The sequence below is a fragment of the Coffea arabica genome, chromosome 2c, assembly GCF_036785885.1.
Source record: "Coffea arabica cultivar ET-39 chromosome 2c, Coffea Arabica ET-39 HiFi, whole genome shotgun sequence".
Classification (NCBI taxonomy): domain Eukaryota; kingdom Viridiplantae; phylum Streptophyta; class Magnoliopsida; order Gentianales; family Rubiaceae; genus Coffea; species Coffea arabica.
This window is the reverse complement of record NC_092312.1, coordinates 17,155,938-17,380,230: the sequence shown is the minus strand read 5'-3', so window position 1 is coordinate 17,380,230 and position 224,293 is coordinate 17,155,938. Positions and strand designations below refer to the sequence as shown.

General features: G+C 35.9%; 26 protein-coding genes, 3 long non-coding RNA genes, 1 other non-coding gene and 1 pseudogene across 43 annotated transcripts in view; 16 read left to right on the top strand and 15 right to left on the bottom strand.

The window, feature by feature from the left end:
* The window catches only part of LOC113726430 (glycoprotein 3-alpha-L-fucosyltransferase A), a 5,068-nt gene extending 1,930 nt beyond the window's left edge, over positions 1–3,138 (top strand). Inside the window, exons 3-7 of the mRNA XM_027250143.2 lie at positions 657–898; positions 1,264–1,368; positions 1,672–1,828; positions 2,091–2,318; positions 2,540–3,138. Of these exons, the coding sequence (XP_027105944.1) occupies positions 657–898; positions 1,264–1,368; positions 1,672–1,828; positions 2,091–2,318; positions 2,540–2,795 (988 nt within the window). The 3' untranslated portion in view covers positions 2,796–3,138. The remainder of the gene's footprint in view (positions 1–656; positions 899–1,263; positions 1,369–1,671; positions 1,829–2,090; positions 2,319–2,539) is intronic.
* A 956-nt stretch (positions 3,139–4,094) lies between these two features.
* LOC113726429 (uncharacterized) lies at positions 4,095–8,997 on the top strand. 2 transcript variants are annotated; one of them, XM_027250141.2, is made up of 6 exons: positions 4,095–4,566; positions 5,344–5,555; positions 6,626–6,943; positions 7,081–7,155; positions 7,289–7,366; positions 8,136–8,997. In XM_027250141.2, the coding sequence occupies exons 1-6, from the start codon at positions 4,353–4,355 to the stop codon at positions 8,688–8,690; spliced, it is 1,452 nt and encodes a 483-aa protein (XP_027105942.2). In that variant the 5' UTR covers positions 4,095–4,352; the 3' UTR covers positions 8,691–8,997. The 2 variants fall into 2 exon arrangements, with proteins under 2 accessions (XP_027105942.2, XP_027105943.2); XM_027250142.2 differs by having other exon boundaries at positions 4,098–4,566; positions 7,292–7,366.
* A 10,368-nt stretch (positions 8,998–19,365) lies between these two features.
* On the top strand, positions 19,366–23,339 carry LOC113722535 (abscisic acid 8'-hydroxylase 4-like). Its single transcript, XM_027245821.2, has 9 exons — positions 19,366–19,700; positions 19,832–20,153; positions 20,363–20,512; positions 20,613–20,861; positions 21,002–21,091; positions 21,198–21,276; positions 21,480–21,586; positions 21,733–21,851; positions 22,880–23,339. Exons 1-9 carry the CDS (start codon positions 19,498–19,500, stop codon positions 22,986–22,988), a joined length of 1,428 nt encoding a protein of 475 aa, XP_027101622.1. The 5' UTR covers positions 19,366–19,497; the 3' UTR covers positions 22,989–23,339.
* Positions 23,340–27,524: 4,185 nt separating this feature from the next.
* LOC113726428 (ceramide synthase LOH2-like) lies at positions 27,525–34,246 on the top strand. Of its 3 annotated transcripts, none has more exons than XM_027250139.2 (7): positions 27,557–28,052; positions 29,762–29,788; positions 30,367–30,575; positions 32,067–32,222; positions 32,459–32,661; positions 32,767–32,913; positions 33,865–34,246. In XM_027250139.2, the coding sequence occupies exons 1-7, from the start codon at positions 27,918–27,920 to the stop codon at positions 33,882–33,884; spliced, it is 897 nt and encodes a 298-aa protein (XP_027105940.1). In that variant the 5' UTR covers positions 27,557–27,917; the 3' UTR covers positions 33,885–34,246. The 3 variants fall into 3 exon arrangements, with proteins under 3 accessions (XP_027105941.1, XP_027105940.1, XP_027105939.1); XM_027250138.2 differs by having other exon boundaries at positions 27,559–28,052; positions 32,459–32,644; positions 32,735–32,913; XM_027250140.2 differs by lacking the exon at positions 29,762–29,788 and having other exon boundaries at positions 27,525–28,052; positions 32,459–32,644; positions 32,735–32,913.
* A 3,783-nt stretch (positions 34,247–38,029) lies between these two features.
* On the top strand, positions 38,030–39,529 carry LOC113722525 (ethylene-responsive transcription factor ERF109). Its single transcript, XM_027245814.2, has one exon. It carries the CDS (start codon positions 38,166–38,168, stop codon positions 39,078–39,080), a length of 915 nt encoding a protein of 304 aa, XP_027101615.1. The 5' UTR covers positions 38,030–38,165; the 3' UTR covers positions 39,081–39,529.
* Positions 39,530–42,960: 3,431 nt separating this feature from the next.
* On the top strand, positions 42,961–47,048 carry LOC113726426 (protein CYPRO4-like). Its single transcript, XM_027250134.2, has 2 exons — positions 42,961–44,964; positions 46,441–47,048. Exons 1-2 carry the CDS (start codon positions 43,306–43,308, stop codon positions 46,720–46,722), a joined length of 1,941 nt encoding a protein of 646 aa, XP_027105935.1. The 5' UTR covers positions 42,961–43,305; the 3' UTR covers positions 46,723–47,048.
* Positions 47,049–47,158: 110 nt separating this feature from the next.
* Positions 47,159–49,776, bottom strand: LOC113726427 (uncharacterized). 3 transcript variants are annotated; one of them, XM_027250137.2, is made up of 8 exons: positions 49,545–49,753; positions 48,733–48,839; positions 48,464–48,520; positions 48,248–48,314; positions 48,029–48,151; positions 47,864–47,947; positions 47,657–47,743; positions 47,159–47,545 (listed from the first exon to the last, which is right to left on the bottom strand). In XM_027250137.2, the coding sequence occupies exons 4-8, from the start codon at positions 48,296–48,298 to the stop codon at positions 47,459–47,461; spliced, it is 432 nt and encodes a 143-aa protein (XP_027105938.1). In that variant the 5' UTR covers positions 48,299–48,314; positions 48,464–48,520; positions 48,733–48,839; positions 49,545–49,753; the 3' UTR covers positions 47,159–47,458. The 3 variants fall into 3 exon arrangements, with proteins under 3 accessions (XP_027105938.1, XP_027105936.1, XP_027105937.1); XM_027250135.2 differs by lacking the exon at positions 48,733–48,839 and having other exon boundaries at positions 49,545–49,776; XM_027250136.2 differs by lacking the exons at positions 48,464–48,520; positions 48,733–48,839 and having other exon boundaries at positions 49,545–49,768.
* Positions 49,777–49,806: 30 nt separating this feature from the next.
* On the bottom strand, positions 49,807–49,879 carry TRNAR-CCU (transfer RNA arginine (anticodon CCU)). The gene has a single exon. It is a non-coding gene; the product is annotated as a tRNA-Arg (tRNA).
* Positions 49,880–52,218: 2,339 nt separating this feature from the next.
* Positions 52,219–54,159, top strand: LOC113724006 (receptor-like protein kinase At3g21340). The gene is made up of 4 exons (XM_027246961.2): positions 52,219–52,333; positions 52,505–53,051; positions 53,431–53,894; positions 54,020–54,159. The coding sequence occupies exons 1-4, from the start codon at positions 52,219–52,221 to the stop codon at positions 54,157–54,159; spliced, it is 1,266 nt and encodes a 421-aa protein (XP_027102762.2).
* Positions 54,160–54,259: 100 nt separating this feature from the next.
* Positions 54,260–54,869, top strand: LOC140035852 (uncharacterized). The gene is made up of 4 exons (XR_011839763.1): positions 54,260–54,325; positions 54,455–54,523; positions 54,629–54,700; positions 54,792–54,869. It is a non-coding gene; the product is annotated as an uncharacterized lncRNA (long non-coding RNA).
* Positions 54,870–58,261: 3,392 nt separating this feature from the next.
* On the top strand, positions 58,262–61,442 carry LOC113726425 (protein disulfide-isomerase SCO2-like). The gene is made up of 3 exons (XM_027250133.2): positions 58,262–59,024; positions 59,437–59,563; positions 61,112–61,442. The coding sequence occupies exons 1-3, from the start codon at positions 58,581–58,583 to the stop codon at positions 61,180–61,182; spliced, it is 642 nt and encodes a 213-aa protein (XP_027105934.1). The 5' UTR covers positions 58,262–58,580; the 3' UTR covers positions 61,183–61,442.
* A 248-nt stretch (positions 61,443–61,690) lies between these two features.
* Positions 61,691–62,481, top strand: LOC113724005 (calmodulin-like protein 30). Its single transcript, XM_027246960.2, has one exon. The coding sequence runs from the start codon at positions 61,698–61,700 to the stop codon at positions 62,259–62,261; it is 564 nt and encodes a 187-aa protein (XP_027102761.1). The 5' UTR covers positions 61,691–61,697; the 3' UTR covers positions 62,262–62,481.
* On the bottom strand, positions 62,373–64,795 carry LOC113724004 (uncharacterized). The gene is made up of 3 exons (XM_027246959.2): positions 64,770–64,795; positions 63,260–64,307; positions 62,373–62,546 (listed from the first exon to the last, which is right to left on the bottom strand). Exons 1-3 carry the CDS (start codon positions 64,793–64,795, stop codon positions 62,373–62,375), a joined length of 1,248 nt encoding a protein of 415 aa, XP_027102760.2.
* Positions 64,796–65,131: 336 nt separating this feature from the next.
* On the top strand, positions 65,132–73,198 carry LOC113726424 (protein CHROMATIN REMODELING 25). The gene is made up of 21 exons (XM_027250132.2): positions 65,132–65,451; positions 65,684–66,055; positions 66,250–66,336; positions 66,439–66,679; positions 66,750–66,875; positions 66,977–67,033; positions 67,141–67,227; positions 67,520–67,615; positions 67,830–67,880; positions 68,322–68,396; positions 68,501–68,587; positions 68,797–68,888; positions 68,973–69,105; positions 70,059–70,178; positions 70,270–70,383; positions 70,513–70,596; positions 70,681–70,749; positions 70,823–70,881; positions 71,388–71,562; positions 71,640–71,738; positions 72,406–73,198. The coding sequence occupies exons 1-21, from the start codon at positions 65,249–65,251 to the stop codon at positions 72,763–72,765; spliced, it is 2,787 nt and encodes a 928-aa protein (XP_027105933.1). The 5' UTR covers positions 65,132–65,248; the 3' UTR covers positions 72,766–73,198.
* Positions 73,199–76,939: 3,741 nt separating this feature from the next.
* Positions 76,940–77,759, top strand: LOC113722516 (uncharacterized). The gene is made up of 2 exons (XM_027245807.2): positions 76,940–77,497; positions 77,585–77,759. Exons 1-2 carry the CDS (start codon positions 77,035–77,037, stop codon positions 77,617–77,619), a joined length of 498 nt encoding a protein of 165 aa, XP_027101608.1. The 5' UTR covers positions 76,940–77,034; the 3' UTR covers positions 77,620–77,759.
* Positions 77,760–79,333: 1,574 nt separating this feature from the next.
* LOC113726423 (autophagy-related protein 2-like) lies at positions 79,334–93,081 on the bottom strand. The gene is made up of 14 exons (XM_027250131.2): positions 92,426–93,081; positions 90,633–91,720; positions 89,999–90,147; positions 89,254–89,429; positions 85,901–89,125; positions 85,694–85,806; positions 84,769–84,976; positions 84,347–84,460; positions 83,107–83,214; positions 82,888–83,020; positions 82,343–82,545; positions 80,280–80,476; positions 80,087–80,162; positions 79,334–79,592 (listed from the first exon to the last, which is right to left on the bottom strand). Exons 1-13 carry the CDS (start codon positions 92,627–92,629, stop codon positions 80,090–80,092), a joined length of 5,991 nt encoding a protein of 1,996 aa, XP_027105932.1. The 5' UTR covers positions 92,630–93,081; the 3' UTR covers positions 79,334–79,592; positions 80,087–80,089.
* A 5,672-nt stretch (positions 93,082–98,753) lies between these two features.
* Positions 98,754–107,407, top strand: LOC113726422 (uncharacterized). 2 transcript variants are annotated; one of them, XM_072074789.1, is made up of 18 exons: positions 98,754–99,180; positions 99,274–99,447; positions 99,817–99,998; positions 100,688–100,793; positions 100,966–101,042; positions 101,839–101,926; positions 102,526–102,715; positions 103,478–103,604; positions 104,193–104,273; positions 104,902–105,003; positions 105,108–105,203; positions 105,400–105,474; positions 105,806–105,925; positions 106,202–106,330; positions 106,444–106,521; positions 106,698–106,784; positions 106,995–107,081; positions 107,187–107,407. In XM_072074789.1, the coding sequence occupies exons 1-18, from the start codon at positions 99,126–99,128 to the stop codon at positions 107,235–107,237; spliced, it is 1,905 nt and encodes a 634-aa protein (XP_071930890.1). In that variant the 5' UTR covers positions 98,754–99,125; the 3' UTR covers positions 107,238–107,407. The 2 variants fall into 2 exon arrangements, 1 of the variants encoding a protein (XP_071930890.1); XR_011839072.1 differs by lacking the exon at positions 107,187–107,407 and having other exon boundaries at positions 106,698–106,898; positions 106,995–107,070.
* A 4,971-nt stretch (positions 107,408–112,378) lies between these two features.
* On the bottom strand, positions 112,379–115,647 carry LOC113726420 (uncharacterized). Its single transcript, XR_003457518.2, has 4 exons — positions 115,365–115,647; positions 114,332–114,387; positions 113,910–114,043; positions 112,379–113,629 (listed from the first exon to the last, which is right to left on the bottom strand). It is a non-coding gene; the product is annotated as an uncharacterized lncRNA (long non-coding RNA).
* Positions 115,648–120,708: 5,061 nt separating this feature from the next.
* On the bottom strand, positions 120,709–125,504 carry LOC113726419 (B3 domain-containing protein Os05g0481400-like). Of its 2 annotated transcripts, none has more exons than XM_027250125.2 (8): positions 125,189–125,504; positions 124,923–125,012; positions 123,182–123,213; positions 122,880–123,042; positions 122,546–122,752; positions 121,848–121,935; positions 121,559–121,747; positions 120,709–121,478 (listed from the first exon to the last, which is right to left on the bottom strand). In XM_027250125.2, the coding sequence occupies exons 2-8, from the start codon at positions 124,989–124,991 to the stop codon at positions 121,381–121,383; spliced, it is 846 nt and encodes a 281-aa protein (XP_027105926.2). In that variant the 5' UTR covers positions 124,992–125,012; positions 125,189–125,504; the 3' UTR covers positions 120,709–121,380. The 2 variants fall into 2 exon arrangements, with proteins under 2 accessions (XP_027105926.2, XP_027105927.2); XM_027250126.2 differs by having other exon boundaries at positions 120,849–121,478; positions 124,923–125,009; positions 125,189–125,323.
* A 4,793-nt stretch (positions 125,505–130,297) lies between these two features.
* LOC113726418 (B3 domain-containing protein Os01g0234100) lies at positions 130,298–133,317 on the bottom strand. Of its 2 annotated transcripts, XM_027250124.2 has the most exons (7): positions 133,133–133,317; positions 132,950–133,033; positions 132,715–132,749; positions 132,388–132,550; positions 132,099–132,305; positions 131,349–131,439; positions 130,298–131,224 (listed from the first exon to the last, which is right to left on the bottom strand). In XM_027250124.2, exons 1-7 carry the CDS (start codon positions 133,187–133,189, stop codon positions 130,485–130,487), a joined length of 1,377 nt encoding a protein of 458 aa, XP_027105925.1. In that variant the 5' UTR covers positions 133,190–133,317; the 3' UTR covers positions 130,298–130,484. The 2 variants fall into 2 exon arrangements, with proteins under 2 accessions (XP_027105925.1, XP_071930889.1); XM_072074788.1 differs by lacking the exon at positions 133,133–133,317 and having other exon boundaries at positions 132,667–132,749; positions 132,950–132,988.
* A 1,922-nt stretch (positions 133,318–135,239) lies between these two features.
* LOC113724003 (uncharacterized) lies at positions 135,240–138,707 on the bottom strand. Of its 2 annotated transcripts, XM_072074786.1 has the most exons (9): positions 138,495–138,706; positions 138,260–138,355; positions 137,763–137,861; positions 137,375–137,406; positions 137,079–137,241; positions 136,774–136,980; positions 136,272–136,362; positions 135,915–136,171; positions 135,240–135,599 (listed from the first exon to the last, which is right to left on the bottom strand). In XM_072074786.1, exons 1-8 carry the CDS (start codon positions 138,525–138,527, stop codon positions 135,960–135,962), a joined length of 933 nt encoding a protein of 310 aa, XP_071930887.1. In that variant the 5' UTR covers positions 138,528–138,706; the 3' UTR covers positions 135,240–135,599; positions 135,915–135,959. The 2 variants fall into 2 exon arrangements, with proteins under 2 accessions (XP_071930887.1, XP_071930888.1); XM_072074787.1 differs by lacking the exon at positions 135,240–135,599 and having other exon boundaries at positions 135,929–136,171; positions 136,272–136,298; positions 138,495–138,707.
* A 3,757-nt stretch (positions 138,708–142,464) lies between these two features.
* Positions 142,465–145,877, bottom strand: LOC113726417 (uncharacterized; annotated as a pseudogene).
* A 1,359-nt stretch (positions 145,878–147,236) lies between these two features.
* On the top strand, positions 147,237–148,184 carry LOC140035526 (uncharacterized). The gene has a single exon (XM_072076790.1). It carries the CDS (start codon positions 147,237–147,239, stop codon positions 148,182–148,184), a length of 948 nt encoding a protein of 315 aa, XP_071932891.1.
* A 15,228-nt stretch (positions 148,185–163,412) lies between these two features.
* LOC113726416 (cyclin-dependent kinase inhibitor 7) lies at positions 163,413–165,761 on the bottom strand. 3 transcript variants are annotated; one of them, XR_011839070.1, is made up of 5 exons: positions 165,008–165,761; positions 164,804–164,853; positions 164,344–164,550; positions 163,856–164,080; positions 163,413–163,769 (listed from the first exon to the last, which is right to left on the bottom strand). XR_011839070.1 is itself a non-coding variant. In XM_027250123.2 (4 exons), the coding sequence occupies exons 1-4, from the start codon at positions 165,284–165,286 to the stop codon at positions 164,011–164,013; spliced, it is 606 nt and encodes a 201-aa protein (XP_027105924.1). In that variant the 5' UTR covers positions 165,287–165,761; the 3' UTR covers positions 163,413–164,010. The 3 variants fall into 3 exon arrangements, 1 of the variants encoding a protein (XP_027105924.1); XR_011839071.1 differs by having other exon boundaries at positions 163,890–164,080; XM_027250123.2 differs by having other exon boundaries at positions 163,413–164,080.
* A 6,129-nt stretch (positions 165,762–171,890) lies between these two features.
* LOC113726415 (presequence protease 1, chloroplastic/mitochondrial-like) lies at positions 171,891–181,793 on the bottom strand. The gene is made up of 19 exons (XM_027250122.2): positions 181,391–181,793; positions 181,087–181,270; positions 180,195–180,369; positions 179,967–180,099; positions 179,716–179,786; positions 179,430–179,513; positions 178,263–178,353; positions 176,488–177,008; positions 176,217–176,381; positions 175,905–176,123; positions 175,693–175,820; positions 174,467–174,656; positions 173,971–174,054; positions 173,801–173,898; positions 173,160–173,424; positions 172,905–173,067; positions 172,640–172,820; positions 172,260–172,331; positions 171,891–172,076 (listed from the first exon to the last, which is right to left on the bottom strand). The coding sequence occupies exons 1-19, from the start codon at positions 181,656–181,658 to the stop codon at positions 171,935–171,937; spliced, it is 3,234 nt and encodes a 1,077-aa protein (XP_027105923.1). The 5' UTR covers positions 181,659–181,793; the 3' UTR covers positions 171,891–171,934.
* A 989-nt stretch (positions 181,794–182,782) lies between these two features.
* LOC113726414 (probable carboxylesterase 7) lies at positions 182,783–184,102 on the bottom strand. Its single transcript, XM_027250120.2, has one exon. It carries the CDS (start codon positions 183,970–183,972, stop codon positions 183,013–183,015), a length of 960 nt encoding a protein of 319 aa, XP_027105921.1. The 5' UTR covers positions 183,973–184,102; the 3' UTR covers positions 182,783–183,012.
* A 1,594-nt stretch (positions 184,103–185,696) lies between these two features.
* LOC113726413 (probable carboxylesterase 7) lies at positions 185,697–187,041 on the bottom strand. Its single transcript, XM_027250119.2, has one exon. The coding sequence runs from the start codon at positions 186,954–186,956 to the stop codon at positions 185,910–185,912; it is 1,047 nt and encodes a 348-aa protein (XP_027105920.1). The 5' UTR covers positions 186,957–187,041; the 3' UTR covers positions 185,697–185,909.
* A 16,039-nt stretch (positions 187,042–203,080) lies between these two features.
* On the bottom strand, positions 203,081–204,662 carry LOC113726412 (probable carboxylesterase 7). Its single transcript, XM_027250118.2, has one exon. It carries the CDS (start codon positions 204,305–204,307, stop codon positions 203,363–203,365), a length of 945 nt encoding a protein of 314 aa, XP_027105919.1. The 5' UTR covers positions 204,308–204,662; the 3' UTR covers positions 203,081–203,362.
* A 1,418-nt stretch (positions 204,663–206,080) lies between these two features.
* Positions 206,081–211,507, top strand: LOC113726410 (uncharacterized). Of its 3 annotated transcripts, none has more exons than XR_003457517.2 (8): positions 206,081–206,329; positions 206,785–206,842; positions 206,964–207,267; positions 207,529–207,587; positions 208,718–208,780; positions 209,706–209,803; positions 210,590–211,123; positions 211,441–211,507. It is a non-coding gene; the product is annotated as an uncharacterized lncRNA (long non-coding RNA). The 3 variants fall into 3 exon arrangements; XR_011839069.1 differs by having other exon boundaries at positions 207,024–207,267; positions 211,441–211,506; XR_011839068.1 differs by lacking the exon at positions 206,081–206,329 and adding an exon at positions 206,569–206,652.
* Positions 211,508–213,692: 2,185 nt separating this feature from the next.
* Positions 213,693–215,244, bottom strand: LOC113726409 (2-hydroxyisoflavanone dehydratase-like). The gene has a single exon (XM_072074783.1). It carries the CDS (start codon positions 214,986–214,988, stop codon positions 214,044–214,046), a length of 945 nt encoding a protein of 314 aa, XP_071930884.1. The 5' UTR covers positions 214,989–215,244; the 3' UTR covers positions 213,693–214,043.
* Positions 215,245–219,272: 4,028 nt separating this feature from the next.
* Positions 219,273–223,135, top strand: LOC113726408 (uncharacterized). Its single transcript, XM_027250116.2, has 6 exons — positions 219,273–219,452; positions 220,026–220,258; positions 220,337–220,595; positions 221,826–222,005; positions 222,128–222,283; positions 222,404–223,135. The coding sequence occupies exons 1-6, from the start codon at positions 219,423–219,425 to the stop codon at positions 222,575–222,577; spliced, it is 1,032 nt and encodes a 343-aa protein (XP_027105917.1). The 5' UTR covers positions 219,273–219,422; the 3' UTR covers positions 222,578–223,135.
* The last annotated feature ends 1,158 nt before the right edge of the window (positions 223,136–224,293 follow it).

The following is a 224,293-nucleotide window of genomic DNA, read 5'->3' as shown; positions in this document are numbered from 1 at the left end:
GACTGTCTTGATACTTGACGAGAATATAAACACATGCTTGTTCTTGCTGGTAGGATCATTAAAAGTGGTCTTTTGTAAAAGAATGGCACATTCTTGTTGCTTGATTGCATGAGAAAGATGGAATGCAAGGGTATATTCTTTCCCCATCTGTAGTTTTTTAATGTGTCATGAAATATCTTGTTAACTCTTTTCTTTCTATTTTGGATTGGGAGCTTGGTGGAATTGACAGTTTGTAGCTGCTAATTATTTCACCGTCCCCTCTGCTGGCCCCCCCCCCCCCCCCCCCCCCCTCATTTTTTTATTTTTGCCATTCTGGAATATGGCAACTGAGGTAAATGCACGGCACAAACTATTTGAGAAGACATTGGAAATGCTATTGTGCTATTAGCCTAGAGCTGCCATGCATCATAATATAGAAATACTGCTACTATTCTAAGGCTCTTTCTTGTATTTGCGGTAGAAATCTGTGAAAGAAACAAATAATGGAACTAATGATATATACTTGGAAAAGTTGTACCTTACTGACGCGTGGCTTATCCTGGTATACAACTTTAGTTTGTATTGATTATGATATAAATTCCCTCCATTTCTTGTGAACTTTTCTAGTTTCAATTATTCACGGACTGATAATATGTGGTTTTGTCATCATGCATCAGGAGGGGATATGATATTGTTATGACAACAAGTCTCTCTTCAGATGTTCCGGTTGGGTATTTCTCTTGGGCTGAGTATGATATAATGGCACCTTTGCAACCAAAAACTGAGAGTGCTTTGGCAGCAGCTTTTATTTCTAATTGTGGTGCTCGAAACTTCCGACTTCAAGCTCTTGAAGCACTTGAGAGGGCTAACATCAAAATTGATTCTTATGGAAGTTGTCATCGAAATCGTGGTGGAAATGGTGAGCATATTGCACTGTTAATGTTTTTGTCTTCTTATTGTCTTTAAGCTGAAGTCTGGTTCTTAGATACTGTGGGATTAATGGCCTTCTAATTATTTAAGCTATTAAAATTTCCTTGTTGGAGTTATTTCTGCTCTTTAGAAATACAGGAGAAGAGCCATTGCTTTCAATTGATATCTGGTTACTATTTTGCATCTAAGAAGTTTGCAGAAAATCTTTGTAGTGGATGTTAATGCTTTCATTTGAATAGATTGTATAAATGTTGATGCTAAATTGTTTCGTATTTGATAAGGTAGTGTTTTTGTGGAAATATGCTGCTGGCTGGCACATCTTATTGTTTAAACTTCAGTTATAATTTTGTGCAGTGGACAAGGTAAAAACGCTGATGCGTTACAAGTTCAGCTTGGCTTTTGAGAATTCAAATGAGGAGGATTATGTTACTGAGAAGTTCTTCCAATCTCTTGTGGCCGGTATGAAATATGTTGTTTTTCGATTCCTTCCTTCAAAATTCTTCCTTTTCAAGCTTCGAGATAGCACTTTCTGATGGAAATTAACTAGGTTTTCTTATACTTTTGTGGCATTGAGAAATGTTATTTCTCGGATGATTTCAGATGGAAATCTGAAGTAATGTCTTGTGTCTCATTTGTTATAGCTTTTAAAGAACAATGTAGTCCAAGTAATTGCTGTGGATGTGTGAAAAGAGCCTATATGTTGGGAATGGATTTCATATCTCATTGTTTTGCTAATGAAGGAGCTTTAACATGAACTTGTAGGAACTGTTCCTGTCGTTGTGGGTGCACCAAATATCCAAGATTTTGCTCCTTCTCCTAGCTCTGTGTTACACATTAAAGAGCTAAATGATGTTGATTCGGTTGCCAAGCATATGACATATCTTGCTGAAAATCCTGGTGCATATAATGAATCATTAAGGTGAGTATCATTTGTATATAGGCCAGTCTTTTAGTAGACTTTCGTATACATCATCTTGGTTAGTATTATGTTGCCTGTTCTAGTTAAAGATTATGGTACAACTTCTCTAATGGGCTCGCAGTCAGTTTCCTCTATTACTTTTTTCTGCTCATGTCATTGTCGATTGATATCAAAATTTACTCTTTTGCTGCTTGTATTACATGTGGAAATTTAATTTTCTACCCACTCCGCAGTTTGAGGAAAATTTGAGTCTACTTTGTAGGTGGAAGCTTGAGGGCCCATCAGATTCTTTCAAGGCCCTTGTTGATATGGCTGCAGTTCATTCTTCTTGTCGTCTATGCATTTTCTTGGCAACAAAAGTTCAGGAGAGAGAAGAGAAAAAAGTAGAGTTTAAAAAACGGCCATGCAAATGCACCAGAGGCATAGAAACTGTCTATCATGTATATGTTCGCGAAAGAGGGAGGTTTGAGATGGTGTCGATTTTTCTAAGGTATTCTTTTTGACCTATTGAGTTTTCGTCGTAGAGACTGAAGATTGTCAGTCCACTGTACCTGACTTTGTGGGTGGATCAGGAATGTGTTTGTCGTCTTAGATGAACAAGTCGATGAATTTGGATTTTCTTTCTTACTTTACCCCAAATGCATGTTTATTTTGTCGTTTGACACCAATCCAACCCTTCCTGCATTCTCATTCTTGGACCTTTTTGGGCAGGTCATCCAATTTAACCTTGAAGGCATTGCGGTCCGCGGTGCTGTCAAAGTTCAAGTCTGCGAAACATGTGCCAGTTTGGAAACAAGAAAGACCAGAAAAGATAAGAGGAGATGATGGGCTAAAAGTTCACAGAATATATCCTCTTGGCATGACACAGAGACAGGCATTGTATGCCTTTACATTTAAGGGGGACAGTGAGTTTAGAAATCACATAGAAAGCAATCCTTGTGCTAAATTTGAAGTCATATTCGTGTAGATGGCAATTCGAGAATTCTGCTCAACTGTTAAGATTGTTCCGCACAAATTAACTTGGAAGGAGGGGAAAAAGGCATGTTTGACTCTGCATCTGTGCTGCAAATTTTTATTCCCCAGACGTAAAGTGGGAAGGGAGAGAGTGGGGAGAAAAAAGGGGGCAAGAAGAAATCAACAGCTTCAGATTTACTTGCCTAGTTGCATATCAGCATGTGTATTTGAAAGGCTTTCGCGACTTAGATGTACTACTGCATATTAGGACATATATATATATATATGTGATATAAAAGAAATAGGCAGTTGTTGCTTATCTTCTGCCTTATTAACCGTCGATTGGGCGGACAAAATCACACGACTTCAAAAAGGATATTTTGCACGAAGGTTTTGCCAGTTTTTAAACAGGATGATGAAGGCTTAATGATTGCCAATTCATCAAAGTATTATCAAAACATAATTGATTGACAATTATTTCGATTCAAAATATAGCCAACTGTTGGAATGAGTGGTACTTAATATCCAATTAACTTAAAGAGTTACTACTATATATAATCAGTCAAATATTTAAATTGCATACTACTACGTACAGATTTTTCAATGTGTGTATACAATAATAAGCATATGGATGCAAACACCTGCAAAATGCAAAAGAGATTTAGTACAAAACTTTGAATTTAATTAAATTTGATTTGTTGAAAGTCACACTTGCTACGAAGTTTGGATGTAAGTAAACTGAATGTGACTTACTGAACATCACATTCAGTATGAATTCTTGATTTTAAATAAATTTGATATTGTGAAGGTCACATTCGACAAAAATTTTTAGGTTTAACCTGATCCTTAAACTTTGAATTCAATACAAAATTTTGAATTTAACTTAATTTGATCCGTTAAAAGTCATGTTTACGACAAAATTTTTTATTAACTGAATATGATTTCTTGGGCACCACACTGATTACAAAATCTTAACTTAACCAACGTAGTTATTTTGAATATCACATTCAGTAAAAAGTTTTTGCGTGTGATTTAATTTAATTTTTTGAATTTGCATTCAAACACAAAATTTCAAATTTAACTGAATTTAATTTTTTGAGATTCACAGTCGGTACAAGTTCTTAATTTTAATGAGATTTCTTGAACGTTGCTGCATTCAATATAAACTCTTAATTCCAACTGAATTGATATTTTGAAGGTCAAATTCAATAAAAAAAAATATTTAGGTGGAATTTTTGATGCCGCAACACTTTCGATTAATAAAAACCAATAAATGTTGCTAGTTGTATTTTGATGCCAAAAATTGGAGTAACCCACATATTTTTAATTTAACTTAGAAAAGAACGCGTGACTAAACTTATTAGCGGAACATCCTTGCGCGGTGGCAGGGCTTTGGCGTTTTGGGTTTTGGATATTGGTATCGGAACACCTCACTCCTGGAGGAGTAGTACAGCTCCTCCGCCGCCATCCGGCAGCCGCCGTCCGCTGTTAACAACTTGGGCGACCACCACTCTGTCCTACTATCTCTGCGAAAAATAAAAGTTAGCAAAAGATAAGGAAGCACAAAATAATGTGGTATCTATGCGTATTTTACCACAGGTTGCTGGACTACAGAAGGCCGGAGGTGGAATCTCTAGCAGACCTCTTTGGGGCCTTTGATAAAGAAACCGACCCACAATCGAAGTCGCTTGAGTGGAGGCTTCCAGAGGACCACCACCCTGATTCTCCCTTCCATTTTGTTAATCTCCCATCTGAACAAATCGCCTGCAATATAGCCAATAGAAGTAAGCAACAAGGCATCTCCTTTTGTTCGTCTAATACATTCTTTTGTTTATTATTTACTATATTTACCTCCAATTATTTTTGTTAGTTTGATAATTTATTGTGTTTTTTCTTTGGGGCCTTCTCGTAGTAGAAGGGGAAAAGAATACTGGAATCTTGCTGCTTAAACTGAAGTGGCTGTAATAGCTGTTGCGCTTGAATATATTCTCCTCATAATATGTTGTTTGCAGTGGATGGTATGTTTTTGTTAGCTTGCTTTTAAGAAGAAGAGTAAGTTTTATAGCTAAAGAAAATTAGACTAAAATTTTTCTTTTCAATTGGTTATGGGTACTGCCGAGTTTTTATAGATCTTCATTTAGGTTGTAGAGAAGCACGGTGTCCAGACAAATGTTAATATGCTAGTTGACAACAGCCCCTACAGCTAATTCGTTGATAATCTTTGTTCTGGATTGTTATATGCGCCTCATCATTCTTGTCATATATGCAATTTAATATCCGTATCCTTGCATGCTTCTCATTTCTTGCATAAAAGCAGAGAATATTTACTCCATTTGAAGGAGTTAACCGTGATTGTTAAGGAAGTTGAAAATCATGTTATATCTTGGGATTGTTTAACTAGACATTGACTCAGATCAGAATTTTCCATAAATATCCATTTTTCCTTTTGGTTGGAGCTCAATTTAGATTTTCCTGTGATTCAACACAATCATTTCCTTATTGTCAATAGTCACCTTGAAGCGTGAATGAGTATATGACGAATTGAAGTCTTGGATGTTTAGGCATTCTTGTAAAGGGGATTTATGAGCTCTGGGGTGAAGGAAGTAGCTTTGAGGAGCTGGAAGAGGCTATAAAAAGTTGTCCAGATGAGCAGAAGTTGCCATACCTTACATCTGAAAGCACATTCAAGATTACTGTGGACAGTTTTGGGAAAGTTGTTAGCTTTCAAGAGCAGAATGATCGTATTCAACAGCTCTCTTACATTCCATTTAAGGTTTGGTTATCTCCTTTTCTATTTGTATAAGGATCTGATCCTCTCCTTTTTCTGTTGCTTAGATTATCTGTTGTTCATGTCAGATGATACCTTGCATGGCTTTTAATTTGGATTATTTTGATAGATGGTAGACTATGCTACGAATTTTTTTTGGTTCTTTGAACTAGCCTTACTTCTGCATGCTTCCTGTTGGAAGATAAGATTGTAGCTATTTATGATATCTTTTTTGTTTTCTTAAAATTCCTTTTTCCTTTTTGCCTTCCTTTTCTGAAAATCGTAACTTGTAAGAACAATGTGAAAGGAACTCAGACATTATGAAATCTCCAACATTGATAAGTCCGCAAGGTTGCCTCCCCATATGCCAAACAGTTGTGAAGCTGTATCTGTGTATCCCTTTCTGATTGTCTCATTATTAGGGGCACAACATAGTGCATTTCCCCCCATCATGAGTATGATGTCAAAGTTATTTTAGGAATTTTGGTTTCACAAAGTGTATTCCTGATTGATTGGAATTGCAAAGTAAATTTTAGTATTTAAAAGTGGGTAGGTGTTCTAATATCTTGCAAAGTGGTGCTGGGTGCTACTTTTTGACTATTGCAGTTTCCGGTTAAAAGGAAAAGTCTCATGCAGTCTTGTGTCTGAAATTGAGTTTCAGGTGTTTCATCTGCTCCATGGTCTTACTTTCTCTTCTGTTTCGTTGATACACCAATCTTGGATAAATTGCTCTGTTTTGCCTTTAAGAATCTCGATGTACTGATAACTTTCCTATCTCGTTTCTCTAATGTTTTGGGAAAGAAGGGTATGATAGTGGGTACCAGCAAGTACATAAAATTTTCTTGGTCTAGCATTACTTTTGTGTTTCTTTTTCTGCATTAAGCTATGGTGGTAATTGTGAGACCTGTAAAGGTTACTGTCATCTTTGGACATACGTACAGATCTTTGCATAGTCCCTCTTAATGTGGTGAAAGGATCATTGTTCATAGAAGTTGCCAACTTTCTTCCTCTTTTTTTTTTTTTTGGGGTGATAGTTCCTGTTGTTAGCAGATGCTAAGTGACCTTGGTTCTTACAGGGTCAGGTCAATCTAAGCCACCCTGATCACAAGTTCTGGCTCATGGAAACTGATAATTACGGATCTAACAATGGGCTTCCTCCCATTTTCCGCAGAAGAATTTTTTTTGGTCGAGAGATTGGGGCTGCAGATAGGAAGCTTCTGCCAACTTACCAATTAAAAAGCCGCACTTACCTTGGTCCCACAGCCATGGATGCAGAGATGGCTTTCCTGATGGCCAATCAAGCACAGGCCAAAACTGGGAAACTTGTCTATGATCCTTTTGTTGGTACTGGAAGCATCCTGATTGCTGCAGCTCATTTTGGAGCAATGACAATGGTGTGTAATTTTATGTGCACTAAAACTTCTGTTACTAGGCTTTGTTTCGCATAACATTTCTGGTTGAATACCTTACATTTGGTTGAAAAAATTAAGATTTCTTTTGCTTTTGCGTGCCATTAATGTGAATTTCTCAGGGTGCAGATATCGATATTCGCGTAGTTCGTGATGGTCGTGGTCCTGATTGTAATGTCTGGACCAATTTCAAACAGGTTAAGATACGGAAATTGACTTTCTATTATTATGATTATTATTTTTATCTTGTTTTATGCAGTCAAACTTTGTACTTCAACATTTTTTTTGTGAATACTTACAAAGTAGTGCTCATCTATATGGCTTTCGTAGCAGTATGGATTGCCCATGCCAATTTCTCTGTTGAGGGCAGACAACAACCTCCCGCCTTGGCGTCCTGGACTAAAGGAGGTAAGTAATCCTGGTCAAGGACAATAAATGACAGTTTTTCCCCCTTCTCCAGTTAAAAGAGCTTGAAACAAATCTGGTACAAGGATTAGCTTAAAATGTACCACTGTAGTCCACCAGCATATCAATAACTGTGTGGGATGAACTACTTACTCCTGGAATAGATTAAGCAAGGACTTTCATGTGACATTTTATCCTTAAAATCTTTTGTTTTCCTCTTGACCCACAAGTCCTAAGAAAATGCTAAGGCTGGTAGTCTTTGTCATGGCTAAACTTCGCATGTCCTTCTATCCCTCCAGCATTATAGAGAAGACTAAATTCTCTTCCATCATTACCTGGATAGCAGACAATGAACAAAACATATTTCTCTTGGTGGTAAAGTCTCAGATGTAGAGTTAAAATATCTGCCATCCACTGCTGTTTTGAAGCAGAGGAGTTGTATTAACTTGTGAATGCATTCTCTTGCTTTTAGTCAAGATTTATGAATACAAGAAGTAAGATAGCTTTATTTGGCAGGGACAATGGAATTGTATTATATATCCTATGTCTGAGCTAAATGGAATAGGGTTTCCCTGTGTAGTAGGGTGGTCCTAGTAATAGAACCTAGTAGCTGGTCGCCTTGGAGTTTGGCATTAAAAAAGAAAAAACAAAGAAGCTCCTGCCTGTACGTTTATGCACAGCATTTTTCATTCGTTAGACTTGTATGCCCGTGATTGTGTTTGGGCATGTTCTTTGCCTGCATGGTTTATGAATTTCGTTATGCTTCTTTTAGGTGTTTGATTGTATAATATGTGATCCTCCTTATGGAGTTCGTGCTGGGGGCCGTAAATCTGGTGGCAGAAAGCTTTTGAAAGGGGTAGTGGGCCCGTATACAGTTCCTGATGACAAAAGGAATGACCACATACCTTCCACTGCTCCTTACAGCTTAGTGGAGTGTGTACACGACTTGCTTGACCTTGCTGCTAGGATGCTTGTAATGGGTGGAAGGCTTGTGTACTTCTATCCTGTACTGAGAGAGGAAGACACAATTGATACCAGTTTTCCCGAGCACCCATGTTTGAAAATGGTTGCAAGCTGTGAGCAGATCCTAAGCTTCAGGTACAGTCGTGTGTTGTTAACCATGGTGAAGATTGCGCCATATACAGATGATATTGCAGAGGCCGCTAGAATCAAACATTTGGAGTTCAGGGAAAACCATCTCAAGTGGTTGGAAGATGGCAATCTTCATTCAGCCGTCTTTAGTCCGCTTGACTTGCAGCTTAATGCTGCAGGGGGCACAAAATTGAGCAAGGAATCAAAGCCAAAATATAGAGGCAAGTATGTTTAAGATATTAAGATCTCCAGCAGCTATTTTGTATTGGGCTGCTTGGTCTCCACATTTTAATATAGCAATTCAATGTATTTGACTGATGATGATATATGTCATGTTTATTCTTAGTTGGAGAAACAAGCGGAGTAGTAGCCGAGACACTACTATTTGTAGTCTTTTTCATTAGTTTGATAGAACATGTCGACTATTTATTGTCGCAAAGCAGGGTTGCTCTTACAATGGAAGGTGGAGCACCTCACTTTATAATTTATGTACAAGAAGAGGCCAGGTTTAATGAAAATGTTGAAGCTTCATTTAAACAGAATATGATCCTGAATCTACCAGAAATGTGTGTACCCACCAGGGGGTTCTCAAGGGGTTATATTAAATGAAACTATAATATGAAGCTGGTTTAGAGTAACAGCTAGCTGTTTGGATGGTAGGAGTCCGTACGAGGAGTACATACATAAAATGACATTAATTGCTGAACTGCTAATGAACCGTTGTGCAGTTCGATAACGGTTGTGCGTACAATTCGTCGACGGCCGACAAACTTTTCTTTTTCAGCCCCAAAAGGACTACCAAAATTTAGAGACTCGCAGCCTTTTTCTACCCGGAAATGGATACATTATGCATTTCCAGCTCTTGCAGTTGAGGTTAAGTTACTAACACTCAGAGGCCCTGGATTCCGATTTCTATTTTCATTACCAGCTTCTTAAACTCAATTCTCCCCCTCCTTAAAAGGGGGGCGGGGGGGGGGGGGGGGAAAAGAGCTCAAAATACAGTACACATACACCACATGATATACTTGCACATACTATTTTTGGTTACGATACTCCATGTTTACACTTCTTGAGCAGAAGCAGCTTTTTCTTTTTCTTTTTTTTTTTTTAAAAAAAAGGGGGCTGCTGTAATTCATTGACATGAGTAGGAAATGAGACGTTACGAAGCCAAATTAGAATTCTTTAATCCAAATTGCTGGCTACTTTACGTTGGTGCAGCGCAATTAAAGTTTTTTTTTTTTTTTTTTAACGGTACTGATAACATTTTTATAACTTAATAGTTTAATCCTAATCCAGGGAAGAGAGGAGGCTAAAAATACTGTGCATAAGGGACTAATAGGTATAAGAACGTATTAGATCAAAGGGGTGTTTTGACACCTACTTTGAATGAATTTTTTTTTCACTGCAGTGGTAGACTTCGAACCTCTAATCTACTGTCCAAAGAAGAATCTTAATCCGCAGAGGAATCTAAGCTGAGTGGTTCAGTGCAATCAAAATTGATTTGCATGATTTCTAACGTCGTCGGCTTCTTGCAAGACAAAAGAGTTTAGTGTTTGTACGTTTCCAACTGGATTCTTTTTTGTCTAAATCTTTTCTAGAATGGATGTCCCGATGAATTTGTCTACGTAATGGACATTTTTTCACTTCACAAACGCTGTCCATCTCAATGATTGCCAAAGCCTCAAAAAAAGCTGCAGGGTGTACAGCATGATTGGAGGGAGTCAGAGCCCCAAACTGTCTGCCGTATTTTCGGGAATCCTAAGGAGTCTCAAAGTTTATTTTATTTTATACTCACTCCACTTTTGCTTGGCTAATATAGGCCGATAGGGTTACGAGTGCAATTCTGGGTATCAGGAACTGGGAGCAACACGACCTTTTTCCAGCGCTGTACTTTTTGTTTCGTGGGAAAACATTCCGGATCATCATTGCTGCGACTTTGCCCACGAACACTTGTTTAATTTACTCACGTGCTTGGTACATTTTGTGTTAAATTAAAAAAGAGTTTTAGCGAACTGGAAAATTAAATTTTGGTGGCAACTAAATAGATGTGGTATATATAGAAATATCGGGTTTGTTTGGGCAGTAGATTATTTGGTCAACTATATTTGCTGACATCACCATTATAATTTCCAATACAGCTTTTTATCTTCCCAATTATCTTTTTATCTCACATACATCACATCACAAAAAGTGCTACAGTAATTATTCCAAATAATATTTCAAACAATACCCTACCCAAACAAACCCGATATCATTATTCATGTTGCAGCACTAGTTTTTAACTTTGTGTCACGCTTGATTTTAGAGTCTACTCAGGAAAAATGATTTTAAAATATGATATGCCTATGCCATAGACACAAATATGAGATGTCTAAAAATCAAGGAGAGTTGGACTTTCATTTAATTTATTTCTATTTTATAAATTGTGGCTCAGAGTAGGATTTTCCCTTTTTTTTTTAATTTTTAACCGTAAAAAATGTGCACACGTAGCTTCCTACCAACAAATTGACATTTAATTGCTCATTTTGGATAAGGATAAAACTCCGAAACTGAATTTAGGAACGGACGACAAAATCCTGACACCTTAAGAACAGGAAGAGTGTTGCTCCCACAAAAGCAGGATTCATGACTTTCTAGCTGACAAGGGGTAGGAACGGTTTTGCAGGCGATTTTGTGCATTTTACATACTATATAATTTTATTTACACACGACGTAATTTTATTTGCACAACGTGTAACTTTAATATAAAATTTTGTGGATTCCACACGTATTGTGAATATCGAGATACAAGAAGTGATATGAACCGCACATTTTTTTTGACCAAAATCTGGCCGTGAACAGCTCGGGAGCTGTCCTTCTGCCTCTCATCCCTTTCTAGCCATTCAATATTCTAAAACAGCAAATCCTTCTCTCCATGAAAAGTGTTACGCAACGTTCTAGCCATTCAATATTCTAAAGCACCAAATCCTTGTCTTCTAAGATTTCTCGTATACTTTTCTAGGACTTTCTAGTGAAAGAATCTGCTAAAGCTTTTCTAATGAGAGTTTCTTGTATTTAGGGTTTCTTAATAAGAGACTTCTTACTCCTAGAGTTTTTTAAGGGTAATTTTTTTAAAGTGATCGGAGAATCTTCTCTTTTAGGATTTTTAGTGAGAATTTTCTTGTAGTTTACGTTTTTTTTTCTTTGCCAAGTTTCAAAGTTGTTTACTAGATTTGAAATTTCTGAGATCACAACTTGACGTACGGATTTCAAACAGTTGAACAGTAAATCAAGTAAGAGAAGACATGCACAGATGTTTCTTTATTGGGTTCAAAGAGATTGATATCATTTGAAATGGATTGGAGATTTCATTATGTAAATAATATTCGTTATTTTCTCAAATCTGGTGTGTATGTATGTAAGTCATAGAAATTTTGTTGTTGTTGTTTTTCTAACATGTCTGATGATGTGTTTCCTACCATTATTGCTGATCTCATGAATGAAATTATGATTTTTTATAAATAAATAAACATGAAAAGTACATATAGCTGCAAGCAAGAGAAAGCGAAAACAAGATTCGGAAAACCGCGGAAGATTGGTGCAACGCAGCAACGTGAAGAACACAGTCGCCTAGAATTGACAGCGGCTATAGTGCCAAGAACTACAAATTAAAGTGGGTATCATCTTCTCTATGATGGACTAAACTAGCTTTTTCAGTTTTTCTTTGAAAAGTTGCATTGCAGAATATTGGGAAGCAAGTTACGTGTACATTTTTGTTTTCTTTTAGTGGTCATGTCCATCAAGCAACAAAGCAGTTCAAGCGAGACAATAATGACAACAGATTTTGGATATGCCTCGTCACCGCGAGATGGTTGAGAATTTCCCACCAGAAGGACTCGTTATGCAGGTGTTCCCATCACAAGAGCCCAGTTGGACTATATCAATTTGATGCTTATAAAGCTAGTGATAAGTTGATTGACCTTATCTGGACCTTTACATTTTTCCTGTTTCTTTTCCAGCTCCTGTGTCTTACAAGACATTGGGGTTGAATGACATGATCGAGTAAGACCCTCGATGAGTAAGACATTGGTTTGTTGGCTAAGGTTTGTTGCCTGAACTGAGCATACATATCATATATAGACTTCCAGTTTTCTTCAAGCTTGGCTCCATATGGATGGACATTAATTCCAAGTCGAGCTTTCATGGTTTCAATCTCCAATGTAGGCTTCAACTCGAGTTCTATCTTTCATATTTGGAGTATTATTACATTGATTTATCATATCAAAATTTAAAAATAGTTCAAATTTGTGATGAAAATCCTGTCGTATATCGATCACCTCCACACATTAGTGATTCCAACTTTGAAACAAGAAAGAAGAAATCGTTTGAAGAATTCTGAGTGGGATAAACAAAAGAACCTCTTGTTAACTTGAAAAGAAGTAGAAGTGCAAAAAAATGTATCACCACCATCAGTCGATCGGTTCGTGATGTTAGTAATAAGATTTTAGACTACTTGATGTTAGTAAAAAATGGCTCAAAGATCGAGTTGGACTTTCCCACGACGAATTTATTTGATAGCTCAGATATTATTATTCATGATATTGATCCGATTCAAAACCATCGAGAGGTAATTCATTCATTGAATTTACAGGCGAAAGGTTTAACATCTCTATGGGATTAAATCCCGAGTTATTGCGAAATAAAAAAAAAGATTAGATTATGGAAGTAAATATTCTTGCATTTATTGCTACTGCACTATTCATTCCAGTTCCTACGGCCTTTCTACTTATAATTTACGTAAAAACAGTCAGTCAAAATAATTAATTTGCTTATTAATAACTAAGCACATTGTTTCAACTACCCTTTCAGTTTCAGTAGTTGAGTTATAAAGAAAAGAATCTACAAAATATTTCCTAGAGGCGCCAGGTTGATTTTGGTTTTTTTTTTTTTTTTCCCGTTACACTTTCTCAATTGCATTAAAACTGAAACATGTAATTCTTATCTCATGTAGTAACAGACATTCACAAATAAAACTGAGTTTTAGATGCAATACCGCTTCTAATCATGGGCGAAAGATTTTGTTTGCCTTCGTACGTTAGTGGTTTCTAAGGCACCGCGTCTGATGGCCTGCAACCCCACAAACATCCCATGAAAAAGCCAACGGCAGTGGTGAATTCATTTATTAGCAAGTCAGCTTGTAAGGTGCAACCCCACATCTCTTTTACTTTTGTTGTTCGGATTATAGTTTTTTAATAACTAAAAAAACTAAAATTCATAATCAATCAAAGAGTAACTCTTATTGATTTTGATTATTCTTTACAGGCTTGTTCCCAGTTGATTGTTTTAACTGCATATAGATTTTGGTTATGAATAATTAGAAATTGAGATGTTCTCGATTGCTCTTACATTCACATTACAGATTTTTTACGGCCAAAAAAGTTAGCATTCGTATAATCATTCAAAAAACAGAATTTGCTGATTCTGATTATTTTCTATAATCAATTTTTTGCAAAATCTAGAACAACTGAGAACAAGCCCAATTGTAATGTTATTAATAATCGTAGATTGATTGCAAGTAATGCATTTTATGACTAAACAAATAATTGTGTGATCTTCCGCAGATACTACATTTGACACAATCCAGCGTCATCCTGATTTGATAATTCAATAATCCTGTACTTGTTATGATATTCTCTCATTTGCGTAAAAAAAACACAATCGGAAAATCTCCCTTTATTTACCTGAAACACCGACATCGACCCAAAATTGGAAGAAAGAAAGAGAAAAGAGAAAGCCGACCAGAAAAGAAAAAGAAAAAAAACTACTTGAAGTAGCAAAAAGATTTAGACAAATGCAGGCAGAGGGATGTTTTGGCGCCCTTTGGACAGGGCAAGAATAGTGAAACGAGGAGCCGACGACTTGCCAAAACAGAAGACTCCTGTGCCATCACGCCTGTGCCTTAAAATTAAATGTACGAGTCAAGAGTCAAGAGTCAAGACCCGCCCGCACAGGATCGATAGTACCAGTGCATTCCGGTGAGGCGGCAATCAACCACAGAGATTTCAACACGTGTCGTGTTCAGCTTTCTCTGATTGGGACTACCTACCACCACCTGATACCTGAAGCGGACTTCACATTACCACTCCTCGCTTATTAGAGCTTCTCCGCTCCGGTCCCATTCTCCCGAAGGTTCGTGTCCCCGGGGAGTTAGGAGTTAGGACGTCACGTAATCGCCATCTGATCTAGAACGCATGAGATCCTACGGGCTCTACTCCTACACCGCCGATGCAATCTGGTCCCCATCACTCCCACGTGAATGACCACGCCACAGCGCCGTCTTTCTGATACGGCATTAAAGGCGTTGCGACACTCCAGCCTGTTGTCTTGCCCAATAATGTGTAGTTCAATTGCCCAATAATTGAACAGCAGGCATGTGGCTAGCTACCCTAATAGAGGACATCCGCGAGCTAAGTAAGATGTTTCACAAATGCTCCTTTTGCATAGGAAAATATAAAAGAAATGATCTAAATTGTTTGTTTAGCGCTCAAGCTTTGAGCAATTATTTTGATGTAGAATGGGTTAACCCCAATCTATTGTGTTAAATGCACGTTGTAAAGCATCGAGCAAGTCTCGCTTGTGTATATTTTTTCAATCAATATAATCCTATCGTTTCGATAAAAAAAAAATTTGCCTAATAATTGTTATCGTTAGGGAAAAAAAAATTTGTTAAATTTTAAGAAAAATATATAAATGTGAGAGACAGTCATAGTTATTAATATGCGTGTGTAATACCAGATGCAATTAAGGAGCTTATTCAAAACATAGAGCCTTTTGAAAATTGGATTAATTTTGTAGTATACATTAATACTGATAGATTTATAACATATAATTTTAATTTTAAAATGATAACATTGCCAATCACCATTACCTGACCCGGTGGGAAAGATATTAACTGTTCACAATATTATCAAGTTTCATCTAGTATTTTATCAAACTTGATATTTTTTTCCCTCCAAAATTATAGTACAAGATTAAATTAGAAACTCACTATTCAATTATATACGTCATGCTAACTCCATATTTCATTAGTAAAATTGAATCATTCTCATCGGGTAGAACAAAAATTTTATTTTATTTTTAAAATGCAGTAAACACGTTTCCTCTTGTTCACCTTTTGCTGTAGTTTTATTTTTGAGATAATTTCAAAAACATTATCTAAGGTTTTTCATAATATCACTCAGTTCTCTTGAAATTTTTAAAATCTCACATACCTTCTCTGTCAATTTGACAAGACTAAATATTCATATCAAATGTCATAAATTGACAATATTACCCTTGTCCTTAATAACTGATTAGCCAAAAAGCCAAATAAAATAAAACTTTAAACAAAAATATGTAGATTGCAAATTGTTATCTAATAATAGTCCATATTTATCTATATCAAAATTGTGGGAGGATCGCAAATGACGCAGATAAATTAAATCTAGTCAAAGTTAGCTACTTAGGAGGATTTGGTGAGTAATTAATCACCTTTAAAAATTTCGTGGATAGTTATAAGGAAGTCAATAAATTTTTTTTTGAAAATATGTCAAAATACATGATATAGTTTGAGTTGTGCTAAAAACTAAAATAATCTCTATATGCATAGGATTCGTAATATAAATTCTACTTATAGAAAAAAACTTTATAAGCAAGTCAAAATTTTAAAAAATAAAAATTGATCTAATGACCAAATATATATCTAGGAATATCCCTTTTTTTGGTTAAACATTGTGCATTATATTAAGCAATAGTTGTTGTATATGTACAAAATTACTCATTATTGCATTTATAACTTCTCACATTTTCATCTTTTTTCTTATTTTATTTTTTGTTGTTGTTGTAAGCTTCACAAGTAGGATAATATAAGGGTAGTGTTGAAACAAAAAATTTAACTTTCTTGCATTTCCCCCAAAATGGGTTAAAATGTTATAAAAAAATGTCAATCCAAAACCTAAGAGGTACTGTATGATATTTTAAGAAACCATTTAGGGAGGTATCTGATATTATCCCTTTATTTTTGTTAACAAGATGGAGGTAGAAAATGCAAGAATCTAAATTTCACGAGATATAAACTATCAATTATAATTGGGTAGTAAATTATCTCAAATAATATTTCGATTGTATCATAAACACATTTTTCAATCCATCTTTTTATATTTCCAACCACCTTTTGATCTCACATACATCACATCACAAAAAGTGCTACAGTAATTACTCCAAATAATATTTTAAATAATACTCTATCCAAACAATATTGTTGGTAGGATTGAGATTGAAACTCCAGACCACTTATTTTTACAGGCTTAACATTAATTCAGCTTACCCATATCATGGTTTTAGTGATATAGTTTGAAGTACGCGTGCCATTCTCAATCTATCTTCATAATTAATTTAAACCTAATAACAATCAGTTTAACTGAATGTTTCAGTTACTGTAAGTATTTTTTCTAGTAAGAGGTTTTAAATCCAAAATCTTCTATTTACAATTTCTTCTATTATCACTAAAACTCTAACTGACAGTAAGTTTAGACCTCGATTGTATTGTATTTTTTTTTTTTTTGTAAAAATATTTCACTTTGTATTTAATTATCATTTTTATTTTACATTTATCACATTTCAAACAAGTATTACAGCTAATCTACGATTTTGCTTAAAGCTCGAATGGTTATTCATTTGCTAGAAAGCTCGATTCATTGTTTAACTATAGTCATGTTAACTATTTTTCTACCTAAATAAGTTCATAATAAGCCTTTAGTAAAACCTATTTTTTCGTGATGTTAGCCCCTAACTTCTTTTGGTCACAGCTTGTCAAGCATTTGTTTTGAGCAAAATATGCTTAATTGGTGAAAATCAGACCTTTATTACTTAGGACCGACATGGTGAAATTGAGGCAGTTTGGGTCTAAACCGTTTCATTGAAACTTCAAATCAACATATCGAAGACGCAACTTAATTTCCCCGATCCACAAACGAGCATTGTGCTAATTAACCAGTATCATATATGTATCAACCAAATCCAGTACTCGTCCGACTCTGGAGCATTGAGAATGTGGGAGTTCCTTTTGTCTTGTCTCAGCTTTCCTACTTCCTGCTGATAATCGTAGGGCCAAAAGACAAAATACCCATCAGCTGGAACCTCACATTTTACTTCTCTCCGAATTCTACAATTTGGCGTAAACCCTATATATTCATCAACGTTAGTTTTAGCAACAAATTAATGTTAGGATTGAGCATTCAAACACTTAAACTTCTAAATGTGTTGGCTCTGATTTAAAATTACACTCATCTTTTGGATCACTTCTGCCATCAGCGTACCCAAATTACTGTCAGACGACTTCAAATTTACTTCACAAATCAAGTAATTTTTCGTATCAACAATTTAATGCTGTTACAACTTATAAAAGAGTATACATTATTAGCTTATTCACCACGGTTGGTATCATCAATCAAATAAGATATATAAATGAGAGGAAAAATATAAACGACCTTGTTTGGGTTGCGAGTTTTCATAAAAAAAATTCTCTCTGCGCATTTTTCAATTTCTTTTTTATCTCACATATATAATATCATTACAGTGCATTTTTCTACAAAATTTTCAAAAACTCACAATCCAAATGACCTTATTCATATCCCTTTGGGAATGGGAAAGTTAATTCTGATTTGAAGAGAGACATTTAAATTGATAATACGTCTTAGCATCTATAAATTTTTTTTGCTTGCATCTTTAACTTGTTGTCTAATTAAGTTGTTATCTCACATTTTTTTTAATTAAACAATGATAGGATGTTATTTCAAAAGACCTTTCAAATAGTCTTTCATCCAAACATGGGTGCTCTTTGATACAAAATTTTTTTTTGTCAAAATATTATTTTGCTTGTATCATAAACACGTTTTTTCAACATATATTTGTATATTTTCAATCACATTTTATTTCGTATATATCAAATATAAAAAGGGCTATAATAATTATTTTAAATATTACTCAATTCAAACACGCTCTAGGTTACAACATTGTCGTTGGCGTAAATGGTACAGCATCCCCCACAATGGCAATACCACTCCCGCCAGTGGTAGACTTTTCGGTTACTTTTTTTTTTTTTTTTCAATTGTCATCTTTACTCCTACTACAACTCTAACTACGATGAGGTTCAATTAAATCTACGGGGGAACCGAAGGGGATAGAACTACCACCGGACCAGACGGGTGCACTACGCACCCGTCTGGATTTGAAGCAGAGCCACAAGAGTGGCATTTTGGCGGGAGGCAAAGCATTAAGGGCTTGGTGGTGGCCGCTAGTCCAAGAGCCGGTGGTTCTAGACTTTTCGGTTACTCGTGAGCTTATCATTTAATTGCTGGAAGAGAGTATTTAGCAAAATTTCAATGAAAGCTAACACCGTGTAATTTCTGTTAAAATGATACTATCTACATGGTTCTATATGTAAAATCCAATAACATACCATAGTTGCAAGGAATCTGAAGTAAAAATGTAAAATCCGTTTAGCTAGAAAAGGAGGTCAAAAAAAAAAAAAAAAAAGGAAACAAACAAACAAGCAAACAAAACAAAAACAAGGTAGAAATATGCTTTCCTTTCTCGATCGCTTTTCATCCTCAAATTTTCTATCCGAACTCCGAAGTTAGCTCATGTTTATCTCAGGGTAAAACTTAAAAGTGGTCCAAAACTTTCTTTATCATTGGGTTATTTGTGAATGCAACAGTGCCATATTAACAGCTAGGAGGACTTTTCACCCAAATTTGGCAAAGCCCCTTTATTTAAATTCAGATCCATCTCCGTCCTTTTCCCCCTGCTCCTTGCCCCTCAATTTCTATATAAACCATAAACCTTCGCTATCCTTCTCATTGACTAGGCTATCATTTGGCAACTACCTTCGTTGCTCAGTATATCCATTATCTACCCCCTAAAGCTCCGATAGAAAAACACAATTAACAAAGCTTGGTCATAGAATACTGCAGCTTGGAGAACGGGAGAGGAACAGAAGGGAGAGGAAGGGAGAAAGAACTCGTATGGATAATATTGTTTCTACGATTATATACATCCTCATCCTTTTCTCTACTGCTCTTTATTATTGCCTATCGAAGAACAAGGAGAGAACAAACAAAGGAAGAGCAAAGTTGCCTCCTGGCTCTATGGGATGGCCTTACATAGGAGAGACTCTTCAATTGTACTCCCAAGATCCGAATGTTTTCTTTGCTCAGAAGCAAAAAAGGTTTGCATGACAACTCATGACTCAGCTAGCTATTAACACTAGTTGATTTTCACATCCTCCTTTAAATTTATGTCCCGCTGCCAGAAACTGCAGAGATCACGAGCTGATGATTTTCTTGTTCTTACGCACAGATATGGAGATATGTTCAAGACCAAGATACTTGGCTGCCCTTGTATCATGTTGGCTAGCCCTGAAGCCTCTCGGTTCGTGTTGGTTACTCATTCTCACTTGTTCAAACCAACTTATCCCAGGAGTAAAGAGACGATGATCGGCCCCTGGGCATTGTTTTTCCACGAAGGAAACTACCACACTCACTTGAAGAAGCTGGTTCATAACTCGTTATCTCCAGAGGCCCTTCGAAAGCTGGTTCCCGATATTGAAGCTATAATCATTTCTTGCATGCAAACTTGGGAGTCCGGTCTGATCACCAACACATTCCATGAGATGAAGAAGGTATTTTTGGAGAGTGCCCTGACGACTTTGTTGTCTTGTTCATTGTAGTATAGCTAGTATTTGACTATTTTCATACGGGGTCTCTTAGAAATTTGTTTTTCCTTGATGGGTCCTTCTAACCTTAAGGTTTCCGGGACCTCCAATTTGTCATATGTTTCATTATTTTCCTCGCACATGACATGACGATTTCGTGGATCTAACTTGCGCAGTTATCTTTTGAGGTCGGCATCCTTGCTATCTTCGGTCACCTAGAAATCAAGTATAAGAACGCACTAAAGGAGAACTATTCCATTGTAGATAAAGGGTACAATTCTTTTCCCACAAACTTGCCAGGAACAGCGTATCATAAATCTCTATTGGTAAGTGGTGATAAGCTCTTCGAGATCAGGTTGCTGCATTAATTGGAAAGGAGCTTTCTTGCTGACTCGTCTTGTCTTTTTCACGGTGAATTATGGCAAGGCAAGGGAAAGGTTGAATCAGATCATAAGGGAAATAATCAGTGAGAGGAAGCAGAAAAAGCTATTGGATAAAGATCTGCTGGGGTACCTGCTCAACTTCAAAGATGAGAGAGGGCAAACTTTGACAGAGGATCAAATCGCTGACAACATCATAGGAGTGCTGTTTGCTGCTCAAGACACAACCGCTAGTGTCCTAACCTGGATTCTCAAGTACCTCCACGATAACCAGAAACTTTTAGAAGCTGTCAAGGTGAATTAATGCTTGACCATTTTGGATCTTCTCTTCGAGGCAAGAAAAGAAGTACTCTAGTGGTAAAATAAAACAGTAAAGCTGCGGACCAATTATTTTTATACCAGTGGTCTCATTTTTCGTCCAAAATCTTGCTGCAGATAGAGCAAAGGGCTGTCTGGACCTTAAATCAAGAAGGAGAGCAACCCTTGACATGGGCTCAAACGAGAAATATGCCGCTGACACACAAGGTAATTACTACTCCATTACTTTATCCTCCATGGTGACAATTCGAGAGAAAGATTAATGGACTGATCCTCAGATAAGCAAAATTCACCCTCCTAATTGGAATGGCAGGTAATATTAGAAAGCTTAAGGATGGCTAGCATCATATCATTCACCTTCAGGGAAGCTGTGACTGACGTAGAATATGATGGTGAGGTTCCAAACTCGGACCTTTTTACCATGTGATTATATATATATATATATATATATATATATATATATAGTTATATACAAACTTCTCGATTTATTTCCTCGTCTCAATGATCATGTTATAGTACTAGTATTTTCAATTTTTCATGTATATTGATGTACGTATAGTAAATCTTAACTCGCGCATGATTCATATTGAAACAGGATTTCTTATACCAAAAGGGTGGAAGGTGATGCCGCTATTCAGAAATATTCATCACAATCCCGACCATTTCGTGGACCCCAAAAGTTTTGATCCTGCAAGATTTGAGGTATCCGATTTTGGAGATATCACTACTTTTGTTTCTTCTTTCTAATAAGTACCAAATTTTACTGATGGTTCTCGTTTTTTTGAGATTATTATTATTGTTCTTCTACAGTACTTTGTTTATTGTATTTGTGGTGGCCTTTGATTCAGGTGGCCCCTAAGCCCAACACCTTCATGCCATTTGGCAGTGGAGCCCACGCCTGTCCCGGAAATGACCTCGCCAAACTGGAGATGTTGATTTTGATCCACCATGTGGTGACCAAGTATAGGTACGATGGCGACCTCGTACACTTAGGTTCCCTTTAATAAAATATAATCTGAATACTGAAATAATTATAATTTGTTAAATTTTAAACACGGAAAAAAAATATATAAATATCTGAATTTTAATTTTAAATCTATTTATACTGTTTGATAAATATTTATAACTGAATGCTTAATAAGTTAAATTTCACAATTTTGCCCTTATATCTTTTCATCCAAAAAAGATATCGAACCTATGATTTAATTAGGTAAAAATGTTACGTATGAAAATGACAATATTTATTTTTAAATCAAATTAATATAAAAGATGAATTATATTATATGAGGAGTATGGAGAAGAAGTAAAAGTCATTCAAAAGGGAGAAAAGAGAAATAAAAAATCATTAGATATAGAATATTAGGTTGTTTAATTATATAAGAATTTTGAACATAATTAATAAACAAGTGTAGATTTGGTAGATAAGATAAGGTAGTTGAAGTAATTCTATTGATTCTTATCAAAATTAAACATTCAGTTAAGATTCTTGTGCTGAAAAAAATACACACAAGTTCAGCACTACTTAACAAGTTCAGCAAATAGATTTTCATTTATCAAACACTCAAAACATCTGAATGTCTGAAAAAATTCAGATTCAGCACTTTTTTATGTTATCAAACATACCCTTAAACAAAAAAAAAAAAAAAGATATACGGATCAATTTTTGTTTTCATTTAAATTGTGGAACTAATTTCTTTTTTTTTGATAATATTTATGGTACTAATTTCTAAGGTATTTGAATTTACAAACTTGAAAAAAGTAATGGGTTTTTTTTTTCCCATTTTGCGAGTCTAGGCTCTAGACTCATCTTTTCGTGGTTCTACAATTTGCTTCACCAAGGTTGCGATCCCAGTACCAAAAATATGCTCATCTATGCTATCAATCAATATGAAATAGTAGTAGATATTAATTAATACGGCACCCTTTTGTTAATCTTTTTAATGTTATATTTTGGGATTTAGCTCTTAATTTTAATTTTATCATTGTCCTTCGCAGATGGGAACTAGTGGGATCCAAGGGCGGCAAAGTACAGTATAGTCCATTTCCAGTTCCTCTGAATGGACTCCCTGCTAAATTCTACAAAGAGCCCACGACCAATCAGTAGGACTGCATTTACAGATGGAGTTTCTTTACAAATTATTTAGCGAAGAAAAAGAAAAAGAAAAATCAAATTATCCACACACGCACACAACCCCCCCCCCCCCCCCGGCCACCCCAACAAAAGAAAAAAGATGGCCTGAAAATATGGCTCAACTTTTCCAGCAAATAACCACCCTGAAATTTTTTACCTTGGAGGTCAGGGTGGTATTGGCTTCTTTTGTCCGGTTCTGCTAAACAAGTTGCAATATCATTATGTTTGCACAAATGTAACAACCAAAAGTGAGAGTACTAAAGGGGAACATTCTCCCTATTCAATTAATCTCAAAGATGCAGTATCATTATCTTCTTGGCATAATATCAATATGTTGGGTTCAAGTCACCATACTCAAACCAAAATGAATAAATGTTAAAAAGTCGATAATGCTTAAAGCAGTGCCGCCAATGTAGCAGAAGATGGTAAACGCGCCAAGTCTTCAAACAAACCACTGGTTCAAAGACTCGTCCGAGACCGAGACCGAGACGACTCGGCCGAGTCGTCCCCGTTTCAGCGTAGTCCGAGACGAGATCGCGACAAAATGATACCGAGATACGTGACTCGTCGAGACGTTACCGTGAAGGGTTGAAACAGCCGAGTCTCACCGAGTCATCCCGAATCAACTCGAATTTTTATTATTTTTACAAATTTTTTAATTATTTTTGTTTATCATATTTTTTATAATTTTTAGAATATTAAATATTTCAAAAATTCGCGTCTCGCCGAGACCGCGACCAATATGCCGAGACCGATGTGGAACGGTCCAGGCCGCGACCGCGACTTTAAACCATGCTGAGCAGGGACCAACAAATCAAATTCTCAATGAATGCTGCTGCTAAACTGTTGGAGCCAAGAAGAAGACGGCTTGGTTTCTTGCATCAGCGGCGCAAAGATGATCCACATGTTCACCTTACTGGCTGCGAAAGGAAGAGACTGCCCTCAACTGCAGGGCATTCAAATGGAGAGCAGGCACACATGCCATTCTATAAATATAATCCCAATTTTCTATTCTGAAGCTAGTATAGTTTGGCCGGTGGCACCAATGTTATGTCTCATGCATGGAGAAAATCTCGTCCTTCCTCCCAACTCAATTATTGGCCAGCCTCCACCTAATATATAAATGGCAGGCGCCAAAACGCAAAAGAATAGAAAGGACAGGGAAAGAGGAGGTGGGGTTCGGAAGGAAAATCCCACCAGGAAAGTACGAAGTTTGTCAACAATGGCGGGCAAACTACAAATATGAAATAAATAGCTTCCAGAGCATGTAACCTCAACTAAATATACAACTTTTTCTGAGATTTTTTAATCTTGCAAACTTTAATTGCGGGAACAAACATATATATGAAGATAGGAGTTCTGGAATTAGTTATCTACAGCTAGAATTCAAGGATTTTGGCATCATCCAGAACTCATATAAGTTTTATGCTGCTGCTTGTTTAGTCGGTAAAGATCGCAGAGTAACAGATACATTCTTTAGGCCACCAAGATCAGCTTGTTTTGCAAGGTTAAAATTTTGACTTAGATGCTCCATTTAAAATGGATTGATCATCATTACACCAATTGTTCTTCCGAACAGCAAAACCAACACCAGCCCTTCGTAGCAAGATTAACTATTGAAAATTATAAAACATATATAGATTCTCCGTTTAAAAAGGTTTCCAGATTCCACCATCAAAAAGAAATCCATGCCAGCTGAATCGATGAACTATATACTTCGACCAATATACCCCTCCCTCTACCTGTGAAGTGAATTCATCAGGATTCATTGTTCTAAAGCAATTCTGCAATACAGATTTTGGAAAAATAAAAATCTCCCAAGGGCAATAAATAGGCCCATAACAACCAGTTTCAAATAATTGTAGCGTCATTTAAGGTCGGTAATGCGCAATAATAAATAACTGATGCGACAATGCATGGCACAGATATGTCAACTGTGAAGTCGAATTTCATGCCCAATTTATGGTGAAAACTAACATCTGCGATGATAACAAGGCGTGGTTCGTAGTGGAAGTGATTAAAGGAAATACTCCAGCCCCTATTGGTGTATAATTTCATGAACAATCAAAGTCAGAAATCTCACACTTCACCTGCAGGTCAGTTTGGGCTGAACCATCCTGATCAATATTACAGAGACTTCCATTTGATGCATTTAAACCTTTTCTTCTGACTTCTATGACAGACATCTCTTCTCAACCAACTTTTAATCCGTTAGCGTCATTATTTCCTTCCATTGCCAAAACATTTGCTTTTCCGTAGCTGTCAAAGTCACTACTTTCTTTGCAAGAGTAATACATTGAAGACCGAGATAATATGCCAAGGTCATTGACGATATTTTCTCATTCGTACAAGTTCTCCATCACACCTCCAAACTTCAGGGGATGCGCGTCAAAAACATGGGGTGCTATAAACCCTTGATGATCTGAACACCTGACTATAGTTGCTCACAAGCTCAGCAATCGCCATGTTTTCTGCCCCTCTCTTTCGTAGCTTGTGTGTATATGATGGAACTGGGAAGAACTCGATCTCATCTTATTTTCTGCCTAACAACAGTAATCTGTGTCACCAACCTATGGAACCTAGGGAAGCAAACAGGCATAAAGACAGCAAGAGCAACAATCCTACGAATAAGGTTTGAAGCACTTCAGTAGGGTAAAAGAGATTATTCTAGCTATAATGTATCCACAGTCATTTTTAGATTTAGAAACCCAAAAAAAAAATTTATTTTTTTCTCATTCTCATTATTTTGGTAAAAGCCTTTTGCTAAGTAGTGAAAACCAATTCAAAATACTCTAATGGAAGACTGGTACGACAACAGTGGAAATGATGAAATGGCGAGCTATGTGCTTGAAGGCATGTCAAGGAACTCCTTTGAGCGCAGTTTGAATCGAGCACTAGAAGTGAAAATTGCGGTATATGAACGTGCAGGTAACAGAATTGGACCCGAAAGCTAACAAGGAATTCACTTTCTTTCTGTTTCTGCGTGAGAGTGTGTGTGGGCGTATTGCATCAATGGGCCTAGCCATGTGAAGTGGATTTGTTGTTGTCACAAAGCCTCAGATGGAAAGTCCATTATGTGCGGTACAATCCGCCTCTCAAAAAGCTTTCGAGCCCAATCTTCAGAGAACCTAAGTGCTGATCAACCCAATCATATTTTCAAGGGACAATATGTTTTTGTTTAGACATCAAACCTCTTTATCACTGCCAACTCAATTTCTTCTATTTTACCGTCCAACTCAATCCTACGATAAAATTGAAGAAAATGTTGGCACCATGTATCGTCTCAGAAGATGAACATTAACTACGCTATCCTCTTACATTATATTATCAATTTGTACCCTATATGCTCCTAGAAGATGAACATTAATTACACTATCTTCTTACGTTATATTTTCAATCTAAACAAGTACACTACTGTACTTTCTAAATTTTTGAAGAACAAGGAAGCATATTACGAAGCACTGTCTAGACAGGTTTTGAACCTCCGACCGGGTACACGGGACCAAGGCCCAATGAGTAACTTAGGTATATGTCTCCATGGGCATTTCTCTTAATCAAAGATGAGAAGCTGACAAACGTCAGCAGACAAAATCATTGAATTCGCGACTCTTCAGTGGTTTCGAAACAGCAAAGGATGGGGGGCAGGGTACACGTACACACATGTTTTTATGTTGATTTGGAGGGAAGCGGATGTGGTTATACTACCGTCCAAATCTATTACTCGCAATCCTTTCTATTTTGTCATCTAATTTAATCTACTCGTATCCTTTTTTTTAGGGGCGGGCCAAACATGCTACTCATACTAAAGGTTCAAATCCTAATTTTATTTTTTTTTTAATCAACCGAAGTGTCCATATCACTCTAAATTTAGTGGACCTGACTTATCTAGGAACATTTAATTAATCTTTATGATATAGTTATACACATATTCATTTGAACGTCCATTAATGATATGTTTGACTTCAACATATTTATTAAACCAGACCTATGTTAATTTTTTGCTTTTTTCCCAAATTTAAATGTGTTATGAATGCCAACTAAATATGCTCCCAAAAAAAAAAAAAAAAACTGGATTCACTAAAAAGTTTTGTTTCAATTTTATTTGTTGGATCAACCAAAATGGAAAACAATGATGTTCGCATGTACAACAATCTATGCGACGACTGAATCAATGTACTAATTAAGTATTAACATAACAAATGTAAACATTAGCACGATATATTTTAAACAATAGAGTTTTTTTTTTTTTTTTAAAACAATCAAGTTCTACCATACCAATGATACATTTATTGTGTGGCAGAGACCAAAATAAAATGCTAATATATTTTTCTATTTTTGATCTATTTTAGTAAAGGAAATATATTTTGCACTCGATTTACATTTCGATCATTTATTTTATTATATAGTTCAATAAATGAAAACATATTATATAATTAAAATAATAGTGACAATGTGATTATTAATAAAAATGAGAGATTGCTAATAATATATTTAAGAAAGTTGTAAAGTACTGAGAGGGGTGAGGGCCCACTCATTAGCAGTTATGTAGTGTAGTGAACCCGCATGAACCCAGTCGCCTCTCTCCTCGCAACTCGCAAGATCTCCCTCCCCCCTTCCCTTTCCTTCCTTCATTCACATCTTTGCTCATTACCATTCCTTCCAGCCTTAAAGTCTGTTAACCTTTAACCGCCTCCTTTTTCCCTCCTCCCTGCGCCCTTCCCTTACTTTCCATTGCTTCAATACACAATTAATACAACTCACCGCCCACACCACTCCAACCGCCTCTGCAGCGATGGTAGATTTGTCTATAAAAAGATTGCAAGTTCGGGTATAATTAGGGATTTCTTTTTTCTAAAGTAGGTATGAGGATTAACTAGGGGTGGAGTGGATGTGAAGTTGAAGATGATCCAATCTGCTGCTCTGGATTCGATGTGGAAAGCCGATGTCGTCCCCAGCGCCTGGCATTTTCTGTTGGCGGTATATTTCGCAGTCGGTTTTGCCGTCGCCAGGTTTTTGTTTGATAAGCACCTCTTTCAGGTAAGCTTCCCGTTCTTGTTGTTCTGTATGTAAATATGCTCGCGCTATCTTAATTTGCGAATTTGTCAATGATTGGTTTTTGTCTCATTTGTGTTTATTGTTTGAAGATTTTTTTTGATGTTCTTGCATCTTGACTGGAATTGGACTTCTTCAGCCTGAATTCTGCACTAATGTTTTATATTGGATCTTGAAACGGTAGAATTGGGGTATACTTCTCCCCATTTGTTTCTATTGATACTCCAAGTGTTAAAGTTCAACCATATTAAACGTTTGCACCTTATCGACTCCATCCTTTTCCAGGAAACCAAGACGAGCGCTCTGCGGATAGCAAAATTATTCCTTTCTTTATGATAATTTGATTGAAATTTCTGATGCACTTGATGCGAAGCAGTAAGTTAATTAGGATGGACGGATTGACAACGGTTGGTAGTGTAAGAGTTGTTGAATTTCGGCCTATTGTTCTTAACTATCAGTTTTCCAACAGTGCAAATACATTTGGTCATGGACATTGGAAACATGCATTATCGTAATGTATATCTTGGGGGTGTTTGCGTTTGATTGCTTCACCTGATTATAGATTTGGATTGTGACAAAATCAGTTCTTTGATTTTATCGTTTGATTTTGCATCTAAAATTTAGATTTTTCAGTAGCCAATTAGTCTATGGATTCATTTATATTGATAGGGGGCAGGGAACCAATAAGAAGCGATTACGGGGCTATGAAGCTATAATCAAGAATCTGCCCAAGAGTAGCTTTGTCCAATTCTGATTAATTAGCATTTTGCAAAATTTACAGCAAAAGACAGTGTGATTTTTCAATCTAATGTAATCTGGTTGTCCGGATGCATTAGAGTTTTGTAAATGAGAAACCAAGCACATGGAGATACTGATAAAGTAGAGGGTATAAACAAAGGAACCCAAACTAATTCAAACTGAGAAAGGTCAAATTAATCTATATATGTTGGAGAAGTTTGAAATTCTTATTTTGTGCATACATCTGCCTGCAAGATGGCGCACTTGTTTGTCTGGGTGAAAGTAGCACCTTTATTGAAGACTTGGCATATTGTGGAAATTTGCATATCTCTAGTTTGTCAATATGATTGATTCCCTTTTGCACCGCCTTATTGTATGGTTCACGAACTTTATGCTCTAGACGTATCCTACTGTAGTTGTCTGGTAGATTAAGTGACCTCTTAAGAGAAAGTCCTGATTAGCTTGATGCATTGTTTGGCTTGTTTGGAAGATACTGAAATGGGAGTCTCTAAGTAATCAATGTTTAATAATGGTACAGGTAAAGATGAAAAAGTATTGCTTGGGAGTTTGGGTTTTCTACCTTTCGGGGGAAAATTGGGTATCACTTTTTCCATTTACCGTGAAATTGTCTTTTCACATTTAAGTCTATCAAGAGCTGTAAGATTGGAGTCAAGTTGCTTCCAAAGATTGCGTAGGTGCTGCAAATTATGAATTTTACTGCAGCAAGCAGTCCAACTAAACTTACCTCTTCTGATGGAATTACAGTTTTCTAAAGTAAGTTCCATATAACAAACAAAAGAAAACTTTTTCCACCTTGTCTGCAGCAGCAGTTATATCATTGACGCGTTGAACCTGAATCTTCTTTTACTTTTTATCATCTCATTTATTGCTGCTGGAACATTCGGCACTGTAGTTCTTTTCATTGGCCATTTTAAGTCCTCTTTTACGGATTGCAGGAAGTGGGAGAGGAGATTACTGTGCAGGTGAATGATTTCTTATTGTTGCTTGGCCCAGGTTTTAAAATGTTTTTAGTTTGCTAGGAACTAGAAAAATACATGATCATTACATTCACAAAATATAAAAAGACGATGCTATCTTTGTCCACCGCATATATTTTTAGCCTTGTTTGAGAGTTTCCCTTCCTTCTGAAGCAGCTAATTTTAGATGGTACCAGTGTATTTTATTCCTCGTGAGATTGAGCATTATACGGGTTGACCAGAGTTCACTGCAGTCTTTATGCTCAGCCTAGCGAGAGCCATTCATAAGCACTTTAATGTCTCATAGAAGAAATGAAAGCCTTCTATAAATCCCTCAAGCAGACACGGAGTTTGTTTGTTTTAGAGTGTTTTTCCCCTTTCTCTTGGCTTGCTAGTTTGACATTTTAGAACATCCTGAATAATTAGATGTCAGAGTTTTCCTCCCAAGAACAGTTCCAATAGTATAAAGAATGCATTGCAATATCAACAGAATAATCACTTTTATCTTTCTTTGGCTAGTGGTTGAACTTGTGAACCTATTGAGCATATCCAGATACATCATTTTCTTAATTTTCTGTCTACAGAGGGTAGCAACATGGTTATTGAGCAATGGATCTATTCCACTGAAAATTAACAAGGCTAGAAGGATGAAGATTGCAAAATGTTCTGAGTCTTTGTGGAAGCTAACATATTATGCCACTGTTGAATTGTCTGTCCTATTGGTCATCTATGGTGAGCCGTGGTTCACAGATATACAGGAGTACTTCAGAGGGTGGCCAAACCAACACCTCAAGTAAGTCATTGATTGATATTGTTCAAGCACTAAACATGCGGGGCTGATTTTGGATTTTTAGAGTAATTGAAGTGACATATTATGCTCAATGCTATAGCAGTTAACAGGAGAGTTAATTCACAAGCAAAGTTTGCTTCTTCTTGCATGGTTGGCCTGATTAAATTATGCTCAACTACCTCAGATTCTTTTACCTTCTATTTTCGTATATTTTTTGATAAAAATCTCCTCTATTTTTTGGGGAAATAAATGATGCTGTGCTTTATATCTGTTGGATCAATAAATACAAATATTGTAGGGTCTCACTGAAATTTTAACTCATTGTTGGGCATGCATACTTCTGGTGTAACAATTTTCTATAGCTCTTTACATGAGGTCCAAAAGGTAAATTTACTTTAACTGAAATGTATTAAATGTTTTGTTAGTATAATATATTCTCTCAGACCCATAATTAGAGTCATTTTTTGGTGGAACCCAACTTTTTATGGAGACATGTAATTGTTGTGTCTAGACTGGGTGGCATTGCATCAATTTACATATGTAACCTTTAAATTCTAAATATCTGCTTGGTAAATGTGTATTGAGTTTGTTTGGATAGAGAGAATTTGGGAAAAAAAATTTTGCCTCACAAATCCCAATCACCTTTTTATCTCACACACATCACATCACAAAAAGTGCTACAGTAAATATCTCAAATAAATCATCCAAACAAACTCATTGAGATTTGAAAAGTTTTTCAAATGGCAAAATTGGAAAGCAACTAATATTTTGGGATATCAAAAAAATAGAAACAGGACATTAACAATGGAACAGAGAGAGTATCTTTTATTTCAGGTGGGTCCATGCTTGTCAGTTAATATGTTGCTAACTTGTCTGTGAAGTAGTGTGGAATAGATGTTGTTAAAATTGACCTTCTAATACTAAGAAACGTTTTTGGTTTTACTTTAATCTCCTTTAATGAAGCTTCTTGTTCTTGGCTGCAATTTCTAATGTAGTTACTTCAAATTAAACCAGCTGAGAAGGTCTAACTGCTATTCTAAAGTTAAGTTTAATAGAAGATCCTAACATACTTGGTACGTTTAAAATTCAAATGGCTACATATGTTTTCTAGCACAATTTCCAAGTATATTTTGTTCTTATCTCATGGAATAGCTTTACTGTTGTAGTTTGGGTTTTTCTTTTTCTCGTCTTGTGGGAGGTTACCAACAAGACCTTGCCAATGTCCTGGGAGACTCTACCACAGATCACTGCAACTTTGAAACAGAAACCTGATTCTTGGAAGTGACATTAAATTTTTTGGGATAATTTTATTTTATACTTAAATATTTTCTAACACTAGTTTGTTGGGAACAGTCTCTGGTTTATGCTTCATTTCTATCTGAGGAATAGTAATTCTGTGATTTAAGAAATTTCTTGTTGTTTGCTCTTAGCCTGGGTTCTTACTTGTTCGTAATCTTGCTATCTCAAATCACTTGATTGTGTCTCACATTGCAGGCCCTCTATAAAGCTCATCTACATGTGTCAATGTGGCTTCTACATCTACAGCATTTCTGCTCTACTTACTTGGGAAACACGCAGGAAAGATTTTGCGGTGATGATGTCCCATCATGTTGTCACTGTTATCTTGATTAGCTATTCATATATTACAAGGTACATTTGTGCCTCTAGCAATGTTTTTTTCATCTGACACTTTGGAGTATGTCCTTTGAACATGACAACAGAGAGCATATCCTCTTTACTCGAAAAGGCTGCAGAACTTTATTAATCACTTCAAAGTAAAAAAAAAGGATCATATTTGCATTATTTTCACTTCAGTTGGTGGTTATAGATATCATGTTAAGCCATGGATATGTTAATTTGAAATATTTAACTTTTGATCCATGTAGGTTTTTCCGAATTGGCTCTATTATTCTTGCTTTGCATGATGCAAGCGATGTCTTCATGGAAGCTGCTAAAGTTTTTAAATATTCTGAGAAGGAATTTGGAGCTAGTGTATGCTTTGGGTTATTTGCTCTCTCATGGCTTGTACTGAGGCTTATATACTTTCCATTTTGGGTCATAAGATCTTCAAGGTTTGCTTCTCAAACAGGTATTTTGTTTTAGTTTTCATTCTCATATTCTGATTGTTTTCTGCTAATAATTTGTCATTGTCATTCCCCCAGCTATTACATACTTTTGTGCCTCAATTTATCAGACACTTATCATGCCTCCTTGTACTATGTGTTCAACACAATGCTATTGACGCTGCTTGTTTTCCACATTTACTGGTGGTTTCTCATATGTGCAATGATCATGAGACAGCTAAAAAACAGGGGAAAAGTTGGAGAAGATATACGTTCTGGTAAGTATTGTTGAAATTGCCAAATATGTTTTATTTGACAGGAAGAAAATGTTTTTCTGGAACTGAACTCTTGTGCTCTCACCTTGTTGTGTTTCTGTTTTTTACTTGTTTATGATCGTTTACATGCAAGTTATCAGGAGAAGTTTTTTTTTTTTGGTTAATCATTTAAGAAGATAGTAAAGAAAATACAATCTAAACTAGGGGATGAAGTATTAATACCTTTTTCTTTTCTTTTTCCTTCGACATTAGGAAAAAAGGGAAAGTTAGCTTTTCGACCTTTACCACTTTAGTGACCTACACTTTGCGCGAGTCTTTTGATGCTGCTCAGTTTTTTTAGCATCCTTTTCTCAGGCCTTGGTGGATCAATGGGCATTTTAGGTAAAAATCTGGCAGCATATGGAATAATTAAGATCTGCATGAGAAACATACATCAGAAGAGTTGAAGTTGGATTTCGATTTGAAGTATGACTGAATTTTTTTTCCACATAATAATCTTATACTTGGAGGTACATGGTTATATTGAAGTTCCCACACTTTCCAAATTATGGGAAGTGCCAGTCTTAATTTTTCCGTTCCTAGGCGTTGACTTTTCCTTTGTGATTACAGTATAGGATAATTTATCCACAGTGATTAAGATGCCTTAATAATTTCATTTGGATTATCTTTTGCGTCTTCATAAAGTGATGACCTGCTTCAATTTGATATATTGTGTTACCGGGAACAATTGCTGTAGTCTTAACATTTTGAATTTCTATTTTCTACCCTCATCATGCATTAATAATGTTAAAATTACTGATTTAATACAATATCAATTTACTACTAATACAGACCTATAACGTTTCAGAAGTTTTTGCTTATCAATCTTTTGAAAATCCACACATACCTTGTGACTTTCCCACTAGAATGTATAATACATGAAGGAGTTGCTAACATATATCCATCTCAACGCAGACTCAGAGGATGATGACTAACTGGAAGAATTTGCTCAAATTTGCTGTATGAAGAATCCGTTTTGAGCAGACTGCCATATGAGCATAGGGCTGCATCTGGTTGGTAGAATCATCTGTTTCCTTGCTCTAAATCCACTGACTGTTGGTTCTCCAGCTTGCAGGGACTCGAGTGTACTCTTTCTTGTGATTAAAGAAAGAACAGCAAAGAAAGATGTAGTGCCGCGCGGTTTAGATTCAGAACCGCATTTTTGGTTGTATAAAAGCATAGATAGCAGGATCTTCCCCGGTTGTACGTTTTTTCTTTCCACAGTTAGTGTTGAAAATGACTGAGCAACGGTTTACCTCCTCCTCGCCTATCATTAGCGTTTTGTGCTAAGTTTGAAGCTCTTGTGCATTTTCCTTTCCCTTATGAACCAAGTCATTAGCTCTCCTAAATTTTTGATGTTATCGATGGAATTTTTACCACGTTAAGTACGCCATTGACGGCACCGATAATTGAGCTTTAGAAATAAATTTTCTTCTTTCACTTCACCGGAATCCCCAAGCTCTTCCAACGCCTTTTGCACATTTCAACAGCTTGATGGGGTTCAAAATTTTGACGTCCCATTAGCACCATTACCATTATCTGTCTGGCAGAGATTATTTTGGATTTCTAGATTCATATGTCATGATTATGGGCCAATGTAATTCTTCGTCTTGGAAGCTATGAACAGATTCAAGATAACTTTTCACTGATAATTAGTTGGGTTTTTTTTTTTTTTTATAGCATGAGATGGATGGAATTTGAAAAACGGTATAAAAAAATAAAATAAAAAAAACTCGGGACTCTAGCTCTTGAAACTTCAACAGTAGCCATCATTGGCACGTGTGGCTATACTACTATTTGTAGTTCTTGGCACTCAAACCTCACAATTGTCATGCCCGTTTGCCCAAACTCTGGATCATCAGGGTCTTGGATTTTGGAACGTACCTGGCGCGCCTTTTATTCATTTTTAGCTGCTAAGTCAAAAATTATTATAATTTATGGTAGAATGTCTATCCAGAGATTCATAGATCTTAATACAATAAATATATATATTAAATTAATTAATGTTGACACAAAGACAACGACATGCAAAAACATAATAATACTTTTATCACTTGTTAAAATTTATGTCCACATATTCAATTTCAAATTATCCGATTTCTAAATCATTCCACCCACCACCATAAATACTCTGAGTTTGTTTGGATAGAGAGAATTTGGTTTGCAAAATTTATTCTCACAATCACCTTTTTATCTTCACAATCACTTTTTTATCTCTCATACATCACATCACAAAAAGTGCTACAGTAAATATCTCAAATAAATCATCCAAATAAACTCTTATCCAAACAAACTCTCTGTGATTGCTGAGGTTCATGGCTACTTCTTTGGTAAGGTCATTGTTCGTTTGGTTTGAAATAGTAGTACAGAATCGCATCCAAGTGTCCTACTTGCTTACTATTAACCAACATTGAAACCCTCAACAAAGAAAAAAGAAACAAAAAAAAAATGTTAAAGAATAAGAATGGGATTCCGGATTTCAAGATATACATTTCGAGTCAGCATTCCTGTGATCATTTATTGATGAGAACAATGAATGTCTCAAATACAACAAACAGATAATGACATAGTAGTGTAAAAAGGACTTTTCAGTTTTTTTTTCCCAATTAATTTTGTTATTTTACTAAATCCACGTTATAGAGGAAAATTGACAAGCATTACTTTGTATCTCTAAAAAATTTAGGCTTTGTTTTGAATTGCAATTTTTTGAAATTTTTGTTATATATATATATATATATATATATATATATATATATATATACCAATTTGATATATTTAAAATAAGAAGGTAATTGAAAAAAAAAACGTGTTTACAAAAAACGTACAAAATTTTTGGTAAAAATAACTTTCCAAACAAGGGTTAATTTTTATCCCCCAAAAAAACAAATTTTACTTAATGCAGTTCAGCTGGATGTAAATGACTTAGATGCTAATCTACTTGTTTCGCGTTAACGAGTCTAGAAGCGCAGGAAACTTCTGTCACCAGAAAAGGTCAATACTCGAGCGGACAGTGTCAATGTCCCCAATATTCTTACATCATGTACGTTGCCTTCGTCAGCGATTATGTCACGGTCCTTAACCGTCCAGACCAAAAGCTAAGAACACGCTGACATGGTTTTCATTTTGGGATAATTTCTAAAACCACCCCTTAAGTTTCTCATAGTTTTACTTCTCATGCTTAAACTTTCAAAAATATCACAAATCTCTCTTAATTTTGACTTTTTATAACATTGTCAGAATTTTTAAAATATAACATTAAAAAAAAAACTCATTTTAGGAGAAAGAAGATAATTTCATTTCAAAATTACCTTATGTTATCTTAATTTTTGTACAATTTGGCAAATATATTAGTAAAAGATTATTAACAAAAGGCGAAATAAGTACCTAAAGATGTAAATTTGATGTGCCAAAATCAGTAGTAGCAAGTGTATTAAAGGTACAATCACTATATGTTAAAAAATTTATTTGAGGTGCATTCAAAATACAAAACAAAAGAAAAATCTTTATTACATAGTGTTTTAGGTAAGTTTAAGATGCTTAATAATTTTTTTAATAAAATTTTTAATTTTCTAACTGTTAGCCTCAAAATTATGACTTAAAACACTTATTTGACAAAAAGTGATTTTCTCCATCGTAAAGTTTTTTCAGGTAATTTTTACGAGTTTTAGGAATTATTTATAATTTTAAAATTTTAACATTTATTGTTTGGACCAATGTACATAAAACTACTAAAGGATCTCTTAGCCTAATTAACAATTATTAAATTTTTTATTAAAAACAAAATTAGCCAAAATTTCTAAAAGTTAAAGGAAAGGCTAATGCCTTTTTTATTTTCTTCCTTTTAGTTATTATGGTAGCTCTTGCACCATTTAGATAAGTTAAAGTTAAAAGAAATACTGGAGAAGAAAAGCCTTATTAAATTGATTTGCTATGGCAATTAATGGGCCACAAAAAGAAAATAATTTTAGAATGAAATTATATTCTTTTTTCAACTGAATTTATTAAACTTATCTTTTGACTTGGGTTTAGGGTTTTACAAAAATTTAGAATTAAGGCTGAGTAATTTTTTAGTATTCAAGAGTAGTGGTGCATGACTATGTATTGCTAAAAAAATATGAGAAATATGAATTAATTATTTTTTAATTAACCTTATCTTAGAAATATGAGTTAATTATAATTACATCCATTGAGTTTAACTAAAATATAGAACCAACTGTGAGGTTTGGTCGTATTACAATCATACTCTTACGAGTAAGCATTTCTTAGCCCAACAAATAGAAAGTATTGATAGAATATGAGTTTAAATTGTTGTCTTTAAACGAAAATGAAAATTTTAACGATAGTCGTAAGTGATTTATTGATTTTGACTGGAAAGGAAAGAATGAGAACTTGGGCATGACGGGGGGTGATATGGGACTTTCATAAAACACGGCAGTTGCCATTACCAGAAAATTAACTGGAAGCATTAGCAAGGCAACGGTAGGAGGTGTCAATTATAAGTTTATCATGATGGAGGAGCTTTTCATAATATTGTCAATCATGTAGGTTTAACTCACAAGATGGTCGAACCTCAGGGGTTTGAGTATAATTAACTCCAAAAATATGGAGGTACTCGAACTGAGAGGATAACTGGAACCCAAAAAAAAAAAAAAAAAAAAAAAAAAAAAAAAGGACAACTATGATACGGACTTCCCGATGGGTACCAAAACGTCCGTAGTAGTGGTAGTTCCGTGAGTAGACGATACTAAGATAAGATGCAGCTGACACGTCAGTAGCTTTCAAGGTTTGAAGTGTACATTCACCTTTGTCCAATGTTGACGTGGTCCTGCCAGCTCAGTTCACCCTCCAAGAATGAAGTTTCAGTAGATCCCACCCCAGCGTCGCAAGGCAAGTAGCCCCCATCATCCCCAACATCAGCACTCAGCAGGATATCCTAAGACCATCTCAAAATTGCCCCACGTGCCAGCCCATCAAAACAAAGCTCCTCAAATAACCCCGTGTGTGAACGGCGTATGAGCTGGCACTCTCTCCGTATATAACCACCCCGACCACTTTGACCTCCTCCCTTCTTGTCTCAAATCTTACCCAACAATCACAAAGCAATTATCTCAGGACGAATAACAGACGCCCCACCCCCCAAGTTCCCAGTTTCAAGAAAACTGCTGCCTGCTGCTCCCTACTGATTATTACTTAGTTGTTACTGCTACTTCTTCAGCATGCAGAGGTCAACCAAGAGGCTCAAACAAGAGGGAATCCCTTTGACCAGCTCCCATGCCACCTCCATCCTCCCGCCGCCACTGCCTCCTCCTCCTCCTCCTCCGCGTATGATCACCAGCGAGCAAGAAGTCTCCGTCATGGTGGCCGCTCTGAAGAATGTCATTGCTGGCTCCTCCACCGCCACCACCACTACTACCGCCACCCCTTATGCAGACGCAAATACACTCCACGACTTTAGACTCTTTCCGCCATCATTTTTCGAATGCGCCACGGCCTCCTCCTCCTCCTCCTCCTCCTCTGCTTTTTTCAATGCAAATAATCTAGTCGTGCCTGCTGCTGCAGTCCAGACTTGTCAGTTGTGCGGATACGAAGGCTGCTTGGGATGCAACTACTTCTCGCCCTCAGCCGCCCCAGTCGAGGATAATAACAAGAAAAATGGGGTCAAGAGAAAGAAGAAGAACTACAGAGGAGTGAGACAGAGGCCGTGGGGGAAATGGGCTGCAGAGATAAGGGATCCTCGCAAGGCAGCTCGGGTTTGGCTTGGAACTTTTGAGACTGCGGAGGATGCTGCCCGGGCTTATGACCGCGCGGCCATTGAGTTCAGGGGTCCCAGAGCAAAGCTGAATTTCCCATTCTCTGATTATACGTTGGACGGCCATCAGAGTTCGAGCTCATCCCAACAGGTTCCAGAACGCGATCAACAACATCATCATCATCTGCCTCACAAGCAATTGCAGCCTGAAATTAAAGCTAAAAATGAGATTGTTGATAGTTCTGGCATGGAACTTGGGACCAGCAACGGTATGGAATTCTGGGAAGCGATCGGAGAAGATGAGATTCAACAATGGATGATGATGATGGATTTCCAGGGCCATTCTTCATCATCTGGGAGTGGAAACGTTCATAGCGCTTAAACACAAACTTTCAAATTTTCAAATAAGATGAAGTCGCGGCCTTTGATCGATCAATCACTGTTGCGGATGCCCATATAATTTTTACTACTTTTGGGTTTCTGTTGGACGGAGAGGGACACCCAAAAAAAATATATATATATATATATATGAAGAAGAAGTACAGTAGTTACTTTTTTTTTTGCCATTTTATGATTCATAAACCATAATCTGTTCTGTTGTGCATTCTTCAATTACAGCAAAAGTTAGAACTTCTTTTTTGTAACTTCGTTCAGTTTTTGTCCATTCCTAGCCATGGATTGGTCACCTTAACAGTTTCTTGATGTCGGCCCTTTTATGTCCCTGGCTACAACGGACTTACAATGAGAGAATGTTCCTAGATCTCTGCCCTGTACTTTGCGCCCGACGCAAGGTTCATTCCAGAAATCGAAATTGTTTAAAATGGTGAATAATTATTTGTTTCAATTGATCCAATTAAAAAAAGGTTTTACTACTATCGAGTTATTGTCATAGTAAAAATTTTTTCCCTTTTTTTTTTTTTGGAGAACAGTTGGGCAGGTGAGGTTTGTGATTTTGATAGTTAGGACAGCACTGGAGACAGGTTCCTTGATTATTAGTGTGTATTAATAGTAAATAAAAGTACCATCTCATGGTACTAAACTGGATCAATCAGAATAAAAATTAGTAGTTAAATAGAAGAATATGGCATGTGGCTGGAAAGAACTGGGAAGCATGAGTCACATTTAGCATGTGCTGAAAAGAGTAAGAAACTTGGAGGAAATGGGGCACGAGGGGAATTGGATGTTGTCGTCATTCACTTTTTCTTATTTGGAAAAACACCTGAAGAAGAAAAGTGGACAGAGTGAGGGGGCCTCCCTGGCAGGCAGCAGCAGTGCAACGTGATTAAGAATAACGTATGGGGCCCCCTGAAGGGACTGGATTTGGGCCAATTCTGACTGACTATTCTTTACTCGGTACCGTTGACACCCTTCCTAACGCGGTCCACGATTACTTAAGTAGCGCTACTGAGTAATACAGCTGTCTCCTCCTGTTCAGTGCTCTGATCTCCGCTTTTAAAATAAAATTTCTTCTGGTCCCTTTTTTTAATTATTATTTTAATATTAATATGTCTTGCACTAATAGATAGTGATGCTACTTCCTCCGTTCCAAAGTGATAGTTCTGTTTCTTTTTTCACACCGTTTAAAAAAAAATAGTTAATATATACCAGAAGGTGAAATGAAAAAATTAATGACTTATAAAACTAATTACTATGTATACTAGAAGGTCAAATGACTTATAAAAAATTAAATTTAAACTTTAAATTTTGCGCATATAGTATGATGGTATGTATGTATTTAAAGGCTGCTATTATTGCAGAAAACCTGTGTTTGGATTGCATTTTTTTTTTGAATTTTTTTGTAAAAAAATTAATGTAACAATTTGATACATGCAAGATAGAAAGATGATTGAAAAATGTATTCGCGAATTGGAATGAAATAATAGGGATTCATACAGAAGAAAATATTCTCTATTGATTCAAACACTGTACCTATGGGATAGGGATAGAAGAAGAGGAAAAACCGAAGATTTCGCATAGTATTTTTGATCGAAAAATCAATTTGATTTATTTCGTACCCCTTGTTCAATGAGAAATGGGTCAAATTCTACAGGATCAAACCTATGGGACTTGAGGAATGATATTAAAAAAAAAAAAGAGAGGAAAAATATTAAATTTAAATAAAAATGTAACGTAGCAATTTTTCCTTGAAAAAAAAGACAATATCCATTTTTCCTCTAATAAATGCAATCAAAGGATAATTGGTCAAGCTGTACCTTTGCTAATCACTGCTAGTACAGTCTTTCTTCGCATCATCTGAACCCTCCTGTTTCACTCCCTTTAAAGAAGTAAACAATCAATCCTCTCAACCTTCTTTCTGAAATTAAATGCTATTGTTGAGTTGTTTGATTCATTCCTGCTAAATTCTCTCACACTCTTGTGCCCTGCTGCTAATTTATTACACATCAAACTAATTCATTTCTTTTAGTACAGTTTATTTCCCTCTCTTCTCTTGCATTCAAAAATGCGTAGCGTGGATGGGGTTTAGACTTTTCCAAACGTATTGTGACAACTCTCTGGTCAGTTCTCTTTGCACCACCACCATTATTCATTGTGCCATGCCGATTTAATGTAAAATGCGGAGTTTAACTTAAACCAATTTCCTTTTTTTTTTTTTTTTTTTTAAAGGATAAACGTGAAAATTTCCCTGTTTATCCAGCAGCACCTGACATTTGACGTGCACACCGCAACTATGGTGCGTGCATGCTGTCGTGCACATTTTGCCAAGATTTATGGCTCCGTATATATCATAGACAAACACCAAAAGCGGCATTGGTATAAATGCTTTTATGGCTCAATATTATAGTTTGTGCTTAATCACGTTTGTTGTGTGGCGGAAGGGCCGTCTGTCTTCTCTCAAAGTGTTGTTTACTTTCCCTAGATTGATCACGTGCGGTTATAAGTTAATGATTTGTCTCTTTTTTGTTTTTTTTTTTTTTAAGAAAGAATCACCTGATACCCGCATCACTACTTATCAGGAAACGCGCAGTACGGCCTATGATTCGTTGATAGAACGTCCGTCCTGTAACAGATGCCAAATACCAAAAAGGCGCCTACAGTGGATATCTCTAATCGTTACTCCATATGTTTCTTTTCTACCCACCCCATTATGTATGCTATAATTCTTCTTTTTTTATTTTCTTTTTGGGGACCCTTAGGTGTTCCTAATATTTTTTTGATAAAAATAAAAATAATTTTGAAAAGTGTCGAAATGCAAGGTGCAATCAATGTGAATGTATGGTTTAGAATAACTCGCATAGTAAAAATTAGGTATATTTTAAATATACTAACGAGTACTCTAAGTCTGACACGCCTGTTACACAAAATTCTTTTATTGTTTTCAACTCCGTAGAGTATTGTTTAAAATCAACTTTAAAACTCACAAGTCACAACCATCAACTAATAAACTCTATCCAGGTGACCACGAGATCCTTGATTTCGCTCTCAAATCCTCGTTACAAGTATTGGAAGTGTAATCGAATCGAACTACTCATGAATTACGGTCGACAACTTGGTTGGCCAAGTTTGGAATTGAAATTGAACTACTCAATAGGATTATCGAGTCGAGTTCAAATCCAATTTAGTTAGGCTCGAAGGCTATTCAAGCATATTTAGCAATTTAATAGTATATTATTATTTTGAAATTAAGACCCATCACTTGTGGCACATTTTACACCATACTTCATTCCGTTTGCAATGTTTGGAAGGGTGTTAATGTCCTCTCGCGGGTTTAGGAAATCAAAGAATTCAAACTTTGAACAAATCCCGGTATTTCTCAGAACAGTGTGGGGCTGAGCTAGCCCGACTAAGCCCAACCTGGCCCATGTTCCAGCAAACTATGAATTTTTCCTATATTTGTCCCAGGTCACATTCAAAGTGGCCTGAAAAATATTTTCTTTGAGAAAGAACGCATGAGATTTTAACGAAAAGATATCAAGTCATATTGCATTGACACACCAATTTTTCCGTCAGTATGAAACATTCATCACAAACTCTTTTAAATTTTTAAGTACCTATGATATGGAGACTTCTAAAATAATTATATACAAAATGAATTCTAAAATAATTATAGCTAGACAATGACAGGGTAGAGGCTACGGCGAGAAGAAAGAAAACATGGAGTCCAAAATTGGAAACTTTTCATGGCCCAAGTTAGGCCCATTCTTTTGCGTCTCCTAACAGCTTTAGGCCAACCCAGATTGGGCGCTAGCCTGCTGCCTGCTTCTATTGGGTCAAAAGCGTTCTAGTCTGCTTACTTCATAAGCAACCAGTTGAAGAAGAAGTTCCTTGAGACGCTGCTTCATCCACGCGGCCCCCACAGCGCATCCCACTGTACTTGGATCTACGCCACCTGGTAACCGCCCATAATTAACCCATTCCCCGGCGCCGGCTGCCCATATATAAACCCCATCAGCCCACGCCTGGGCCCCGATCTTCCCATCCCCAATTTCAAATTTCGAATTGCCGGATCTCATTTGCTTCCTTCCAAATTGTTCATTTGACGTAACATAACAATTCATAATCCTCTCGCTTTCTCCGCATCAATTCTTTGGAAGAACGCTCAGCTGTAAAATTTCTCTTCATTTCGTTCGAGTTTTTACATTTTAGCAATGGGCGCTTCGCAGAGCAGAGAAGGTCTCGAACTCTCCGACTCCGAGTCGGAGTACGACGACGATGATAAGGGGGAAGAAGAAAGCGAAGACCAATACGAAGACGCTGCTGCAGCGGATCGAACTCCGTCTAAGACCTCATCGTCCCGCAGCGGATCAATAACACTAGACGAAGTTGATTCGAGGCTTAAGTCCCTGAAACTCAAGTACCCAGCTTCAGCCCCTTCCCCGGTTTCTGAAAACGCCGTAAAGCTTTACCTCCACATCGGAGGAAACACGCCCAAAGCCAAATGGGTAGTCTCTGATAAGCTTACTTTCTATAAGTTTATTAAGACATCGAAAATTGACAAGAGTGGTGGTGACCATGAGGAGGATTGGGAGGAGGAATCTGAGGGCGAGGGGTTTTGGGTTTTGAAGGTGGGGAAGAAAGTGAGGGCTAGGGTTTCTACCGATATGCAATTGAAGTTTTTCGGCGAGCAGAGGAGGGTTGATTTTGTGGATCATGGGGTTTGGGCTTTGAAATTTTTGGCTGATGAGGAGTATAGAGCTTTTGTCACTAAGTTTCAGGACTGCCTGTTTGAAAATGTGTATGGATTGAGGGCGACGGAAGACAATAAACTGAAGGTGTATGGAAAGGAGTTCATTGGGTGGGTTAAGCCAGAAGAATCGGACGATGCAATGTGGGAGGATGCTGATGAGGGCGTCTGGAAGAGTCCAAAGGACAGCCCTGCAGTGGTTAGGGAGAGTCAGGACTTGCTGGAGGAATTTGAGGAGGCTGCTTCCGATGGTGGGATACAGAGCTTGTCCTTGGGGGCTCTTGATAATAGTTTTCTGGTGGGTGATTCGGGTGTTCAGGTGGTTAAAAATTTTAGCCATGGGATTCATGGTAAAGGTGTTTATGTCAAGTTTGATAACGGTGGAAAGAGGGGGAGTTTGAGTATGGGGCATTCAACTCCTAAAAAATCACTTTTAATGAGAGGTGAGACAAATATGTTGCTCATGAGTCCCTTGAAGGATGGGAAGCCTCGTTCGACCGGGCTTCATCAATTGGATATTGAGACTGGAAAAATTGTTACAGAGTGGAAGTTTGCAAAGGATGGTGCTGATATTACCATGAGGGACATTACTAATGATACAAAAGGCTCACAGTTGGATCCTTCTGAGTCAACATTCTTGGGATTGGACGATAATAGGTTGTGTCAATGGGATATGCGTGATAGGAGGGGGATGGTTCAGAACATAGCCAGTGCTGATTCACCAGTCTTGAATTGGTCTCAGGGGCATCAGTTTTCTAGAGGGACAAACTTTCAGTGCTTTGCAACTGCTGGTGATGGTTCAATTGTAGTTGGTTCACTTGATGGGAAGATTCGTTTATATTCTAGAACATCAATGAGGCAGGCGAAGACTGCCTTCCCTGGGCTTGGTTCACCTATAACCCATGTTGATGTCACTTATGATGGAAAGTGGATATTGGGCACAACTGATACCTATTTGATTTTGATATGCACTTTGTTTACGGATAAGGATGGCAAGACCAAAACAGCTTTTAGTGGTCGAGCTGGAAATAAAATCCCTGCGCCAAGATTATTGAAGCTGACTCCTGTGGATTCGCATATGGCTGGAGCAGATAATAAGTTTCATGGTGGCCATTTCTCATGGGTATGCTACTTGGCTGTTCTTCATGTTTTGTTAATGTTGCTTAGGTCATTTTATTTGTTGACTTACTTTGTTGATATGGTGGTCCAGTTTTGCTACTTATGTACTTTTGTAGGTTTAACTGATTGATATGAATTGCTTCTTTACTTCACTGGTGTCGGACAAATGAATCTTCTGTTGTATGAAGGAGTTTAATCAGCTTTTGTACCTCTTTTTTATATTGAATCATCATGTTTTCTTTATGCAAAAATGTAAATTCAGTTATCTCAAGTATTTAATTGGTGGATGCAGAAATCTGAATTTAGTTATATTAGGTATTGAGATGGCAGAAACTGTAGCCACTCCAAATCTAGCTTGCCAGGAGGGGAAGTCTTGCCTAGACAGGCTTACCACAACCTAATGATCTTCTATGGCCTATGTTTTTGGGTTTGTTTGAATGCCGCCAGCTCATGACTTCTTACTCAAGCTTTTATATACCTGGTGTATTGGTCAGCTAGCTTTTGTAAATATGGCTTGTTGGTAGATAGCTTGCTGAATGTTCACTGGAATGTTCTCTGTCTTAACATTGACGTGGAAAATACTTGAGGAAATATAAACTAGTTTCTTAACAGAAAATGGTTGAGCTGTTGTGGACGGAGATCAGAATAATGGTTAGAATTGGAGGTACATCACTTTTTTCTAAGGCGGCCTTGTCTCTTATAGCTGTCATAGTGGATTTTTGAACTTCTTCTTTTCCTTTATTTTGTTGGAGAATAGCATAATTCTTGATGTTCAAGCTCAATTGAGGAAGATGATGATATTTTTAGGTATGTGATTTCATTGAAACCAACACTACTATCATAAGTTCTTCCGGACTAAAGTGCTGTGATTGATTGAGAGCTGAAATTAGTGATTTGCAGCTTGCTTGTTTTCTAATTGGCTGCTGAAATAATCCTTCTGATGTAATCAGGGGGTTACTTTGGCATTCAGTCTCTCATTGTTTCTTTACAGCTGTAAATGTAGGCTTTCTTCCATGCAAGCTGTTTCTTTTCTAATAGGCTACTCATGAATTGTGATGTGATTATCAAGACTCATCTGCACATTATGCAGATTTCCAGCTCCTGTTTCCCTTTTCTTGTCCTGTTGTCACTCTAATAACAGATTTCGTTGGAGATATCATTTGTCATTATTAACTTTAATTAGAATTTTTGGTCTTGAACATCTTTTGCAATACATGCTTAAATTGTTCCTTTTTGTAGCTTTTCCACTTCCTGCTTGGAATGTGATCAGCGTTGTAGACTTACCCAGTTGTGTATTAATATACAAGCATGATTAGTTGAAGCACATTATTTGATAGTAGGAGTTGGACATAAAGATACAAGTTTAGTTGATTGTTAATTAGGTTTTACATTTATTTGAATCTGACGGAGGCATTAATATATTGAAATATTTTTATTGATATAATTATAGATAACCTTATGTTGATTATTTTCCTATCAGGTAACTGAAAGTGGCAAGCAGGAACGCCATTTGGTTGCTACAGTTGGAAAATTCAGTGTCATATGGAATTTCCAGCAGGTGAAGAATAGTGCACATCACTGCTACCAGAATCAGCAAGGGCTTAAGAGCTGTTACTGCTACAAGATAGTACTGAAGGATGAATCCATTGTCGAAAGCCGATTTATGCATGACAAATTTGCTGTTAGCAACTCTCCAGAGGCTCCACTTGTTGTGGCAACTCCAATGAAGGTTACTTCCTTCAGCATGTCTGGCAAGCGGTGACCTCATGGATTTGGAGAGTCCTGTGTAAATGAAGATCTGCTAGCTCAATTTCTGTTTATTCTTGTAACACTGATTTTTTCAGTGCGTTATTTTTATTTGAAGTCACCGTTTTTTTTTTTCCTCGTGTAGAGGTTTTTCCTTTTTTTTTTTTTCTTGTGAATATTAGTGGCAGGTGAAACTTTTTGGCTATGTTGCCATTGTAGTGCTTTGAAGCCAGGTTAATTACCTGTTTATTTTTTATTTTTAAGCAATGCTTGTCTTCGGTGCAAGTCTTTGAGGCACTAGTTATGGAAGTGGAATGAAAATCTTAAACACCAGGTTATTGATATTGGTCTTCAGCGGTGACTCATCTTTCCTACAGCTTTTGAATTCACTTTCTTGAGATCAAATGTTGAGCAGGTAGCAGTCAAAAATATCGAGTAGAGACTAGACACAGTAATCAAAAGCCAATTTATCGCCATTTACACTTTATAGTACCCCGTTTTCACAATCAAACAAAGCAGCATAAGTAGACATGATATGGGGCAGTCTTGGATCTTCAGCGACAAACTCGTCCGAGAATTCGCTACTCAGGCCAAGTTACACCATCAGGAACTGAATCAGAAATTGCGTCTTAATATTGTAAAAAGTTGTACGAGTGATGGTCAAGGAAAGTCAGAAGTCCTCTGAAGTGTGGCAACAAGGAGCGAAAAAGTGAAGAGGAGAAGTCCTTTGAAGTTGGCAGCAAATTCCTGCTTCACATTGCGTCTCGGGCAGCGATCCTGCAAGTTATGGCTTCAGCAAGCGAAGATATCTCCAACTCCAAGCTTGATATTTTGTAGTGCTGAGCAAGGCATATCAAGCCAAAGATGTAGCACAAAGTCAGATGATATAAAATGCTTCAACAGACCATTCAACTGGTAAATCAATTAGAAAATAAAGAAAAAGTAAAAACCTTCTGTATTTGGGATTGATTTGCATTTCCTTCCAAATCATCTAAATCGATTTCTCTTCCTTCTATCAGTTTCTCTATGGCTGTCATCTGGTAGACAACATGAGAGTTCACGTTTATTTTACGAGCACCACCCCCCGAAGAGTAAAAACATACCAAAGGGTCATGCAATGCAGCCTTTTCCAATCATTCACAACACACACCGCTTACCTCATCAGCAGAAGCACTGAACCGAGCCACAAGGATATAGGTTGAACTTTCAGAGATGCCACATCTTTTTAAGGATTCTGAGATCTGGTCAGAGTAGAATGTTGTCAACCAGAAAAGAAGGAACAAAATATAGGGAAGGATCGGTTAAACTAAAAACCTTCTTACATGCTTAGAACCTGAATAATTATAGACAAGCTCAGAATGCAGAGTCCGTGTTGTTAATGACTGCCTTGATTTAGCTGCAAGCGTCTTGTGTGCAGCAGCCAGAACAGGGAAAACATCTGGGATCTGTTTCATAGTCGAATAAGAAAAAATTATTACCACTTCAAAATAGAGAAGAAAATAGGAAGGTACTAATTAATAAGGTAGGTAGCAGATGCTGACAAGTAATGCATTCAGCAATGCTACTTCTGGTTCCAAAGTTCCACCTTGCATTGAATCCAGGAGTTCCCTGTAAAACAAATAAAGCATGTTAATGCACTTATATCCTCAATGACTATATGTTATTTTGAACTTTTCAAGATGGAAAGTAATATTTAGAAGTTTATTGTGTTGATGAAAGAAGATAACCAGGACTGTACGAGTTAGAAGTACACACACCCGCACACACAAACACACACTAGCACAGGGCAGGATAGCTGCTGGCCTGGGATTCCACTGCCAATGTGAATATTCAAATCAAATACCTCCTCAGTAAATTTCACCACGCGTTAGGTATCTAAGTAACTAGATTCATCAAATACACAACCAGGACATGAGGACAATATTCTAGATATAGCAATATCGACAACAGTAAAATAACTGATAAATGGGAAACATAACAAGGAAACATAACAGGACTTGAGGACAATATTCTAGAAATAACTGACATTGCTCTTCATCTGAATAAGGCTAATCTTTTTCTTTCCCGCAACATGTGGAATACTTTGACAATCAGATAATGCACCTTTAACTTCCTCGTCTCACCCCATAGCAGCTATAGCCCATAATTGCACAATGAAACCTTTTGTAAGTGTTCCGGTTTCTAGACAGCGGAACTCCCTTAACAAAACTTAGCTCGTGGTACACCGTAAAATACAATGCACACGCACTAAAGAAATAACTAGAGCAGCACAATTGATAAAAGCAATTCCAGGAAAACAGAAAGATCCATAAGACCTTTACCAGGGAGATGTAGAACCACTTTAGGGTCGATAGTGCATTTTATAAAATCATTTTACTTCGTTCAGAAGCAATTTGTTTTCCAATTAAACTTTTACACGGCATTGCCAATTACCCGGAAAATGTAAACATAATACTTCTTCATCTAGATTCAGTCCAAGTCTCTCTCTATCTCACTCTCTCTCTTAAATAAACGTCCTCGAATTTTCACAGTATACATGCATTTTGACTCTTCACACTATGATCAGAAACCTATTATAGATAACGAATTTTGTGTGGTAAATTAGCTTCTAACCTAGTTGGCCTTCAACAATGATAGCTGCACAGAATTTGAAATTGCCATAACTTTCATATCCAAGGGCTAGTTCTATTCACTTTTAATTGTTGAAAAGAAACAACTTTTAGTAGTATTTTTTTCTTCCCAAACAAAAGGAAAAAGTAAAAGGAGAGACTCGGGAAATCTCCCAGAAATAAATTCAATTCATTCCCTAAAAGGGAGAAGCAGAGAAATAGTAATTACTTGGAGTTGGTGACGTCGACGAAGAGGGCAAGACAGAGGGTGGATCCATTAACCTCGAACACCTTCATCGTTGGCTAAAATAAAGAGCAGAATTGTAGGTTTCTTAAAGGAGAAAAGGTTAGGTTTAAGTTTTCTGGGATTTGGCAGAAAGGAAGTTAGGGAGTTTAGGATAGGAAAGAGAAGAAGGGTAAGGGCTTTAGAGTTTAGACTTTGGCTTGGAAGGAAGACGACAAAAAGGGTTAAGACGAACAGTAAACAGTCGCGCGCCAGGTAGGGGTCGAACCTACGACTTTCTGCTTAGGAAACAGACGCTCTATCCACTGAGCTACAGGCGCTTGTTGGCTATGGGAGGAACTTCTTTCTTTAATTATTAGTTTGTCAAATTCCCAAATGGTTCCTGCCCGAAATGGTTTTATTTTATCACCTTGGTTCAATTAAAAAGCTCTCTCGACATGCTATTGGGTTGAGTCACAGCGTTGACTAACATGAAATGTTCTCTCGACCAGTTTAATTGGCTTATTGAGTTGAATTGAGGCAGGGCTCGGCTAATTTTTTTTTTTTTTTTTTTGTCAATTCAGGAGTATCTCAACTTTGTCAGACTAATCTCCCTGAATCTAGAGTACCTCGCCCCCCAAGAACACCCAGACGATATGTGAAGTCAGACTTGAACGGCGCCCCACGAGGAATATCTCAAGGATTTATCAGCTGAGCTGACCCCGAGGGGCAGGGCTCGACTAATTTGATACTCCTATTTTCAACTTTTGTGCATAACCTTCTGCATGAATTTGAGAAATTAAGTAATGCTCCAATGGAATTCATATTTGATATTAGTTACTTTAGGAATCAATTTGGAAATCACATTCACTTGTACGTTGGAAATATGCTAAGAAATAATAAGGAGAGTACCGTCCCTATTGTAATTTAAGGATATGTTACTCACTCCTTGGGGTCCAAGTGTCGAGCAATCTCGTCGTGAAAAGTATCATGAGTACTCCATTATTATCAGAAATAACACACAAAATAATCCAAAGAGTTCAGTTCAAAGAATATTTATTCTTCATTTTTCAAAAGACGGTGAATTTAATTTCATATTGATGAATTTCATCAAGCAATTGACGAAGTCAACTTACGTAACATGAAAATTAATAATGGTAAAGCATGTAACCAATGTTTATGTGAACAATTATTATTTATTTGTTTATTTTTACCTTCCTATCCTTCCTACAAAAGACCATTAGACATAGGATTTGAATTCTGAATTTGATATGAGAGAGAACTCTAAGAGCCCTCTTCTAACTACCGGATCAACTCCAAAGTTAGCAAACACTTAAATTTTGCTTAATGTGTATTCAAGTAGGGTTGCAAACGAGCCGAGTCGAGTTGAGCTTTGAGCTAATCGAGCCGAGCCTTGGTTAAATTTTATCAAGCTCGAGCTCGAGCTCGAGCTCGACGAGCTGGCAATTTTCGAGCTCGAGCTCGACTCGAATCAAGTCGAGCCGAGCTCGAGCTCGAGCTCGAAAAAAATAAAAAAAAATTATTTTATTTTTAAAAAAAATAAATAAAATATATATTTTTTTCTGAATAAATAATAAAATATTAAGGATATATCCGTAATTTCACTATGAAAATAAAAAATAAAAAATATATATATAATATACGTAATTTTATTATTAAATAAAAATAAAAATAAAAATAATATATATATATACTCAAGCTCGCGAGCCGACTCGCGAGCTAACGAGCTTAATATTCTGAGCTCGAGTTCGAGCTCGATTAATGTCGAGCTCGACTCGAGCCGCTCGCGAGCGGCTCGATTCGTTTGCAGCCCTATATTCAAGTCATTTAACTCCAAGGGAGGGTTGGGTTGGGTTGGGTGGTACGGGGGGAGGGAGTGTAAGCAAGTGGTCTCGGGTTCGAGTCCTCCCACTTACACAAAAAAAAAAAAAACTTTAAAAAAAAAATAATAAAAAAAAAGTCATTTAACTCCAAAAGAAAAATAAAAAAATTGTTCATATAACTAATTAAAAATCAAACAATTCTAGTGATATTATCATAATTTGTTTGTCTTGAAAAAAAGAAAAAAAAAGTAATTAGAAGTACCGATATTGTATATACCATTCAAAATATTTGGTACTTTTATAAAATTATTGCACATTTGGTCAAATCTTTATTTTTTTAATGTTAATTTTTAATAATTCTTTAATTAATTGTTCTTAAAACTTTTATTTTAAATTGAAAGAGACTGAATGTATTCTCATTTGTTAAAAATTCTCTGAAGATTTTATATGAATTTATAGATACAATTTGTGAACCTTTTTTTTTTGCTTTTAAAATAATGGATTTTAGAACAATTAATTAAAGAAGATGAAATATTGAATACAAAAGAAAAAAGAAAAAATGTAAATATTAAATTTGTTAAAAAATTTCACAAATAAAATTTAATATATAAGATATTTTATATTTTATACTATTATAATCACATGCAAAGTACGTAAGTGGTATATTAAAATCATAAGTAAGTATTACAGAAAGCCGATCCGTCTATTTTCATGCAGAGCCATTGATACTGCATGTCCATTTTCGGACCCTTTCCAGCATTTCCTTCCGACTTTGGAATTCATTCTCTGGGAGTTCTGTTCCCGGAGATTCCAATCCGATCCACCAGTGCTCCACAATGTCCATCTCCGTCTTCCTCCTTTGGCTTGTTAGCGTCCCTCTCTTAGTCCAGGGAAATGCCATCATTAGATCAGTGGCTGGAAGACACGCACAACCCAAACCTCAGGTTAAAGGTAAAGGAGGACATTGTCCCCATTCATAATTCTTTCCCTATTATTGGGTCTCCGTTTTTATTATTTTTTCGGTTACCCTTTAATTTTGCAGCTTAAAGGTTTTGACATTGTAGATAAGACAAAGTTTGCTTGTGAATTATGCAGTTAATCGACCTCTATTTTCTAATGCAGATTACTTTGTAAACTGTGGGTCAAATGAAGATGTGGATAGTTGGGAGCTTAAATACCTCGCGGACGATGCCTTCATATCACCTCAAGGCACAAAAACAGCAACCATAAATCAAACCGATGTATTGCCTATATTATCTACATTAAGGTATATTCCAGACAAGACAACCAAGAAGAAATGTTACAAGTTTCAAGCGTTAAAAGGAGGAAAGTATCTGGTGAAATCAATATTCTATTATGGAAATTTTGATGGAGGGACTAATCCACCAGTCTTTGATCTGATCATTGAGGGCACTAAATGGAGCACTGTGAATACCACGCAGGATTATCTAAACGGGCTTGCTTCGTTCTATGAGATCATTGTCACGGCTCGTGATGAAAAATTGAGTGTCTGTCTTGCATGGAACGATCACACAGTGTCAAGTCCGTTTATCTCAGCTCTTCAAGTGCACTCCTTGAATGATTTGATGTATGATGGTACTAATTTCGATAAGTATGCACTGATGACTGTTGCTCGACACAGCTTTGCAGCTCATGGAGAAACAATTGGGTACGTAATTAAGAAGCTTTGGCATAAGTCGATTGGTTTCTTGCAGCTAATTAAGTTTCGTTTTTTGATATATGATGGTGGTATATATGTGGATATTTCTGCCTTCGAAATGGTACACACAAGTTTTTCAGGTCTATAAATGAATGAAACTTCCATCTGTAACATAGCACAAACTACATTTTTTGATGACAAAAATAGAAGATATCGTGAGCCAATTGAAAATGCAAAGTGAGAGAAGGTTGTGTTGACCAAATGTCCTTTGCGAATTGCGATATCATTCTATGCTCATGAGTTCTTTTCTTTTCTTTTCTTCCACCTTGATATCTGATATTGAATTTTTCTACACTTCTAATTATGAATATTGAACATATCGAACTAGTTTTCCAGATGATAAATTTGGTCGGTACTGGTATCCATTTATCGACAATAATCCTGTTGCATCAAGTCACTCCAACGTGACTCCTTCAGTATTTTTCAACAATCCACCGGCGAAGATATTTGAAACGGCAATCACAACCAACAGAGGAAAGAGTCTCCAAGTCATGTGGCCACCATATTCAGTTCCTGCCAGCCGCTATTACATTGCACTATACCTTCAAGACTCTAGGGCCCCTAGTCCATATAGCTGGGGAGTTTTTGATATTCAAATCAATGGCGAAACTTTCTATCGCCAACTGAATGTCACCACTAGTGGCGCAATGGTATTCAGCACATTTTGGCCCCTGAACGGGACAACTACAATTACCCTGACTCCCAGGAGTGACATTCCTGTCGGGCCTCTGATCAATGCTGCCGAGGCTTTTCAGCTTTTAGCTCTTGAAGAAAGGACTGCAGCTAGGGATGGTAATTTAAAAACTTTCTTTGTTTTTTCATTTAGTTAATACTAGTAGAATAATTCCTACCAATAATACTCTTGATACTTTTACTTTTTTCCAAAACTTACTCTCAGATTCTTGGTATTGTATCAGTGATTGTAATGGATGACATCGTAAGAAGCATTCAACACCTACCCCTGGACTGGGAAGGTGATCCATGCGTGCCTAGAGGAAATGCTTGGACAGGAGTCACCTGCAGACACAGACTAACTACTCACATTGTCTCGTTGTAAGTACATCCAATATTAGGCCGAGCAAACAGCTCCAACTTTTTATATTAACCCATGTTAATTCTTGTGCTGTACATTCTTTGTATGAATGAAGAAACCTGACTGGTCTTGGAGTATTAACCGGAACACTACCAAAGAGTTTATCCAATTTATCTGCTCTTCATCATCTGTAAGTGCTGTCAATCTTCCACTCTATCACGCTCTCGGCTTCTTGTATTTTTCTCGATTTTTGTTTGATGCAACACACAGTCTCTTCATCTACTGGTGACCTTTCAATCATACGACTGCTCATCTGCAGTTGGCTTGGGGGTAACTCACTCACAGGTTCAATACCTGATTTGAGCCCATTGATGGCCCTGGAAACTTTGTAAGCTCCTGCACCTTTTTTTTTTTAGTTCAGATTTTTGAATGACCAGTTAATTAGTTACAGGAATAACTGGACTTATTTTATTTCTCTTCCTGGCAAGAAAAGGCACTTGGAAAACAACCAATTTGAGGGTCCTATCCCTGAATCACTTGGACATCTCCCAAAGCTGAGAGAAGTGTATGTATCCTGTACTAGCATCAAGGCAACTAAGCTTATGAATTTTGCTAAAATTTTGATTATCTGTTCAATGATTCCTTTTAATAAATAGATTCCTCCAAAACAACAAGTTCACTGGTGACATCCCTGCATCACTGAAAAACAGGCGCGACATATTGCTGAAGTAAGTGATGTAGACTTCCAATTGCTTCTCTTGAAGCATTTCAGTATATTAATTGAATATTTCAAGTTACTGAACATATTGATCATTCCAATGCAAAAGGATATCTTATTCTTTAATGTTTTGATCAGAAACACCATTGGGATCATCTGCACTGACCCATAGTTCCCTACTATATAATATATATATATATTCTCTGATTTTTCTGCCTTAGGTTCTGAACCCGTGGAATTCATTTGTCAAAGATACCAAATTTTCAACTGACATAGTTTGGAGAACTTATGGACCATGAATGAGACGATACACAAAGATCAGAAGATGGAGATGATGGGTGCATACCATGAAGAAGCTGCCAGAAGAATTTATAAAGAGTGCTGGATCCTGCAAATATACAGAATTATAGGACAGGATGGGGATCTAATACTGCCTGCGGGAAAGAGGTTGATTTGCATTTTTTTTTCCAAGCACTCTCGTAGAAGGCTTTTGCTTTCCGTAATTAGTAAATATTTACATGAGGTTGTGATACCGTAATTATAAGGTTGAAGAGATTAAACTCGGATAGGCTTTTGCTTTCTCCTTGTACATCGTCATTGTGTAATTTTGGTGGTGTGAATGAGCAACGACATGCGCATCAGAATGGCCTAGCAAGAAAGGAGAGTGGCTCGCCAGGCAAATGCATCTTTTGCCAAGGGATTGAGAGTGGCTTGGGCAGGGAAGCAAGTAGCACGTACTATTAACATATCTAGACCAAAAAGAATCCAAATATAGCTAATTAATCCATATGATATCGATAGCTCTTCTATTTTTTTTTTTTTTTTTTTTTTGAAGAAGGATATTGCTCTTCCATTCAGTTTCAGCTTATGCGACTTTTCCTGAGCTTTTATATGGTTGTCTGAGGTTGTGAATTAGCTATGATAAAAAAGCTTAAGCCCAAAAGAAGTTTCACCGAACAGTTTGAATCGCAGTAGAAGCATTCATCCTTTCCTGCATGATGAAATTGTCAACTATTTATCGGCAACTCGTGATTAATCTCTTATTAATTAGGCAAGAACGCAAAAAACTTTCTGTGGAAAGACAAAGGAACAAGAGTATATATCCAGTTCTTGGCGTTCCTACGTGAAACTTTTCCTGTTACGATTTTGCTCTTATTAATTTTCTAATAATTCAACTTGCCTTGGTTTAACACAAGTGTAAATAATAACATGACACTTGGCGCAATACTATTGATGGCATTGGGTTGACATAGAAAACATGTCACCGAAAATCCCAAGTGCTCCAACAGGGACTAAGGGTAGGGACAATTGGGTCGTGTCCGGTCAAAATTTATGATGCACGCTACTGGCATTACACCGTGGTACCGGATATATGTGAGATATTTTTATTTTATTCATGTATATCAATTTCTTTTCATGAATACTAATCTATAAGTGTGATTGTACACCAAGTGACATATCCTATCCTCTGTAATAGTTAAAGCTGCATCTAGACTCTAGAGCAATAGAATATGTAGTACAGATATGGGGCGAATACAGTTAGAAATTTCGTACAATTGCACAATTGTTGTATTTTTTAATGACCAGTGATAGTTCCCGTACTTTGCATGGGATTATGTTAACCTAAATATAACATCTCTTTGATATAAAGTTTTTTTTTTTTTGTGAAATTTGATTATTTACCTAATAACAGAATATTTTACATTTTTAGTTTCTTTAATCAATTGTTATTACAAAAACTATCGAAATACCAACTCTTTGATCTATTGATTTTTAATTTATTTTGAGCTTTCTTTTTTTTTTTTGAATTTATTTTGAACTTTTTGATAAATTATGGATTCAACTTTGATAAACAATTCTTAATACAATTATTTTTCATCAAAGTTGTTGTATACTCACAATATTTTTAACATTAAATCATAATATTGTTTTTTTAATATGGAGTAAAAGATGTTGTTAAACAAGAAATTCATGTCAAATGCGAGCCTAGTAAATAGAATTCATAATTAATAGCAAAGTAAAGGCTTCAACTGTAAAATCAATTTTTGAAGGAGTATTAGAGTAAATAAATTCGCTTGTTAGATGTTATAATTCTAATTATTTAGACCACACTCACCCCTTTCTTTACCTCTTGGAAAGTTTCTTTTATTGGCTAGAGTCTAGATATGCTTCTGCTTTCTTTTCTTTTTTTTTTTTAAATAAAACCCATGGTTAAGTTTCTGATGAAATCAACAAATTTTAACAAATGACGAAAAAAATTGTATCAACGTTTTTTAATGTTAATTGCCATAACATTTTGAATGTTATTTTTTCCTTGTTGAGACAAATGAAATGCAACTATACAATTAGAATGAATTAATTATTTAAGAATAAAATATGTGAACCGTGCTCATATCCAACCTCATATGAACATTTAATTATTCTACTTTACATCTTTCCAATTGAACTTTTTTTTTTTATTTTTTTTTGTGAATTTGAATTGAATAATGTGAGGTACATTGTTGAATTTGGATTATTTACATTTTTTGATATTGTTATTGAGGTTAATAAAGAATATAAATGATTTAAACTGTTTAATTATGTAAGATTGGCTATTTCGTTGTCAATTGACATTCAATTGATAGAAATAGTTGGATTCTTTTATTTTTGCTTTTCTTTTAGTATTTCTTGATTTTGATAAAAAGCGCATAATTATACATCTGTCTTGTGATACTTATCCAAATGAATATGGGCTTTTTTGTTCTTATATATATATATATATATATATATATATATAATTTTCTTTTTTGTTCTAAGAGCTTCTATTTTTTTTATACTAATATTTTTTGTAATCTTAAAATTGTGGATAATGCAATTGATCACACTCTTTCGATTAATCATGTGGAATGTTTCATATTTTTAATTACTACCATAATTAAAATGTAATAACCCTAATTGAAAAATGAGGATAACATGGGTACAACAAAAACGATGATAAAAAAGCACTTTACAATTTACAATACCATACCCATCATAGTTTTAATATTAATATACTAGTAATAGATAGATAGATAGATAGATATAGTATACACTCACATAGCCATATGGTATCAATCAATTTTGTTCATGCACAGCAATTTAATACACGAGCACAACTACTCGTGTGAATGTATACATCAAACACGAAAAAGTATAACAATCACACCGCCAAGATAGTCTTTTGACAATAATAAAAAAAAAAAAAAAAAGTCTTCGTGGAGACTTGACCACCAACAGTACAGGCATTTGTGTTGGGTGGGCTGCCAATAAAATGTTAAACGTGTATCTCATTAAAATCAAAATATAGGAAGTTTACACTGCACGGGAATATATTAATTTTAGGTCTCAAAAATTCCTGCTGCCGCTAATAGAAGCGTAGCTCTTATCCAGCAGACGAATAGATGTAGAAAATACGCTGCACTGCTACTTGAGTAACTGACTTGACTATTTGCTTCTCTCTCACAAAGAATTAAAAAAAGAAGAAGAAAAAAGCGCCTAATTCGTAATCTGCCCATGAACTTGGCATCATCAGGGCGTGCGTTATAAATAGGCACCGACCAACCAATCGACTGTTGTTGGACTGGCACAGCTCTCCGTCACTCTCTCTCAAAAATCTCCATAGCTCTCTCCTCATCTGCCAACGCACAAAGGAGACTATAATTATGTGATAATCTTTTCTTTTTTGTTTCTTTGGGCTCATATTTTTCGAATGTTGCCAACATCAAATCCCAGTTCATTCTTCACCTTTGCAAAGCCACCCTTAAATTGCATTTCAGCCCCCCCTACACTTTCTTATCCACCGTCTTCCACCACCAATTTCCGGTTTCGGGCCATCGCCGACCACCCCGCTCCTGGCCCTTCGTTTCCGCCTTGGTGGTTGAATGTCCTTGCTGCAGCCGACGCAGCTGTCCCTGGCTTTGGACGCAGCTCCAATGGCAACACCGGCGGCGGCGCCGTTGGCGGAGTGGGAAGTGCAGCTAACGGCAACAAGAGCCCCAAGGTGAATGCCAAGGAGAAGCGTTGGTCGGGCAACCGAGATAGTTACTTAGCTGATGATGACGATGCTCTTCCTCTTCCAATGACCTATCCTGACAGTACTCCCGTTACGCCGGAAGAAATTGACCGCCGACTCCGATGCGACCCCGAAGTTCAGGTTTTTGTCTTTATTTTAGTTCTATTTTGGTTTCTAGTGAATCTTACAAAAGGTAAATCTTTGTGGCTTGTGTTTTGACTTTGGGATGACTCATTTAAATGATTTTCATTTTTTGGCGTTTTACATCAATTGAGGCACTTTTCTGGGCTTATTAGTTGGTGGTGGAACCTTTGTTGCTAAGGTTAGCATATTATCAACCATTCAGCAATGTTCTGAATTTGGTGTCCGAAATCTTCGAGTATAACTGTGTGGGTCATAATATCTTGTGCAAAAACTATCCTAATGTGCTGAATTTTCTCTTAGAGTTTTATCTTCATGTTATGTACGCGTAAGAAATTCTGTTAGATAACCGTCTGGTTATTCCTAAATGTTCTTTTGATTTGTTTCCAACTTTGATGCAATGGAGTTGTAGGATTGTAAAGAAGTTGTTTATGAATGGACTGGAAAGTGTCGAAATTGCCAAGGAACCGGATATGTTAGCTACTATAACAAGAGAGGGAAGGAGACTCTTTGCAAATGCATACCCTGCATTGGAATTGGTATTGCTCTAGCACTGTATATCATTTTTTCATTGTCAGAAAGTATCCTGTCTTGTATGTACTTTAGATGGTTTCTTTATTGCTATTATTATTTGATAAAATGCAAATGGAGTTTTGCATGACCCCGAAAAAACGTGCCAATACAATATCTTGTCATTTATGCAAGGGATTTTATTGGCCTTCTCCATCTTATGCTGCAAATTCATTTACGTTTCTTTTGCTTCTTTGCTTCTAGAACATTTACTGAATGAGAAATCCTTCATTTCACAATGCTAGTGGTTTTGCACTTATGCCATGATTGCAACATGGATAGCATGCTTTAGCAATCTCATTCTTTTTATTATTTCTCCCATTTCATTTCAAATCTGAAGCTCAGAGGGCAAGAATTTAAACTTTTCAACTGTGTGGAATTAATTGCTTTTAGTTAAGTGTGTGCCTTTACCACTTTACCTCCATTGCACGAAGTGCTTAGGATCAGGACATGCTATATTTCCAACTTCAGACAACCTATGCGTTTGTCCATCTGTTTTAATCAAACATTTTGTTGACTTGTTACCTTCCGAGCCTTTGGACTTCACTTTTTAGTCCCTGTTGGACCCTTGGTAAAGCCTCAAAACAGATCGTGGATCAACCTTGCCTCACCTCTTTTAAAGATTATGCAACCCATCCTCTTCCTCCTTTCACATCTCTGTGTAGGTGTGTTTGTTTTTGTGTTTTACAGTTTTACACTGTCTCCAGATCATCCTGCTGTTGCTCAACATCTTCTTTTTGCTCTATTGTCAGCATCAGTTTATTTAGTCCCCTCTTACTTAACTTTTTTCATAGATATATTGCATTTAGTGTTTGGTCCAAAATCAGTCTTTATCAATTGGTTGTTCTAAATTTATTATCCAGCGAGCAGATAGGTTATTGTTTATTTAGTCTTCCACTTTTTGTGGCAAAGCATCAGTCCAATAATTATTTGTTCTATATATGCTTCTTTCTGGTTCAGTTGTGAACTCAAACCTCCTTTATTTGTATCCATGATATCAATGATATGCATTATCCTTTGAACTTTAAACTAGCATTTTCAATTGCAAGGTTAATTTGGGGGAATCCTCTATTTCAACCAGCTTGAAGCTGCATATATCTCCAAATTCGTGCTTTTGATTTTAATTTGCCCCAATCTCTTTGACTGGTTTAATTAGCCAAAAACTTCTGCTGTCTTACGAGAAGTTGCTTGAGAATATAGTCTCTCAACGTATTCTTAATGAGCTTATTACATTAAACATGTTGAAGCAGGAAGTTAGTGATGTGCTTCAGAGCCAATTGTAACCTTTCAAGTCCAAGTAAATGTGCATTCTTGTTAAGTTTTTTTTTTGTTGGGTGGATGCTTGAAATGTTGTCGTCCAGAAACAGAATGTCAAACAACTCTTTCTGGTTGTGGAGTAGCCTACTTTAGCTAATTCTATCCCTAACAAACCTGCTGAGTTTAGGCTATCAGTTGTAGGCGGATGATCTTTTATGTTTTGGTCCTCAAACACAAGCCTAACTCCTTGATAACTGCAGGATATGTACGAAAGATAACTGCACGCAAGGACATTGATGTGATGGAGGACTTGGACAATGGAGCCCTCTGACATGGCGCATCAATATAGTCTAGACCCATATTGCATTGCTCATTATTTAAAGGAGTTCAATTCCTCATTACTTCAGGATTCTTAGAAAGTTTTATGTATTCCAAGCTTTTGATAGTCATTTGGCGTTGTGTAGATATTCAAATGAGAGATTCGATGGCCCATAGATAAGGATGCCTTGTCCAGAAAAGTGCTCTTTTTGGGATTCTTTTTTCCAGCGTCAGAAGAAATCAAGGATTTATTCTTTCCCTATTAACATAAAATTACCATCTGTATTCCTCTCTTCATGTCCATTTACTTGAGAATCCGGCCGTCACGGGCAAGTTGGTGAGGAATAAAGTTATTCTGCCTTATCTCCTCCCTACTTAAGAAGCATAGGTATATATGCCTTTTTGCTTGGTGATATCAAATTCGCATAACTGTTTCGTTATAATATTCGATGTGAAGACTCGAGACCTCATAGTGCTTGGAATTTGAGAAGCCCGTTGTTGCGGTCGGCTCCTAACAGCAGCTGAAATATGCCAAAAGTTAGTTTTCTGGGTTTCCAGTATGGCCTCCCGAAAAGAAATTTTTTGCGGAAGCCATCTCGTCTGTTTTCCAAAGATGGGCATAATTCTAGTAAGTTACCCGCTTATCAGCAAAGCTTAGAGGAGACGAAGCAGGTTTTCGACAAATATGACGCAAACAAAGATGGCAAGATTTCACCTGAGGAGTACAAGGCCATATTGAAAGCCCTGGGAAAGGGAAATCCGCTTACAGTAGAAGTGAAAAAGATATTCGAGGTGGCAGATTTGGATGGTGATGGATTCATTGATTTCAAAGAGTTCGTGGAAGTGCAGAAGAAAGAAGGCGGGTTAAAGACGGCGGACTTACAGAACGCTTTTCGGACATTCGACATGGATGGCGATGGAAAGATAACTGTGGAGGAAGTTTTCGAGTTGTTGCAGAAACTTGGAGAGAGGTGCAGCATGAAGGATTGTAGAAGAATGGTCCGAGCTGTTGATGCCAATGGGGACGGTGTGATTGACATGGATGAATTCATGACCATGATGACTCGCACCCTCAAACTTACTAGTTACTAGACGAACAGGGAGCTGCCTGGATGTATTGTCTGTACATCTTCCTGTACCACATTTTACTATTCTATCTGGAAATTCCCCAGTCAGTGTATCTGCAATCCAAACATATAGATCTTATGTTTTATCTGAAACTCGTTTTCTCAATGTTTCTCCTCCTTCAGCATTATTCAGAACAAACACAAGTTTGGTCGCAGGACCGCAATAAAAGGTTCCACTCCAGCTAGTTCCTGTGGTTGTTCTAATCCTGCTTCTGCTCAAATTTGGGTGGGGAAAAGATATATGCTGTGTCTGGCAATTTAGACAATTGCATGACATAATAATACCAACTGCGAAAAAATGTCATGTACTTTGAAATATCGTGCATGAAGTTGGAGTATTATGCCGAAGAAAATATGTTGATTAATTAGCGTTCAGTAGTTGTGTAAACAAAATATGCAGACAGACAGTGATGGAGCCAAGAATTTTTTTTGGGGGGGGCCAAAATTTTTTCCTAATAAAATTATCTTAATATATTATGTTCAAAATAATTTTCTTCTATTTAAATATATGACATCTAAAAATATCAAATATTAAATTTAATTATAAAGGTACGTCTATTCATAAATATGCGGTACAGTCATAACAAAAATTAACAAAAAAGATAACATTTGATTAAATATCTTATAACATCACAAATCATCCAATTTGTACATTATGAGAATATGCTCTCCAATATTCAGCTATGCAATATGTATATATATAACCATGTAATATAAATGTAATTATTTTCAATTGAAAAAAGATAAAAGTTATGTTAACATACTTTGAAAATTTCAACATCTTTTCTTAGAAGTAAATTGAGCTCTACGCTCTTTCATAGAACTAAATTCATCTATGATTGAATCACTACTAAATTTTTCAGCAACTTCTTTTTCTATATACACAGTTAGACAATCATTCACGAAATTATCTTTCATCTTGTTTTGGAGTTTTGTTTTGATTATTTTCATAATTGAAAATGCCCACTCTATAATTGCAGTTGATACAAGAAGAGTAAGAACAAGTCTAATCAATCTGTCAATAAGAGGATATATCACTGATTTTCTTGTCTTCACCAAGCCTTGACATAACTCATGAATACCAGATAATTCTTGGAATTCATGATGATTTGGAATGTCGAGTTCAAAATGTTGAAGTTCTACTCTTAGACGTACTAGTTCTTGCTCCATAAAATCATTCGGATAGAACTTCTCTGCAAGTTTACAAATATCATCAATCCTGAACAACATAAATCCATTTCTAGGATCTAAAGCAGTGCTCAAAACAAGCAATTCCACGGTATGATCATTAAACCTGCTATGTAACTCTTGCAATTGATAATCAATTGTTGCAAGAAATATATCCATTTGATAATAATGCTCCACACTAATCTCATCATGATGACTACGAGATCTACTAGGTCTTGCAATATATTGAGCATTCATATATGGGATATCAATTTGATGTTGCTCAAAAAATAATTTAACTTTCACCAAGAAATCATCCCATCCCGAATCTCGAAAATTCTTCAGTAGCTTTGTTATGCTTGAGACAAGATACATTGCATTCAAAATATCTTGAGATTTACGTTGCAATGCTATACAAAAAAAATGAGTAATTTCCACAATGTCTTTCACAAGATGCAAAGTGAAAACAAACTTAAAAGATAACAACTGATTCAAAACAAAATTTGCATTTCCACGTTGAGTGTATGAACCTCCATCTACTGCAATGTTACTTAAAACCACACAAGTAGCATTGAACATTTTCAGTAAACTAGAAATCGAATCCAAATGAGAACTCCAACGAGTATCTCCAGCTCGTTTGAAAGTACCAATTTGATTATGTCCCCTTCCAGTTTCAAGTTCACCATTAGCAATCTTAGTAGCAACTTCAATTGCTTGAGCCTCCTTTAATTCATCATTACGTTTGTTAGATGTAGTAACAATGTTGAAAATGGAAACTAAATTGGAGAAGAATTGGTGAACAGAACCTACTTCTCTAGAAGCTGCAACTAAAGCAAATTGAAGCCTATGAGCCAAACAATGAATGTAACAGGCATATGAACATTCATGGCAAATTAAAGCTTGCAAGCCATTCCATTCAAAGATGACTAATTCATATATATATATATATATATATATATATATATATATATATATCAACTCTCATAATATAAACTAAAATTGTAAAAATTTAGAGGGGGCCAATTTTATTTTACACACATATTTACATATTATGAATTAAAATTCTCAAAACTTAAGGGGGGCCATGGCCCCCTCTGCTCCCCTTGGCTCCATCATTGCAGACAGATCATTCTATCAAAGTTTCAATCATGAAGGTCTTTTGTTATAGCTTTCTCATCAAATCATGTACTACTCTTAGTAAATTCATTAGATACTACTCCATAATTAATTCACGTAATTGATTGAGAGAGTCTAGTATCAAAGAGAAAGAAATAGGAGTAGTTATGAGAGAAGTTCGCTCTTTTACCATGAGAAACCGTAATAGTGCTCCATCCTTGCAGTAACAAGCTAGTACTCATATGGCTTTGAAATGCTAGGAACATTCCTCTCCTAGAAAAAAAAAAGAAAAAAAGAAAAAGGAAAAATATATATACTAATGGATACGATAATTTTAACGTGTAATGAATTATGACAAGATGTACTTTTAAAACTTGTTTTAGTATAAAATTTTCAAATCAAAACTTGAAAAAATTGGATAATGATGTGACAAAATCTGAACTATTGAATTTTTAAAGATCGGATCTATCCAAGTGTGATTCATACTTCTAAACATTTTCTTTTGGGCCCAAAAACAAAAAACAAAAACTTATATAATATACATATGTTCTGTAGCCGGCTCCCCATGATCCATTTTTAGCGCCAAAACAGTTGTAGCAGGTTTAAAAGAAGCAGTGCAACTAGGACGGACCGAGTACGGCAGCGTCCGAGAGAAGCCACAGATAAGAAATGGAAGACGAAGACGATGCGCTGACCGATCCAGACCCCAGCGATACCGGCGACGACTTCACCTGTGAATCCGAAGACGATCCAGACTACAAATCATCCACTAGCGACAACGATGGTCACGATATCGACGCCGAGACATCCAACATTTATCCAGCTCCGGCAAACCAAGACAGAAAGTTGCAAAACGTCGACGCTCTTGTCAGGTTAGTCGTTCGATTAAATATCTCATCCACTTCACTATTCTGATTCACGTGTTGGGACTTAATTACCTTTTTTTTTCCTGGTAGGAACACTTGATTATTTTAGTTCTATACTATATTACATAAATTAATAATTAGGGTTAGGATTCCTTTGTTCAGTATTTGCTATGTATATATTGTTACATATAGCAGTTGAATGTACACCTCGACTTAGCTCGAAATGTGTAATTACCAGGGGAAATCTAGTAGTGAAAAGGCAGTCATTACTTCCACGAGTTTATTCTGTGACGGATGCAGCAGCTAGCGTTAGGAAGCCATTTAAACCTCCTTGCTCAAATGGCTACTGTGATAACAATGAACAGCTAGCACGACGCCTGTGGGCTCGGAAAAGGTTTGTGCCCTGGGGTTCCTCTAGACCGGCTTTGCTTGGTATTACAAATAGGCTAAACGTCTCTGAGACTACTGAGACAGATGTGGTGGAAGAGAGTGTGGAATTACCACCCGGAATTGAACCTTTGGTGTTATGGCAGCCTGAGGAGGTGGACTGTAACTCGACAACAATTATAGTGGATCCCTTGCTTGTAAAGTTCCTTCGGCCCCATCAAAGGTACTGGAAATGATAAAAACGTTCAGGTGTATGTAATTGTTGTAGGGTTACTGGTGAATACCACTGTTATTCTAGAGCATCTCTGTTTCAAGATTCTTATACAGCAAAAACCCAAATCACAGTAACATGTATACGTATGGGAAGGTTTGAAATTCTGAAATCATTTTGGGAACTTGCTTAATTCCATAATGCAGGGAAGGGGTCCAATTCATGTTCGAATGTGTTTCAGGATCATTAAGTTCTGCGAACATCAATGGATGCATTTTGGCAGATGATATGGGGTAAATACTAATGCATGCCTATTTAAAAATTTCCGCTAATATATTTAGCACTTTCCACAAACCCTTTAAGGATGGCTATCTCACCTAGCTGTTTTCCTGCAGTTTGGGGAAAACATTGCAGTCAATCACGCTGCTGTATACTCTCCTTCGTCAGGGGTTTGATGGGAAACCAATGGTAAAGAAGGCAATTATTGTGACACCGACCAGTCTTGTGAGTAATTGGGAGGCTGAAATTAAGAAGTGGGTCGGCGAGAGAGTTAAGCTTGTTGCCCTATGTGAAAGCACTCGTGATGACGTTGTCTCTGGCATTGACAGTTTTGTCAGTCTGCAAAGCACTTTACAGGTAGAATTTCTCAAACAATCTGAGTTATCTGAAATCGGATTATGTTTATGTATATATGGTGTTCTCGCAGGTATTAATTGTTTCATACGAGACCTTTCGGATGCATTCTTCAAAGTTTAGTCAGAGTGAATCCTGTGACCTCCTCATATGTGATGAAGCCCACAGGCTGAAAAATGACCAAACACTGACTAATAGAGTGAGTCATAGTGAATATGTCCTCCTATTTGTGTTGATGCATTTCTGAGGAAGCTGTTATGATGAATAACTCTTAGTTACTGATCTGAATTTCCGCTTCAGGCATTGGCAGCTTTATCATGCAGGCGGCGCATTCTGTTGTCTGGGACTCCAATGCAAGTCAGCACAAATTGACCTTCAGATATTTACCTATATATATATTTTAAATTTTTTCTTCATTTAAATCACATTTATTCTTCACTTTGTTGATGCTATTTAACCATCAGAATGATTTGGAGGAGTTCTATGCCATGGTCAATTTTACTAATCCAGGAGTCTTGGGTGATGCTGCATATTTTCGTCGTTACTATGAGGTGAGTTGATTGCTAGAAACTTATGGACATTGACATATCCTGGCCAACTTTGAGTAAAAAGGTTCCTTGCTGAGTTCCAACTATTTGGAGCTTATGTACTAGATTAGCCTCATATGGTTGCTAACAGTGTAAACAAATTGACTGATGCACTGACTGTGCTTTTGCTTGTGACAGAAATGAAGAAATCATAGAGATCCTGTACATGGATACATGATATTCATAGTTGTATTAAAATTGTTTCTGTGCTGTCTCAAGCAAATATTTCAATTTGTTGTACCATGTCTATTTGAAGATGCCAATCATTTGTGGTAGAGAACCCACGGCTACCGAAGAAGAGAAGAAGCTAGGTTCTGAGCGCTCTGCTGAGTTGAGTGCCAGAGTAAACCAGGTAAAATTTCATTGCTGATGCAAATATCGTAAATCTGGCCTTTTTTAATTGGTTCTTCAGATACAGATCTCCCAACAGGACTTTCCTTCAAAAGGAAGACAATACATGTTTGTGCCATTAAATACTGATTATATCTTTGAATACTTTCCTGAAAACATAGAAGAAGCAAATTGACCTCGGTATTCTCTGACACAATAGTGGTTTCTTGTTCCAGTTTATATTGAGGAGGACTAATGCATTGTTGTCGAATCATCTGCCGCCAAAGGTATGGCTAATCTTGTTAAGTTTGCCTTTGGTATTGATCATGCTATATAGGAATTCCAATGAGAATAGTAAACTACAAACCATGAGTCAATTTTCTATAGCAGTGAAACCAGAAAGCTGATAGTGGCCGTTCTTTACCAGAGAAATTATAACAATTGAAAGTTAACTTCATAAACCCCATAACTAGTCCCTGTTCTATTTCCTATTTTCTGATAAAGCTATAACCCTAAAGACCCTTTATAATAAACTTATAAGTATAGTGCAAATTGTTTTTCAGGATAAGTAGTATAGTCAAAGGGTATGATAAAGTTATAGTTATAATAAAGCTATATCCTGCTGGTATGACTGTACTACTTATAATAAAGTTGAAAGAGATTCTTATATACTTTTTGTTATTTCTGATTTGATTCTTTCTTATTGGTCCTACTAATTGCTTTTGCAGATAATTGAAGTTGTTTGTTGCAAGTTGACATCTCTCCAATCAGAGCTCTATAATCACTTCATACATTCCAAAAATGTACAAGTTCACGTTTCTTTTTGATACAAGTTGACATGCACATAATGAGTTCTTTTCTTCATTGTAACACAAATCCATTCTCTTTCTATAACTGTAAAGTGCAGGTCAAACGAGCAATTACTGAAGATACAAAACAATCAAAAATCTTAGCTTACATAACAGCTCTTAAGAAGCTCTGTAATCATCCAAAGGTACAACATTTTATCATAAAAGAAAAGTTTATCTCTTATAGTTTAGGATGTTTGTCCAAATTATCCTGTTTGACCAAAGAGCATCAACTGTAAAGTACATGTGGTGCTCTTGATATACATAGTTTCTCTTTTTACATATTAGTTTTGTCAAATGATAACTCCATTATGTAATCTTTATGTTTGGCTAAAATGACTATTTCTCTATTTAGTTGATATACGATACAATAAGAAGTGGGAGTCCGGGAACATCTGGATTTGAGGACTGCTTGCGCTTTTTCCCTCCAGAGATGTTTTCAGGAAGGTAAGTGTATTTATTTATTTTTTGTTCACTTGAATACTTTCATGTTGATCTGAGTCCTAAGGGCATCTTCTGCCTTATTGTTAGATCTGGATCATGGACCGGTGGTGATGGCACATGGATTGAACTGTCAGGAAAAATGCATGTGCTTGCTCGTTTACTGGCTCATCTCCATCAGAGAACTAACGACCGAATTGTTCTAGTCTCAAACTACACACAGGTATCAAAAGTTGGGATAACTGGCTTATGAAGTTGGTGGATAAAGTATGTACTTGTTCTGTTGATTAAGATCTTGTGGTTGATATCTTGCATGATATCACTTGGTTCACTCAATTATTCTGTGTCATTGGTTGTTGTTCTACTTAGCTTTCAATTTAATCTCGTGTCATCATGTTGCTGAGGGAACTGTGATTACTTACTATGTTTTTGCTGTAATTGATTGCATATCATGCCTGAACTTGTACTGCAGTAGATTGTCAAGTTCTTATAATTACCATTTGGTCATACCAGCAGGATATAAATGAGTATATCAGACTCCTTTTCATTGGGTTCTTTATGAGCTACAGGACTTCTATTTGTGGTAGGTATTGTTATGCATGCTGTCTTCAACTCTTTCTATGATAAATTAAAATCTAAGGGTAGATAAGTAAACAGGGAAAGAACTTAACAAAGAGCAGACAGTTGATTTAATCAGTCAAAAGAACCACAAGGTTTAATTCTTCTATTTGTTGGTTGCATCATTAAATATCTCAAATTTGAATGGCGTCCTCGTCTGCATAGCTTGGTTTCGAAACTAGATTTAGATTTGCTATTAATAACAAATCCTTGAGAACCTGTCACAATAATCTACATGATAATCAGTTAATGTCTCATTATTCCCTTTTAAGTGTAGATGAACATATGTTTGGTGGTATCACCTGTTTCTTCTTTTTGTTCACATATATATGGGTATCACCTTTTATCAAAACCTTATGTTCATGTATCACTTCAATTAGTTATTGTAAGTAGATTAGAGCTTGCAGGTTTCTATACAGTCTTGGTTGATGATGAGTATTTGGTTCTAATTGTAACTGAACCCATTTCAAGAAATTACTAGGCACTTATCCCGTAGCACACTGCAGTTTTTCTTCCTCTTTTATTTCTCTTGTGATAATTGTCTCTGTGGTTTATCAGACATTGGACCTTTTTGCGCAATTGTGTCGTGAACGAAGATATCCCTTCTTAAGGCTTGATGGAACTACATCTATCAGTAAAAGACAAAAATTGGTTAATCGTTTTAATGATCCATCTAAGGTAACTGTTTATCCCTGGACTTCTGGTTTCTGCTCTAGAAGACTACCTTTATTACAGATAAATTTGTTTTTATTCTTATATTTAAATGTAGGATGAGTTTGCATTTCTCTTGAGTAGCAAGGCTGGGGGTTGTGGCCTAAATTTGATAGGTGGAAATCGACTTGTGTTGTTTGATCCTGATTGGAACCCTGCCAATGACAAACAAGTAAACTTCTTCAGCTGCACCAGCATTGATTTATATGCCAGACTGCATGCAAATAAAATAATCGGAAGTTGACTATATTCAGGAATCTGTAGCATGTCATTAAGTTTTCCATTTTCAAGCCATTTGCAGGCTGCAGCAAGAGTCTGGAGGGATGGACAAAAGAAGAGAGTTTACATCTATAGGTTTTTGAGTACAGGAACCATTGAAGAAAAAGTATTTACCTCTTTCCTTGGTTGCTTATTGAATATGAATTGGTTTTTAAAGCAGGGTTGAAAGCTATCCTTAATATTTCTACAGGTATACCAGCGTCAGATGTCAAAGGAAGGGCTTCAGAAAGTTATTCAGCAGGAGCAATCGGAGTCTGAGGTTCAGATTCTCATTTAGCTGCTCTCTCTGTTCATCTTAGTCCCAGTTTCTCATGAAAAATCTGTAATTGCAGGGGAACCTTCTTTCTACTGAAGATCTAAGAGACCTGTTCACTTTTCATGAGAATGTGAGGTGTGTACTTATCACGAAACTTTCACATGAATGTTTTACGGAGAAATCATGTACATCCTTGGATAAAAAGATGGACAGATAATTGTGGTTTGGATGAGGCTTGTTTCCTGAAAAGTCAACAGCAGTTCATTTATTCTTTGCCAATGGTCCTGAGAAAAACAGAAAAGGAAAGTTATAAGGCATGGAAAATTCCTTGCCCATTAATGTCAGATTATCTGTTCATGATGTGCTTCTTTTAGAAGCTCCACCTAAAAGATACTGCTTTATTAATTTTTGGAACCAAAAAGTACACGCTTAACCATTATCTGAAGTAGGAAAATTATACCTTATCAGATTTAGTTGTCTAAGTGCGTGATCTATTCGACTTAATTGACAATAGTGAGATGAGCTATGTATCACCAAATAAATTCTTCCTTGCTTCTTAAATGTGGTGGTTTTGTTTTATTTGGACATTTGATCTTAAGTTTCATTGCGGTTTATTTTTCCCAGTTGTAATACCAATGCAGATCTGAAATTCATGAGAAGATGAGCTGCAATCGTTGCCAAAACTATGTGATGCAAGTGGATGCCAAACTTGAAACAAGCTATGGAAGTCCATCATCTCAATCTGATGAAGAAGATATAGGGGGATTTGCTAGTGTTTCTGGGTGCTTACATAGATTAAAAAGCTCGGAGAAACAGGTTGGAAAATTCTTCAATGAGAATCTGTATTAACATGATATATTTTGAGGACTCAAAAATTTGAAACCTTTTTCAAGGTGGGGACGCCCAAAGAAGAAGATTTAGCTAATTGGGGTCATCATCTATTTCCACAGTCAATACCTGATACTATTCTTCAGTCTTCAGCAGGGGATGAGGTCAGTGAAGAGTGCTAATTTCCTAATTCATGGCTTTTCCTCTTTCTTACGGTAACTTCTATGTAGATATTGAAAAAGCATGGCCTAGTTTTGCAGATTGGTGAAAAACAAGAAGACTCGGTTAACTAATAACTTTCTCTTGCCTTTTGCTCCTTTTTCGCATTGTTTACCCTATTATAGATTATGTTCTATTTAACTATTGGTCTTCAGGTACCATACCTTTGTTTTTCTCATCTATAAGGGTTAGGCATATACATTGGTCAACTAATATGGCTTGATAAAACAAAAAAAAAACTATTAACCTATGCATCTCAGCATCTCAGGCCCTAATGTTACAAAAGGGGGTATTTTTCACTTAAACAGATATAAGAAGGCTTTCTAACTCTATGAGAAAGCAATATTCTTCTAGTTCCCGGTTCAATTTCTGCTTTCTTTGAATGAAGACGTCTAGTGCTTTATATTTCAAAATCCTATTAAGTCTGCTTTTTGAATCTGTACAGGTACAAATGCCTTGTGTGACTATTAACCCAAGTGGAAAAAATGGAAATTTTACCCTGATCATGAAACACGAATGATATCAATTTGTCATTGGAGGTCCTGTTTTTTCTTTCCCTGTATGTAGCACATGAGATAGAAGCCCATAAATTCGTGTGGTTTGCTTTTGCAGGTTTCATTTGTTTTCAGTAACCAAGTAGGCGGGAAACTTGTTCCACTTGAATCAGCAGTAAGGTCAAACACAGAAGAAGGACACCCCAAGAACCTGCTGAACTCAAAAGAAAAATTTTTTCACAAATCAACCTTGTCATCTCAAAATCAAGCACCATTTCCTTTACTTTCTACCAATGTGGTTCAGTACAGGAGCAGATTATCTAATCCTTTCAAGCGTCTGCAGAAGCCCCCGGCAAAAGTAGTAAGAACTTCTGAAGGCGTGACAGTTGTAGCATTGGAGCACAAAATCAGCCCTCGAAATCAATTACCTCAAAAGAGAATATTTACTGATGATAAAATTGACAATGATTTTGACTAAAATTTAGCTTCTTGGCATGTTCTCTTTGGCAGTTTCCGTTTTTATTAATTCCTGAAAAATTTCCCAGTCATCTACTGAACAATGCAAATTCTCATCACTATCATTTCATAAGATTCTGATTCGAACTTTTCTTTGACTGGTTCATATACTCATTAACAGTTGCACTGATCCGTATCCAACTCTTGCTGCCATTTATATCTCAACATCTCCTTTGGTTAAATGCAGAAACTTCCTCAGTTTTTTCTTGATGCAGATCAGCCACATGAATGATTTTTGTTTCATTTTTGTTCTCCCCCCCCCCTCCCCCTCTTTTCATCTTTGCTGTAATCAAGTGAGACTGGCATGGTTCAAGATGAGCAGAACTTGCGAAGTTGTATTTGTGATCAACCGATCATGTCATTTAAAGAGGAAAAAATCTGTTCAAGTTTAACCAGTGCAATCCCATTAACGTAGACAGTTTTATTTTGCAGATATCTCATTGTTCTATGTGTGGAGAATGAATATGTGTTTTCAGAAACATTTGAAATAGCATGTAGCACTTGCTTACTTGTTTATTAAGAGTAAGAAGCAGAAACAACTGGATCTGTTTTTTCTAATATGAATGCGTCAATTATGTTAATTCAATTTTTTGATAGAATTCCTTGAGCAATTTCTCTGACTCCACTAAGTTGGTAGAATAACTGATGATCCTTTGTATCTATCTGATGCATGTTGATACTAGCCTACTAGAGAGAAGCAGCAGTTAGCGCTCCCAGCATAGTTTCCACATTAATTTGTAGTTATCATTCCCGTATGTGAAGTTCTGATGTGTGACTTGGCCATCTGTTCTTAAGATCCTGCACATCGTTTTACAATTTCTACTTGGGTAAAATAGCAGTTGTCACATCTAATTGGCTGCTTTTAAAATCCTATGAAGATGCTCTCTCTCTCTCTCTCTCTCTTTCTCTCTCTCAGCGTGGGTTCTTAATATATATATATATATATATATATGCTACTCTCTGGTTTATTTATTTATTTCTCCAGCAGAAGAAAAAGCAAGTTGTTGTGCATTGCATAATGCTCCAGCCATGATTCACTCAGTTTTGCAGAAGTAACTTAGAGAATGTAGAACAAGATTGTCAAGTCAAGCAGTAATTAGACTTGACTGAATTCAGAAATCTTCCTTTTGGATTATGATCTTGCTCCAGGTTCCAAGAATAAGGAAAAACTGAGAGCATCTCGTATTTGCTATGGTTTTGGATTATGACTTTGCATTTACTCTTCACTTGCATCTCTATGGTGAAGAGCACGTGTCAATTTTGAGCCCCCTCTTCTTTTGACCCACTGTCTTACTTGCTTGACCGAAAGAGAATCTTTATGTTGTTACGAAAACTACCAAGCTTTATTTTCACTCATGAAAGAGCTAACTTAGGTTAAGAGCTTGGGGCAATAGCTAGAGTACCCCATCTTTTTGCCTGTAATTGAGGATAGGACTGATTTTGTGATCTTGTATCAATTCTCCAGTTCTGACTACGCAGAGAGTCATCCTTAATCTCTAACTACGCAGAATGTTGGGAAGATTATCGGTTTTTAAACTTCAGATCGATTGGTGATTGTACTTCTCAGAATAGGGGCAACATGCAAAGCACCAAATTAAGAAAATGTTGGATCTGTCTCTCGATCTGACGCTGCAAAATGGGCCTGAAAAACCAACATACACGAGGTATAGGAGAAAATGGAGGCATTTTTTTTTTTTTTTTAAATTTATAATAGGCAAGAAACAAAGTCTGTTCACCATAAGGGAGACCAGAAGAGACAGGTTACCCACGGGCCAAGCGTTCCTCCACTTCTTCTTGAGGTTTATCCAGTTGTTTTTTGGGACCTTTTTAAAAGTATTAATAGCTTTAGCAACGGGAATCGGCAATCTGTTGCATAGTTATTGGATGGTCTTCTGTGAGTTCCTACTGAGCAATGGATAACATGTGAACTGGAATCTCTTTCACCATGTAATGGTTATTAGTAAAAAGCCTGACTCCAAAGCCTAAACTAGTCTTGGTTTTTGGATTTGTCGGTTGAAAGACTTCGAAGTGGTTCAAACGCACATGTACTGGGGAATAGTGCGTATGTCAGCTTTGCCAGGTAACCATGGTTCAAAGTCTCCCAAAACCAAGACGACTCGACCGGATCCATCATCGGAATAGATTTCTCTGTTTTGATACCGGGATTAGAATAGATCTCTCCATTTCGATACCGGAATTAGACGACTTTGAGACATATAGATCACTGATAAATCGATCGAGAGAAGTCTTTGATATGAATAGTCTCAGTCAAGTCGGATCGAGACATCTCGAATCAAATTACAAATTTATGTTTTACAGATTTTCTTTTGCTAATTTTTTATTATTTTTGTTTAGCATATATTTTAATATTATTCATAATTTTTAGAATATTAAATGCTCCTAAATTTGCGTTTCATCAAGACTGTGACTGATATGTTGAGATCGATATGAAACGGTTGGGACCGCGACCGTGACTTTGAGCCATGCAGGCAAGTCCAAGAAAAAAGACCACCATCTAGAATGAGTGGCTTATCTCCTAAAACTTACTTAATATCATAAGGGCTCAAAAACGAATCATGCAGTTTACTCAATGGCATGGAGTTACTAGCATATTACTACGCTCTCGTTTGATCTTAATTTTTCATCATTAAGGCAGGAAAACTAGACTGATGTTCGAATCAATCTCGCTGATTGTGATGATAATCAGGCAACTGATCTCGAGTTAGGACGTCTCCAGGTGGCCCCTGAGTAACCTCCAAGAATACTTCAAAACCTAAAAGGAAAACTGTAACCTCCTAAAATTGAAGTCACCAGATTCCAACTTAAATATGAAGGCACTTGGGTTTAAACTTTAAGCAGTGATCAGATCTCAAAGAAGTGATATAATGTGACAGCAGAAAGGAGTGGGAGTAGGACTGGAGTTAGAGCTTATTCCCATTATGTGCATGAAGTGCGAGCTTAATATTTTCCCCCCTAATCAAGTGAGCCCGATGCTCTTCAGTGGGAGCTGAGAAACTATAGCTGCTTCAACAAGATACTGCAATGCGTCTGAAATTCAAGGCGTATTCTACAGTGGAAACAATTAGGACAGCTGTTCAATGAATGATCACTTCAAAAAGAACGCAAAAGTCTAATAGCATGTGTTAGGCCTTAGAATATGCAAAAAGAATTTATCCCTTTTGCTTCCCATGTTCTGCATTACCGACTTTGTTTGACCGCTTTAGCGAGCAGGACTAAATTGGAGTAATCTGCAAGTCTAGGCCGTAATTTGATTGGCTAGAACTGGATCCATTTCAGAGCTGAACAAAACAAGCAAGCTGTAAGAGAGACTGAAGTATCCGGCCGGGGAAGGGCCTACGTAGTTATTAAATTGAAGGAGAAAAATCTGATTCCAGTTGAGGGCGAGGCAACTATTGCATGGTACAACAAAGTATATATCTGTTACTTTAAGCAAACAGCAGCCATTGTTGACTCTCCGTCCTGATAAATATTTACTAATCCAACCCAGCATAAAGGATGAAAAGCCCAAAAAAAAGGATGATGTGAAGGGTGAACAAAGAGGATTCAATGATACTCAGTAATAGTCGATTTTTAGTTCGACAAATCGACTTATCATATTTCCAGATGTGGCGGTATGTGAAAATAATGACCGGGTACAAACGACTAGTTGACAATGCCATTCCATCTTCTTCAAAGATGAACGACAAGAAAAGGAGGAGTCATCTCTTGAGCTAGCCCATGATTTTAGATGTGGCATAATCCATTGCTGAAAGTGGGTTCTCATGCATGCAGATGCAATCAAGTCATTAAATTGGCTCACCAAATATAGAAAAAACTAGAAATGAAAATGTAGCCCACTAATACAACTAGAAAGTCTAGATGCCAACCCCTTCCACGGTTCCACCACCCCACGCACTTGCTGGAGTAACTTAAACTACTCCATAATTATAAACTTTTTTTGCAGTAATTGCGGTCATCTTGTCCTCTTCGTGATATAATTGTCATGGGAGTAGCAAAGTTACTTCAATGGATATGGATTCTGCACAACTTTCATGCAATTTTTTTAACCAAAAGTCAATAATAGGAACTTAGACTAACGAGGAAAACGAAAAATCCAATCTACATAAAATGAGGAAGCAAGAAACCCCCTGTATAAATAGCGGGGTTGTTGCAAGTTACATGGTAAGTAGTGAGAAGAAACCTCGAAAGTGATCACTTAGTCTCAGTGTCCATGGCATGCTTAAACATGTTCAACAATGACCAACAAGGTATCCACGCTGCAATGGGCCCAAGAATCTCCTTCTCTAATGACTTTGCCGACACCCAACAACCCACCAAGCACGATCACGGCTATAGAGAAGCACCAGTTTCCTCAGATTTCGAGTTTTCGGTGTCTGGTTACAACATGATTTCTGCGGATGAGGTCTTCTTCAAGGGCAAAATTGTACCCACGAAGACCACTCTCAGAGATGAACTCCTTGTGGAGGATGACGACATGGATGTGTCGTCACCGCGACTACACAAGGGTATGAGCCGATGGAAAGAGCGTTTAGGCCTCAAGAGATCTAACATCCATCATCTGCGTAGGAAATCTGCTGATAGGACTGTTTCTGATCAAGTCCTTGAAAGAATTGATGAGACGACCTCCACAACTTTGGCATTCCATGAGAATATGTTTGCTGCTAACCTCAAGGGTGAAAACTAGATGCGCTACTTGAGACCCAGACCCAGAAAATGATAAGTCTTTTCAAAATAATTCTGAATTGATTTTCTGGTCACAGGTGCTTACTGGCAGATCTTGGATGGAATACTTTAAAGGAAGGTGGCAAAGGAATTATTCGCAGAGCTTGCTAAAGTTTCCTCTCTGTCGCTGACCCGTGTGGAGAAGAGAACTGGGATGGTCAAGAATTTTTGTTTCTGTCAGTCAACTTTTCCCGTATGAATTACTACATGTGCAGCGTGCATAGATCCGCTCTTCCATTCTTCACGTTATTGTACAAATATCTTTGCTGTCAGGGCTTTTCAGTTTCATTTCATGTAGATCGTTCATGCCTCTGATTCCATAATGCTCCCCTGCTGGGCTTATTTCTCTGCTATAAAGATTAGATCACGTTTGTGTGACTGCTTGCAGTTGTACCAATAGGACGTGATTTTTATTTTTATTCATTTCACTTTAATGCCATGCATGCAAAAGCGCCGGACTGACCAGAAACCTCCCAACCCACATTTCAACAGGGAGTAAGTTCATAATCCAGGTCGGCTAGTTATATATGTACTATCTATCATCTTTGAATGACACTGTACTAACACTTCCCATCCCCATCCTCATCTTCTTTTCAGCCAGATTTTTAAAATGGTTTAGGAAATCAGAAACTATGGTGGATATGAAATTCGATACACGAAGGCTATAGTCAAGAGAGAGAGCGAAATCTCCAGAGGTTTTAAGTGTGAAATTGGGTCCAAAACAGCCTTGAGAGCACGCCGATATAATAACATCATGGTTGGATTCAACCTCGGCATTGCCTTATAATCCTAAATGACGGTGAAGGCTAAAGAAAGAACCAAAATTGAAACAGCAATCGTAGAATAGGCAGGCTGGGGACAGGTAAGAACTGGAAGATTTTTCTTTCAAGCAATCGACAATACAACAGAATAATTAAAATGCCTCGGAGGTTAGTATATTAGAAATCTTTCAGGCGAGAATTTGAAATGGCGTCCAAAGTTCACCCTGCCATTTCAACGAGCAGGATTTTCAAATTTTGTGACATGCCTGCCAAAAATCGGAAATTTTGAAATCCAGCCGCGGGGATTTACAATTATTACCAGATACTGCTCGAGACGGCTTTAGAACCTGAAGAAGATTTTGCAGCATTTTGTTGTCAATGCTTTCATATGCAGCTTAATGGAGCGGGAGATGGCATTCACTTTTGGACAAAAATTCCTTGTTAAACGGACGAGAAGGGTTGATAAGAAAAATTCCTCGCCAGTCCAGACGATGCTGCCTTTTCAGCTGTGAAAGGCTAGAAAAGCACTACGCAACTTGCAGCATGCGTCCCCAGTGACAGAGCAGCATTGACCAAGGCTAGCTACAGAATTGAAATGTTAATCCAGAGGCATAAGGCGCTAGAGTTCCAATTTCCCAACGAAGACCCACCTTTGGTTTTGGGAGTACCTCCCTCCCTCTTACATTAGCGCATCCGATGCCAGTTAACTGATGTCCCAGTTTAAGGTGCCAGCTATGAACTGGTCATAAGAACTAAAAATATAACCTGCAACGGCAAGTCGGCCTTGCCAATAGAAGTTCACAAGCACCAAATCACTTGCCAAGAGAGGGAAACACAAAGGCAGCCTAATCTCCCTGCTGCTAATTCTCACATAATCCAGTTAATGACATTGTAATTCCGCAAGGGATTGTGCGGCAGGGGTGATCATCTCGTGAACTTCAGTTCAGGCTCACGTGTGCACCCTTGATCATTAAATCATCCACCTGGTTATATCTTCATAAAATTCAATTACACTGACAAAATGGATAAGAGAAAATGAAAATCCAATAAATTGCTTCAAAAAACCGATGAGCTATTTACAAGGAAAACTATGTCGTGTGAAACACTAGGTAAGTTTAACCAAATACAAAAAGGACTATGGTACAACAAACATCAATTACCAATGACCTCAATTGCAAGGCTTGGCTTGTTGGCAAAACTACTACAAATCACCAGGTATTTACATTTATTTACAGGTTCTGTCTTCTGACAGTAAAGAATTTCTGCAGTTTCACTATCTGTACACCTGCATATGGTAAAAAGGAAATCAGTTCTATGAGTCAACAGATACGATAACAGAGCAAAGAATAGAGAGTAAAATGAAAACAGACATTATGAATAGTGAGATTAAGCATATTAAGGTCCCAAGTACATTCCCAGAAAGAGGTCCCAAGCGTATGCCATACATTTTTATTATTATGTCTGTAAACATCATACACAACTATTAACAGACTTCTGGAAACTTACACATTATTCCTTTCTCTGTAAACTTTTCTTCAAAGGAATAATGTACAATGACATCTTTGTTATTTCTGATATCTAATCACATGTGATGTTTTCTCCAAAGCACATTCTAGCAATATTTCTCGTCTTCTGCTGTATGGTCTATTTGGTTCACGTCTATCACTCATTGACGTTAGACACATAGCATGAAATTTACTTCAAGAATAGGACACCTCAAACAGTGTGAATGTATCAATCACTAACAGATCATGTGTTTGTCTTATATACAGTGTATACCTATTACATGAATTCCCTTTGCTGAGATGATCCCAAGTATTTATCCAAAGACTCTTTCTTGTGCTCTGGATCAAGGCTGCAGGAGAACATATGAAAACGACATTAGTTCTAATCACTTAAAGGCACAGCTCATTACTAATTCTGGACGACAAACAGATTATGCATTTTACAGCTGGGATCAGGTAGGGATTACCTGTTCCTCACACCAAGAAGAGCATAATGCATAGCTCCTGCAGCAGCAGAAGCTGGAGCTACCGCTGCCACAGGAGTAGCTTGAACAACAGCTGCCAAAGCAGAACCCACGCCATCTCCCCGTTGATATTTTTTCAATGGAGTTCGTACTAAAGCAGAAGCAGATTTACCAAGGCCATCACTGATACTATGATAAGCCTAAAAAATTACAAACATCAGAATCCAAGATAGATTTATTTAGGAGAGTTATTATCACATATTGCTTCAAGAGGCAAAATAAATTTTAAATTCACTAAATGTCAACTGCAATGCACATCACAATTAGGTTAATTAATTGCAATAGAGTATACAATAAGTATAAACATCCGCTTTATATCTTTAGCCTTTGAAGTACCCAAACCGTGGATTAATCAGGAAAAGAATGAGTCAATAAGGGATAAAACAAAGAGGGGGGAGGGATGGGTTGGGTAGTTTTTTTTTTTGAAGGGGGGGGGGTGTGCAAGTGAGAGGTCCCGGGTTTGAGCCCTCCCGCTATTAGAGATGAAGTCCTCACTATAAGAGAGCCTGAACATACAGTCTTTCAAGTGGTCTTACAGTCACGGGAAAAGTTACTTTCATGCTTATACCAATTTCAGTTATATCAAACAGAAACAGCCTTGCAGCATGGTCAACTTTAAGTGGATAATAAACTTGCCTCTAATGATAGAGAGCACGTTATAACTCACATTTGCAACGGGAGCTATCATTTCCTATCATCATTACTATATAAAAAGTATGATGAGTTTCAGCAATAGGAGTGTAAGCATAATTTGATCTTAGTTTTTGTTATGCCTAAATTAACCTCATGACTTTTATTGCGTTTCAATCATGAAACTAATAAGAAAAATGAAAAGTTTCAATAGATTACATCTCAAAAATGTTGGTAATTAAAATTAAAAACTGCCCACTTACAATTATATTCACCAATCATTTTCTTCATCTCCAATTATTGTGTGTTAAAATTATCTCCAATTATTATATTCTTATACATGATAATTAAGGCCTTGTTTGGCAAGCAAGTTTTTTGCCAAGTTTGTCTGCTACAAGTTTTTTAACAACTTTAACTACAGTAATATCAAAAAACTTCTCAAAAATTTTAAATTATATACTTCAAAATATCCAAAAATTTACATACTCCAAAATTTTTTTCTACAACTTTCACAGTAAGTTACAGTAAAGTTTTAGATAAACACCCAAAAACTCGCCAAACAAGGCCTAAAGCTAACTATATTTTATACACATATTGGTTCAGAAGAAAATCACAATTAATAAGAAGACAAAAGGTTATAAACACTTAATGAGAAAACAAAAGGTTAAATTGATGATTAAATTCACTATATTAGGACAAATTGACTAAGAAAACTTCAAAAAAATTATCGATAATTATAAAAATATAACAGAAAAGGTTTACAACTACTAAAATTGATAAAAACTTGTTGTATCCAAATCATAACGTTTTAGTATGTATTTTGCTCAGGTTTTGTTGTATACACAGGTTTGACAGAACATAGAATATTTCCTCTTCTTACTGTCACAATCCAAGTAAGATATGCAACAACTTAGTTTAGATATGATAATCTTTCATCTTTAGAGTTCAATAAACTTTTAATTGCTGTGTATATTAAAAACGTTTTCTACAACTAGCAACTGCTTAATTTTGTTTATTATATGGTTTCTTAGTCAATATTATACCAACAACTTAGTTTAAATATGATAATCTTCCATCTTCAGAGTTTTTATAACTGTAAAATGCACAATAAACTTTTAATTATTTTGTACACAATAAACATTTTGTACAATTACCAATTGCTTAATTTTGTTCATTATATAGTTTCTTAGTTTATATTATGCCAATAATCAAAGTTTTGTACAAAATTTAATATATTAAAAGTTTTATATTTTGAAAAAAATATATCCACGTGCTTACTAGTGTTTATAAAAATGGATACATCTTTCAACCCAAAATCATATCTCAAACAAACAAATAGGATACCTTAGTACAGTTCAAAATGGTTCTAGATTCACCTGTTTGATTCCTTGCCGGGCATCCTCTGGTTGATTTGACCTAACAGAAGTACTCGCTCTGCTTTGCAAAGGACATGATACGCAGGGTGGAATGGTTGTAAGTATGTATTCTGCCTGGAGGAGGATGTCATGAGCTCCTGCTGCTAAATGTACTCCTAGACCAATTGCTTCAAGTGAAATACTCCGAAGAAATGCTATTGTACCTGGTACAAACACAAAGCTTACTGTTTATTTCCATCATCTAGTAAATAGCAGAAAAGGCAATGCAGAAAATGTCACAAGTGCAGTAGTCAGATAGCGGAGAGAAATTCCTAAAAACTAGCCTTAACAATACCAGAATCTAATTTTCCAGGGTAGCTATATTAGACCCATGCATAACTGAAATGATTCCTGACCGATGCATAACCAAGTAAGCTCAAAATGCAGATAGTATTTTGCATAGGCCAGGGGGAAGTTGAGGCAAGGTAACTCAATCCAATGCATATATTACTCCATTTAAAAGGGAAGATTCAAATATATAAGATCTGTTTCCAGGAACTATTTACCCCTCTGAACACCCTTGAGCAATCTCCTATCCTTCCTGTAGCCATTTACGGGCAAAGTCACCAGCTTTGTAGCACCAGAACCAACGGCAACCAGTGATCGAATAGGAGGTAGGCCTTTCAACAATTTATGAACCTACAAAAATATAATCATTATTATGGAAGCACAATGAGGCCACAAGTTGTATAAAAGCTTGTTCACTTTTAAGCTATGGCAGTAACCTGGTTTTGAGAGATGTCTTCTAACCACTCCCCAAGTACCATTTCACCCACAGAGCTCCAGCCATAGACTCCAACTGAATGAACATGCTTAAGTTGTAGCTCCACCCCCTGGCATTAGAAATCATTTGAAAGTTGAACACTCAGTTTTCAAGCCAAAATGGTTCCAAAAGAGAACTAAGATTCTCGCAAGTTAAGTGTTCCTACCTGGTAATAACCAAAGATGGAGAAATAGTAAATTGTTGAACAAGAGAATTACATTCACCTTGGGCTATATAAATTATCCTCATTCAAAGAATACCAAAAAGGGCATACGAATGCTGTAATCAGCCTAAAAGAGCAATTAAGAGAAGGAAAAAATGTAGAACACAGACACTGGGAGAAGACAACTTGAATGGCGGTTACAAATGCATCTAATAAATACACCAATGGTTTATGAAATCTTCGCTTGACAGATGCACCATAACTCTGAATGCTGGTGCAAAGTGAAAAGTTCGGGATATAAGTACCAAATGTACCAAAGAATCCAATTGCATTCCACCAAATAGAACATGTAAAGCACCAAAAGCTAAAGCTTAACTCTGATCGTCCATATGGTAATCCGTATTAGCAATCCCAGCAGATAAGGGAAAGAATTAGTGAAAAATGGTACTACCACGACAACATATCCCACTACTCATATAATCTACATTATTTTACTTTGTTGTTAGGAAGTTGACCCTTTGAAGCACTTTACCATAAAAATGACAACTTTTCAATTTGAGGTATTAAAATTACAATTGGAACCTAAACTATTCTGACAAAAGATCAAGCATTTACATGCCTAGATGGTCCTCTCTTAAAAGGCCAGTGGAAAAGCAAAATTTGCATATCAATGTGTCCGATCATGAGTAAGATTTGTTGAAACAAGGAATTTGAATGATGTGAAGTCAGTATGGTGTAAAGAAAAATTTGCATGTCAGTGTGTCCAACTGTCAGTAAGATGTGTTGGAATAAGGAATTCGAATAATGGACTCTAGTTTCAACAAGTAAATGATGTAGCTAGTTATGCATCAAGCGTTTTCTCCACAGGCAGGTGAAGGACACTACAAATTCAAACTTTTTCCATCAGAAAACCTGAGATCTAAACACACACTAACATGAAATGCTGGCTGTTATTCAATTACTATTTTTACTCAGGTGTGCCATTTAATTCAGTAATCACAGCAAGGAAGGGTAAAAGCAAGAAAGATGAAAATTTTACCTTCCAAGTTAATAGGTTCACCAGTTCCACGTACTTCCCACTCCTTAGTGCAGCTAAATCAACGCGAGATGGAACATAATCAACTCGTATAAGGACAGGCCAAATGTCAAATTTCTGCAAGAGAAGGAAAAAATTCAGTGAATGCCTGAAAAATGAACAAGTCCAATTCTGAAAAATCACAAACGCTTACAGAAGTTACCAAATACAAATCCATGATATGGAGAGTTTCAGTTCTTTCCTATAAAAACCAAATAGCTGAAGGACATATAATTACAGCAAAGTTTAGTGTTTTCCAGATTTCCTGCTTACCCCGTGAGCATTTGAATGTTTATAATTTGCATTTAAGATCTAACATGCTAATCATTAACCAGAATGAAACAATTTATTATATCCTGAGAATAGAGCAATTTCAAAATACTCACCTGAAAAAAGGGAAGCAATGCCTCCTGAACAATTGTATGTCCACTGAGACTTGCAGCCTTGTGTGATCCCTTTCCTGCTTCAAGCATATCATGAGTGCCATTCTTGGGTGAGTTAATAGATGTTCTTTGCCCACCAAAGAAGTTGATGAGAAAATTGAGCTGACTTTGATGAAGATGCAAACGCATTGGAAGAAAAGCAACACGCAACCTATAAGAGAAACATGCATTTATTAGGAAACAGTCTAAGATCAATCCACTCTCATATCCTCAACAATTCCTGTCCTTTTTCCCAGCGACATATTCAATACTTTAAATTTTGAGGTGGGGAGACCCTCACAACTCAAGTTTTCGCTGTGGGGTTGCTTATATTCAAAGACTGTACGCTGCATGAGCAAAAGGGAGAGGCAAATACAAACTTAAGAATTTTCTCCCTAGTCCCTAGTTATCCTAAAAAAGATGGAAAAGCACAGAGCTGGATTAATGGTCATATATTAGATTAAAGAAAAAAATAGCACCACAGAAAGATTACGTTAAAGAAAAACAGAAAACCTTCAAGCAGTTTCTAGCACATATGTGGATGGCGTGAATGATTATCTAATTTCCTCAATATATGTTTGCCATAAGCATAGATATAAAAGTGGTGTGATATATGAGTTACTATACTGCAACTCCATCAGGAACATACAGAAGCACAACATGAAAAGAGCAAGTAATTATGTTACGGAGAAAAAACAAATGAACTAACTACTATTTCCTTCATATTAGAAAGATGAAGAAAAATAATTATAGAAAGAAAATGCATATTAATGTCCCCCCAAAAGCAAACAAGGGTCTGCCAGATCCTAAATTCAGCTGAAACAAGTGAGTAATAATGCCTTTTTATGAAACAGTGAAGCAAAAAGCTTCAGAGAAACAAAATGCATACCGATATTCCTCCAAAGGAGTTGAAGGGTCTGGTCTGACAGATTCTAAATCCATCTTAAGAGCTTTTGAAGAAGATTTTCTAGGATGATCTTTTGATTGATAATATCCAAGCACCTTCAAAAGAATAAAATAAGGAGTCAGACACTGGGCCGCATGATAAAACAGCAAACTTGAACCAGGTAAAAGTTAAATCACATCGAAGACTGACCAGTTTCCATGGTGCATTTTTGCTGTTATCATTCACGCGGATATACTGAATGGCAAGAGACAGCTGAGATGCACGTAATCCACCATCAGGGAAAATATCATACTGGATCTGCATCCTTGACAGTGAGATCTCTAAACAAACTGTTGCATCCCGTCCAGAAGTAGAATGCTCCTGACTTTTCTGAATATTACTCCAGTCAGAACCAGCATATAATCTCCAAACTATATTCATGTTCTTGAGAAGTATGCACCCCTTTATTCTGCCATGATCATCAAGTTCAGTGCAACCACTGGAAGACTCACTATTCTCTAGTTGCCCGGGATTAGCTTGATCATTGACCTCTGAAACATGGTTTTCTACAATTCTTAAAGAAGTGTTCCCATACCAACCATTGTTTCTGTATGGCAGTTCCCCACTGCCTGTGATACCAGCTTTACAGTGAAGTTCGTTTGGTAACTGGGAAGTAAAGGAAACTCCTGACAGAGGGCGTAGATCTGACAAGAAATATTCTTCAATAAACTCTGGAACATTTTCATGTTGAAATGATGCCCCATTATTTTCCAGTCCAACAACTGGATTTGATTCAGAAAAGGGGAAACAACCAGCAAAATGTTCACCATTGCTGGCACTCAGTTCACTTGGTTCACCAAGAACATTATCATTGATTGACATATTAAACTCTCTATCATCATAATCTCTCTGGCCATCAGCATTTCCAACCAGCTGAAATGCATCTTCACAAATTTCATCCATCAGATTGCTTCTACATGAGCTACTATTTGCCCCTAAATTTTGCCCCTCAATATCTGATAGAGCAGCACCACCAAGGTGTGTCCCAATCTGAGCATCCTCAGTTGTCCCTTGAACATCATTCCACCTAGTCTGCAAGTGCACAAGTGTATCCTCCAAGTTAGGTGCGAACAGCTGCTGGAGTTGGGCTCCCAGACGAATCAAACCACATGCAGTGTCAGAACAGGTACCTACAACAATACGTAGATCTGATGATTCTACTTCCCACCTGGGGTCCCCTTTAGAATAAGTTTTCAAAAGAGCTTTAACATGTGCCACATGAGCAACTTTAACATAGCCAGCCCTGCTGAGATGCTCTACGCTGTAATTACTGCCAGAAGTTTTAGGTCCAGATACAGGACAAAGAAGCAGACCCAGATCTTGCAGCCTAATATTATATACACCAACAGAGGAATCAGATATGCTATTACTAGAAAGTGTGAAAGAAGATGCTGCTAATAAACAAGCAATATATTGATCATCAGCAGCTTTGCTGACCATGCCAGAAGAAGATTCAACGTCTAAACCATCCGTGCTGGCACACGGATACATGTTTGGTTCATAATTCACACCAATATCTACCAGATTAAGAATAAAGGATGTTTGAAAAGGTGCACTGCTCTCAGAACCCCCCTCCTGCACACTATTTTCACCCGTTTGTTCAATTTCTCGACAGGGCACACTGAAAAAGGAAGATATTGCTTCCCACCAATCCACACGACCACCAATTGCAACAATAGTACTGCATCTCACAGCAATGGACATATAGCTATGAAGCTCATCTGGATTCCACAAGTGTACAATATCAGACCCAGCAAACCTTGGGGTTAAAACATTTGAACCTTCTCCATCGCCACGCCCCATGGTTGAGTTGCTGCATGAGATGAGAAGCAGCTCTTCATGAGGAACTCCAGTAACAAAACCAGACAAATTGCCTTCCCCGTGCGACATCCAAACAAATTTAGCACCCCTCACTCGACCAATATTTGAAACAGAAAGCAACTCAAATTTCTGAATTTTGAGTCTAAAACCATGCCAAGAACCAGGAAGCTCACTCTGGGTTGAACTTTTAGTATCTACTTTTTCTTCCATACAGACAGCAATTCCAACTGAATCACAATCAACCAAGATAGATGTCTGAGATATACTAGATTCTTCCTTCAGTGTATCAGAGGCCATACATGACAAACAATTAACCAGCTGATGCAGCAGACATATTAGGCTATCGTAGTGAGCCTTACCAAGATTGACCATAACAGGAGACAGCAGCACGTGTATGAAAGATCCAGAGCTCAAAACCATCTCCTGTTTAGCGTGATTGTCAGATTCTTCCATGTCCTTGGCAGAAGTTACAGAAGCAAACTCATAATCTTTTCCCGTGAATCTCTGTCTGTTATTCAAGTTCCCTGAAGTAGCCAGAAGCTTAGCTCTCCTAGTTATCCATGGACCAGTCGAACCATCCTGCCAGAACATACTAATGGCGGATAATTGGCTAGTTTCATTGGCAATGGACATAATCATGTGAGCAGAAAACTTCCACTTCAACACATTGGATAACTCAATTCCACCATTCTCACCAGGATCAGAGGTAATCAGGTAGACAGCAAGATCCTTCCAACTCAATTGCAAGGATTTAGAATTCTCTAGCAAGCCTCCTTCACTCAAACTAGTGCCAGATGCAGGCTCAGAGGCCTTGGGATTTTTGTCCCCAAACTTTTGGGGATAAGAGAAATCAAGAGCTAGAAACTGATTGAAGGAATAGTAACCTGCCATGAGTATTATCCTTGCATTTGAAAGGCATATATTACCCCTTAGACTTTCATCTGATGGAATAGACGAGACACGACCATGGGAATTCTTTTCTTCATTCTCCTGAGAATATAATTCTTTCTCACTAAAAATCGTCTTAGATGCAAAATTATTCCTTCCATGACTCATTTTACAAGCTCCAACTTCTTTTAGAAGATCTGACACCTTATCAACCAGACCAAAGTTTGCCCATAAAACACATGGTGGCAAACTTAATGTAAAAGAGACTGGCCCCAAAACAAAATTAGCAGATGTACCAGTACTGACAGTGACTTGGCACCGGCTGATGCCCGAAGTTTTAAATAAAGCCACCTTCACAACATTATCCATGTCAATGCACTCACAACTGGTAATACAGCTACAAGCATTCGATGCAACCATACTAGGTTGAACATCCACATCAAAACCTCTCCTACTAACCATTCCAGCATATTCACCTGATGAGCTAAAGGGAATTAGAGCATCTTGAACAGCATCTTGCATTACTTGAATTAAATCAGTCAGACTGCTCGCTGTTACACTTTCATTTTGCAACTTAGGATCTATTTTGTCATTCTCAGAAGAAAAATGATCATCCAGTTCTATATGCTGGACTGTTGCCTCAAAATTAATCTCTTCAGGACATACCTGTTGAGCTTATCAAATTCCGACTGTTAATATAAAGTAATGAAAGGAAGACATAAAATGTTTGTAAAAACTAAAGCTCAACAAGAAAATTTTTCCTTCTGGTTGTGGGTTGGCGACTGTAAAGTTACCTGCAAGACAAGTAGCAGGTCTAGGAACTTCATATCCAGATAATGAACATACTGAGCAGCCTTGGCTTGATTTTCCCTCTCGTAACAGGAATATTCAGGCTTTTTGTCAAAGAAGGAAAAAAGGATAGATATTCTTGCAACAGTCACCTTGAGATTAGTTTCGACATGCTGCTGTACTGCACAAGGGCATAAAAGACTATCAATAACTGATAAACAACGTCTCTCTTGCAAGCATATCTTGATAGCAACAAAACTAATTGGTATTACCAGCAGAACTATTGCAAAATTCACAACATTTTACAAATTGGAACAAGTATGCCATATTCCATAGTTCCCCGTTCCACCCATGCTAATTGGTAACAAAAAATATCATAAAAATTAACTATACCACACCACAGTCATTTCAAATAAATCCCTACCCCAACTCCCTTGTGGAGAGAAAACCCCACCAAATAATGAAAAGAAGAAGAAAATGACAAGCATGCAAGCATGCCGCTAAAAAATATTACGAAAAAATTGCTATAGGGCAACCAGATGTTGCACACCTCAATGATATGGCATAAGGAACATAAGTATTTGTTGTGTGAGAAAATCAACCCAATTTGCATAGAAAAGGGGCAGATGAGTAGTACAACTGTGAAATGCATAAGCCTACAACTACAAAGTTGTGCTCAGATCTGTGGTGGGCCATTATTCTTTTATGGCATTTCTTACACATACTATGCGCGCAGAGTCAATCACATACCAGGTGGAATAGGTGAAGATCCGGAAGCAAGATTGGATACGGCAGTTATAGCACTGAAAACAGAACAGGTCCAGTTCCACATCCCACTTTGGCCCAAAGCTGATTGTGAACTTCTCAACTCATCAAAACATTCAAAAAACTGGTACACACTGCAAACAACAAATCACATAACTCATAAAGCATAGCAAGGGGAATGGAGAACCAAAATGGAACAGGCAAACAACCATGTCTGAGGACTGAGGTCCAAACATCTGTTTCAAGCTGATTCTTTTCTGAATAATGAAAGCTCTAATAGTTTGCTCGAAAAAGAATGTCTGAGAATATGAGCATCAGATCTAATGCATCATATCCAAAATGGAATGATAATTCAGCTAACTGATTAGGCACCTTTTGTTGGAGACATAGAGTTCAGTTAAATTTTGATCATCTTTTTGTTTAAATTTCTACATATCCTGTACAACAATTCTGCATTCACTTAGTCGGTTCCACAAGTAGATTTTCCGGGTTTGTTTAGCATTAGCCTGTAGAAAATAATTCTAACACAACTAAACTTAGGCATGTTTGATGCAAGAGCTGAAAGTATACATCTTGAGCACATTTAAGATGAGCAAAACAGAACCAACATGATACCAACCTCTCCCCAAAATCAGGTTCGTCTTTCTGGCTTCTACCTACCCAATCTGATATAAGATGAAATTCTGATAATAGGGCTTCCAGTCGGCATTCTTCCTCAAGCAAAGAGTTGCAGTTAACCAACGAATTATCATTTTCTTCTAGCACCTTATCTGCATTAAGTGAACGAACATCTGGCATTGAAGACGTATAATTTAATGCAGCATTATCATAAACAGTATCTGTTGCTTTGCAAAGCATCTCACTCCCACTTGTCGAACCCATGTCTTTAAACATGTCCCACAAACATATAAACCATGCAACAGTACTTGGCTGAAATCTTAATTCCAGAGGTTCAATGTAAGCATCTACATCCACCTTGCGTATGTCTAAGGAACCATTCTTCCAAGGTATACTCAATTTTAGGTGCCCAGAAAAACCACCGTTTTGTCCAGTAATAATTGGAGTCATAGCAGTTGATTGGCAGCGGTCTGAAAACCATTCTCCAAAATTGATTCCTGAAGCACATGCACATGTACTCTGGTGTTCCACATCATCTATTTGTAGCAATTCAAGAACTGCTCCCTGAAATTCAAAGGAATTGGTCAGTCGACTTAAACCAAGAAAATTATCTTTGGCTTCTTCCATCAAATGAGGATCTGGATCTTCAGATATACATGTTCCACATTCTGCTTCAGAAATTCGAAGTACCAAACTTCGACTAAATCTTTTATTCGTTTCCTCCACTATACAGGGATCAAATGCCACAATCAATCTTTTTATTTTCACATGAAAGCTACTAAGCAACCATTTTACCATCTTGGCAATGGTTTTAACTCCTTCGTGAACATCTACTGAGGTATGCGTAACACCACCACTTGATCCTGAATCATTCTCCAGCTTTCTCGAGTCATGATTGGCAGGATGATTGTTGTTTTGACCAAAATTGCGAGTTTCCAAACCATCATGCAAAACACTTGCTCCACCAGGAGCAATGATGAGCTCAAGTTCATCAACCTCAATTCGACAGCCATCGCCGCTCCAAGGTAATGTTAATAACAGAGAACCGATTGAACCTTCTTTCACCATAACTGCTGCAGCAGCACCAAACTGAAAGAACAAGAAACACATGATGATCAAAATATTCTTTTTATTCCCTTTCTAGTCTGATTTTTTTTCGTTATGAACAAGAAAGTCACGAGTTGGAAAGTACAAGCAATTCAATGCCATCAACTCAAAAGTTGTATAAGTAGAAAACTTAAACAGGAAAAGATTGCTTTACAGCCAATCATGGAGCGATTAAAATTGGTAACATCTATAACAAAAAGCATTTCCCTTTTTCTTTCCCTTTGGTTTTCAGTTTTTTTTGGGGGAGAGGGGGGGTGGGGTAGGAGATGTCACGTCACCATTTTGAAGGATAATCACCGCATAGTCACTTCCACTCTCAACTGCAACTTTCTTTTTTAGCTCGTCTCTACTGCTGCTTTATTGTTATTCAGTTTGTTGGCACTCAACTAAACCCCGGGAGAGCAAAATATGATAGTTATAACTCCGGTTTTATATCCTACTGCTTAGTGAAACTTTTCAACATTCAAAAACTAATATCCCTAGCCAAAATTCTACCAGTACGCAAGCAATTAAATAAGCCCTACCCATTTTCTCCGCAAAATCAACAAGCTTTAACTTTTAAAACAAATAGAATAGCCATCCATATAGCTAAAAAGGATAATTGAAAAAAAAAAGCTGGAATTTTTACAAGAATGACTAGAGAAGCCGCAGCAGGCAGAAATAATGAACATAGAACTGCTTAAGTACCTTGTGATTGAGATAATCAACGTTAAGAGCAAGATCAGTGAGCTTAACAGTGCCGGCGGAGAGCTGAACATCGAGCTGCTTAAGATCAACGTCACCAAGTATGATTTTCCCCAACTTCTTCTTCAACAAAAACTTGCATAATCTCTTTATCGCCCACCGCGAGAACATCGCCTCCGCCGACTTGGCGATGTTCCACGAAAACATCTTCTTCCCCTCTTAATTCTCAAAAATTAGGCTAAATTTTGCTTGAATTTTTAGTTTTTCTTTTTATTTTTCCCGCTTAATTGACTAGCAGGAGGTATCTACAGCAAGGAAAAAAAACTTTTCTTATTTTACATAAATTCTGATGGAGGCTCATCACCCACCTCCATCCATTAGAGGTACAAAATCTCAAAGGGCAACAAAAAAAAAACACAAGAAGAAGAAGAAAAAGTAAGGAGGGAGAGACTGGGGAGGTTAGAAATCAGTAATGAAGAAGGATGTGATAAATTTGTTTGGGCTGGGGGTCGGAGGAGGAAGAGTCGTGTTTGGGTACAAGTGATTTCGTATGCTTTCTGCGTTTGTGTGTCCTGCTGGGGAATGGAATAACGAAAATGCAACTGCATTGGATTAAGCACCAGTACTCAATATCGGAATCCTTCTGCTGGGATTTATGTGTTTCTTTAGTTAGTTTTTAACGATTAAATAGGAGTAATTTAATATAGCTTGGCGGCTGAGCTATTATATGTTGTACCCTTAGCCTGAGGATTTGTACCATGGGAGATTAGTTGGGCGTTCGATCGGGCTCAAGCGATTATTATTACGTATTAATGATATATCGGGATTGTTCGAAATTAGTTATATTTTAACTTGATTTGTAAATAATCGGTTTCTGTGGTGCGTCTTCAATTGTCTTATATATTCTGATTACACATTTTTTTAATGATTAAAAAAATTAACATCTATAATCACCGCCTAAAGAATAACATATACTACTGTTTTTAATTATTCATTATAATTAATTTCTATAACCATATTTTATATAATCTGCAGTAAAGCAATCGAGAACAGGGCCATCGGTGTCTGGTTCTTGAAATCTCAGAAAAACGGTTCTATGCTTTTTATTAAGGTTTGGTCTGGCGGGCAATATATTAATATATAGGGATAATTTCAGAAACGCCCCCTAAGGTTTTTGACAATTTCACTGAGCTCCTCTAAAGTTTAAAAAATTATATATGCCTCCCTGATTTGATAGTTTTAGTAATAAAACCTTAAAATAATATTGATTTGGTCAAAATTTTAAATGAATATCCAAAAATATCCTTGTGTAATGAGTTTTAATTTATTTTCCTATAGAATTATAAGATTATCTAATGTAGGCCCTGTTTAGTAAGTGAGTTTTTTAGATGTTTGTCTAAAAAAATTACTGTAACTTACTGTAGAAGTCTTTTTAAAAAAATTTTTGAAGCGTGTAAATTGTTGAATATTTTGAAATGCATACTTTAAAAACTTTAAGAAGTTATTTGAGTTTACTGTAGTTAAAATTTTTTAAAAACTTGTAGCAGACAAATTTGGTAAAAAAAAAAAAAACTCAAGTGCCAAACAGGGGCCGTAATTATGAGGAAAAGGTGCTTAATTTTCATGTCCATACATACTATGTGATAAACAACTATAATAATAATTTTATCACTAAAATATGATATTTTTTATGGTATTTTATTATAGATTTAGATTTATAAGATGGAAAATAAAATATTGAAATAATTGATTCAAAGTTTATGAATTTTTTAAGTAGTGGGATTATCATAATTTAGTTGTGATTTTGGACAATTTCTTTTTGATTTATCATTAATTTTAATACCAAAAATATAGAAAATAAAGATTAGCAAAAAATATCGGGTTACGTATAAAGTTAACTCATCAAAAAAATCATTAGTTTGATATTTGGTCACAATAGAAACTAGAAATAATAGTGGTAATTTTACAATTTAAGTGGCAACAAATTTTTATAAAAAAAAAAAAGGAATAAGAAGGAAACAAAATGAAAAAAAAATAATTTTAAAATCATTCTAAATCTAAGCATACCAAACAAAAGAATTTTATTAAAATATTTAAGGATAGTATTGTCATTTTAAATGACAAGGGAGGTATATGTAATTTTTTGAATTTTAAGAGAGCTCAGTGAAATTATTAGAAACCTCAGGGAGGTTTCTGAAATTATCCTTAATATATATATATATATATATATATATATTTGCATGATACTTGTATCTAGTAGTAATTGGATCGCGTGATTGGGCGGAATCTCATATTGATTGCTGAAGCAACTTGCTTCATTTCAGACAGGAGTCGCCCGCTAAGTTGCCGCTGGGTTGATCTTGCTTTTGCTTTGCTTGAGTGGTGAAGCTGGAATTTAGTAGCTTAGCTGTGGATGATGGGACAGCAACCAGCGATTAGCAAAAGGGAATACGAAAGCAGAACAAAAACTCAAAAGTCAGAAAACCCGTTGTTGTCTTGTTCTGAATTTCACCTTGGCCTTCCTGTCTTATTGTTAGATCAAACAGTTGCAAACACCAAATTAACAAATTATGGGCCTGTTTGGAAGTCTAGTTTTTTAGCAAGTTTATATTATACTAATTTTTTAATAACTTTTGCTACAGGAACCCCAAAAACTTATCAAAGTTTTTAAACTACACACTTAAAATATCCAAAAACACAAAAAAAAAAAAAAAAAATTTCCATTCCCACAAAAGCTTCTTCTTCCTCCCCCACCACCACCTTCGTCGCCGGCCACAACCTTCGCCACCGATTCCGGCACCGATCACCTCTTCCGGTGCCGGTCTTCTTTTTTTTTTTTTTTTTTTTTTTTTTGCTTTTCCCCTCTCCCCCTCTTCCTCCCCAGCCATCCTCCCCTTTGTCTTTTTTTTTTCTCCCTGCGTCTCCCCCACCAACCTTCCCCTTCCCCTCTGGCGGATCTGGTCGCGAGAGAATCATTTCATTGGTTTTTGCCCCAGAAAATCACACTTGCAGGCCGCTGTGTTTGTTTCTCTGCCACCTACCAACTTAAAAAATCTGACCAAGAAGATACGGCAGAGGTCCTCTTAAGTAGTTTGCACTTAAAACTTTGCAGAAAAATTGGTCGTCCTTGCACTTGGGAAATCTTCATCGAATCCTCCTTCTGCTCGTCTCAATCAACCACAGTGGCTGTGGTGCACCACCACCACGCAGCTCTTTCCCCATCTTGAATGTTCAGGCGACACACTAAAACCTCGCAACGGGGTAATTAGCATTTAGCATCAATCATGCAAGTATATAAGAACCTTGCAAGGAGTTAGGGGGAGAAGGAAAATTGCCAAAAAAAAAAATCATTTCGCTGCTTTATCTGTCGGCAAAAGCAAGGAGAGGAGAGGGGAGGAGAGGGAGAGGGAAAATGTGAAAAAAAAAGAAAGAAATCAGGCATGGTGAGAAGCGGGAAGGGGAAGGGGGTGGCGGGGTAGAAGGATAAGGCGCAGAGGGAGGTGGGGGGGGAGGGGAAGAGAAGGGGAAAGGGAGGAGAGGGGTGGCGGGAGGTGGCATCGGTGGAGTTACTGCTGGGGGTGGCGGAGGTAACGGGGAAGAAGAAGAAGAAGAAGAAGAAAAGAAAAAGAAAAGAAAGAAAAAGAAAGAGAAAGAGAAAAAGAAAAAGAAAGAAAAAAAAAAGAAAATGAAAAAAAAGTTTTTCACCTTACAAAAACTTCTATAAAATTTTTCACCATACAAAAACTTCTATAAAATTTTTTCAAAAACTTCTACAGTGCACTACAGTAAAGTTTTAGACAAACTCCCAAAAAACTTAGGCTCCGTTTGGATTAGCTGTTTTTGGGTTTGTTTTTCAAAAACACCACTGTAACATTTTGAATCTGAAAAACAAGTTCGTTTGGATTAGTTGTTTTTCAAAAACTATATGAAAAACTTTTACTGTAGATTTTTTTGGATTATTTTTAGAGGTACTTTTGAAACATATTTTTGAGTATTTTTAGAATATATAATTTTTATATTTTTATATAAATATACATTTATATTTACAAATGTATAGATGTATATTATTATAAATGTATAAATTATAAATGAATATTATATAAATGTATAAATTATAAATTATAATTTTATATTTTTATATAAATATGCATTTATGCATTTATACATTTATAATACATTTATAGATATTTATAAATAAATATATTTATATATTCATATAAAAATATATAAATGTATTATATTATATATAATACATAATATAAATATATTTATAAATGTATAAGTGTATATTATTATAAATGTATAAATTATAAATGAATATTGTAAATATATTATAAATTATAAGTGTATATTATTATAAATGAATATTATAAATGTATAAATTAATATATTATAAATATATATTAATATTATGTAGAAATGTATTTATATAACTAATATAAATGTATATATGTATTGATATTATGTATAAATGTAAAATTAATATTATGTATATTAATATAAATGTATAAATGTATTATATTATATATAATACATAATATAAATGTATATTTAAATGTATAAGTGTATATTATTAAAAATGTATAAATTATAAATGAATATTATATAAATGTATAAATTAATATATTATAAATATATATTAATATTATGTAGAAATGTATTAATATAATTAATATAAATGTATACATGTATTAATATTATGTATAAATGTAAAATTAATATTATGTATATTAATATAAATGTATAAATGTATTATAAATGTATTATATTATATATTATACATAATATAAATGTATATTATAAATATGCATAAATATTTATATAATATGTATAAATGTACATTTATATAAATGTACAATATATTATATATTATATATAATTTATATAACATATAATATTTATATAAATATATTATAAATATATAAAAATATATTATAAATAAAATAAAATATTTATAATATGTATGTATAAATATATAATATTAGAAATGTATAATATATATAATATACATTATTATTAATATAATTTATGTATAATATACATAATTGAAATATGCATATTAATATATATTATAAAACAAAATTGAATAAATATATTTATAAATTTATATATAAATAAATGTATTTATATAAATATATAATATTTATTTCAATTGATATAATATATATAATATTATACATAATTGAAATAAATATATTTATATTAATATAATATATATAATATATAATTGAAATATGCATATTAAAATACATAATTGAAATATACATATTAAAATATAATTGAAATATACATATTAAAATACATAATTAAAATATACAAATTGAAATATACTTATTAAAATATACATATTAAATATACATAATTGAAATATATTTGGAGTTGTTTTTGATATATGGTTTGGATATGGTGTTTTTGAAGTTGTTTTTGAAATCTACATTTACTGTAACATTTGAAATGTGAAAAACAGTTTTTCAAAAACAGGTACAAAAACACTCAATCCAAACGCAGCCTTAGATTCCAAATAGGCCCTATATTATGAAAGCCTATTATTACGATCTGTGAGGGGCCAAGAACAATAAAGAACACACTGGTAATATGACAAATTTACAACAGAAATAAGAAAAATACATAAAACGCAGACAGCAAACGAAAAGAAGAAACTAAATATAATAATATACATATTATAAAACAAAATTGAAATAAAAAATATTATATATATAAATAAATAAATATTAATATATAGAAACAGAGCCAGTAGTATATATTTTTAAAAAATCCCAAAAATAAATTTTTTTTTAAGATTTTGGAATCAAATGTGGGATTCATCAAAACCCTCCAATCTACTTGGGTACGAAGAGTTGCTGATTTTTCATGAATCATTCCAAGATTTCAAAACCTATACTCATTAGCCAAACAACAATTTTGGAGCTCAATCCAATTCTTGATTCCTATACCCTCCAACCAAGCACACCCTAATAAATTATTTGGACAGCCATTATTTAGTTTAAAATTATTTATTTATATCATAAATATAATTTTTAATGTGTCTTTTAATTTTTTTTAATCACCATTTTATTTTATATATTTTATCTTATATACATTACATCTGTTACGGTAATTATTCCAAATAATTATTTCAAATAATCTTTTGTCCAAACACCACTAACTATACATTGGACAACTTTGATTTCAAATAAAAAATTTACTTCACAAATTTTAACCACCTTTTTATCTTCCTAATCACCTTTTTATCTCACATACATCACATCACAAAAAGTGTTACAGTAATTATCTCAAATAAATTATCCAAATAAACTCTTATCCAAACAAGTGCCATTATTTGCCTCCAAATTAGTTGGAGTGTCTCCGCCGGAGAAGGAGAAGGGGGGAAAAGCACAAAACAAAAACAAAAACCAAAAAAGGTCGGCCGGTTTCTGTGTTTCGTGTTCAGACATAGACATCAATACGATCCACTGCCTTATCTTTTGTTTGATTTGCTTTTGGTTGCTCTTATCGAAAACGTTTGATAAACAGAATCAAGAAACACGTTGATAACATTTTTGAAACTTCGGTTTGGTGTAGTATATTTATTCCATCGTTATACTAGTCAATAGTCATCGGGTATTGCCCATTTCCCCTCGCTTCATTTATCTCTCCGCCACCGCCCAACCATCAATCAGTCCTTGGGAGAAACAAAGCAAACATGGAGCTCAAGCCGCGACTTTCTGCCATCATCACTGGCGGCGCCTCTGGAATTGGTGAGTCTCTCTCTATGAATATTTTGAGTCCCTTTTTGGTTAATTCTTGAACCGCGATGATAACTGGTATAACTTTTTGGCCCAATCAAATAGGTAAAGCTCTGAGCTTGGCACTGGCTCAGAAAGGAATGTTCGTCACGATCATTGACTTTTCCGAAGACAAGGGAAAAGAGGTTGCATCCCTGGCTGAAAAAGAGTCTGCCAAGTTTCACGCCAATTTGGATTTTCCATTAGCCACGTTTATCAAATGCGACGTCACTAATTCCGGTGAGTACAAGTGTGTGTTAAATTGTACCTCTAACTTTGTTTGTAGCTCAGACTTTAGAATTAAATTGGGAAGCAAAATAAAAGTTCTTCTTTTTGAATAGTTAGCAGCATAAGACCTTAATTATGAAAATGAGAGTTTCCCCGGCAAATGGTAAATATTACCCGTAAGACTACAAATAAATGGAAGAGGTAAAGAATTTGGTTTCACCTTTTGGGTTCGGTTTTTGCTGCAGATAAGTGTTTATTCATTTACTTTTGTATGGGGTGGGGTGGGGTGGGGTGGAGGGGTGGGAGCATAGCATGCGTCGATATTTATCTTTCATGAAAATAGGATTTTCTGATCTAACTATGGTTGCCAATGTTTATAAGGGGATTTGGCTGCTGCATTTGAGAAGCATGTGACAACTTATGGAGGATTGGATGTCTGCATAAATAGTGCCGGTATAGCTAATCCTGTGCCATTCAATAAGGACCAAACTGATGGTTCCAAATCTTGGAAGCTGACTATTAACGTCAACCTTGCTGCTGTCATTGACTGCACCCACTTTGCGGTAGGTTTGGATGCATTACTATTCACTGCTAGTCAATTGATTGAATTTTAGAATTTTGTGAATTTCACTTCTTCTTTTTTTCCCCATGGAACCTTCTATGTAGCCAATAGCACAATATTTTATACTGAAAGGAACTACTTGGGAACTCTAGTTTTTTCACAAAGGGTATATGGGAGAGATCAAAAAAGAACAATGCATCTTGTTCTCCTTTCTGAATGTACATTTTGTGTGCTTGCATACGGTTGTAGTGTTTAGTAAGGGGTCCGCCTAGGGAAATGGAGGAGAGATCTTATACTCCAAGTGACCCTCCCCAAACTTATCCAAAGGCTAAGTCTCGAAGAGGATAATAACACAGTTATGCCTGTAAGCACTCAAAATTTAACAAGAAGTAAGGCTAGCTTCTTATTCAATATATTTCTTATTCTTCAATGATAGAGATGTAGTGGCATTCATAATCTTATGCAAGCAGTGACCTGAGAGTATCAGTGTTTTGTCTAAATTTTGCCGTAAATGTGGAGGAGTTTAATATAGCTTTGTTTCTTGTTTCCCTCCATACTTATCAGCTGTGTGTTGTTATTGACCATTTGCTAGAATTTTCTACCTTTTCTTATTCCAGAATCCTGCACTTTCTTCAAATGAGGAAATTCAATTTGGTGATAGTGGTATGATGATTTACATGTGATTCTTAGATTAAAACTATGCGAGCTGCACGAAAGCCGGGTGTCATCATAAATATAGGCTCTGCTTCAGGGCTTTATCCAGCGTACCATGACCCTATCTACTCTGCCTCAAAAGGTATGTGGTTTCTACATTGTTGTTCTGCTTCCAAAATGATATATTCTGAAGCATCTGTACGCTTTTTTCGACTATGTAATTGTTATGGATGTTTGATTTGTACACTTGCTTGGATAGGAAGATTTTAGAGTCTCCCAACCATTATTTTTGTCTGACTGAGATAATTTTGTAGGTGGTGTGGTTCTATTTAGTAGATCACTGGCTCCATATAAGCGTGAAGGAATCCGTGTTAATGTGCTTTGCCCTGAGGTAACTCCTATTGGATTCAAGTTGTCTTTGGCCTGGTTATGATATCACTGTACTTCCTTTCTACAAAATTGAACATTTGAATGTAGCTTGTCCCTTCTTGATTTGTCCTGAAATATCCACTCTCATTCAATGAAAAGTTTTCTTAAGAAAAGGACACAAACAAGCTTAGTGGACTCCACAAGCTCAGCACTAATATTCAACAAGTTTCTTCATTCCAACATGTTTTTGACTTTTATATTAAATTGTACAACTAACTACATTTCTATTTTTCACCTTAAATATTTTGCAAATTTCAAAAGGACATCAGGTTTGAATTGATGAATTGAGTTAGTACTCCTTTAGTAGAAAGAGCTGTTCCATATGAGACTTGGACCCAGTTTAGCATTTTCTTCCTTTATTGCAATGGTGGTTACCACAGAACAAGGGAAACCAATGGGTTATGCTTATGGCCAGGTGTTAAAACCATTAACATTTGCCAACTATATTCCTCAATGGTTGGAGCCAATTGTGTTCTGATACTTAATTTTTGCCTAATATTTTGCTAATCTCTGGAATATAAATTACCAACCGATGTTCCTAATTATCATTATATGTGCCAAAAAGTTATTTCAATCTACTTATTACAGTTGGCTTCTTTATTAGGAACAAGAGATAATGATCTGCTGAATAGTGCAAAGCTGATAAGCATTTTAAAGTGGTTACTCCTGCATCCTATTTGGAACACTATGGCCGGATAAAACATTGAATCATTTAATTATTTCTGTTATCTCTGATGTTAATCTTGCCTTGCTGACAGTTTGTGCTAACTGACTTGGCTGCCAAGGTGGATCCTAAATTTATTGATCTAGTGGGAGGCTATGTGCCAATGCAAATGGTAGTCAAAGGTATGTAGTTGATTATATACGATTATCCGCTTTGGTGTTAACATGTAAATTATATGTCTGTATATGGCAAGACTGTCTCAACGATATGGTGATTGAATTTCATTACAAGGTGAATCTGATTGGTTGCAATCGGGTGTGATAGTTTATCTTCAAGTATACAGACATAGACATGTATCTCAATGTGTGGCAATAGTAGGGTCTTAGATCAAGTGATTAATTATCCCTGCTGCAGCAATTATAGACATATTCACTCAAAATGCTGACCTGTGCATTTCATCTAGTTATTTTTATAGTCTGTTATCCTTTAAACAATGAAACTCTCGATTATTTGCTGCAGCCTGGAATCAAGTTTTTTCTTTTTCCTTTTTCTTTTTCCTTATCATTTTCAAAAGTTAAATGAAGAGCTAGGATTAACTTTTTTAGTTTTGAAAAAAAAAAGATTCAGTTTTATTCCCAAGCAATGGAAGTAGGAATTACTTCCTTCAGTACAAATTCCGAGTTCTGCTAATCCTGTTAAGCAGTATGGTGGATAGGGTTCATAATTTGTTCTTCTGCTATGATAAACAATGTTCTTCAAACCAAAATTATGAATTCGGCAGGTGTTTTTGAGCTTATTAATGATGAGAGTAAATCTGGGGCATGTTTATGGATCACTAATCGAAGAGGAATGGAGTACTGGCCATCTCCTCAAGAGGAAGCAAAGTTCCTTGTGTCTTCTTCAAAATCAAGAAGATCATCTTCATCTGTGGTACTATCAAATGTTCAAGTTCCACAAAATTTTGAGAAGATGTAAGTCTTGGTGCTCAAATTCTGTCAATCTGTATCAGCGTACTTTTTTGTTTTTCTCAGGCTGGACGGTGTTGATATTATGAAAACAAATTTATATGTGAGTACAAAGGGTTGAGCCCTCTTGGCATTAATTACAGGAATGAGACCATCAGATGCTATTGGGCTTAGGAATAAAAGTTAATTTATCCTGTTTCTATCTTTGATCATCAAACAATTAACAAAGCGGGTATCATCATCCATTTAGCTATTTCAGTTTGATATGGGACTTTTGAGTTTTGCCTAAGCATTTACTCCTCTCTTGCTCGGCTACTCAGTTACATCTCTTTATGGAAAAAATGATAGTTCTGCAAATTCCTTAAGATCTGAGAATTTGCTGATTGATGACTGTTAAACCTTTTACCTCTTATTCAGACGCTAATACGTTGTAATAAAAAAGTCAGGCACCAGTTTCTTCTTGGCTTGGATAATGCAGTGCGTTATTACCACTTGGTAGTTATGGGTGGTAAAAGCTCATCTTTTGTGGTATGCTAGTCATTGCTAGATCTGATTTTTTCATTGCTCTTGTTAAGCTGTAGATTTGAGTGGATTTGGTTGATATTTCTGTCATTTCTCTATGAAACTTTTATAGTTTTATATTTTTACTATTCTTCATTCCATGGTGTTCTTATCATGAATGTATGTAAGCATATTTACATTTCTCTCAACAGTGTTTGCTCGTTTGACTTTCTTTTGACAATTTTCCTTCTGGTCCTTGGTTTCTAGAGTGGTTCACGCACTCAGTCACAAATTTCGTACTGCAACAAGTATAGTGCGGACCTCGCTGTCTTTACCAATCAAATCGGACCATGTGCTTTTAAAAGTCATTTATGCTGGCGTTAATGCTAGTGATGTAAGTTCCTTTCTCTGTAGTTTCATTTTGAAATTGTCCAGTTTCAGTTAAAATGCAAAGTATGTATCATATAATTGGATGTTCTTCCTGAATAATGAAATATGTATTAGGAAGTTTTCTTCTCTTCTATTTGGAACTTATTGTTACGCTGTTCGCATACCATTTTCTGTGTCAATAAGTCTGTAAGCTTGTTGGATAAATTATAGGCTGATATGGGAATTTACTGTTGCCTTTGTATTGCTTCTGCCTTTAGATACCAGGACTTGTAAATGTGGTTCTATCTCTTTATCATCGATCCATTCATGGAATTGACGACTACTTTCTTAATGCATCCTCTCACAATGCCTTTCTTGCTTAAACAAGTATTGATGAAGAATTGGCAATTGAACAAAGTGGTATAAGCCTTCTACATAATTTGAAAGAACTTTTTGGATGGAAGTTTGCTTGTAAATCTGCAGTGCTACTTACTGTTGTTCCCTGTTAGGTGTTCCTATAAATCAGTGTGTTAGTACATGTGGGGTCATATATATATATATCTGAACTCCTCCTGGCTTGGCATATTTTCTTTAACAATATGTTTTGTTACAGGTGAATTTTAGTTCAGGTAGTTATTTCAGCGGCAGCAAGAAGGACATTGCCTCTCGTCTCCCATTTGATGCTGGATTTGAGGTGTACTAGCAATTCTATAAGTTTATAATTGAAGTTTGTTTAATCTCAATGAAAAATCAGATAGATCAACCATTTAGTAGTTTTGATGAGATGAGCAATGATCTGATTCTTGCTGTCCGTGACTTTAATGGCTTTATTACTCTACAATTTAGAACCTTGGCCGCATTTAATTTACTTTTTGTTTTAAATCCATTATATGCTGGATTCTGACTTTATGCAGAATTGCAGTTTTCAGGGTTCTAGAATTTTTATATTAGTTTCATTCCTCTCTCTCTCTCTACACACACACACACGTATTTCTACATACACTATATATATATATATATGCAAGACGTGCATGTGTTACTTTGCTGCAGTAGTTAATTATGAACTATTGGAGCTTAAATTGTTTGTATTGGTCAAAGATTAGGACCACCTTTCATTGTCCTCGTTGCCGTTGAAGTTAAAAAAGTGCATAAGTTTTCCATTGTCTATATGTGCATCTTTGACAACAGATGAGAAGTTTCAAAGCTTCTTGATTTATGATTCTATTTAAAGACTTTGCTATGGGAGGATCAGTCTACCCATTTGGTATAGATTGTTCTCGTGGATGGGCTCACGTCTAAAATTTAATATCATTACATTGAAGGCTGTTGGGATAGTTGCTGCAGTTGGTGACTCTGTGAAAAATCTGAAAGTTGGAACTCCTGCTGCTATTATGACTTTCGGAAGCTATGCTGAATATACAATGGTAACTACTTTAATATATAGGTCATACTATTCTTCTATGGCTGAAATGATCTCTGCTTTAGATCATGGTTATGACCTTTATGAATTTTCACATCAACAATATAGGTACATTCGAAGCACATTCTTCCTGTCCCAAGACCAGATCCTGAAGTTGTTGCCATGCTTACATCAGGACTGACAGCCTCGATTGCTTTGGAGAAGGTTTCTGTGGCAATCATTTTCAATTATTTATTTCCCTCAATATCCTGTAACAGACTGCCCTTGCAAGATTTTATCACTCATTATCCCGCAATCTAGCTTCTGATCTTCTGTAATTCTTTATTTATTTTAGACCACATGAAAAGCACTAGACAGATGTTTAAACTAGCTTCTCCACTGTTTTTCCTTGGATGTGAAGGCTGCACAAATGGACTCGGGAAAAGTAGTTCTCGTGAGTGCTGCTGCTGGAGGGACTGGGCAGTTTGCAGTTCAGGTGCACTGTCAAACTAGATAGTTTCTATTTCTTTTAGGTTGATTTTTCATGGGCAGTACATTTGGACCCCAAACTATTATTTAACAAAACAATTTGAAGTACTGTAGTTGCTTTTCCATTCTCTTTTGCTATAGTTTTGTTGGTCGACTAGTGTGGAGCCTATAAAGGATCACATGATACTTTAATGTTTTTACTATGTTTATTTTTTTCTGTGATAAAATGCCTTCTTAACTTGTATCAATGCATGTTAGCATCAACTTTTATCTTCTTCTTAACTGTCTTTTCCAAGTCTGAATTTAGGTAATTAATACTGAATCACTTATTAATGCAGCTTGCAAAATTAGCTGGAAATACTGTTGTTGCAACTTGTGGAGGTAAAGAAAAGGCTACACTTTTGAGGGAATTGGGAGTTGATCGAGTCATCGACTACAAAAAAGAAGATATAAAAACAGTATGTTTTCTCAGATTGGAAATCAATTTATGAAGTATTTTAATCCTGTTCTGTCCTAGTTGGGCTTTCCTAAAGTACCTTAATACCATAGTAAAGGTGTTCTGGAGCAGTTACATCCGTGCAAGTTATGAAAAATGGGGAGTTTTTTTAGTTCTGCGTTCCATATCAACTACATTCTTTCTAATCTAAATTCTTCAGAACTGATTCACTGGATGAAAAACTAGTATTCTCCAGTTTAGCAGTTTTTAGTGCTTACTGTTGGAATGCTTTATGCAGGTCTTGAAGAATGAATTCCCTAAAGGTGTTGACATTGTATACGAGTCTGTTGGTGGTCAAATGTTCGATCTATGCTTGAATGCATTGGCAATCTACGGAAAACTTGTAGTGATTGGAATGATCTCCCAGGTTTGGACCTATAATGGGACTTGCTTTAACGTTTCTGCTCCTTAGGGGTGCTACCATTCTCTCCCTCAACAGTACGCGCACTCCTAACATTAACTGATGACTTGTGATTCCAGTATCAAGGGGAAGATGGATGGAAGCCATTAAATTACACTGGGTTATGCGAAAAGCTTCTAGCAAAAAGTCAAACTGTGGTAAGTAAGCTAGTAATTGTTTGATACCTGTGATGCTTTTTGTTAATTTTTTCATGCCATCAATTTTTTGACCTTTTTTTTTTTCTAAATTTTTTGAATTTACTGTATTGGGTTTCTGAATGGAGCTTAAGAGCCCGGTTTTGTTGTGCTTCGATTTGCTCATATGATGTTTTCAGGCTGGATTTTTCTTGGTACAATATGCTCATTTTTGGCAAGAGCATCTCGACAGGCTATTCCACCTCTTCTCTGTGGGAAAGCTCAAGGTAAGTTACTTTCATCTGACCCATTACTGAAACATAAAATACGTGTATTGCTCTGCCCTTATTCTGGAGCGAAACGTCTTCAAACTTCCTAGACCTGAAGCCAATAACCAACGGGTATTTTACCTGAGTTTACTTGGGAGGAACGATCTTAGTTCCAAGGGTCTTTATGCACTGTGTTTTAAATGATTCCTTTCTTCATTTTCATGACAGGTTGCTATAGACCCAAAAAGATTCCTAGGCCTTCAATCAGTTGCTGATGCTGTGGAGTATCTCCATTCTGGCAAAAGTACTGGCAAGGTACGACTCTCATCAACCAATTTCTCTTAGTCTTATCTATCTATATATATGTGTGTGTGCGCGCGCGCGCGATATCAGAAGTTTCAAATCTGAAAAAACTTGCAGGTGGTGGTTTGCGTCGACCCGAAATACTGTGAACAAGTGTCGAAATTATGAGGGCAAGCATCCAGAGGGAGCAAGTCTTGTAGACCTTTGTGAAAATAAATTAAATAATTGGATGCGATTCAACTAGTAAGTGCCCCTATAATGGTCAAGTGTGATCGACTCTTGCCCGCAGTTATCTGTTAAACAAGCACCACGTGCCTTTGTTAATCATTTTTATACTCCGTCCTCTCTTCCGTCCTATTGATATTGTATCACATATATATATATATATATATATATATCTGGGTTGTACAAAGAAGCGTTTCTTTGTTTTTCTCAATGACGAAGAATATGTATATATATTAGTGAGGGAGAGATGCGTTCTCGAGCATTTCATGCACACAAGTGAATGACGTTTCAAGTAAAGGACATCTTCAAAGTGAATTATAAAAGAGAGGCTACAAAGTGCAGCATCAAGGTTCACAAGAAAAGCACCATTTAGAGGGCTCAACGTATATATATTTCTCTTCTGAGAGCATAACGGTTGAACTATTTTTGTTACATTCAGATTCAGGGTTTATGTACAAAATATGAAAAAAAAAAAAAAAAAAAAAGTTTCATTTTGTGCGCCAAAAAGTAGCCTCTGCGTCGGAGCATCAGTACGGTTCCAAGAGCCCTCTTTTTGCCTGCCAAAGTACATGTATTAAACTTCACATTGTCATCATAATTGGGCAAATCCCTGCAAGTACAAGGATAATGCGGTTCCAGTTTACAGACCATCTCATAAATATGGTGTCATTCATGAAAAGACCTTAATAGTCGCTAGAGCTCTAGTATACTTCTCTCCAGGAGATGTATTTTAACGAACATCAAACTTGGAACTAAGATACCCAACTGCTGTTTATCAATCCATCTCCCAACAAAAATGTGCCTGGGATCCTTTTGTCTTAACTAGATTTTCTTTTGCCTGAATTTACAACATAATAAGCTTGTATATGAGAGACCTCTACTGGACCTTCAGGCCTAGTAGTTGGTGTATTGCTAATGCATGGAATCTATGAAAACAGCAAGTTGAAGAGATCCAGGAAATTTGTTTCTAAAGCATCAACATGTTGTCCTTCTGCTCCATGATAGAGCTGTATGACTTGCACCAGAAAACTTCTATGCAATAAACGCTGGATTGCCTTCTAAGATAATATTTGGTTCCTTTTGAAGTTCAAAAGGTAGTTAAACTACTACATGATAAATCAGGATTGGTTCCAAGCATTGAAGAAAATGTGATCCATAGATCTACCTACTTAAAATGGTTACCTTGGATCTACAATCCCCAACCAAATGGTAAACGACAACATCGCCCTCGACCAATTTTTGCGCAATGGAAAAACGTTTCCAGCCCCCAATAAGCTATTGTTTGATAAATTAAAAATATAGATCGGATCCAAGTTATTAACAGTATAATATGAAACAGGGATGCACGAACTATCAATATGGCACATAGTTAAATGTCCCAAATCATCTGGATAACTGCAGCATATCGTGCTCAATAAAACTTAAGTACATATGAGTATGCATGAATTGCTTATGTTACGCCATCCAACGCCTTCCTTTAAATGCAGTAGATGCAAAGTCGAAGAGAAATTTTGAACCACACAATAACACGAACATACAATCTGCAGAAATGGTTTTACTTGTAAATTAACATTACTTCTGAAGTCTTACAAGTACAACGTTCATCATGCTTGGGGTTTCAGTTTTCAAAAATTCGTGGATTTCAACTTTTTAAGGAATTATCCATAATCAAACCAATACTAACAAGTGATATCACGGCTTAAAGTAGAAGGACGGCAAGAAAACAAACCAGTTAACACCCTAGTCCAAATAGTCTCAAAAGGAACATCCATTGAAACTGATCACCTAACAACTAAAGGGGAGAAGATGAACATTTTCAGAGCATTGACATTTGGATTTAGGGAAGATTACGAAATTCATATTTTGGACGTTGCACACGGTACCTTGATCCGCTTGGGGAAGTTGAAAAAAAGAGAAATAAACCAACAAAAATCCTTCCCAATATTGTTCAGCTCACGAGCAGCATGCATGAGACAAAATTGTCTGTTTCACATAAATCCTTTTCATCAATGCATTTTCTTGAATTATACCAGATTGGCTAAAGGACTAATGCCACAGATCATTTGCAAGTCCGAATTTGAAGCCTAACTGGAGTCATATGTCATAATTAACCTTCTCTTTCTAAATCAGCTGAGGCAGAAACGTCTATTTTGTTGGCCAGCTAATTAAAATTAATAAAGGTAGAAATGAGAAATTTTGACTATCGCACAGCGTCAAAAGGGCATTTGAAGAACAAGTAAAACTGATACTAATAACAGTCAGACTTGCATGAGAACATTTCCAGACTTCATACTTTAAAACTCCAAACCCACGAAATGAAAATACAGATTAAAAAAAAAATCACCTTTTAAGGAGGGAAAAAAGGGCAAGAGTAAAAATTCCTCACTTTGTTAATTTCAGAAATTTCAGGGCATTGTCGGTTTCTTTTGGACCTTCTCAGAACCTGGCACAAAAAGCACACAATATAGTATAAGCCTTAAAAGCCCGTGCATGCATATAATCCACTCATCAATGAATGAATTTTATTGTTGGAAGAAGGAGACCTCAGAAGGAGAGCAGTGATGAATAATGGGTTTTCCTTTTGAGAGCAAGTACTAGTGCAGGGTCATGTGATCTTCATGATTAGATTCTGAAGTGGGTTCTTCTGGTTGTTCTCGTTCCATCTTGGGTTGCAGAATATGAGTTTTCTCATCCAATATTTTCCTACATTTTTTTCTAGCTCTTGAGGAGTAAAACAAGACAACAAGATGAGACTATGCATACTGGAAATTTCTACTAGTGCATGGAAGGAGGAGTTTGGGAGTGACCCAACAAGCTGTAATGGTGCAGTAATCATAAGGGAGAGAAACAGAGAAAGTCGACCGTTTCGATTGAAAAAATGGTTTGTGGGGGTGTGGGCTTATAAGGTATCAGCTGTGGGAGTTGCTTCGGCGGAGATGATGACACCTGCTGGCCGAGCGGGGAAAATCAAAGGCATGGAATGGAAATGAGAGAAGAGGGTGAATTTCTCGTACGGCATGGGAAATTGGGAAGGAAAGAAAATTGGATCCGCGACTCATCCAAGGGAATTCGGGAAATTTTTACTTCAACCAAGAGGTAGGCAATAGCTTAACTGCTTGTACCTTTTGAGGAGGCGTGCGTTGTATTTTACGTGGTACAAGTACAACTGCGTAAGACATTTACTGGTCTTGCATAGATTGCTCTACCTAGTATGGTTTGGAAATTGAATTAAGTAGCATTAGCCTATTACTTCGAATCACCCAATCTTCCATTACCATTGTTAATTTATTACTCTTAAATACAAAATGAAACCTTTTAGACTACCAACAAATCAAAAATTGTTACCTGCATGCCATTTTTTTGTCATATATACATTTTGGATAATTTTTTTTCTACATTATCAGTGTATATATGATATTTTTTTTATACTAATATATTTCGATCATGTTACTTTTACATAATATAAAGAGCAAATGAAAAAGAAATGGCCACAAACTATTGCCGTTTACGTGTTTATGTCATTAAACTTTTGTTTTGACAAAAAATATCACTCAACTCTTAAATTTAAATAGATATCATGTGCAATTCTCTTTCTTTGTTTTGATGAGTACAACTTATATGGCAAGTACTACGACTTTGTGTAACCAATGGTTCAAAGTAGGCCTGTCAATGACTCGGATCCGATCCGTCAAATTATTTCGGGTATGAGTAGGGATTTAATTCCGTTATCTGAACCCGAATCCGTTTTACCAAATAAAAAACTGGTCGAATACGGAATATAGTATTCCGACCCGGATCCGGATATAAATGGATTAATAATTTAAAATTTACATATTTATCAATATAATTTGATTAGGGTGATATATTTGAATAAGATCAGTTTGATTTCTTTTCTTATTTGGTTTTTTTTTGTATTAGTTAGAAATTATTTTACAAATATATTTTTTTCTCATTTTTATTAGAAATTGTAAGTTTTGATAGATTTTTTTCAGATAAACCCGATCTGGAACCAAGACCCGTTGGATCCGGATCCAAAACATAGTGTAGAAAACCCGCAAGGTAAACGGGTCAAATCTGGATCTGATATAGCATGCCGGATCCGAGTTCAGAATAATGAATTCGGCCGAGCCCGGCCCATTGACAGGCCTAGTTCACAGAAATAGTTACAAGTTATTTGCTTCGTATCAAAATAGCAGTCATTAACAGTCTGTTGTCATTATTATTATTTGCGTGCAAGTGCAACCCATGGCTGTAGAAATGGAAAATTACGCATGCGCGTTGAGTGGCATATTTGGGAAGCTTCGTGAATTAGTTAGGCATTCTAAAGCACGTCCCGAGACCTGCAGGTAGCCCTGCAAAATTGTCAAGGGACATGATTTCTTGCTTGCGGGGACATAGAGCAACCAATTTGGGACAAATTTTTTTGGGTGTAGGTACACCGTCCTAGAAAGAGCCTGTACAACCTCGTCAATTTGCAATATACAATGCAATTTTACGGCGTGCTTGGCATTATTATGTTACGAGATACTAACTGAGTTTGCAAAGAAGATATAGCATTTGAGTCTGTTCTGCGGGCCAAATCGATGATTGCTTTAAGCTTATGGTTATGGATATCCCAGATTCAGAGACAGGGACGGGGACAGAAGAATGGCAATACATGCCTTGTTCACAGAACCGGAAGAGAATGGACCGCTTTACAATGCATAAGAGGTTTGCATAAAAAGGTGGTGGCCTTGTATCCTTGTGCATTTAGACATTCTCAACGAGTGGTCGTCTAACTCGTTTTAAAGGCTAATTTCTTAGATTATATGTAAACTAGGAGGCACAAACGCGCTTCGCGCGATGGAAATCGAAAATGCCCTATCCAATTTTATATTGACCAAAAAGCATAATATATGAGGTATTAAAAATAGTAATTTATCTAGAAATCATTATTTGGCTGTAGTTTAACACATAAACCACTAATTGCAAGTCAAGATTTTGGCTGTTACAAATGATCACCCACAAAACAGATTAACATAGAATGCAAAAAAAAAAAAAAAAAAATTGTACATAAATACTTATAAAAAATTAAGCCACGTACAAACTAAAATGGCATTTGAGCCATATTAATCAACAACCTAACTACTACAAAATATTTGTGGTTGAATTCTTTATAAGAATGATATCTACACATTAACTAAAAGCATCTCCTAAACTGTTCTCTAGAAAAAGACTAAACAGATTAAAAAATTACAATAATCAATTTAACATTGAGTCACACTCCTAATCAGACTACATGAATGCCTAACACAGCACAACAGATTCCTCCTTCTTAGCTGCTCTACCACATGATCCTGCACTTCAACATTCTGAAGCAAAAAATCACAAGGATAATCATAAACAGCATAAGAATAAATAGCCAATATACCCCACAATGTAAATTTGTCTCTCGACTCCATTGCAAAATATCAGCCCCACAATGTAAGGTATGCATAAGACCATGACAACCATTAAGAACGTCATTTTTAACGATCCAAATTCTATTCCTTCAATAGAAAAATAGACACACAAAGAATTTCAGTCTCATACAAAATCAATAGACAACAAGCACAAAATTTCCTCCATATGTCACAATGTCAAATACCAAAAGCAATTCAACTCAAATATCTGAGGTACAAACTCAAACAAAATTCAAAACTGCATTGAAAATTGGATTCTTATCAACCAGAACTTATTTTATTGAAAATCTGGTTTTTTTCTCAAGGACGAAGTTCAAACATACTCAAAACATTGACCGTGATTTTAGAAAAAATTTCATTATTTATAGCCATATGAAAACACAACCATTAACCTTTGACAGTTAACCTTCTTTGAATCTAGGGAAAAAATTGCATTTTTGTTGGCAATATATATATTCTATCAGTTTCCACAAGACCAACCAAATTAAACTAAAATTCATGAGAAAACAGAAGATTTGAGGCTGTCAGCAAGTGCAACTTCACTAGTAATAATCGCAACACACCAAACATCTAAAACAAAGCAAAAAAATAGACATTAGGAATGACTCAACATGCAGCCAACACAAAACTGACTGTAATTTCTCTCTTGCGATCAGTCCATTATATATAAAAAGAACAAAAGTAAGTCAAACTTTTTGGCATTCCATTTGGAATGACTCAACAAGCAACCAAAACAAAGAAAACTGACTGTAATTTTAATCTTGCGATTGGTCCATAATATATAAAAAAGAACAAAAGTCATTAACTTTTTGGCATTCCATTCACATTTCATGGTGGAAACTAACCTCAGCAATCATGAGTAACTATTCTCTGGCAGTTTGGCAGAGTGATTGCCTGCAAATATACATCATAAGAGTAATGAATATGATGGGGAAAAATCTGTACACAAATCATAGCATGTACTACAATATTTTCCACTCCCTAATGAGACCAATAGTTGTATATTGATATAATACCCTCCTATAACAGTTCTATCATGACGTTCAAGCTACATTATAGAAGAAAAATAGTAAAAAACAAATAGAACAGGTGATAGAGGGGCTCTAATTACTCAATTGCAAATCTATGTTAATACAGGTGCTGCTTTGATATTGACCTAACAGATGATACTAACATGTTCATTGAATCAGTCTTTGGTGACTTATCAGGGATTGCCCAAATTCACTACACTTCAGGCAAGCAAATCCCATAACATAAAAGGGCTAAACTTCGCTGCAGCACAACCTCTGTTGAGCACAGAAGAATAACCTACATAATCAACAGAAAGATGAGTATAACAATTACTGAACTCTGTGGCACAAAACAATCGCAGAATAAGCCAAAAAATAAACAAAACAAAAGAAATGGCACAAAAATTTAGGAAAAGAAAACAAACACAATTAAAGGATGACCAAAACAGGTAGTTCTACATCATTTATACCAATTGTAATCATCATTCATCCCTTGATGTACATACCATAAAGAATTCATTAGCTATGAGCAAAGGATTCATTAGCTCAAATGAATGCTGCATTTTGAGAATGCACAAGAACATACCTTGGATTTGCATATTCTGGTAAGTATTGCAACAGGAAACGAAGAGCAGTATCTCTCTACAGCAACAAAATCATAACATATTTATTAGGCATATTATTTGAAAAGCCAAAAACTCAAGGATGGGAAAAAAAGAAAATGTCTGTTCCTTTTGGTTCCTTTGTTTCGAAAAATTATGGACACAGGGAGAGAAATATCATTATCAGAACAGTGCTTGGCCAAACAAGAGGAGGGTTTCTTTTTTCTAGGAGGAGAAAAACCTATTATGTTTACTTCTGATCTCTTCATTTCTAACTGCTAAAAATACACCAAAACAGAAAATGAGAATACAAAAAATCTGAAATTATCTATATAAAACATCAAGACAGGGGAATAGGATTCAGCTAGACCCAAAAATTATGTAAAAAGTAGCTACCATTTTGACAGTTAGGATTTTGAAGTTTTAGTTCTTCCAGTGCTAATAAAGATGATGGCAAAATTATGGATGAGCTTTAAGGGAAGATTATTAATTTCTTGTGCCAGGCAAAGAGAGAGGCTAACCAAGCAATTGAGTTGCAAAGCTATTCCACATTAAATGGGAAAGCCTAGGAAGAAGAGTTACAACAACATTTCCTCTTCCCCCACCCGGCAAACTCCCTCAGTCCTACCCTCTCTAATCTTGCTGTCATGGTGTAGTACTTTTGAAAGTTTATACTTGTAATCATCCTTCTAGGACCACTTATCAATTAAGTATTTTATGTTTATTGAGTGCGAATTTTACTATATGTTTGAAGCAAGATGAAACCCTTGGCAACTCAATTTCAGTTAACATACTGAAGCACATTACATATACTTTTGCACAATACTATACTGAAGCAATGGGTAAGTTATGATCTAGGCTATCTGATCAATGAGATTATCATAGCCAACAAGTATTATGAAGGAACTTTAGTCAAAGAAAAGAAAATGGATGGTCAGCTTGTTCATTCAAACCCAAACTTTTTCGGATGAAAGAAATAAGAAATGAATAAATGTATAACTATGAGCTGGACCTTACACAAAGGTATAATTAGGCTTTCTAACTCTGGGCATCAAAATCAAAGCTTCCTTGCCACCTGAACTCTAGGCAAATCGAGCATTTTAAATCTGCAATATCAAAATTTCAAAAAATCAACTTTCAGTTTATTCACCTTTAACAGGAAGAAATACAAAGAGGAAAAAAAACTAATCAAAAAAATGCATAAAAATAGTAACAAAAATCAAAGAACATAAAAATTTAAAAATATATATATAACAAGAAGAAATACAAAGAGGAAAAAACGAAACACAAAAATACATAAAAATAGTAAGAAGACTCAAAGATCATAAAATTTTTTAAAATTACAAAAAATAAACGATACCTCTAATCCATGGCTGCAGTAACAGTCATTGATTCTCTGAAACTAAAATTACTAAAAAACTTAGAGATATATACAGAACACTGTGAAATTATATCGATCTATTGAATGTAAGGCTTTTCGGCAACTGCAAGCAAATCCGTGGGCAGATAAAAGAGCCATAGATTTTGCAGTCCCGGAGAGCCCAAAAATTTTCTAAAATTGAAGGGAGAATCGGGGAAACATTAGCTTTGCAGTTGATCGGAGAATGAGAGAGAAGGAACTGACAACCTCTTTTTAGAGGAAAGGGTAAAAGTGGGCTTACGAACACACCAAAACCAACTATAGTCAAAGCGACGCCTCTGTGAAGCATTCCATCCAACACCTTACGGGCATCCTTTAGGTAGCTAATAGAGGATAGGGAGATGATATGGTGGCAGAGGAGGGAACGAAGAGTCTGAGGAGATGAAGGGCGAGGGAGTGGAGATCTAGGAAGGAAGGCAGTGAAAGATGCTGATGATGGCGAGGATTTAGCGGAGGGATTGGAAGTCATAGAATCCCAGGGCTGGTGGGAGATGGGGTGCTTGTGATGTTGGGTGTCGGAGAGGGAGATGATGTGGCGGCGAAGGATGAGGGAACGGAGAGAGTCTGAGGAAAAAATACAGACAGGAGAGAGGAAGAGGAAGCAACGGGAAAAAAAAAGAGAAGAGAAAAGGAAGAAGATAAGAGAGCCGGCGGCAGCGGAGGAAATTTACGAAAACCCTAGAGAGGAAGTATATGCAGACGGCTGGCGCATTGCGCAGAAAAAAAAAGGCTGGTAACTCACATGCTTGGCACGTGAGAGGACGACGAAATACTTCCAGGTCACCATAGCCCTTCGCTCTTTATCTACTTATGTTGAAAAAGTATCGCACAAATGTATGTCTGATAGGGAAGTTTTCTAATACTAGAGCTGTCGTGCTGAGTCAGCACGGCAGCAAGAATGAATTTCGCAGGGCTCTCTGACACTTGCTGAATTTCTGGTGTCAGCCGTAGCCGTGCTGACTGTGCACGGCTGCGGCTGACACACCCTAACGGCTGCAGCCCCTGGCGGATGACTTTGGGCGTAAAAAAAAAAAAGGCTTTTAAACGTTATTTTGGTTTTTAAAATTTAGGGTTTAGGATTTTTGGGTTAGGGTTTTTGCTTTAATGTTTTAGAGTTGGGGTTTTAGGCTTTAGGGTTTAGGGCTTTTGCTTTCAAGGCATACGAAGTTCGTTTTGCAAGTTTATAGTAAAAAATGACTAATTGTAGTATTTCAAATTAATAACAAAGTCAACGCTAATTTTTATCTAGTTTTATCTGTAAATCAGTAAAACATTATCAAATTATGACAAGGGTTTTTCCTTTTTTTTTTTGTTTTTTTGTATATACTTAAGCTAATCAATGTATTTATTTTTAAAAATACTCTGACTTAGGGGCTACTTTAATAGAAAATAAAAAAAAATTCTACTGGACTTACATTTGGGATTTATTCATGGACTAAGATTTGGCCTTCATAAGTGGGTAGAGTATAGTCGTGTTTAGGTTTTAAATTTAATTACTTTAGTTTTGAGTTGGACTTACTCGTATATTTCATTTGGGCTTATATTCATTGTATTAGAATCACATAAGTAATTTCTGTTTCGATCAGACGCCTCAGCCAAATGTCCAAATTTACTATGGAACTCGGTTGGGTTAAAGAATATAGAGCTCTTTTTTGTTTTTATCTTTCCTTTGTTTTTCTTTTAATGTGTAGTTTTAGATATTTTATGTGTTTTAGGCATTCTTTAAATTTGTAAAAATTTTATTATGTTCTTATGCTTACTGATTTTCATCTAAGTCCATAAATTATATTTATAATTTGTCCCCTAACTTTTGCATAATTATGCCAGGGTCTCAATATTTGCAAAAAATGGATATAATTTCTCATTTTTGGAGTCCTGGCCTTTCTTTATGATGTTAATGTGTATTTTGGTGAATTAATTCTAACTTTTAAGGTATAATTAGGGGTTTAAGTAAATTTATTAAGTTTAGGATCCGATTTAATTTAAGTCTACTTATGAAACTAGTATGAATACTCTTTTGTTTGTAGATTTGTAAATCACTTTGGTAGTCTAATTAGCCTAAATTTCCTTCCGTCACATGGGCTTTGTCAGCCTTTGGCAAAGGCTGACAAAGCCTTCTTTTTTTTTTTTTACCGCCTGTCCCTAGCCGTGCTAATTGAACACGGTTGGGGACAGGGTGATTTAAAAACAAAATTTGTGGGCCGCTTAGTGTACTGAAATTGTTGCAGAGGTTCTGCGGTTGCTGACAATTGATCTTGCTACCGTATTGAGTCAGCACGACAGGTATAGATTGAGAAATAAATATGTCAGACATACATTTGTGCGACGTTTTTTTTTTTTTTTTTACATATATTCTAAGAAATTAGCCCGTTTTAGAGGTCCAGGTATCTTAGTTCATGTTGGAGTTGGACATAAATGCGATTTTGTGGGTTTTTCCCCCTTCCCTTGGGGAACGCCCTATTGCTTTCTCCACTATTTGAATTGCAAAACGTATACTAATAAAAATAAGGGGTAATTTTAGAAGCCTCCCCTAAAATTTTTAATAATTTCACTTGGCACTCTCAAAGTTTGAAAAATCTCGCTTGGCTCTCCTACTTTAAACTTTTTGTAACATTTGAAACATCTTTCACAATATAATATTGAAAAAATTCATTTTGAGAGAGAGATTATAGTTTCATTCCAAATTTGCCCTTTTCTTGTTCAATTATCATAACACCCTAAAATTATTTCTTAATTTTTTTAATTGATCAATATAGTTTTTAATGAAAATTTAAAAGTTGATGACAAGATTGAAATATTTTTAATAGTTTTTGTATCATTGGTTCAAACAAGAAATGTTAAATTACTTAAAATTATGAATGACTTACAGTGCTTCTTACAAATAACTTGTAATAATTTACAACCATGAGAATACCTCTTTGCGCGAGCTTAAAAACAATACAAACAAGTTTATATATAATTTTTAGCATGTTGTATCTTTTTACTTTTCAAGCCATCAATTTGGAAAAAAATATTAGAAAACTCAAAAATATGTAAAAGATTTATAAAACTTTTTAAATTAACTCAAAACACTTTATAGTAAAGATAACATTATCTTTGTAACTTGAAAAAATTTCAAATAAATTTTCAAATATTAACTTTTGATATTTAAAAAAACACTATATTTTGCCTCGTTAGAATAAACATTCATACTTTTTGTTTTTGTTTTTCATTTACTATTAATATACTCACCATTTTGGTAATAAAAAGTAAGACAACACTAGGGAAAATTTGGAATGAAATTATATTTACTCTCCAAAAATGAATTTTTTAATATTATATTTTAAAATGGGTTGTAAATAATACAAAAGATCTAAAGTAAGGGAGGCAAAAGAGATTTTTTAAAATTCGAGTGTGTCAAATGAAACTATCAAAAATTTAAGGGGAAGTTTTTGAAATTATCCCTAAAAATAAAGACCTTTTCATATCTCAATATTAGGACCTGAGTAGGGTTGAGTTGGGTGGTAAAATGAAAGAAATTATAAGTATGAGATGTTGAATTTAAGATCTCTCACTTAAAATATATATGTCTGTGTGCCTGGGTGTGGGCGTGTGTGTGTGCGCGTGTGCGTGCGTGCCTGTTATAGGACTTGCTTTTTGGAGCAATGAAAAGGCAAATAAGTACATTAACCAAAACAAATAAACAACACAAGCACAACAAGCTTTGCCCAGATCGCCTATCTACGATGCACGTAGGATCTAAAAATTTTTGTTTAGACCTTATTTATAACCTAATTTTAGCACTTAAATTTAATAGATTCAGATTTTAATATATTTAAACACGTTTAATAACGAAAAATTGGGCATCTGAATTAATAAAATAGCACTGAATTCGTAGGTAAGACTTGCTCAAGAAAATAAGTGATAAACTATTCACTTATCACTTAATGTGATATATATTCAAAATATATCAAATTTAGTACTTAACAATTCAATAACTTAATATATTCAGATTTCATATTTTGGTTCCAGACTTCAATTTTATCAAATGAACCCTTACTCTTATGCTACCAAGCGAGTAGTTTTCAGACCCCCGGAGGGGGGCGGTGGGCGGAGTGCCACCGCTAAGGCATCCATGAATGATAAATGCATGAACCAGTTTTTGATTGCACCCACATTCGTAAATTTGTTTCAGAATTGAAGTCCGACTTGATCTGTCCAAACGCTGGAGTCGATTCTAAAGCAACAAATCCGGCCAGCCGAACGAGATTTATAGCTCAACTAATTTCAAAATCGAGCTCAAATCAGTTCAATTTAAAGGCAAATGCTTAAGTACATTAATTAACATACTTTAAATGTTTACACTTTTCTAAAAAGTACGAATAATGATGCCAATTGTACGATTGCCTTAAAGCATGTGATCTGGAAGATCAAGTTTGCCACATCGCTTGGGGGGGTTTGGGGGGTTTAGTAGTTAAGTGCTGCGGAGCACTTCAAAAGTTGCCGGCTTTTGAAGTGTCTTCGCAGAGTCCATTTATCGAAACACTCATACAAAAAACTGTGAGTTATGAAAGGGGAAGATCAAGTTTAACCGAGTCTTTTCCCAATTCAACATCAGTGCCGGATTCTGGTAGTCGAAAAGGATCCAGCATGAAAAGATCCAATTCAGCTAATTTTAGATAAGTGATCGTTAAAATTCCTAATTTGAGTCTTTGAATCTTAATCTTTTCCCTTTCTTTCCATGCATGCTTCAGAGTCTCTTTTGAACTTAACCCAAAAAAAAAGTATATCTAAGATGAAAATTGACTCAATTTAGCCAGTCAATTGGATTGAACTTCCAATTCACGGGCCAATCCGAGCAACTCAGGATTCTCCTAGCGAGCAATTGCACCAAGCCACGGGCCCATACAGTGCACGCAAGAAGCATAATAGGTTTGTTGAAAAGAACAGCAAAGAGGTCAATTTTGCTAACTGACAAAACCATTGAGGAAAAGTATGGTACATGTGGTTGAACCTTTGCTCATAGAACAAAAATTCTCCAATTTTCAATCAGGTTTACATGTGTTAATTGTGTACATTTACTGCATCATATACAAATCAAGTACTTCAAATCCTCAAAAATAGTAATTAACTTTTTTTTAATCACAAGAGATGTGGTGTACCTGTTTACAGCTATGGGTCGACATAACTATTTCTTTTAGTACATCACCTATGAAATGTAGGGAATATAGAGTTAGTACATCTACATGCGCACATAACGCACAGAGCACAAGTCCATGTAACAAAAGCTCATGCTCTGTCAGCAGATCCTTGGAGGGTCAGAATCAGCATCAATGAAGCCACGTTCCCTCAATATAGCACTTTTCAACTGCTTGAGGCTTTCTTCCAGGTTTCTTCTTCTTTGTCACAGGAGGTAACTATGAACGGTCATAAATGCATATGTGGAGTTGTTTATGATTCAAACAAAAGCTTTATCATTGCTTTGACCAGGTATTCCCACTTGTATCTAAATTCTTCTATATTTCCTCTCAGATTAATAACTTTTGTACCAAGCGAATATGTTCAAAATAAGTTGCAACATGCTGAACTCAGAAGTTCCATCTTTTTCCATGTAAGCAACACTACTTCCGCAGATTACCGACACACGACACCTTCACAGGGATGCTCATGCAAAAATGATGCTTCAGTGTGATGGTGGTCACCGGATAAAAGGTGGTCAGTCATTCCAGAACCTAAGAGATCAAATTCTAACAGGAATGAACAACATTCTATAGATCATAATTGTCAAGCAACAAGATTTGAAATCTCATACCTTCTAGTACTTCAGACCCAAAACCATCACTGGTGTTTTCAGATTGATCTTCCACAGGCACAAGGTCAGATTTGAGCACCATCTTGCCCTTTTCTTGAACTTTGTCTGGTATTCTAGGGGCATCAAACACAGAACAGTCTGCATACTTCTTTGTTCTTTTACGCTTCCTATAATCCTGCTTCACAGGATCTTATCCAGTTCAAAAATTGATGAAACAAAAGGTTAATGAGCCCATAGCTGGAACATTTATTGATCAAACCAGGCGGGTAATGCAAGGGCAAAGATGTACCAGAATCCATTGTTCCAAAAGCATCCAAGTTCATGAGGCAAGCAGCTGCATTTACTACATCCAAACCATGTACTCTTACTATGTGCACCTATAGGCACAAAGACAAACAATCAAAAGGTTTGAATCTCGTTAATAGATAGCTTGATTAGAAATACAACCACCAAGCAGTTCAAAAGGCAAAAGACAGTTTACCTAATTAGTCCTGTGAAAAAGTAAACCACTAACATAAATATCCTAAACTTCATTATTAACTTAGTGCCAAATTAGGGCTTGAGTTTCCAGAAATGGAAGAGTATACTTGTGCTCTTTGTTTTAATGAGGTATTCTGGTTTCAAAAGCTTATTTAATTGCATAAGCTATGTTCTCTCCTATCTGGATATTTGAAACCTTCGCCATACAGATCTAGTCCAGTATTCCTAAAGGCAAGTCAAATCTGAATTCTGAACTTCTATCAGATCTAACAGATTAAAGCCCACAATCTTTGATGCATCACGCTAATATCTCTGCTATAATTTCATGTCCCTTATCTTAGCAACAACTAAAAAGCAGCAACACATATTTTCTCACACCAACTGTTGATGACTTTCCTTAAAGTGATTTCCGTAGGTTGTCAGCTGTGAATCATCACAAAGTTAGAAGTGCAAGCATTGCTGCTCATCTCCAATTGCTATAAGAATCAGCAAGTTTCAAACAGTTACCTTCAACTTGCAATGTCCAATCAAACGGAAGATCAGGATGTCTCCCTTCAGTAATCTGTGAGACATGGAGAACCCCCTCCAACCAGCACTTAGTCCATTTCTATCAATAAGATATGTTGTCTTATATTCTTTTCCCCATTCATCGACCAAAATAACAGTGGAATCCCGACTTGGCAGATGTAAGCTGCCGAATTTCCTAGGAATAATCTGTGAAAGATAAATATAGAAATGAAAAAGGACAAAAAGAAAAAACAACGAAGCAAGAAATAGAAAAGGTTCACTTTTAACTAATCAATCGCTTGAATCTTAATACAGGGCAAACTTGGAGCCTTACCAACCAAAAGCTGTAAGTGACATTTGAAGGGAGCATACACTTTAAAAAGTAAGGGGCTCCATCCTCCATACTTGCCAGAACTTTTGCTGCTCGCTCCATAACGGTAAACTTAGATTCAACATCATCATATATTTCGTTCATCCCAGTTCGCTTTCGTTTAATGCTACAAACAATTCATACTCTTAGAACACAATCTAAGATTCTTCACAAGATTTGCATTCCAAGGTTTAAAAAGGGAAAAAGACAACAAATTCAAAGATAAAAGGGAACATATCAAAAGCCATCACAGTACAGATGCCAACCATCGTGAGTTCTTTCCAGTATCTGAGGCAACCTGATCAAAATGCAAAGTGCCACATCATAAGTTGGTAAATAAAGATAATACAGCAATCAACTTGTATGACTTCAAGCATCACATACATACTGGTGAACTTGCTAAATTATCAATTTATTACAAGAAGAGCATGTTCACCAATATAAATAAGGCCATTAAAGTATTAGGTAATGGCAGGCAACACTTGCTCCGTTGATCACAACTAAATGCAGATTTTATCAACTATTTCTTTTTCCTTTTTCTGTTGTTCCAATATCAAGAGGATAACGAGAGAATATGGTAGAAAGCTACACAGTAATGGACGTTTCACAATTGCACAGAATGAAATAAGTGAGCCTTTCCCGTCACTGAGGCTATATAACAAATGCAATCCTCTTGGCAGAGTTCAAAATGAGACCAAGAGCTTGGACACAATGATCTTCTTAGAATCTCTTCATCAGAAGGCAACCAAATCATGATTGAAAGCACATAGGCACAAACATTTAGTACAAGTAATATGAAAGATCCATCTGATCAAGTATGTATGCGATAGACCTAATAAAAGACGAAATACACAATGTAGAGGCCCAAGAAGATGCAACACAAAGCTTGCTACTAGCATGGATACCCCGCTAATTGATTTGAAAGGAACAGCTGGCTCCCAGCATTGTGTGTTCTAGATGTCCCAAAGTTGAAATAAGTCAATCACTTGCATAATACCTTTTTTTTTAGTTCTTTTTCCAGCAGAACGCGGTGGGATTTAAGAAACAAGGAGGGGAGAAGGGGGATTCTCTTCATCCTAAGACCTCAATCTACTAGCATACTTGCAGGCAAAAACATCAAACCACAGTGCATACATAGCTTAAGTAAAACATATAACTGTGGTACGTACATAGCTTATGTTACAAATTCAAGCAACAGTTGGCATATAATAAAACTCACCAAGTGTTAGTAACTGTTAATAAACATATCAAAATGGCGACTGCAAAAGAACAAGAAAACCTGCAATCTGTAAGTGAGCCTGCGTTCCCTTAAACTAAGTCTTCCCATTGCTCACCATCCCAAACTCCTCATAGTCTTCTCTAGATTTTTGTCAAATGAATCCCAAGACACATTTTGATTCCCCATGAGCAGATCAATCGTTTTACAAATTGTAAGTGTTCTCCTTTCTTTTTCTTGAAACAAATAATGTGCACCATATTAGTTTATCAATGCTTGTAACAGGGATGTTTCCTTCCACTTGGTCTTTGATGGATCATGCAGCTTTTCGTATATAAATATATTTCACCACTAAAAAAGTTAATCAAGTAGACACTTGTACCCAAATTTGCTGGGGGTGACCCTATATATTGAGATTAGATCTAACTGAACCAAGAAGAATGAAGACAGTAAAAGACAACAACATAAAGTAAAAATCCACATTGAAGAAGCATAATTAGCACGACAATTACATCATTCATAAGCAAACGAGCACAGCATGATGCGGAAACAAGACTAGGGTTTGAAGTTTTGAAATTCTCTTAAAATCTCCCAATAACAAACTAGCTAATAGTAAAGGGGAAAACCCTGAAATCCAACCCGTTAAAACATGCATCCACAGCAAACAAAAGTGAAAGAAGAAACATCGAGGCAATCTTAAAGACATGGTAGAAAGAGATGGCACAGATCCATGAGCTATAGCGACCGAATAAACTAAAAAGGTAGGGTGAAACTGAAATAAGCTTTCGTACTTTCTTCGATTTCGATTTAGGAGCTTTTGGGTTTCCTGCAATCACCTTTTTCTTCTTTTCCATGGGCATCTCGTCCTTCTTCTTCCTCTTCTGTTGCTCAACCGGGAAAAAATAATGCAACAAGAAGAAGAAACCAAATTTTTTTCAAAAACAAGTCAAATAGGAGCACATTAAAAAAAAAAGCAAAAAATGAAAGAAATGTGAAAGAAGAACTTGGTATGGAGTCCCATTAATCAAGATAAAACTGAGAACTTCGTCAAACTTACCCTTCGTTTAACAGATGTTTGCTCATTTTCAATACAGTTTTGGGTCCTATGCTCTTTCTGATTTTGTTATTCGCCAATCAATTTCTCAGCCTCCATTGCACTAAATCTTAATGCTTCAGTATCCTTCTACTCCAAAAAATCTAGTAGCAGGGACGTACAGAGATTTGAGAACGGACCAGATAAAAATAAAAGTAAAAATGCCGGAGAGAGAGAGAGAGAGAGAGCGGGGGGTTGGGGTTTGGTCCGTTTGGAGAAGCAACCCAGAGGAGCAGACAAGGACAGGTGCAACTAAGGAGTCAGACACAAGACCCTGCGCTTCGCTCTGCTGTATTAACGTCGTCACTTGTCAAATATTTACTGCTGATTTTACTTTTTGTGCATGGTTTTGCTTTAGGTGGCTTCCAGGCCGGAGCCAGCTTTTTTATACTACTAGCATTACTTTTGTTTATATACATGTATATATTTATTTATTTTAATGTAGTCAATCAAGTGGCTTTCGAGTAAATTTACGCGCATTTCGAATTTATCTATTTTCAATACGAGCAATGGTTCACTGCCTCTGCACTGCAAAAGTATTTTCAGGTTAATCCAATTTCTCAAATCAAGTCATGTGCTCTGCATAAGGAAGTACAGGAATGTATGATGCATACTTAATTCAAGTGACATAGGAATGTAGTTGTTAAAGGCAAGAGGTACTGTATTGGATTATAAAAATAAGTGTATTATATATATACCGACCGTACATATATATATTATTACGATCGAATACATGAAATATTTGTAAAATTTGAATTTTAAATTCAAATTCGAATTATGTATCATGCATTCAATAATGAAAATCTATACACTGTCAGTGTATAGAATATTGATCCTATTAAAATTATTTCATAGCTTAATCTTAGAGCATTCACGTTTGCAATTTAATCTAACTAAAGGAATAAGCACACACTGTGAATGTGTAAATTAAGAAAGAAATATTATATATATATATATATATATAAGCAGAAGTCAATTAAAATATAAAAAAAAAAGAAAATTTATCAGAAGATAATATAGCATAAGTTATTAGAAAGTTATTAAAATTCAATAATTATCTATAGTTTACAGTTTGTTTGCTGTTGTGCAATACAAATGCTTGTTTAGAAGGCTAGGGAGGAACAGCCCCCGCGACGCACAGGAATTTGGTGCTTGTGATTCAAGATAATTAATAATTATTGTTTAATATTTTGTAGTATATGAACTGAAGTATGATGATTTTATCATGTGATTTTAATAGAAAAATCATAAGTTACATAGTGAGTTAATAAAAATAATGTGCAATAAAACATCCTTATCGTTATACTATATAAGAATCCGTTGTGATCAAATGTTATGTTTGAATTTCAACTGCAAAGATAATGGTAGTTTGAAAATGTAAGAATGTTTGAAGTGCAATTGAAAAGTATTCAAAGGTTTCTTCTAAAACTTATCCAATATGATAAAATATTTTAAAGTATCAATTGGACCCTTCATCTCTCGAATCTATATATGTTCGTGAAAGATCCCTCAAGCAATGCTTCTGATTCTCTCTCGACTTAAGATCAACCTGAATTATCAAGTCAAATTTATCCATCAATCACTTTGCGTCCAATCTAATCTAAAATAATTTTATTTTTTTTACTAACTATTTATATAATTTGGTGGGTATAATACAACTTAATCACATGTTTCTTACAGAGATAATAATGCCCGAAAATGATAGATAGATAAGAAACTTAAGTGATTTTTTTCAAAGTTTTGTAAAAACTATTTAGATTTGGTGTTTTTTGCTAGAAGCATTTCTTTATAATCTCATAAATAAATTTAAATCTGCATAATTGTTACTGATCTGAATTGAAACTATCTTGATCATAAAAAATTGGTATAAATAATATTTTCTAAATTTAAAATTGTAGAAAATGGTAAGTAAAATTAGAAGAAATTCCTCATGTGAATTCGAATTGCAAACTATAGGTAGAAACTGCTTAATGATATTTTCCAATGTTTACTTGTATAAGTATCAAACATAACATCTCTACTTAATTGACTCGTTTGAACTATGGATAATAGTTGCTTCAATCAAATCAAGAAACATTATTTATCATTGTACAACATACAATTATGAGTAAATGAATTAATACAATGCAATCAAAATGGTGCTGTAGTTAAAGCATTTAAACTAATCAAATTCCACTACAAATTCTTTTACATAGTATAAAAAAGTACATTTTTGGTATTTGAAACTATATAAACAGTATAATACAAGAACGAGATCATAACATGGAAAGCAAATAAAGTGCAAATGACATCTTAGTATTATGTAGCATGATTAATTTTCTTTTTTAGTTTCAATGAAGTACAAAATTCTAAGTTAATAAATTTTACAATCATAAAATTCCCAATTAAAATAAACACAAGTTGAATTCCAAATCATATTACATGAAAAAATAACTACTTGAACTATAACTGCTGGAATGTAGTCAACAGATCCCTGGAGTCAAGAATAATAGGAGAAAGTTCATGAGAAATAAGGTTATTTGACTTAAATAAAGAGATAATACCTTGGCTGAAGAGAAGAAGATGATAAAATTGATTTTCTGATTATTTTAGAAAGTGACAATATTATCTCAAATTGTACTTTGACCAGAGACAGAATCTCTGAGATCTACTAAGAAAAATAATACAATTAGTCAGTTTTTGGAATTAGAAGTATTAAAAGGCAAACTATATGGAGTTATTGAATAAACCAATTATCAGAAAAAAAAACTACAATCGAAGAAGACAAATCCAAAAAATTCATCTCAATTTAAAGAGAAAGCTATGCATTCCACCAAAAATTTAATAGCCATAATAAAATCAAAGAGGTAAAACCGAAAAAGAAGAAAGGGTATCGGCTAAACATGGGGACATAAATATGATAATGATTGTTCAGATAATAATTAAGTTAATTAATTGTAATTAAAATCCAATTATGTAAACATCCAATTAAGTCCTTAACGGATGAGAAAGGTTTTAAGAAATTAGAAGGCTTGGATGTTAGTATAATAAATGATTAAAAGGAATTTATGTAATTCTATCAAAATACAAGCTTTATTTAATTGTACTTGATACTCAATTTGGCACCAAATATTGTAACATACCAAACTTGCCCCTAACCTTAAATGTCTGAAAGGTTATATAAGTAAGTATAGTGAAATTAAAGCTATAATGACTTGTAATCAATGTTCCAATTACTTTTCAAACACTCTTACATTTCTAAAATAGTCTCACTCCTGTGGTTGAAATCTAGTTTTAAACTCGTTCTTATATAGTATAAGGATAAACATCAAATTAATTCCTTAACGGATGATAAAGGTTTCAAGAAATTGGAAAACTTGGATGTTAGTATAATAAATGATTAAAATGATGGGTTTGTTTGGATAGAGTATTATTTGAAATATTATTTGGAATAATTACTGTAACACTTTTTGTGATTTGATGTATGTGAGATAAAAAGTTGATTGAAAATATAAAAAATTGGGTTGAAAAATGTGTTTATAATACAAGTGAAATATTATTTGGAATAATATGTGTATACAAACAAACCCATATGTAATTCTATCAAAATACAAGCTTTATTCAGTTGTACTTGATATTCAACTTGGCATCAAACATTGTAACATACCAAACCTACCCCTAACCTTAAATGTCTGAAAGGTTATATAAGTAATTACAGTGAAATTAAAACTATAATGACATTGTACTCAACGTTCCAATTACTCTTTAAACATTATCACATTTTCAAAATAGTCTCACCCCTGCGGTTGAAATCTAATTCTAAATTCGTTCTTATATAATATAAGGATACTAGTAGTCAAAATGGGATAATAGAGAAAATGACAAAAAAAAAAAAAAGTTTTGACACCAAACGCCTGCTTCTTGCTTTATATACAGAAAAAAAAAGATGTGGCCATTTACGTATAGAAAAAAGAATATGATCGTTGGCGAGAAAAACCTAAACTACACAAGCAGTTCTGTCTTTTTTTTTTTTTTTTTTTTGGGGAGACAGTAAGGCATTGTTTGGATTGCTTGTTTCTATCGAAAAATATTGTCGTTTTCCGTGATCACATTTCTCTATCACCTTTTTCCCTCACATATATCAAATCGCTACAATATTTTTTCCATGAAAAATGACGAAAAATGCAATCCAAACACAATATAAATTACAAATACGAAATCAACACCTTTATTTGGATTGTATTTTTTTGAATTTTTTATAAATAAATTATCATAGCGATTTAATATATATATAATAAAAAAATGTATTCAGCCGACATCAACACCATACAAGCGGATCAAACGTATAAATTAACAACTCTGGATATGCAGAGCACAACTGGATTGCATAAATGTCCTAGAAAGTACGGTATAAAACATCACGAATGGGGTGTGCCCATTTTATCATTTTTGAGCAGCCCAAGTAATTAAACCACTGAGCTTGGCTCGGCCTGAGCCGTGGGTGGGGAATTCAACTCCTATCCACAACGAAAAAAATTCAAAGATAGTGTGTCACAATATCTATTCGGTCTATTAAAATCTGTACACTTGCAATCCCTTAATAGAAGTTTTTTTAAATTCCCTTCTCTTGTAATTTAAAATAAAATAAATTATACAATTATTATCATTTAAAAAAAAAAAAAAGAATGCAGCCCAAGTCAATAGTGCTGGCGGTATCCGGTGGACGTCAAGTCCCCCGTACTGCGTGTGCGCGCGAAAACTGAATACAAAGGGAGGGAAAACAGGAGAATCCCAGCCGTCCACTCGTTAATCTTGCGTCAAAAGCCAGCTTTGCCTTATCATTTGCTTCACAACGCTCGCACTTTCACCATCACTGAGAATCTCCCTTTAGTACTTGTCCATGGACCTCAGACTACAGCACGTTTGTAGCCTGTTAAGTTCAGAGGTTAACTAACACCTTGCAGAATCCCGAAAAACCAAGCAGGCAAGACTTGCAGATAAAATGGCTAACATTAAAGTTTAAACTTTGGATAAGACGAGCAACTTAAGTTGGAGTCGTGAATAAATGTCTAATACGCGGTAAGATGCACCACAAACTGGAAGAGAGAAGTGGCGTTTTGCACTACCACAATTTTTTTAACTATTTATAGACATCTCCAGGATGAAACAAAGAGGTAATACATATTGCCTTCAAAATATCACCAGCAGGCAGGTGATTCAATTGCCTTCAAAATATCACCGGCAGGTAGTAATGAATGATTGACCACAGACATAAGGAGCATTACCAAGGTGCAGTTGCTTTTTCCTTGAATATTTCCTCGAGATTTTCCTCTTGGACCTCGAGAGCCTTTATATCAGCATCAACAGTCCCGATTACCTCTTTCACGTTCAAAAGCTTGGTTTCAAGATTTCTCATCTCCTCTTGTAATTGAGCTCTCTCAGCTGTCCTTGATTTCATGCTCTCTTCTTGTTCGGTTGGAAGAGAAATAAGTGCCTTTATTCGTGCACGCAAAAATTCAACCGCCATGCCCATATCCTCAAAAGCCTTGAGAGTTTTGTCCCATGTTTGGAGGTATTCGCAAGAAGTCGTCAGCTTGGCTGCTCTAATCGCATCTGCAATGTTAACTGTTTCAGAAATTATTCCAGCAGCCAGCTTGCAGTTCAGCCCCTTGATGAGATGATCATGAAGGAATGAATTTTGACTGCAGCAGAGCTGATAATACTTGGCTCGTAGGTGCAGAGGTATCTCTGAGTCTATGACTAGGCCGTCCACAAGAATGCTGAAACCATTGAAACCCTTCACATCTTTGAACTGCACATCCGATTCTGAAAATCTAACGCCATCCAAAACCTCCAGACTTAATTCGTTGTTATCGCTAGCTGATCGTCGGGCTGATTCCGGCATATGGCCTGAACTTACTGCAACTATGCCTCTCTCAAGAACATTAGCGAGAGGTCCCGAGTAGTCTGGCTCTGCTGTCTTACAGTTCTTCACATCTTCATTTTCTTCTTTAAGGTTCGCTTAAGTTATCAATGACAAAAATAAAACATGAGTCTGTAGTAATTTGTTGATTGTACAAGTGAAAAGAGGATAGCAGCCAACATTTTTGAGAAAACAACGAGGGTTGGGCCAATACAACAATACCACTATCAATTGATTTATCTTGAAAATCCAAATTCAGAAGGCAGATGGCTCCGTCGAGTTCTGTCAAGCCATTTGCTCTAACAATGTAAACCTATTCAAAGAAACAAAAAATTCAGTACCAGAAATTGATGAATAAAATCCAAAGATGTCTGTAGTGGAAATGTCAAATGATATGCTAAAAACCGCCTGCAAGATCACAAATGACCTCCCATTTCTTTGTTGATGCTGGTGATTCAGGTAAGATTTACTGGCAAATGCTGTAATGTAGTTAAAAACATCTAAATGAATTGTTTGTTCGACTGGAAATACGAGTACTTCCCTTCTAAAATAGTGGTAGGCACCACCATTGTTTGTAGTTGATATATTCATGAATTTACACGCAGTTTCAGAGTACTCGCCAACATGCATGTTTTCCTATTAACCACATCATCTGAAAACTGAAATTCTCAGAGATAAGAGCAATCAATACACTTGTACGCTTAAAAGTTAAAACATGCACCTTGGCATGTTGGTGGAATAAACCCAAACTGTGCATGACCTTACACTGGGTGGTTGACATAGCTGGACAGAATTCTGTACGCTTTGATAGCGTATTAAAAGGGGCATAGCATGCTTGTTTGTTTGGTGTAGGAGAGCAATTGCAACAATAAATTCATAAATCAAGTCCAAACAGGCTTGTGATTAACTACCTTTGCTTTAATAATCAAATCCACTGAAGCCATACTTTCTGAATCAAGCTCATAGAGTTACCTTAAGTACACAAGGTTTAATCAATTGGAAAACTAGGACATCCCCCTCAAGCAAGTTGTGCGCAATAGAGAAACCTCTCCATCCACCACTCAATCCGTTCTTCTCCACCAGGTATTTTGTTTTGTATTCTTCTCCATTTTCGTCCACCAAAACAACAATACCATCTTTCTTGGGCAAATGGATATTGCAGAATTGCTTAGGCAAACTCTGAAATTGAATGACAGAATATATTAAGGACATTATTCACACCTCAAAAGGGCGATTAGAATAGGGGCCTTTAGAGCTTTACCAACCAAAATCCACCGGTAACATGAGATCGGAGCATGTGCTTCACACAACAAGGAAAATTAGATGGCAGCTTAGCTTGAACCTCGTGTGCTCTGTGAAGGACAGAGGATTTGGGTTTTCCATAAGCCGAATGATCACCGGTTTTGTCCCCGATCTTTTCATAGCTGGAAAGTATATTTACAACAAGCATGTTTCAGAAATATTTCAAACAAACCTTCATCACTTCTAAATAAAAAGCAAGTAATTTATCGTTCAATCATAGTAATGATAATGACAGTACTAATAAATAATATGCATGCGCCGACATGATCAAACATCCTCCGCTGACCTTATCAACGACTTCTCGATGTTGTGAGTTTCCCCCTGCACACGAGTCAATTTGTTAAACAGTACTTATTTCTTTCTAAGAGACGCAGAGCAACGAGATGAAGCCCCCAGAGTCCACCAACTGACATGGATCTGAAAAAGCTGACTACAAAGAAATGCAATAAAAGTAAAGAATAAACTAATGAATAAACACTACAGACACTCATCATTCATCATATTGGGTTCTCATCTCGTACTTTGTTGATTTTGTCATGTTGAGTGCCACAAGGGTTTTTCTTCACCGGCTTCTTCTTGAACTCCGAGGCCTTCCTCTGTTTCAGCTGTCAAAGTGAACAAGATAACAGACTTAGAGCCTTCAGTTGACCAAAAAGAAACCATGATTCAGTATTCGAATAACAGATGGTAAAAACAGATAGAACCTTGGTGGACGGATCGTATTGGCTTCTCTTAGAAGGAGAAAACTGAGAGATGGCCATTTTTCGTACTTCTACCGTATTTCCTTTGATCAAACTCTTTCTCTTACAGAAAGAAAGAGATGAATCAACCGTTTGGTGGGGTAAAACTTCTAGAGGAAGGATTTTGGGATGGGGGGAGATTTTTACCGTTGGTTCAAATAAATGCCTGCTAATACAAGATTTTTCTTTTTTTGTTTGAGTGGGTTGCCAGCATGAAGTGCGATTTGACAAGACTTGTCAGACTACATTCTCGGAGAAGGGAACACCGAAATGGAGCCAAATTTCAAATTTCTTTGCAGAATAAAGGCATTTACAAGAGTACTATGAAGCATAATAAATGGTTTCTTTCCTTTTTCCAAGACAAAGTACGCGGGTTTCCGGTTTCCATTTTCATTCGTGTTTCTGGTTGTCCAATCCCTTCCTTCAAAAGGAAAATGTTATCCAGTGTACTCTGCTAAGTACCAGCACTTCCGCACTTTGTATTGCATTGGTTTTGTATTTTGTGATTTCGCTGCGGTATGGGACAATCAACTCGGGCGCCGGGCGGTTTCAATTTTTACTCGCAAAATACTACCAGCAAATAAAGAGCATCGTAGGCTTGGTTTGGAAGTTTTGGAGAGAAAAAAAAAAAAAGATGGAGATTTTGAGTTGTGATAAAAGAAAACAAGAGAAATAAGATGAGAATTTTCGAATGTCTAGGAGCTTAAAAATTAAATGGAACGACATTTGTACATGTTGGATACCAATAATTTATCCATCATTTGCTCTATGGATAAACATACGAGTTATTTTATAATGTGATGTGTATGAGAATAAAATAATATAATTAAAATTATTTTTTGATGCAAGTAAAATAATATATTTGCTTGTATTACTAATTTCATGAGTTTTTGAAAATTATTTTTAATATATTTTTAATTACTTTTTATCTTATTTAAATCCTATTAGATAAAAACTCATAAAAAGTGCAAATCAATAGAGGCACTTTTAAAACCACCAACCCTGAGTCAAGGTGGAAGGTCATAGTTTCAAATCTTATCTCACACCAATTGCCATAATAAGTGGTTCTTCTAAAAAAAATCCATATGGGTGCACAGTGTACGGTGTGTACCCGTCTAATCCGGTGATGGTTCAATTTCTATCGACCCCCGTAAGTTCGATTGGACCTCCCCTAAATAGATTAGGATAGAAATAAGGTACAAATAAAGTAATGATAAAAAAAAATAGGGGCACTTTAAAAAGTTTGGAAGCTTTTCTTCCTTTCTTTTTCAAATATGAAGAGAATCTCATCCTTTCCTTTCTTTCTGTTCTTTAATTTTCATATCCAAACTAGGCGTATGGGTCAGATGGAATAAACCATGAAACAATCTCACAAAAAGGACAACAATGAGAAAGAGCATAAGTTCATAGGTTAGTTATCCTAAACTCACACAAGACATAAAAGACTGAAAACCTATATATTCGATATAGGTTTCCTTGCAGTGTGAATACGCATACATACATCCTTGCACGTATATATTCGATAAACTTTTCAAAGACTGGATAAGGTTAACACACTCTCTGTAAAGTGGTGCTTTTTTTTTTTTTTCTATTAACATGGCAATAATTTCTTGTCACAAAAAATGGAAACTAATACTCATAAAAAATATTTCACTTTCATTTTGTCCTTGTTTGTTCTTATTAACAATTCTATTTTATGCTTAAATATATCAATATTTTCTTAATATTGAAATGATGGTGAAAAATTAACAAATTTTTAAAAATATCTCAATAAAATTTTAACTTTTAAAACATGCCAGAAATACTTAATACATATGGACCCATTTACAGTAGAAATTTTCTGAATACAATTTTTCAAAAACACCCCAAAAATATAAATACTATCTTCTTCTTATGTCTACAGTTCACTCCATTTTCCTAAGTGTATTAAAATCCTTGCCCTGCCACTGCCAGGCTAAAGATTGTATTGAGTTACTTTGTATCTAGAATAGTAAAGTAATATATTTTACAAAAAAAAGTTATAGCAGCAAAAGCTTATAAGCTGCCTATCAGTCATCATCACGCCATCCTGTGCAGCGGCAGCTCCTTAGAAATCCTTGAGCTATTATTTATTTGTCTTGGGAACCTCAATTTCAGCATACAACCTCTCCATTGCCTCCTTCAGCTCTAACATGTTTAGTTCAACTGGGTTAGCATCTCTACCTTGATTTTGCATGATTGCTATTCCTCTATGTCTCTAACAGTAAAAAGGTACTTTGGATTCAAGAACAAGGTATCCAAGCTGGTCCAGCAAAGTACGTGACCAAGATGGTACCCCATCTGCTCATACAGCGTCATGCGTTTGCTCCGTATTGCAAAATCCTTTGGATGGGCGTTGTGCTTGGTAGCTTTAACAGCATTGTGGCAATGATGTAAGTTTCAGCGATCAAACCTGCACCAAATCCACACCTCATAAGGTTGGTAAATGCTTGGAAAGTCTGAGTCAGTAATTATGGGAGACTTGGTACAGTTTCCGAAGTGTCCGATCAGGTAAAGCAAACAGAAGCAAAAGGGAGCAATAGTGAGCTGCAGCTCCTCTTATTCCTCGTCCCTTAATATCTTTTTATCTGGACTCAAGAGGGATAAGACTCAAGAAATCATGACTCCTGAGAATCATGATGCATGCTGTATATTGGGCGAGGAACAGTCAGCAAAATATGGGTTGAAATTATAATTGACTTCCTTCAACTGGTATTTGCTGACTTACTTTATGATCTATTTTCAATGTAGATGCACCGCTTGGATGTTGAATTCAATCTCGATTGTGAAGACCAGAAAAGGAGCCTCTTCTTCCTTCCAGAGCTAGCTGAAGGTGCTCGTCAATGCTCTCAGGACGACCCATCACCAGCCCCAAATTGTTATCTAGCATATCCTTGTCAGAAATGTTCTCGCTCTCTGGTTGTGAAGAACTTTTACTCTTTTCTCCAGTAGGTTGGGGATCTCTGCAATCATCGCCTCTATGTCCTGTTTACCAGAAATTGGGATCAAAAGAATGATGAAGGCGGCATGCATTCTGGAACTTTTACTTCTTTGAAGAGCTATACAGGGGAAAAAACCAGCTGACCAGATTCGTTTCCCGTTGCAGGGCCCTCTAATTGCAAAAGACAAAGAGCTGCATCAACTTCGGCCAAACGACTGGATCTTATTATGTATACCTTAAAAAGCGAAGGGGAAAAAAATGATTGCCTCCAGTAATTCACTAGTCAAGAGCATCCAATAATTGTTTAGAGGTCCAGAAAAGGTGGCAGGACAAAACAGAAATGTTGCATGATTATCATGCATGTCTGAGTTTTCTGTAATATAATCACACCAGAATCCAACTATTAACACAAACAGCATGCAATTTTTTTTTCCCGGTTTTGGTCTAACCAGTGAAAACACAGTGCAAAATATCTCTGTATTTACATGCGTTTTTTTATACTTGATTTGAGAAATTGCAGCTTGCAACTAGAAGGCCTCATCTGGAGAAAAAAAATTGCTAAGCTCTCAAACAGGAATTCACCTCAATGAGAACATGTTAAGATGTCCATAGACAACCTATGTCTAACAATAAATGAAATGACTACCTTTAGTTTGTTGGCAATAACCATATGAAATACCAGAACATCTCCCTCAACTAACTTGTGTGCAATTGCAAATCCCATCCACCCAGCACTAAGGCCCCTTCTTTGAGCAAGATATTTCGTGATGTACTCTTTACGATTCTCATCCTCCAAAACAATTGTTGTGTCATGATCAGGCAAATGAAGCTTGCAGAATAGCCTTGGAAGAGACTGTAAAAGGGAACAATTTACCATAAAAATTCCCCAATCTTGCCAAACGTTGTCATGTCTGATACATAAAATTTTATTTGAACGGATATGAAATTTACCAGCCAGAAACCTTTTTTAACATTAGATCGGATCATTGGCTTCACAAAACTAGGAAACTTGGCATCAAGAGTTTCTTGGACTGCTTCAGCTCGCTGCATAACTGATGATGTAACCTTAATTTGACCACAAAGATCATGCATCCCTACCATTCTTCGTTTACAGCTTTAAAAACAAAAAAAAAGAAACAAATCTTGCAGGAATAGTGAATCTCCAAAACTTGGATGCTTAAAGTAACGCTTAAAAAAAAAAAACTGAGAGGAAACTGTGAAACAACTATAAGCCATTCAAAACCGACCTTCGTGATTGACTGGGCTTCTTTGCACCCACCTGTTTCAAATATTAAATGAGATTAATTGAGAAAAGAGAATGAAGAACTGCACTGAAAGATGAGGAGGGAAAAACAAAATTTTCTGCAGCATAAGTACATCAAAAAAATGGCATCTTTCTTTTCAGATTATAAAGAAAAAAAAAATCATGCATGGCAGCAAACTCGAGCAAACTTGAACACTCAAGCACTCTAAGCCAGTGCTTGGAATAATCAAGTCATCTAACATCAGAACTACAGGGACAGAATCATTGAAACTCTTGCACTTTGTGGAAGAAAACAATTCAAGCACCCACGATCCCGTTAGACTGCGACAGTGATGCGAATAATTATGTGAGGGAGAAGTGAGAGATCAGACCCTGAGGGTTGGATGAAACGGTTTGTGCTCGGAGAATTTTGAGCTAGGAGAAGGCGCCTGTTGCTCTTCTTCATATCTTTGTTCCTCCAAGCAAATTTCCTTTCAGAAAAATCATTAAATTCAGTACATAAATCCACTATAAAATATCCCATTGTACTTGTCTAAGGAATAACGGGGGACATATTAGGATGTACTTAGATACAATGAAACTTAATTCCTAATTTCATTTGCAAGCCCATCTTGCCACCTTTGTAAAGTATGAGGAACTTAGATATCAAAGTTTTATACCCAAAATTGCAAAGAACGAGGTTTAGAGTCTTTAGACTTTAGATGCAGCAAAAGCAAATTTTTGAGGTAGAAATCTTCCAGAGCTCACAAAAAAAGTACCATAAGATTTTGATAGTGGGGGGTTTTAGATGATTTTAGGCTCTCTTAAAAGAAAGCATAACAAAAGAAAATTCTATACGAAAAGAAAAAGAAAAAAAAATATATCGTACTTCTTGTTGCTTTGGCTTGAATCGGATGCCCCATGGCATTTCATCAATCTCCAACAACTTTCTCATGGTCTCAAATCTTTTCTTCCTTTTCATCATCTGTTCATTTCAGAAAATCCAATCAGAAGAGGGGAAAAAAAAAAACTACCGCAGTCTTCACCAAAGGACACGCATACAAATACGTACGTTACAATATATATGTTAAACACTGATAAACAAAAGGGGCGAAGAGATTCACATGGCGATTGATGAAACTAACGTTCTTCTGCATGCACGAAAAAAGATCCCAAGTTTTCTTGATTTTGTTGTTTGTGGATAGTTGATTTAATTGAAGGGAAAAATTGGATCTGATTGCTGAAAGGTTGCCCGCGAAAATATCTCCTTGGTTCTTATATTATATATAACCGTGGAGTCTGGAGAGCAAGGGGGTGTAATTTCATATTTCTACTGTACATATTATTGAGCTCACCTGACACTTTCATAAATATCACTTACTTTCCTTTTCGACCAAGTAGGATCCAGTAATAGCAACATCGCTAGCTTCCCTCATTATTGTTATTATTATTATTATTATTAAAGTACTTTGACTAAAAAAGAAATGGCATTTATTTTTACAATTAGAAATAAAACAAATAAGTTTAGAATCACTATTAAAAATATTATCATCACAAATTTGGAGCCATTTTAGGCACGCTTTTGTGTTTATTGTGCATTTAAATATGCAATGAACTTTATGTTCTCCTTGTAATGTTATGACTTCCAATCCGGAGTTCTTGAGAATTTTCGTTATTTCTTTAAAAAGATTGTGTAGTTGAAAGAGTGAAAATTTTTGGGAAATTATTTTTCCTTCAAATCATTAATTTTTTTCCATAGAATTAGAAATAATAAATTTGAGGTATTTTGTAGCATTTATGTGACATAGATGAAAAATGAACCCGATGAAATAGAATAAATCTGCAATTTGGTACACTACTAAAAAATGTTTTCAAAACTATTTGTGATGCACTCCTACATTTTTTTTTGCCTTCGTAATAAACTTTTATTTGTATGCAGTTTTATAATAAGTTAATAACTAAGACCATAAAATTGCATTTTTGATATGAAGTTCTCTCTACTCTCTTTTTGAAATCATTTATTTATATATTATTTCTCCTTTTTTTTTATCAGCAACGATACATTTGTATAACCTATTCTATCCTAATCTAAGGGGTAGGGATATAATCGAACCTAGCTGCTCGCGAGCTATTCGGTCAAAAGCTTGACTCGAACTCGGTCATATCGAATTCGAGCAACTCGATAAGGTTATCGAGTCGAGTTCGAGCATCCAGAAGCAATGCTCGAAGGCTCGACGAGCCTTATCGAGCATTTTAATTTTAATTATTTAATATATTATTATAAAATTACTCTTATACCCAAAAGAATTATCGAATTTACAAAATATTTCAAATCATGTAATTATTTTAAAAGGACAATAATATTTTTTCACTAAAAAATTATCAAGAAAATGAATTTTAATAACTCGAGCTCGACTAAGCTCGATAAGGCTAGCATGGATTCGAGCCCATGCGAGTCGAGTTCGAGTATTGCGAGCAAGCATTGAACTCGAGCTCAAGTTCCAATAATAGTACTCGCTCGAGCTCGAGCAAGAGTAGCCTTCTTGCATGTCGAGTCGAGCTCGAGTATGGCGATACTCAGACTCGAATCGACTCGATTACAATTCTAGGAGGAGCCTAAAGAGGTTGTGGTAAGGGGCTAGTAGATATACAAACCAAACTAGACCTATGAAATGCTATGGCACAACCCTTAAATTTTTTTCGCTGCAGGTGAAGTTTGAACCCTCGCCTACATTTGTATATATTACTTCTCCTAACATGGGCTGGTTTGTTTACCCAAAAAAAGGTTGGAGTCAAGGGAGGGAGGTAAGTAAATTTTTGAAAATTCAATAATACTACTGTCAAAAATCCGAGGGGAACTTTTTGAGATTATCCCAGACGAAAACCAAGCAACAAGGACGCGGTCTCTGGCGGAGTGGCAAGACAGGTCCGCGCAAAAACAATCACGTAACCAACAAAGCGTTGCGTTTGCTGTAAAAGGAAACTACTGGTGCACTACTTATTTGGGACAAACCACTTCATGAAGAAATTGTAAGGTCTGGATGTGGACATCTCGCAAATTTTAGGACATGAAAGATTCTCACCTCCCAAACGTTCTTCTGAACCTTTATTTCTCCAATTAATGCGTTCAGTTCTTTTGCCTTTTGCCTTGAGTTTGTTTTTGGGCAGATCAAGAGTTTGTTTATTTATTTATTGGTTACGTGTAAAAATTTGGAAACATCATTCAAAACATCTCTTACATTTTGTCAATTGAATTTTTTTTCATCCTTTCAATTTTCAAATAATAACTTTACATTTTTTACAGAATTAAATCAGTAAAATTTGATATCAATTTAGGTTTTCGATCACTTTTTATCTTGAAATCATACATGACTAATTTTTTGAGGGATAAAAAGAGTATATCCTATTTGCAATTAAATAAATAACTAGATTCATATTCATTTTTGTCCTTAGAAAAGTTAGATTTGATCTGAATCATATTCATTTTTCCCTTCAAAAAAATTGAGATCTGACCAAATTCATATTCATTTTTGCCACTAAATAACTGGGATATGATATTTCTATGTATAAAAATTATTGCATGTGGGTTACGTGATAATATCAGACTAAAAAGTTGTTGAAAAATTATGTTGAGACCAAAGTTTGTCAACTTTAATTTATAGGAGATGTAATGTTAATATTTAAAAATAAAGATAAAAATTTTCATTTTAATGAAATGTGAGAGACCTTTTAAACGATTTTTTTAATATATATATATATATATATATATATCAATCACGACTAATTACTTGGAAAGCTAAATAATTGATTTTTGACCAATATAATACTGCCAAATGGACCAAATAAGGACCACGAGAAATTATTTGGATTGCACTAAATATATATTTAGTAAGCGACACAATCTTATTCACTAGTCTGAACCAAAATAAAATTTGTAACAAGACATCATTATGATGGGCTTTAAAAGTTAGTTTTTTTTTTTTTTTTTTATAAGAGTAATATTAAGTTGGGAAAGTGTCTAAATTCACGGGTGCAATAAGTGTGAGTCTCTACATTCATATGGTAAATTTGGTGATGTACTTTGAAATACACTGGACGCTTGGTTAAAAAGTCTACTTTGTAATCAACAGATGAGTTTAGAAATACACTATTTCTTACTAACTTAATTAGGCAAACCAAAGCTGCGAGATATCTATTATTGAAAATAACTTACCATGGTCTGCGAATTAAGCGAGAATAATTTAGTCATGTCAGTTGTAGTAAATGATCCATGTCGAGTTAATGATCACTTGAATAATGACCTCATTAGGCGTTCGAGGCCTATCCAACTAATTATTAAGATTTTTCAGAAAAGAAAAAGAAAAAGAAAACCTAATGATTGACAATCTACCTGTCAAAATTCAATTTTCAATAAGAATTGTAGCTGTAAATCGCTTTTTCTCAAAATAATAAGCCATGGTAATTTTGGAATTTCCCCCACAAAGTTATTTAATGTTCTATGCCCCACAATTGCATTAGAAGTTTTTTGTTTGAATTGCTAGTTTTAAGGGAAAATTTTTTCATTTTTCATGAATATCTTTCTTACACAGTTCTCAGTCACTTCTTTACCCCACATACGTCACATTCTAAAAAATGCTACAATAATTTTAAAGACAAAAAAAAAAAAAAAAAACTCTCCAAACAACCTGGTCCTTTGTACGGTTCTTATTATTCGAATGGAATAGCTGTTTAAAATGAAAAAAGAAAAAACTATGACTTCAAATATATTTTTACACACGAAAAGAAGAGAGATACTACAAGGTAATGTTTAAATTGATGGCCCAGGGCTACAATTTCGTAGAAGATCAAGGGATATTCCTAATCTAAATGTCAAGGTTGTATTGCATTCTATTGAGTGAGTGAATTAATGACCAAAGGTCATCTGTTTTTTTTTTTTTTTTTTTTCCAACGGAAAATACAAGGAAATGATTATTACTACCGATAAGTATTTACATTTTTTCCAAGCACATTATTTTCCTTGACAATAGTTCTGCAAAAGACATTGACTATGAAATCGAACACAATTTCCAAATGCAGAAAACATGGACCACAAAGTCGAACAATGTGAAAAGGTCACTTCCCTCCGCTTTCTTTCTTGTGTTACATGTTGGACAAGAAGGAATAAAAAAGGAAAAGCAGGACTTAATAACATGCTAATAACAAATTAAACAAAAAACCAGGGTTAATACGCTTGTAACAGTTAAGTAATTCCGTCTTTCAACTCACATATTAACACTCCTTCCAAAAAAAACCTCATATATTAACACTATTTACAAAAGTAGGCTCGTTATCTTCCATCACGTGCTCTGCAGGCACCCATAGCTTCGAACTCCTATTGAACATGCCATAGCAATACAGGTTACAATGGCTTTTTAAGCGTGTCACAGAAAGATGAAAGGACACCCCCTTCTACCCTTCCTTCGCTCAGAGCCATATGCTTTCAGCAGCTACTAAAAGATTTGTCATTTTTAATCACCAATATACATAGTTGACAGTATCACAGGCATATATACCCCTCACACTACAAAGTACCCGACAAACGGATTTGTCGCTCAATCCTTGGCAAAATCACCTCTTATGCAACTTTATTTCTCAGAGACATGCCATTCTTATCTAAAGAATGCAGTTTACTAAACATAATTAGAAAATTTACCTCAAATACGTCAACTCATATCAGACCTGGTCACAATCTTGAACGACCTATAAATTTGATAGCCTTCAAGGGTGAACGCCTAGAAGCAGAAGCAAATGGCTGGCCGTTCAAGGCACCAGAAAATTTGATATCCCAACCTTCAATGTTTTTCGGGACACACGCATCAAAGAGGATTTGGCCAAGAACACCATGTGCATCCATCCTAGGGTTTGTATCAGATGGTAATTTTTCCTTCCTATCCTCTTGAGAAGAGCGCGAGTCTCTAAAATTGTCATGTTCCATTGAACTTGGTAAGAAGAAGTGGTCTTCTGGTCCAACTGCAACTCTTCTAAGGCTTTGATTTGAATTAACAGCTGCATTTTGGAGATCACATATCAAATCAGATATTTCACCAGGCATACCGCCCAAGTCAGTGCCAATTTGCTCTCCAAGTCTCTGGATTTTATGAAAGAATATGGAATTTGATCTCTCAAGCAACTCTGCTACAGCAGCTCTGTACTGAATTGGATAGCTACTGTAATGACCTGTAATGAGATTAACAGGGTCAGCACAGTTTAAATAAACTACCATTAAAAGCGCTCAAATCTAGAGGTTAACTGGAACTAGGAGCAGGTAAAGAAACTCTACAAGGTAATATTTGCCAGCAAACACGGTGCATGTCAATGATAAGCAAAAATGTCAAACATGTGTAACTGCAATACAGCATACAGCACATAAAATCTATACTTTTTATAGTAACAAGCTTGATGAAGGCAGGAAGCTAGTGCAAAACAATGGAAATAAACATATTAAGTGCTCAAATCTGAAACTAAAAAATTACATCTCAGTAGATAGTTTAAGACCAACCAACATGAGGGGAATTTTTCCACTTCACGATTTCTACAGCACCTCCAGCATCTCGTAAACGCTGAGAAAAGTTGCATATAATGGGGTATGGAGCAAGATCATCACAGTCTGAGCATAGCACGAGAAAAGGGGCACCCAAGCTCTGTGAACAATAACCCATTAACAATGTCAGGTAAAAACCCATGAATTCACAACTTGCAGACATCAAAGTTAAACAAGAAACATACAACTGAGGAATAAAGACTCTGCCAGTAATCTGTCTGCTGGGATCCAAATTTTGTGATGAATAGAGCATCCAGTCCAGAAGTGACACCTTTTGCAACAAAGGACACAAGCTTAGCAGAACCAGGCATCTTCAGGACAGTGGGGTGTACAGAAAATCTTGCACCTAAGTCACTGGTAACATCAACAGGACCAGAGTCGTAGATTTAACCCGAGATGCAACTTCTAACCAATCTACTGTCATTCTTCAGATTATAAGCAATTACTCAGTAAGCCGAACAGACGCTGACCTTTCAAGATACACAAAATCCATGATGTACAGTATAAAGCAGATACAGATAAGAACTATACCAAATTGAGCTGGACTTCACATCCTCCATCAATAATCTGCGTAATGTTTAAATAAGTTATACAGAAGTGGCAAAAGTAGAGGAGAAAATCTTAGCACCAGGACCGCATTATACAGCATAGTTAACCTCAGTATGTATACCTGAAAGACCTTATACAAGCAAGCTTGTGAACCACCAGAAAGAGAAGCAAGGACTATAGGACATGGCTTTGACCTTAGCTCCTACATTTGTGCAGAAATATATTCTCCCGGTGAACAAAGTATGCAGAAATGAAACAAGTTCACACTATCTTGCATTCAAAACAAACTTAAATTATCAGTTTCCATAATAGCACCATATATTGAGTTAGTAACAACAAGAAGAAGAACAGGTTGAGCAAAAATACTTATGGAAAGCATCAGGTTTCACCTGAAAAAAAGAGTGCTCCACCAAATTCATACAAACTACTGAATTTAGATAACATGAAACCTTATTTTAAATGATTAAACAACAGCATGAATCTCATCTAATCATTCAGTACACACATGTTTCACACATCAAACAAACCACAAATAACCCAATTGATGGCATACAATCCAAGTGGAGGAACAAAGATGAACTAAGTTAAAAGAAGGGACGAGAAGCTGACCTCAACAAGCTGACTAACAATACAAAATGCTAGCGATGTGGCCCTCTCAGGGGTGAATCTGTAAACCAGAGAGAGAAGAAAATACAATTAATAGAGATGACCCATAAAGTAATGATGATATAGTGGTAATATTGACACTGCAGTAGTAACTTTTTCCGATAGATATGTATCGTACGGTAGCAGTAACTAGTAATTCAAAACTAAATGGTAAAGTTGAAAGAGAGTTAAAAAAAAGGTTGAGCTTACGGATTAAGAAAATGGGCGAGGCAAACGAGAGAATTCCAACCCAGAGAGGAGTAGAGATCAGTGAAATCCTTCAATTGGGTTTCCTGAATTGAGCCCCACCACGCAAACACAACCACAATTCCTCTGCTCTTTTTAACACAGCCGGACTCTTGTTCACCTTTTACCCAGTAAAACCTTCCCCCTGCTCCTCCTTCTTCCCCCTGCTTGCTTAACATTTCTTTCGGAGCTTCCCAAACCCTAAGTCCTAGTCGAAATCCGAACCCGCAGAAAATCAACAAAATAAGATGATAAGATGATTAAGTTGATGAGAGAGAACAATAGACTGTTGGGTGGATTTGTTGGCAGGCCAGGACGCGGCGCCTAAGGGCCTCTTCTCCGTCTCTGAGTTGGTGGTTGGTGGTGGCGGAGGATTGGATTGGCCGTGTGGGGAGGATGGCCATTTGCCAGCTCAGACCATATCCACCACGTGCTCCTTTTAAGCAAATCCATTATCCTGCCGTCCACGCACTGGGAACCCCCGGGCCCGCGGTGCCCAAAAAAGTAAAAAATAAAAATAAATTTCAGAATTTTGACTTTCACAGCGTCGTAATCGTCATTACCGTCGCGTCTTTAGTTTTATCTGATGATAAATTTCAGAATTTTGACTCTGACGGTGTCGTTTCGTCATTCCGTTCGCGTGTTTAGTCTTATCTGATGACGTGCCATCCTTGGCAGGAGGAATGCGGTCAATTGACGCTAGGAAAGCAAAAAAAAAAACACACCAATTTACGTTTGACCATTGAGTGTTTCTCAACAAAAAAAAAAAAGAAAGAAAGAAAGAAAAATACTATAAAAACTTGACTTATAATTAAGACCTATGGTGTATTCCATTCTCTTTTTTTTGATTAATTAGCAAGAAAATTCTTGGAATGAGAAAATAAATGAATTATAATAGGCTATTTCTCCAAAAGTTCAGGCGTGTATAATTACATGACTTATGTATGATACACATCTTTTTTTTTAGTTTTTTTAAATGTAAATTGGAAAAATCAAACTTGATATCTTTCATTTATACTTTCTCTTCTGAGCATCCAACCCATCCGTCTCCTATATGTAATACACATCATTGTAACTAAAAGACTTGAAACACTTAAATAGTCCTATAAAAAAAGAGTACTTAAATAATAAGGACTAGACGACTTTTGTCATTCTCTTTCCAATGAAAACAATAAACACTTACAATTGTGACACTCAAAGTTAAGATGCACAAAAGCACCAACAAAAAAAAAAAAACTAGTAGGTAAGGCACACTTGTTATGAAATAACAAAAATGTGGATGTCCATTTGTATTCCCAAGGGGATTAATTCATGATTTTATGGCTACTTATGTATAGAAGTTACAATTCATAAATCCATTCATGTAGTGGAGAAACCGTTTCATAGGTTTCTTCATATTATTGTAATAGTGGATGTTTAATAGGATTTATGTACCTTTAATCTTGTAGTGCCTATATATAGAGGTACATTGAAACCCTTTGGTATGACTTTTGTATCTTATTGGAATATAAGAATATTACTCTCCATTTCTCTACTTCTTTCTCCAATATTTCACTTGATATTATAGTAGCTTATTTGATTAGTTTTATAACACGTTATCAGCACGAAAGCTCTTCTTTTGAGCAAAGGCGAAAACGAAGGCGCTACTTTGAGCAAAAGTGAAGTACAAGATTTTGCCGAAATTCTGCCCGTATTTCTTCAAGTGACTTTTGAGGTAAATTTCTAAGTCAAAATCTTATTTCAATTTCTTATGGCTAATCTTACAAAACAAGAGTTTGTACCTCTTGATATTTCTGGAAAAAATTATTTATCATGGGTATTGGATGTTGAAATCCATCTTGAGGCAATGGGTCTTGGTAATACTATTGTGGAAAAAAATGAATCCTCAAACCAAGACCGTGCCAAAGCTATGATTTTTCTTCGTCATCATTTAGATGAAGGATTAAAATCAGAATATCTTACTGTTAAAGATCCTCTTGTCCTTTGGCGAGATTTGAAAGAAAGATTCGACCACCTGAAGTTGGTCGTTCTTCCAAAAGCCCGATATGATTGGCTTCACTTACGGCTGCAAGATTTTAAATCTATCAACGAATATAATTCAGCCATGTTCAGAATCACTTCTCAATTATCATTATGTGGCGAAAAAGTCACTGATGAAGATATGTTAGAAAAAACATTTTCTACTTTTCATGTCTCTAACATGCTCCTGCAGCAGCAATATCGAGAGAAGGGGTTTAAAAAATATTCTGAACTTATTGCATGTCTTCTCTTAGCTGAACAAAACAATGAATTGTTGCTGAAAAATCATGAGTTCCGACCAACTGGTGCAAGTCCATTCCCTGAAGCGAATGCGACCCAATTTCAAAATTCTGGTCGAGGTCGTGGACGTGGCCGTAGAGGTGGCCGTGGAGGAGGCCGCGGACGTGGGCGTGACCGTGGACGTGATCGTAGTAAATGTGTGCCCCGTGAAAATTTTAACCGGGGCAAGCAACAAAATGTTTCCCAAATGAGGGAAAATAACTACGATCAGAAAAATGGAGAAAAGAAAGTTTATGAAGAAAAATGCTACCGGTGTGGTATGGAAGGTCATTGGTCTCGTACCTGTCGTACGGCCGAACATCTTGTTGACCTCTATCAAGCATCATTGAAAAAGAAAGACAAAGGTGTTGAGACAAATTTCATTGATCAAAAGAATGACTATGATGATGGTGATGATGCTGACATGACACACCTCGATGTTGCTGATTTTTTTGAACATCCTGAAGATGTCAACAAATATCCCATGATTATTTAGATATTTTTATGATGCTTTATATCTTTCATGTAATTTCCTTTCCATTGAATATTTTTTTCGCATCTTTATTAATATTTATTTTTGTTTGAAATTTTCTTCCTGAAGAAGAAATGGATGTCAAATATTTGGAATTAAATAATGGTGATGATGATATTTGTCTCATTGATAGTGCTACTACGCACACCATATTGAAAAATAAAAAATATTTTTCTTGTTTGAAAATGGGAGAGACAAATGTTAATACCATTAGTGGTAGTGCAAAATTGATTGAAAGCTCCGGAAGAGCCACTATATTTCTCCCTGAAGGGACTAAAATTATTGTAAATAATGCACTATTCTCTCCCAAGTCTCGAAGAAACTTATTGAGTTTTAAAGATATCCGCGAAAATGGATATCATATCGAGACAATGACTGAGACAAATGGTGAATTTTTATTAATCACAAGTATCATTTATGGGAAAAAATGCGAAGTAGAAAAATTACCTTCTTTTTCTTCTGGGTTATATTATGCACAAATTAGTGCAATTGAAATTTATCACCTAGTAGACCAGAAGTCTACTCATCCCGATGATTTTATAATTTGGCATGATCGTCTCGGACATCTTGGATCTATAATGATGAGACGAATAATTGAGAATTCACATGGCCACTCATTGAAAAATAAAAAAGTATTAAAAGCCAATGAATTCTCTTGTGTTGCTTGTTCTCAAGGGAAATTAATTATTAGACCATCACAAGTTAAAGTTGGGACTGAATCCCCTGCATTTCTAGAACGAATTCATGGTGATATATGTGGGCCTGTAGATCCACCATGTGGACCATTTCGATATTTTATGGTGCTAATTGATGCATCAACTAGATGGTCACATGTATGTTTATTATCTACTCGCAACTTGGCATTTGCGAGATTGCTTGGTCAAATAATTAAATTGCGAGCACAATTTCCAGATTTTCCAATAAAGAAAATTCGTCTAGATAATGCTGGTGAATATTCGTCACATGCTTTTGACGATTATTGTATGTCTATTGGAATAACTGTTGAACATCCTGTAGCCTATGTTCACACACAAAATGGTCTAGCCGAATCACTTATTAAACGGCTACAATTAATTGCTAGACCATTGTTGATGAGGTCTAAACTTCCTTCATCTGCTTGGGGACATGCTATTTTACATGCAGCAACACTTGTGAGAATTAGTCCGACAAGTTATCACACTTATTCTCCCCTACAATTAACTTTTGGTTATGAGCCAAATATTTCTCATTTACGAATATTTGGTTGTGCGGTGTATGTTCCAATTGCACCGCCCCAACGTCGTAAATTGGGCCTACAAAGAAGATTGGGGATATATGTCGGATATGAATCACCTTCAATCATTAAGTATATGGAACCATTAACAGGTGATTTATTTACTGCGAGATTTGCAGATTGTCATTTTGACGAGTCACATTTTTCGACATTAGGGGGAGATAAAAATCAACCGAAAAAGGAAATCACTTGGAAAATATCATTGAATTTCCTTGATTCTCGTACTAAAGAATGTGAATTAGAAGTTCAAAGGATTATACATTTGCAAAAAATTGCAAATCAATTACCGGATGCATTTAATGACTCCAAAAGAGTTACTAAATCACATATTCCTGCTGAAAATGCTCCGATTAAAATTGATGTCCCTGAAGAACAAATCACAAGTGCTAATGAGTCTAAAGCACGCCTGAAGCGTGGGAGACCTCTTGGTTCCAAAGATAAAAATCCTCGAAAGAAAAGAGAAATAGATGAATCAACAATTAGTGACAAAATTCAACCTCCTGAAGAGGTTGCTCCTAAAGAGCCAATTCTTGAAGAGAATGAAACTATAGAAAATTCAATAAATTTTATCACTTCAAGAAAAAGTTGGAACCGAAAAGAAATAATTATTGATAATATTTTCGCATATAATATAGCACTTGATATTATGGCAGAGGACGAGGATCATGAGCTTAGATCGGTTGATGAATGTCGAGGTAGAAATGATTGGCCAAAATGGAAAGATGCGATCCAATCTGAATTGGACTCACTGGCTAAAAGAAAAGTTTTTGGACCTGTAGTCCAAACACCTGAAGGTGTAAAGCCAGTAGGATATAAATGGGTATTTGTGAGAAAAAGAAATGAGAAAAATGAAATTGTGAGATATAAAGCAAGACTTGTAGCCCAAGGATTTTCACAAAGGCCTGGATTTGATTATGATGAAACGTATTCACCTGTAGTGGATGCTATCACATTTAGATATCTTGTGAGTTTTGCAGTACATGAAAAATTAGATATGCGTCTAATGGACGTCGTTACTGCATATTTATATGGGAATCTTGAAAATGATATTTATATGAGAATTTCCGAAGGATTCAACATGCCTGAAGCATGCAAATCAAATCCTAAAAATATTTATTCTATTAAATTACAAAAGTCTCTGTATGGGCTCAAACAATCTGGACGTATGTGGTATAACCGTCTCAATGAATGTCTGACAAAAGAAGGTTATACCAATGATCCAATATGTCCATGTGTTTTTATCAAGAAAAATGGATCAAATTTTGTGATAATTGCGGTATATGTTGATGATCTAAATTTAATTGGAACTCTTGAAGAGATTCAAAATAGTGTTGAATATTTGAAGAAAGAATTTGAGATCAAAGATTTTGGAAAGACAAAATTCTGCCTTGGTTTACAAATTGAGCATTTGAAAGGTGGCATTTTTGTCCACCAAACTGCTTATACCCGGAAGGTATTAAAGCGATTTTATATGGACAAAGCACATACATTGAGTACCCCAATGGTTGTCAGATCATTAGATCCTAATAAGGATCCTTTTAGACCACGAGAAGAAAATGAAGAGATACTTGGTCCTGAAGTACCATATCTTAGTGCAATTGGTGCACTAATGTATCTTGCTAATTGTACAAGGCCTGATATATCATTTGCAGTAAATTTATTAGCAAGATTTAGTTCCTCGCCCACAAGACGACATTGGAATGGTATTAAACATATTTTTCGCTATCTCCAAGGAACAATAGATCTTGGTTTATTTTATTCAAATAAATCCAAACCTGAATTGGTTGGTTATGCTGATGCTGGGTATTTATCCGACCCGCATAAAGCAAGGTCTCAGACTGGTTATTTATTTACATATGGAGGCACAGCCATTTCTTGGCGATCTACAAAGCAATCACTAGCCGCCACTTCATCGAATCATGCTGAAATAATAGCAATTCATGAAGCCAGTCGAGAATGTGTTTGGTTAAGATCAATGACCCACTATATCCGGAAGAATTGTGGGTTATCCTCCGGAAAAGAAAATCCTCCAACTATATTATATGAAGATAATGCAGCTTGTATAGCTCAATTGAAAGGAGGATATATTAAAGGAGATAGGACGAAACATATTTCACCAAAATTCTTTTTTACTCATGATTTGCAAAAGAATAGTGAAATTGATGTGCAACAAATCCGATCAGATAATAATCTGGCCGATTTATTTACCAAGGCATTACCAACTGCGACATTTGAGAAATTGGTGAAGAGTATTGGAATGCAACGATTAAAAGATCTCAAATGACGTTTGCATCAGGGGGAGAAATTATTACACAAGAATAGTGTACTCTTTTTCCTTCACTAGGGTTTTTGGTCCCACTGGGTTTTTCCCTAGTAAGGTTTTAACGAGGCATATTCTTTGTGTAATGGACATCCAAGGGGGAGTGTTATGAAATAACAAAAATGTGGATGTCCCTTTGTATTCCCAAGGGGATTAATTCATGATTTTATGGCTACTTATGTATAGAAGTTACAATTCATAAATCCATTCATGTAGTGGAGAAACCGTTTCATAGGTTTTTTCATATTATTGTAATAGTGGATGTTTAATAGGATTTATGTACCTTTAATCTTGTAGTGCCTATATATAGAGGTACATTGAAACCCTTTGGTATGACTTTTGTATCTTATTGGAATATAAGAATATTACTCTCCATTTCTCTACTTCTTTCTCCAATATTTCACTTGATATTATAGTAGCTTATTTGATTAGTTTTATAACAACACTCGATCTATATGCTTATTTTAGGAAAAAATAAAATTGCAAAATATAAAATAACAAATTAGTTATAGCAAAGAAATTAATTATATGGTAATGGAATTTTCTATTTCTTTATTAAAATTGGTAGATAGACTTGAAATGAATATGGTGATATGGATAAAAATAGTCGCAGTAGCTGTGTAAAGGTGGGTAATAGTATTTAAATATTATACCAGCAATTACGTAAACGTCGAAGTATGGAGCATGAGTAGCAAATAAGTATGAAAGCAACACTTGTGTAAATATTAGAGCATGGAACATAATATAGTTATATATTATTTCACTATGCAAGGATAAAATTAGAATAACAAATAATGACAAAATTTTTTTAAACACCAAATCTACTACTCATGCATTATATATAGAAAGACATATTACTCCATCATGCGAGGATAAAATGGAAATAACATCATTACAATTTCCAACACATCTGTTTATTTGTCAAAATATATTTGCTTAAATCATCATTACAATTTCCAACACACCTTTTTATCTTCTCAATTACCTTTTTATCTCACATACATCACATCACAAAAAACGCTACAGTAAAAATATCTCTAATAATTCACAATCCAAACAAACCCATAGATTTTTTAGGGAAAATCGTCCAAAACGTCCCTTACATTTTGTAAAATGACTTTTTTCGTCCCTCACTTTTAAAAGTGTAATTTTATGTCCCTTACATATTCACATCGGTCAAATTTAGTCCTTAATTAGGTTTTCGATCATTTTTTAGCCGGAATCCATCACGTGCAAGGCACCTGATCATTTTCAAAGGGTAAATTTGTTAAATTATATTTTGCATAATCTAATCTATAGTCCTCCACATTTTATAAAACAAATTTTTTCGTCCCTCACATTTTATAAAATGATTTTTTCATCCCTCATATTTCACAAAATGAATTTCTCCATTCCTCACATTTTAAAAAATGAATATTTTCATCCCTCACTAATTATGTGTGTAAGGGAAACCCTAAAAAAAAATTATATATATATTGTGTGTGTGTGTGTGTGTGTGACTACATTTTGTTTAAACACATGTATATGTCTATTTAATTTTGCTTAATAATACGAATAGCATAAATATATGTATGTGTTTATTTGATTTCACTCAACAATATGAATACCATATATTATATGTGATCATTTGATTTCATTTGGTATTAGCTAGTAAAAAATCTTGCGGTCCGTTTGGATTCTTGTTTTTGGACTTGTTTTTGAAAAACTGTTTTTCACAATCCAAATGCTACAGTAAATGTGTATTTCAAAAACAACTCCAAAAACACCATATCCAAACAATATATCAAAAATAACTCCAAATACATATTTAATATGTTTATTTCAATTTATATATTTCAATTATGTATAGGATATATATATATATATTGTATTAATTTAAATATATTTATTTATACATATTATAAATATTTTATTTTATATAAAATATATTTTTATATATTTATATAAATATTATATATTATATATATTATAAATGTGTTATTATACATTTATATAAATGTTATATATTATATATATTTAATATATACATAATATATAATATATATATTGAACATTTATAAAAATGTACATTTAAACATAATATATATATTTATGTATATTTATAATATACACTTATATTATGTATTATATATAATATAATACATTTATACATTTATATTAATATACATAATATTAATTATAACTTTATACATAATATTAATAAATTTATACATTTATATTTATTACATTAATACATTTATGCATAGTATTAATATATATTTATAATATATTATTTTATACATTTATATAATATTCATTTATAATTTATACACATTTATAATAATATACATTTATACATTTATAAATATATTTATATTATGTATTATATATAATATAATACACTTGTAATACATTTATATATTTATTTATAAATATAATATATGATAAATAAATATAATACACTTATTTATTTATATATAATATATAAATTTATTTATAAATATAATACACTTATTTATTTATACATAATATATAAATACATTTATTTATAAATATTTATAATTGTATTATAAATGCATAAATGTATATAAATATAAAAACATAAAAATTATAAATTATAAATTATAATATACATATATATATAATATTCATTTATAATTTATACACATTTATAATAATACATTTATACATTTATAAATATATTTATGTTATGTATTATATATAATATAATACACTTATAATACATTTATATATTTATTTATAAATATAATATATAATAAATACATAAATATAATACACTTATTTATTTATATATAATATATAAATTTATTTATATATATAATACACTTACTTATTTATAATAATATATAAATATATTTATTCATAAATATCTAAATATATTTATTTATAAATATTTATAATTGTATTATAAATGCATAAACGTATATAAATATAAAAACATAAAAAATATAAATTATAAATTATAATATTCATTTATAATTTATATATTTATAGTAATATACATTTAAACATTTATATATAAATATATGAATATATTTATTTATAAAAGTATAAATATATTTATTTTTAAAAGTATAAATATATTTATTTTTAAAAGTATAAATATATTTATTTATAAATATTTATAAATGTATTATTAATGCATAAATGTATATAAATATAAAAATATAAAAATAATAAATTATAATTTATACAATATTCATTTATAATTAATACATTTATATATTTATAAATATATTTATATTATGTATTATATATAATATAATACATTTATATTTTTTTATATAAATATATTTATTTATAAATATTTATAAATGTATAATTGTATATTGTTATAAAAATTTAAAAATTATACATTATAAAAATACTCGAAAATATGTTTTAAAAATACATCTAAAAATAATCCATAAAACATCTACAGTAAAAGTTTTTTATATAATTTTTGAAAAACAACCCAAAAAACAACTAATCCAAACGGACTTGTATTTGAAAAACGAAATGCTACAGTCCTGTTTTTTAAAAACAACTCCAAAAACAGCTAATCCAAACGGACCCTTGCATTCATTGTCAAGTTGGCCAATAAAGCTATTTTCGGTCAAAATACAATAAGAATATGCAAATTAAGATTCTATTCGTAAATATTAATCATAATCATACAAAAAGAGAAGATAGCCTACAAGTTGGGCCCAATTACATATATGTGTTTATGCTATTATTATTAAGTAAAATCAAATAGACATATACATGTGTTTAAAAAAAAATGTATTCACACACATAATTAGTGAGAAATCAAAAATTCATTTTTTGAAATATGAGGGATGGAGAAATTCATTTTGTGAAATGTGAGAGATGAACAAAATTATTTTATAAAATGTGAGGGACGAAAAAATTTATTTTATAAAATGTGGAGGACTATAGATCAGATTATGTAAAATATAATTTGACAAATTCACCATTCAAAAATGATCACATGCCTTGCACATGATAGATTCTGGCCAAAAAATGATCGGAAACCTAGTTAGGGACTAAATTTGACCGATATGAATATGTAAGGGATATAAAATTACACTTTTAAAAGTGAGGAACGAAAAAAATTATTTTATAAAATGTGAGGGACGTTTTGGACGATTTTCCCGATTTTTTAACATCAAACCCTTTGCTTATGCTTGTGCATTATATACAAAGGCACGTATACTCTTTTAACTTATTTACCACATATTAACCTACAGAGAAATCATTCAGCTTGAGTAGTTTAAAAACGGCCTTGTCTCCCACAAAATTTGTCACAATATGTGACGATTTTCATTGATCAGCTTCAATAGAGTCTCTACTCACATCAAATATCCTCCTCTTTCTCCCTAAAATAGGCTAACTTAAGTTATAGAAATTCTATCCTATCGAAAAAAAAAAAAAGAGTAGTTTAAAAACGGGCTCAGCTAAGATATGGCTAGTGTCCGGGAAGCTTTAAATGCTAGGCCTAAGCATTGGGTCCAGAGTCAGCCTTGACACTTTTTTATACACGCGGCCCAGCAACAGCTCGAATGTGTCAGACGAGCAGTGCTCAACCTAGCTAAACCCATGATCGCAAGGACCGTGGATCAAATTGCCTAAAAGAACCATTAACTCGATTGGATAATTAAACTTAGGGTGCGTTTGAAGTTCAAAAACTAAAATCGAAAGTCCGATATTTGAAATCAAAATCCATTAAGTTAGTGAATTGCTAAGCACTAAATTTAATACATTTGAATGTACATCATAAGTTATCACTTATTTTTTTGAATAAATTTTGTTTAAAAAATTCAGTACTGCTTAATAAATTCAAATGTTATAGTTTTGATTATTAAATAACTCTAAATATGTTAATATCTGAATTCATTAAAGTGTAAAATTAAATTATCAAACAGGGTCTTAGAAAACGAAAAGCCAAAAAGCTTCTCCTCAATCAAAATGAAAAAAGGAAAGCCGAAAATAGAAAAGAAAAAACAAAAAGGAGAAAAATAAGACACACGGCTTCTCCTCAATCGAATAGCTATTGCTTAACTTTGATGTAGATATTGCTGCTTAACTAATTAATTACCTTTTTAAAAAACAGCAAGAATCATTTCATTAATTTAAATAACAAGAATTATTTCATCGATTTCAAAAAAGATCCGCACTTATGTTAGCAATTACATGCATTAAATTTAGTTAATGGGAGAAATCATCTCTCTTTATGCTAAAAAAATTAAGAAAAACCACATCTCCAAATTTCCAAAACTTCAATCCTCGTATAACCTTTGCAATTCCAAAACAGACTAAATTCTTGCACTTTGTTTCTAATTTGAACACCATAGCATTCTTGTTTGTAGTGAATTGACCGTTTAGCGAAGTTGATCTCTAACTCCTTTTTTTTTTTTTCTCATTTTCCAATTTTCAAATTTAAATGCAGTCATTTGAATTCAATCTAGAATTCCTAACTTCACCTGTGCTAAATTTTTTATAAAAAAAAAAAGAGCAAAATTTTCTATGCTGCTTTTGATCTAGCCAGTGGAGTCAACTTAAATTTGTTCTATATAATGAGTTGATAATTTGCTTATATGTTTTTTTTTGTCATTTTGACCCAACTAGCCAGTACGCTAGTTAGTGGTAGGATTCTGCTTAGCACCGGATCTAATATGAACTATTAGCAGTAATACAATACGTAGTAGCTCCTTCACTCTCCCGAAGGGAAAATCGCTCGATCTCAACCGTTCGTTTGTGCAAAGACCCCTTATCCCAGTCAAACAGCGAGTAGCATCATGATTTCCTTTACAGGGCCAGCTTGAAGGCAATGTTTTAAAATCCGGACCGTCAATTGAATCGGTGAAGTGAAAGGGTCGAAATTCAATCGATCGGACCGATTTAATATCGTTTCAATAAATTTTAAAAATAATAATTTATATATATATATATGTACAAAATAAGACATGCAATAGACTAATTTAAAACTTAATATGATGAAAAGTTTACTATTTTTGAATAATTTGGATTTTCAAAAATAAATTTTTTAAATTATAAGTTAAAACAAATAAATTTCATTTCAATTCCAATTATATTTACCAAAATAATCTTAAATCTAACCCAAAAAGATCTGTTGACCTATAGAAAGATTAACAGAGACTAAACTATCATCGGACCAAGCGAATGCACTACAAAATATTATGAATTTAGAGAGCCGCATATGTGGCAGTTAGTTGGAGTGGAACATTTTTGAAGCCTTTTTAGGTTTGCCACTCTTCTGAGTTCCGAGTCTTTTCCATCTCTGACTCTTGGTAGGGACGGGTTAGAGAATAAAAATGCTCTCGGATCCCAAGTCTCAACCATCTATATGGTGAGTTGGACAAGGGACACAATCGGTTGCAGGTGCAATCGTTTCTGTCGAATATGTGTATTTTTTACTATGTATAACTTTGATTACACACGGTGTAATTTTCTTTACACATGACGTAACTTTAGAACAAATTTTGATGGATCCTACACATAACGTCAAAATCGAGTTACAAGATGTGATTTGAATCGCATAAAATTTTTTAACCAAATCATGGCCGTCAATTGCTATGAACGGTTGTCAGCCCGTTCCTGACTGCTGTGCTGGTAAAACCAAAAAAAAAATGCACAGAGCATAGCAGTACTGTAATTCTTCTTACTTTCCATCACAATCAGTTTCGTGAAAAGAGCAAAGCAGAGGGCTTAGTGCAGCACACCAAAAAAAAACTGTGAAAAGCGGACCAACCTTCCTTCCTTACGAGTTACGACTATAAACTGCCCGTACAATGAATGAATTAACTACTACCTCCATTACCAACATAGTGTTATTACTCTTTCTTCCCTTCCTCGCTTCCTTCCTCTCGTGCTTATAAAACTCTGGGCATCAGATCCAAAGCACATGGAAGTCAGGCGTATATTAGTAGTAATAATTAGAGGGAGGGAATAAGTGCCTTCCCATATTCCAACACGGCACGTGCACCATCCAACATGCCTCCTCCCACCTATGGGCCTCCTGCCTCGGTCCATCCTCCAGCTTGAACCTAAATCTCTGCATTTTGAAACTAGCACTTCTTGTTGAACTGTTAAAAAAAAAAATGGGATCTTTTTATTTGGGGAGCACTAAAAAAGGAGGGGACCCTGCAAGTAACCATCACATGCATTTCCATACAATGTGGTAGTATTGAATATTGAAACTTTATATGACTTACTTTTCCAGCATCAACCTTCATGGCCAATGCCACTCTTCGTGCTTTTGCATTGTTCATCCGCAGGTTGGCCTATCTATTATGCAGGGAGATGTTTATAGATAGTTTTAAAAAAAAAAGTGTGGATCTTTTCTTAAATTGGGAGTTTTGAGCGGAGACAAAGAGATAAGAGAATTGAAAATGTTGCAATATGTTTTATCTAATTGTGGACAAAGATAAAAAGTTATCAAATTAAAGGTTACTCCCTCCGTCCAATTTTGATAGTCCTAGTTTTTTTCACACGATTTTTAAAAAAAAAAAGTAGTTAAAAAAATAAATTTAGATTGCTATAATTCTAAAATACACTTACATTAAATAGAGTACAACTTTATATTAATTATTTATGAAAACTGGAATTGATGGTCAAGAAAGAAAGAATTGATGGTTTTTCAAAATTTCACTCAAGCTTTGTAGACAATGATGACATCATTTGTTTCCCTACTGATATAAGCTTGAAAGAATAACAAAATTGGCTTTTCATATATCAATATGTTTTGAAAAATCTAACTATATTAAATGGAGTAGGTTAAAAATATATATTGAATAAAATAGTTTATACTAATAATAACCTACATTAAATAAGGGTAATTTAGATAAATTAAAAAAAGAACTACATTTTTCAATTGGAACGTGTACTATAATTTGGAACAGACGAAAAGGAAAATCGGACTATTAAAGTGGGACGGAGGGAGTATTAAACTTCCAAAATGTAGGGATGATTGAATTGAATGGTAAGGGAGAGAGGTTGCAACTTGTAAGCAAGAGGTTTTGGGTTCAAAACCTCTCATTTATAAAAAGAATAAAAAAATCAAAATGCCAATTTGACCTATACATTAATGTTGAAGAGAAAGATGTCCACACAAATAATCCAAAACACACCATATTCCTTTGCCGAACTCTTCAATAAAAAGAGACAAACTACCATATTTTGTACCCTTTCATTTTTCCACATAACTTGCCTAAACTCCCAAGCTAGGAGGTATAGTTCTACTCCCACAGCAAAATCCTTGCCGCTGATTGTCCAGTTCAACTAAATCTACTTAGCTAAAACAGAAAAAAAAAAAAAAGAAGAAGGGGGGGGGGGTTTTAATTGCATTTACCTTCGGCTTGACCAAATTACATATTAAATCTCAAGGTTTGACCATATTACAGTAAGGTCCTTTATTTCGATTTCAAAAGCCTTATATTACCCACGAGCCCAAATCGGCCTTCTTCATCTTATTCTTTCTTTAGATAACATGTTCAACAATTTATGTCTTAGGCCCTGTTTCGAAAACATTAATGGTGGTCTAGTGGAAAATTTCTTTCCATTTTTCTGGCAAGACATGCTGTCTTTTGTTATTTTGGAAAATTTTCTTCAAAAATTATTGATTGGTTATTCTAGAGCCATCTTGTAGATTTAATTCTTTGGCTTGTAGTTGTTGATTTTGTTTCCTTATTTTTTTTCCTTATTCTTGTATAAGTTTTGCTAATCTCCCCTAAAATATTTGGATGATACCAATTGATTGCTTATTTTTTGAATTTTAGTACTTAGGAATATTCCACTTGACTCTCATTTGCAATGCTAGTTTAGAATTTCATACATGGGCAGTTATGTTATTTTATTGATTCTGTTTCATACGCTTACGCAGTGTTAATGACAAGGGGGTGACTGTTATATGGTCAACCCTCAAGGTTCTATTTGCATTTTGATCAAACTTTAGGGAAGATAAATGAAATGAATCCAAGAAGAAACAAGGGGTGTATTTGCTTTTATAAGCTACTTGTCACCTATTCCTAAGTATATGACGCTTAAATTTTGTGCTTATTAATATGCATGTCTTGTTTATGGTTTCCTAGACCATTTGAAGCGTACCAATGTGCTCATAAGACAGTAGTGTAAATTTATTTGTGCCTAAGCATAAGGGTTAATCATAAAAACTCCTGTTAAAGTTTAACTAGTTTTGCACTTTACTTCGTAACATTATTTTTTTTACTTTACCCCCCGAATCATTAGTAAACTCTAATATTGCATACAAAAATGTCAAAAAATATTATTGATACCCCTAAGGGTTAATTACAATAAATCCCTTAAGGCATAGCCATTTTGTACTTTATCCTCTAATATGAATTTTCTATTAATTTGTCTATTTATCCCTGAAACCATTAGTCAACTTTAATATTTTATACCGCTCAATAAAAATAATGTTTAAACAAATTAATATCCCTAACATAATTATAAAACTATTATATATATATATATATATATATATATATATATATGGATATAGGTCTTGTTAAATTTTATCCCCATAATTACAAGTTTTTTAAATACAGAAAAATATCTCGCTCATCTCACGTGCTAAGGGCAAAAATATTAGTGCAAAACTAAATTATGAAAATATTATTAAAAGTTTATAGATAGGTTTATTTGGATTGGAGATCATTTGGAAAATTTTTTAGAATAATAGCACTTTTTTCAATTTGATATTTGTGAGATAAAAAGCAGTTGAAAAAAAATAAAAAGATGATTGAAAAACGTGTTTAGATGCAGTAAAAATTTTTAAAAAAATTAACAATCCAAATAAATTTTAATAGCATCTAAGCATGGTATGTTAAAAGAACAACTCTAGAAACTTTGAACTCCAAATCAACCATATTTATCTTTTTTTAGTATCATCAACAAAAGAAAATGCATACTTTCATATAAAAAGTAAAATGTTATCTGCACTCCATTTTTTGTTATTTTCACTCTCACCATTTGTTTTATGATATAGCATAGTAAATGAAAACTATATGATTAAAATAATAGTGGGAGTATGAATGTATAATTAAGAAAAATAAGAGTGCAAACACCATTTTTCTAGAAAAAACGAGAAAAGTTTAGTTGTAGGCACATTCACAAAGAGATACTGACAATATCTCGGTCATTTTTAGATTTTTAAAATATTTTCATGTTTTTAATTTTTTAATAACAATTTTTTAAAGGCATAGTAGAGGCTGCTCTACTAACTTTCTCATAGTCCCACATCATTTCTTCGGGGTTGGGGGGGTTGGGTAGTTAAGTCCTCAGGTTTGCCTCAAGAGTTGCCGGCTTTTGGGGTTAAATCTGGGATTAGGTTTAATTAACTAATTTCAAAAGTCTGAAAAAAATAACAATTTTTTAATTTTTTCCATTATTAAGTCAAATAAGCAAGATATTATTTCGTTAGGAATATTAGTTTTTCAGATATTAATTGTGCTGGATGTTATCAAATATTGGATTTCACTAATGATTTTAGTAACAAACAAATAAATTGAAAGAAAAATGATGTTATGGGATAAAGTGTAAAATAAGCTATACTTTAAGGCGATTTACAGTAGTTAACTCTTAAGAGTATAAATGTCTTTTTGACGTCATCATCACGCGATATTAGAATTGACTAACAATTTAGGGAATAAGCTGAGAAAAAAAAATAATGTAAGAGGACAAGGTGCAAAAGCGACTATGGCTTAGGAGAAAGAAAAAAAATAATGTAAGCAGAAACCTTCATCTGAGATCTGGTTATAACACCTCCATGATGAAGTTTCCGTCCTCTATTATATATTGCATCCAGATGCACTTAAATAGTAGCAGGAATGCACGAGAATTTGTGTTCGGCCCAAAAAGGTCTCCAAAAAGAAATAAAAAGAATAAATTGCAGTAACATTCATAAATGGGCAATATACCTGAAACCTGAGCCATTTACCAAATAGGAAAGCGCCGAACGCATGGCGCATGTTTGCTTTCAAGATGACCGAGCGTATAAATATTCCGCCGGTTACACAGTAAAATCCTTTAGTTTCTCGTGGCCGTTTTCAGAATTTCCAAGAGAAAAGAACAAAATTTTCCCTTATTAAAGCTTCGAAAGAGATCACATGGCCCCCACAAAATACTCATTGCCCCACAAACAGTCTCTCCCCTCCGGGAGGTGTATGACCAACATCTGCAGGGGAACTGTGGCCGGCCTTCCAAAGGCAGTACAGTACTTCCAATGCAATCATCTCATGATAATTGTTAAAAAGGAATACTGAAGAAAATGGTGGGATTCACTTTGCATGCGTGGTGACTGGTGATCAGTAAAGTTGTAAACAGCCAAAGTAAGCCCCAACAATACGACCCCTTTTTTTTTTTTTTTACTCCACTACAAAAGATTTTTTTAAAAAACTTTGGAAACCCACCACCCATCCCTCATCCAATTTCCACTCCGATCCCTCTATGTCACATCACACATACAAAGTAAGAAGAATAGCTATTAAATCATTATATACAAAATGATAAAAACAATATTTAATTTGTAAACCTGTGATAGAGGTACCAGTCTCTCCCCTCCCTGGCTCCCCACACCCCACCCCAAAAAAAAAAAAAAAAAAAAAAAAAAAAAAAAACTAGGCCATGGATGGGGATAAATTAAAGGTCATTCATCAGATCAAATCATATGATCAGACAGAGCACAGACGCCTAAAAATTAAATGAATATCTCTAAAAAGAGAGTGGATTTATTACGGATGGTTCCTAGACAGGAGGAGGTTGGAAAAGAAGCTTCTTCAAAAGCGGCAGTAATAGTTTCAGTAGTAGCAGTCTGAGAGAGGAGGACCAGTGCAATTCCAATAGGCAAAGGAAAGATCAAGGAGTCCAGCTTCTTTACATAAGGATAGAAACCTACTGTACACATATATGTCACCACTCTATGAACCCCAAATCCGGCCTACAATACAATAGCCAATTGATTAATCTACTAATTAGCTGATTAATTAAAAGACCAGTTATAAAAGTCCCAATAATAATACCAACCAAAGAACAAAAGGGAAGAAGAAAGAAGACAGACAATGGCCCTGCGCGTCCTCGTGTGATGTTAACATATATGATATATTACTCCTAGTAAGTAGTAACCCAGCGTCCTCTCGTTTTCCACCATTTCAGTTGGATCATGCAAGCTGATGATCAATTTAAGGCTTCAAACGTACCCACTCGTACCGGCCTTCCAATGGCACGTCCTTCACTATATCATAGTTGTACCTGATTCACAACAAACAACGACTCATGAGAGAGGCCGAGTACTACTAGGCTACTGTTAAAGCTGATCAATGATACATGACTATCATTGTTCGGTGTTCATCACTGCGTAGCAAATTTAGAGTGTTGGGTTTCCTCTTTTGGGACTACACGTATTTAGCAGCAGCTCTTCTCTGGGAAAGGTTTTTATTAGAATTGGAGATTATTTCTGGCCTTGATCTCTGCTAGGATTCTAACCTATAACGTTGCCATTAATCACTACTTACTTTTCCGCGAATTGTTTCTGCTGTCGCTTTTCAGCCACGGCGAAGAACTCTTCGATCTCCGCTGCTGAAGGCATGCAAGTTTTGGTTTTCAACTCCTGACGATTTCTCCGAGAAGACTCCTCCTTCTTTGTTGTCGTTGACGATATAGACTCCATCAACTCTATCCCCGAGTCTCCTCCGCAAATCTCACTTGACGGACTCGTCTCTCTATTACCAAATTATATGCATGATCAAATCAGTGGAAAAAAGCTAGAAATTTTTTTTTTTTAAATGTGAAGCAGTGAATAGCGAAACGCTCATGCACATGGAGGATGATGACTAATAAGGTCAGATACAGATACAATTATAGCTCTACTTAAAATTTGAAATTAAAGTTACTTTTAAGCAGATGATCGCTGGTTTCAGTTTCGAAATTTTGAGATAGAAAGGAAGAGAAGAACTGTATTCAGTGCATATATACCTGAATTGGCGGATTATGAGCGTGGAAATTTCAGTTTCGGAATCCTGGTGCTGTAAATTCAACAATAAACACAAAAATTAACTTCATGTGGATAAGTAAATAAAAAATTCAGAACCTATCCAAAAAAAAAAAAAAATTTATTACGTAGAGAAGTAGCAGTATTAGTAAATGCTTTACGAGTTTGAATTTGAAGTTTAGCTTCACCTTCAGATCGGTGGATCTCATTTTCTCCTCATGGACGTTGGCCGCCGAGGACGTCGTCGTTGAATTTGCAGCAGAAGCCGAAACTGTATAGGCTGGCAAATTTAGCTGCGGCTCAGGCGCCTCATCACAATCGTCGACTTTACGTCTCTTACTGGAGCTGGTAACCTCCTCCTCCTCCTCCACGGCTCTCATTTTGATAATTTCTCCGCCGATTTCCGTAGCCGCTGCTGCTGCCATCTCTCCAATTGATCTCTCACATTTCCTCAGGTAATCTCCCATCTGTTTTTAATTAGTCTCTCTCTCCCTCTTTTTTTTTTTCCTTCCTTGAGTCTTTTACATATACATATATTTCCGCATATATATAAATACGTATATCTCAATAAATATCTTTAAATTTGTACACCCGTCGGTATAATGATATTCCGTCCCAGCTTCCACAATCAAATTTACTTAAAAGCGACTTGAAACGCACGCACAACACGCACACACAAGCAGAGTTGCTCTCTCTCTCTCCACAGTCTCTCTCTCGCTCTCGGCCGAGGAAGGAAAAGGAGCCGCTGGAACTTGGGTGGCCTGGGGGAAAGAAGGGGGGGGGGTGTTAATTAGTTAGTAGTGGTTTGTTGGAGAGCAGGGGTATTATGGGGACAGGGAGAGAGGAAACGTGGAATTGTCATGTGATCGGACGGTGGAGATTGGATGAGACGGTTATGGAAGGCGTTGAACAGAACATGTGGTCCTGACTCCGTTACGGCGACAGGCACATGGGGATGCCGTCAGGAGGCGATCTCTGGGCCGTTTCTTTTATAGCTCAAAAGAGGATAAATTGATCCATTTGGGCTAATGGCGGAGTGACACGTAATTCGAGGAGAGAGTGACCGGTTATAGCCCGTAAATGTCACCGGGAATCAAAATGACGTGGTTGAAGATGCCCAGGGCATCTTACTGATGATGATTTTCAAGTGGTAACCAACTCAGTAACTAACTACTAGTGGAACTAAGAGATTTTAGTAACGAAAAATAGAAAAAGAAAATAAATTTACTGCAATATTTTGAAGTTTAAATGAAGGCTCATACTGATTATAGATTTATAGTTCATCTTTCTCTAAATTAAGCCATTTTGTACCGTGTAGAACAGCATACATATATTGTAAATTGATCTTAGACTAATTACAATTCAAAATAAAGCAATCACCAATCGCAAAACATAATGCAGTTATTAGCTCCCAAAAAGTTGTCCATCGCTAAAGAATTTAGTCAATCAACTATGTTCTTCCATGAAGCATACGAAATGCGGGAGGGAGGAGGACGGGAAGTAATGAATTGGGTGGTACTAGAAAAGAATGCAAGCGAGAGCTCGGCTCGAGACTTGTGAATTGACTTTTTTTTTAATATATATATATAATAAAAAAGGCAATGCTGTTCATTGAAATCTACAATTGAAGTATATTGGATGATGATATGACCAATTGGATAGGGCATTTACTGTAATTTTTAATAAATGGCATTCTGACTAGACAAGACAAACATATTTTAGTTTGTTTTTTTTAAAAAAAAAAAAAAAAGAGGAACGTGTACTAACTTATTTTTGTCTAACGCACCGTTCTTTCAAAGTATGTTCCCATGTTCTATCAAATAGAGTAACAAGTTAATTCAGTAACAAATCCAGAGAAGGAAGAGACGTAATGCATCATTGACATAATAAAAAAAAAAAAGTGAGACTAGCCTAAAAGTAGGGGTGAGCATTGAATTGGATTTCAATAAATCAGAACTATGAATTCAAAATTTTCAAAAAATTGGATATTGGAAGTTTCGACCGATTTTAATTTCAAATTCATAAATTCCGATTTCAATTTTATTTCGGAATTAGGTAGTTTACCAAATTCGATGAATTCGGCCTGTTTGACTTGTAATTCATTTTTTCCAATTTCGAAGTTCCGATTTCAAATCGAAATAGTCGGTAAATCTTTTTTTTTTTTGGAAATTGCACACTCCTACCTAAACCCTATATAGAAGCCCAGGGCGCTAGGTTGTTCTCTGTATATTCAGGCCATTGTGATTGCAGACGACCTTGTTTCGTTCTCTAAAACTGTTGAACCTGGAGAACAGCAAAGGAGCCCCGCGTGAACTCTCACCAGTGAACCTTGAGGTCACAAGTTCGAGTCTCCGCTCTGCTGAATTTCTTTGCACACTTAACGTGTTCGGGCCGAGTTAGGGCGCCGGGTCCGGGCCGCAGGAGATTAGTCGGGCCCCGTAAGAATTGATCCGGACATCCCTGTGTCGACAAAAAAAGAAAAAAAAAAAAAGAGAACAGCAAAGGGTCTATACAGAAGTAGAACTACTATGTTCCAGGAGGATTAATCTTGTGGACATGTAATTTTCAGTAGCAAATACATTTAGTTTTTGTTGTCTGTCTTATAGCAAAAAATCCATTCAACAGATGTATATATAAAAGTTATGTGTCTGCAACTTAAAGCTGCAGTGAATCTTAATTTGCAAATGGTAGAGTTCGCCGGCGTATAATATTTGACGCAATTCCAAAATCTTTTATAATCTAACTAAACACAGCGAGGGATTTATTTCTGTTTTGTGTACTTTCTGATCTTCTTTTAGCATTTAAGGGATGAAAAGGCTAGAAAAAAGAAGTACTCCATGGGTAGTTCTCTCCCCCCCCCCCCCCCCCCCCCCCCCCCCCCCCCACAACCAAAAAAAAAAAGAAAAAATAATAATAATAATAAAGAAGGGTAGGTCTCTACATTGTTACGGAGTTCAAATAGGCAGGCAGGCAATAAAAAGCAGTAAGAACTCAACAGCAGTACTTAATAATAATATCTAACAACAAGAATGAATGAATGGAAACTTAAAATAGACAAACAGAGTACTGTCGGAGCCGCGAACTGGAAGCTGTAGTACCCTTAAAAGAGTAGAGGAACGGCTAAAAGAAAAGAACCGATCCATGGATTCAGTGGCCTTAATTACGATTTAAGTAATGGCGTTAATTATTTCAACCTACCTAGCAAGGCTTCTAATCTAAATGCCTAAAATTATCCAGATGACCGGCAAAAATTTTCAATCTTCATACATACATGATACATCCCTCCAGTTCAATCTTCATACGTTTCTTTCTAGTGATCTTTCTGCATTCTGATCAATTCCCTCGAAGTTGTGCCTGTGTGTGTGTACTTGTGTAAAAATAATATATATATATATATATTTTTTGGGGTTTCGTGTTATACAAATCTCTGGCAACCGTGATCCTGTGTGACATCGTCTGCGCAGCGTTAATTCTTATCTGCCTGTTTTATATGTATGTTGAATCAAGCCGTCTTCAACATGGTTCAAAGTCTCGGCCGAGACCGAGATGACTCGGCCAAGTCGTCACCGTCTCGGCCTCTACCGATACGATACCGTGACGAAACGATACCGAAATACTTGACTCGCCGAGAAATCGGCCGAGTCGTCACCGCGACGGATTGACTCGGCCGAGTTACACCGAGTCACTCCGAGTTATCCCGAGTCAAGACGAGAAATCAACCGAGTCACACCGCGACGGATTGACTTAGCAGTTTCTTTTGCTATTTTTTAATTATTTTTATTTAGCATACATTTTTACATTATTAACAATTTTTAGAATATTAAATACTTTAAAATTTGCGTCTCACCGAGACCGCGACTGATCTGCCGAAACCGATGTGAAACGTTCCGGGCCGCGACCGCGACCGCGACCGTGACTTTGAACCATAGTCTTCAATGAAGAAATACAGCGTCACTGTCATCATATAACGCGACGGACATCTTCGGTTAATAAATTGAAGTCGTATCCATCACGGTAGTTGTATCGATGGTACGTACGTACGTACGTCCATTTTACACGCATGGATGTGTGTGTATATATATATATATATATGTATGTATGTATATCCGTGTTTCTGAGAGCTCAACAAATTAGGTAGAGTTGTGTATTAAATTGTCATGAAGGTCCATAACAACTCAGCCACTGTCGACTGGAAACATTACCAATTTGGCATGCAGATGAATGACTTCTCAATTGTACTTTGAAGTTTGCCTCTCTCTCTCTCTCTCGAAAAAGTCTGCGTCGATAGAAATCAAACTGGACCGCTTGTGGCAAAATTCAATGTTATGTTATGATGAGATGACTAAAGAGAGGGTAGATGAATATAACTCAGGACACTGCCTTGACGTCTTCGAATTCTGCTAGCATTGCTTTTGCGAATGATAAATGACACCATGCTTCTCTTTCGTTTATAAGCTTTTTTTATGGGTACGAAGGTTGGGGCAAATTCCAACCTTAAAGCTTTTAATGCTATAGTTAACCCCACCCCACCACCCTCAACCCGGAGCAACCTGCAAAATGATAAATGACACCATGCTTCTCTTTCGTTTTTTAAGCTGTTAATGGATACGAAGGTTGGGACAAATTCCGGGTAGACCTTAAATTCGAAATCGGACCACAGTGGTCCTGAGTTCCATTTTCATACGTATTTTGTTTTGAATGCTCGGGAAGTCACGTGGTCCAATTTCCAACGTCTGGACAGTAATATGAAACCCAGCATCAAACTCTTTTGCAATGCAAGTAAAGTATTTCAATTTCATGTATACATGTGTTTAGAATCGGCAAAAGTCGGTATAGTTTTCCTCGCGGAAAGAAGAGAAAGGGGAGATTTTATATCGATGAAGGGCGAGCCATGCTCCGCAGAATCACTTAATTTAGGCGATGGCCAACTTCCAAAAATCGGGGCTCTGTAGAAAAATTCTACCAACTGCTTCTTATTCAGGCTATCCTGTATTATGGTCAATTGTTTATTAGGTATTCCATTTGGATGACAAAAATTTGACAGCAACCCCAAATGTTTTCTTTTTGAAACAGTAGCCAAGCTTGTACTAGTTTACATGGTGGATGTTAATACTCTTTTAACGTAGTGGATGCGAAAAGCTGTTCCATTTTAATGCTAATGTTAGTGGGCTCATTAATTTCAGCCAAATATTAGTGCTGCCATGTGCATCTCCATCCAGTAAACTGTAAAGATGTGCGTCCTTTTCCAAGGAGAGTGCCTACAGACAAAATAAAAATGAACCCATGAAAACTAGTAGTAGAAATATCCTTTTTGTTGTAGAGCCACGAATTGAAAAATTAGCTCATCCTTTTTAAGCTAGAGCGTAGGGTGGTGCAAAGGAGAGTAACACAATTTTCGTCATGTAAGACTTAACTCATCTCCATCATCAAGTTTAGAATCACAATCACCAGTTCTTGAAGATCAGGAAAGGAAGAACTCAGAACTCATCTCTACACTAGGGGTGCTGTCGAGTCAAGTCGAGCTCGAGTAGTGCACTACTCAAGCTTGGCTCGAGGCAAAATAACTAAGCTCGAGCTCGAGCTCGTCAAGCTTTTAAAATTCGAGCTCGACCTCAATTTATGGAACTCGAGCTTGAGTTTAATTAAATGTAATTAATTCAAATCAAGCTCAATCGAGCTTATTCGAGTTCAATTAAGCCTAATCAAGCTCAAGTAATAAAAATTAATATTTTATATATAATTTTAAATAAAAGACATTATTGACATTTCAAAAAAATTTTGGTTTCCCGTTTTGGGTAACTTAAAAAGTTGAGGAGGAAAGGAAGATTACCCATTCTAAGGCGAGACAAAAAGGTTTTTTTTTTTTTTTTCTTTCCGGACTTAAAAGAAAAGTAATGAAGAAACAAGAGATCGAGTATACAAATGGAGTCGTCTCTGATTTCTGAATCCCAAGGAGAATCTTCCGCACACACAGTGAGCAGAAAGGTGTAGAAAAGGAAGGGGGGGGGGTGGGGAGAAGGGTATGTATTAATGACCTTGGATTCCCTCGGCAGCGTGTCGGGCTGAGAGTGGAATGGCTTGGCAGCATTGGTTCGTAGCGACCAAAGAGAGTATTATTTGGTGGGGTCTGGGATGGACGCAATGTACTTACAAAACTAGCAGTTACGTCTTTCAACTCCCTCAAAATGAGGGTACTGTCTATCTCCTGTTAGCACATGTCGAATCACAAGGAGCCAATTTCCCAATGTGGCGACGCATCTATCTTATCCTGTTTGTAATTTGAATCACAATCTGTTGCTCGCTGTCTTCGTAGAAATACAGGAGAGAATGGATGACCAAACTACAATCTTCTACCCTACCCTTCATTATCCTCAAACCAACTCAGAAGCCAATGGCAAACCTGTGACTTTAGACTATGACCAAGACCTGAATACAGTTTAGCTATCCAGACTCTAAATCTGTGCCCAAATAACCAATGATAAAATTTCCTAACTTGTCATTTGAACCTCACAATTTTGGAAACGCAATGCTTCTTGTCTAGCTCTAAACTCCCCCTCCACCCAGCAGGGCAAGATAGCAAGGTAATCCATTATAAAAATCATTAACCTTTTGTACAATTTGAGTTAACTTTCATGGGAGGTCAAGCCAAGCAGAAAAGTTCTCTCTGAATTGGCTGGTACGGCGTTTAGCATCTTTTCAAGCTTAATTTCTACAATGCAACCAAACTCAACAGAAAGATGGGGATTTAAGGATGAATGATCTCTGACAATCGCGCTCCCATTTTACTTCCATAATTGTATCACCATCAAGACTAAAGTCTAAAAATGCATTCTGCCATCAAAACGTGAATCGCTCCACAAAGGAGTACTGCCAATTACGACAGATCAGGGCTCTCCAACAATATTCCACCCGATATTTAACAGTTTTATACATGAGGCAAGCAAAATAAAGACAAACTTCTGTAGGCATTTTAATGTGTCGCCATCATGTATAATTGTTTCTTCATTTGTTCAGAGGTATGCATTTCAATTTTGTAATCTTTCAAATTACTGAAACCCCTAAACTAATTCCTTTTCTATGAAAAAATTGGTAAACAATATGGGAATTCTTACATATTAGAGGGCTTTCTTGACTTCGAAGAAGGCAGGACGCTCCTTGTGTGCAGCTCCAACATCATCTGGAGATGCCACAGCAACCACCACCCCTTTATCTTTAACAGCCTCAATTACAGCAGCAAATTCTCTAAAATCACTCAACCTTTGCAAAAGGATACCATATTAGATGAATTAGCTAATGAGATGGAGCATACAGAAAAAATCTAAAGATGTAGCCCTTGGCTAAATTGCTACAGAAATCTATAGCTAGATGCTTCAAGTTCTTCTATGGTGGTGCATAAACAGACCTTCCCATTAATGTCTGTCTCAATTATGGAGACTTTACCTGGTAGATAGGATCTCTTCTCTTCTCCTTTGCCTTTCTTCTTCTGTTATTCCCAGTAGATGCCGTAGTAAACTAAAAGAAGCAAAATAGTTAACAATAATGCCAATCAATATGAGATTCAAAGGAAGGATAAGATAAAGTTAAAAGGAACAATGAGGCCTGCAGAAGAAAATTCAATTCTATTTATGAGGTCAAATATCATGTCACAACATTTCTCGCAAAGCTAGTAAACAAAGATGTGATCATAGTCCATTATGTCATTGAAAGACATGTATTTCCTGTATACTTTATTGTCTTGAGGAGAATATCTTGGACAAGATAGAAATTCTGCCCATCACTGGTGTTTTTACAACCACATAGAGAGTTGGCAAAGCACGTACCTACTATATCCTTTGGCATCAGGTAGCTGGTATGAATCTACATCTCCTATGGTCCCAATTATTGCCTTGGTCAAACTATCATCATCCATCTCTAATTGTCTTAAAAAATCACTTGTTCCATCATACACTTCAAGCGTCTTTAACAAATTAGGGTCGCGATAAGATAGAAATGAGAAGACTCCTGAATAAAGAATTTCATAGTTAAACATTAGATTTATGAAGCTAACAATAGGATGCAGCTACACATGAACGCCTATGTCTGTACCTGAGTGTGTGTCAAAATCACAAAATCCACCATAAGCTCCTCCACTAACTCGTACACGGTCCCACAACCATGTATTACTGATGTACCTAGATATCACGTATGAACTCCCTTTAAGCTGATATCCAGCATCGTACAGATTTGCTGCTTTTCCAACATAATTTACCTAGATACATAGTATCATAAAAGCTAAAAAATAAATATTCCAATAAAAGCATAAACCCAATAGCTGAATTTAACATGACTAGTACATCTAACCTGAGTAGGTATCACAATGGCTTCATTTGTTGAAGGAAGTCGCGCACTCCAAGCAAATGATTCAACTGAGGAAGAGCGAGGAAGCAAATCGAGGAAGTTGCTGATATATTTTTCTGCACTTGCAAGATTTTTTCCATCTGCAGTGAGATTTATTAGGCATCTGTCTTTTGAAAACAGGGAATTCCTGATCTCCTCAAGTGAGGAGGCAATTTCAGGCCATTCATTGTCAACCTTCTCTTCAAGACCTCGCAGAAATTCAAGGTAGCTGCAATCATTACAGATAACAGACTCATTAAATCCATTTTTCATAGAGAACCACTTTCTCCCTCTACAAGTTAAAATTTAAAACCTCAACAAATCAAAAACCTACAATGCTCAACAAGATAAACAAAAGCATGTGACATTTCACCACATCCATACCAAAAGAAGCTACAGTAATGAGCTAATCCAGCAAAGAGTTGTTTAAAGTACTAAGTTCACAGAACTTAGAAATGCAGAACAGGAGGAGCAAAGCTTAAAAAGGGATGTAACATGCTACAACAATTCTTAAATGAGTAATGGTACTAAATATTTACAAGGCACAAAGTTGACAATTATAGAAGTAGAAATGCAAAATAAATGAAGACATTCAATTGTATCACCTGACACCACCCATTTGTTCCGCGATCCATCCAGCAGCATTAAGCTTCGCATCCATCCTAGAAGCCGCAATACCATGACCACTTCCTCTCAACCGATTCTACAGCAAACAACTTGCAAGGTTAACAAGTAGAACAGAAATCATATATTGTGCAATGACCTTGATAGATACCTCCATTCTTGCTTTGCTTTGAGTGACAAATTGCTTAAAACGCTTTTGGTCTGTGAGTTGGACATCTTGAAGAAGGCGGTTCATCTACAAATAACCAATTCATGATCTTTGTCAGTTGATTGTCCAAAGGCCACTGGTTGCTCAAAAGTGAATTTGCTTTACAACAAGTTTATGATTATTAAAAAGATTTTGATTATGACATCTTGACTCCTGATGATTTTGAAATCACAAATAGACTCCTTTGTCTTCTCCCTCAAATTTCAAAAGCACCCGTGATGAAAAAAAGAATGTTAAATAAAAACCCCAATTAGCCATTGTCATATTTAGAAACTTAGTAGAAACAGGTCCATTGATCATTTTTTGTGAAAAGGAAGTGCCTGACAATGAAAGATGAATGAACACTACCAAATGTTAGGCACTCTTTCATTCTCAGACACAGTTTACAACAATGAACAGAAATTACTCTCCAGTTGCCAACATGAGAAAAGGATTTTACCAAGTTAAAAAGGTCCTCAGTTCGTGAGGACATGGCTTTCCCTCGAACTACCATGTGAGTACATGGATGCTCCTTGCCCTGCACTGATGATGTGAATGGGTAGATTGATATGCCTCCAGTTTTTCTTCCAATCAATTGGTTTAGTTGTACAAAGTCCATATCCTTTGTGCCCATCTCCTTTAGTGCCTGACTGTTTAACACATTACATGGAAGATTAGAGCAACCAGTACAGAGACTGAGAAATCCAGAAACCAGTTTCAAGATTACCTACCAAGTATAAATCCTAAAAAGTTGACCTTTCTGTTAAACTTAAATACCATTTTTGACCTGTAAGTTGCCTATTTCACGCTTAAAAATCTCACCAAGGTTTAGATCGCAAAGTCTAAATTGCCTCTTTCACTATGCTAGGGGATTAGTTGCCCTTAAACCCCAAAAAAAAGGGTTACCTGCAACTCACTCCAGCTATAAAAGAGACACGAAAAACTGGTTGCTTGACACAGAAAAGTGCAGCCACAAAGGCAACCCAGTCAAGGCCAACGTGGAAAGTCTCAGAAAGCCTAGTTGTGCACAGCCTTTCTTTGACAAATAGAAGGCTTCATTCATTAACTCCATGACTTTTGTAGGTTACAATAAAGTGAAGCCTTATTAAAATGGGAGAAAGTATAAGTGTAGCCCAATAGACAAATCCTGTAAAGCTACAGGATTTGCAAATGTATAGTCATGGACATTACTGACCCTGCATAAAGAGCATCTAATTGGTCTGCCATGCTAGTGATAAATAAGTCAAATTGAAGAGACCATACTTTAGCTTAAGGGTTTCCCTTACAACTCAACAGTGACATGTTACCAATATCATGATTATTGAAGCAGCATTAGATATTCAATATAACAAATAATGAGCAGTAAGTCCATGCACCATCTCCAGATGATTTTTCACAGCCTACATTGTTTCAGTTCCTTTCTTGTACTTTCTTCTCTATCTATTTTGTTCTTCTCTTTTATTTATTTATTTTTTATTGAACTTTGTTTTTCTTCTTTCTTCTCTACTAAATTTAAATGGCCATCTCAAGACGTTCAGATAGCCCAAAAAAATGGCAAAAAACTTCAGGAAACTAGATTTTTTAACCTCAAAACCGGCGTAACCTACAATAGGATGATGGGTATCAAATGTACAAAAACACATGGCATAGAAAAGCATCAATTAACCATCCAAACTGGCAACTAACCAGAAAAGTGGAACCAAAGGAAGCAGCTCTTGCTTCAATGAGCTCATGTTAAAGACAACTTCTGCATACAGAACATCATTTGTGAAGAGGTCATGCTGCAAAACTTTTACGCCATTAATATCCCCAACCTGCAATTTGTAAGTTTAGTAATGGGTTAAGAAAGTAATGCATATAAATATTATCAACTTCACCATCAACTGGGTTATCATCACCTCAGTGGGCACATATGTAGGTTTTTTAGGGATATCTTCGAGAGAGAGGCTTGGTACGCTTTTTAGAGCTTCTGGTGGATCAGGGGTTTCCTGCTTCAACCGCAACTCCTCTGTTGCACGTGCCAGCTCAGCAAGATCCTCCTGTGTCATGCTTGCTTTGACTTTGTTTAAGATCTGCTTCTCTGCTTCTTCATCATGAAAAGCTTTCTCAGGATCGGGCTGTCACAACCCAAATTGTTCTTTATTTCCGTCATACAAACTTTAAAAGTATATTATCCAAAGCCTATAACCTTTTTGTTAGTGAGAGGTCACCTGCATTTCAACAGTTACCCGGTGTGGATTCTTCAACATAAACCTTTCTATTAGTGGAGAAAAAACAGCTTTGGAGCCTTCCTCTGCTAATCTTGCTTTCAAGTTCATTAGAGGCTTCTGATATTGTAATGGTTCAAAAGGATCCATATCATAAATCCATTTTCCCTGCAAAAAGGGGATCCCAAAACAGAAAATAAACAATAAATTAGAGGTCAAGAAAAACACAGAATGGTAAAACCCAAGTTGGATTATTCAAGAAGTGCATCCTTACAATGGCACGAAGCATCAGGGCTAAGCCACGCGGGAATGAGCCAGTGTTATTTTCTCTAAGAGAGAACTCAATCGTGTTCAATGATGCTTCCACAGCATCTGAATCGAAACCATCCTCTTCTAATTGTTTTAAACACTTCATGATTAGTTCTTCTACCTTTTGAATGTTATCTTCCTGGACACCCTTCAGTCCAATACTAAACTGGGGCTGAAGGAGCTCATCTTCAATCCCACCCCCAACAAGAGCCTCCCCTAAACCACTTTCCAGCAGAATTTTTCTCAAAGGAGAAGCAGGGGTGCCAATTAGTAGATGGTCCAAAAAAGCCATGGCAAGCTCAGTTTCCAAGTCTAGTGGCTTCTCAGAGAGTAGCCAATTAAGGCAAACCATGTGCTTCTTCTTCAAATCATCGCCTTCTGCAACAGGATATTTCTCAACAATCCTAACTGGCTCTGAAAATAATTTCTGTGGTTGAATTATTGATTCATTAGGAGCTGAACTTGCATCAAACATGTCTAGGTATTCTGCATCCAGAAAATGGAACATCAGATATTTAAGTGTTACTGAAGAGAAGTGCTACTTTCAAAGAAGATTAAGCACATGATAACACCCCCTTAGCTAACTTGCAGAGAAATTTAGCATTACTATCTTGGTATTTAAGGTGAATTTTCACCGTAAATTAATATGGGATGTGCTAACAAGGAAGAATAACTTCATTGGAGGAATAAAATTTGAAGGTTGTAAGTTAAAGCATTTTAAGGAGATAAAGTCATATTCTCATGCACATCAAAACCATCAATTCAACTTGCCACCTCCCAAAAGGCCAGAGTTAGACATATAATTAGCAAATTACCTGGTGTTAAATATGAAAAACAGGAAATGCATAACAAGGGCTCGCAAAAATAGGATACAGCGTCATCAAGACATCTTGGGTAATTAAATAAACAAAAATATGCACCACCATATTCATTCTGCATGAGTAAAAAAAGTATTTATATGCATATAATACCTCAAAACAGCGAGCTGAGCCCATTTTCGGATATTGGAGGGAGTTTATGTCAATTTTTTTGAGGAACATTATACATGATCCTACTGTAGATGGAGTAAATCTTTTAACAATAAAAGAAAATATCTCAAGGGCACCAACAAGTTCATTTTGTCCAATAGTTAGTCGTAGACTACCAAAGTTGCGTTTATAAAATTGTAAAACTGATCCAATAAGGTGTCCAGTGCTTTTTTCCTTGAGGAAAAAATAAAAGATTGCATGGTGAGAATTATAATCCCATTTGGCTCAAAAAGTGTCTGCTAAGTAATCAACAAATTTCCAAACATGTCAAAGAGTGACTTGATATTTCCTATTTGGAGCAAACACACATCAAAATGTGGTCAGAGGCTTTTACATACAAATGACTCAAAAGGATTGATAGCGTTAAACGAATCAAGATGTATTGTTCATCCAGGTACACCACAGCTAACTCTTTTCTCATGAATTTAAGAATTTAGATACTAAGTTTAATGAATCGAAGAAATTAGCATAACACAAATTCAAGTCCTTCTCTATAATATGTGCGCTTCCCACGATGGGTATAAAGTACAAGGAAATTATCTTGTTATTTGACCAGCATAAACTAGGACCCATCAGATTTTCCTGTTGGTCCAAATTTGGCAAAAGCAATAAGAATATATTCTCTCAAGGTAGCTAGAAAATGAACACCACAAAAACAACATTTCACAAACCAGATCCAGAAAAACTAATGAATAAGAAGTAAAAACAGCACCACTTAAAATACGTAGGCGTTCGTTTGGGTCATCATCTCCATAGAACCATATCTTGGCATTGCTGGGATGGTAATATTTGCGATGAAACTCCTGCATAAGAAACTTATAGATCAATATGCAACAGACATGAAGTTATTGTTTTCACTACTCATCTTAACTCCATGCAGTAAATGCACAGGCATGAAAGTAACATAATAGGTATACACATGGACAAATTAGTATACATATTCACATCCAGCCAGGCATCTATGCAAAAAGGAAGTTTGAGGCCTTAGACATTCCATCTACCAAAACCAACATGTTGATCACAAATGAGTCATTTATGGGGAATCTTCACCTGGCATGAGGCTACTCATGTTTGTTTCCATGTGAATATGTACACATATATGGATAAGATACTAACTTTTTAAGCGCTAATTTTTCTGCCCTCAGTGTGAGCTTTGCAGCACTTTGCCAGCAAAAAATATGTTCTGTCTGCTAATTGATACTTTTATCCACTAAAAGTAAGCCAGAAACTAGAAACATTCTAGTTTCTGCAAGGGTAAAGGATCATTCATGTTCGAAGGTCCCCTCTTTATAAAGCATGTGTGAAAATCATGAACTAAGCCGTTCAATTAATCATCTGATTGGTATAACTAAGCTTTTTTGAAGCTTGCAACAAATCGAAGTTAACACTGTTGGTCCAAATTAAGCCATCCAACTCAGCATTCTCCTGGAACTTAATTATCACATTCTCTTTAGAAATGTAGAAATGAAAATAATTCTCATGGCATACCAATGTTCAAAAGTTCAAAATACTTTTCCAAATAATGGACCGCTAGCAGCAGTTATTTAAGGTAATTATCTCAGGCGCACAAGAAAAGGAGACGGTGGTTTTCATTCAACTGATTAAGAAACAGGCATCAAAATTATTATATCGTACAATCTACTAAGTACAATTGATATCGTGTAAGATACTTATGTCATAAGATAGAGCTTCAAACAGCCAAAGAATGCTGTCAATATGATAATTCATTTGCTTCTTTATGCTTTATAAACTATTACATGCTTTCATTAAGAAAAAAACAAAAATGTAGTGGCACCCAGTAAAATACATCTCATAAGCAAAAAAGTCACTTGAAAAGAAATATTTAACGCGGGAAATAGGAGCAGGACGCTGAGAAAACCTTAAACTCCTCAAATGTTAGCTTGGGAATAACTTGAGGGTCACCACCACTATCAACACCATATGTATTGTCTGGGAAAAGAGCCTGCAACCACCAAAGTGAAAGATTAACATTACAAATGCTCAAGACAATAATTATTGCATTTACGGTACAGAATACAGTTAGCAATTCAGCAGAACTATTCAAGCAAATAGTATCATGACAGAATACTCAAAAGTCCAAGCACAAAAGCATTCCTTCCAGAAAAGCAAGAAAATAGAATGAGGAGAAGAGTGATGTAGCTCACCTGCTGGGAAGTCCTGCCTAGGATGTTATCAGGCTGGGAATAAACACCTTTCATTTCATTGAAGACAACACCTGAGTTTGACAATGCCATAAGTTTGTCGGTTGTCATTTGAAGCTGTAGCTTCATGCTTTTTTAAGTAACATTATAAGGACATGAAAAAGAATGCATTTCATATTCCAATCTGAAAATTAACTTCTGAAAGGATCAATAACTAAAACAATTTGACATGATTCAAATAGTGTTCTATGAACCTTTAAATGTTATATCGTCCGAAGGGTCATTCAGCTCATAATGCCACCCCTCTTGTTGAAATATCTGGAGATTGTCCGCACATTGAGGAAAAAAGACAGCATCTAAATATACATCAACCAAATTATAAAAGTCCTGTTTTGACAGTGAAACCATTTACCATCAGTTGGGAATAAGAACAACAAAAAACAAATATAAGTTCTCAAAGAAACTTGATGAAATTTTCAGACCTTTGTATTTGTTGAAGCTACTGGATAGCAAGTCCTATCTGGGTAGGTAAATGCATTTAAAAACGTATGCAAACTCCCTTTTAATAACTCAACAAATGGTTCTTTCAAGGGATACTTTCTTGAACCACACAGGACACTGTGCTCCAAGATGTGAGGAATTCCTGTAGAATCCTTCCTGCATCAAAATTTTCAAGACATGAATAAGGGTAATTTCTTGATTCCAATAAAGAACCATTGACATTATTCATCACTCAACATATAGTGCTGCTACTTATTATAGATTAGAACTGTGATGCACTATCTGATGCTGAACAAAAGCATGGACATGTTCAAGGAGTACAGCCAAAGAAGTTGCAGCACTGTGCAGATTGACAAAACACTATCTTCTTCCATCTCCAAGTGACAAAAATGAACATGAAAACAGAATGCAATTGTACAAGGGACTGTCCAACCAACAGATATCTTGCATTAGCAGATGCAAAACGATGTGTTTCACAAATAACCTTTTACTGAAAGCTTGCTTCCACATGCTCTAGTTTGTAAAATTCCTCAACAAGGATCGCCAATTTGACCTCTCTTGACATCTTTAGCTCTAATTTCATGCAAACATTCAATCAATCCGTGTCATGCATGATAGTAGGAAAATATGCTCCTACTTGCTTCCTCAGCAAAACCACAAACTACAAAATATATATGCCTCAATTAATTCACCCTCATAACTCATCACTACATAAATACTACGAATCATCATAAATCATGACAGGCCCAACCAGTCCAAAGTACAGATGGAAAATTGCGTAGATAAGCCAGATAATAAAAAGCGCATTGGGTGATGCGATACATAGGTAGATGAAAAAAAAATACGAGCTAAATAGCATTTACTCATCCTTACGGAGGTGTCCGGAAGACAATGCCAAAGCATTTGTTCTCATCGTCATTTGAAATCGACATAATTTCAGCTCCCGTCTTCCTGTGCTTATACAAAATAGCTCGCGATTTACACTCCTCAATAAACTGCTCCGACACCTTATCAAAACCAAGCTTGTCAGCCACATCATCATCCGCGCCAAGCATCTCTACAGTAGCATCCACAGATTAAAAGGATAAAACTAAATTCCAGCAGCAAAACATACCAATTAACAAAACGGGGATTGAGTTTAAAAACAAAAAAAAAACAATAAAATTAAATTAAATGCCTGGAGAGGACTGTGGTGCTGATGTGGCAATAGCTCTGATGGAGTAAGGGGAGAAGTCTCTTCGGAAATGAAGTGAAGGATGTGAGACAGCGGTGAGCAAGGGAAGGTGATGACGGCACGGGAGAATCGATCGTTGCTGAGTTTTTGCAAGTGGACGGTGTCGTTTAGGAGAGAAGCGTGGTAATCGGTGTAAAGAACGGCAGAATATTCTGGAGCCAGCGAGCTGAGAAGTAGAAGAAAGAGAGCGTAAAAGAGCCGCTCTCTCCATGAGAAGGAAAGAAGATAACACTGTGTGAGGAGATAGAGGAGTCGGAAGACAGGAGTTAGGGAAGAGCGGAGGAGAATGAAAATCAGTTTAGGGGTTTCTGTGAAAGGGAGGGAAAATAAATAAAATATCAAGGAAACAAACGAGGGCGAACCGGAGAGAGGATAGATGTGTGGTGAGTGGTGACTTGGGCAATAAGAAGAAAAACAAGGGGCACAAGTACTATTGAGGGGTGTGTTTTGATAATAGGCTACTTGAAATATTTTTTTTTTTAAATACCATAACAATTTTTTTATTTAATATAAATGAGATAAAAAAATAAATAAAAAAATATGTTAATAATACAAACAAATAAATTTTAACAATTAATTTCCTGTCCCACCAATCTTCGCCCCCTTCTCCCTTCTCCATCTTCGGGGCTTTCTACTTGTACAACGTTCTTTTTTTTTTTTTTTTTTGTGCTCCTTGTGTATGCGTCTCGCTCTTCCCAAATCAAACAGACGACTGCAACTCAAGCACAAAAAAATCAATTTCTAGTCTCTAGTAAGCAGTATAATCAATAGTGCTAGTTGCAGGCAATTCTTTTCATGTTGAGAAGAAAATATTTTAAAATTAAAGTAAAAAGAAGGTTGTGAAAAATCTGTCCTGAGCAAATTATGGGAAAAAAGTATTTATTAATATATAAATTTGATCATATCCATTTATTATACTACCATTCATCAAATGCACGGGCTGTCATTATAAATTTGTGCACCCCCACATGAAAAATTTTTGTAGCTCCGACAATGTGGAAAAAGAGAGTATTTCCCAGTAGCACTAATTTACAATTTAATTTGATGAATGATGAGATCTCGTGCGAGTTACAGTTGCGCCTGTTCATGTCCGTCCTCTCCCTCTAACATAGTAATATAGAACATAATAATAGAATAGTTAGTCTCCCCCTAACATAATCAATAATCTATCTTGTTCATTCGTCACTGCTTAGCTCATTCATCATGGCAAAAGCCAGTAGCAGTTAATGCAGAAACATTCACACCTGCAACGGGTAAGCCACTAAGGTCCAAAAGAAAAGCAAGCAGAAGTCAAGTCTCAACTCGCAAATAATGGCTTGAGAAGCTAAAGCAAGATTGGTCAATAGAAACACCCTGATTGATAATGGTTAACAGGTCCAGCGGGGTGAATGTGAACGCATTTCCTGTACCGAATCACATCATTTATCTCTCACCATTACCGGTGATTATTCCACAAAATACGTATTTTGAAACAAACACTTGCATATGAACTTCAAATAAGTACTTGGAAAGATTTGGGGAATGACAATAATCAAAGTGATCATCCACTTCTTTAAGTGATGCATCTACACATCATTCTTATTATTGATGAAAGCAGCCAACTTCTTCAGCAGCGACAAAGCATTCTCTCCCTTGGGAAAGAACAAATTGAAGACGTGATTTTCCCCTGCAACTTCCACAACCTCCACATCTCCGCCCCACTCACTCTTCTCCAAAGCTTCTTTATAAATCCACCCCCTCTCTTTCAGGATATCCTTTTCCGCAACATAAACCAGCACCCTTTTGCAGCCTAGCCTCGAAAGGTTGGGTTCCATCACAGGATTCACCAATGGATCATCAGCCCCTGCAGATTTTGGGTGAATATAATGCCAGAGGACCTCAACATAGGCCTTCATCTCTAAGTTCTTTAGCTCAACACCGATTGCCTCTTTTCCCCAAAAATAAGGACAGTTGAGAAAAATCCCATCAAGATTGAAGCCGTCCAGTTTCTCCAGTCCAACCCTTAACGCCATGTTATGTGCTAAGTTGCCACCAGCACTATCCCCGCCAAAAAACACGCTATCAAAGTCAACATAATCCCTGAGCCATACCTCAGGACCCTGGCCATTCGAATGAGAGGCAACCCATTTGACTGCAATCCAAGAATCTTCATAAGCAGTAGGTAGAGGGTGCTCGGGGGCGAGCCTATAGTTAATTGAAACTGCGACAACACCAGCCTCTGCAACTACTGCGTTGAGGTGCGTGTGATATGGAGGAGAGAAGGCAGATTCGACCACAAAGCCTCCACCGTGGAAGTAAACTAGAAGAGGAAGTTTTTTATCCTGTCGAGGTGTTTTGGGCAGGTAAAGCCTAGCAGATATGTTTAGTTCTGGTGATATTTGGACATCTTTTGATTCAGTTCCGGTTTCTGGATCCACCGATGCAGCTACAATATCTTTGCCTAATAATCTTTCGACTCGGCCGTCCTTGTATACACGGATCATGGGAGAGAAGTCATGGAGTATCTCAGGTGAGTTTGCAGCCATTGTTGAACAACGGAGAGAGCAATACGGAGGAGTCAGGAAGCAGAATAAAGACAAGCAAATATTTGCAGGTAAGAAACTTGCAATCGTATCCGCAAGTATAGAGAGACTGAAAGATCAAGGTGGTGTGGTGGGGTCGACAATAATTATTTGACTTTTCTGGATTATACCGGATTTGCATTTCGATGCTAAACAAGAGTTGTACATAGTTCCGACAAGCATATTTTAGAATGGAAAATGGGATAATTTTAGAAACCTCTCACATTTATTTCTAGTGATATCACTCAACTTCTCCGAGGTTTTGAAATATCACTTGCCTCTCTTACCAATTTAATAAAATCAAATATCCCAATTAAATGTTATAAATTGATAACAATACCCTTGCACCCTTATTAACTATTTAACCAAAAAAAAAAACAAAAAAAATTTAAACCAAAAAATATAGGTACAAATTAATCAAATTGCTATACAATAATATTAATCTATGTTTCTTTATATCAAGCAGGTAGTAACGTAGGCAAAATAAATTTAGTCAAAGTCAAGCATTTAAATAAATTTTTCTAAGTAATTAATACCTTGATACTTTTTGCGGGATACTTATAAAGAAGTCAACAAATTTTTATAGGAAATATATTGTAATACATGATGTAATTTAAATTATATTGAAATTACAATAATCTCTTCATATGTGTCATTTGCGACATAAATTCTACATATAAAGAATTTTATAAATAAGTTAGGAATAAAAAAATTCATCAAAATATGATCAAAATATCTAGGAGAATACCATTTTTTTGGTTAAAATATCATTCATTATACTAGGTAATAGTTATTGTATATCGCCACAATGACCCGTCATTGCATCGATAACTACACATATTTTTATTTTTTTCATTATTGTTGTAAGCGTCATAAGTAGAATAACATAAGGGTATTATTGGAACAAAAATTTTATCCTTCTTGCATTTCCTCCAAAAAGGCCAAAATGTTACAAAGAAAATGTCAATCTAAGAATGGTAAATGAAATTTTCAAAATCTAAGGAGTTTTAAGTGATATTAAGAGAAATGTTAGGGAAGATTTCAGAAATTATCCCTTGAAAAATTGCAAAGGTTATGTATTTCAATACAAGTAAAGTTTTTTTATCACCCTAATTTAAGTGTTTTTTTTTTTTTTTGTAGACATTCACGCAATTTCTTATGTTTAGATTGTAGCAATTTAGTTTTTATTTAAAAAAAAAAAGATTATAACAATTTTAGGGCCTGTTCATGTGCTACTAGTCAAGTTCAGTTAAAAACACCTTAATAATGACAAAAGTCAATAATGGTAGCTGGAAACAAAAGCATGATTTTATATGTTAAATTGCAATTTTTTTCTGTAAACTACAGAAACAGTCACATTTTGCCTCCCCTAATTAATTTTTAGTTAGTTTATCCCTTCTTTCGTTTTTTGAAACAATAATATATATTTCCCTTTCTTTTAGTTACATTGGAATTTCCTTCTTTTTCCCTCCTCTTTTAACACTGGTTATTTACGTATGATTTCGAAGCGTGTAATTCATCCAAACCAAAAGCAATGACAAATTTTTTCTAATTAAGCGCTCTACCTCATATTTTGCTCATCTCCTTGGTGGGAACTGCGCTGATTGATTTATTGTAATGATGACAAGGTAAAAGGCAAGTTCGATGTTAACTATATATTAAGACTTGCTTTACTGAATTCCCTCAAGTTTGGTAAAGAAGAAGAAGGATTCTTATTCGTTACCCCAAGTGCAACTTCCAAACCATAGATAGAAACAAAAACTTTAGTATCTTTCAGAAGATTAGAGTTTTTTTTCGTGTTTTTTCCCCCTTTTAAGAGACATTTCCACTTGCTTCTTCCTGCTTGAAAGATACAGTAATAGTCTTGCTAGGATGTTGCTTCAGATTGGTATCCTTTACACTCAATTGCGGTTTAGGAAACGAGCCAAATCTTTTATCATCGACAGAGAGTTCGCTCCCCTGGGGGAAGACAAATTGAAGACATGTTCTTCCCCTTCAACCTCTACAGCCGTTACTTCTCCAGCCCATCCACTCTTCTCCAATGCTTCTTTGTAGTACCAGCCTCTGTCCTTCAGCACATCTTTGCCGCCAACATAAACCAGCACCCTTTTGCAGCCTAGCCTGGAAATCATAGGATTCGCCGCGGGATTTAGCCGTGGATCATCCAGCCCTGTCGTACTGGGACATATGCAAAACCAGAGGTTGTCGAGAAAGTTCTTCTCACCTTTCCTCCCTGCTTCATTAGCTATAGGATCATTTCCCCAGAAGTAAGGACAATTTAGAAAAATCCCATTAAGATTGACGCCATGCAATTCCTCTATGCCAAACCTGAAGGCCATGTTGTGCGCGATGTTACCGCCAGCGCTGTCCCCACCGAAGTACACGCGATCAAAATCAGCATAATTCTTGAGCCACTCCTCCGGGCCATCGCCTGATTTTGAATGAGAAGCGATCCACTTGAGGGCCAGCCATGAATCTTCATATGCAATAGGGAGAGGGTGTTCTGGGGCTAGTCGATAATTGACGGATACAACAATAACATTAGCTTCCGCTACTAGTGAATTAAGATGTTCTTGATAAACAGGAGAAAAGGCAGATCCCACGACAAATCCACCGCCATGAAAATAGACTAGAAGTGGAATTCTATGACCCGGTTTGGCGTTTTGGGGTAGGTAAAGCCTGGCAGAGACACTATTGAATTCTGGTGCCATCGCGATATCTTTACTTTCAACTCGGGTTTCTGGATCGATTGATGCAGCGACAGTGTCTTCCCCCTCCAATCTTTCGACTCGACCATCTTTATAGATGCGGATTAAGGGAGAAAAATCATGAAGAATCTCATTTGAGTTAGTAGCCATGGTGAACCAACTACAAAGAGCAGAGTGTGGGAGAAGGGGAAAAAACGAAATTATTGCACGGGAGATTTCATAATTCATAGACTCATTCATCGTACGAGGTATTTATTCAAAAGATTCCTTGATAATAAAAAAAAAAAAAACAAATAAGGTGGTTTGGTAAGGCATATTATTGGCCAGCATGTAGCAAGAAGGAGAGTCGTGATTAATGATTATACTAAGGCATTATTGCTGTATTTCCTTGTCGTCTTCCCTATTCTATTTTTGCCATGGTGAAGTGTGAGGTTATGCTCGTCGCGTCATTTTCGATTGATTTACGGACATATGGTCATTTGCCTTGAGACGTGGATCTACGTGTCATTTTCAATTTAATCTAGCTAATTCCTCAAAAAATTGTCAAAAATAAAAATAAAAAATTTCAACAAATGTGACTTTGAAAGAATTGATGTTTAAAACTATATGTCTGATTTTATTTTTTTAAAAAAAATTTCCTAGATTGCCGTGTGTTAAGTCAGCATGACAATCCCAACAATTATTAAAAAAAATGATGGGCTATCGTGCTAACTTATGACAGCCCTTTTTTGAAGAAAAAAAAAAAAAAAAAAACCAATGCCGTTGCTCAGGAATTTTTTTTTTTTTTTGGCAATATTTGATCCATGGCCGTATATTCGTTTCTATTGAGACACTGACAGGAGGCATATATGGCGGTTAGAAATGATATTGCTGGAGTAACATGCCAAGGCAATACGTGACTCGAGCAACAAATGTCCGATGTACACCGAATAATGTCTTAAAAGTTAAAATAAAGAAGGAAAAAAAAAAAAAACAATGTGACCATGACAAATTATCTGCCACGAATCCCATTGTTTGAGAGAGGAAGGTATCTCATGTGGACTTTTGCAATCGTTCCTGTCAATTATATTATTATACAGTATAAGCATCATCACAACAAATATGGTATTCAAAAAAAAAAAAAACAGAAAAATAGACGCAACAAATACAATAATTTTTATATAAAAAAAAGATGTATACGTAGTAACCTTGGCACGCGTAGAGGGAAAAAAAATAATTATGCTAATTTTGGTGGCACCTTTTAGGCGGGATATATAAGATTATTATCACTTTACCTCCTTAACGTTTGGTGTCACTATCAATTTCCCTATTAACGTTATCTTTTAGTCACTTTATCTCAAGACTAATAGTCAAATTTAACGGAGTTTATTAATTAAAGTGAAAAAACATATTTATCCATTAAAATTATTATCACTCCATCCCATAAACTATAGCCTCATTATCAATTTACTCTCTAGAATTATTTTTTAGACAATTTATTCCACCATTAAATCAACTTAGTAATTTAAAGAGTTTTAGAAAAAAAGTACATTCCTCTTTGTATAATAAAAATAATAAAAAAAATAGAATAATTCTTCTCCTTTTTAGTATCAACAAAAAAAAAGTTAAAGTGTTAATCTCTTTCTTCTTGGTAATGTTGTTAATATTGAAAAAATAAATAAAAAGATGGGAAGGAGGAGAGAGAGAGAGAGAAAGAGTTCAATTATTTTTTCTTAAAAATACAAATAAGAAAGAATTAAATACTTTTATTATTTTAAAATTATTTCACCTTTCTATTTACCAGTCATAATCCCGAAAACCTTAAAGTAATACGATAATGTTAGACTCTTCATTATTTTCTTTCTTTACAAAATCAATTTACTGTCTCCTTCTTTCATATTCCCTTTTTCTTTTCTAGTATTAATAAGTATGAAAAAAGAAATTTGAGAATTTTTTTTTAGTTTTATACTTTTAGATCTCTTAAAGTGGAAAAAGGATGAATAATCATCCCAACTTTTTATTTTTAAGTATATATAAAAAAAGGATAAATATATTTTAAAAATTTGGACCATACTAGTTAGATTAACAATAATAAAATGCCTACAAAATAATGTTAGAAATTAAAGCGATATTATATCACTATATTTTCAAGGGATGAAGTGTGAGGCCCCAGTTCGTTCTACGTTGATATATTCATTAATTGGGCGGTAACGTTTGGTTTTGGGAGTATTTCGAAAACCCTAAGTAGGGATTAAGATTTAAACCCTAAGTTCCGGTTAAGATTGAAAACCCGTTTTTTCTACATTTTCTTTATTAGAAAATTCCCCAGATAATTTTATTGAGTAAATAGAGTTTTTAGATGTTGTTTCTAGTATTAGTTAGTTTTTGAGAAATTAAGAACGTATATTGGACGTGGGACCCACTAGTGCGAAAAGTTCGAAAAAATTCGGCCAATTAGGTTAAATTCCGGATACTGTGTAAAATTTATCGGGTGTTAAGAGATAAGTAGAGTGTGTGAAATGATTGATGTGAGAGAGAAAAGAAAGGATAGGAATGCATTAATGGTGGTGACAAGTGTCACCATTTCATTGGAAAAGACTTAAGAATTACTATTCATTTTCTTGACTTTTTTTGACCAAAAGATAAATATCTCAAAAATTGACCAAAATTCACCATTTCGTCTCCTTCTTGTGGCCGACCAACATCAAGCAAAAGGAAAGGAAAAGCTCTCCAAATTTCATGCTCCAATCTTGCACAAATCAACAAACTAACCGATTAAACTTGAAACCTCTCCATAAAATCCCTTAAGTGAGTGATAGTGAGTTGTGTGGTGAAGTTGGTTGGAAGCTTAAGGTGCTAAGTGGTCTCTCTTCTTTGGTTCTAAGGTAAGTGACTATGGAACCCCTCTCTTCTACCTAAAGATGCTTCATAAATGACTTGTGGTTGTTATAAGTGTGATTTTGTGGACTATTTCTTGATTTTAGTCAAGATTGATGAAGTTTTCTATTTATTTGGGATTTTTGCTGGTTGCATATGATTACTATGATGTGGCTATGTATGATGATTGGAAATGATTGGGAATGAAGCTAGTTGGTGTGAATGGTAGTTAATTGCAGCAAATTTCTGGTTTGGAAGATAAATTAGCAAGTTAGGGTTTCATACCCTTCAATTCTGTCCGGTTTTGTATCTCTGGGTTAGAAGCCGAATTGGCCTTGGCTTAAAACATGAAAGTTGTAGGTATTGATGTGTTTGAAGTGCCTGTAAAATTTCAGGTCATTTGGATTAGTGTAGTGTGAGTTATGTCGGAATTACTGTAGCTGTTCTGCTTTGGACAGAATGCGAAAACTGTACTGGTAATTGGCCATTTTGACTGGAATTGGTTTGGATTTGGATGTTGGTGTCTTCTGATGAAATGTAGCTGGACGTCTTAGCTACCATATGCCTTTGGAATTTCGGCATTTGGACTTGTATAGACTGAGTTATAGTCATTACAGTTTTATGTGATTTGCAAACCTGTTTTGGTAATTCTGGATTTGTATTTTGCATATTTGACCTAGTTGTACTAGGATTTGGACTGAGTGGCCTTCTACATTATTGTACCCCTGTTTCTTAGCTTTGAAACGGTGGGTCTTACACCCCCATCCGATAACCGTAGTGAATTTGGTGCCATTACCGCATATTGAGGTCAAATACGGTTTGTGATTCTGGTACGTTTTTGGAAAGTTTATGGCTGGAACTTTAGCTTTACATTTGACTGAGTTACAAACTGTTTGGGCTTGCGACCAAAACATCAAACTTATAGCCCTATATCAGAGCTTTCTAACGCCCTTGGAATTTCATGAATCGGATTTATAAAACCTGAGATATAGCCGAGCAAACAAGGCTTGCCCGTGAAAATGACCATTTTCTGGTCAGATCTGTTTTGGTCCTGATGTCCAATTTCCGTTCCGAATTTGGATTTCCGACCTTCATGAAAGTTGTTCCATTTGGAATGAACTATCTAACTGCCAATTTTCAGCTCTTTTGACCATGTGTAGCATAGAAAACAGTTTGCACTCAAAACTGACCATTTGTGCATTGGCCAGATTTCGTAAGTGATTGTGTTTGGTTCATTTGGGACTAAAGCCTCCAGTTTCAGTTCTGGATGTCTTCATAACAGTTGTTGTTCATCCTTTAAGCTTCGATATGGCGTCTCATACGCCTTAATCCGATATTCGTAGCTCAACTTATGAGTAAACTAGAAACGAGTGTCAAATCTGCCGTTTCCGTTCGTCATGTTTACGTGAGCGCGTGCGCCCTTTTTGCCGTTTCCGCAATTTCGTGTGCCAATTTTGCCGTTTTGCTTGTTTTGGATCTGTTAATAGTCGTTTGTGATATTATGTGATAAAATCTTCTATTTCAGACCGTGGTGAGCTAGGCGGAGCCGGTGGGGCCCACTACTAGCGAAAACGCGCGAAGCGATTTTGTTCTTGTACTGCTTTTGGTATTTTGAGTAAGTATTCAGGCCAGTTTGGTGTGTTTTCTTTGCTATGTGTTTGAGATATGTGAAAAGGGCACTTAGGCGAGGGTGTACTTTATCACACTCGACCTAAACCCTAATTTGAATGTATAATTGTACTTGGCATATGTATATGAACCTTTTGGAACCAAAACCCTTGAACTTGTGGCTCGGGGCGACTTTCGAATAAAGTTTGTGAAGTTTGTAAAGTTTGTGATTTTGAATAATTTTGTGAAGTTTGTGAGTTTGGGGCGAACTCTTGACCTGGTTGGACTATTCGAGCCGGTTAGGGCTTGGTCGAAGTCAGTCCAACTTAGTCTGAGGTCACCAAGTTTGTAGGTTCATGTTATGAACCAATTTTGTGAATCCGGTTCACCGAGAAGGTGACCAAATTTGTGACCCGAGCTTGTGACTCAAGCTCAAGTTTGTGATTTCGTTCGCCCGGGCAAGTTTGTGAGGTGACTGGCCAGTGAGGGTGATAAGGTGTCGGTGGGTGTACAAGTGAAGTTCTACGGACTATTATTTGCAGTCGACGGAGTGTCGGCAGAAGATCACGCATGGCATATGAGTTGGCTTTGGAGCCACCTGTATCCTTATTATGTGATGTTACTTTTCTGCTTTTGCTTTACTCTTATTGTGTAACTGTTACGTGAAATTTATGCTTTCGCCCCTGTTTACTTACTAAGCATATAGCTTACCCCATTTCTTTTGTTTTCCTTAGCAGGGGCCGACGCGGGGACTTTTGGCTCGTATACTAGTATAGTTAGATTGGCTTGTAATAGTTGAACAGTTAGGATGTTGTTTTTTTATTTTGGTGGTTTGTATAAGAACCCTTCTTAGGGTCTATCTTCTGCTAGTTGTGATTGTAGTATATTAGAGTGGTTTGACTCGATACTTTTGGAGAATGTAATTATAACTCTTTTGGGATTGTATATAGTACTCTTTTGAATTTTCTGGCTTTGATTGTTTTAAGTTTTGAGTCCTGGCGCGAGCTAGGCAGGCGGCCCGCCGATACCCTTGGGTTCGCCCTTGGGAGAAGTGGGGTCGTCACAGTTGGTATCAGAGCTTAGGCTTCAGATTCCTGTAGTGTATCCTAGGCTTGAATTTTAGGATGCCGGACTGTGGGATTTGATTTGATTTGAAAGTCAAGCAATTGAGGGATAAAACCTAGAGCCTGCTTCGCGTGGTCTCCGCGCGAAGTGAGCTTGGGTTGAGTGGTGAATAGGTATGAAGGATTAAGTGCTCGTTCGAGCATAAGCTATGAACCCTGAAGTGTTATAGGTTTTCAATCTTTCTCATGGTATCTAAGAACCATAGATAGGTATGTCGGGTAGGAAGTTCGATTTGTAGATGGTTTACTCTTGGGACTGGCCAGCTCGAGATGTGAACTATCTTATTTCGGATTCTTGTGCCCGAATACTCCAGAATTGAGGCGATGCAAGCTACTAGGTACTTGAGACTTTATTTTGGAAACATGAACAGGCTTTGCCTGACTAGAATGCGTACAAAAGGTCAACGGATATCTAGTTTGGATAGTAAGGGACGTGAGAGATCAGACGGTCTGATACTGGGACGACTTCACCTTTTCCTTTTGGTTCGCCCGTATATTACGACCACCTAAAGTTAGTATATGTGTTTGTGTACATGCTTATCTGTCCAACTTGATATGTATTTGTATACTTGCTTGTCCGTCTTTTGATATGGCGTGTTATGTGTGATATGTTATTTGTGTAATTGGTATGTTGGATTTTGTTATTGTAGTCAATTTACTGCATTCATTCATTAAAGTACCTTTTTGGAAAGAAAAGAGAGAGAAGGGAAAACTATATATATATATGTGTGTATATATGTGGAAGGAAGACATAGTCGCGGACATGGTCATAACTGTGGAATAAAACGAGGCCGAGAGTCAGGACTGGAATGAAGAGTCTCGTTTCTTTTAAGAACGTGGAAGGTACAGGCTACTGGTTACTTTAGATTTGATAGATTCCGTTCATAGAAATTTCGAGGACGAAATTGTCCTAAGTGGGGGAGATTGTGAGGCCCCAATTCGTTCTACGTTGATATATTCATTAATTGGGCGGTAACGTTTGGTTTTGGAAGTATTTCGAAAACCCTAAGTAGGGATTAAGATTTAAACCCTAAGTTCCGGTTAAGATTGAAAACCCGTTTTTTCTACATTTTCTTTATTAGAAAATTCCCCAGATAATTTTATTGAGTAAATAGAGTTTTTAGATGTTGTTTCTAGTATTAGTTAGTTTTTGAGAAATTAAGAACGTATATTGGACGTGGGACCCACTAGTGCGAAAAGTTCGGAAAAATTCGGCCAATTAGGTTAAATTTCGGATACTGTGTAAAATTTATCGGGTGTTAAGAGATAAGTAGAGTGTGTGAAATGATTGATGTGAGAGAGAAAAGAAAGGATAGGAATGCATTAATGGTGGTGACAAGTGTCACCATTTCATTGGAAAAGACTTAAGAATTACTATTCACTTTCTTGACTTTTTTTGACCAAAAGATAAATATCTCAAAAATTGACCAAAATTCACCATTTCTTCTCCTTCTTGTGGCCGACCAACATCAAGCAAAAGGAAAGGAAAAGCTCTCCAAATTTCATGCTCCAATCTTGCACAAATCAACAAACTAACCGATTAAACTTGAAACCTCTCCATAAAATCCCTTAAGTGAGTGATAGTGAGTTGTGTGGTGAAGTTGGTTGGAAACTTAAGGTGTTAAGTGGTCTCTCTTCTTTGGTTCTAAGGTAAGTGACTATGGAACCCCTCTCTTCTACCTAAAGATGCTTCATAAATGACTTGTGGTTGTTATAACTGTGATTTTGTGGACTATTTCTTGATTTTAGTCAAGATTGATGAAGTTTTCTATTTATTTGGGATTTTTGCTGGTTGCATATGATTACTATGATGTGGCTATGTATGATGATTGGAAATGATTGGGAATGAAGCTAGTTGGTGTGAATGGTAGTTAATTGCAGCAAATTTCTGGTTTGGAAGATAAATTAGCAAGTTAGGGTTTCATACCCTTCAATTCTGTCCGGTTTTGTATCTCTGGGTTAGAAGCCGAATTGGCCTTGGCTTAAAACATGAAAGTTGTAGGTATTGATGTGTTTGAAGTGCCTGTAAAATTTCAGGTCATTTGGATTAGTGTAGTGTGAGTTATGTCGGAATTACTGTAGCTGTTCTGCTTTGGACAGAATGCGAAAACTGTACTGGTAATTGGCCATTTTGACTGGAATTGGTTTGGATTTGGATGTTGGTGTCTTCTGATGAAATGTAGCTGGACGTCTTAGCTACCATATGCCTTTGGAATTTCGGCATTTGGACTTGTATAGACTGAGTTATAGTCATTACAGTTTTATGTGATTTGCAAACCTGTTTTGGTAATTCTGGATTTGTATTTTGCATATTTGACCTAGTTGTACTAGGATTTGGACTGAGTGGCCTTCTACATTATTGTACCCCTGTTTCTTAGCTTTGAAACGGTGGGTCTTACACCCCCATCCGATAACCGTAGTGAATTTGGTGCCATTACCGCATATTGAGATCAAATACGGTTTGTGATTCTGGTACGTTTTTGGAAAGTTTATGGCTGGAACTTTAGCTTTACATTTGACTGAGTTACAAACTGTTTGGGCTTGCGACCAAAACACCAAACTTATAGCCCTATATCAGAGCTTTCTAACGCCCTTGGAATTTCATGAATCGGATTTATAAAACCTGAGATATAGCCGAGCAAACAAGGCTTGCCCGTGAAAATGACCATTTTCTGGTCAGATCTGTTTTGGTCCTGATGACCAATTTTCGTTCCGAATTTGGATTTCCGACCTTCATGAAAGTTGTTCCATTTGGAATGAACTATCTAACTGCCAATTTTCAGCTCTTTTGACCATGTGTAGCATAGAAAACAGTTTGCACTCAAAACTGACCATTTGTGCATTGGCCAGATTTCGTAAGTGATTGTGTTTGGTTCATTTGGGACTAAAGCCTCCAGTTTCAGTTCTGGATGTCTTCATAACAGTTGTTGTTCATCCTTTAAGCTTCGATATGGCGTCTCATACGCCTTAATCCGATATTCGTAGCTCAACTTATGAGTAAACTAGAAACGAGTGTCAAATCTGCCGTTTCCGTTCGTCATGTTTACGTGAGCGCGTGCGCCCTTTTTGCCGTTTCCGCAATTTCGTGTGCCAATTTTGCTGTTTTGCTTGTTTTGGATCTGTTAATAGTCGTTTGTGATATTATGTGATAAAATCTTCTATTTCAGACCATGGTGAGTTAGGCGGAGCCAGTGGGGCCCACTACTAGCGAAAACGCGCGAAGCGATTTTGTTCTTGTACTGCTTTTGGTATTTTGAGTAAGTATTCAGGCCAGTTTGGTGTGTTTTCTTTGCTATGTGTTTGAGATATGTGAAAAGGGCACTTAGGCGAGGGTGTACTTTATCACACTCGACCTAAACCCTAATTTGAATGTATAATTGTACTTGGCATATGTATATGAACCTTTTGGAACCAAAACCCTTGAACTTGTGGCTCGGGGCGACTTTCGAATAAAGTTTGTGAAATTTGTAAAGTTTGTGATTTTGAATAATTTTGTGAAGTTTGTGAGTTTGGGGCGAACTCTTGACCTGGTTGGACTATTCGAGCCGGTTAGGGCTTGGTCGAAGTCAGTCCAACTTAGTCTGAGGTCACCAAGTTTGTAGGTTCATGTTATGAACCAATTTTGTGAATCCGGTTCACCGAGAAGGTGACCAAGTTTGTGACCCGAGCTTGTGACTCAAGCTCAAGTTTGTGATTTCGTTCGTCCGGGCAAGTTTGTGAGGTGACTGGCCAGTGAGGGTGATAAGGTGTCGGTGGGTGTACAAGTGAAGTTCTACGGACTATTATTTGCAGTCGACGGAGTGTCGGCAGGAGATCACGCATGGCATATGAGTTGGCTTTGGAGCCACCTGTATCCTTATTATGTGATGTTACTTTTCTGCTTTTGCTTTACTCTTATTGTGTAACTGTTACGTGAAATTTATGCTTTCGCCCCTGTTTACTTACTAAGCATATAGCTTACCCCATTTCTTTTGTTTTCCTTAGCAGGGGCCGACGCGGGGACTTTTGGCTCGTATACTAGTATAGTTAGATTGGCTTGTAATAGCTGAACAGTTAGGATGTTGTTTTTTTATTTTGGTGGTTTGTATAAGGACCCTTCTTAGGGTCTATCTTCTGCTAGTTGTGATTGTAGTATATTAGAGTGGTTTGACTCGATACTTTTGGAGAATGTAATTATAACTCTTTTGGGATTGTATATAGTACTCTTTTGAATTTTCTGGCTTTGATTGTTTTAAGTTTTGAGTCCTGGCGCGAGTTAGGCAGGCGGCCCGCCGATACCCTTGGGTTCGCCCTTGGGAGAAGTGGGGTCGTCACATGAAGTGATAATAACAATGTGATAATGCTATAGAATAAATTGATATTTTTGTTCAAAATTTCTTAATATATTGACTTGAATTATTTATGGGAGTGAAGTGACTAAAAGACAACGTTATGAGATAAAGTGATATATATATAAAAGTGATTGAAAAGATAAAGAAATAATTGAAAAACATATGTAAGAAATAAATTCAAAAAATGAAAATTCGAATAATTACACATCCTATTATCAGTTACATCTATTTGCATCTTTGCAATTGGCCTTCAAAAGGAACATATATTTTCTTCTAGGATTTGCAATCTGCCCTTTCCATTCCCTTCAACACCTCATTGCATACTTGTACGTCATAAAATGCAAGACTAGTCTTCCACGCGTGGCTTTGTTTGGATTGTGAATTATAAGAGATATTTTTACTGTATCACTTTTTGTGATGTGATGTATGTGAGATAAAAAGGTAATTGGGAAGATAAAAAGGTGTGTTGGAAATTGTAATAATGATGTAAGCAAATATATTTTGGCAAATAAATCACAATCCAAACACTAGGACTCAGTTGCAGCACAGGCTTAGCTTAATTGAAAATCGAAAATCGAAAAATATCAGCAACAAACACTAGGACTCAGCTGCAGCACAGGCTTAGCTTAATTAAAAATCGAAAATCGAAAAATATCTAGAGGCCATTGATAAAGTGGCAGGAGTAGGATACGATACGAATAGGCGCTGAACGTCGGGTAATTTCTTGACGTTTTATACTTCATACTAGAGGTACTTGAACTGTGTAAAGCACAGTTTGGATTCCCTAGAAGTTTAGTCGAATGTATGGCATCAAATTATTTTGTCACATGATGAATGAATAGAAATATAGGAGAAAAATTGAGCATCAAAGCAATTAAAATTGACAAATATTATTTGAACTCTCATTTTTATTAATCATACTTCCGCTATTATTTTTATCATATAGCTTTTGTTTATTGTAGGGATACAATTAACAAAATATGGAGAATAAATAAAATTTCTCTCAAAATTTGTTGTAAAGAGAAATCCCATCTATGAATTCAACCTCCCTATTTATTGTCATTTGAATAAAGATTTTTGAACCACCATTATATGATACCCAAAATGGAGAGAAAATTAATACACTATAAATGCATTGATGTATTAATAACAGTATAGTTTTAGTTAAAATTAAATCAAAAGCAGTCGTAATACTTTTAGTACTTTAATAATGAGAAAAAGTTTAGGAAACTGCTAAAACATGGCACAATCTTCAACATCAATATAGCTTATTATAAACTTTCATATATTTTCTTTCTTTTGATAGAAGAATCCAGTTCATCTATTTAAATTCCGTTTAAAGGTGACAACATTATCCTGCAGCTCCAAAATATAAATAGCAAGATTAGATAAAAATATGAATTGCTGTGTTTCTTGATCTACACATTCAAATTCGAATTGAACTATTTTTTATTGCAAAATCATCTTCCTAATCAAAATTGAATTTTCTAACAATTTTTTGTCAAATCACACTCTAGGCCGAAAGCCTCAATTCAACCTCCCTATTTATTATCATTTGAATAAATATTTTTGAACCACCATTATATAATACCCAAAATGGAGAGAAAATTAATACACTATAAGTGCATTGATGTATTAATAGTAGTATAGTTTTAGTTAAAATTAAATCAAAAGCAGTCGTAATACTTTTAGTACTTTAATAATGAGAAAAAGTTTAGGAAGCTGCTAAAACATAGCACAATCTTCAACATCAATATAGTTTACTATAAACTTTCATATTTTTCTTTCTTTTGATAGAAGAATCCAGTTCATCTATTTAAATTCCGTCTAAAGGTGACAACATTATCCTGCAGCTCCAGAATATAAATAACAAGATTAGATAAAAATATGAATTGCTATGTTTCTTGATCTACATATACAAATTAGAATTGAACTATTTTTTATTGCAAAACCATCTTCCTAATCAAATTTGAATTTTCTAACAATTTTTTGTCAAGTCACACTCTAGGCTGAAAGCCTCAATTGTGACTTCCACCACCGACTGCAATCCTTGAATACCAACCCAATTGATACTACAACACTTAGAGTACTTAAAAAACAAACAAAAATTAACTTTAGATTAAATATATACAAAATTTTATTGGATCCTTCAATTAAATTGAATAGGCCATAAAATAATTGCAAAAAGAAAGAAATGGAGAAAAATGGAGATACAAGAATGCCTAACTAGATTTATCTTGATGGAAACATCATATGATATATCTTTCTCCTAAAAAAATACACAAAATTGTAGAAAATTACAAAATGGAACCAAAAAAACAAAGAAAAGGAAACAAAATGTGAAGTCAGAAATCAAATCATGGGAGGAGAAAATAAAAGAATGAATTTTTGTTCTATTATTCTTAGAAAATGATCATTGGTATAAAATGAATTCTAAGATATTTTAATAATTCACCTTTTATCCATGAAGAACTCTAAAATAAAAACATCATCCTATAAATTTAACAAACAAATGCCAGTTGGCTATAATATTATGATAAAAAAATAGAGCAAACATGAGACATTAGAGATGAAGAAAAAAGGAAGAAAAGAAAATGTAAAATGGGATAAAAATAATAAAGAATTCTTTTTGCTAAGTAGCTATCATCTTGCCAAAAAAAAAAAAAAAAAGAACATGGCAACAATCTTAGTTAGATTAGTTTAAAAAAATAAAAAATAAAAAAGGTGAGAGATGACAGTAGTTACTGCAAGAAGTAAAAGAAGAGATGGAGTTAATTTTCTCAATGAGAAAAAATATTTTAATCCTTTAACCCAATTGAATCAAAAAAGGGAAGGAAAAATTTAGGTAAAATAATCAAAAGTCCACTTGTCAAAAATACATGCAATATATGTGTCAAAAAAATGGTTAGCTACAGTATCTTGGATTTCTTTTTATATACAAGATAGACATGTGCGATAAAAAGATAATTAAAAAACATGTTCACAGAAAACTTAAAAATTTATGATAAAAAAAAATTATTTTCATGGTAAAATGCGGGCTGCGGCTTTTGGTATTGTTTTCATGGGTCACGCAACTGCTCTGAGTGACTACTGGCTAGTGTACTAATGAGAAAGAAAAGAAACGGTCCAATGCCAGAAGCAAGAGAATGCTTCAGACAAGGCTTCAGACAACTTGTAGAAAATATTTTACCTTGCCACTTGTCAGACAATGAAAAAGCCACGTGGCAAGAATAAAGGCAAACACTAAACCTTGCTCTTTTCTTATATACAAGGTAGATGTTTTCACCAAACGGGATATCTCCCAAAAGTAACGATGAATGACCATGAGAAAGACGCCACCTACTATTTGGAGCCAGCTTGGAATTGCAATATAATAGCTAGATCTCGGCCTTGTCAAGCCATCGCTTGCTGATCTAACGCACGGATTTGGCTTCAAACCTCTGACACGTGACAAATGCCAAACGCCTAGGAGTCGGCCCATGGCTCCCCTACAGATGTAACATTTATTTGGGACTATAAATATCCTCCATTCCGATACATCACAATCAAATCATTATTTTTGAAAATTTTAATTTTTGAGAGACATAACAAATAAATTGAGATGAGAAAGTAGCATACTAGAACTGTTTCGCTTGCATCATAAATAAATTTTTTAATTTATTTTTTTATATTTTTAACTATCTTTTTATTTCACATACATCACATCATAAAAAATATTATAATAATTATTTTAAATATATTTCAAATAATACTCTATCCAAACAAATCCTAGGCTTATGTTTGGATAATGTATTATTTGAAATATTATTTTGAATAATTACTGTAGCACTTTTTATGATGTGATGTATGTGATATAAAAAGGTGATTGAAAAATTTGGGATAAAAGCACTATCCAAACAAACCTAGATCAATGTTTTTTTTTTTTTTTGCATATTCTTAAAAAAGAATATCCAAGCATTTTAAAGGTAAATCCTTATTTCTTGAGGTTTAAGTGACCTCTAATTGAAGTTTCAAAAAAAAAAAAGGTGACCTCTAGTTGAACGGAGAAACGTAGTAAAATCATCACTTGCTATTTTCAAGATTTTTTTAAATTTTATTTTTGCAAATTATTAACTTCAAAGCTTAAAACTTAATTGGGCTTTAGTGGAACGCAGGTTCAAGTATGGGTGCAAACGAACCGAGTCAAGCTGAACTTTGGCCTAATCGAGACGAACCTTTAGTTAATTTTGTGAAACTCAAACTCGACCTCGAGTTCGACGAGCTCAAAATATCAAGCTCGAGCTCGAGCTCAATTCAAATTCGCGTCGAGTTCGAGCTCGAGCTTAAAAAATAAAATAAAATAATAATAAAATTTTTTTGAAAAATAAAAATATTTATATTATTTTTAAAAATAAATAAAATAATAATTTTTTAACAAATAATAAACTATTAGGGATATATGTGTAATTTTACTATTAAAATATAAAATAAAAATAAAAAAATATATAATTGAGCTCGCAAGCCAACGAGCTTAATATTTTTGAACTCGAGCTCGACTCGAACTCGTACTCGAGCCGCTCGTGATCGACTCGATTCGTGAACACCTCTAGGTTCGAGTTCCTCATCAGTAAAAGGGGAAGTACGGGTACCCAAAGCATTTTGGAAGAATGTAGCGACCTTAGTTAAAGGCCTAATTTCTAAACAGGGGTTTGACTCTTTGGAGGTGGATCGACTTTTAATGGGGCTCGGATTAATAACAACGTTTATCATTCGACAAGAAATAGTATACTAATCCACAAAATATATTCTTGGTTTTTTTTTTCAATCGTCATTTTATCTATATAATTCTATTCTATCATAATTTAAGGGGAAGCCCAGTTAAATTTACAGGAAGCCGATGGTGACTGAATTACTATCGCATCAAATGGGTGCACTACGCATCCATCTGAATTTGTCTAGAGAAGCCACATATTGTGGGAACTGGTAGGAGGTCAAGGGATCACCACCTCATCAAGCTTTAAGGATTTGACGGTGGACTTAAGGATTTGGTGGTGGCCTAGTTTAGTCTAGTGGTTATATATTCTTGGTGGCTGGTGGTTATATATTCTTGGTTAACTACCACCTTTAGTGTTTAACATTCAGGCAGGGTGATGAGTTTGGTATGCCAACATTCATCTTCTTGCTAGCATTTGACGACACATCTACACACTAATCCACACTCCACATAATATAGTTCTGGTTAAATACCAATTGTTTGTTTAGTGGTTGATATTCAGGGCGATGAATTTGGTGTCTTGATATTTTCCCAAAATGAGTTCAATTTCAGTTTCAGAAAAATTTTCAAGACAGCTAACAAAAAATCTAAGATGGAACACCTAGAATATTCTGGAGACTAAATAATTTAGCCCTCCAATATTGAAAACTTTGACATATCATGTCACCAAATGCTTCCCAGAAGTTAGGTGCCCGCGGGGTCTGAACGACTAGTAGCTATCACAACAAATAAACAATTGACGGCAGTTGACTAGCAGAATACCCAACCCAGCCCAATCCTACCAAATTGATTGCCCTTTAAAACCGGAGCTTAATGAAGAGGAACTCATGGCAATTTCTAACCATGGTTATAAACTACGACTATTTCTATCACTTGCGACTACGGGGCTGGTCTTAGGCTTAAAATTGAAGACACTCTAGTACAGTCTTTCTGTCATTCTGGTGTTATGCTAACAAAAACTCCGGCCATGTGCTCCAGCAAAGACTGGTGTTAGTCTTCCAAGCAGGAAACAATAATGGCTCCGTTTGGATAGGAAATTATTTAGAAAAAATATCTTAAATAATATCGTAGTATTTTTTTGATGTAATATATGTAAAATTTAAAAAAAAAAAGACTGAAAATTATGTTAATGATATAAGTAGAACAATTTTTTTTTTTTTTTTTTGCAATGGAAATTGGATTAGCCAGCTAATGGTTGCCATAAAAATCTATATCGTATAGTTTGAGTAAAAATATTAATGTAACTTGTATGGCCCTAATGAATAGACTCGAACAACCCCTCACAAAACAAAAATGACCGCCGATGAAGACACGAGAAAGCTAGTGCTGCTAATTTCCAGCTTGTGGAAGTTTCTAACTCCTTTCGTGGAATCATCATTAGGCCCCGTTTCGGATTTTAGTAAAAAAGTACTTTTTAAGTGTTAAAAGTATTTTTAAAATGTTTGCTAAAAATCATTTTATAAAATTAGGAATAGAACTTTTGGTGTTAAAAGTACTTTTAACAAAAGCTCAAATTTTATGCTTTTAGAGTAATTTTTATGATTTAAAAAATAAAATATCAAATTTAATCATCTCATCCTATATTATGAACCAAATATTGTGATAAACATTTTTAAAAATTTTCAAATTACACATTATTAAATATAATAAGTACTTATTGAATTATATTTTTAAATAATATATTTAAAAGCATTTAAGCAGTTGATAACTATTTTTATTAAAAATTCTACTAGAAAGTGCTTTTTAATAAGTTATCGCAACCAAATGGCGCTTAATAGTAGTAGGCATCCTGAACTGAGGCAGGCCGGATGCGAGAAACACACTGCATTGGGTTGGTATCCGTGACTAGTAGTACAAGGCTTTAGAAAGAAAGGCGGTACTTTTTTTTTTTTTTTTTTTTGGCATTGAAACTTTAAAGTAACGTACGGACGACGGCAGGCAGAAAACTGAAAATCAAAACAGCATCATCGGGGCCTAATTTCCCAAGAATGAAACCAGACGTTTCATCAAGATTCCAGCATTGTCGCCACTTGGATTCAGTATATGAAAAACATGGCCCTCCTTTTCAACATCCACAACCTCCAATTCACCCCTCCATCCGCTCTTCTTCAGCGCCTCACTGTAATGCAAACTCCGATCTCGAATGAAATCTGTCTCCGATGTACACAACAGAATCTTCTCGCACAAAAGGCCCGACAACAATCCAGAACTCGCCATGGGATTAAGCCTTGGATCATCCCACCCTTTGAAATCTGAAGTGATGTACTCCCATAATTCTTCACGCCCTCCCTTGCCAAAATATGGATGCGCTAAAATCAACCCCACAAGCTTCACACCATCCCCCAACCCTTCTCGGCTGGCTTTGACCGCCATGTAATGTGCAATATTGCCTCCGGCGCTGTCACCTGCCAAAAACACCCTTGAAAAGTCGGCGTGATTGTTGAACCAGGGTTCGGGGCCTTGTCTATTGGCATGGGAGGCGACCCATTTTGTTACTGCCCAGGAATCATCGAAGCATGCGGGGATAGGGTGCTCTGGAGCCAACCTGTACTCGATGGACACGGCGACGACGTTGGCCTCAGCTGCTACGGAGGTAAGATAGTTATGGTATACGACGCTGAAAGCTGATCCGATGACAAAGGCCCCCCCGTGGATGTAGATCAGGACAGGAAGTTTCTCGTCGGGTTTGACCGTGGCCGGAAGATACAAGCGTGCACCTACTTGGGTTTCCGGTGAAATGATGACGTCTTTTGATCGGACACCACCAGTGCTCTGGGGATCGTCCGAGTCTGATGGAGGGACGAAGGGAGCTTGGAGGAATTTTTCGACGCGGCCATCCTTGTAAACTCGAAAGAACGGAACGAAATCCTGAGCTATTAGCGCAGGATCTGCATGTGGAATTGGGGGGAGCGAGTCCATGAATGATATGGTTTGATGTAATCCCAAGGAGGTTATTAAGGATTTTTGTGTCAAAAGTACTCAAACGAAGTGAAGAATGCTAAAGCAGAGGACTCCAGTGTGGGAAGTGGGAACTTAAGAAGGAATTTGATCACGGCGAGACAATTGTACTTGAAGTCGTTGAAATAGGTCAATGTATAGGTGAGAGTGGCCGGCAGACTTCTTTTGGTCTATTTGCCGGTCTCGTTGCGGCTTTCAAAGTCTTTAACTATATAGACTAAGGGCGGAAGCCTGGTGTACACGTGGACGTGGTCGTCCTCCGCGTGGCGACTGGGGATTCGTTTGTTTGATGCTGGCGTGGAGCGGCTGCGTTGTTTATTTCCCTCCCCCCGCTGTTTTCTTCTTTTCTTTTTTTCTTCTTGCTCGGTGGGAGGCTGGCTGAGGTCGTGGGTCACTTCTCTGTCACTTGCTCAGTCTCCTGTGTACCAACTCCACCAAGCTGAAGCTTTTCTTCCTTGTGCGGTCTTCTTTGCAGCTCAAGTTTTACCCTCAAGTTTTACCCTCAACTCAAGTTTCACCTTGTACGACCCGTCTTTCGTTGGCCCTATTTGCCTGCATCCGTTAGGTTGGCTCCGTCAGGTGGTCGTTGCATCTCTCTTCTTCCTTTTTCGTTGCCACTGTTTAGCTCTGTTGTGGCCTTCTGGAGTTGCTGTCTTGAGCTTGCCACGTGCTCCAGCTGCTCCCACTCCTAACTTGCTGTTTGTCTTCCACTCTTGTACGCCTTCCCGCTCCGCTGTCCCGTCTTTCATTTTGTACTGTTTTCCTGCTCCTCAGTCCTGTCTCCATCTACTCCATCCTGCCTCCATCCTGCATCCATCTTCCCCCACTTACTTTTTGTTGACCTTGGTCGATCAATCATTGGTTTTGATGATTAACAAACCAAAATGTAGATTTGGGCTAATGTTTTTATGTGAGTAATTTGTTAGAACAGATTCTTGTGGCATAAAAGCAGAAGCAAAAACAGGGCACTCATGTGGGACGTCCGAAAGGAAGCTATCGGACGTCCGAAAGGATGAAGAACATCAACGGACACACGCATCGGACGCACATCGATCGCATCGGACGTCCGAGAAATTTCGCAAAGATTTGATGACTCTCTGACGACGGTCGGACGCAGGGTTCGGACGTCCGACAGGTGGTTCGGACGTCCGACAGGCCAACGGCTAGTTTTGACAGCATTTAATATTTGACCGTTGGAGAGCCTTTTGGAGCCATTTCTCACCTTCTATAAAAACTCCAAAGCACAAGAAGACAAGGGACTTTTGCCAACACAAAATACAAGCTTACAAGTGAGATTTTTGAGTAGAAAGATTCTTTGTTGGTTGTATAAGGGGTTGGAAAAGTTGGGTTGTGAGATTGCTCAAGTGAAGGTTACTCTCTAGGAGGAGTAAAACCTTGGTGAAGGTGAACCTATCACTTGAAATGGTAAAACCTTGGTGAAGGTTGCCTCATTTGTATAAAATAGTTCTTAATTGGGTGAGTGATCTTTCAAGTGTAGGTTGTTGAGGGTTAACTAGAATAGTTGTAAAACTCCTTGGCTCAATCAAAGTGTGTTTTGGGTGAGGAAGGAGTGAGCCTTCACTTGTACATCTTGGTTAGCATCGCCATCTATTGAAGAGACTATTGGATTGATATTTGGTTTGCATTTCTTATCTTTTCTCTTTAATTAAATTTTCTTTATTGTGCTTAAATTTGATATATCTTTGTGCATCATTGTGATATTGTTTGTACTCATTGGGTTGCACCAGGCCTTACAATTCTTCACCCACTTCCTCTTTCCCCTCACACAAAACTGTTCCTTTAGCTATCTTGCACGCCTTCTCCCACCTGCTCTGACCTCTTCCAACCTGACCTATTAGTTGACTGCCATCATGAACCATGGTGCTTCTCCTCTTGCCTGCTCGTCGAAGGCCGCTATTTGCCCTTTTGTTCCTGTTTTGGTGTTGTTGCTGCTCCTTGCCATTGCCCTCTTTGCTGCACCAGGTTATCTCCGCTGCTCTTTCGTTGCTCAGCTTGCACTCCCCCCCACCCCCGCCCCGCCGCCCTCCCCCTCCCTCTCCCTCTCCCTCTGTCTCCCCGTGTTGTCCATTATAATTCCGGGCTGCCTCTGCTGCTTACACCCCTTTGCTTGCCAATATTTGGGCTCGGTCTTTCCCCCTACCGTTAATACCCCCTCCCAGGCCTACGATTGTCCTCGGATTGCCGCTGAACAAAACCCCCGTCTTGCCTAGCATTTTGTTGCCGGCACTGTGTTGTTCCCAGCTTTTGTTCTCTTTTCTCCCTGGACTGCGTTTAGTGCGCTGCTCGTGTGTTCCTTTTTGGTCCCTTTCCTTTCAGTTTATTCGCAGCTCTTTGTGCTTCTTATAATTGCTTCCCTTTTGTTATGTTCCCTGCTTTCCGCTATTTTCTTAACCTTTATGTCGCTTTTGCTTATGCAGGCCAACTTCGGCTCGCTCCTCTACCGTGTCCTCTCTTAGCCTCCGTTTACTGCTTAAGGTATTTTGTCTTCTGCTTGCTTTCATATCATGCTGGTGTGCTTTCATATTTACTCTTTCAGTTGCCTCGCTCGATTACATGCTCTGCTTGTTAACATATATAGTCTATGTGCGAATGCCAGGGTTCTCAATTGAGTTTTAATTGCTGACTTGGCATCTCCTTATTGGTGAATTGATGGTAGTTCCCCCGATCAATTGAGATGATGGATTCAATTGAGGACAAAATTGAGATTTCGCCTCCTTATTGGATGGACAGAGTTGCTGAGAATTCATTTACGCCGCTCACCGTGTCTCTTCTTCTTCGAAGCTATTTTCTCTCTTTCTTCTCTGGTTCCTTCTCCCTTGCTCCTCCTTTAATTAAACATTAAACAACAGTGCAAGACAAATCAGAGGTCATACATTGGTCTTCTTCTTGCAGGTTAAAGGGTATTTTCCTTTCTCTTTCTCTCTTAATTAGCCTAATTTTCATTTTTAATTTTTTTACAACCTTTCTCTATACAGCCTTTATTTTTTCCTTTTATTAAAGTAGTTATTTACGATCTATTTTGTTGCTATCGTTTTCTTTTCTATTGTTTGGATCTGTAGGTTTCCATGGTACTGGTTTCATTTTCTTGCTGAAGTATTTCTATCTATTTTATGCCTAATTTCTTCTTTCTTTTTTGCCATAATTATTTTGTTATTTTGCAGGTTTTTGTCGAAATTTTCTTTGACTGCTCACTTTTCATGACTGGTTGCAACCATTATCGGTATCACAAGTTTTATTTTCGGACCTTTATTTTCTCTTTTATTTTTTCTCTGAGATACGTTACAAATGGCTTGTAGATCTACTGGATTTTATTCTGTTCTCCGGAGGTGTCGTCTGCTCTTTTATTTTCTTAAATTTTTTTAGAACTTTAAAAAAAACTCAGTCTCTACGCATTTGGACCCATTTGGAATATTTCATTTTTCTTTCTTATTCTTGAGCATCTGCTGAGTTGTTACGAGAGAATAGATGTTGAAAAAATTAGTTGAGCCGTAGTGTTTTTGCGCTATAAACATTCTTTGATCTAATTTAATCAATTTTGCTTAAGTTTTTGTCGGTGAATTAATCCGGAGAAAGGAATGAGTAGGAACCTTTTTTTTAACCCCTGGAGTAAGGTAAATTACTCCAAATTTAGTGCATAGTGTCTGGTTATTTCTTGTTTTGAGTCTTTTCCTGCCATTGTTGGGATTTTTTTGGTCTCTTGTTTTTGTATCCATGATGTCTTTATGTTCAATTTTGCTTAATTAGACTGAAACTGCTGTAATGGCTGGACTAATTTTATCAGCGTTGACTTGAAAAAGTTTCTTTTTCAAACTTGGCTGGTTTGGCTACTGAATTTGTATTGGAGCTAGACATATATTTCAAAATTAAGGCTTCAATGTTGTGCTTAGGTAGGTAATCATGCAGGGAAATTTGTAATACGTCGACCACAGTAGTTTTAGGATTCTTAGGCTGAACAATTTTTAGACAGTCAACCCTAAAGTAATTTGAATTCTATCTTTCAACTTGAAAAATTGTTCTCCACAGTTTGTGTTGTTGTAGGCCTAAATACCAATTTATGGATTTCACTATTTACATCTTGGATCTTTAGGGCAGTTATGTATGAGAAGGTTTGTTCTCTGTTTATTTTGTATCTTTATTACATCATGAAGTGGTGGATCTGTTTTGGTGGTTTTATGTCTACTTAATTGCCAGGTTTCTCGCAGCAACGGCCAACAGAAAATAGTACTTTTCTTGATAGGACTTATCAATATCTATCTTATGAATCTAAGTTGTACAAACTAACCAATTGCTTTTTACCTAGGGGCAGTTTTTGCTTAATACGACTAATATAAATGGTTTTGATGCTTGTAGGTAGTAAAACATTTGCCAAAGAAGAAGTCCCAAATATTAGATTTTTTGTACAGGCTAGAAGCGGTAAGTAAATTGCCATTTTTCTTAGAAATACTAAATTATGCATTTATTCTTGGCTACTTGTTCGTCTTTATGAAATCATTCAACTTTTTGAAATCAATTGAAGGAATAACTGGAAGATGCTATTGATGCTTAGCGTATGTGTTTTGGTGTTTGTGTGTGTGTGTGTGTGTATTTGAAATTTCTTTGACTTTGTATACCATAAATTTGGTTTTCCATCAGATAACATGTTCTCTAAGATTGCATATTTAACCAATCTAATCATTTCAAGCCAAATGACCAATTTTCTTGTTATGGGGAGTGTATTATATAATTTAGAGATGATATGCAGGCACAAAAGTTATTTGGCAGCAGATGGACTAAAATTGCAAGAGTTTAGGCAGTTAAAAATAGTTGTTAAACACAGAAAATGATCTGTTAATATTTTTCTTACATATTGCAAGAGTAGTCATATTTTGTACTTTGTCCTTTATTATTAGTTTCATCGTTGTATTATTTTTTAAAATTATTTATATATCATTCCAATTTTTTTTAAAATCAGTAGAATTCTAGAATCATTGGAACTTGGTTGAGGTCAAAAAGGAGTTGAGTGGTCATCAATGTATCAAAATTCTCATGTTTTTGGTGTTTTTGCTTCTTATTCTCAAATTCAGTGGTGACATTGGCTTTAAAAATTTACATCTCTTTCTTCTTCTTGAATAATGTATTAAATTATGTGAATAATGTATTTTCTGGTTTGACAAGTGCAAATATAGAAGATCATTTGTTCTCTCTTTTTGAGAACCATTGACCATTTTCCAAAATGGTAACTCTATATAATTGGAAAATATTATTGTTTATAATTTTGTTGGTATGGTCATTAAGAAACAAACAGTAAATTAAGGTTTTTATGCCGACGCTCTTATATCTTTTAACATTCTGTTCCCAGGTAAAACCATTTTATGGTTTGCATTGTATTGACATAAAGGGGTATTGAAGACTGCTACTTTTGCTTAATGTTGAATTTTGCATACAAGTTCCGCGAAGGTAAGATGCTCTATCAACTCACTGTGAAGTCTTGCCGCAAAAGAAATTTTTTTTTATTTTGTATCTGGGTTGGTTTCCCCATATAGAGAGGTTGATAGAACTTTCAAAATTGAATTTGAGGTGAGAAATGGGGTTGACAATAGTTGGAATTTGACAAACTATTGTTCAGTATAGCATTGATTAGGACCTAGCATTTTGTTCGAATATTATGGATTGGGCTGAAATTTGACTATAGTTTCACTATAGCATTTATTAGGACCTAGCATTTTATTCGAATATTAGCAACCAAAAGAAAATTTTCTTAAAAATGGTTCATTTTGGTATGCATTCCAGATTACATCAGCTCCTTTCTTAAAGTTTGCGTTTCAGATTACATCAGCTTGAAATGTTTAGAGTCGATTCATTGTAAGTTGACAACATAAAATGGTTCACCTCATAAGGCCTTCAATATTAAATCTGCAACATTATACTCTTAAGTGGTATACCCTCATATAATCCACGGGAGTTTCAACTTTCTATTTGACTGGTTGTTTAAACAGTTAACGTCAACTTTGTTAGGGGATTACATTTTTATCTTTTATTAGAAATATGTTTTAATTTGAGTTTTTGAATTTCAAGTCATCACATACCCTTGTTCTTTCTTATAAAATGATGAAAACCAGTTAGATGACTCCAGTGTACTTGTTTTACAATATTGTCACATTTTTCAAATTTTCAAATCGCTCCTAAGATTCTTTTCATTGATCTTGTTTTAAATAATCACTTGTGATATGGTACTTCTGACAGAATTACGGGTTGAATTTCTAGGATGAAGAGTGCGAAAGTTGATTAACTACTTGAGATGACTGCTTTTTCACTTTTCTCCTATACTGTCATGATCAAGACGCAAGATAATATCTTTCCAACCACGATCAGTGTGCATTTGACAGTTTGAATTTCTTTTTTTTCTTAATTCTTGCCCCGGTGAAGATTAGTAATCATCCAAAATTATTTATGTATAAATATATTTATGGGAACATCAACGATTGTCTAGGGATCAACTGGCCTCTTTACTTATTCGATAATTCCTTTCTCATATTTTTTTTTCTATGATAGCGTTATTGCGTTCAACTGAATTGTGTTTTTCTTCAATTAGGAAGTGTTTGGCTTCAACAATTTATCACAGTATTAGATGACAGCATCCTTAATTTTGTACAATGCAAAGCTATGGTTCCAACCTACCATAGCTGAATTTATGGTTGATTTTGATGCACATACAAAGCTGTGGCTATAAAGCACGTGCTCCGTCTCATACCATTGCATCTTCTCAAACAACTACAGGTCTCTCTAGACATCCACAAATCACACAATATTTTTATCTTCAAGAGTCATGGTCATATGAGTTCTATATCTCAAGATATAGCTATGTTATTGGGAGAGCTCCCGATATGAAGGATTCAACTTTATTGAACATATTACACTACTAATCATCACCACTTTCATGCCTACTAATCATCACTGCTTTTCCGTATTGCACTATTAAATACATTACATTACACATTTTCCAATCTTCTTATTACTTTTCCTCAAATTTTAATTACCAATATACTTATTCAAAACATAATCCTGAATTCATCTTTATTATTTTAATTCATCAGGATTACAATATTTCAAAAATATATCGGACATTAGTGGGCATAATTCCATTCATCCACCGCGCGATGCGCGGTGATCTCCTCCTAGTTATACACCTAATTCAATAGTCAGTGGTCACCATTTATTAGTTTTAGAATTTTGGTGGATTCCAATTCCATAATTCTATTACTACCCAGCCCTTTCAACGCGCGGAGTTGAACGAGAGCAGTGCTCTATTCGAGCTCGAACTCATGCAAATTATTTGAAGTCGAGCTCTACTACATCAAATTTTGTTGCTTTGATTGATTTGAGAAAAATGTGAGTAACTCAAGCTTACTTTAGAAATCAACTCAAGTTATTTTTTCTCTTACCAATTTTTGATTGGCTTTTTTAAAATTTCTACTTATTTTATTTGAGTTTAACGTAATTAGACAAACATACTCACCTAGTAAAACATGCAACTGTCCATACTGAAATTGTATATATATTTTAGTAATCTTAGATAAAATATATAAAATTAGTACACACTCAACTGACTCAAGCATACTCGCATTGAGCATAATACTCGAATTTGAACTACATATAATGACACATTGATGGAATTTGAATACCTGGCCTCCCATCCTATCGAAATTTAAAAGTTTTTGATAGTGATCTAAAGAGACGAAAGTCCTTAATACCAAGTACCAACTAAACTTCAAACCATTGGCCATTTGGTCCAGTGGTCATCACCTTCTTTGGTGATGCTGGAGGTCAGGGGTTCAACTCTTGCCTCCCTCAAAATTTGCCACAATATGTGGCTGGTCTTAGTTGACCATCTCCCCTTAACTCTTCCCCCTAGATTAGGCTAGATTAGGTTATAGGACATCTACTTGCTGAAAAAAAAAAGTACCAACTAAACACTTCAAGCCTTCTTTTTGTCCCCCCCTTTTTGGTTTTGGTTGGCGGGAAAGAGGATAAGCTGCATTTACTTCTGAGACGTGCGTAATAAATTTGCCCCATATCAGCCTCTTAAAGAGTGAGCCTCGGCAGTTGTTGCAGCAAAGCCAGCGTGCCCTAAGTTAAGAGCAGCTTCTTTTGCTATCATCTGAACGCTGAATGGCAAGACGAATGGGCAAAAATAAAAGGATAATGACAATAACAATCGGTGTGTTGCTTGTGCTTGCTACCAATCTAGTTCAACAATTCCACAACCCATTCCATCCGGTCATCTAAATTTAATCAAAGTCACTAAAGAATAAAAATAGTCTTCTAGATGCAACATTATTATTATTACATGCTACCAACAGGACGTACAAGTGATCGATTATTATACTTAGTCAAACGATTTCGGTTGAAACTATATACGTTTGTCCAGTTGTATGATGTCATTTTAGCATCGCTGCTTACAACAACTCCAAATTGCACGTACATGAATTACAACCTGAACTCATTCACTGTGTCAGATTATATATTTTCTACTAATTTTACAACAACAGTTTTTCCTTTTTCTTTTTGGGGATTCTGATGAAACAAATCCTGTCTTTTTTGTACTCCGAAGGAAAATTTAATCAAAGAATCATTATCAGGTCAGCAACAAATAGAGGTGGCCCAAACTTTCAGTGAGTTACTTTTGGGTTGGGTAGATTTCGGTTCACTCAATCGCACAAACCCAAAATAACCCAAGTCATTTTTTTATTTCAATTTTAGATAAATCACATTTTAGTTCCTCATCATACCTGATCTGTTTGTTAAATTCAACTGCAAAAACATTTATTGTTAGTTGTTTTTTTCCCTTTCCATCTATTTTCTCCGGCCTACTGTAATTTTGCAAAAATTTAAAGGGTCAAAGTGCAATTTAAAAAATTAATGTTGACCTGCTTCTTCTTCACCTCTTCACCGTCGACTCCTCCCTAAACCACCTCACCCATCGTCGCTCAATCCATTCCTTCTCCTCTCTCGTCACCAACTCAAGCCACATCTCTCCTCTCCCTTCAGCTTTATATTATAACAAAAGAAGAAGCAGTAACTTAACAACTCTAAAGCTCGATGGTTGCTAGGGCATCCAAAATAATTTCTCGTCCGCCGCTGTCATTCGCCACCACTGCCGGAATCTGTGTCGTAAATCTCTGGATAGATGCGTACTTTTTTACTTCAGTACTACCATGAATAAGCGTGGCTCCACTAGCTAACGTAAAATATCGACAATTTTGGTCAAAGAATTTGTCTTTACTCAAAAGTAATTTGTAAATGCGATCCTGAAAACCAACTAATAATGCTTATTTTGGAAGTTGGATTTAGAAATAACAAACAGTTTCATTGAGATGCGCCTTTAAACAACATGATAACGGTTATTAATACAAGATACAAAATACATACATAAGTAAATCATCACTTTAATATCAACTACGATTACGAACTCAATACCATCTATCACGGAGTTTAATCCGCTGATGGATTATCCACTCAAGTTTAGCTCCCTGCAATCTCTTCTATTGCTACTATTGGTGTCTGAAATCTGAATGTCGATGCATTAGATTCCAACATTCCATCACTGCAAAAGTTCATTATTCTCGAAAATCCCTCTTATTCAACAAATTACCAGTACTAGAAAGAGAGAGAGAGAGAGCTTAGGCTTACCCGCTGCCTATCCTCTTAGAAATGAAACCACCCGTCTCATCAAGACTCCGGCGCGGTGACAATCTGGGTTCAAGAGGTGGAAAACATGACCCTCCTCTTCAATGTCCACCAAATCCAACTCACCTTTCCATCCGTTTTTCTTCAAGGCCTCATAGTAAAGCTGACCACTCTCCCTGATGATATCTTTCTCGGATATGCAAATCAGAATCTTGCCACAAACGAGGCTCGATAACGAACCCGGATGAGCCATCGGATTCAGCCTTGGATCCTCCCATCCCTTAAAGTCTGAACAGATAAGCTCCCAAAGTTTATTAGGCTTCCCATCACCGAAAAAGGGATGCATCAAAATCACTCCCTCGAGCTTTACGCCGTCGCCCAGCCCATCTTGGCCTGCTCTCACTGCCATGTTATGGGCAATGTTACCTCCAGCGCTGTCGCCGGAGAAGAAGACTTTGGTGAAGTCGGCGTGATTATTAATCCATAAATCGGGGCCTTGTCTATCTTTGGCATGAGCTGTGACCCAATTAATCACTGCCCAGGAATCGTCGTAGCACGCGGGCACGGGGTGCTCCGGAGCCAACCTGTATTCGACGGACACGGCGATGATATTCGCCTCGGCTACGAGGGAGCTAACGTAGTTATGGTATTGAATGGAGAAGGCCGATTCGATGGCGAAGGCACCACCGTGGATGTAGATGAGGAGGGGACGTCTCTCATCGGGTTTGATTGTTTTGGGAAGGAATAGCCGTGCTCCTACCTTGTTTTCCGGTGAGATGACGATGTCTTTTGATCGGACACCGCCGGTGACGGCGTTCGGATCTTCCGAATCAGACGGAGGGGTGAAGGGAGTTTGACTGAACCTTTCGACACGGCCATCTTTGAATACGCGAAATAAAGGAAGGAAACTGTGAAGTACATCAGGAGCGTCAGGTATTTGGATTGAGAGATCCATCGATGCCAGGAACACAAGAAATTGCAATTAAACCGATTCAATTATGTCTTTGTATCCAACTGCAATTGATTTTTCTCAATCTTCAAGGAAAAAAATTCAAGATTCTAAAGCTCAAATAAAAGAACAGGCTTCAAAGTCTGCGTAATAAACCAACAATCAATCAGTACAAGACACTTGTTTACTGTTCTGGTAGATGCTATGAAGTGCAATACACGCTCGTTGTCCATACGGTTTAAGAATTAAGAGTGCCGTTGCACTTCTGCTGGTTTGTACTATGATCGCGACTTGGAAGTGTGGAAGCATGCTTCAATGGTTCTATAATTACTATTATTTTTTGAATTAATCTTTCCTACAGTTGTGATCGCATTAGATGAATCAAACACTGTATACAAATTTTACACATATATTATAAATCAAACAGTAATAATATATATATTATCAGTGTATTCTTATTTTTTCTGTTATAACAGGAGTATGTCAAAATTAAGAAAGTTAAGAGTCCCCGTTTGACAAAGAAATTTTTTAGAGGTTTGTCTAAAAATTTACTGTAACTTATTGTAGAAGTTGTAGAAAAAATTTTTAAAGTGTGTAAATTTCTGAATATTTTGAAGTATATAATTTAAAAATTTTGAAATTTTTTTGAAATTACGATGGTTAAAATTGTTAAAAAACTTGTAACAAATAAACTTGATCACAAAACTTGCCAAAAACAAGGCCCTAATTTTTACGTCCCAGGGGAACATCACGGGCTAAACAAACACCGCGCATGTCTCCTCAAAAGCACAAGCCAGTTGCATGCGGACAGGCGTCAAAAGATAACAAAAAAGTTTCTGTCCAGCTTGCATCCCGTCTTTGCTAACGTATCAACACATCTGTTGGCTTTGCAATAGAATTGGAGTTTGTACCATGGTGGCAGTCCCATCGAGCTATTTTTCTAATCATGCAACGCTTTCATTTGGGTGTTCAAAAAGATAAAAAAAAAAAAAAAAAAAAGAGGTAGTCGAGAAAATTGAATTGATCTAAATAAAAAAATAGGGTAATCAATCCCTAATCTTTAACATGGTTAGGTTGTCTGAACCTATATGAAAAACTATGGTAAGATGTGATTTTCAATTTTTCAAAATTTGTGGTCACCTGAACCTATATGTGTACGTATATGTGTAAGATTGGTTAACATGACCAGTGTCCAAATGTAAACCATAATTATTTAATCATTATATATATATATATATATATATATATTATTTTTCAAAACTTGTAATTTTGTATATTTAATCATATCTTCCACTTATTTTTTCGTTTCTTGCATTTGCTGCCACTAAGCCTTGTTTGGATTGCAGTTTTTCGTCCAAAATTACATTATATATTATTTTCCGTGATCACATTTTCCTATTAGCTTTTTTCCTCACATACATTAAATTACTATAGTAATTTTTTCATGAAAAATGCAATCCAAACACAACCTTCTTCAATTATTCTACAACTCTATCTTTTTCATCTTTCTTCAAAATTTCTTTTCTTTTCTCATAAATTCTATCCACTTCACGCTCTATCCATTTATTTTTAAATTTTTAGAGCTTAAATGTTTGGTTGTGAAGCAGTTCGTCATCCTTAATAGAAAATGAATTAATAGTTTTCGAGAAATAGAGAAAATTAAAACAAATGTTTGAATATTTTATGTTTTGATTATCGATTAATCTTTGTTTTCCTATTTTGTTGGTATTTTTTTTTGGAGTTTTAGGATTAAATACTCTTATTAATTTAGACAACTGTTGCATTGTTTTTTTTTTTTAATCTAATTTATTTTTCTTTTTCTTCTACAAGTGCAAGAGGGTTAGGTTATCCTGTGTGTGCCAATCGCATCTTATAGGTTAACAAGTCAGTGGTTAAATATAATAAGGGTATTGAATGCAATTTTGCTGAATTGCTACTTGCGGTAAGAGCCAATGAAATTGTAAATGAACTGATTGCGGATCCATGAACGTTAGCTTCCACCGCTCTACATAATTCACTTCTTCGTTTATTCCCTTCCAGCTAATTTTAGCCTTAAAATGAGCCCATCTCTGCTCATCTCTTCTTTTCTTTTGGGTTGGGGGGCTCTTGTCTCCCTTAAAGCCCAAAAGTATCGGACAGTAGTAAGGTTCCCTGGACCCATAATTTGCTCAGAGACCCAAGTTACACGATAATTAATATTAAGAGAGGCAAAAATAAAACGAGGCCGGCGAAATAGTAAAAAAATCTGGGAGAAGGTTTGTGAAATTATCCCTTTCTTTTAGCAGCTTATTTCCCTCTCGTTCGGTTTTTAGCAGCCTAGTTTTCAGAGAGAACGAGACCCGGTTTACCGTTAACGCGCCTCTTGTTGCCAGTTGAAATCTAAAGGTCGTAATTGGTTGGACGGTATTGATTTGTGAGTTCCACGTTAGATTGTACTTCGCACCAGGACTTCGATTATCTCTGAGTGTTAATCTAACTTTGTTGTTTCTTTTCAGTAATTTCGATTGTTGAAACAATGATCGGATCGTACATGGTTATAATAGTACTGACGTTTATATGAAGTATTCCATTTCTAAGGCATTTATAAACGACATTTTTCAGCCAATAATAGTACTATTAATTAAGACGCAAATCAAGCTGCTATTCTATAATAATAATATTATGTTCGCGGCTGCTTCTTCATCGATCCTTGATGAATGACTTTGGATTTTAATACTACTGCTAGCAGGCCAGCTGAGCCCATAATTAATAGGCATCCCATGATAATCGAGTGCTATATTGGTCCTGAGTCGCAAATGGGAGACGGTTGGTTATTTTGTCGAGAACCCGAGAGAGTGAAATCATTACATTACGACAACAAAGTAAAAGACCACGTGGAATTATTTATGCTTCAAATTTACTCCTTTGTTTATTCCAATCCTGCCGCTTTAAGCAACCCAGTGCTCCTTGAGCTCAATGATCGATAATGATTACTGCTCCTCCTACTTTATGCCCGCTTTTTTCAATTCAACGCCTTTTTAGCTAACCAAATCAACCGCACCACTCTACTACCTGTCTCCTCCACTTTCGTCCCACTCGTCCTCTACGCCGAAACATCAAAGAAATTTCTTCCACTTTCAGCTTCATTTTCATTACTTTTTTATGACGCTCGCAATTCTCAGTCCCGCTTGGATTATGGCTATTTTTAGGATTTTTTTTTTCGTAAAAAAAAAGTATTATAACATTTAATGTATATAAGATAAAAATATATATTCCCGAAAAACAAATTTTTTTTTCTTTTTATAGAAAACTACGATACAAACAAAGTCTGAATCAGAAGTCAGCTCAATTTTTTTATTTGTAATCTTTTTCTACCTATGTCCCCGCGCACTAGGACCAGTTAACAAATGATGAATTCCACAAAAGGTTGAGTTGGATTGAATTGAATGTTGAAAGTGATTGTAATTAGAACGTCTCCTATTGATTAAAAAAAAGAAAAAAAAATGCATAAGTAAAACACGGTACTCAAAAGATTCCATATGAATAAAACATTACTCCTAATAAAATATGTGACTACTTTTTTAATCTTGGCAATTAATGTGCCCTTAGCTAATACTAGTAAATCTCTAAAACATAGGCGAAAAGTAATGAATGAAGCACGGGTCAAGCGGGCAGGTGGTGAGCGGTACGTGAGACCCCGTAACACCAGCTGGTATCCATTGCCGTTCTTATCTGATTTTTTTTTTTCTCCCTTTTGAAATGCTACTACTAATAAAGGAATCCAGCATCCAGGTGATAAGGTGAATGGATTAACAGCGTTCCACATTTTGACAAAATCAAAGCTCGTAGGAAACGCTGTCGTCTTTGTCCCTTCCGGTTTCTTAACTCAAGTAGTACTACCATAGTTGGATTGAATTCCAACAAGTTCTTGTTTGTGATTTGGATACGGATCAGTGATCATAATATTCTTCCAGTGATAGCGTTTCACTGTTCGTTTTTGCGAGGGAAACAACAGAGACAGCGAGAGAAATCAGAAATATGTAGCGGGAGTTGTAAATCTGTTCTGAGGGCATATCTTTGGAAAAAAAAAAAACAACAACGAATGGAACAGTAAAAGAAAAAGAAAAAAGGGGGAGCGTGAACAACGGTCGAAGCGGGGCATCTTTTCCCCCCGATCATCAATTTGTTCTTCACGAGAAAAAGCAAAAGCTCAAAACTAACTTTTGCTTCCAAATACTACTGATTAATAATCTCTTTATATTTACCACTAGTATTATTTTGGGCTGATGCATTGCATGGGCACGCGGGGAAGAGAAGATATACTGGTCATAGGAGAATGAACAAAGCTAGAAAGAAAAGGGTAAAGATGTCTTGTTGAATCTCTGCACCTCTACACCAAAAATCCCTTTACTTTTTTCTTCCTTTTACCAGCAGCCTAACGCCGGCCCTTCCCCCCCAAACATGGCGGACGATCTCTGTTTCTTCAACAAGGTGCGTTCTTTTCTGGGTCTCGTGTATCTTTGTCGACAAATTTTGTTCTGGGCTATTTTGGCAGAAATTGGCGCTTTTCCCCCCGTTTCGTTGAGGTTTCTTGAATATATTGTTTGTCCTTCATCTGGGTTATGGAATGCTTGGGATATTTGGATACGTGTTGTTGCCTCCATCCATCTCAGGCTTTGAGCTTTCTGCTCCAAGCATTCTACAGGAGCAAACCCTCACCCTAGTTTGAATATTTCTTTTCAATTTTGTTTAATTTGTGTTGGAATAATCATTTAAACGTGCATTAAGAAGTTCATGGGAAATAAAGATACTGTTGCCTACTTCACTGAAATTCCAACGATCAATTTATTTCTGTTCTTGTAGCTCATTTTTTTGTGAAAAATCAGGCCATCCTTGGAATTTTCCTTTTCTTTTGCTTAATTATGTATATTACGGATTATATTGGTGGGAGGGGCTGGGGAGGATGAAAATCTGGAGCTTCGGAGCTTGGATTGTGCTCCTTCATCAGCCATTCGGGCCAGAAGATGACATTTCGATTGACATTTAGTTTATCCGTCGTTTCAGGATAGCTTGATCCTTAAGCCTCCGAAGAAGTCTACATTGTTGTTGAGAATGGTGGTCTTGATATTTTCAATGGTTTGCGGAGTATATATATGTTCCATATGTCTTAGGCAAATTAGTTCCCGGTCCACTGTGCGGTTGTTAAGTGTGGAAGTGGTGAGGCCCTGCGAGCCACCTGACGTCGAGCCTTCAGAAAAACCTTTTGTGCACTTCCCCAATCCTAAAACTTTTCGCAGGTGAGACATTGACTTGCACATTTCTGCTAGGGTCTTTTAATTGCTGATGAACTAAAATGCCTTGTTTTGGATAATTAGGGCCGAATGTGCATGCCATCCTGTTCGAAATTTTGCAATTTTGTCCACACAAAGATCAGGAAGTGGATGGTTTGAGACATTATTAAACAGTCATATCAACATAAGTTCGAATGGGGAGATTTTTTCTGTTAAACCCCGGAGGGCTAATGTTTCAACAATAGTTGAAACTTTAGATAAACTCTACAATCTAGAATTTTTCACTAGTGCTTCCAAGAATGAGTGCACTGCAGCTGTTGGATTGAAGTGGATGCTTAATCAGGTGAGTTCCTGGAACATTTCAAGTTCTCTCTGTTGCTTGTGTTGTCTAAAATTTCTTTTTGATACGAGAACACTATTTTGATTGTGTTGGAGTTCCTCTGGTCTTTTAATTTTTTGTTGCTATAGGGTAGTGAAATCTTAATTACCAGTACCGCATTAGACAGAAACTGTCCCCCTCCCCCATCCCCACCCCCCCCTCCCACCCACCAAAAACAAAAGGTTATTCAGAAGTTAACTTTAAACCATTCGTGTGACAAGCGAACCACTCTTGTCAAAGGATCACCAAACTTTAACCCTTGCAGCGGGGTTAAGCAAGAGCTGCCAGTTCTCTTTCTATCTCCATTAGTAATAGATTTAACTGGTCCACACATGATTTGAAACTGCATGTATTGTATTGGGGCTATGGACATGCCAAGGTGTAAACATCTTGAGTTGTAGATGGGTGGGATCAACTTACAGCGTGTCAGATGTTTTGTGTGTTGGAGTACTTTTCTTCTGACTTTACTTTTGACTCTTTAACTTCATATATGATGTGCATCTCATTTGTGGAATTTATTACTGCTTCAAAACCTCAAGTTAATCAGGCTGTAAAATGTACTTAATTAAGCTAGTGTCTAATGGTTAGATCATAAGATATCCCATGACTAGATTCTCAAATAGGCAGCATCTGTGGCAACTGGTTGTGAAAGGAACTGACAATTTGGTTTGTAGGCTTTATTCAAACATCTCCTGGAATCCAAAAGCCAAAGAGTGGTTGGGGGGGGGGGGGGAATGAGCATAACAATACTAGGTTATGCATACAATTTGCTCCTCCTACTGGTGTGTGTGAAGTTATTATGTGTTGCCAAGAGTTAACAGCTGCGTAAATACTTGCTTTCTCTGCCATGTGTTTGCTAAAGAACATCAAATGTGGCTTCTGAAATTTATTGTTCAAAACTGCATGCCTTAGTTTTTGCATACTTCAGCGAATTCAGGCAGTCATATATTAAGTTATGATTCTAAATGCAACATAGCTTTGGCTACCAAAATATCCACCTGACGAAAGGAAGTAAACTCTGATGAAAAGGAAATATCAGTACATCGTATGTCTGCTTATAAATAATGCTGTGACTTTACACCTAAAGAAAGGCAAGTAGAGGAATTGACTTTCTTTAGGTTAAGAAAAATGAGAAATTCACTTTTCATTCATAATAGGTGGGAAGTGCACTGATCTTTGTTGGGTTTATTGCAGGGTCTAATGCAGAATCATGAAGAAATAAGACAATACTTCAACGATAAAGGAGTTTCCATAATTTTTCTCTTTAGAAGAAATCTTTTGCGCAGGATGATCTCTATACTTGCAAATTCTTATGATCAAAATGCCAAGCTACTGAATGGAACACACAAATCGCATGTGCATTCTCACCAGGAGGTCTCTCTCTCTCTCTCTCTCTCTCTGTGAGACAATGAAACAAACATAGAGAGACATGCAAATGAACATAAAATGTTATTGACCAATAATAGTTGTTCCTGAAACCTGAACAACTGTTGCAGGCTGAGATACTTGCAAGATACAAGCCCACAATCAATGCAACATTGCTGATACTGAACCTGAGGCAAGTAGAAGAGATGGTTACTAAAGCTTTAGAATACTTCAAGAGCACTAGACATATCGTCCTCTATTATGAGGACATAATCAAAAACCGAACTGTAAGACATCATCCCATGTATCACTTTCTTTTCATTCACTTTCACTGAGAATACAAAAAACTTTGGCGTTTCATTTTGTTCTCTTGTAAACTGAAGCTACTTCTTGTACTTCTTTTCCAGAAACTGATGGACGTTCAAGACTTTCTGAGGGTTCCAAAAATGGAGCTCAACAGTCGTCAGATAAAAATACACAGAGGATCCTTGTCTTCCCAGGTTGAGAATTGGGTAGACGTTGAAAAGGCACTGAAGGGAACTCCGTACGAGAGCTTCCTACAAGCTGATTATAGGATGTAGATTATTTTCATGCTCTGCGTAAATATAGCCCGGCCCTTATTTTTTCTTTTTTACCTTTAATCATTTCATTCATTATTTTTGGTTAGCAGAAGCTAACAGGGCAGCACCCTGTTAAAATTTTGGCCACAGCACCTAGCTTCCCCTTCCGCCAAAACCAAAGGACAGAAATGCATAATAGTAGTGAATGTAGTTCAATTTTTATATTTGTCAGTTCTCCTGGCAACGTGTATTCGTGGATCCATACATGTCAAAGAGTGCTAATGCATATCGAACAGTCTGCAGTTATACAACAGTGGAGCTGATCAGGATGTAACCTTCATCTAATTGCTGCATAGTAGATTGAATTTCCATAGTTAGCAGCGTAGCAAAATTTATGTTGTTGCTCAGAAGAATGAGGTTCAGAAGAGTCTTGAATTTGGTGCGGTAGCTTCAGGCAAGTGTTATGTTTGCGAGCACATGGGTTATACCTTGAAGCATTATCAATTTGTACGAAATGCCTGAATTTTTCATGTTTTATTTCTCTTTTACTGTATTTATTTATTTATTTTTTTGGTGGCATCTTGAAATCTAGTTTAGTCGTTAATTACGTTTTGAAAGCATTGCTTCGAAGAAGAGACACCTGTGCTGTAGCGTTTCATCAATCGGATTTTGTCAATTGTACATAACCCATTTCAGATACATCAATGCTACTTTCGAGTATGTTACTGCTACGACTGGGAATTTGTCAATTGTATATTACAGAATCCAGATACAGTAATAAATACCCAAATGCTTTGCTACCCAATTGTTAGTGACTGGGCTTCTAACCGCAAAATACGAGGAACTTTTGGTGGTCCTGAGTTCTTTTTAATGCGCGATGGCAGCTGTGAAGATCAGACCCAACTCAAATAAGGGTCAGGGTCCCTCTTTATAGACTATAGGTTAGGGGTTTGAACCCTTTTTTGCGGTGAAAAAAAATTTAAAAGAATTGTTAGAACACCATTTTGATTTAGGTACCGCTTCCTTTTTAAATTAAAATATATTAGGTTATAAAAATGTTATCGTTAAAAAATGATTCGTTCCTCCACTGTTGTCTTTTCGAGCGAACCTAAATCTCAATACCTGATTTTGTAGAACACATTTTAAGTAGAGATCAAATATTTTGAGTATATCTTTTTAATACCAAGCCGTTCATGCTGCATTATGATGATACTCATATCTCAATGGAAACAACATATACTAGTAATAATTAGCCGAAGTAGATATGTTCCTAAAATCTTCAAGTTATAGAATAATCAGTTGATATTTCCGTCATACTATACCAGCATATCTTACGGACCAGCAATTTGTGACACCAGTTCTCTTTCTCAATTTGTGGCTTGTGGTTGGAGAAAATTACAAAATAGCACCATCCACCTAAACATGTACTGTAAAAGAATATCATAAGACGAGTTGAAAACTACCGGGCAATTGGAACCTTTATGACTGGTACCAGCACCAAGAATAATGCCAGACATATAAGTTAACAAGAATTCTCAAAAAAAAAAAAAAAAAAATTTAAGAAGAATTCTCAATTAACGTGGTAGAAGTCGGGATTGCTCTGCACGCAGGCGGAATTGACGTAAGCCAAAAAGGGAGAAAAAAGGGCGGGGGGGGATGTAGTCAAATAAAAAGAACGAATGATTTGAATCAGACAATGACGCTGATGCACCAACTACCCATCATTAGCCACGTGGC

Bases quoted from the DNA above. Each gene is read 5' to 3' on its own strand.
- LOC113726422 (XM_072074789.1), top strand. From the start codon at position 99,126: ATGGAGCTCAAGCCGCGACTTTCTGCCATCATCACTGGCGGCGCCTCT. The intron at 106,522-106,697 runs GTAAGTAAGCTA...TGATGTTTTCAG, and splicing joins TAGCAAAAAGTCAAACTGTG to GCTGGATTTTTCTTGGTACA. The intron at 106,785-106,994 runs GTAAGTTACTTT...TTTTCATGACAG, and splicing joins TCTCTGTGGGAAAGCTCAAG to GTTGCTATAGACCCAAAAAG.
- LOC113726408 (XM_027250116.2), top strand. From the start codon at position 219,423: ATGGCGGACGATCTCTGTTTCTTCAACAAG. The intron at 220,259-220,336 runs GTGAGACATTGA...TTGGATAATTAG, and splicing joins AATCCTAAAACTTTTCGCAG to GGCCGAATGTGCATGCCATC. The intron at 222,284-222,403 runs GTAAGACATCAT...CTTCTTTTCCAG, and splicing joins ACATAATCAAAAACCGAACT to AAACTGATGGACGTTCAAGA.
- LOC113726415 (XM_027250122.2), bottom strand. From the start codon at position 181,658: ATGGAGAGAGCGGCTCTTTTACGCTCTCTTTCTTCTACTTCTCAGCTC. The intron at 173,425-173,800 runs GTGATACAATTG...TAATGATTGCAG, and splicing joins GAACAAATGGGTGGTGTCAG to CTACCTTGAATTTCTGCGAG. The intron at 172,077-172,259 runs GTAAAGTCTCCA...CCTTTTGCAAAG, and splicing joins GAAGAGATCCTATCTACCAG to GTTGAGTGATTTTAGAGAAT.
- LOC113726414 (XM_027250120.2), bottom strand. From the start codon at position 183,972: ATGGCTGCAAACTCACCTGAGATACTCCATGACTTCTCTCCCATGATC.
- LOC113722535 (XM_027245821.2), top strand. From the start codon at position 19,498: ATGGATAATATTGTTTCTACGATTATATACATCCTCATCCTTTTCTCT. The intron at 20,862-21,001 runs GTGAATTAATGC...ATCTTGCTGCAG, and splicing joins AACTTTTAGAAGCTGTCAAG to ATAGAGCAAAGGGCTGTCTG. The intron at 21,587-21,732 runs GTATCCGATTTT...CCTTTGATTCAG, and splicing joins TTGATCCTGCAAGATTTGAG to GTGGCCCCTAAGCCCAACAC.
- LOC113726412 (XM_027250118.2), bottom strand. From the start codon at position 204,307: ATGGACTCGCTCCCCCCAATTCCACATGCAGATCCTGCGCTAATAGCT.
- LOC113726426 (XM_027250134.2), top strand. From the start codon at position 43,306: ATGGGCGCTTCGCAGAGCAGAGAAGGTCTCGAACTCTCCGACTCCGAG. The intron at 44,965-46,440 runs GTATGCTACTTG...TTTTCCTATCAG, and splicing joins ATGGTGGCCATTTCTCATGG to GTAACTGAAAGTGGCAAGCA.
- LOC113726429 (XM_027250141.2), top strand. From the start codon at position 4,353: ATGTGGTATCTATGCGTATTTTACCACAGGTTGCTGGACTACAGAAGG. The intron at 4,567-5,343 runs GTAAGCAACAAG...TTGGATGTTTAG, and splicing joins CTGCAATATAGCCAATAGAA to GCATTCTTGTAAAGGGGATT. The intron at 6,944-7,080 runs GTGTGTAATTTT...TGAATTTCTCAG, and splicing joins ATTTTGGAGCAATGACAATG to GGTGCAGATATCGATATTCG.
- LOC113724003 (XM_072074786.1), bottom strand. From the start codon at position 138,527: ATGCAGAAGAACGTTAGTTTCATCAATCGCCAT. The intron at 136,981-137,078 runs GTAAATTTCATA...TCCCTTTTACAG, and splicing joins TTAAAAAAGGTTTCTGGCTG to TCTCTTCCAAGGCTATTCTG. The intron at 136,363-136,773 runs GTAGTCATTTCA...TCGCTTTTTAAG, and splicing joins TTATTGCCAACAAACTAAAG to GTATACATAATAAGATCCAG.
- LOC113726409 (XM_072074783.1), bottom strand. From the start codon at position 214,988: ATGGATCTCTCAATCCAAATACCTGACGCTCCTGATGTACTTCACAGT.
- LOC113726413 (XM_027250119.2), bottom strand. From the start codon at position 186,956: ATGAATGAGTCTATGAATTATGAAATCTCCCGTGCAATAATTTCGTTT.
- LOC113726425 (XM_027250133.2), top strand. From the start codon at position 58,581: ATGTTGCCAACATCAAATCCCAGTTCATTCTTCACCTTTGCAAAGCCA. The intron at 59,025-59,436 runs GTTTTTGTCTTT...ATGGAGTTGTAG, and splicing joins GATGCGACCCCGAAGTTCAG to GATTGTAAAGAAGTTGTTTA. The intron at 59,564-61,111 runs GTATTGCTCTAG...TGATAACTGCAG, and splicing joins CATACCCTGCATTGGAATTG to GATATGTACGAAAGATAACT.
- LOC113724005 (XM_027246960.2), top strand. From the start codon at position 61,698: ATGCCAAAAGTTAGTTTTCTGGGTTTCCAGTATGGCCTCCCGAAAAGA.
- LOC113722516 (XM_027245807.2), top strand. From the start codon at position 77,035: ATGGCATGCTTAAACATGTTCAACAATGACCAACAAGGTATCCACGCT. The intron at 77,498-77,584 runs GTGAAAACTAGA...TTCTGGTCACAG, and splicing joins GTTTGCTGCTAACCTCAAGG to GTGCTTACTGGCAGATCTTG.
- LOC113724004 (XM_027246959.2), bottom strand. From the start codon at position 64,795: ATGGAGCACTATTACGGTTTCTCATG. The intron at 64,308-64,769 runs GTAAAAGAGCGA...TTTGGCTCATAG, and splicing joins CACTATTACGGTTTCTCATG to GCTTCAATTTGCTTTAGTTG. The intron at 62,547-63,259 runs GCATTTTCAATT...CTAAATTGCCAG, and splicing joins CAACTGCAATTATAGAGTGG to ACACAGCATATATCTTTTCC.
- LOC113726424 (XM_027250132.2), top strand. From the start codon at position 65,249: ATGGAAGACGAAGACGATGCGCTGACCGATCCAGACCCCAGCGATACC. The intron at 70,882-71,387 runs GTGTGTACTTAT...ATACCAATGCAG, and splicing joins ACTTTTCATGAGAATGTGAG to ATCTGAAATTCATGAGAAGA. The intron at 71,739-72,405 runs GTCAGTGAAGAG...TTGCTTTTGCAG, and splicing joins AGTCTTCAGCAGGGGATGAG to GTTTCATTTGTTTTCAGTAA.
- LOC113722525 (XM_027245814.2), top strand. From the start codon at position 38,166: ATGCAGAGGTCAACCAAGAGGCTCAAACAAGAGGGAATCCCTTTGACC.
- LOC113726428 (XM_027250138.2), top strand. From the start codon at position 27,918: ATGATCCAATCTGCTGCTCTGGATTCGATGTGGAAAGCCGATGTCGTC. The intron at 28,053-29,761 runs GTAAGCTTCCCG...TACGGATTGCAG, and splicing joins TTGATAAGCACCTCTTTCAG to GAAGTGGGAGAGGAGATTAC. The intron at 32,223-32,458 runs GTACATTTGTGC...TGATCCATGTAG, and splicing joins AGCTATTCATATATTACAAG to GTTTTTCCGAATTGGCTCTA.
- LOC113726423 (XM_027250131.2), bottom strand. From the start codon at position 92,629: ATGTTTTCGTGGAACATCGCCAAGTCGGCGGAGGCGATGTTCTCGCGG. The intron at 91,721-92,425 runs GTACTTAAGCAG...TTGTTCTTTCAG, and splicing joins TTGATTATCTCAATCACAAG to TTTGGTGCTGCTGCAGCAGT. The intron at 85,807-85,900 runs GTCAGTCTTCGA...ATTCTTTTGAAG, and splicing joins AAAATGCACCATGGAAACTG to GTGCTTGGATATTATCAATC.
- LOC113726416 (XM_027250123.2), bottom strand. From the start codon at position 165,286: ATGGGAGATTACCTGAGGAAATGTGAGAGATCAATTGGAGAGATGGCA. The intron at 164,854-165,007 runs GTGAAGCTAAAC...TTGAATTTACAG, and splicing joins TGAGATCCACCGATCTGAAG to CACCAGGATTCCGAAACTGA. The intron at 164,081-164,343 runs GTAAGTAGTGAT...GTTGTGAATCAG, and splicing joins CAGAAACAATTCGCGGAAAA to GTACAACTATGATATAGTGA.
- LOC113726427 (XM_027250135.2), bottom strand. From the start codon at position 49,612: ATGAAGGTGTTCGAGGTTAATGGATCCACCCTCTGTCTTGCCCTCTTC. The intron at 48,152-48,247 runs GTCAGCATCTGC...ACTATGAAACAG, and splicing joins CATTGCTGAATGCATTACTT to ATCCCAGATGTTTTCCCTGT. The intron at 47,546-47,656 runs GTTTTTACTTTT...TGCCTTGCTCAG, and splicing joins ATCAATCCCAAATACAGAAG to CACTACAAAATATCAAGCTT.
- LOC113726418 (XM_027250124.2), bottom strand. From the start codon at position 133,189: ATGGCCATCTCTCAGTTTTCTCCTTCTAAGAGAAGCCAATACGATCCG. The intron at 132,750-132,949 runs GTACGAGATGAG...ACTCGTGTGCAG, and splicing joins AACATGACAAAATCAACAAA to GGGGAAACTCACAACATCGA. The intron at 132,306-132,387 runs GTAAAGCTCTAA...ATTCAATTTCAG, and splicing joins TTACCGGTGGATTTTGGTTG to AGTTTGCCTAAGCAATTCTG.
- LOC113724006 (XM_027246961.2), top strand. From the start codon at position 52,219: ATGTCCATCTCCGTCTTCCTCCTTTGGCTTGTTAGCGTCCCTCTCTTA. The intron at 53,052-53,430 runs GTACGTAATTAA...ATATCGAACTAG, and splicing joins GCTCATGGAGAAACAATTGG to TTTTCCAGATGATAAATTTG. The intron at 53,895-54,019 runs GTAATTTAAAAA...GTATTGTATCAG, and splicing joins AAGGACTGCAGCTAGGGATG to TGATTGTAATGGATGACATC.
- LOC140035526 (XM_072076790.1), top strand. From the start codon at position 147,237: ATGGGTCTTGGTAATACTATTGTGGAAAAAAATGAATCCTCAAACCAA.
- LOC113726419 (XM_027250125.2), bottom strand. From the start codon at position 124,991: ATGCCCATGGAAAAGAAGAAAAAGGTGATTGCAGGAAACCCAAAAGCT. The intron at 122,753-122,879 runs GTAAGGCTCCAA...TATCTTTCACAG, and splicing joins TCACTTACAGCTTTTGGTTG to ATTATTCCTAGGAAATTCGG. The intron at 121,936-122,545 runs GTAACTGTTTGA...TTGTGCCTATAG, and splicing joins TTGGACATTGCAAGTTGAAG to GTGCACATAGTAAGAGTACA.